Raw genomic sequence first — 288,358 nt, 5'->3', positions numbered from 1 at the left:
CCTACCCTACCCCTACCCTACTCCTACCTACCCCTACCCTACTTTTCTGGTTGATTTTTTACACCTTGTATCCGAAAAACCCAAATATCTTACGGAACCCTATTTTTTTCAAAATAAAATGTAGCCTATGTTACTTGTGGATAATGTAGCTTTCGAATGGTGAAAGAATTTTTAAAATCGGTCCAGTAGTTTTTGAGCCTATTCATTACAATCAAACAAACAAACAAACAAACATACAAACAAAGTTTTCCTCTTTATAATTTTAGTATAGACTAATAGTATAACTGGACCGAGAGCGTGCGTAGCTAGACATGCCACAAGTCGGAAAGTATGTCAGCCTATGCTTCTACCAGTAAGTAGTATTTTTTTTTCTATTGTAAAGTACCAATGGCACTTCATAAGATTACGATCTAGCCTACAAATGTGACTAATTAGTAATTTGACTATATCCTAAACTAAACTTACAATATATTATTATTATTACATTAACATAACATCCGATAACGTAATCTTAGTCTTTCACCAACTGTAACTGTAAATCACTTTGTTTACATGAGATTCGTATTCACTATGAAGTAACTCAATTCAATTCAATTTATTTATTTGCAAATTGTATTGTTACATTAGCTGGTAGTGATATGGACTCAAATGGTTTGTGGTCCGTTTAAGTCTTCTCCCTGTGTTCGTTACATCGAGTAGTTGAAAACTAACTTAGCGAAAATCGTCGATAGCTTTTATCTTGTACCATACAAATAAATCCTTCAAATTACTAGGGCTATAAGTAGCGAGAATTTGAGAACTCTCGGCCCCCTTTGCTTACAACACCACTCTCTGATTGTGTGTTACCCACACAATTCGTATTTGTGTGGGTATATCCAAAATTATAAAAATACCTTTGATATAATGTAGCTTGTACATAATATGTTCGACATCATCACGTTTAACAGGTTACCAAAGTTAGTACTGACTAAAGTGTTTTTCAGATAGCATGGGTACGGTGACAGTCGCCTGTATGACGTTCATAGTACGTACTATTATTGTGAATCGCGGGAAACTTTCAAGAGTGAACGAGCTGTCACCCGCACCATCCTACATGAAACGAACTGTAGCTAAGTATGCTAACGACATATTTTGTAATAGACTCGGATTTAAATGCGACCGCAACAGAGCTTTTGCTGCTTCTTTCTGGGATTTCGAAAAAATTCGCAAGCGTCATTAACGTTTCGTAAAACAACTTTAGCTTATAAAAATCTATACTAATATTATAAAGCTGAAGAGTTTGTTTGTTTGTTTGCTTGAACACGGTAATCTCAGGAACTACTGGTCCGATAAGAAAATTCTTTCAGTGTTAGATAGCCCATTTATTGAAAAAGGCTATAGGCTATATATTATCTCCGTATCCCTACGGAAACGGGAATTAAGCGTGAAAACGCGCGGCGTCAGCTGGTGTTTGATATTTTCTTACCCCTGATTCTTTGTAAGACCATACCGATAAAATTATAAAAAATAAATTTCTTACCCCTGACACATGTGAACTCAAGTCCATAAAATGGAATATGAGATTTTTTATACAAGTTATAGACTCGCGATATGATTGATTCAGATATTTTACCGTGAACTCATTTTAAACATTCGTAGAAACTTAATAAATAACAACTGCTTACTTGAGTTTCAAAAAATGTTTGTCAACCCTGATTCTTGTAGGTCCATGACACGGACACGGTCACGGACTAATAACTGATTTTAGAATAAAGGTTCAGGCATCGTCAACCTTAAATAAAAACTGCAGCTTTACAAAAACTCTGATTCCTGATTACTGTTAAGTCCACACCGTCAAAATGATATCACTCGAAAAAATTTCCCAGTTTATGAGGCAGAAGTTTTTTAATTAAAACAAGACCAAGTTACTGATGGCGGGGCGACTTATTACACATTTTTAGGTTCTTTTTAGTATTCGAATGAGACCAGCAACAGAATTAATTAAAAGTGACAAGGAACGAGACGTTGCGTATAATTAAAGATCATCTTTAGCATAATTAATGTCACATTTCTTAGCTTAGGTTTCTAAACAGAATTAGAGAGGGACTTGGTAGTTTATACGCGCATTACTTGATATTCTACAACCTCTCTTACGCTAATCACATTGCCAATTATTACTATCGACAACGTGAGGTAAATGGAAATTACAAATCTTAACTTTGTGACGAAGCAGTCTATTCAATTTCTAATTCAAATTCAAAATTTCTTTATTTGTAAATATTATAGATCTTGATATAAATGTTGAAGCATAAAATCTTATAACTACATTACATTGTTTATTAAATAAAATTATCAAAATACTTACTTCGTCGTTATCAACCCATATGCGGCTCACTGCTGAGCTCGAGTCTCCTCTCAGAATGAGAGGGGTTAGGCCAATAGTCCACCACGCTGGCCCAATGCGGATTGGCAGACTTCACACACGCAGATAAATAAGAAATTCTCTCCTGTGCAGGTTTCCTCACGACGTTTTCCTTCACCGGTTCGAGACACGTTATATTTAATTTCTTAAAATGCACACAACTGAAAAGAAACATAATTTGTAGTACTCTTTTGAAGTACAAAAGTACACTTCATTATTGTAAAATAACATAATTATTATTATTTAATGCATAAAACCATGTTTCTGTGCCATAAACCTAAATTGATATTCAATAGCCCCGTCCCTTAATTATGGGTAAAACAATTACCAGCCGACGTAGCATGGATAGAGGATAGAAAGCGGAAATTATTAACTAACCAATATTAATATGGTGCAATTAGTATGGATAATTGGTTAGGTATAGCCTATTCTGTGAAATGAAAATTGGTTGCTGGAATTATGGAACAATCAACTATTTTAGTTAAGGAAATCCTTCTCTCGCCATAGAAAAGCGAACATATACAATCTTACTTATTAAAACCGCATGATTTTTTTACCCGACTGCAAGAAGGGTTATGTTTTTCGCGCGTATCTTGCATGTATGTATGTAATATTCTTTATTCCCTCATATCTTCCATAACACTGAACGGATTTACGTAATTAGGATATTGTTAGATTTGTCTCAATATCCCAAGTGTTCTTAGACCTTAGATATTGGATAGAATGATTTTCTTCTACATTATTTAATAGGTCCCGACTGTTTTCTAATTGCTTTCTACACTTCTGGACTGAGCTTGTTTTTTTCTTTTTAGTTTTTTTATACTTTATGCAGTCGGGTTTTTTTATATGCGCGGTGGATTCCCATTCCAGCATGTTGCGACCCTAATGTCTATCAGCTTTTAGAACTACAAGCCCGCCTATTGCCACCGAACATAATCATCAGCCCTTGACGGCCTCCGTGGCGCAGTGGTAAGCGTGGTGGATTTACAAGACGGAGGTCCTGGGTTCGATCCCCGGCTGGGCTGAGGTTTTCTTAATTAGTCCAGGTCTGGCTGGTGGGAGGCTTCAGCCGTATCTAGTTACCACCCTAACGACAAAGACGTCCGCCAAGCGATTTAACCGGTACGATGTCGTGTAGAAACTGAAAGGGGTATGGATTTTCATCCTCCTCTTAACAAGTTAGCCCGCTTCCAACTTAGATTGCATCGTCACTTACCATCAGTTGAGATTATAGTCACGGACTAACTTGTAGAAAAAAAAAGCATACATAGCTCAACGAGTTGCGAAGCTGAAGTAGCAATGGGCGGGGCACATAGTTAGAAGAGCCGATGGACGCTGGGGTCCCAAAGTGCTGGAATGCCGACCCCGCACTATTAAGCGCAGTGTTAGCCGACCCCCCACCAGATGAACTGACGGCATCAAGCGTGTCGCAGAGATTCGCTGGATGCAGGTGGCTCAGTATCGTGATGTTTGGAAGTCCCTTCAAAAGGCCTATGTCCTGCAGTGGCCTATGTCCGTCGCCTGATATGATGATGATGATGATGATGATGATTGTTACCAAATTTGAGAATATGAGTATGCTATAAAATTGATTGACGAGATCTACAAAACTAGCGTCGGCTTCGCCCGCATTGTATGTTTATATAAAACCATATATTATTTGCTTTGAGTTTTGCCTGTGCCGCTATTCCATATCAAACTTCAGTACATAGAGCTTTAATTAGAGGAGGTCGTTATTTTCGTCGAAACTTTTTAACTATTCGTCCAAATTAGTGCTCATTACAGTAAAAGACAAAGTTTATCTACATTCAACGGCAAAAGCAATAAGGGCATCATATCATAAAATAAATTAATCATCATTATCAGCATATTAACGGCCCACTAAAGCCTCTTTTCTTATAGGAGAGGGGATAAATGGAGCGTAGACCCACCATGCTAAGCGGTTCGGTGGTGTGTAAAATAAATGAATCTGTTGTGAAAATAATCCAATTTAAAAGTATATATTTCTAATATTTCGGTTATAATTGCTTTCGGATTAAGCTCGGACCAATAAATATTGTATGTAGAATTTATTTAACAACAATACAGTATAAAAAATAACAAGAAATAACAAAATGATTATAAGAAACTTTCACAGAAACACAAGAAAAATTGCACATCTTACCGTTTGTAGCGCTATACAAGAACAGTCTACGATTCGTAGAAGTCTACAAATGTACCCATCAGCAATAACACATCAGTGGCGTGCACGAGCCTTTGGCCTAGGGTATGCATTTTGGAATACAAAATGGGTACCACAAACGCATTGACACATCTGTAACAATTCAGTCATCAACAATAACACATCTGGGTTGTGATTCCGCTATTTTATATTCTTTGATGTATAATGCCTATAATGAATTTTACTAAATTTTGAACTTTATTTTTATGGGATGCAAAAAATAAAAGGTCATTACAACGAATTTTCCATGGAAATGAAAGTCACATCGCTGTAACTATTACAGAATGTAGGGGCTATTAATGGACGTCCACTTCAGGTGGTTAACCTTTTGTAGGGTGGGGTCTTCTAAATACTACAACCTTGAGAGTCATGCATCGACACCATTCGAACACTGTGAAACCTCCAACGTCCAACGTCCAACGGTAAAGGGGCCATCGTCCAATCTACGAATCGTAGTAGTCTTCCAATTCACCCGCATCTAAGTCATCAACAAATACACATCTGGGATGTGATTCTTCTATTTTATACTCGTCGAAGCTTTAAACAAGTTTTATTAGAACTTGAACTTCATTTGTATGGGATGTCAAAAATAAAATGTCACTATCAACGGAATTGTCATAGAAGTGGGCGATGACACATCGCTGTAACTCTACCGAATGTAGGGGCTGTTAATGGATGGTTACTTCAGGTCATTGGTGGGACAGAAGAGAGACAGAATATGAAACATTGATATAAGGAAAAGGACCAGAGTTACCGACATTTTAATCAGGATGGACCAGCTTAAGTGGAGATGGACAGGTCATATGTTTCGGGATCCTCAAGAAAAGTGGAGTACCCTTGTCACATAATGGTGCCCTCGCAATGGGAGACGGAAAAAGGGACGGCAGCATAGACGGTGGGAAGACGAGCTGAAGCTTACAGCTGGCCCATTCTAGAGAAGAGTAGCTCTGGACAGCACTGGCGGGAGCTGGAGGAGGCCTTTGCCATGAGGAACAATGAGTTTAGGGACATAATTTAAATGTACAAAATCTTCATTAATAAAGGCTATTTTATTTTTTTATTTATTTTACTTGAGGTCATTAACCTTTGGTGGTGTCTTCCAAATACCATGGGCTTGCGATCGACACCATTCCAACAGTTCAGACAGACCTTAACGTGGAGCAGTAAAATAATTAATTTTGTATTGTACATATAGTGCATACCCTTTTTAAAAACCTTGTGCATGCCACTGCCCGATGGTATTAGAGGAGGTTATTGAGCGATTCTGAAAAAAACCTTTTTTGTGTAAAATAGAATTTTACGCGTACGAAGTCGCGGGTATGCGCTAGTAAGTTATTGTAATATTCCTCTTTATCAATATATTATTATTTATTACTAGCGGACGCCCGCGACTTCGTCTGCGTGAGACCCTACTACTACGCCTACCCCTACCCTACCCCTAACCTACCTTACCTTACCCCTACCCTACCCCTATCCTACTGCCCCTATGGTAGGGACCATGCGACAGCGACGGAAGCTTAAAAAATTGAGTAACTTCTTCCGTTTTCCCAACATTTGCCTTCACTGCTCTGCTCCTATTGATCGTAGCGTAATGAAAAGTATACTATAACCTGTCCAGAAGTATGAAGAATAATTGTACCAAGTTTCGTTAAAATCCGTCGAGTAGTTTTTGTTTCTATAAAGAACATACAGACAGACAGACAGACATACAGACAGACAAAAATTTTACTGATTGCATTTTTGGCATCAGTATCGACCACTAATCACCCCCTGATAGTTATTTTGGAAATATATTTCATGTACAAAAATGACCTCTCTACAGATTTATAATAAGTATAGATAACTATTTTACTACACACTATAATTGAAATTCGAACAATAACACTACTAGAACACAATAACAGCTATTACACTTTCGGGAATGGGAGAATTGTGTTAATGCGATTGTTCTATTTGCATGGATAAGGGTTACGTGAGAGGGGGGGGGGGGGCAGTTGTGGAGGGGTTATCGGCTTTCCTGTCAATTTTAAAGTTTATTTATTAATAAACTTTAAAATTGACAGGAATTTTCTCATATTTGAGAATTACGGAATTTGCAGTGTTTTTTCATAGAGTTTTGAAATAGTAGTTTTTTTTTAATTTTGACTGGAGGCTTCGGCCGTGGCTAGTTACCACTACACAGCAAAGGCGTTCCACCAAGTGATTTAGCGTTCCGGTACGATGTCGTGTAGAAAACGAAAGGGGTGTGTATCATCCACCTTCTAACAAGTTAGCCTGCTTCTAAAAATTGGGGTTATGCTTTCAAAATTGCACTCGTAAATAGCTCAATCATTTATTTCATCATCATCATCATCATATCAGCCGATGGACGTCCACTGCAGGATATAGGCCTTTTGTAGGGACTTCCGAACATCATGATACTGAGCCATCTGCATCCAGCGAATCCCTGCGACTCGCTTGATGTCGTCAGTCCACCTGGTGGGGGTTCAACCAACACTGCGCTTGCTAGTGCGGGGTCGCCAATTTAGAACATTGGGCCCCAACGTCCATCGGCTCTTTGAACTATGTGCCCCGCTTATTGCCACTTCAGTTTCGCGACTCGCTGAGCTATGCCAGTGACTTTGGTTCGTCTGCGGACCTCCTCATCTCTGATTTGATCACGCAGAGATACTCCGAGCAGCTCGTTCCATCGCCCCCTTTTTATGAGGCCCATAGAAAATTACTTAGAAAAAGGAAAATCTCAATATTTCATAAGAGCCGTGATATACCCATAATCTCTATTTGTCCCTTTACCATAACGGCTTAATTATTTAATAAACCAAATTTTATTTCTTAGCAAACAATTCACTTAATTGAAAGTCATCGATTCAAAACAACTTAATGCTCGTAACAATTTTTTAAATGAACGTTGTTTTAACAGGAACAATTGGCGTTCTATTTTAAATTAAAGGTTGTTTTTATCAGAAAATAGATATCGGACCCGGAATGGGAGCCCGTTTAAACCCGCTCTACGTATCGCGCATTCCAAATGGAATAATCGAATTAACACAATTCCCTCGTTTACCCGACTTGCAAAATGCCTAATAGTTTCGTATATTTGTATTGACTTCGTATCGTTTCGATGGAACTGGATTTTAATTAAAATGAAATGTTATTTTTTATCCTTGTTGGTCAATTTTTTGGACGCACATTTGTTATCGACGACGAGAGACGTGATAGCCGTGTGGATATGACCTCTGCCTTCGGAGGGTGTAGGTTCGAATCCGGTCATGGCATATCTTCTTCTTAGGCTCCCTCTCAGACTAGCGAAGGTTGGCAGTCAGTTTCTTGAACTCGTCTCTATCCTTCGCGAGGCGAAATAATTGTGCGGGGCTCGTGATCCCGGTCCACTCTCTGATGTTTCTCAGCCAACACTTCTTCCTGCGACCAACGCCTCTTCTACCAGCAACCTTTCCCATCAAGATGAGCTGTAGAAGCTCGTATCTCTCATACCTGAAAAGTTAGGGGCATATACCTCTAAATTTTCAGGTATGTGCATTATAAGAAATTAAATATCACGAGTCTCAAACGGTGAAGGAAAAACATTGTGAGGAAACCTGCATACCAGAGAAATTTCTTAATTAATTGCGTGTGTGAAGTCTGCCAATCCGCATTGGACCAGCGTGGCGGTTTATTGGCCTAACCCCTCTCATTCAGAGAGGAGACTCGAGCTCAGGAGTAAGCCGAATATAGGTTAATGATGATGATAATGATATTTGTTATCGAGTATCAAGTCTAGAAGGTGGCGAAAGAACACCACTATAGCTACCACTGCAATAATATTCGTCGGATTGTTGTATGTGCTTGGAAAGTATGTAAAAACTATGGTTGAATCATTGTTATTTTTTTGCTATTATTCTTTACAAGTTATCCCTTGACTACAATCTCACCTGATGGTAAGTGATGAAGATGGAAGCTAACTTGTTTGGAGTAGGATGAAATCCACACCCCTTTCGTTTTCTACACGACAACGCACCGGGACGCTGAATCGCTTGGCGGTACGTTTGCCGGTAGGGTGATAACTAGCCACGAAAGAAACCTCTCATCAGCCAGACCTGGGCCAATTAAGAAAACTTCAATTGACCCAGCCGGAGAACGAACGCAGGACCTCCTTCTTGTAAATCCACCGCAAATACCGCTGCGCCACGGAGGCCGTCAAACTCTGGGTTGTGTACTTATTATTACACTAGTAAGTAGTAAGTACTAGTAGTTTCACCCGCGTGGTTCCCGTTCCCGTAAGAATACTGGAATAAAATATTTATAGCCTTCTTCGATAAATGCGCTATCTAACATTGAAAGAATTTTTCAAATCGGACCAGTAGTTCCTGAGATCAGCGCGTTCAATCAAACAAACAAACAAACTCTTCAGCTTTATAATATTAGTATAGATTATATATGAGTAGGCTGAACGATCGTGTACTAATATATACCTGCGTCGCATCGCTGCGCAGCTTACGATTGCTTACTCGAAATTTGCAAATCCCACAATTCCAATCGAGAACATGGTTTTAGTAGTCCAAGAGCTAGATCCAGGCCTGCCATTAATCAAATCAAATCAAAATGCATTTATTTCAAATAGGCTTTCAAAATGTCAGGTTTAAATTTTAATAATATTAAACTTAAGAAAATGGTGATAATAATTATTCGAAACTTAAAATTAAAGTTACGAGGGTTCCAAACGCGCCTTGGTCCATAAGTACATAAAGTAGCCTGTCATGTAATACATTTCATTTCCAATCAGTATTTCAAAGCATAGCATATATTGATATTTCTTTAATATACAAAAATCGTATGGAGATATTTTACAACTCCAAGCCTCTTTAGTTAAATGTTAAGGGGATGATCTAAGATGGAAGCGGGCTAACTTGTTATGAGTAGGATGGAAATCTACACCCGTTCGGTTTCTACACGACATCTTACCGGAACGCTAAATCGCTTGACGGTCGGGCGACGGACCTCTTTGCCGGTGGGGTGCTAATTAGCCACGGCCGAAGCCTCCCTCAGCCAGATCTAGCCCAATTAAGAAAACTTCAATCGGTCCAGCCGGGGACCAAACTCAGGACCTCCGTCTTATAAATACAACGCGCACACCTCTACGCTACGAAGTCAAATACCCGTGTAATAAAGCATTCGTTGTTCATTCACAGTTCATATATTACCTAACATTTCGAAAGTGCATATACAGGATGTCCCGTAATTGATAGATAAAACGCAAATGGTAGATACACAACCTAATTATCTAAAAGTAATTTGTATAGTTTTCCAAAAATCCCTAGGGTGACCAAGTTATTAGTAATAGAAAGAATATTTGCATTGAAAAAACTGATTCAAGATAGAAAAATTTAACTTGGTCACCCTAGGGATTTTTGGAAAAATATTCAAAGTAGCCTTAGATAATTAAGTGGTGTATCTACCGTTAGCATTTTATCCATTGATTACGGGACACCCTGTATAAGTGTAATTGAAATAAATGAACTTTGACATGATTGCAGTGAAATTACAGGCGTATGAACTTAACACCTTCTGAATTGACGTGTTACATTCATGCCTTGCGAAGTGTTGCTATTACATGCAATGGTTCTCTAAAGACGGGCTTCAGCCTGCTTGGTCAATCACTACAATAACAAATGTCACCGGCTCCCAGCCTATAGATCCTACTGCAATGCAAGCATTTCTAGTTTGTCTTCCACTAGAAATCGCTCAAATTGGATTCTATTTCGATCGTGATTAAATGATTTGTAATCTGTTCGGTCTGAATACGCACGTTCTGTTTACTGTATGTCTGTATGTTTGTATGTTTAGCTATCACCTAGGTTTAAGCGTTAGATGGAATGGGGAAAATAACTAAGTTTGAATATATTGATTTTTATGAGACATTCGGGTAAGTAAGGTCAATATAAGCTAATAATAAAATACGTAAAAAACAAAGATTACCTGTATGTTTGCAAAATAAATAAGATTTTAAAAATTTTAAAATCTATTAAAAACCTTTTATTGTACGTAGACAGGTTGTTAGATGAAAATTCATAATTTTTATAGTTCCCTTATATTAAACGTGACATTTTTCAATACTTGAATTATACGCACAAAAATAACAGAGTCATTTGTAATTTTGTTCGAACGCCCATAAAAATCTAACGATCATTATGTTCAGTGACGTCATTAATTCGTGCCATTTTGTATGGTGCGTTTTTCAGGGATCCGTGGCAGTGCCGCAAATTCTTTAAATCTTTGTAGCTCCGAAAGTAATGATCGCAGGTATCCTGTTACTTTTGCAAAATTGCTTTAACATTGGCATACTATACCTATACTTAGTACGTACTACTATATTTAGTACGTACGTTGAGTACTAGTTTCATTAGAACTAAGAGCGTGTGCAAAATTCCATCCTAATCGAAGACCGGGAAGTTGGTCAAATTAAGATTCCAAGATTTTCTTACATACATAGTTACAAGTAGAGATAATATAAGCGTGTTAAAAAGCTAAGCGGCCTTCTTATCGTGCTGCGAATATACCATCTCACCAGCTAAAAAGGTAAGTCACACCGAAAAGGGCTAATTCGGGAAACAGAGCCAATTTCCCCGCTGTCGGGGCCGACTTCATTACTTGAATAATTTATCGTAAAAAGGTATCGCTTTGCTAATGGTGGTCCCGATGTAATTTCTTTATGTTTTATTTCATTCCCGTTCATTCTTTTCCAGGCTTTGTGGATGACATCTTATGCTAGTTACTTTCTGACGTCCTTATTTATAAACATGGATTAGGATTTAAGCCTCGAACTTCTTCAAAGTAAAGTGAGCTTTGTATGCTGTATACGGCACAGAAAAGTACAGTTACCTCAATTTTGTTCAAAGAAATCATTCATCATCATCATCATCATCATCATCATCATCATCATCATCATCATCTTTATTAGCATGTAATATTCTGCTCACTGTAATGCGCGAGTCTCCTCTCAGAATGAGAGGGATTAGGTCAATAATCCACCACGCTGGCCTAATGCAGATTGGGAGACTTCACACACGTAGAGAAATAAGAAAATTCTCAGTTATGCAGGTTTCTTCATAATGTTTTACCTTCACCGTTAGAGACGCGAGATATTTAATTTCTTAAAATGCATATAACTGAAAAGTTGGAGGTGCATGCCCCGGACCGGATTCGAAACTACGCCCGCCAAATTGAAGGCAGAGGTTATATCCACTGGGCTATTACGGCTCTCCATAATATATTGCCAATATATGTATGTATCAATTTGTAATGAATATAAAACGTAATTTATTGATGATATCTACAATCGCTAGACCCTTTCGTTTCGTGGCTACCATTCGCTAGAGAATTAGAGACCCTTAAAATACGCTCGAGTCGAGGCGGTTCTAATTCAAAAAGCTATCAACTTTACCAAAGATAAAGTCAAACATGTACGTGCGCAAAACCCTCATGAAAAGTAACAAACATTTTAATAAATAAATACAAAATTTGTTCTCCATTGTAGTCGATGTTATACAGGATGGATACAGCTTTTTTATGTTTTTTTTTCATGCAATATTTTTGCTAGTTTATCCGAAGACCATTTTACTGAGAGCGGCGTAAAGGAGCGTGCGCTACAAAGGCTTACTGCAGCGGACACCCTGTGTATACTGCATGAGCGGTAGGGCTGTCACCACAGTAGAAATATAGGTGTTAAATTTTATTAGTCAACTAACGGACTGAGACTTCGTCTGCGTGAAAACCCTTCTATAATATTATTATGCATTTTTTTATTATTTACAAATTAGCCGTTGATTACAATCTCACCTGATGTAAGTGATGATGCAATATAGCATGGAAGCGGGCTAACCTGCTATAAGTAGGATGAAAATCCACAATCCCCTTTCGGCTTCTACACGACATCGTACCGGAATGCTAAATCGCTGTACATCTTTGTTGGTAGGGTGGTAACTAGCCACGGCCAAAGCCTCCTAACAGCCAGACCTGGACCAATTAAGTAAACCTCAATCCACTGCGTATACCACTATGCCAAGGAGGTCGCCAAAGAGAGTATTTTTTTTCTTACAAAAAATCTTAGAAGTTGCTTTAAGTGGGTAAGAAAATGGTTAGAGCATGTCAATATATACCATGAAATGAATCTAAATCACACTACCAGTAGGCGATAACTATGTTAAATTTTGTATTTAACCCAAATACATTTTGTTTCAATTGACAACCCTATTAAAAAGCGCCTTACTTGAATAATAATTTCATATTACGCTAGCGGGGTAGCTATAAAAATGAATATAATAATGTTTATAGTATTTCAAAATGTTACTTTAATATCATTAGTTAAGACTTCCGAGTTTTCTCCAAAGAGGAGCTTAATTAATTGTTCATTTCCAGTTGTAATAATAAACGTGTCTCGAAGTAATACGTTCTTGATTCTACTTTCATACTATATTTTTAATTTATTTAAGTGTTTCATTCTCTACTTTGAAACCTCCTTTTTACAGATCAAATAAAATACTTTCCACGCTCTTATAATGGTCTAAGATCCGGCATCAGAAATATATACCCTCATCTGTTATTTATTAGTGATGAGAAGTAAATGATAGATAATTAACCGACTTCCAAAAAGGAGGAGGTTCTACGTTCGGCTGTATGTATGTTTTTTTTTTTTTTTTTTTTTTTTTTTTTTTTTTTTTTTTTTTTTTTTTTATGTATGTCCAGCGATAATTCCGTCATTTGTGGGCCGATTTTGAAAATTCTTTTTTTGTTTTGAAGGGTTTGATTCCAGGGTGGTCCCATTTTTTTCATGTCAGGATCTGATGATGGCATCCTGGAGAAATCGAGGGGAACTTTCGAAAATCGTATAGACGGCTAGTGCGTTTGTTAGTGTTTCCATAAGGTAATTTAAACCACTACAATTTTATGAAGGTTCGGAGTTGGTCTGATGATGGAGCCGATACACAGACGATGGAACTCGTTAACGATTTACAGCAGGTACCTTTTGTTTGGGCTTGATTTATTTGTATTGATGAGAACTTTCCACCTAGATGGGTTGTGACTGTATTAAGGGTCTGATGATGAAGACGAAGGAGAGTTAAGAGAACTACTCAACGGTTCACAGTAGCTACCTTGTGTTTGGACTTGATAAATTTGTATTGATGAGAACTTTCCACCTAGATGGGTTGTGACTGTATTAGGGGTCTGGTTATGGAGATGAAGGAGAGTTAAGGGAACTCCTCGACGGTTCACAGTAGCTACCTTGTGTTTTGACTTGATAATTTTGTATTGATGAGAACTTTCCACCTGGATAGATTGTGACTGTATTGGGGGTCTGGTGACGGAGATGAAGGAGAGTTAAGGGAACTCCTCGACGGTTCACAGTAGCTACCTTGTGTTTGAACTTGATAAATTTTATATTGATGAGAACTTTCCACCCATATGGATTGTGACTGCACAGGGGGTCTAGTGATGAAGACGGAGGACAGTCACCTTTCACGTTTTTCTGAATATTCATATTACGTGAAGGGGGAGTGAAATTTTGTATATGAGTTAAGGTAGTATTTTTAAATTGGAATTGTAGGACTTAGATACTTATCATAAGAAAATAACGTTTCAACTAATTACTCATTAATTTTTGTTCACACTCAGTAGGTGTGCTAACACTAAAAATTAAAAAATAAAAATTTTAATAAAAAAAATTCAACCGACTTCCAACTAAAAAGCAAAAAATAACATCTTACCTACGTGCTACCTTCTGATCAGTTTGAAGGCGGTGCCAATCCAGTGACATGTTTTAATTAAAGCCGTTTCTGAAAGAACCACAGAAATTGTGTAATTTATACGATTGAATTAAAACATCACTGGCTTGGCACCGCCTTCAAACTGATCAGAAGGTAGCACGTAGGTAAGATGTTATTTTTTGCTTTTTAGTTGGAAGTCGGTTGAATTTTTTTTATTAAAATTTTTATATTTACACAATTACAATACTGGCCTAACACCTCTTATTCTGAGAGGCTGCTCGAGCTCAGCAGTGAGCCGAAAATTGGTTAATAATGTTGGTGGTGAATATTCACACTGACACATTGCAAATTGGTTGCCTAAATGCTTAGCTTAGTACCGCCTTTATACTGATCAGCAGGTAGAACATATTATGATGTTATTTTTCGCTTTTTAGTTTAGTGGGTACGTTTTTAGGTTTTGAAGTCGGTTGTATTTTTTTTATTAAAATTTTTCCTACAAAATATAGTAATCCTACTAACTAACTAGACTAAACTAGATCAAAGGCAATTCGATACAGGTAAATTTAGCACAAAATAAGCTTGTATTTGACATATTAGACTAATAACTGAAGATTTATGTAACATCAATTAACTGTTTATATTTGGCAACCCCACAGTTGCAGTGTAAAAGCATGCAACCTTCAAATTTTTAAATTATGTTGGGTACGAGTATATTACTTAACTTTTTTAATAAAGCAAAGAAGGAGACTATGTAGATTAAATAAATTTGATTAAAATAAATTATCATTTAATACTCACCGGGCGCAATTTATCTATTTGCAATGTATCAATGGATATATTGTATTCCTTATGCTGGATCTTGTACTATAAAACGAAGCTCTACAACTGTTGCGTAGGCGATATTCCACTGATAGGTCGAAAATTGCAATAACTGAGTAGGTAGTAACTACATCGTTGGTCCAATGGTTAGCCTATGAGGCTTTGGAACACGATGAGGCCTGGATTCTAGTTTTGGGTCGGGCTGTGAAATACTGCGCTTTTCTTTGTTCTATGAAAGAAGAATGCCTATAGAACGTCGGCCCAGGGAACCCAGGTATACCCCCGTATAAAAGTATATGGAGATAATAATATGATATTTATATAAGGATCTGGTTGTCTTAAATAAAAGTATGTTTCTTGAAGAAAAATATATTTTTTTATCACTCTTCTAGGGCAAAATGTCCGCCGGTTTACCAAAGCGTCGAAGTAACATTTGAAGCTGTATTATTGTTTTCTGTTAGGTAAACAAGAAAATGAACGAACAAATCAATCATAATCAATAAGTATCTTAAAACTCAGGCTGTATGGTCAACAATCTTAGCTTGTCCCCGTTGGGGACAAATTAAAGCTGAATAAAAAATGTCGTAAAACGTTGTAGAAAACTTTTTTTGATAGAATAAAGGGGAATTATCAATATTTATAGTTGCTTTAGTATTGGGTTAAAGGTATTACTGAGCAAAGGCGTGTATCTAAATATATAAGAGTAAAACACTCATCACGAGATATCGTAATTGACTTATAAATATAAAATTTGGCAGGGAGGTAGCTTTAGTTAGTAGACGTCTGTTAAGAACGAGTTTTGCGACAAGGCTGTATTAAGGTGATCTGAGGGTGGACGAAGTCGCGATCATCCGCTAGTAAATTATATTGCTTACTTCCTTCTGTGGTTAGATCAAAAATTGAATTGGCTTTAAGACGGCAAGGTAAAGGCGCAATATCAAAATTGGAAATTGTTCACATTCTTCAAACGCCGACAAAAACAAAGTACGTCATTTCCACGCCGGTCGCCGCGTCGCGACTGCTTCCCGCTGCCATTTCCTGCACTTTTCCGAGTTTCCTTCGGAGGGATGTTACTGTAGAGGCTTTTCATATTTTTTGTTTATTACCCGGTTGTGGGAGGGTTATAAGGTTTGTATTTGTTGTACCTTGAGAATAAGGGTAGATACTAACAACTTCGATGGTGGTATAGTTAGCTAGTTACAGGCGAAAGTCTTATTTCAGTATCGAATCTGCTAAATTATAATTGTAGTAAAACAGATAGTGTTCAAACAGTCATTGACGGTTCTCTCTTTAAGTTTTTGACGGCCTCCGTGGCGCAGTGGTATGCGCGGTTTATTCACAAAATGTGGTCCTGGGTTCGATCCCCGGCTGGGCAGATTGAGATTTTCTTAATTGGTCCAGGTCTGGCTGGTGGGAGGCTTCGACCGTGGCCGTACCGCCAAGCGATTTAGCGTTCCGGTACGATGCCGTGTAGAAAGGGGTGTAGATTTTCATCCTCCTCCTAACAAATTAGCCCGCTTCCATCTTAGACTGCATCATCACTTACCATCAGGTTAGATTGTAGTCAAGGGCTAACTTGTAAAGAATAAAAAATGTCGACATCCAGCTGGCCTATTCACTGTTTTGGTCTTTATTCTCAGCCAATTAAAATAAACAGCAAATCAATTGACAGGTTATCATCTACGAGTACATATTGTATGATATCCACTAGTAAGCACCGGATGATATTTTTACATAGAATCTCTTTTTCGTGTATATCGACTGGCATACGTCAAAGATAGTGTTTATAAACCGTTTACATTAAAATGTTGCAGCAAAGCAGAAAGGTGTTTATCTGTCTGTCACTCTGAAAAAAATATAATTATACGAGTAATATCGCGTTCTATAAATAAAAACAACCATAATCAACTGATAAAACATGAAACCAAAAATATATATATATACGGTCGAATTGAGAAACCTCCTCCTTTTTTTTGAAGTCGGTTAAAAATACCATAACAGAGTTGAGTTGAAGAGAGCTTCTTCTTCTTCAAAACTATTCCGAATCTCAACAATAATTCCTACGAAATCCATTTTTGGCACAACCTATACCTTCAAACAGTGTTCTCGAAAAGTAACCACTAACCACCAGGCCATTTATGTCCCCTCTTAATTTGTAACACAATTAACGTTTTATACATACGTAATCTAATCTAGATTTTGTATTGAAATTTAGTTGGCAATCGCAGTGTATTTTAGAATTCAATGATAGCTAATTGAACTGTTTTCCATTTGTGGTTGTTTTGTGTTGAATTGTATGCATCGCTTATTTGCGTGTGCTCGTATTATTCGAGGCTATTTTGAGATGTTGCTATTATGGTGCACAGGTATTTTGGTATACAGGCATTTTAGTCCGTCCGTGGTCTATTGGGTTTCGTAATTAAGTAATTAGGAAAATTAATTAAATTTCCATCTGAATAACTATTTAGTAGGTAATACTAATACATGCAAATAGTGCAACATGAAAATGTAATTGAATATACAATTTCGATAAGGGCACAAGTGTGAAAATTCAAAATGCCTAGAAATTAAAAAAAACTAATTATTTTTCAAACCAATGTATAATTTCTAAAAGTAACTATTGTGCTACATTTTGTGTTAATTAGCCTTCGAAAATTACTAAAATTATTTATTTTAACATTAATCTAAATATGTTATTTGTGAGATGTATGTACAGATATCCCTTTTTCAAATTGCATATTCAATTAAAAACATTGCTTTAACATTTTAGTTCAGAAAAACCAATATCAGTAAAATCAAAAAACATTCTATCACACGACCAACGAAATATCTCGAGAAGAGAAATAGACAAAATGTCAATCAATAGCTGCATAATAGTCCCAGTCCTATAACTCTTTCGCCCCAATAAAGTTAATATTAAAAAAAATATGATTGAAACAAAATACAATAAGAAACTTAAGTTTTATTCTAATATTATATGTGGCTAGTTACCGGCAAAGACTTAACTACCATCAAGCGATTTATAGTTCCGGTACGATGTGTAGAAACCAAAAATGGTGCGCATTTTCATCCTACTCCTAACAAGTTAGCCTGCTTCTATTGTAGATAGCATCATCACTTATCATCAGGTGAGATTGTTGTCAAGGGCTAACTTGTAAAGAATAAAAAAATGTATAAATAATGGATGTGGAATGGTGACACGAATTCTAGCTACAATTCCTCGTTGGACAGCCAAGCTGATCCTTTGACGGTTTTATGTGTGAAGTTTTCGAACTGGTCTTGTTGCCAGGGATAACACTTCCGAAAGTTAGTCGCTAGGTATAGACTAACCATTAAAGGCTTAGAGTCACTCAGCGGGCGATGGAGCGACCTATCGGAGTATCTCTCTGTGATCAAATTGGAAATGAAAAGATCCGCAGAAGAACCAAAGTTTCCCACTTAGCAATGCACAATATATAGCACAATGAGCTGCAAAGCTTAAGTGTCAATGGACGTTGGGGTTGCAAGGTGCTGGATTGACGTCACGGTTACAAGATAGTGGAATGATGATGGTGTTTCAAGGTGCGAGAAAGACGTTTGTGTTAAAAGTTGCATAATCTATCTTTACTTCAGATTTCAGGTGGTGAAAGAGTCACAAACATTCATACCATCAAAATCATCAGGTTTTTACAAATCTCGGGAATCTATGGTTTTTTCGGAATAAAAATTAACCTATGTGTTAATCCAGAGTAAAATCTATTTCCATTCAAAATTTCAGCCTGATCGGTGCAGTAGTTGCGGCGTTAAAGAGTAACAAACATCCATACAAACTTTCCGGTTTATAATAATAATAGGAAGAATGGATAGGACAAGAAAAAAAAAAGATCTTGACTTATAACCACGAATATCTCTGATATTCTGACTGTCTTCAACCATTGAACTATAGAGGTTTATGTAACCGATAAACACTTTTCATCTCAAGACTTTTACATAGCTACCCTCAAAAAGTTATAAGAAAAGCGGGGAAAGGTTAGGAAGCCCACGACACTTCATAACCTTTGTGAGACGTGTATTGTTCTGAACACTGTAATGTTTTTGAACAAAGCCCATATAGAATTCGTGTAGTACCTATTCGTAAAAGCGGTTGCCCTTTCAGTGAAAGCGAAGTTTTTTGGTACTCGAGTTTCTTTTTTGTTTGACATTCGCTTTGGTGACATACATTTTGGTGCTTGCAATTTAAAGAAAAAAAGATTTTTGGACATTATTTAGCGAAAGTTCAGTGGTTCAAGCTCAGTGGAGTAGCCAAATTCGGCTCACTTTTGGCGTTTTGTTAGCACGTAGCATGTCTATAGCAATGATAAATTTATATTAAAGATCGGTTACGTCCCTACAAAATCACCGCAAAAACTGATCCGAATAATAGGCTACAACATACACACATGCACAATTTTGTCTTTAATCTATACTAATATTATAAATTTATTTATTTATTCGGAAGCCAACGTTGTATACAAAAAAAAAACTTATGACTAATTAAACATAACATGCATTAAAATGTAATATGCTACATTGTACACCCCACTTATAGGCTAACTCAACATGCGTTTATTTTAATACAATTCTTAATTTACCATTAAAAACAAAGAAACAAAAACTAAATCTACCTACCACTAAAAATAAAAAAAAAAAAAAAGAAACTAAATGAAAGAAAGAAAAAAAAAATGTAATTACAACAATAATAATGAGAATTAACAATATGTAATTACATTTAAAACAAAAACAGAATGCATTTAAAGTACATTATTCTTCAAAATATGTTTTTTAACTTTACTTTTAAAAGAATTAGAACCGCTATTGAAAATATCCAGATTTGCCATTTTAAAAATATTATTATACGATCTCACTATTCTTTCAATAGGAGCATTTCTCCCCAGATTAGTTTTTGTGATTCTTGGCCTAAAAGTTAGTTTATTTTTAATGTGAGATCTAGCATTTTTATTCGGCACAGCAAGTTTTACCCTATTCAGCAACTCCGAGTTATCTATTTTAAAATTAACAATTTTGTGCAAAAAACAAAGGTCTATCAAATCTCTACGGTTAGATAGTGAAGCCGTTTTATAAAATTTTAAGAGATCATCATACTTGGTTCTTTCCTTCAATATTTTATCTTTAAATGCTAAATGTCGTAAAAACTTTTTTTGTACTCTTTCAATTCTATCCTTATGTACTTGATAATACGGATTCCATGCTACTGAACAGTATTCAAGTCTACTTCTGATCATTGTATTAAATAAGGCTAATTTTGTTGATGAATTTTTAAATTCTTTTGTATTTCTAATAATAAAACCTAATAACTTGAGAGATTTCCCTACCAAACTATCTATGTGTGGTATGAAGCTCAATTTATTATCTAATGTAATCCCAAGATCTTTTATAATTTTAACATCTTCCAATATATTTCCATTTATACTGTAATTGAACTTGAAATTCTTAACCTTACGACTGAAAGTAATACTGAAACATTTTAAATGATTTAATTTTATATTATTATTATAACACCAATTAGAAAGTCTATCTAAATCTTTTTGCATGTTTTTAGAATCATTCATGTCTTTTATTTTCGTATAAATTTTGAGGTCATCAGCGTACAGCTGAAATTGGCAATATTGAAAACAAGTTATAATATCATTGATAAATATTCCAAATAATGTAGGCCCAAGGTTGGAACCCTGTGGCACTCCAGAAGTAGCAATAAATGTTTTTGATTGATAGCCTCCAATAACAACATTCATTTCACGATTCATTAGATATGATTCCATCCAATTGATAACATTTCCACAAACACCATAACCGATGAGCTTCTTTATCAATATACAGTGATCAACAACGTCAAACGCTTTAGAAAAATCTGTATAAACACAATCAAGTTGATCAGTATTATCTAGTGCTTCAGTAATGTCATCTATAAATAATGTTAAATTTGATATAGTTGATCTTTTTTTTATGAAGCCATGTTGATTATCTATTAACAGTGATTTAAAATGCCAACTTAGTCTCTCACAGATTATTGATTCAAATATTTTTGAAAATACCGATAATATACATATTGGTCTGTATTTTGTTATATCCTTCCGATCTCCACATTTAAAAACAGGCACTACTCTAGCCATTTTCCATATACTTGGAAAAATACCATCACATAAAGATTTATTATAAATAAGAAATAATGGTTTCGATAAACTTAATGCACAGCTATAAACAAAATGTGGTGGTATATTATCGGGGCCAGAACCTTTGTTTATATCTAAACATTTTAATTTCTGTAAAACTTCTTTCTCCTTTATACTTATGTTATTTAATTGTGAGCTATAACTAGAATTTATAGTACTAACAAATTGTGTTAATTGACTCTTAGACGATACAAAAATATTTGAGAAGTGGATTGCAAACTGATTACAAATATCTGACCCATTGGAAAATGAACAATTATTATTTGTCATTATCGCAGGATAATCACATTTATTATTACGCAAGTTTTTTACATACGAATGAAAAAATTTTGGATTCACCTTTATACTATACTCTACGTTTTCTAAATAGTTTTTATATTCCATATTTATAATAACTTCACACCTATCACGTAATAATTTAAACTCAATTTCGTCTAACGGATTGTGGTATTTCTTATATCTGATTCTATATTTGTTCTTCTCCTTCAATCTTTTAATTAGGTTTTTCGAATACCAAACCGGATATCGCGAGTTATTCTTAACTTTTTTCTTTGGAACATATTTTTCAATTATTTTACGTAGCTCAGCATAAAAAATATCTGTCATTACACTAACGTTATCACAATCCTTAAACAATGTCTCCCAATTAATGTTTGTAAGATATTCATTTATTTGCTCATAGTCTGCTTTCCCAAAGTTGTATCTTGTAATCGAATTTGGAGTTAATAAGGTATCTTTAAAATCAAATTCCAAATCAATGTCTAATGGCGGATGATATTTATCAATTGAGCATGCAGAAAAATCACTTTCATCTATTTTCACACAGCCAAAAGTACTGAATACAAGATCTAGAATCTTGCCAAATGCATTCTTTATGTTATTATACTGACCTAAATTTGTTAAAGCCGTAAAATTATTTATTAGAGTAATAGCTGGACCAGTGTTAGTCGGAACCATTTTTTTTAAATCATTAATGTCACTATCCCATTTTATAGAGGGTACATTAAAATCCCCAATTATAATTGTTGGCAGCTGTTCGTTAATTATTATACGTTCAACATTTTGCGTAAATACTTCAAGTGTGTCATATCGCAGTGGTGAAGGAATATACACCGCACATATTGATATGGTTTTTGATCCAAATACCAAATTAACCCAAAGATCTTCATAATTTGTCTCCCAAGAATTAACTCTGTAACATCTAAACCTTTTTGATACCGCAATCAAAACTCCTCCACCATCTAACTTATTAGTAACACTAGACTCACGATCTCTACGAAAAACACTGTATCTGCTGTCAATAAATTCATTACTTGATACTCCACTGTTAAGCCAAGTTTCAGTCAACACTAAAATATCAAAATCTGTATTAAGGATAGCTAAATATATATCATTTGTCTTTGTTTGTATAAAGCTGAAGAGTTAATTGTTTGTTTGTTTGATTGAACGCGCTAATCTCAGGAACTACTAGTCCGATTTGAAAAATTCTTACAGTTTTAGATAGCTCATTTATCGAGGAAGGCTATAGGCTACATAGTATCCCCATATTTCTACAGGAACGGGAACCACGCGGGTGAAACCGTGCGGCGTCAACTAGTTCCATTACATATTTATGAATATATAGTTTTTACACTTCCTGAACGCACAACTCGACATTGTAGACGATATTTTGGTATTATTTGTTTAAATAACGTTCGTTGTTGACCACAACTAATATTAAGTTGTGTATAAATTTCCTCTTTTGAGCGCCGCATTTTTCACGCGCTAGTAACACATCTAACAGTATTTAATATCATTAGTCTATAGTATAAAATGTCGTTGATGCCTCTATCAAGTTATTTTACTGACCAACATAGGAGATACCATAAGGTGCTTTGACCCACCAGGCTGTTTTAAAGCGAGTTGGCGGCTTAAGGATGTTTTGATCAATTTATATTAATATCAATGACCGGGACCGGTGGCTTACCGTGCTCTTCGAGGCATAGAATTGTAACACCACTCCAGTTTCGAGATAAGAATTTTCATTGAAAAATTCTAGAAAGAAAGAAAATCTCCGATTTTTATAACCTCCCAGGACTTGAACCCATGACCTCGTGATCCGAACTAACCACCTACGCACTGGGCCAGCAGGTGGTTCTATCAATCAGTTACATTGTAGGTAAGTAAGTTAAATTACTGTAACTTACTAAGTGGAACGCGATAGCCCAGTGCATATGACCTCTGCCTTCGATTCGGAGGGCGTAGGTTTGAATCCCGTCCAGGACATGCTCCTCCAACTTTTCAATTATGTGCATTTTAAGAAAAACATTGTGAGTAAACCTGCATACCAGAGAATTTTCTTAATTCTCTACGTGTGTGAAGTCCGCAATCCGCATTTGGCCCGCGTGGTAGATAAAGGGACTAACCACTCTCATTATGAGAGGAGACTCGTGTTCAACAGTGAGCCGAATATGGGTTGTTAATGATGATAAAGATAAGGTAAGATGAGGTTTTCCTAAATATTCAGATGAAAATGTTAATAACTTACTTAAATTGAATGCAGCATTGTGTGAACGAAAAACCCAGAAAGCAATTTTCAAATTGCCCCGGTATGTGAAGTCGCCATTTTCCATACAAAAGGGATGGGACAGGCATTGTTGTTCGCACAATTGCGGAGTTGCATATAAGTCATAATACGTCAGCCTTCATAATTCATACAACTTCCCACTATTAAAAACCCTGGACGGTTTTCGTTAGAAAATTTTTTGATGTTAAAATAACTTTCTAGACTTCGTTTTGATGTAGTTACTAGTGTTTTATAACTATTTTATGTAAATACAAAGACGTTTTAACGACATTTTAAGTAAACACAAACTAACTCAACCTAAGTTTGCTTTTACAATTATTTACATTAACACAAATAATATACAATAAAATTTAAATTACTAGTAAGTTACCTAACCTAAACTTAATATAAAACTTAATAGTAAATAAGCCGACGCCCCGCGGTTTCACCTACGTAGTTCCCGTTCCCGTGAGAATATGGGAATAAAATATAGCCTATAATACTCACAAATAACCTGGCTTTCTAGTGAGAATAGAATTTTCAAAATCGATTCAGTAGATCCAGAGATTACTCACTACAACACTACAAACTTTATCTCTTTCTGGTACGTAATAGATTGATTTACTTCTTTTTAAAATTGGTGTAACTAGATGTAGCGCAATGGCGTGCACTTCATAGATGCTAAAATTCACTGCCTACTTGGCGGTATGACTTTGCCGGTAGGGTGGTAACTAACCACGGCCGAAGCCTCCACAGCAAGGCCCGGACCAATTAAGAAAACTTCAATCGGCCCAGCTGGGAATCGAACCCAGGACCTTCGTCTTGTAAATTAACACGGTTCATCAGATGTTCCGGTGACAGACGTACATATGGACCTTCTTACTAATAGGGTCTCGTTGTACCGGGTCGGTACTGAACCTTAGAAACAGTGTACTTCAACTAGAGTGTCGGCTTCCGTTGCGCAGTGGTATGCGCGGTGGATTTACAAAACGAAGGTCTTGGGTTCGATCCCCGGCTGGGCCGATTGTGATTTTCTTAATTGGTCCAGGTCTGGTCGGCGGGAGGCTTCAGCCGTGGCTAGTTACTACCCTACCGGCAAAGACGTACCAAGCGATTTAGCGTTCCGGTACGATGCCGTGTAGAAACCTAAAGGGGTGTGGATTTTCATCCTCCTCCTAACAAGTTAGCCCGCTTCCATCTTAGATTGCATCGTCACTTACCATCAGGGAATATTGTAGTCAAGGTCTAACTTGTAAACAATAAAAAAAAAGCTGGGAATCGAACCCAGAACCTTCGTTTTTTAAATTAACTCATGGTTCATGAGATGTTCCGGTGACAGACGGACATATGGTCTTAGTAAGAGGGTTCCGTTATACCCTCTGGTTAGGTACTGAACCCTAGAAAACGTCCGCCAAGTTACATATACTCGTAAAAGAAATTAAAGCCAGTATTTCATTACTTGTTTCTTGTACAGCTACCGTAAGCAAACAATTTGCTTTATCTAGAAATGTGCTAGAGTTCTGACTAGAAACGGAAAGCTTTCTTTTATAACAGAGCGGCTCATAAAACACTGCGAAGTTCTGTTCACGTGAAATTGGCGATAAATTTTTAATGTTCTTAGCGCAATTGTAGACATACACGTAGGTATATTGTATGAAATCGAATGGACTTATAAAATGAGCTTTGTAACTTCGTCCGCGTAGAATTTAGTTTTTCACAAATCCCTCGGGAACCATGGATTTTTTGGGGATAAAAATTAGCCTATGTGTTAATCCTGACTATAATCTACCTCTACTTCAAATTTCGGATGATTCGGTTCAGTAGCCGAGGCGTGAAAGAGTAACAAACATTCACACCATCAAAATCACCAGGTTTTCGCTAATCGCAGGTATCCATGGATATTTTTGGGACTAAAGTAGCATATGTGTTAATCCAGAGTAAAATCTATTTCCATTCCAAATTTGGGCCAAAATCAGTAGCCGCAACATAAAAGAGGAACAAACATACAAACACACACTTACACATAAACTTTAGCTTTTTTAATATTAGTGTGATACCCGTGCAAAGTCGGAGCGGGCCACTATGTTATATATACAACGTTCACAGTTTTGCTGTAGTGTATTTAGTATCAGCATTGTACCCGTGCGAAGCCGGGGTGGGTCGCTAGTTATACTTATAAACCTTCCTCTTCAATCATTCTATCTATTAAAAAAAATCGCATCAAAATCCGATGCGTAGTTTTAAAGATTTAAGCATAGGGATACAAAAGCGACTTTGTATTATACTATGTAGTGAAATACATATTCAAAGACAATGTCAACATTCATTTATTTCAAGGCTTAGTTTACAAGCACTTTCGAAACGTCAGGCAATAAAATAATATTATAAGATATTGGTAATCATAATTAGTCGGGTTAGTTGTTTCAGTTAATGAACCTAGTGAAAAGCTTCGACCAACATCTTAAGAAACTTTCACTTAACTGTTGGATCAAGAGTCGGATACAGAAGGCAGTGATGCTTAAGACGGCGCGTATTGTGAGGAGGTTCCTCACTCTGGAGCCCTGACCACCGGTTGCTTGGGCACTCAAATGTCCCGCACCGGGAGGGTTTATTTTTCATATATTATTTATTTCAAAAGTGCTTGTAAACTAACTAAGCCTTATTGAATTAATGAATTTAATTTTTTTGAATTTTATCAATTTTTATAGTGTTTTGTATTATATTTTTATATTAACGTTGTTAAAAATTAAAAAAAAGATAAATAAATAAATGAGAAATAAATTAGTCGAAAACTTAAAATTAAAGTTACGAGGGTTCCAAACGCACCTTCATCCGAGATGAGCTCAAAACAAACACAGGTTTATTATTTTTGTTTTTTGTAGGTATTTACTTAGGTATAAAGTACCTAGCAATGCTCTGAGAAAATACTATTAAGTTTATTCTGCACCTAAATATTATTTCACCATTAACCCTTTAATGGGATACTACAATATTACAACAACCATTATAACTGAAGCGAAAACAACCATTGTTGTTGCAAGGTAGGCAAGTAATCTCCGACGTAAGTACGCACGTGAGATACGTATAAATAATAAACAAAAGCTCAAATTTAATACGGAATAAACGAAATTATTTCAGCATAATACAGAAATAATTAAGCTTTAAACATAAAAGCCTTCCTCGTGAATATTGCTTTATAATTTATACAGTTCATTTTCTCGTAATATCGAATTATTCGTAGCTGCCTTGTATATTTTTAATTTCCATTGACGTTCATGTAACCGTGCTGTGATATTTTAACGTGAAAATATTATCTTTTTTATTAATAAGTACGGAATCCGAATTTAAATCTGGACGTTTGCAGTTTACAAATTTATTACGGTACCGAATGCGCATAATATAAAATATAAAGGTCGGTTTCCATTTAACGGGTAAGTCTATTAGTGGATATGACATGCCACTGGAACAGCGTCGTATACACTGACCCTAAAGTCACTTTTTCATGTCATTGCAGTTAAGCGTAGATATCTCAGGATCGGATAATTCTTACCGTAGGTAAGCACCCTTATAAGAAACTAGTGGACGCCCGTAACTTCATCCGCCCTTTGCCCTCCTTAATCCAGTCTTATCGCAAAACCCGTTCTTAGCGGACACCAATCATAAGCTACCACCCTGCCAAATTTCATCTTTGTACGTCAAACGGCTTTTGAGATTTCGTGATGAATGATATATTATGACATACAACATTTTCCCTCGTTGAAAAATATGCTAGATTAACAGAACAAGCTAATTCCAAGTTACAACAGCACTCGTGAGCGACACAAATTATTTGAACGAACGAGCCGCGTTTCGTTTGTTAAATTCTGACAGAATTACAGCGGCGGTCATTCTGTAATCTTCTGCCCTTTTAGATGAAATGAAATCATTCACGCTCGATACATTTCTTGGCTCTTTTTTGAAAGTGCCGGCCAACAAAAAAAAATGGCACGACTCGTTAGAACTAGCCATTTGGAGCAATAGCTAATATGGCATAAAAGTTGTAGGAGGGCTCGGAACCAAGTTATATAGGTTCGACGATTCGTTATTTACATACATTTTGTTGATTTTTAAAAGTGCCCGGCAAGAAAAAAAACTGATACGTATCGTTAGAACTGTCCATTTGGAGCAATAATTAGTATGGCACAAAGATTGTATTTGTAGTTTTTTTTTTCTTAGCGGGCACTTTTAAAAGTTGACAAGATATATGGAAATAACGAATCATCGAACCTGTAAAATTTGGTTCAGAGCTACCTGACAACTTTAATGTCATATTAGCTATTACTTCAAATGATTAGTTCTAACGATTCTTGCCATTTTTTTTGTTGGCTGGCACTTTCAAAAAAGGCCCAAAATGAATGATCTCCTTTGCCAGTCTGGTAGCTTATAATTACAATTACACCTACTAAATAAATCTCATCTTTGTACGTCAAACGGTTTTCAAGATTTCGTGATGAATGATATATTAAGATACACAACTTTAACCGTCGGCCGTTGAAAATGCCAGAATAACAGAACGAGCTAATTCCAAGTTACAACAGCACTTGTGAGCGACACAAATTATTTGAATTTCGAACGAGTCGCGTTTCGTTTGTTAAATTCTGACAGAATTACAGCGGCGGTCATTCTGTAATTGCGACGGAGTCACCGACGGACGCGATAAAGGGTTAATTTAACGGTCGCTTCACACAGAACGCTTATGTAAGGCTTTCAAGTAATTCCGACGGAGTTTCGCCCCCGGGTGGTGTGTGCTAGTGGGCTTTTAGATTTAATGGCTTTCGTTTTAAAAATCACAATTTAAATTTAGGAAATTGTTGTCTGGAGGGTACTAAAAGAAATAAAAACGAGTTATTTGTTATGACGTCATTGTACAACAGTTACTTTTTCTGTTTCAGCGGATTGCACAGTGACTTCAGTCTGTAATGAGAGGTATTGAGAGGTTTGTATTTTTTTACATCAATGGTTTTTTTTTTGACTTCTTTATGATCTGTTCTGTCGCTCATACTTATTTTAATTTATAAAATCTATAGGCCTTATAAAAAGGCTCAAAATCACTCAGCGGGCGATGAAGCGAGTTATGTTTGAAGTTTATCTGCGTCATCGAGTCAGTCATAAGGAGATCGGCAGAAAAAATGAAATTACTGATTTAGCTCAGCGAGTAGCGAAGCTGAAGTAACAATGGGCAGGCCACATAGTTCCATAGAGCCGATTGATGTTAGGGTTCCAAGGTGCTTCCAAGGGCACCGGAAAGCGCAGCTTTGTGGTGTTGTAGGGGATAATCTCTCGAGCTACTGGACTGATTTTGAAAATGCTTTTACCACTAATTATTTGTGAGTATCATAGTTTTTATTTTATCCCCGTATTCCCACGGCAATGATCGCATGGCATTGGCTAGCATTAACACAAATTATCATCATCATCATCATATCAGCCGATGAACGTTCACTGCAGGACATAGGCTTTTGTAGGGACTTCCAAACTTCACGATACTGAGCCGCCTGCATCCAGCGAATCCCTGCGACTCACTTGATGTCGTCAGAACTAGCGTCCTGGTGGGGGGTCGACCAACACTGCGCTTACTAGTATGGGGTCGCCATTCCATCACTTTGGGACCCCAACGTCCATCGGCTCTTTGAACTATGTGCCCCGCCCATTGCCACTTCAGCTTCGCAACTCCTTGAGCTATGTCGGTGACTTTGGCTCTTCTGCGGATCTCCTCATTTCTAATTCGATCACGCAGAGATATTCCTAACATAGCACGTTCCATCGAGCTTCTTATGAGACTCATAGTTAACGAACAAGTCTCGGAACCATAGTTCATCACTCACACAAATTATATATACAAAGCAAAAAAAATAGTACTTAATACTTAATAAAATATAATTTAATACGTATACCAGTCTGCCATCCTTTGTGATTGACTAACACTTAATGCTATATCCTTATTTTAGTTCAGAAGCTACAAATTGCATCACAATGCTTTTAAGCCGTCACGCCGTAACAGATTTCGGGTTAGAGTCGCGACGTGTAGACAATTAACTACATAATATGCAAATGAATGCGACACTGTGTGGCGGGATTTGTGAATGCTAATGCATCTAGAGCACACGCTGAAATTGCCTTAGGGTTTTCAATGCGGCTAATTTTGCGGATAAATTGCTTAGAATGGGACTTTTCTCGCATAAAATCAATGGCAAGTGGTTTTAACGTCCCGTTAAATTACAGATCACAGAATGATCACTATTATTTCCGACAAAAATTACAGCTGAAGTCATTGTGTAGTTTTGTTGTAATTCATCGGTCCATTTTACATACATACAGTTTAATTTTGCATTAAAATTGCATCACTCTTTCCTGTATTTAAATAAATACCTTCTAAAGTTTTCAATGCGGCTAATTTTGCGGATAAATTGCTTAGAATGGGACTTTTCTCGTATAAAATCAATGGCAAGTGGTTTTAACGTCCCGTTAAATTACAGACTACAGAATAATCACTATTATTTCCGACAAAAATTACAGCTGAAGTCATTGTGTAGTTTTGTTGTAATTCACATGTCCATTTTATACACTTACAGTTTAATTTTGCATTAAAATTGCATCACTCTTTCCTGTATTTAAATAAATACCTACTAAAGTTTTCAATGCGGCTAATTTTGCGGATAATTTGCTTAGAATGGGACTTTTCTCGCAAAAAATCAACGGCAAATGGTTTTAACGTCCCGTTAAATTACAGGTCACAGAATGATCACTATTATTTCCGACAAAAATTACAGCTGAAGTCATTGTGTAGTGTTGTTGTAATTCACATGTCCATTTTACATACATACAGTTTAATTTTGCATTACAATTGCATTACTCTTACCTATATTTAAATAAATACCTATTAAAGTTTTCAATGCGGCTAATTTTACGGATAAATTGCTAAGAATGGGACTTTTCTGGCATAAAATCAAAGGCTGGCTTAAAGAGTGGTTTTAAAGTCCCGTTAAATTACAGGTGATTTATTTAATTATGATTTATTTAATTATGATCACTATTATTTCCGACAAAAATTACAGCTGAGGTCATTGTATAGTTTTATTTTATTAACGAGTTAATATACATCCAGTTTTTTACTTTTATAGTTAAATAAATACATTTATATTTTTCAGTTAAATAAATACAGTAAGTTAAAGTTTAATTAGGTAATGATCGAAAGTAATCACTACTGTTTATTTGTTTGATGTAACAACAAAGACAGTCCAATAGTTCCAGGACAGTTCAGGTGGTCCAGTGGACCTTTGTTTAGATATTGAGGTCCTGGGTTCGAAACCTGGACCGGTCTATAAAATTCAGAGCTTTTTCTTCTTCTAAGAAAGTTAAAATTCTCAGAACGCAGTTGAGAAGTTGGTGGTATTACATCCCCGTACCTAGGAGAGCAAGTTGAGCCGTCGGTTTCGGGCACTTTCATTAACATCTGAAAGTGGACGTTTAGACAAAATTATAGTTAGTGGCGTGCATAAGGTAGTCAGTCAGGGTATGCACTATGTATGTAATATGTATGTAAGAAAAATTAACGCATACTGTAAAACTTTGTATTTTATAAGCAATAAGAAAATCATTTCATAGGGAATGCAGTACTTTAATGCATGTATGAAGTCCACGCCACTGCCCTTAGCTTGCCAATTCGTATTGGAGCAGTATGGTGCTCCATATTACCTCTTGTATGAGGAGGGAAGCCTGACCCTGGTGGGCCGTTGAAATAAGCTGAACTACTCGTATGTCAGTGACTTTGGTTCCTCTGCGGATCTCCTCATTTCTGATTCGATCACGCAGAGAAACTCCGAGCATAGCTTGCTCACTGAGTGAGGCCTGACCTTGGTGGGCCTTTGAAATAAGCTAATAACGATGTTGATAATAGTGTCAATCATTACTGTGTCTTTTCACCATAGCTGATAGTGTAAAAGAGCAGTTAGATATCATTCGAGCACTAACTGTCATGATCGATTTGATCGATTCAAAAATTCTCGCTACACGTTTGAAAAGATCAAAATTGGTGACCAATTAGATCGAGTCTTCGATTCTTCGTCATAGATAGATTGCCATTGTAGTGAGCTGGGAGTGTGTATAAAAGTCACTTCCAAAATTTCGAAGGGTAAGGGTGCTCATCCACCAGAGATGTGAAAGAAAGAAAGAAAGAAAAATTCGCTTATTTCGAAATTATGCCACACATCTCTAGTACATCAGGTCAGCTAGGACAAGCATGCCAAACAGCCCTGCGATGTGTGGCATAACCCAGAAAATGGCCCCAGTTCAGCGTAATGTTACGCGACCATTGGAATTAGGATTCGTAGCGTTGATTTTCAGCTGGAACCATAGGATAACCATAATAACTCTACGAATACAGCCAACACAACCTACACAAAACATTAAACTGAAAAATAAACTTAATAATAAATAACAAAAAAGGAACTAAAATGAGTGAAATTATAGTATATTATAAAATATTATTTCAATATATAATTACATATATATTTATTATATTAAATACATATGTACATACATTTTCAATGTGCTACGCTACGTTGCTATGGATGCATTTGATATCCACCAATCATATTTTTTAATCATTAATTAGTGCATACTTAGATCTGGTGGAAACAGATTCAACTGAGATATGTTTATATGGAAGGATGCGTGCTATGGATACCTGCTATGGGTCGTCGCGAGTGGGTAGCTAAGTGTGCAGAGTAGAGTACCTACCTTATCTTTTCGCATCTTCCTCGCACAGCTACATAGCTCAGTATTGGTGGAAACGGTCACATATCTTAGCGTAGATCTCACATCGTCGCAGCGTAGCGTAGCACATCTCTGATGGAAAAGCACCCTAATTAAAGGGGTTTCACACGACAGAACTCGGACTAGTGTTAAATTATAAGTTATATGAATGCAGCCAAGGAGTCTAACAGCGATTTAATTATAAATCGCACGTGTGACCCATTTAAGTAACAATTTTGGCGCGGCATTAAAAATTTACCGTCAATTTCACCTGGACGAAAGTCCGCAGCGTTTTTATTACCCCAGCGTCCCCGGGTATGGGGCCATAATAAAATTTTAAGCTTTTATATCTTAGCCAGAACATTTAGAACGTAAACGCAGAAAATTTGGCAATAAATTGATAATAAAAGTTTTAGCATCCCTTTTCTTGATACTTTATTATCTACAGATAATAAAATTGACGCTACACTGTGACGTGCTATTTCTTGGACGATAGATGATGGTAGTAAAGATAAATAATAAAAATTTTAATAAAAAAATACAACCGACTTCAAAACCTAAAAACGTACCCACTAAACTAAAAAGCGAAAAATAACATCATAATATGTTCTACCTGCTGATCAGTATGTAGGCGGTGCTAAGCCGGTGATGTATTAATTTAAGCCATGTGAGCATATCTTATAGATTTAGATTTTGCAGACAGTGTTGTTTCATGTGGTCCTGTCAGAAATGGCTTAAATTAAGACAACACCGGCTAAGCACCGACTTCATACTGATCAGCAGGTAGAACATATTATGATGTTATTTTTCGCTTTTTAGTTTAGTGGGTACGTTTTTAGGTTTTGAAGTCGGTTGTATTTTTTTATTAAAATTTTTATTATTTTTCAATTTTTAGTGTAAATTTTCATATCAAACGAATAGATCGGACCCCTAATGACAGTCACAACCCATCTTGGTACAAAATTCTCAGCAATACAAATTAATCAAGCCCAAGCACAAGGTAGCTACCGTAAACCGTCAAGGGGTTCCCTTCATTGACCTTGGTCTTCATCATCAGACCCCTAGTAACAGACACAACTCATCTAGGTAGAAAGTTCTCAGCAATACGATTTAATCAAGGCCAAATACAAGGTAGTTACTGTAAACTGTTAAGGAGTTCCCTCAATTGTACTTGGTCTTCATCACCAAACCCCTAAATGATAATCAGAACCTATCTATGTGGAAAGTTCTCATTAATACCAATTAATCAAGCCCAAACACAAGGTAACTGCTGTAAATCGCCAAGGAGTTCCCTCGTCTGTTTTATGACTCCATCATCAGATCGATTTTAAACCTTCATAATTTTGTATTTCTTAAAGGTACTAAATGGAAAAGTTTACGAACACACTAGACACCCATATAATTTTCGAAAGTTCCCCTCAATTTCTCCAGGATTCCATCATCAGATCTTGTCATGATGGCAATGGGACCAAATGGGGACTATACAGTTTCAAACAAAAAAAGATTTTTTGAAATCGGTCCAGGCGTCTTTGAGTAATCGGTGTACATACATAAAAAAAAAAAAAAAAAAAATACCGACCGAATTGAGAACCTCCTCCTTTTTGAAGTCGGTTAAAGAAAAGCAACTAAGTTTTTACAGAGTCCTGGGCTCGATTCCTAACAGTGGTCACTTTGGAATCTGGTTTAGTAGTAGGCATCGGCTAGTTACCACCCCAATCGAAAGGGGTGTGGTTTTTCAACCTCCTCCTAACAAGTTAGTCCGCTTCCATCTTACATTGCATCATCACTTATCATCAGTTGAGATTGTAAAGAATTACCAATCAATACCTTATCAGCCGATGGACGTCCATTGATGGACATAGGAACTATGCGGCCTGCCCATTGCCACTTCAACTTCGCGACTCGCTGAGCTATGTCAGTGACTTTGATTCGTCTGCAGATCTCCTCATTTCTGATTCAATTACGCAGAGAAACTCCAACCATATCTCGTCGCCCACTGAGTGAGTTTGGGCCTTCTAAGGTCCATAGTTAGGGACCCGTATGTCATCACTAGCAACACGCACGGTTCGAAAACTTGGGGTGTAAGGGGGAGGCTAGTCCAGTCATCCTCCCTAACTGCCAATCTCACCTGCTCGTGGTGTACCCTGTAGATTGACCGACGGGGCTCTGGCGATCGACTAATGGCGGAGTAACCATGAGAATGGTTACTCCGCCATTAGTCGATTGCCGATGTCGGGCAGCAGCGACACCGGTGCGGAAAAATCCAACCCTGCGAATGACCAACCCTCATGCCCAGCGTGGTCATTCTTTGGGCATTAACCTTTTATGGATAAAGCTAAAAAAATACATCAATACATATAAATAACATTAATATATGTCTGTCTGTAATTAAAAAAAAAACCTGTGTTTTTTCAAGTGCTTATTACTTTTATTAAGCTATGTACACTTAAATCATAATCAACCTTTTTTAAAAATATTTATCTGTCTTTCTGTTTCTCCGGGATAATCTCTCAACGGCTTATCCAATTTTAATGCGACTTTCACTTTTATATAGAGTAGCTTTTCGAGCAACTCTTAAAGACTACTTTTATCCCGAATACATAAATGGTTTCAGTGGGGTTTGTCTAAAACAGAATTTCACGCGTACAAAGTCGCGGGCGTCCGCTAATTTTTAAATATAAGAAGACAATTTCAGTAATTATAATTGTTGTTTTCAATTATTTTAAGCATTTATTAAATTGTTAATTAATTAATAATTTTTGAAGGAAAATAATTAAATAACTTATTAAAAACACGGACGCAACGAAAACTTCGCGCGATCGCAATTTAATTTTATCATCACAATGGACTGACAGCCTGTGATGGTCACATCTGCCACATTTTATTTATTTAAGCTTGGTCTGCTCCTACCATATGTAATAATAATCCTATTTTAGTTTAGATCGTGCTGCGTCGCAAGAACCAGGCCATGACTAAGGGCTCCGTATAGGTTCACAACTAGTCGGACACACTTCGACGTTGTATCATGTGAGTTTTAGCCGCGTTTCATAATAAATTTATATGAATAGCACACACGATAGTTTAAATTCTAAAATACGGTATGCTTCATAATGATACGATTTGTCATGATACCTATGTTGTTTGGACCGTGGTAGCTTTGGAAGTTAGCAAATTAAAATCCAGACCATCAAATTTTTTGGTAAAAACTAAAATCGTACTATTTTTATATATTTTGTACAGGATATCACGAGACATCATATACCCAGACACGCGACACATAATTTCACGAGTACCCTTAAATATACGAGTAAGTCCTTAAAATTTTATATTTATTAATGCTAATTAAAATAAGTTTGGGTTCATCGTCGAAACCAAGCTATGATTTGGGTACGATTTGTCATGATACCTAAATGCAATAAGAAACTTAAGCAAACTTATCATATTAACTAAACGATTCATGCCCACGTTGAATGGTGACAAGAATACGAGCTGCATTTCCGCGATAGATACGAACAGCCAGACTGATTATTTGCGCAAAAATGAGCCAGCCCTTCTGTTACCAGGCGACTAACCGTGGTGAAATATTTCGAATAAATTTTTTGGCACTTTGACTCCATGGCCCAAGGGTCTTCACGGCAAAAGGTACAAATATGAAACTCTCAGTCAGATTTGCACACTTTTTCAGGTTTCAGCTTTCTCTGCTACTCCTGGTTGATTCTTGATTCTGTCTCAGTGATATATGAGACCGTGTGCTAATGTATCAATGCATATAAGATATCTTGAAAAGATATTAAAAGAAATACGTTTTATACCTATTGTAACCTTGGACAAATTGATAGGTAACCCTTTAAGCCTGGTTACCTTTCAAAGCTACCACGGTCCAAACCATATAGATTTAGTACGTATTGAAGAAGCATTACTGACAAATTTTGAGCTTTTTTTATAACGAGGCAAGTCTGGCTATGACAACTTTTTCACAATGCGAGTGTGACCCATTTAAGTTGCAATTTTGTCGTGTCATTAAAAATTTACCGCTAATTTCACGTGAACAAAACTCCGCAGTGTTTTTTATTATTCTCGGCGAGGGTTTATATTAAAATTTTAAGCTTTTGTGCCTTAGTCAGGACAGTTGCGGCGGTAAAGCGGACAATTTGGTATGACATTATATAATTTTACTAGCAACCCGAATCGGCTTCGAATAAGTATAATTTTTTAGGGTTCTGAACGTACGTATGTTTTTTTTAATATTGAATGACAAACTAGCCCTTGACTCACATGATCTTAAGTGACGATGCAATTAAATTGTTTATGGTATAAGTAAGTTTGCGTTGACTATAGTCGACGAGGCTATTTTGATCCAGTAGTTAGACTATACAGCTTTGGATCACCAGGTCCTGAGTTTTGCCCGGGTCTGCGTGTGTGAAGTCTGCTGATCCGCATTGGGCCAGCGTGGCGGACTAATGGCGTAACAGCTCTCATTCTGAGAGGAGACTCGAGCTCAGCAGTGAGCCGAATATGGGTTGATAATGATGAATGATGATAAATCATGACATAACTTGCTCGACATTTCAAAAGTGCTTGTAAACTAAGCTTGATTGAAATAAATTAAAAATGAATTTGATGTACCTGATAGTGGCCGTTACAGAATCAAACATCATAGCCTAAATTCGCCAACTTGCGTGGGCAACATGACAAATCTAAGCTTCATAATTATATCATCTACTCTACTATACGGGCCTTGTTAAAATAGACCAATCATAATGACACTTGTGTTTGAATACAATCAAGACAGAAAGCAATGTTAAGGTCCAAGTTGCAGCCTCTGACCGACATGCCTTAGTTCATTTCCCAATGCCAAATCAACCACATATTCTGATGCCGCATAACCTAACCAATTGACCAATGAGACAGTTAAAGCTATTTAAGTAATTACAACATTTTTTGATTAAAAAAAAGCATTTTTCCACTCCGACCGTGGAGTCGCAATACCAAATAACAGCTGTATAGGTAAAGCAACCGTAAAATTAAACCTTTATCACCCCCGTCAGTGTGACCCGACGCAATTACAGAGTGACCCATTATAATTAATTGCGGAGTAACACACGTAACGTTTCATTTGCAAATTGGCGCGATGCTACGTTAATTGCTTGGCGAATTTTGGTATTATGAATCTTGTTTTTTTTACTCAGAGTAAATATCTGTTACACGTCATGATATAGCTCTCTCCTTCGCCCATCATAACGAAATGAACCATTATTAACATCCAACGTCCTTTTGCATGGACTTCGACATCCAGTGGCGCGGTTCATCAACATCGTCGACTACCCTTAGGCCGAAAGGTCTCAGCCCCGAAAGGGGCTGGAAGAACATGACCGGGGGAACAAGATCACCCGCGCCTTACCCGGGCAAGGAGGCATAGCCTCGAGGCCCGTACCCCCACCTAGATTTTTATCCGGGAGGAGATGACCTGCCTGCAAATACACGTTTACGTCAACGCAATTAGTAATAGTATGAAAATATTGAAAACTCCCACTAGGCACACAGACATCTTCCATAAGTCGCGTAACATACATGAAACTTTCTTTTAGTTATCTTTCTCACCTGACACTTGACCAGGTGTCTCAGAACAAGTATTCACAAACAAGCAGGTGTTCAAATTTTTGCATGGACTTCAACATTCAGTGGCTCCTTACAATGCGCTTGATGTCTTCGGTAGAACTACTGGGGGGTCAACCAATACTGCGCTTTCCGGTGCAGGGTCGCAATTCCAGTACCTTGGAACGCCAACGTCCATCAGCTCTTTGAACTATGTGGCCTGAAAATTGTCACCTCATAGCTTCGAGACTAGCTGAGCTATGTCAGTGAGTCTTCGAGACTAGCTGAGCTTTGTTCTTCTGCAGATCTCCTCATTCCTGATTTCTGAAACTCTAAGTATAACTCGCTCCTGCCGAGTGACTATGAGCTTTCTAATGAGGCCCATAGCTAGCGACCAAGTCTCGTATCCGTAGGTCATCACTTCCAACACGCACTGTTCAAAAACTTTCGCCTTCAGGCACTGAGGAATTTTGGAGGTAAAGTGTCGTGGAATCTCCCCAATGCTGCCCAGCCGAGCTGGATTCGACGGTTCTCCTCTTTCTCTTTTTTTTATTTGTAATGAGCGGTGAACCGAATATGGGTTGATGACGAACGAACAAAGAATAAAAATATAATAATGTCAAAGTAATGCAAGATTGAACCTTCTTGTTAATATACATGCCCAATATATTCAACAACGAAATACCTACCAATTTGTACAAGGTAAAATGATCGCATGATCCCATAAAATAGACTCATTAAAGATAACACCGAGACTTGAAAATAATAAGTCGTTAGAACTGCTTCTCAATTGCCTGACAGATTCATTTAGCAATACATTTTGAACTCAACGCGATTGGTGTTAAAGTTGTTATTCGATCGCTGCGATTTGATCTTGGAAATCAATGCTACTGAATCTGGCATTTCAGCTGAGGGGGCGATTTAAATTTCAAATGCGCTGCTACCAGATCGGGGTTAGCAATGAATGGAACCGCATTAAGACTTCCCTTAACTCTGTATAGACGAGATTTATAAGTTAAGGAGCATTAGTTAATATCTTAAGCGACAATCGCTTGGCTCTAAGATCCAATATCAATTTGGGACTTAATATCAATACATAACAATGTTATTTTACAATAAAATTACAAAATTTGTAACTAGATCAAATTCTGGAATGTCAATAAAAATATACCTTATCAAACAAAAAAAAATATATCCAAATCAGTCCTAGATATAATTAACGTAAACGCGAATTTTAAGTGATTTAAACAGCGCCATCTAGTGTATACTCGGCGTTTTCCAAAATTTTAAATTTTTTGAGAGAATGCAATAAAGGCGTCTTTTATTCTTTCTATCTACGATAACGTTTTCTTTAAAATAATATTTTAAGAAGAGGTTCTTGTCGATGGTGTCATATAGTTAGCTTAAAGAGCATCTGGGACAATATTAACACCGGGACAGGTATCCCATATTTGAATTCCAAATGTTATAGCTAGGTATTCTACTTAAATGATAAAACCGATAGAAAGGAAATCCTTTTATTGGAATTATCCGAGGAAATCCTACAGGCGATAAAAACAAACGATCTTACTAGCCATTTTCAGTTATAACAAGTTCGCAAGTACCCCCATTTTGTACCATTGTACCTTGTAGTGCAAGAGCTGGTGGATTTAAATAATTGAATGTAAAATTCGTTAGAAATTAACATAACTGCTTTTATATGGTTACGAGCGCATCGAAAATATCGCTTTCTTTTTCGTCCTTACGCAACGAACGAGAGATCAATATTTTCAAATACGCCGCTATTAGTTAGACAATTTTTTTTTTCTTTAAGAGATTTCAATCCCAAACCAAACACATAATTTTAAACTTATTTCGTGGTTTGTTCATTATGAATATTATTTAAACCGGTACATACCACGATAAAACGACGAGATTTTTAATGTCGTTATTTCGACCCAGTTGCATGAATCGTGGTCACGTCCGTTAGTTCCGTCGTGACCACGATTCATGCAACTGGGTCGAAATAAATATAAAAAGAATTTTATATTTTTATCTATATTTAGTCTGATCGTACTTACTTGGTACTTGGTAGAATTTAGATGTTTTGACAAATGAAGTTTTGTCAATAACTTTTTTTATTAGTGTAACAATAGAACCACAGAGGTGGTTCAAGTAACTCATGGTCTATATTTGAACCGGTTGGATGCGGTGTGAACTGCTCACATCAGATGTCGCGCAATAGCAATGCGGTATCAGTTTTATGAGTTGCAACAATAATGTACAATAGTGGTATTTTTTTTAAAAAGCTAAATTGTGTTAAAATATTATTGTGTGTACATATATTATAACAATGCCACAGAAATGTCAACGTAGCGACTACATAATATGAACCGGTTTGAACCACCGTTAACTGCTTACACAAGATGTAGTGCGGTTTTGGCCGGTGAAAGGCTTCGGCTGTGGCTAGTTACCCTACCGACAAAGGCGTACCGCCAAGCAATTTAGCGTTCCGGTACGATGTCGTGTAGAAACCGAAAGAAGTGTGGATTTTCATTCTCCTCCTAATAAGTTAGCCCGTTTCCATCATAGATTGCATCATCACTTACCATCAGGTGAGATTGTAGTCAAGGGCTAACTTGTAAAGAATAAAAAAAGGTATATATGTCGCAGCCATAGTGTTGAATTGGCCTACTAATAGGGCACCTAAGCCATTCACTAAACCCCGGCATTAATTGAAATTAATAAAAAATCAACTTACCAGGACATTAATCGCTACTTATAACAAGATTGCTATGCTATGCTATGTCGCTAGCAGTTATTTTTATTGATTAAAATTTATGAGTGGTCATTGATGAATTTTGACGTTAGCTCTTGGTCTACATATGAACCGGTTTGAACCGGTGTGAACTGCTCACACCAGATGTCGCGTAACAAATAGCGATGCGGTCTCGAGATGATTTCAGGGATTCGCATAAATCTTCGCACGCCGGGAAGTTCACGCTAGATGGGGCGGAATTTTCGGGTTAACGTGAACTGGAAAATTTGTTACAATGTACGTTCGCTATGATGGCCTCTATGACCTGTAATACGTCCTATGAGTGCTGATTAGGTACCCCATTTAAACCCCTATATAGTGTACGAATATACTACATATAAGTAGTGAGAAAGTAGGAGTATTTAGTAGTTAATTCTGTTTGATAGATAAAGCTACTATTTTTTCGTCTGCCAATTGTTCTAAATATATGTATTTAAATAACAAAACCATCATCAATATCGGATTAGAAGTTAAAAATAAACAGTCTTACAAACATAAATATATACAATACATAGGTCAAATACAGATATTATTTTTTTAAGACCAAAATAAAGGGTTATTATAATAATAGTATCACAAATTGATTAACAAATTCAAAAGAACATCGCAAAGGGTACAATACTGTTGTGTTTTTAACAAAGATAATAAAAAATTCATAGAGCGGACATATTTAATTAAAAAATGCAACAACCAAAACACAACAATATTCTAAAGATCGCTTTTGCCGGATAAGTGACTCTGAAGACTCCTTATTAGGGCTATAGTTAGTGACCATAGTTCTGAAATATCAAACAGTTACATATTTTAATTTAAAACAACTTCATGACTACTTTGTGACACCTGGACCAATGCTATAAATACAGAAGGCACACAGGAAATCTTAAAGGAGCAATAATAAGAGCAAAAAACATAAAAAAAAATCCAAATTGTGGACTTTTTATCACATCGACCTTTATAGGGTGTTGAACAATTCACACGTATCTAATGACACACACACTTTAAATTGAAAATTAACGTTGATTACTTATTATGGATTCACTAACATTTTAACATGTTCATCACACATGTAAATATTTTAGACATCACTAACACTTTTAACTGACTTCAAAAAAAAGGAGGTTTTCAATTCAACGCATATGTTTTTTTTATTATATCAATTTAAATATACTTGTTCTTCACCTTAAACCTATGTCTAATTGTTCTATCTACCACATCTTATAATTATTGAGTATCTGTGAATGTTTACCCGTTGTCGCATTCAGAATTAGCACCTTAGAAATTGAATATGAAACCCATTTGCTTCCCTGCCGCGGGCTGCGCGGAATTAATGTTCGAGGAAGCCATTTTAAAACGCTTTGAGGTAAGAAACTCTGTGTAATTCCTGTCTCCTCCTTTTAGCGAATCTCTTTGTTTTATAATTGAGTCTAATATACAATGTATAATAAATGTAAAGCTGGAAAGTTTTATGATTTCAACTTCTTTGTTCTAATTTGATTATAATTGACAATTCAAACAATTGTTATGTAACCGAGTATTTTAGTCATATCCTCAGTTCATAAAACTAAAAAAAACATATTACATACTATACTTCATATAAAATATAAAATATTACATATACTTCATATTACATGTACGAGTACTTCCTTCCCTTATCACAGCGTGTGACAAAAACCCCAAACCAAGAACAAACTCCCTGAAGACATTTTTCCAACATCTCGAGTTACTCACGAGTGGAGGGTTCTTGCCAGCACTTCATAACCTTTGTCCGCGCCGTGTATTGTTCTGGACGTAGGTAAGGTTTTTTTTTTAACAAAGGCTTACATTTTTCTTATAACACCTTCTTGGTAAAAGCCTTTTTAAGTAAACTGGTTGGTACATTGATCGGAAAATAGAACACCTCCAACTTTTCAGATGTGTGCATATTAAGAATTTAAATATCACATGTCTCAAACGGTGAAGGAAAAACATCGTGAGGAAAACTGCATACCTGAGAATTTTCTTAATTATCTACGTGTCTGAAGTCTGCCAATCCGCATTGACCCAGCGTGTTGTCTAAGGCTTAACCCCTCTCCTTCTCAGAGGAGACTAGTGCTCAATAGTGAACCGAATATGGGTTGCCAATGATGAAGTTGATGATTTAGTCCAGTGGTTTCTAAACGAATAGTTTTACAACTTCTATAAATGAAGAAAACGTGGGTTGATACTATAAAAACAAATTTATGTTCCAGTATATCCTAAATGACACCATAAAATGCCTCCATTTTGTATTTGAACATTGTCCTACGTGATGTGATGACATACGTGCCTGACATACACGGTGGTTTATAACCATTCACCGTCACTTTCAAAATGTTGCCTTTACTAGTTAACAGAATAAGTAGCTGCATCTGATCTGTATGCCTAGTGGGAGTTTTCAATATTTTCATACTGTTACTATCTCGTTGACGTAAACGCGAATTTATATGGAATTGAAACAGTTGTGCAGTAGTGCCACTAGATGGCGTTGTTTCAATTCCTTAGAAATTCGCGTTTACGTTAACATGATAGTAACAGTATCAAACTGCCACTAGGCCATCTGTAGTGAAGTTTTCAATTTAAGTTTTAAGTAAAAGACATAGCTAAGATTACTTTCGTCCATTTGTTTACTTGATGAAAAGTTTTTAAATCAAATAATAAATATACCAATAATTAGATTGGGTTGACCAATGGGTGGCCTAAAAATTTCAGTCCAGAATTTGATTAAAATATTTATCAACTTTTCAGTGGTTTGATTAATAGACAAATTCCATAACAATCAAGGGAGCGAAAGTAACAAAAAAATAGTCAACCTAACGGCTGAAGCCTATAGGCTGAAGCATAAAGAATATGCAAACGTTAGGTTGAATATTGTTTCCGATTCCGGACATCATCATAATCATATCCTGGACTGAATTTTTTAGGCAAATGTAGGCAATATAGCCCTGGGCTATGTTCCACAGATCCTGATCTGTGGAATATTTTAACAATTACTGTCAAGTTAATTTTCCGTGAGTAGCTTCATCTTGATGAGAAGCTCAACTTTTATATTTACGAAAATTCTCGATTCTGGTAGCTAACTGGGTTACCAGGCAATAAAACTGAGCGTCGGAACGAGATAATATCACGCAATTTGCAGGACATTGTGGCTGTTAAGTTGTTTATCTATTAAATAAGCAACAGTAACTAGTATATACTCACCGTGGCGAGGTATCCCGTATCCATGAGGATATCCCCAAGCAAAAAGTACATAGTGAAGTTGCAACCGTCTCCCAATGAAAACTGCTCAAAATTGCTTAAAGCGAGCTGCTCAAATATTCCTCTTGTATATTTGCTCGGTTTTAAGGATACGGTAATTTTCCTGGGGCACACATTACTTTGATATTCTGTTTCTAAATTATGTTTTCTCTAATTTAGGAATTTATGGTTTTTACAATAATTAAGAAATGAGTTATTAAACTAAGAAATGTGTGTTTGTGTATCATTTAGTAAAAGTTTAGTAAATACCGTAAGCTTATTTAAAATGAGCCGTGATAGCCCAGTGGACCTCTGCCTCCGATTCCGAAGGGTGTGGGTTCGAATCCAGTCCGGGGCATGCACCTCCAACTTTTCAGTTGTGTGCATTTTTAGAAATTAAATATCACGTGTCTCAAACCGTGAAGGAAAACATCGTGAGAAAACCTGCATACCAGAAAAATTTCTTAATTCTCAGCGTGTATGAAGTCTCCTATTTCGAATTGGGTCAGCGTGGTGAAGTATTGGCCTAACCCCTTTTATTCTGATAGGAGACTCAAGCTCAGCAGTGATCAGTATGGGTTGATAACGAAGCTTATCTAAAATACTAAACTTCATAACAGATTTACTTGATTATGTTGACATCCGTGTTGAAAATAAATTCACACAAAAATGGCAGTATATACAAAATCATACGATAAAATGCTGCTCAATTTGTATTTTGAGGAACGCGCCACGTGACACAGCGAATGATGTGATCCGGTACGTGTCCGAAATACGCGGTACGATTGCGAAACTACTAACTTTTGATGGCACCTGTCGAATGGTAATGTACCGAGCGTCGCGAATATCCTAAAACTGCTCAAATATTATCTGTGCTAGGGCCGGTGCATATCTGACTTTATCTTTTTTAAGACGTATAATTTGGCTTTTCAGAAATTTTGAACGTTTAATGAAATTTAATGAAACATGATAACTATCTCTAACGTCGTTGTTGTTTAATGACTAATGTGTGATCCGGTACGTGTCCAAAATACGCGGTTCGATTACAAAGCTACTAACTTTTGATAGCAAAAACTGCTCAAATATTATCTGTGCTAGGGCCGATGCATATCTGGCCTTTTAGAAAATTTTAACGTTTAATGAAATTTAATGAAACCTGATAACTATCTCTAACGTCGTTGCTATTATTTTCTAAGTGCATTACAAACTCGGAATGCTAACTAATCATCATCATCATCATCATCATCATCATCATTATCATCATCATCATCAATAACCAATTTTAATGACCTACTTCACGTTCAATGTGTGATCCGGTATCCGAAATACGCGGTACGTTTGCGATGCTACTAACTTTGGCACTTGTCGAATGGTAATGTACCGAGCGTCGCGACGAATATCATAAAACTGCTCAAATATTATCTGTGCTAGGGCCGGTGCATATTTGGCTTTTTTTTACGACCGTCGTATATTTGGTTTTCAGAAAATTTTGAACGTTTAATGAAATTTAATGAATCCTGATAACTAACTCTAATGTTTTTGCTATCACTTTCTGAATGGATTATCAACTCCGCACTCTTAATCATCTATAGGACTTACTATAGGGCCAATTGGTTAAATTCGAATGGTAATGTACCGAGCGTCGGTGAAGTACCTTAAGACTGCTCAAGTATTATAAATTGGGCCGCAGGTACGTCATACTCTGGCATTTTAGGGCTGGCTATTCATAAATTTTCAACTTTTTTAATTTACTGAAATCTCGGGATTGTTCCCTATCTCATAAACATATTTATCTAACTTTTAATGCGCACACAATGACATCAAGCTAGTTGCAGGGAGTCGCTGGATGCAGGTGGCTCAGGATCGTGGTGTTTGGAAGTCCTTACACTGAAAGTCCTGCAGTGGACGTCCATCGGATGATGATGAACATTTAATAGAAAAAAATCTGAGAATAAGCGAAGAAAAATCATGATATAGAAAATCGTTTCAAAATGTATCACAGACGTTTCAGAAAATTGTTCTAAAACTTAATTTGCATAGAGAAAATTATAAGTTTGCGGAAATCGATCCGCAAATTGCTCGGATAAAACGTCGGGCACCTTGCCTACTTATAATTAAATTGATGTCAAAACAGTCTGAAGTTGAAACTGTTGGCGGATAAGACAAGCCGGTTAATTGTTTCCGAGCAGAAACTGAGAATAACTATTTAATTAGATGTACAATTAAGATCAGAACTATGCTAAGCTTACGGATTATCAGTTTATTTTAACGGTTACTGATCCAGTCCAGCCCCTGTAGCCAAGTAGCACGTCGATTCTCTTTCTACTATCGCTAACGCTTCGAAAACAAGAAAAATGTATGGGAATGACAGATGAAATTAAATGAAATTGAAATGAAATAAAATGAAATTTATTGTTAAAATAAGTCCTTTTACAATGGTGCTGAGGACCCTGATTTAAGTTTTTTTTATTTATTTTTTTATTCTTTACAAGTTAGCCCTTGACTACAATCTCACCTGACGGTAAGTGATGATGCAGTCTAAGATGGAAGTGGGTTAACTGGTTAGGAGGAGGATGAAAATCCACACCCCTTTCGGTTTCTACACGGCATCGTACCGGAACTCTAAATCGCTTGACGGTACGTCTTTGCCGGTAGAAGAAGAAGAAGAAGAAATATACTTTATTGTACATTAAAAACAAAAAATAAACAATAACTTATAATAACACTTAGAAACTAATGTACAAATGGCGGTCTTATCGCTAAAGAGCGATCTCTTCCAGACAACCACTGTGGAAGAGAAAAAAAAACGTAAGCACCGATTCGGGTATACGCACACAAAAAATAAGAAAGTTAAGTAATTTAAATACATAAATATTAAGCAATAATACATAATAATAATACATAGACTATACTTAACAACTTCATACATATATACAAAGAAATACATATATACATACATACATACATACATACATACACACATACATACATACATGAAAACCTGCAAAACATAAAAACAAGACGGCATCTAAGGGAGGACACAAAAGAAAAATAAATAAACAAAATAATTCAAAAATAATTAATAAATAAAACATACACATACAAGCGTAATTTGGATTAATAAGTTATATTAAAAGATCAGGGAGGAAAAAAGTGCATGTTTACCAGCCGTTTGAAAGAGGTTAGAGATTGGGCACGCCGAGTGTCTAAGGGCAATGAATTCCAGAGCCGAGCAGCTTTAACAGAAAAGGATTTAGAATAGAAGGAAGTATTATGGGAAGGAATTTTTAAGATTAGGTTGTCTTCGGAGCGAAGGGAGCGACAGTGAGTATCACTTAGAAAGCTAAAACGCTCTTTTAAATAAATCGGAGTCGTAGGATTATGCCGGTAGGGTGGTAACTAGCCACGGCCGAAGCGTCCCACCAGCCAGACCTGGACAAATTAAGAAAATCTCAATCTGCCCAGTCGGGGATCGAACCCAGGACCTCCGTTTTGTAAATACACCGCGCATACCACTGCGCCACGAAGGCCGTCAAAGGAGGCTTGATAAACCTGTATCTCAGGATCCTCGCTTATCCTATAAGCACTTCCTGCTTATAATAAAAATAAGTTTTAACAATCATGAAGGATCTGGATTAATAGAAATTAAAACTAACATGCTAAATAATTGCGTGTGTGTATGTGTGCGTGTGTCTGTGTTTTGTGTGAGTATCTGTGTTTTGTGTTTGTGGGTGTGTGTGTTTTAGTGTGATTCTAATTAGCTTTGTACCAGATACAGTACAGATCTTAATCACGTGACCCGGCGATGGCAAATGTTATTCCCATACATTTTTCTAGTTTTCGAAGCGTTAGCGATCGTAGAAAGAGAATCGACGTTCCACTTGGCTACATGGGTAGACCTCCTTCCGTATAGAAGTGGGGATGTCAGCGGTTGTCAACCTTAGACTCATCACGCTGCTTCAATAAGATTTGGCGAATTTAGGGTGATAATATTTGATTCTTAAACGATTATCAGATGTTAACGAATCTAATGATGATGCAATCTAAGCTAGAAGCGGGTTAACTTGTTAGTTGTATGAGGATAAAAAAGACACCCCTTTCGGTTTCTACATGTCATCGTACCGGAACGCTTAAACGCTAGAATCTTTACAAATAGTCAACTGACGTATCAAAAGTGCTTCTTGTTTACTGAGCCTACTTGAAATAAATGAATTTTTGATTTTGATTAGTCTTTGCGTGGTAAGTACCCACGGCCGAAGCCTGTCAGACCTGGACCAATTAAGAAAACCCAATAGAAATCGAACCCAGGACCTCCGTCTTGTAAATCCACCGCGTATACGACTGCGCCACGGAGGCCCTCAAAGTTATATTATTTGTTGTAATTAATCAGAGGCAGAAGGTTTTTTATTCTTACGATACCGATATCCGTCCCAGGTACTAATTATTAAGATACATGCGGTATAACAAGTTTAAGGTAATGTTACACATGCTCTAGAATAGCATGTTAAAAACGTGCTATTAAGTATGCTCCATACGAGAATGCTTATCATCAGTTTACATTTGCTAGCAATAAGCATGCTATTTTTAAGTATGCTTCTGAATAAGCATGCTCAAAGCAATTAAGCATGTTCCAATTACACATGCTATTTTGTATCTATCGCTCTCTGTCTATAGCATCGTGTTAGACAGGGAGAGGTGAAGGTGAAGAGAATACAGAATAGCAATGCTGATACTGCTGCATACTCAGTAAGCAAACCTGTAAAATGTAAAATGCAAACCTGTAAATAGGAGCATGCTTTCGTGCTTGAAATAAGCATGAGCAACAGTAGCATTAGCTTTTGAGTTGTCACAGCTTAAGTTCTACAGATTAGAAATCATGAAAGTAATTGTCATCGGACATTCTACTAGACTTTATTAATTGGAGTACTTTTAACAGCAGAAATCTTAGCCATCGATCTCACTCCAAACAAAACGATCGTAATCCATATCAATTAGTTAAGGAGATAAAGCCGTGGACGGAGCCATAAAAATACCACACTAATGGTGACAACAGGAAATATTATCAGGAAGAATGGGGCGACTTTTAAAAATATAACAGTTCTGTTTACATTACACCTTTTCTAGAGCAACTTTACATTGTTGGCGAAAGATTTAAGGCGATGGATATAAAACTGAGAGTGAAACTAAAATATCTCCAAGAAATGCTAATTTCGTTGTAGCAAAAATGTGGGGTAGTCACGCAAGCTTGTTCGACCACTTGACAAGCGAATTTGAACGTTTGTAACATTGTTATAGAGTTGTAAATTGGGTGGGCGGTTTCTCCGCTTGGAGCTATTATAAATCGCGGCCTATCTACGTAGCGACATCTAGTTGTTATAATGACAAATGACTGCACGGCTGTAGGGACGCGAGAAATCAGTGATTTCAGGCGGGAATACGGAGGTATCTTTACTTTTTATCGCTCCTTCAGTATTGAACAATGATTTGTGGGTTTTTTAGTTTGGGGAAAGGGAGAGTTAGAAGTGGTTATAAAATATAATAAATAATTTAGACATCGCCATCCAGCCTTAAAATAACGCCGACGGCATCATCATTCATAGGAAATATGCCTTTTGTAGGGACTTTACGATTCTGAGTCGCCTGCATCCAGCGAATCCCTGCGGCTCTCTTGATGTCGTCAGTTCGTCTGGTGAGGGGTCGCCATTCCAGCACCTTTGGACCTCAACGTCCATCGGCTCCTCGACCTATATGCCCCCCCTTTTGCCACTTCTGCTTTGCTACTCATTGAGCTATGTCGGTGATTTTAGTTCTTCTGCGGATCTCCTTATTTTTGATCCGATCACGCGGAGACACGCCAAGCAAAGCTTGCTCCATCGTCCGCTTTGTGTCTCTGAGCCTTCTTATGAGGCCTATAGTTTAGGACTTATATTTTCTAACTTAGCTCAAGTCTGACTCAAGATATCAGACTTGAGCTAAGTTAGAAAATAAGAAAATAAGAAGCTGGTAGGCACCAGCCGTAGCTAATTATTATCACCCTACCGCTAAGTGATTTAGCGTTCTAGTACGATAGGTACTGCGTAGAAACCGTTAGAGGTACGCCTCAATATAAAGGCTATTCCATCAGATTAGTAAACGTAGAGCTTTTTTTATTATTCTTTACAAGTTAGCCGTTGACTACAATCTAACGTGATGGTAAGTGATGATGCAATCTAAGATGGAATCGGGCTAACTTGTTGAATGAAATTCACACCCCTTTCGGTTTCTACACGACGTCGTACCGGAATGCTAAATCGCTTGATTGTCTTTGTCGATAGGGTGGTAACTAGCCACTGCCAAAGCCTCCAGCCAGACCTGGACCAATTAAACCTCAATCGGTCCAGCCGGGGATCGAACCCAGGAGCTCTTGTAAGTCCACTGCGCATACCAATGCGCCACAGAGGCCGTCAAAAACGTTACTTACCAATATTCTATAGTGAAGATAGAGCCTTAACGTAACTTAGTTAATTACGTTACTCATTATTTCACTCTAAAGAAAAAAAAAGTGTGGTTCGAAGTGCATCATCACTTACCATCAGGTGAGATTGTAGTCAAGGGCTAACTTGTAAAGAATAAAAAAAAAAAGAACAAGCTGTTCTCTAAGCCAAAAACATCTGTTCCAAGGATGTTTTTGGCTTAACGCTGAAAACATTAAAAGGAAAAAGGAAACTATACAAAGGCTGTATTGTTGAAAATTGAAATTCAAAGTGTGCTAGACCGACGCGGAGTTAGCAAGGAAATGGGGTGTTTCAGATTATGAACTTATCTGGTTGAGCACGGTTAGGTTAATGTGGGTAGTACGAAAATTTGGTTTATTCCTTTTAGAGAACTTAAAAAAATTACTTACTTTTTAAAAATAATGGATCTCGCAGACCCTCCGCTGTAAAGAACAATGTTTGCCATCTAAGTACGTATCGAAAATACTGCTTAAATATGCTGGACTGGTATCGAACCCAGCCCTTAGCCAAGTGGCACGTCGATTCTCTTTCTACGATCGCAAACGCTTCGAAAACTGGAAAAATGTATGGGAATGACAGATCTTGATATTTAAAAGATATGGATGGATATTTCAATTATTCTTGAAAAAAAAAAGGAAAAAAAAATCAAATCTATAAAAGCTTTTTAACAAAATAATTAAACCGACTACAAAATCACAAAAATAAAGTAAAAAGTGAAAAATACATCGTATGTTCCACCTACCGATCACTTTGAAGGCGGTGCCAAACCAGTGGCGTATTAATTAAAGCCGTTTCTGAAAGAACTTTTTAAACTATGATTTAAAAAGCTTACGTTTAGTTTTCACTTTTTAGTTTATTTTTGTAATTTTCATTTTAACACAAAAATACTGAACTGATTTTTATGAAATAAAAATGGGACCAATCTGAAAGTACATTCTTTCAAACAAAAATAATTTTCAAAATTGGTTAAGAAATTACGAAGTTATGAGTTAACAAACAAAAAAAACATACGCGTCGTATTGAGAAACTTCTCCATTTTTGAAGTCGGTTAAAATAGTTTTAAATGCTTGTTACCGTAATAGAAAGGAAAGGAAAATCATTGTCTCTAAACATATTATGAAAGATGGCACTCTAGACATCTGTCGAGCGTGTCATCGTCCTGGGGAGTCCCTAAGCCAATTGTGTCCGGGTGTTCTCATCTTGCTAACGGTGAATACTTGCACTGACATAATCAAGTAGCCAAGATAATCCACCAACAGCTTGCTCTTCAGTATGGCCTTATCGATTCTGAGATGCCTTACTATAGGTACGACTCGGCGTCAGTTCTTGAAAATAGCAGTCCATTGCTCTACTGGGACCGAACGATTATCACTGACAGGTATATTGTTGCCAATAGACCTATTAAAGTACTAGTTGATCGGTCGGTGCGCCGTGCAGTAATTGTTAATATCACTGTTCCACATGACGAAAATCTGGTTAAAGCTGAAAAAGAAAAAGTATCAAAATACTTAGACCTTTCTCACGAGATTACCTCCATGTGGAATGTTGAGTCAACTATCATTGTTCCGATAGTTGTTTCAGTCAATGGTCTTATAGCGAAAAGCTTCGACCAACATCTTAAGAAGCTTTCGCTTAACTGTTGGATCAAGAGTCGGATACAGAAGGCAGTGATTCTTGAGACATCACGTATTGCGCGGAGGTTCCTCACTCTGGAGCCCTGCCCACCGGTTGCTTGGGCACTCAAATGTCCCGCAGCGGGAGGGTTAAATTTTTTTTATAAGTTTTTAAAAGTGTTTTGTATATTTTGTATGTGTAACATTGTTAAAAATTTAAAAAAAAGGAGAAATATATAATACCATAATAGAAAAGAATCATTATTATTAGAAATAGTATTTCGTAGAGAAAGAAACGCTAATCAGTTAGTAGAACATAAAATAAAGTCAGAGCAGCTGAAAATTGAAATTCGAACGCTGAAAAGTACGACCGACATGAAGTTAACAAGAAAATGGGGTGTTGCAGGATTATAAACTTGTCCAACTAGACCGTTAGGCTATCGAGGTTCGTAAGCAACATCCCGTAAGTAGTATTAAAAAGTTTCCAAAGAATCCCCTGAAATTTTTATGCTGGGGAGTTATATAAATTGATAATCCGGGGCGGGTGGTAAAAATTTTAGCACCGCTTCTTAAGGCTTGTGTATCTTTTTTTTTTCGTTTTACGAGTACGTCTCATGGTCTGGTGCCATATTCTTTTTTATATTGGCAATAATATTTTTAATACCGACTTCAAATAAAGAGGTTATTTTTTATCCTGAATGTATTCATTTGTAATATTTACGTATATAAATTTCTGCGTGTGTGAAGTCTGCCAATTATTGGGCCAGCGTGGAGGACTATTGGTCTAACCCCTCTGATTCTGAGAGGAGACTCGATCTCAGCAGTGAGCTGAATATGGGTTGATAATGATGTACATGTTTGTTATTTCTTCTTAAGAACTAATGATTCCCCCGCAGTTACACCATCGTAGTTCCCATTCTAGTGGAAATGCAGGGATAAAATAGAACATGTTACTCGCTGCTAATGTAGCTTACCATTGATGGAAGACTTATTTTAATCGGTCCAATTTTGCAGCGTATTCGTAACAAATAAACAAACAAACAAACGAGAATCTAATGTTAACTCCTTATAACATTTGTTCAGATGGTATATTTATACAATATAGCGTTCCGTTATTTAGGAATTTTACATCTTCTTATTAACCAACGAACTTTGTATCTACAGAAAGCATTGGCTTTAAAATTTAACATCCATATAGAATACCTCGCTGCTTTTTGTTTCATTTCATTCATTCATCATTTTTCAAAGCTTTAGTAGTAATAGGTTTAGGTCTGAAAACTCAATTTAACTTTTATCCCAAGTGAAAATAAAATATCTTAATAAAATGTCTGCACAAAGATGTTCAAGATAAAATAGAAAAGTATTTTCATAAAATAATTACATTAATCCACGCAAACACATCTCACTTAGTGTTGTCTTTCTTACCTTTTTAATATGCTAATGGTGACTCTTTGAATCTCCAGACATGGTCACACATGTCGTATGCATCTTATTACGGGGGCATAGGGGCTAAAATACAACCAAAATTTATATTCAGATGAACACCGCGTGGCGGGCGTATGGTACTGTACGCAAAAAAAGTATAACTTTTTTTATTATTTTCAAGGACAATGAAAATATATCTTGTTATTGACGACTTAACTAGTAAGTCGTCAATAACAAGATATATGTACTCGCATACATGAGTATTTGTTATTAAATAGGTTATTGGGATTTTTCTTGCAAGGAAAATCTTAATAGCAGCCTGGAGTTGGGAAGTTGGCGGTGTTAGTACACCGCCGTGCCTCGGAGAGCACGTAAAGCCGTCGGCCCTGCGCCTGATCTCTCACCGGTCGTGTCGGTCTGCCGTCCCATCGGATTTCGGGAGTTTTGAAAATTCTTGTTTTGTTTAAAAGATTATACTTCCAGATTGGTGCCATTCAATTTTCATGAAAATTGGCTAAGGAATTTTGTGTTACAATCAAATTGAGTGAAATACGTGTTTGAAGTCGGTTTTTTCATGTTAAAAAGATATTATTTATTCATAAGTAAAAATAAAGTAAAAAAAAAAATCATAACGATCTAAAGTTGTACACAAGAAATAATTTTCGCTTCATAACATAACTAATATTTCTTTATTATTTCAAATTTCATCGGAACACTAGTATGCGAGTCCAACTCAAACATAGCTGGTTTTTGTATGTTTTAGTGTTATTATTATTTTGCTATCCGTACCTCTACGTGAGCTAATTTAGCTGAGAGCAAAATTTATAGGGTAGCTGTTATCACTACGCTTTCATGTTATTTGTAGGAAAGAAACGGCTGTGCGGTATCTGTCCCGATGCTGCATTGTGGCTCAAATTTGCTTTTTATGACGTCATGGGGTGCCTTCTCGAAATGGGGTGGGTTTTTGGAGTTTCAGATATATCAGTACCTTCATAACCGTAATTGGGTATTTCACAATTTTTTAAGTTGTTATATTAAAAATATAATGTTAATTGTCTCTGACCAATTACAAATGGACTTGTATTGTACCCAAGTACACCAATAAATTATATATCATTTTTTGAGGGGGACGAGGTAAACATATCGAAAACATTTAACATTAATAAATATATTGTGTCGTTACACTACGCACGGCTATATTTTATTTTTTTGATTATTTATTATTTATTTGATTAGCAATACACACACTTTTAATTTTTACACAGTATTAACCAACACATCGCTTACTCGTTACATAGAATATTCGATTACTTGATCGATGATCAAATCATTAAATAGAGATCTTAGACTTAGACTTAGTTCATATTTTCCTTTATTAAGAACTTAATTTTCTGAAAGTCTCATAAAAATCAAAAGTACTTAGTTGTAAAGCTTAGGTTAGGGCTAGATTATAAATATGGATAAATAGCTATGAATAGAATAGATCATAGAGCTTAGTCTGATAATAATCTATTGTAATATTAAAATATTAAAAAGTAAAGTATGTGAGTTTTTAAAGTATAAACATTGGATCTACTGGACCGATTTTGAGCTACGTTATTGTTTGTGAGTGCTACGTGAATAGATTATAACACATATATAGTGTGTAGTCGTAGGATTCGTAATTATTTTTATGTGCCCCGAAATTAGAGCCCTTGACGCATCGCTAAGCTATGTTAAGTACGCTTATGTGCGTGTCAGCAAACTGTAATTAGCTTAGCTCTTACTCTCACATAGTCACAACTCACAGACGTGGCTTACGATTGGAGTCAAAAATTGTTAGAGGCTTTAGGTCTTTAAGGTTATTAGTCTAAGGCAACGCCAGTGAATCCGCGGGATGTTTTCTAGTATTAGATAATCAAGTCGTAGGTATACTAAAAGTCATCTTTTGAAGTCGGTTAAAGATACCACATTCCACGTGAATTCGCAGTCTGTTGCTAGTAATATATATGAGTACCTAAAGTGTAAAATTCCAATTTCTGCGCGACTCTGCAAAATCGACACCGGATATTGCATACTGTCGCGGCACTGAATAGAATAGAATTTCAATAAACAAAATATGAAATTGTCGAAATGCGGTGTAAAATCGAAAACCTTTTGGTTCTGTTGTTTGTCTGTGCTACTGTGAATATTGAAGTCTTCACTAATAAACAAATTTAAAATGAGGGTATTAAGCACTACTCATTTCGCACCTAATAAAAATAAAAAATAATTTGTTCTTAAATTAATGAATATAAATTTGATTAATAAGCTTAGAATAAGTTATGAAATGACATGCGTTTTCTACCTCCATTTCTAATTTCTTTGTTAGTAAACAGTATTCATCAAGAAAGGTATTCATCAGGAAAAATCTTTACAAGTTAATTTGACCTTGAAGTGGAAGCGGGCTAACTTGTTGGTTTCTACACGATATCGTACCGTACGGTCAAGCGCTATTTTCTATTGTGGAAAAGTGCTTTAAAAATTAAGGCTTCTACTCAAAATTCGAAAATCATTTATTTAGCAGTTTTGAATCGTCTAGTTTGACTATTTGTAAGGATTCTATCACCGGTTCGGAAGGCAGGCTCTGCTGAGAAGATCTGGCAAGAAATTCAACAGTTACTCTTTAAAAAAAACAATAATTAATAATTTATAATACAAAGCTAAATTATAACAAATTTCCTTTATTTTTATGGTATATCTATAGTTTACCTGTCTAAATTTTCAATCATAAAGTTTAGATTTCGAGTTGTCGAATTTTGCACAAATATTAGGGTTACAAGAATACAAGAATCTACGATATTGGTTTTCCTGTATAACTATAAATCACAAAATCTTGGTTTGGAGTGGTCGAATTATTGGGATTTTCCTACTTCCAAAAATGTCTTAGTCGTTTGAATGAATTAAGAAATTGATAGAGATTTTATTTTTTTTAGTTTGTGTATTTTTTAATATTTTTTGTACAACAGTAGCGTCACAGAAGGTTTGGGTGGCTAGAAGTTAGGACAGAAGTTCTGCTAAATTGAAATTCGAGGGTTAGATAAAGAACAACGAAGGTAGGTGTTACTACTCTAAGCTAGGGTTTGGGACTGTAGCCATGTGGCACGTCGATTTTCTTTCTACCGACGCTAACGCTTTGAAAACTATAAAAATGTATGGGAATGATAGCTCCAATCGATGACTCTTGTTCAAGTGACCTACAGCTGACCTATTTCCTTTTTTGGTTTTTATTATCAACCCATCAAAATAAAAAACAAATCAATTGACAAAATGTCATCCACATAATATGATACAAATCACAAATGTTATCCGGTACTTACGGTGTATATCATATAGTATGTAGATGACACTTTGGTGTCCGGCAAAGACGTACCGCCAAGCGATTTAGCGTTCCGTTACGATGCCGTGTAGAAACCAAAAGGGGTGTGGATTATCATCCTCCTCCTAACAAGTTAGCCCGCTTCCATCTTAGACTGCATCATCACTTACCATCAGGTGAGATTGTAGTCAAGGGCTAACTTGTAAAGAATAAAAAAAAAAATAGTGAATTAGGCCACAGGTAACAAACGCCATTTCCATGCATTTTTTTTATTTTCGAAGCGTTAGCGATTGTAGAAAGAGAATCGTTGTGTAACATTGCTACAGGCTTAGGGCAGCGTAACGATTACATCAGGTAATCCAGTATACCCAGTATTAAAGTGATAAGAAGTTATAACGTGAGTCCCGTTTAAAGTAACGTCTGTTATTAAATAAGTCGAAGATTGTTATCTTCCTTTTTAAAATACGTTTAAAACCCGCATTTAAAATACGTGGCGGGTATTTGCTTTATATCTATACTAATACTATAAAGCTGAAGAGTTTGTTTAGTTGAACGCGCTAATCTCAGGAACTACTGGTCCGATTTGAAAAATTATTTCAGTGTTAGATAGCCCATTTATCAAAGAAGGCATATACATTTTTCCCGTATTCCTACAGGAACGGGAACGCGGGTAAAACCGCGCAGCCTCAGCTAGTACTTCTATAAAGAAAGAAGACTGACCCTACAGTGGGCATTAAAATAGGCTGATGATAACAATACAGGCAGTGGAAATAGCACCCAAGTTATGTCAGAATTTATTCCGTCTTCAAAAGTTTCTGATGTTTACGAATATGCACGAAACTCTTGTAATTTATTCCCCTTGGGCTTTGTGTTTTCTTTGAGAATGTTCTGCTCCTCTAATTTTGCTTTGTAAAGGTAAAACAGGCCTCTAGAAGCACACAAAGAGTGTACAGACTTAAGTAGACGGAAACTTTGTTTCAAGGCTCGTTACAAAGTGTGCTCGGGAAATACTTTGTCTATGCTTATTTCTGCTGCATATGTTTTGACTTGAAGAGAAGTTCTTGGTATCATATTTTACACGTAAGGCGTATATCTTCTTATATATAAGCGGGTAAAAACTCTGTTTGTCTTCGATAGCTTTCTTGTGATTGGTTGCTTAAGTAACTGTCACGGCGAAGTTTGACTGGGTCTATGTGGATAAATGCGTTTATTAAGTGTTTTGCTTAGAAGGGTGTGGTTGACGGTAAAAAATCAGAGGATTGTGAAAAAATACGCTATATACAGAGCTACTTTGGTATTTTTAATATAAGTAAGTATTTAGTAAAACTTGCAAAAGTAAAACTAACTATAGTTACTGTAACTACTTTGTTTTTAAAATTAGTGTCTGTAAAATTATTTCATTTACTATGAAATAAAATAAAACGTTCCGCTGTTTCACTCTCGTTGTTCCGTTCCCGTGAGAATACGGGGAGCCTATGATACTCACAAATAACGTAACTTTCCTATGGTAAAATAATTTTCCAAATCATTTCAAATCCAGAGACAAACAACTACAACACCACAAACTTTATCTTTTTTAATGATTAGTAGGCCTATATATAGTATAGATTATTTTCAACAATAAATAAATAAAAAAAATGTCCATGCTAACAAAAAAATTACGTAAAATTACTGGTTATTTGTTATACAACCTTAAAATACCCCGAGAACAATGGCAGTTATAAAAACCGAAACAAAGCCTTAAAACGCATTTAAATTATTCAATAAGTCATATTAGGAAAGACGCTGCGCAAGACTTGGCGCCATGGATTACACACTCATTCTACAACTATGGCATAACATGGATAAGACCCATAATAGATTGTTTATACAAAACAAACAGACGCACACAACTTCGTCCAAAAATCTTTTTCTCTCAAATTATAAATAACAGACTTATAAAACAGAATTATAAGGATTCCCTACAGTAAGAACTAAAATCTGATGATAATAATGCAGGCAAGTTATGTCGTTTTATTCCGTCTTCAAAAGTTTTTCATGTTAACGAATATGCACGAAACTCTTTTAATTTATTCCCCTTGTGTGTGTGTCTGTGTGTGTGTTTTCCCTCAGAGGTTTCAAAAATGCTTTTTTACGTATTCCCAGGGCTTGATACTCAGCCCCGATACGATTAAGTCGGACTCGGGCTACCACTACCGACTAAAAAACCTCATCCTCTGGTCTTCAACCTCTGTGTCCCCCGCGGCTCGCCGTTAGGTATCACTTCGCGATTAATTAACTTCTTCTTCAATTTTCTGTGTGTGTATGCAGGTGTGTGTGTTTGTGTGTGTTTGTATAAAAAAAGACAATCCCATGATACTCTACTATAATTTATTTATTTATTTACGTACACTTACAATATACATATAGAGACATACACAAATAATATATAACTAGCTCACATTGACTTATACGTACATCTATGACAAGTGCACACAACATTCACTAAAAACTAAAAAACATGTAAACAGTCAAATACCACACAAGGAACAAAATAACAGATATAACTTAACTTAATTATTATGGGGAAGAACTCACCTAATACGAGTATCTTTCGCGTACATGGAATAAGATTAGCCGCTGTGTTCGAAAAAAAAAAACGTTATTATAGTTAAGGCCCACTACCACCACAATCTCATCTGCACTTAAAACCGAGATGTCATAGTTTTAATCAACGCCCTCTGGATTTTTGTGCCAAGTCAGTTTTTCGAGTAACTAAATGAAAAAATAGGGAAAATATTCTTATAGAAAAATATTTGATGAATATTTTTGAGGAATGTCCATGCTAAAAGTACCTTAACATAAACATTACCTGCAAACCTTGTAGAATCTGCGTAGGTGGCGAGATTCAGGTCAACTAGAGACTGATATGCGGCTTGCGTAACCGTGTCTTCTACTGATTTCTAGCACGTTACATGACTTTGAATATTTAGAACAAGTAATTAAATATTTAAAAAATAAACGGCTCCAAAATCGTTAACTTAAAATTTCATGATTTTTTTTTCAAAGGGGAATGCCCATCCCCGGATTACCCTAACCACCCGGCAATTTACTTATATCTAAAAAAAATCTTGATAATTCTACTTTAATAATTAAAAAAAAAGTTTGCTACAACGTTTTACGACATTTTAAATGCAATTAATTTGTCTTTATCGGGGACAAGCTAATATTGTAGACTATACAGCTTGAGTACCTTATTTTTTGAAGACCTGGAAGAATATTGGTTTGTTTTTTTTTCGTTTTCTTGTTTTTTAAGCTTGTTGGTAACAGAACAAAAATAATACAGCTTCATATGTTACTTCGCCGCTTTAATACACTGGCGAACATTTTTTTTCTTCAAGAGACATACTTTTATTAAGCCAGTTAATTTATTAACTAGATCCTTATTTATACATCATAATATTACCATGTCCATATACTTTTATACCTGGTTTCCCTGGGCCGACATTAAAGGGGCAGGTGGGCATTCCCCTTTCAATAAAAACCACGGCTAGTTGACTTGAGTGGTGGTTGACTTCTGTCAACCACCACTGCTGTCTGGCTCAGTTTTTGCATAAAAGATCAGCCTGGCTGTCCAGCGCGAAAATGCACCCAGTATTCCAGTATTGCATGCCACCCTTGCACCCCACGTACTGTACCATCGCATTGTAAGTAAATAGGGAGTTTGGTGAGCACTTAGTCCATATGTATACTGGTCAAAAATGTAATTGATTTAGCTGGCATGCTCCGCAATCCTACCGTACATTTACAAAACTTTCGGGTTGGGGAAGGTATTTCATCATTTAACCTTTTTGGAATGGAACAAAAACTTTTAAGACAACTTTCCTTATCGATTCACGTCACAGAACGTTTTACATGGATATAAAGTAGGTAACGTTGACAAGAAGGATAATTGATCACACGATCACACTAATATATAAAAGGTAACAGTTAGTGTGTGTATATTTTTTACTCTTTCATGTGGCAAATACTAAACCGATTTGTAAGTCTCAGACTGACTTGGAAGAGAAAGAAGTGTAAGATAGTGAAAATATATCAGTCGGTTTATAAGCGATATTAACCGCTGCGAATTACAAATAAAAATCTGTCATTCTTTCTTTTCGAGCTAAATCACTTCGCTGTGGTATGCGCGATCCCCGGCTGGGCAGATAGAGATTTTCTTAATATGTCCAGGTCTGGCTGGTGGGAGGCTTCGGCCGTGGCTAGTTACCACCCTACTGGCAAAGACGTACCGCCAAGCGATTTAGCGTTCCGGTACGGTAGCGTTTCGTAGAAACCGAAAGGGGTGTGGATTTTCATCCTCCTCCTAACAAGTTAGCCCGCTTCCATCTTAGACTGCATCATCACTTACCATTAGGTGAGATAGTAGTAAAGGGCTAACTTGTAAAGAATAAAAAAAAAAATTTAAAAAAGGCAAAAGTTAGTGTGTGTATACCTATTTGTTATTCTTTCACGTGGCATCTACTAAACCGATTTGTAAGTCTCAGACTGACTTGGAAGAGAGAAAAGTGTAAGATTAACCGCTGCGAATTATAATAATTGCTGCCATTTAAAATGTTATTCTATAGAATTTATACAATAACATTTTAAATGGCTCCAACATGGAAATTGAACCCCTTGTCTCAAACGGTGAAGGAAAAACATCATGAGTAAATCAGCATACCTGAGAATTTTCTTAATTCTCTAAGTGGGTGAAGTCTGGCAATCCGCATTTGGCCTAAACCCTCATAATCTGAGAGGAAACTCGTGCTTAGCAGTGAGCCAAATATGTGTTGATAATGATGATGATTATGATGATGATGTATTACTGACTGTCTCATAGAGGATTTTATATTCGCTCTTCCAGTACAGTAGGTACACCTAAACTGACATCTTCGTCACCGAATTTCTCCACAGCAAACTGGGAACTTTTACACTGAACTCCAATTAATTATATCGTGTAATGAGTCGTTTCTGTACCCCTTACCTTACCTTACCTGAGGCCATGGATTTAGCGGTTTTACAAGCATAGCGGGGCACAGTGAACGTACAATAAAGCTCGTTCATTGTTTAATTATTATGAAAAAGTAAGAAAAATAAGTGTCTATTGAGGGGATACTAAACTAAGGCAATTAATTAAAATGTTTAAACTCAATTCTCAGTTTGATTTCAATCAACGAAATATTTATCATTTTTCAAAGCAATGATAGAAAGACTTTATACCTCAACACATTCATGTATTGTTTTTGAATTGTATATTTATTATTATATATTTATATTATTGTATATTTATTATTGTATATATAATTCATGTATTTTTTTCTTAGCAAGACGTCATTTCTAGTTATTTTCAGTAGAAATGGCATCAATTCTTGAGTTTCTTCAACACAAGAGTGCACAATAATTTACAAACTGTTATAAATATCGTTCTCAAGTATTTAATATAGTTCTACAATTTAGAAAAAAATGTTAAAACGTTCCATATATTCTTGAGTATCTTTCTATATTGCAAATATTTTTGAATTTTAATTTTAATTTAATTATGTATGACTTTAGGTTTTAGTTTTTTTGATTCCATGGCCCAACCGTTACACGTTATTAAGTACTGTTTTCTCTGTAAGAACAAACGTTATTAGCTCTAGATTTGACAAATTACGTCGAGAAGGGATTTATTACATTTATTTTCATTGGGACTTCTTTGTTACCACTTTATAAAGTTACGATGAAGTTAATTGACTTTTTTTAATACATGATTTTTATCGTAAGATGCCCATCTAGTTTTGAACCTATCATGCAACACGGCATATAACATCTGTGTGTAGCGAAACGTGTATCTTAATGGAGAACACAGGGAAAAGTGATTATTTCACTTTATCTATAATATAAAAATGAATCGCAAAATGCGTTGGTAAGCGCATAACTCAACAACGCCTGGACCAATTTGGCCAAATCTTTTTTTAAAATGTTCGTTGAAGTTCAAGGATGGTTTTTACGGCGAGAAAAATTAGAATTATTGCTGGAAAAACCCTAAAAATAGCCCTTTTCTTTTTCCCATACAAATGATTTGTAACTAAAACGTAGTCAATTTGAGCTTTATTGTTATTGTATAAAGTTCATATTAATAATAATTAGAAAACGGGGTAGGGGTAGGGTAGTGGTAGGGTAGGGGTAGGGTAGGGGTAGTACATAATATTATTAGTACATAATATAACTCCAAATAAATTATGTATCCAAATTATCAATTTAATATTACACATAGGTACCAATTACAGGTAGGTACTTAATAGAATTACAAATGTTTAGATAGATACCTATATACTTTCAGGCCAATATTTTAAGACAAGCTTAATAATTAAACTAATATCTATTAGAAGAGATTAGGTCAGACGATTAGTGTTTGTTTTTTACTAATTCTATTTTATATTCTATTGGACCAATCTTGAAAATTCTTAGAATTATGGAAAGCTACATTATACACTACTAACACAGCGTATATTTTATTTATGTTCTAGCAGACGCTTGCGATGTTGTACGCGTGGAAATCAATGTAAACTTTCAACCCCTATTTCACCACTTTGTTGGTTGAATTTTTAAAATTCTCGAATTAAATTATATTCCGTACTTTTTCATGATTTATAAACAAATTTTTAAAACTGTAGCTCTATAAATAAAGGACTTTCCATACAAACATTTAAACCCCCGTCACAACTCCTTCTATTTTAATTTTAGGGTCAATAAGTACCCTATGTTTTACTCCAAGGTCCCATTCACCATTATTCCAAAATTCATCTTGATCGGTTCATTAGTCAAATTCCCACGAGAGACTGAGAACTACGCGAGTGAAACCGTATGAGTCTTTTAGTGCATACTAAAATTATTATTAGTAGCTAAAAGCAGATTTTTTTCTGCGAATGTGATGGAAACGATCCCAGCCTGTTTACGATGTCTCAGGTTCAAATAAGGTAAGCACTGCTCGGAACGATTCAAGGCCAAACAATAATATAACTGCATTATGGAATCCAGAACACCATTGTTTCACGCTTTGGGTGCAAAGGTAGGAAAATAATGGAGGCGGTAACTTTAATTTTAATAATAATTATTAATTATTTGAGTATAGTTTGTTTTACTTTTTCTTTGTGTATACAAATCTATAAAGTAACGTCCCTAATAAATATGTGTAATTTATTTGAAAATCTCAGGTTTTTCCGGTTTTGGAGTGAAACGTAGGTATGTACTTTATTCCATGCTGTGTTTATTTGTTAATAATCACTACATACTTGTATTGATTTTTAATTTAATTACATTTTTTGTCTGGTCTGGATGACGGTGTCACTTGTATTCGTTAGAAAATAACAAAATATACAAACTATTCACTGTTAATCATTTAAATATTATTTACTTATTTTATTTATTTATATTATTTTACTAATTTATTTTTATGTCGGGAAATTTAACTTAGATGTTACTTCCAGAAATTAGATAATTTGAACTCCAGATTTTAAAATCTGTCGAACAGTTAACTTTGCACGGTTTATAAATCAACTGGACGTAATATGTCAACAAGTACAAATACACATATAATTTTGTATGTACACATAAATAAATACATGTAAACAGAATAATTATGTGTTAGTGAAGAATTTTCAACACAGTACCTATGTATAGTAAAAGTAAAATAGTTATCAACCCATATTCGGCTCACTGCTGAGCCTCCTCTCAGAATGAGAGGGGTTAGGCCAATATTTCCCCACGCTTGTCCAATGCGGATTGGCAGACTTCACACATGTAGAGAATTAAAAAAGTTCTCTGGTATACAGGTTTCCGACGTATATTAGAATCAAATCTACCATATCCAATATTTATGATGCAATGTTTCTCAGATTGCAATAAAAATAGAATGAACTTCGTGCTCCAGTTACCAGCGTGGGAGAATCGAAACACGTGTACCTTCAATAACATACCGCTAACATTGCAGATTGCAGTTAAGCAGCTGTCATAAGTGCATAACTGCATTCCATGCCGTGGATGACGAGCTATGTAGCTATGGAACGCCTTAGTTATACCAATAGCGCTTTATTAATTCAACTAGCGAGCGAACTTAGTCAAGCTTCGCTTTGACTTATGTCCTACCCCTAGCCAAACCTACCTCTACCTCTACTCAACTCTACCTCTACCTCTACCCAACCCTACCCCTACCTTACCTCTTCGCCCACTTAGTTCATCTATGAAGTAAATTTTCAGAGGGTGCCGTGGAGTCTCTTCCGTGAAACCGTCGGCAGAGATGAAAAAAAGGGTAGATGCATTTCCCAGTGAGAAAAAACAATAGTTTACCACGCTGGCCCAATGCGCATTCGCAGATTTCACACACGTATCTACGTGTGTACTTACTTGCTTGAGAATTTTCTAAATTATCTAATTTAGAAAATTTTCAAGCAAGTAAGAGTCTTTACGATGTTTTTCCTTAACCGTTTGAGACACGTGATGTTTAATTTCTTAAAATGCACACAACTGAAAAGTTGGAGGTAAATGCTCCAGACTAGATTCGAACACAAGTCCTCCGAATCAGGCAGAGGTCATAACGACTGGGCTATCACGGCTCTAGACCGAGGTATGCAGTTTTAAGATGTGTTGTGTGTTACAATTTTAAAATTGTGCCGCACATATCACAACATTTTTTTTCTTTTTTCTTCGTCTTTTTATTTTTCTTAGACATAAAAACATGACAAGTTTTTTGGGACATTTTTTTCTTGCTCTACTGTGTAATGTTCCACAGATTATGTACAGTTATAGTCTGAGAATCGCGTGCAGTGGCAGCGATAGCTCGCATCGCTGTAATTGAGGGCAACACTACTGTGATGAATACGTTCGAACGGTTATAATTGCGTGTGTGGGTTTAATTACTGTGATTTTTGACCATGTTGGGACAAAATTGAAACGGTTACAAGCCTTTAGCGGTGGTAACGAGTTTGTTACAAAGAGAACTTACAAAATTTCTTTTGGTTTTTTTGGTTTGTGGACTGACCAATGATCATTTTATATACTATAGAAATGTTACGTGCCTACAAAATTGCTGCAAAAAGTGATCCGAATAATAGGCTACAAAACTGACTGCACACATGCACAATTTTATCTTTAATTCCATTATTTATTTATAGTTATTATTTATTTATAGTTTTAGTTATTTATTTATATTTAGTTATTTAGTTATATTTATTTATAGTTTTAGTTATTTATTTATATTTATTTATAGTTGTTGCCCTTCCTGAACACACAACTCGACATTGTAGACGATATTTAGGTATTATTTGCTCAAATAGCATTCTTTGTTGACAACAACTAACATTGAGATGTGGAAATTTCCTCTTATAAGCGCCTCATTTTTTTCATGACCTAGTAAAACATCTAAAAGTTCTTAACATCATTGTACCTAGGTATCAAACCTTCCGACTCGCAATCGAATATTTTTTTTTTCTTGAATTTCAATATAATCCCAAGCTGGTAATAGATCAAAGGCTACACAACACAGACCGCTATGTTATAAATCCCTAAGGAGAATCCCTCATACAATCTTATCTCAATAACTTATAGCATACTTATTTATAAAAAAATAAGAAATACGAAATATTTATCGAGAATAAATCAATTTATTTTACTAAAGTAATATTTTTTCTGATCAATGTAAGCGTAATCACTGCTAAATGAAACGTTGTGATGGCCATACATTTGCCATTTTGGTACTTCATCATCACTAACAACCCATATTCGGCTCACTGTTGATCACGAGTCTCCACGCAGAGTGAGAGGGGATCAGTGGCGTGCACTCTATATATGCAAAAATGCACTGCCTACCCTAAGGGCTCAATACAAACCTATGTTGGGCCACAGAATATATAGTTGGACAACGAATTTTCTAATTTTTACTTATAGTGCATACCCTAGTTAAAAATCTTATGCACGCCACTGGAGGGGATATAGACTAATAGTTCATCATAATGGCCAATGGGGATTGGTAAACTTCACACACGTAGAGAATTAAGAAAATTCGCATGTGCAGGTTTCTTCACGTTGTTTTTCCTTCACCGTCTGCAACACGTGATATTTAATTACTTATCTTCTATAGTATAAATAGTACTTTCTTTATCGGAATAATACAGCAAATCATGTCATCCGTCGTCTACTCAGACATAATATACCTACATACACATACACATACACACATGTATAACAGTAGATTAGACGCCTTCGCTTCATCAAATCAAAAGAACATAACAACATAACTACGGAATTATTAAAACACCGGTTAAAGTAAAGGAATAGCAATTATTCCGTTACACTTCAATAGAACAAACATGGCTGTCACGGTATACGCAATTATTCAATCTTCGAAATTGTTCTAAAAAACAAGCTAAAGATTTCACTCCAGTATCAAAAGTGAGCTATGTTTATATACCTAAGATATGCAATGCCATGTGTGATCTATGCACCTTCTGGCCTATTTCCTATTTCGGTATTTATTATCTAGCTACTCGTATTAAAATAAACAACAAATTAATTGACAATATGTCATCTACATACCATGTTACAAAATACAATAAATGTTATCCGATGCTTACTGGTTGATATCATATAGTAGGTATGTAGATGATATTTTGTCAATTGATTTTTTGTTTATTTTAATAGGTTGATAATAAAGACTAAAATAGTGAATAGGCCAGGACATGTGTGAATGTTTTAGACAAGTTAGCTGAAATCTAAAGCTCATATAGCTTTCCTTCAAGCATTGTACCAAAAACGCTTATTTTGGGGCTAGAAGTTATTATTGACCGTAATATTCTTTTTCTACAAGCGTTTTTTTACAAGCGGCTTTGAAAAATCTTGTCTTTTTTCGTAAAACTCGCGGAGGTTTCCTTGGATCTTGCCTTACATAATACTACAAGATCCGATACTTATCGTGATGCAATACGTGTCACACATAATGAAGTTTCTTACAATAATACAGTATGATTTAAGATTTTTTTATTATAACATAACATTTAAAACTTAGATTGACGGGATCAGATTCTTTGTGACTTATAGGATACACACACGCCAAATCATGACCATAATGCCACGCAATAGTACAGTAGTGTATAGTATTCGTATATTATAGCATGTTTTGTGTAGTAAAAGCTTTATGCTAACTGCCCGGGGCAAGACACGTGGATACTTTTACTAACGTATCAGACGTAAACCTTGTTCGGGGAAATTGTTATAATATGGATGTTTTATACTTTCTGTATAATATTATGATAGAGATGAAAGAAAAGGAATTTTTGTTTTACTTTAATTAGACTAGCCGCACCGCGGTTTCACTCGCGTAATTCGCGTCCCGTGAGAATATGGGGGTAAAACATAGCCTATGACACTCATAAATAACGTGACTTTCAATTGATCCAGAAATTACCCCCAATACCTTTTTATATAATATTAGTATACATTGTACCTAATGTGCAGTATACAATTATCATCTTTAGTAGAATATCTTTGTAATGCTGTGGTTTCCAACACAGAGGTCCTGGATTCGATTCCCAGCTCGTGTAAATTCGGGATAATATATTTTCTAATTTGACTCAGGTCTGGTCCGGTATTAGGCATCGGCTAGTTGCCGATCTACGATAGCCAAGCGATATATTACCGCAATATCCCGGTATAATCGTCGTAATCGTCATCAACCCATATTCGGCTCACTGCTGAGCTCGAGTCTCCTCTCAGAATGAGAGGGGTTAGGCCAATAGTCCACCACGCTGGCCCAATGCGGATTGGCAGACTTCACACACGCAGAGAATTCAGATAATTCTCTGGTATGCAGGTTTCCTCACGATGTTTTCCTTCACCGATTGAGACACGTGATATTTAATTTCTTAAACTGCACACACCTGAAAAGTTGGAGGTGCATGCCCCGGACCGGATTCGAACCCACACCCTCCGGAATCAGAGGCAGAGGTCATATCCACTGGGCTATCAAGGCTCTTACTTATACTTACTTACTGTCCCGGTATAATATCAAGTAGAAACCATAAAAGGTGTGTACTTCTTCAACATAAGCCAAAACAACATCAGATGAGATCACAGTCCAAGCCTAAGTTGTCATCGAATGATGATGACTTTAGTCTACGATATAAAGACATTAATTAGCCACATCTGGTCAAGCAAAACTGAAAACCACATAAAAACAAACAGTTAAACGTTCTATTTCAGAAATGAAACGGGTCGAAATGAAGATATTAAGTTTACTGCGTTATAAACCTGCCTGTTTGAAGCAATAAAAAAGCTAGTTAATTTAGTAGGAGCAGTAAAACTAAGATGGCCGTAAAGGGAGAATTACATGATCACCGGCAAATAACTAACTCAAAATAGGCTTCGTTTTTTAGGTTTTTGGGTTATTTCATCTACCTTTTTGTAATGGTTACTAAAGAAGGCAACGCCTTGTGTCCTGTGGAAGACTGATTTTGTGTTTCTTTTAAAGTAACAACTTCAGTTAAAGGAACGACCCTTAGACCAGTGTGTACTACCGCGTTGACGTAAACGCGAATTTATATGGAATTGAAACAGTTGTGCAGTAGTGCCACTAGATGGCGCTGTTTCAATAGCTTAGAAATTCTTGTTTACGTTAACGCGGTAGTAACAGTATCAAACTGCCACGTTACGTTACGGACGTTAGTTTTCTGTCGAACTATATCATCAATGATCGCGATTATAAAAACTGTTTCTATAGTATCGATCGATAAATCTAAACTCGTTTTCCTCAGAAAATTACAGACGATTTTGTTCGTGAATTTGGGTGCGATACTGGCCCTTCTATAATTGGTCTGAGTGACCGACCGTCAGGGTAGTTCACTATCTTCGACGTATGCTATAGTCTGGCAAATTCGTTGATGACACTCCCATGATATGCGGGCGACGGGGGGAAAGACTGCGCGAGTGTAAAATCGTGCGTGCGGGGAAGTGAGGTGCATCAGTCGTCGGTTTTTCATTCATCGCTAGACGCTCCCCGGCCCACGTGGATCATCGGGAGTGTTACGAACGAAGTTGCCAAGCTATTAGTAAAAAAACTCTAATCTAATATGTATGTATGTCTAAGCTAGGACTCGTACATGTTCGGGATCTCATTACGTTAATTAATTTTCGACTTTATTTCAAAGGGAGTAAAATCAATAATAGTTTGACAGTGACAATCGCAGGTGTGTGTCAGTCCTATGACGTCAGAAGCTCCGCCTCGCTGACAGAATAATGACACAATTCCACTTAGCGGTAGGACACAATGGTAGCATTGACATTATTAAAAACTAGGGCATGGACTCACGGCGGGACAAAACGCTGCGGGCGATACTCCATTTTTATTAATGCAATATGCATCTAACGTTTGTTCATGTATTTTTATTTGAAATAAGAAAATGTTATCTATCTCTGAAAAATTTGTTCCATTGGAATCAAATCGTTCAGATATTAAAAAGCTAAGGGTATTAACAGGGGACTGTTGTTTTACTTTTAATTAAACAATACTTAATTTATTATAAAGAAATTCTGCAATTTTAAAACAGTACATTTTTATAGGATATTTATGTCTAATGTTAACAACCTGCTTGCTAATTCACTATATTTGACGTATTAACATAGACGAAATTGTGATTCTATTTAAAAATATCCGGTGTCAAACAGAAGGAAAATAACATTTTGTTAATTGATTTGATATTTATTTTAACAGGTTGATAAAAAAGAGCATAATAGTGAATAAACCAGCTGGTCATTAACTAACTCAAATATACAATAAATGTATTTATTTTAATTTATTGTAAACTTTTAAGTCTGTTTACCATGAGGCAAATGTCACTCATGTCACGTTAATTTCATTCCGCCTTTTCTGTTTAATTTATATTTACTATTCATAAATGTCCCCAAATGTCCCCCATTATCCGCATAGTTCCCGTTCTCGTGAGAAAACATGGATAAAATATATACTATGACACTCACAAACAACTTTTGGCTTTCTATTGGTACAAGAATTTTTAATATCAGTTCTGTAGATCCATCAATTTACCCTATATAACCTCAAAAACACACAAACTACCTATTTATAATAAAAGCATTGAAATAACCGGATAATGAGCACTCAGCTTTACTAAACCGTATAATGAATAGTAAGTTCATCGCAATCGATGGGCAGATTATGTCAATAGTATTTTATTGGCTGCGTCTCAAAGCTGGGTAGCAATTGATGGAGAAATCGTGACTATGCGATATGGATCATTCCAAACGGTTTTAAAGTAGCCTATTTTTCAACAGTGTGTTATGTTCTTTATGTTATAGAGTAATTAATGAATACGGCTAGATTTAATTTTATTAGTATTCATTTCCGCCCTCCAACTCGCTTTGAAGCAACGTGGTGGGTCTAAGTCCCATATACCCTCTCCTTTAAGAGGGGAGGCCTGGCCCTGGGATTGTATCCTAACTCAGGTCAATTTTGGATTAGGTAAACTTTTATCTCTTTCAGCCTCAGCAAATTGTGTGGATCTCATGATTGGTAGCTAAATAGTGAATACCATACCACTATTACCATGGGACCAACATGGCAGTTTATAAAATAACTAGCGGACGATCGCGACTTAGTCTGCGTAATAATCGATGTATACTTTCAAGGTCTTACACAAAAATGATGTAGGTACTAAACTTGCGAGAGCCTTTAGACCTCCTTAATCCGGCCCTGCCGCAAAATTGGTTTTTAATGGATATCTACGAGTGCCAACTATAAACATAAACCAACTCTGCCAAATTTCAAGTTTGTTGTTTTAAAAATGAAGGACTTTTATACAAATTTGCGAGAGCCTTTAGACCTCTTTAATCCGGCCCTATCGCTAAATCACTTCTTAGCGTATATTTACTAACTATAGACTATCTTTCTGCCAAATTTCAACTTTGTACGTCAATCGGTTTTCGAGATTTCGTGATAAATGACCTTGCGCATTTATACATTAAGAGTATGGTAAAGAAGTAATATGACTTATGAACTGAAATAGGCGAAATTATTTCGGATTTTGTCATTTTACTACCCATACGGACTCGCCATTTCTCGTTGCAGTGTTCAAAGCGCTACAATACAAAGCTGCTTCTATCTACAAATTGTTCAAACGTTGTCTGTAATAGGTCAGACAAACACACGACAGGGGACCGTTTGTACAATGCTCTTTGGTCTTATACCACAACGATAAAAAAATTCCAAAATGTTGCCTTTTTGCTGACTTCTGCTTTTTGACTTTGCACACGTTTTAGAAAGTATTAGTTCCTGTTTATTGAATTCGCTATCTTCAATCTACTATCCTTACTTCATCATTATTATATCAGCTGATGGACTTCCACTGCAGCTGCAGGCCTTTTGTAGAGACTTCCAAACGTCACGATTTAACGTCAGGGAATTTACTGGATGCTTGCACCTATTGAATTCCCTGGATTCCTGCAGTGAAGCAGCGACTCCAGCGTGAAAACCTACCTGCATGCCCAGCGTGGTCAGTACTGGGCAAAACTTTGTTACAAAGTACAAATTTGTTCCTGGCAGCCCCGCTATTCCTGGCTCTGGCAGCTGTTAAGGTAACAGCGGAGCAAGGTTGTTGTTAAATATCTTAGTCGATCCCCCACCAGGCGGACTGACGACATATCCTTGCTTATTCTAAGCTAAATTAAGTGACTGGGGCCATTATTTCTCTTATGTCGAGATAATCGTGCTTTAAATTAAGGCTGTTGACGGACCCTTTGAAACCTGCTACCTACCAAAGCCATCAAGGTCCAAACTCCATACTTGCCGTATCTACATAATTATACTACAAGTATTCTTAATTATATATTTTTTTTTATTTTTGCCGTAGAGCCGTGATAGCCTATTGGATATGACCTCTGCCTCCAATTTCGGAGGGTGTGGTTCCGGGGCATGCACCTCCAACTTTTCAGTTATGTGCATTTTAAGAAAAAACGTCCATACTTATAGGTTAACAGCACAATTAGTAAATAGCCAACTTTGAGTATAAAACTGTACAACACTTTGTAGGATATGCCAGGAGCACGTGCAATGTGCAATTGCAGTCAGGTGTTAAGCCTCATTTGCCTGTGATTGCGTCGGCAATAATACCTTTTACATTAGAAGACAGTCAGAAAGTATACTCTGATGCTTGGCGGCAGAAATACTTTCCATCCATATTTTAAACTATGCAATGGATTTCAATGTGAACTTCTACAATACTTCTTATTAAATCAATTAATAAGAAGGTTTATACGTGTAGTAGGTATCATCATTATTAACCCATATTCGGCTCACTGCTGAGCTCGAGTCTCCTAACAGAATGAGAGGGGTTATGGAGTTGTTTAATGCTTCTCTGTCTTTTTAACTTGTGTCATATTGACATTTGACAATATTATATGACATTGACAGCTTACACCGGGTATAACTTCAATTCCAGGTGTTTTATTGGCGGGTTCTAAAAATTCTGAAAATTATTTTCTCAACAGTAATTTATATCTTCTATCCGTAAAAAATACTATCGACCTGCTTATAAATTATTATATAATAAAGGCCCATTTTGGGACATGTCCTTCACAACCGTCTACTTAAAGTAAAGTTCCTAAATGTCTTTATCGTCGGGTTAACTGACCAAGTTATAAGTGTCGATAATAGCCCAAACTAGAATCACAAGTTGACAGAGCGCCGCCGAGCCGCACTGACCGCGGGAATCTTTGTAAAGGAAAAAAAAAAGTAATTTGTCAAACTCCGCGCCTCGCCTGTCTGTCCCCCATTTCGGTCACGGAGTACGAAGAAAATAGTGAACCCAATTTAGCCCTTGTTAATGAAACTCAGTTGTTGGAATCTTTTATAACTGGAGTGGATTTAAAAAAAACAAAGTTATATAAATTAGCTTTAAGTTAATTTTTTATGTTTTGTTTATTTAAAAATTATTTTTTTAATTAAACACTGTTGCAAAAGTTAGGCAACTCTAAATTTAACACGAATAACGCTCACGATAGTTTAAATTTTAAATAAACCATTAATTATGTAAATAAAATAAGTTAGTATAAAAAAAATTGTTATTACTCATTTTTCATTTTAAACTTTAGGTTTTTTTTTTTAACTTAAATTTTTGAATGAATTAAAAAAACCAAACAATAATAAATTGTACCTTTTATAAAATACGGTTGGACTGAGTAGTACAGTATGTGAAAAATATTATGAGTATATAGTTCATTTTCCCAAGTAATATCTTCTTTTTTTATTTTTATTCTGTATAATGGTAGGCGGTTTATACTACAACATTTATATTCAGTATTTATCGTTACTTTTCTTTTTTAATTATCCTTTCGTTTTTTTTACTTTTATTAATAGTAGTCAATCGTAAGTTACTTAGTTTTACTTGTTAATAAACCAATATAAAACACATTTTTGAAAACACTCTACAATGTTCGGATATTATATCTATAGATTGATAAAAACCTGAACAAAGAACCTCCTTTTTTGGAGTCAGTCAAAAAACAAATGAAAAAATTTACCGCATCCGTTTCGTATGTGTCAATGTTGCGATGGTATCGCTTCATAGTTCGTTAACGCGTATTACCCTTGCCTGATCGATATACTGTGTTGGCCTAACAGGTTCTACTTGAGGTTCTTTAAACAAATTAACTGTATTCATTTACTACACTTTAAGCAATGCAGGTTTTATATTTCCATAAGTGTTTCAAATCTATTTTAGGAATGAAGTTTGAAATTACACACACGTAATTATTAGTCCATATTTTTAAATATGGACTAATAATTACGTGTGTGTCCATAATTATTAGTCCATATTTTTTAATATGGACTAATAATTACGTGCGTAATTCAAATCAAAGTAAATGTTTTTTGACACATTGCTTAAAGCTATACATTGGCAGGTCCATCACAGTCTTGAGGATCTTGTTATAGAAGAGTACACCCAAACCTACAAATTTTTTTTTACTCGTTGGATAAAGATATTCCAAGCTGTAAGGCGCAATTTGGTGTTTATTTCAATAAGATCTGACTGTAACCTGAATTCGCAATAAATAAATTTTGATGTGATGTGAAGTGATGATATGCAGAAATAACTAACTTATGCCCATGTCTATTATGCAATGAAGGTCGACCCTCCACTAAGTGAACCGACGACGTAAAGTGGTTTGCAAGGAGCCGATTCACACTTGTGGCTCAATACTTCAGTGTATCAAGTACCAAAGACCTATCCGACACTTATCAGAAAGTGACACAGGCCATGCCCACCCTAGAAAGGACCTGTCCTAGGATATAGAATTCTATTATGATACTAATAATAGACTTGATGTCGGGGGGATCTATACTTATAATAAAACTGGTCGAATTCTATACATTTATTCGCAATTTGAGATTTTACTTATACCATTTGTAACACCAAACGTTACCGTGGCATATTACTACTATTATACTACTAGCGCCATCTAGAATCTATACTTATACTACGAATTCTGTACATTGAAGATATTTTGAAAAATTTGGTGGGGGGCATTTTAATATACTAATACTTACTAGCTACTAGATACTGAAGCTAAAACTATTTTTTTTTTTTATTTTTTGTCTGTCTGTCTGTCTCTCCGTGATTTTTTTGTTATTCGGGCATCACGTTGAAACTACTGAATGAATTCAAATGGAACTTAGCACGGTTTAAGATTATAATATGTAGAATAGTAATAAGATACTTTTTATTGCGAAAATAAAATAAGAAAGGGGTGAAATAGGGGTTCAAAGTTTGTATGGAAAGTTCTTCATTTTTATAAATATGTTCATAAATCATAACAAAAATACGAAATATAATGGAATTCTAAAATTTTTTTAATTCATACTCTGAAATTAGGCTTGAAAGTTTACATTGATTTCCACGCGGACGAAGTCGCGGGCGTCCGCTAGTCCTAAATACGCCAATGCGCAGGCCCAAAGTCCAACATAATAAAACTGAACCTATCAAACTACGTTCTGACGTCAGATCACGTAGATAATGCTCTGAGCTCACTCCATCGCCCGTTGAGTGATTCTTAATTTCATACAGCAACGCTTAAAAGGAATGTTAATTAATTGAGATTAAAATAGATACTACATACTAACATAGTTTTTGTTGTAATGTTAGTTACAACTTGTGCTACGGCATTTTTTGTTACAGAAATGTAACAAAAAATGCCGTAGCACAAGTTGTAACTATTTGTAAAGATAAGACTTTATGGAGTCCACAAACATATCTTTTTTTCTTGATTAAAAAAAAGATTAGAGCTGATTTTACTTAATAATTTGTAGCGTTTTGTTTATATGAAGTATATAGATTGTACAGTATGTAAATCAACTTCCAAATTAGTAAAGAACGAAGGCGCAAATCTATTTTGTATATAAAATAATTAGTAATTATTCTTTTATGCAAAGTCGTTTACAGAACGTAATGCGCGCGATAGCACATTTTCACAAATCCCGCGGGAACCATGTATTTTTCCGAGACAAAAAGTAGTCTATATGTTGCTTAATAACCTACTCTTTCTTCTAGTGAAAGTCTCATTAAAATCGGGTCTGCCTTTCCAATGACTATCGCGGACAAACAGACAAAAATTTAAAAAAAGTTTTTTTGAGTTCTAGTGCCGAGAAAACACAATTATTTTGAAATCAAAGACAGACACAATTGATACGATACAGTTGATATAGATGATGTATTGATGTAGATGATGAGTATACTCGTATAGTTGTTCTGCCATTTACGAGCATATATAAACGTGGATTATGATTTAAACCTCAATTCTTCAAAATAACCTACTCAAAATAGACCTAATCACTACTACTTAAAGTTCACTCTATTTTGAAGAAAATTTAACTTTAAATCTTTATTCATATTTATAAATATGGCCGATAAAGTTCAGGTAGGTATATAGCAAAACAGGTTATGCTAGTTTTATATAAACGCAATCAAAGCACATACATGCAACATATCACGTTCAATATCCGGTGAGAGATGCATGCATTATTCCTGTACATACGATGTAGCTGCTATTTGACTGCATAAGTGCATACGCTGTGCAAATGTATGGCTCGTGAAAGTGCAGTGAGTATCGTGTTATTGGTATACAACAACCTCGTAATAAATCTATACTTACCCAACTCAAACCAAGACTCTCTACTATCGCCTTTTTACCATCGCACCGCAAGACATCGGGTGGGTTTTCATCCCTATGTTGTAGATGTCCCTAGGACCCGTACAAAACGCTTTGCGTCTTCTTTTCTTATACGCACGGCTAAGGTTTGGAATACCCTTCCCAAGTCTGTGTTTCCTGAATATTATAACTTGGGTATCTTCAAAACAAGAGTGATTAGGCACCTTCTAGGCAAGCGTGTCCCATCTTAGTCTGTATCTACACTTACCATCAGGTTAGATCATGGTCAAACGCGAGCCTATTTGCATTAAAAAAAAAAAAAAAAACTGCCTAACCAAGCCGCCGAAACCTTGAGTACTTCGGTCACATTGCCAGGAAAGACGGAGATAATCTCGAGAAACTAATAGTCTCTAGCAAAGTGGATGGAAAGAGGCTGCGAGGCTGCAGCCCGATGCGTTGATCTGATCAGATCCGCACCACACTCGAGTCTACAGTCTACAATGCTCTCCGGGTGGCCGAAGAGAGAACGCAATGGCGTAATACAATGAGAATAAAAATCATGGGTGGAGTTGGTCAAGACCCTCATTTAAGAGGAACACGACCGAAGGAGGACGTAATAAATAGAAATAGGTGTTGAACCCGACAAGTAAGTTAAACCAAAATGGCGGTCATCTGCGCAGGTACAATTATTAATAACCAAAGTGTTAGACGCGGAGCTTTATTAGAAGGTCAGTCGTTTAATAGGTGATGGAGCGAGTTATGCTTGAAGTTTCGCTGCGTGATCGAATCAGAAATGAGGAGATGAACAATAGTCACTGACATAGCTCAGCGAGTCACGAAGCTAAAGTGGCAATTGGCAGACCACATAGTTCGAAGAGTGAATGTAGGTACGTTGGGGTCCCAAAGTGCTGGAATAACAACCCAACATCAGAAAAAGTGCGTTGTTGGTCGACCGCTAGGTGAACCGATGACATCAAGTAGGTTGCAGAGAGCCGCTGGATGATGGCAGTTCATCGTAGTCATCATCAAATCAGTCGATGGACGTCCACTGCAGGACATGAAAGGACCAATCATCACGATCCTGAGCCGCCTGCATCCAGCGAATCTCTGAGACTCACTTAATGTCGTCAGTCTACCTGGTGAGGGGTCGATCAACACATGCGCTTTCTAGTTCGCCAATCCAGCACTTTGGGACCCCAACATCCATCGGCCATTCAAACTATGAGTCCTGCCCATTGCCACTTCAGCTTGGCGACTCATTGAGCTATGTCGGTGACATGGTTCTTCTGCGGATCTCCTCATTTCTGATTGGATCCCGGTCCCGCAGAAATACTATTGTGATCATGATGATGATGATGATGATGATGATGATGATGATAAACTTATACCTATAGTACTCAATACTCAATAGAGCCTTATATAACCTCTTCGATTCGGAGGGCATTGGTACAAATCCGGTCCGGGGCATGCACCTCCAACTTTTCAGTTATGTGTATTATAAGAAATATAATAATTAATATCACATCTCTCAAACGGCGAAGGAAAAGAAAACATCGTGAGAAAACAATAACACTTGATGCTTGTTATTTGAGAGTGTAAACTTTGTGTTGGGTTCATGGCTTGGTCAAATATCACTATTAACATACAAGTAAGTGTAACACTTACATACAATTGCAATGATTTGATTATCACAATTGTATGTAAAACAGCGCTGCATTTTAAAACCATTGTGAAAAAACGTTTGACATTTTAACTTTGCAAGCAGTTGAGTGGGCTTTTGTTTAGTTGCTTATTTTTCCATTTTGTTAACCGACTTCAAAAAAAGAAGTAGGTTCTCAAAGTAATTTTGTATTAAAATCAAAATAACTGAAATACGGTTTTGAAGTCGGTTCCATTTTTATGGTAAAAAGATTATAATCAATTTTTATTTCGAGTAAGTTATATTTTTTGAAAATACTTAATATTTTTTGAAAATTCAAGCCATTCAGTCTTACATACACTACGATTGAAGATTTTTTTTAAAAGTATCAGCAAGGAACTCGGTTTTAACGCTATACGCCTGCCACCAGCCAGACCTGGACCAATTAAGAAAACCTCAATTTTCCCAGCGGGGGATCAGATTCAGAACCACCGTCTGCGTCTTGTAAGTCCATCGCGCATACCACTGCGCCACCGAGTCCGTCTGGGTCCACATTTAGATCAAAAAGCGTGTGTAAAAATATAATATACTAATGAACACGTTGCTTAATATATTTCTACAGCGCGCAATTAAACATACAAGATAGGAACATATACCAAACGATGTATTTATTACTCTACGCACAGTAATTAATGCTGACTTTTTGAGTAGCCCGCGGCTGTGCTGTTCATAATGGCTCCACGTTTGTATTGTTTTTGTCAGGCGCTTATATTTTAATAACATGCCATGCGCGTGTTGTAACACAGGCTTGTAGGGTTCCGTATGAAGTTGGGGTAAATTAAAAACATGCTTCAATGCATGTAAAAGGGCAAAGATTAAAACACGGGACAATTCTTTGTAGCTGAATTGGTACAACTGTTTGTATGTTTTATGGACTAAAGATTATACTTAGTATAGTTATGATTGTTTTACAATACTGATACTATTTGACACAAACAGATGGCCTACTTGATGGTAAGTAAGTGTAAAACTATTGCCAATTAACAGAGTAACAACACGTAAGACACAGAAGTCCTACGTCGAGCGGCCTCCGTTACGAAGTGGTTTAGGCCTGGCGCAATCCAAGGTTTTAAATTGCGAAATTTTGTAGATTTTTTAATTACCTTAGTGTTAACGTTAATAGTATTAATGGTGTAGTTATATATATTGGATATAAACAGGCGTTACTTTGCGGAAGTTCATCATGAATGCGACATGCGACAACGTCACTTAGGTCCGATAAAAATACTCTAAAAATGCAATTGCAAAGTTACTTTGTAGAGTCAACATCTCCTGAGGATGCTCCGGTTTCGTGGTTAAACGTACGTTCGTCGTCATTTCGCGGATGATAGCAAAATAAATAAATTATTATTTATGTAGTTATGTATATTTATAATCAGTGGCGTGAACAAGGCTTTCAACTAGGGTAGGCGCAATACGTACAAAACGGAAAAATTCTTTCTCCTATAAAGGTTCGTTGTGAGTTTTCAGAGTAAGCATTAGGCAGTGCATTTTTGCTTTAATGAAGTGTACGACACTGTTTATTATTTACTAGCGGACGCCCGCGACTTCGTCTGCGTGGAATTCAGTTTTTCACAAATCCCGTGTGAACATTGGATATTTCCGGGATGAAAAGTAGACTATATGTTAATCCAGGCTATAATATATCTCAATACCAGGTTCAGTAGTCGAGGCGTGAAAGAGTAACAAACATTCATATCATCAAAATTATCAGTTTTCACAAATCTCGAGAAACCATGGATATTTCCGGGATGAAAAGTAGCCTATGTGTTAATCCAGAGTAAAATCTATTTCCATTCCAAATTTAAACGCTTCATTAGCCGCAGCGTAAAGTAGGAACAAACATAGACACACACACAACTTTAGCCTTTATATTATTAGTGTGATCTATTTGTGACTCTATCACTTTTCATTACATTTATTAACTTTCCTCTTCGTATTACAACTAGCGGACACGGCAACTTTCCCCCTAAACCGTATATTAAAATCCAATACAGTCACACTAGCGGTCGTAAATCAGAAAGTTTGTAATTAAGCTAGTTTAAACTCCATTCCCCGCTCATTGTTTCATATTTTCCGCGTACCTACTGAACTGTTAATTGCACTTCAATATTTATTGTAATTACCCTCGCTGTGTTTTTAACTTTAGCTTCGTTGAAAGCATCCATTGAATATGGAATGCTTTATGATAGTTTACTGGTTAGCGGGTTACTTTGTTTATATGTTGACGTGGTTTTCGATATTCGTTTCTAATAATGTTGTTGTTAACCTAATTTTTTTTTTTTTTTTTTTTTTCTTCTTTACAAGTTAGACGTGGTTTTCGATATTCGTTTCTAATAATGTTGTTGTTAACCTAATTTTTTTTTTTTTTATTATTTTGTTTCTCTTTTACAAGTTAGACGTGGTTTTCGATATTCGTTTCTAATAATGTTGTTGTTAACCTAATGTTTTTCTTTTTTCTTTTTTTTTCTTCTTTACAAGTTAGCCCTTGACTAAAATCTCACCTGATGGTAAGTGATAATGCAGTCTAAGATGAAAGCGGAAACTTGTTAGGAGGAGGATAAAAATCCACACCCCTTTCGGTTTCTACACGGCATTGTACCGGAACACTAAATCGCTTGGCGGTACGTCTTTGTCGGTAGGGTGGTAACTAGCCACGGCCGAAGCCTTCCACCAGCCAAAAGTCATCATGATCAACCCATATTCGGCTCACTGCTCGAGTCTCCTCTCAGTATGAGAGGGGTTAGGCCAATAGTCCACCCCGCTGGCTCAATGCGGATTGGCAGACTTCACACACGCAGAGAATTGAGAAAATTCTCTGGCATGCAGGTTTCCTCACGATGTTTTTCCTTCACCGTTTGAGACACGTGATATTTAATTTCTTAGCCAAGGATAATAAGCGGGTTTCAGAGAACAGCTGGATGCTGGCGGGTCGAGACCGTTGTGCTTGGAGGTCCATGCATGCCTATGTCCAACAGTGGACGAACTAACGCTATCTTGTTCCAAAACAAACAACAAACTCATGACTAAGGGCCCCGTATGGGTTTCAAAACTAGTCGGGCATACTGCGACTTTTATCACGTGAGTTTTAGCCGTGTTTCATAATCAATTAATATGATTAACACTCACGATAGTTTAAATTCTAAAATGTTATGAAACGTAACTAAAAATCGTACAATAGTTTGAATTTTACAATACTGCACTGTGTCTAAACCCTTCTGTGGGCAATAAAGCTGAAAACTAACGAGGAGATATTTCAGCAGACTCCCTGCGGCCATCTAAACTACATAACAAGGGTGAGACAGGACGCTTTGTTACCGTCTATCGATTCTCTTACCAAATTAAAAATCTGAGGAAGAAATGGAAAAATATATCTACATTTTTCTCTACTCTTACTCGAAATAATCGTCAGCATAACAACGTGGAGTAGGTGTCTCAAACGGTGAAGGAAAAACATCGTGAGGAAACCTGCATACCAGAGAATTTTCTTAATTCTCTGCGTGTGTGAAGTCTGCCAATCTGCATTGGGCCAGCGTAGTGGACCATTGGTCTATACCCTCTCATTCTGAGAGGAGACTCGAGTGTAGCAATGAGCCGAATTGATCTTGATAACAGCAAATTAGGTCTTCATCATTACCTATTCTAACGACCCACAACACGTAGATATGACACGTCGATTCAAATTCTACAAACGAAAACGCATCGAAACCCCCTTGCTTTTTTTATTCTTTACATGTTATCCTTTGACTAGAATCTCACCTGATGGTAAGTGATGATGAAATTTTATATGGAAGCGGGCTAACTTGTTATTAGTAGGATGAAAATCCACACCCCTTTTGGTTTCTACACGACATGGTACCGTAACACTTACTCGCTGGTGATACGTCTTTGCCGGTAGAGTCGAACCTAGCCACGGCCAAAGCCTCCCACCAGCCAGACCTGGACCAATTAAGAAAATCTCACGCCGGGGATCGAACCCAAGACCTCCATTTTATAAATCCACCGCGCATACCACTGCGCCAAGGAGGCCGTCAATAACACTGGACAATGTGGTAAACAAGCAATATAAATTAAATAAAGATAAATAAAAATTTCATATCATTCATGTCACCCAACAGCAGGTTTGGGAAGGTTAACTAAGATTAAGAACATGACTAATGTTCAAAAAATACAGCTAATGTTTTTTCTTAAAAATGTATACTTATTTAATATTCCATCACGCCTATCACATTTCATTTGGGCCCGTGATTTATTGAGAGAAAAAGCGAACGATTATAGAAGCGGAAAGAATTAGGTAATGATAAATACAGTTCACACACGGGCGGCAAATCTAATCAAATTAAGGTTGAGACTAAGTTATATGAAAGTTAGAGTGTTGTGAGCCGAACTTTTTAGCAAAAGTTGGCTGAAATTCATACAGTTGCAATTTGTTTTTTCCGTTATAGTGTTCTTAATATTCAAGCAATCAAAACTAATTCATAATATAATTAAATATTTGCTCTTATAGCGTGCAGATTTGCATAATAATAAGAAGCTGTTCTCAATATAATGTAATAATAGCCTCAATAGCTAGTAAGGACTCACGACCAGAAGTCTTGGGTTTGATTACAGGCCGCTAGATTATTATTGTCGTACCCACTCCTAACAAAACAGTCTCTTCAGGCTATTTGGAGGAAAATAGAGATATTGGTCACATTTAAAAAGATATTGCAAATATTCTAAAAATAAATCTTAGTAACTTTTTTGAGAGATATAGAAATAACATAAATTTATTTAGTTGCGTCAATCAGTGTTACAACTTGATCGTCCGTGCGAAGATGAGGGTTATTTTTTTTTAGTCGTGTTATATAAAGCTAGTCTTTATAGACTAGATCTATGGTAGCTTATTATTATTTAAGTTTATTCTACTTTCGTATACTTTAGATATACTTTCGTATACCTAATGTATACGACAGTAGAATAATAATATATTCCCGTACGAAACGGGCACATAAATTTAATACTACTTAAAATACACTTACATCATATTCCCGCTATCGCTTATGCACAAAGCGCACCCGAAACGCTCGTACACTAGCTCAAAGCATATTAACGTACTAATGTGTAACACTTAACGAGGCCAGATCTTCCCTTAATTATCCATCAGATAGATGGCCAGTTTTATTTGTTAGCGTAATACATCGTGTGATTCGCTTCTCACGGATGTTATTACGTACTAGTACATCGCCCGCGAGTTCGTTCGCGGATAATGTTTATCTCTAATGTGTTGTTGCCCATTCGAAGGGCTTGGTCGCTATGACAACCAGGGTGCGATGGAGCGAAGGATATATTCTTTGTGGTGCTGCAGCCGGGGACAAATACTTTCTTACGGATAAAATGAATTAAAGAATGAATGAATTAAAGAATTAAATACCAATGTTTGTCACCACATGCGACAACATAAAGAATTTAGTCAGAACTTTATACAGATATTGTGATACCTACTTGTTTTTCTCTTTTCAGTTCATTAAGCAGTCGGGTTTTTTGTTTTTATAATAATATATTTTTCAAATACGTAGATGGAATTGTGGAAGATGTCGATATCCGGTATAGTTTTAGAATTTCATGTTATTTTACTGAGAATCTATTCGAAGAAGGAAATCATCGCCTGGCCAAGGAATCGAATTCAGGACCTCGTGATTTGAAGTCACAGCGGCCATTCACTGGATCTACAAGAAAAACCCTAAGAATATTTTTGTAGCAACGGAACGGAGTAACGGAAGTGAAAATATATCTAATAAATAAACGCTGAATATACAAATCAAGTAACGCCAGCGAATACCGAGCACTCTATTATTATTCAAATAACATATCGTGTATCAAAAATCACTCAAACTCGACAAACTAACAGACGCCATGTGATTTCGTCCGGATAATTCCCGTTCCCATAGAAATACGGGGCAAAAATACCCTATGCCGATCATAAATAACGTGGTTTTGTATATATAAAAGACTTCAATCAGTCAATCAAAAAAAAAATCAGTTCAATTTCTACGATCGCAAACGCTTCTAAGACTAGAATAATGTATGGGAATGACAGATCTTGATCACGTGACCTGGCGATAGCAAATGTCATTCCCATACGTTTTTCTAGTTTTCGAAGCATTTGCGATTGTAGAAAGAGAATCGACGTACCACTTGGCTACAGGGGCTGTAGATTCAGAGATTGCCCCTACAACCTCACAAGTTCACAAGTTTCTCTTTGTATATCTCTTTATTTGAGTACGGAATCCAATTATACTCATCAGCGAATGAATATTCGGATCAACGTGGTGTGTCTATTTTTTTTATTCTCTACAAGTTAGCCCTTGACTACAATCTCACCTGATAGTAAGTAATGATGCAATCTAAGATGAAAGCGGGTTAACTTCCATGGGTTAGAAGGAGGATGAAAATCCACACCACTTTCGGTTTCTACACGGCATCGTACCGGAACGCTAAATCGCTTGGCGGTACATCTTTGTCGGTAGGGTGGCAAGGCTGACGCCTGCCACCAGGTAGACCTGGACCAATTAAGAAAACCTCAATCGGCTCTACCGGGAATCGAACCCAGGACCTCCGTATATAAATCCACCGCGCACACCACTGCGCCACGGAGGTAATCCCATCCATCTCCATATCCTCTCTTCAAAAAGTAGGGAGGTCTGGCCTTTATTGGGCCTTAGAAATATAACTAAAAACAAATAACTAAGTAATATTAATTATTTTTAAATATTTTTATACTGAGTTCCTCAGATTTCTCAGAATGTAGGTACACTTAATTTATTACCAAGCACAGGTATTCTAAAAATATAAGAGACACTCAGAACAAAGTAAATTAAATAAGTTGAGATTTTTTCTTCCTAGAAATAACAGTTACTTAGGTACAAAGGGGATGCTTTGCGTAAGACTCTATTACGTAAAGTGATTTCATTGATAGTGATTGTCATTGAAATTATTATCAATTAGTTGCGGACGTCTGTAACTCTCGAAGACTTCTTTCTTGGATCCAGAAAAATAATAATTTTTGAATGAAAAACGTATTAACGACAATATTCAAAACTCCGTCCAAACCAAAGTAGCAAACAACGCGGTCTCCCAAATATGAAAACACCAGTACACGCCGCGCGTGTACTGGTGTTTTCACCCACGTGGTTCACCCAAAGACGTTTCACCCACGTGGTTCCCGTTCCCGTAGGAATACGGGAATAAAAAATAGCCTATAATCTTCATCGATAAATTGGCTATCTAACACTGAAATAATTTTTCAAATCGGACCAGTAGTTCCTGAGATAACCGCATTCAAACAAACAAACCAACTCTTCAGCTTTATAACATTAAGTATAGAATAACTAATTCATACTTAATATAATGAATTATTTATTCTATACTTACTATTGAGGCAGTTAGCCTCAATAGCTCAACGGTAAGAGCGGTCGGAATCATCACCGAGGGGTGGTGGTTCGATCCCCGCTCCGTTGGTCTACTGTCGTATCCACTCCTACTACAGTCTTTCCCGAATAGTTGAAGGGGAATGGGAATATTGCGCATATATAAAAAAGATATAACAAATATTTAAAAAAAAAATTTACTCCGTCAAAGGCAAATTATTATCAAACTAATATTTTAGAGGCGAAAGTTTGTGTGTGTGTGTGTATGTGTATAAGTGTGTAAGTGTGTAAGTTAGTTCCTCCTTTGTGCTGCGGCTACAGAAGCGATTTGGCTAAAATTTGGAAAGGAAATAGATTTTACTCTGGATTAACACATAGGCTACTTTTCATCCCGGAAAAATCGTGGTTCCCGCAGGATTTGTAAAGAAATGAAATCCACAAGGACGAAGTCACGGACGTCTGCTAGTTATTTATAAAACTATTCTATATTTAAATGCAATCTTAATACAACCATAACACACATTGAAATTGTTAAATTTCGTTTATCAGCGTACAAAAATAATGGTTTATAGTACATATTTGTACATAATCACTATGTATAGATAGAAAGCCCCGAACACACAATTGTTTCCACATAATAACAATATACAATGCGTGTAACCATAACAGTCTTGTGGGTGACACGTAATAAGGCCTACGTCGTTGGAACTAATGCCTGGGACCTGTTGAACGTTCCAGACGGGCTTCTCATATTTCTGCCAATAATAAAACAGTCTTTGATTGGAGGCCATTGATGCGTTCGAGATTGCATTTCACGTATTTTTTTTTCGTGTAATGTGAAGATTTTGAAAATTTCATTTTGATGTAAAGGCCCTGTAGTGAAGAATTATTTTTGTGTGTAATTATTATTGGTAATTTGTTTTCTCTGTGTATTTTTTGTACTATCCCGCATATTTATACACAAGCGGACGCCCGCGACTTCGTCCGCCCTTTGACCTCCTTAATCCGGCCATATCGCAAAATCTGTTCTTAACGCATATTTACAAACTACAGACTATCTCCCTGTTTAATTTCATCTTTGTACGTTAAGCAGTTTTAGAGATTTCGTTATAAACCTTTCGCATTTATTTAATATGATCCTTTATTTTCCTTTCCTTTATCCAAAAGTTGTCTGTCAGATATCGCTATAAGCAATAAGACCGCCTTTGCAAATTCTTCTTAATTATATGTTGTTTATTATGTCCTAATCTCTTGTTGTGTAATTCTTTATGGGTTACTATATAATAGGCGGGGAGAGTGACTTGAGTGGAAAAGGGGAGTGTTTGTTAAGTCAAAGGCGCCTTTAACCCTACACACAACGTTCACAAGTGCGTAACTTCACTCAAGGTCAGTCTCTGCCATTCTAGGGTCTTATTTTGGTTACAGTTTGATTTGTTAATTAAGTTGTCCTGACAAATGTTGTGAATCATAACCTTAGTTCGACATTAGTTTTTTTTTATTTTTGTAATCACTTTTGAGTCTGCTAAAAACTCTTTATTATTGTTTTTTCTTTTATGCAATACGGTAAATAAAAATAAACAGGTGACTGATAAGTGATAAATATAGTTTTTCATTCAGAAAATGTAACTAATCTTTGTACTTTCATTTTTATGATACAGAAAACCATAATAATAAACCCTACGCATCCAAAGCATGTATTGGCCGCCATACCCACAGCATTCTCATGTCTGTTAAACAGACATACAGTCATAAAATAAGCATACAGATGTCATACAAGAGCGCGAGTATACGCACCTTTAAAGTCATCTTATTTATGAGTTTTTTTTTTATTCTTTACAAGTTAGCCCTTGACTACAATCTCATCAAGTAAGTGATGATGCAGTCTAAGGTGGAAGCGGGCTAACTTGTTAGAAGGAGGATGAAAATCCACACCCCTTTGGGTTGGTTGGTTGGTTAACCATGGTTACTCGTCGCTCTTTCGCAAACTACCATTGCGATTTAGCGTTTCGGTACGATGCCACCTAGTAGTTAATGAAATAAACTGTAGGTACTACGAGCAGGTACTTACTTATATCCTTCCAAGTTAGCATGCTATCTTTGACTTCATTGTCACCTAACATCATCATTCATCAAGGAAGGAGTAGTTAGGAGTAGGAGACCGCAGTATACGGCGTACTGGAACGTTAAATCACATGGGTGGTAGCTGGTTAGCTTGTAACTAACAAACCAACAGGTACAAAATAAAAAAAAACCAGACTGAAACAAATTTAGTGAACATGAACATAAAATACCAAATTTATTCCAGCTGGGAATTGAACCCAGGTTCTATTGAACCAATTCCTTACCAACTCCGCTAGAGAGGCTGTCAAAATCATTGTTATTACAACGGTCCAAACTTAACCCACACATTACTGGTACGTACCAAAACTGCATACAAAATTGGAACGCCATTAAAGTACTCCCGTATTAAAAACATATTCCGCCGCGGACGGACCGGGGAGGCCTTTCATTTCGTGCCGCTAGTTATTTTTTTACAGATACCCGCTCTCCGTGAGTTATGCTCGCTATAGTATGGAGATGGATTCTGAATATTTAAGATGAAATTCACTAATAACCTAATCCTACCTGATATTGTAATTGCAAATGTGAGTTTGTTACGCTTTCACCTCTAAACCACAAAATATATTGAAATAAATCTTTTACCAATGGAAAGCTACATTATCGTGTAAAGCTATATTTCAAGTATAGTGATTGTATTTTGTTCCCATGGGATCTAAAACTACGCGGGTGTAACCGAAAGTAAAAATAATTATCAAAAAATTACAAATTAAAAAATAAACTTTAATACAGTAAAAATACTTGCAAAAATTTTATGTTCGCAATCTAGAAAAGTTTATAATAATTTATATTAATTTTATAATAATATTTTGTTAATATTGATAATTCTAAAACTACTGTTCGGGTTTCAGATTCAGTTAAAGGAAAAACATAATCGTTACCATAATAAGTTTGTCTCTTTGGCTCATTGTGGATGTGTGACTTCAATGTTCTGGGAAAAAAATCCTAGGTTGAACTATCAAATGTTATAATTTCTTCAGAATATTGGCTATTATTTCACTGAGTAACCCTAAGACTTCATCTTACACCGTAATATGATGGATGGCCTAAGCTCTTAATGTCAATGTAAAAACAGGTAGTTAATAATGCATATAAAAGCTATCTCCATAGTTAACGAACTGGCAATGGAACGGAAGCCCTGATTTCGGTGTGTATAACCCATAATCAAGCACACACACAAACACATCGCTTGACCTCGGCCAATCAGATTTATCTTGTAAATAAATAAATATATAATACGCACCATTACAGATAATGTGGCTCTAGAAAGGTGTTCATTTCCTTGTTCGGTAAATAATGTTAAAGTTAATTAAAACATTTATTGTACCATACCAAATATGGTAGTTTAAATATGATGCAAGAGGGTTTTTATGTAAAGTTAATGTAAGTATTACCTTATTGAACATTTTTATAGCATCATAACTATCACTAGGCATTATTTTGACTGTGACATACTTAATAGATGATTTTTGGAGTTTATTGGAGTTTACTCCGTAAGAATGTATTTTTTATATATATGCCCCCGGTATGAAAAAAATATGGGCAATAAATTTTGATGAACGAATGACAGCGTTACGTTTTTTGTGCGCAACCTATTCTGCGCACCTTTCAAATAGGTTATGCTGCGCGGCAACATACACCTATTTAGACAGTCGACCTGAAAGAGTAAACTCCATTCGTGCGTCGGACCTGACACACACTTTTTTTGTTAGCCCTTGACTACAATCTCACCTGATAGTAAGTGATAATGCAATCTAAAATAGAAGCGTGCTAACTTGTTAGGAGTAGGATGAAAATCCACACCCCTTTCGACTTTTACACGACATTGTACCGGAACGCTAAATCGCTTGGCGGTACTTGTTTGCTGGTAGGGTGGTAACTAACCACAGCCGAAGCCTCCCACTAGTTATTATAGGGGAAACATAATGTTAGTGAGATATCATGAGACAAAAATATATCAGGATTTACAACTGTGACGAAAGTTGGTGTTTTCCGTGCTTTGAAGAACATTGTAAACCTCCGCCGTATTTAATTATTTAGTCGATAAAGCAAAAGAATAAAATTTTACCACCCATATCCCGCTAACCCTCATTGAAGCAGCGTGATGGATCTGAGCTCTATATCCTTCTACTGTAGAGCGAAAGAGCTATACAGAAAGAGCGAGAGCTATATAGAGAAATTTCTGAGTAATATAGTGACTATATTACTCAGAAATTTCATCTAAATGAGTTCAAATGTTTTGAAATCCGTACATTCATCCACACTAACTTTTGTGTCTAAAATATATAGGTACATAGTAGGATTTAATCCCGTCTAATGAACGTAAATGAATATTACAACCATTTCCATAATGAAGCCTGTGTTTTGACACACAACCAGTTTTAATCAACACGCGTGAACAATATCGATCCGGTAGCGTGATAGATGGAACACTTTTTTTTATTTCACAACATATCAGAATAGATTAAAGTTTCACCGTTACAGGTCCAGCAAAATTCAACCTTATTGCATTGTAATAGGCGATGTGTAATGCAACGGATGTACGGCAATATTGGTATATTTTATATATTGTTTTCTTGAAAGGCCTTTTAATGAGGCGGCGTAGAGATAAGACAATGCAATATGTATTTTTCTGAATTTTTATCTTGAAATAGTTTTTTTTATTCAAGTATAAAATGAATTATTATAATCTAATAATAATCTAATAATACAAATCTAATATATTGGCTGGTGGGAGGTTTCGGCCGTGGCTAGTTACCACCCTACCAACAAAGACGTACCGCCAAGCGATTTAGCGTTCCGGTACGATGTCGTGTAGAAACCGAAAGAGGTGTAGATTTTCATCCTCCTCCTAACAAGTTAGCCCGGTTCCATCCATCAGGTGAGATTGTAGTAAGGGCTCACTTGTAAAGAATAAAAAAAAAATCTTTTATTTAACTTCTTTGCCTTTGCAATCGCCCTAGTGTTTAATTGTACTCAAAGGTATATTTAAATACTTGCGTATCTTCCGGCACCTTTGGATTATATCAACAAGTTTCATGACATAACATGAAACTTGTTACATGATATAATCCAAAAGTGCTTCAATGTGGGTTTGGTCTTGTCAAAAACCCTGTTATTTGTAGAACACTTCGTGTAACACTGTTTTTTGTGTACTTTTGTACGTTATTAAAACGTATCTAATAATTAAAATTGCCTTAATAGTACACATTATTGCTGGACATACATAAAAAAAACATACATACAGCCGAACGAAGAACCTCCTCCTTTTTGTAAGTCGGTAACTTTATTTAATATTTTTACAAATGTATACATTTTAATGACACAGCGCATCAACAAATGTCTTGTCTGAAGTCTGCGCTACCCAATAAGTCTACTATTTTTTGTAACACCCGATCCACTTATTAATGATTAGATTAATGATATTAACTATTAAATAAGATCGTTGCTTTGAAGTTTCCACTGGGCCGTAATGTGATCGGTTACGGAACGGTTAATGACCGTTTATTGTTTCGGTGGCATACGAACGTTCTATAATATGGATGGAAAGGTTTCATTACGTATTGAAATTTAATTTACTAGTATATTACATAGTAATAAATTTAATTTAGTAGTCAATTAGTCGTAGAAAAAAGGGTCAGAAATGCAAAAGTATTGAGTCAAAGTTTTCGTATAAAACTGAATACAACCATTTTTTCAAGATAGCAGAAAATGCACTTAGAAAATCTTGGTCGAGAATTTGAAGTTAAGCTTGTAGGCTACCATAAGCCTCCGCAAGCTTTCTCGGTTCATTTACATTTCCATATGTACAACTGAAATTGTAGTAAAACTCTTAACATTGTCCTTAAAGGTATAAAATTTGAAATTTTTAAAAATATGTTATGTTAGGAATACGATTATCTCGCATTAACAGTTTTTATAGTCTGAACTTTTTACTCTCACAGTAAAAAAAATACATAAAATTAATAATTTATCGTAATAATTTAAATCTATAGTAATGCACTATAGGATGGTGGTGATGGTGATGAAGGCAGTTCGTTTCTCTCTTGAAGGTTTATCCCGAGTCATGATAAATAGTACGTATTATGAATGTCATAAGGCAATTGTCACCTGCACTTCATTCTTGAAATTTTGTCGCGATCCACGATAATAGTAGGTACCTATTATGAACGTCATAAGGCAACTGTCACCTTGCTACAACGCACAAGGTATAGTTTGGTTATTGTACGCGATTTTCACCAGATCGAGTAAAATTGAGCTTGTTGTCCTTTAAAACTAAGACAAAATAATATCTTGACTTTACTTTATATTTTGACATTTTCATGCATTCTTCATGTTATGTAATATAAGGTAAACATAGAGAGCAGGAAGAAAGCCCGTAAAAGTGTGGGGACCATAAAAACACGCCGTATGTGGAGCTGAAATATTGGCACAGACGTCACACGTCCAGGGCGCGCAGTTACAACGTACTGGCTCACATTTCCTCTTATTAAATTTGGTCCAAGTGTTTAGGGTGCGGATTCTGTAGACAATGTGAGTAACATAGAACTATCCGGACTAACTAAAGCCGGATTTATATTTGTCTGACGTGTCTAACCAACTAGTGGTTGAGGCCTGCAACTATACGCCCAACCTTTACGCTAACTTCAGGCAGAGGCGTCCCAAAAACGTCCTTTACAATCCAGATGATGACATGACGACCGACAATGCTTCCCGGGCAACACAATCACAAGCAACACAGCGTCTTCGCCGGCGAAGACGAGGTCCCCGATATCTGACGTCACCCGGACGTCATCTCGGTGGCGTCCGGACTGATTCACTCAGATCACGGTTACACCCTCCCTTAGACGCCCTTAGAGAGTCGTTCCGTCCTCTATCTTTATTTCAGCCTTCGGGTCTCATCAGGCGATGCTGCGCTCGCCCAAACCCCCCGGTGTCGCCGTAGTGGTCCCACATGGAGCCATCGGCACTTACTCAACACGAAAAAAAATCTGACGTGTCGTGTCGTTACTCTTTAACTCCGCTACTTCTAATGCTCTGGATTAACTTACTTTTCATCTCGGAAAAAATTATGGCTTTGTGAGAAACTGAATTCAACGCGGGTAAAGTCGCAGGCGTCCGCCATTACTTATTAAATAAAAAGTAAAAAAAAAAAGACAAATAATAACCTGAAAAAGCTATGAATTTTAATTATTTGTTCTGTTTGTTTTCCGCGAAGCGTAAGAGCTATCGAACCACTCGATGCCAATTTTTTCGATTCCATAAAACGATGGCACTGCAAAACTAGACTCGAAAACTGGGTCGATGTATGAAAAACAAAACCCACACCCGAACGCTCGACATGAATATAAACTAGGTGTACTAACCAAAAATTATTGGCTTTACGACATAGGTTTCCCTTTTTAACCTCCGTCTCAAAAATAAAATTTCAAAATCAAATACAAATTACAAACACTTAAGAGCAGTGATAGCCCAGTGGATATGACCACTGCCTCCGATTCCGGAGGGTGTGGGTTCGAATCCGAAATCGAATGGGTGGGTGAAGGAAAACATCGTGAGAAAACCTGCATACCTGAGAATTATCTTCATTCTCTGCATGTGTGAAGTCTGCCAATCCGCATTGGGCCAGCGTGGTGGACTATTGGCCTAACCCCTCTCATTCTGAGAGGAGACTCGAACTCAGCAGTGAGCCGAATATGGGTTGATGACGATTTGAAAAAACTCAGTACACAAATTGCAATGACGTCCTGATCCTTAAACTAGGTAAGCCCGTGTCTTAAGGGTCAGTGACTTCCCTTCCAGCTTACGTTTTCCCTACCATCTACAATATGGTTATCTTCAAAAGTAAAACATTCTTTCTAGGCAAGCGCGTTCCACCATAGGTTATACCATCGCTTACCATCAGGCATGTTTGAATATACAATTTTAGCAGACTCAGAAGTAGAATACAAAAAGTAAGAAAACCAATGCCGAATAAAGGTTATGATTCACAACATTTGCCAGGACAATTTAAATCACAAATCAAACTGTAATCATAATAAGACCCTAGAATGGAAGAGAATGACCTTAAGTGGAGTCACGCACTTGTGAACGTTGTGTGTAGGGTTAAAGGCGCCTTTAACATTTAAGCCTGAAGCCTATCGTACGACGAGCGTCATATATCGCAAGTCGTTCCTGCCAACCGATCGCAACACCTCGCCAACTCTCTATACTCCCATGACGCTGCTTTAATAATAGTCAAGTTCTAGTGGGCTATTCTATAACGTTGTTTTTGTAACTCGACAGTGTGAGTCTCGAATTCATCTCTATCTCTCTCTGTCTGAGACGATACTATAGAAAGAGAAAGATAGAGGTGAATTCGAAACTTGCACTTGCGAGTTATACAAATTGTGACAGCATTGTGACAAACATTGTGACAGAATAGCCCTTCAGTTATTGTTTGACTTATATACGTGAAATAACTGAAGTACCTATATCATCATCATCATTATCAACCCATATTCGGCTCACTGCTGAGCTCGAGTCTCCTCAGAATGAAAGGGGTTAGGCCAATAGTCTACCACGCTGGCCCAATGCAGATTGGTAGACTTAACACACGCAGAGAATTAAGAAAATTCTCAGATATGCAGGTTTCCTTACGATGTTTTTCCTTCACCGTTTGAGACACGTGATATTTACTTTCTTAAAATGCACATATCTGAAAAATATAAAATAGTAAAGGTACCTATATCAGTAGGTAATTCATTTAAGGTTTTACTGATTATGTACACCCGTAGTTTTAGTCTTTAGAGCATTCTACAAATAAACTAGCCCCTATTTTTGGATATCGATTGCATAAGGATTTATATTTAGAACTAGTACAGCCTGTGCCCATTAAAAAGTCTCATATTTTTGCAGTCATCGATACTTTAAAGCACTTTATCGATCAGGCAATACATCCCAATCGGAAATAGATACAATCCAACAATAATAGCAGAGATACACTTCTGAAAACTTATCGCATCACCAAATTGGCAACGATTCACCAGATTGTAGGTTTTAATTGATTGAAATAGGGATTATTTCTGTTTGTGCGTGTTTCTCATTGTAATTGATGTGTTTGATCAAACCGTATGTCTAATAGAATGTCCGTATACAGATTCAGTAGGCGGATATTCGTCAAATGCAATTTCCCATGCTGACTGAACTCGCTAAGAGTTGGTTGGTTTTTTTTAAGTTACTGGAAAAATAATTTTGGTAGGGGGAAAATAAATGTCTAAATTTTCAGAAACTTTCTACTCATATCAAGCTATCACACTTTACACTAATATTATAAAGGCGAAAGTTTGTGTGTAAATGTGTAAGTATGTTTGTTCCTCTTTTACGCTGCGGCTACTGGAGATATTTGGCTGAAATTTGGAATGGAAATAGATTTTACTCTGGATTAACACATAGGCTACTTTTAATTCCGGAAAAATCCACGGTTCCCGCGGGGTTTGTAAAAAACTGAATTCTACGCGGACGTGTATATCATATAATATATATTATCCCGTGTACATGGTTAATTTCATGAAGAGATTAACCATGTACACGGGAGATATAGTGTACAAGTGTGTGCGCAAGCACAGGTAAACTCTCTTTTCCCACACTTTCATACTCCGATGGGACGGCAGACCGACACGACCGGTGAAAGATCAGACGCAGGACCAACGCCTTTATGTGCTTTTGGCCAACACCGTCAATTTCCCAACTCCATTCTATGATTTGAACCCTGGATCTCATTATCCGTAGTTAATCCAGCAAATCACGGGACCAATGAGGGATTAAATAGTATTATGTACCTAGTCGTATATTAGTGAGGCTTGCCACCGCACCCAAATGACGACCACGACTATTCTGTCAAGAGTGTAACGACAAAGAAGAAGTCGAATATTGTTCGTCGTCGTCATTGTTATCAACCCATATTCGGCTCACTGCTGAGCACAAGTCTCCTCTCAGAACACAAGGGGTTAGGCCTTAAACCACCACGCTGGCTCAATGCGGATTGGCAGACTTCACACTCGTAGGGAATTAAAAAAATTCTCAGGTATGCAGGTTTCCTCACGATGTTTGTCCTTCACCGTTTGAGACACGTGATATTTAGTTTCTAAAGTTGTAAGTGCGGATTCGAACCTACGCCCTCCGAATCGGCAGTGGAGGCAGAGCTATGTCAGCCATGTATATGTATAAATACATAATAATATTATATCTGCATATGTAACGCAATCATTTCATCATACGTCTTTGAAGTGTCCAATAAAGGCGCGGATGCATTGTCCGCCATATTGATGCGTTCAGTAATTGGAACGTATCGGTTCACTCGCACTGGCCAACGGCCATTAATAGTGAAGACAATATGTCGATGAAATATGACAACGTGTCGATGAAATACGATTTAATAATATGATTTGTGACCGGCCTGTGATTTAGACGCTCTTTTGTTTGGCGCACACATTGTATTGAAGGAATTAATTTTCAATTATATTTTAATAGATTGTTTGAATACTTAGTCATGATCATCATTATAGGCAATATATATCCACTGCCATACTGATAGATTTTTGTAGGTGTAGTGTTTGTGTATATATACACACCACACCGGTAGTGGGAGAAAGCGGGCAGTCTGTCTCTGGCATCGAGAGAAGGCGGACGTATGCTGCTGGCCATTATAGTGTATATTAGTGTAGTGGTAAGACGGTGACTTACTGCTATTACAGTAAGGACAAGGGACCTTACAGTAGGGATTTCAAAATACAATAGCTCTGCTTTGTCCACGGACTGGTGTCAGTCAGTAGCGATACCGATGTGAAGCGTTTGGCTCTGAAATCTGGCTCTGCTCTGCCCAGCGCGGTCTTCTGCCTGCTACACGTTCGACTTGTGGCATGAGAAGTAGCAAGAAAAGGAGGCAGAGATATAGTGTGACCATGTTACTCGTCATGCCATGCTCCTCAGCCTGCCTACTGCTGCCTATTGTGTCGTTCATTGAGCGCGAGTCAAAGGATAAGTGCAGAGTGGTTTGTATCAAAATACATAAGGTATTTTGATACAAACCACTCTGCACTTATCTAGCTCAGAATACCTTATGATCAGTAATAACTGCACTTATCTAGCTCAGAATACCTTATGATCTGAATAAAACAATAAAATATAACAAATCAACGGTTGTTAAGTGTGTCACAGATTGAACGTATTATTATCACTACATAGTGCTTTATAAGCATTTTAGTGCTAAAATCGTTTAATCGTTTAGTGTCTATTATTAAGGTACTTATCTATACTTTTTTTTTAAAATAACAAAAATTATGAGTGTGTTTATCCCGATTATATAAATGTAAATCTTTGCATCGTTGTATTTCTATCTTCTAATAAATAAATAAAGACAATCGTTACACGGGCCTCACAAGAAGACTCAGAGTCACTCTGCGGGCGATGGAACGAGCTATGTTAGGAGTATCGTGATCGAATCAGAATTGAGAAGATCCGCAGAAGAAACAAAGTCACCAACGTAGCTCAACAAGTTGCGAAGCTGAAGTGGCAATGAGCGGGGCACATAGTTCGAAGAGCGTTGGACGTTGGGGTCCCAAAGTGCTGGAATGGCGACCCCACATTAGTAAGCGCAGTGTAGGTCGACCCCTCACCAGGTGAACTGACGACATCAAGCGAGTCGCAGGGATTCGCTGGATGTAGGTGGCTCAGTGATGTTTGGAAGCCCATGTCCTGCAGTGGACGTCCAACGGCTGATATGATGATGATGATGATGATGATAGTTATATCGATAAACAGACAATAAAAACGTAACTATTTAAACCAACTTACAACCTAATCGCGATTGCATCTGTAACATCGATAGTCACACATCACTAAAGAGACCGCAAGTGTGGCGCTTGCGTTACATTACGATAAAATGGAATGTCGATACTCTTTCCGATTCAATACATATCGACTCGTTACAACAATATCGCGTTACACGTATCGTAACACCGAAATGCCTGTGGTTGTAATAAATGTAATTATTTAGAGACGGCGGTCAACGCTGTTACAGTTAAACTGTGGGCGGTTGATATCTACTGGATGAACTTCGAAATTCAACTGTAATTCATTTGGTAACTATGAATTACATAGGCCTCTGGCATGGTCTTCCTTTAAAACGATCTCGAGCCGCCAGCATCCAACGGCTCCCTGGAACCTAATGTCTACACCAGGCTTCTGCGCTCGGCAATATCCCTGGTTACGGCGCTAAGCTCCCATTTTTTTTTTTTTATTCTTTACAAGTTAGCCCTTGACTACAATCTCACCTGATGGTAAGTGATGATGCAGTCTAAGGTGGAAGCGGACTAACTTGTTAGGAGGAGGATGAAAATCCACACCCACGGTTTCTACACGGCATCGTACCGGAACGCTAAATCACTTGGCGGTACGTCTTTGCCAGTAGGGTGGTAACTAGCCACGGCCGAAGAATCCCACCAGCCAGACCTGGACAAATTAAGAAAATCTCAATCTTCCCAGCCGGGGGTCGAACCTAGGACCTCCGTTTTGTAAATCCACTGCGCATACCACTGCGCCACGGAGGTCGTGAAAATTAAAGAGCATAAGGTAATCACTCAATCAGAAAAAAAAACGCAGGTACCTCTTAACTTTACTTGTATCTCACGATCCTGTTTGAAGTAACAAGTTCTCGTTATTAAACATGATCTGTTATTACGTTTAATTTGTACATTTACGCATTCACGTAATACTTGGAATTAAAGGGAAAATACGAAACCTTCGTTGATTAGCTAAGATTCTTAGGAAAGGAGAACAAACGCCGGTTTCTGAAGTAATAATCAGTGATTTAATTAAGTAATCAACTGATCAACTCCCTTTTTTTCAAGTAGTGGATAATGGAACTTGAATTAGTGATATATTAGTTAACTATATGAGTATCTCACGCCAAAATTATAATATAAATCGTTAAAACGTCAGAACTTTAAACAAAATAATTGTGGATATGTTAGTCAATACGAGTAATATTCCTCTTTTTGATATCAATAAACTTCTTTAAAACCATTTTTTTATAAGTTGGTTCTACAAAATTACAATTGATGTAGTTTGAACTTAAATATTATTATTTAGGTTTTGTTTCCAATCTTAACCTACATAAGTAGCTACCCTGATCCTGTGTAATAATGAATATTTATAAATCTAGGAACAGCAAGTCTTATATATTGAATTTGATTTAAGTTAAAGACATATCTACTTATGCTCATAACTTAACTATTTGTTTTTTATTGAATAAAACTATTTAAAGTATAGAATTCTAACCAGTAGTAACGGTAAGTTGATCAGCCTTTCAGAAACTGGGTATTAATACCAAAGCTTGCAGAAACCAACTTCTCTTATTTCACATGATGAGGTCATTTTATCCGGTAAATTCACGTAACAATAATGCTGAATAGAATTACTTAGTAAGAATAGGTGATAATTGTATAGTTTCCAACCTCAACAGACCACCAACTCGCTTCAAAGCAGCGTGGTGGGTCTTTTAAGACAATTATGATGACCAAAATAAGTTAACACATAATGTATTGTAGTCTCAGAGTACAAAAAATACCAGAAGGAGAGATCGCGCAAAGGAGTAAAGCCATTAAAACTACACTTTTTATGAATAACTACACTACAAGCGATTAGTCACTCTGTGTATGCGGTCTCAGAATACTAAAAAACACTTTGTAGTATTGTACTTAACACGTGTAGCATCTTCGTTAAATCTTAGCTTATATTTTTCCCAGACTCAGTATTGCTGCAAAATATCAATAAATTACGGATCGTACATATTTTGATGCCTTTTTTTCCCCCGGTGGTTTCACATTCGATTTGTATGAAATACGATTCAAAATGCAGTATCCGTCTACAGTATTATAATTTCAACTGTAAATCTCGTTCAATCGATGTCGTAGATATACAAAATACAAGATATGCTTTCGATATGCGTGAGATCAGACGATCAAAATATAACAAAATACCAATATTTTGTAATACTAGTGTAATTTATATAATACTAGTGTATGCCCCATCTAGTTCCCGTTTCCGTGAGAATATGGAGGAAATATAGTATATGTTATTCGTTTTTTATGCAGCTTTCATTGGTGATGGAAATTTACATACAAGCAAACTCACAATCACATCTAAAACATTAGTTGGGATTGTAATCCTATAAAAATAATTATTGCGAACAAAATGCAAAATGGTTTAAAGCTATTTTCAAGCTTTATTTAGTTACTACGAGTAACTATCATTCTTCTATGAAGGTTCAGAGTCACTCAGCGGGCGAAGGACGTAGCCAGCTATGCTCGGAATATCTCTGCGTGATCTAATCAGAAATGAGGAGTCCCGCAGAAGAAGTTCTTACTGACATAGTTCACCGAGGCGCAAAGCTGAAACCTTATGAGCTTAGACTAATAACCTATAGACCCGCAATACCTAACATTTTATCACTCCAAACGTAAGCCACTTCTGTGACTATGTGTGCGTAAGAGCTAAGCCAATTACACTCGCCTACACGCACTCATCGTAGAGAGCATTGCATCAAGGGCTCCCATTTCGGGGTACATAAAACGGCTTACGAATCCTGCGGCTACACACTATCTATATGTTATAAGTCTATGCACATATAACATATAGATAAGTTATTTAAATATTACGATGGAAAGAGATACCTATTGAAGAAAGTTAAATTAATCCTGTTATCCAGGAGAGATTGTCTTTATTCCTTATATCAGTGAGTGGAAGCAATTATTTTTAATAACACTTATCTCAAACCCATAAGTGCTTCTATATATTTATGATTTCCGCTGTACGCTACGAAATGAGTCGTTACATTTCTGTTTGTAATATTTTTACTTTTTAATTTTACTACCGGTGGTTGGTAAAGAAAGTTTTGCGATAATATTTAGGCATAAGTTTTGTATTCACTTACTTCGTATGAATTGCTTCAGGAATAAGGTTTGGCTTTGGTTACAATTAAAGTTAAATTTATTAAATAAAAACCACAGACCAATGAAAACGCAAAAGCTAACGCTTTATAGCTTTTGCGTTTTCATTGGTCTGTGGTTTTTATATAATAAATTTAACTTTACCTTTTAAACCAAAGGTCTGTTGTTTTATTACTAAGGTGTCAGCACAAGCACATTTATGTGTGTGTGTATAAGAACGTTAGCACTGCAGAAACCATTTTTTCTGAACATCTGGGGTATGGCACCTCCAACTGTAATTGGGAGATGCATCCCCCGGACCGGATTCGAACCTGCCCTCCAGAATCGGAGGTAGAGGTCATATCTACTGGGCTATCACGGCCACATCTACACTTTTATTATAAACAGGAAATATTTGTCTTTTGTACATATCGAACAAACTCAAAAACACCAGAACCGATATGAAAATAAAAAAATTAAAAAAATGTAAAAACGAGAAAGTAGATGTGCTCCGCACAATCCATTGTTAAGTATGTCGGTAGTTTATTTATTAATATAATTTCTACTTACCAAGTTACCAACATTTAAATGGGACGAATGACTTCCCATATTGTCATATAATCTATACTAATATTATAAATATGAAAGATTTGATTGTTAGTTTGTTTGTTCAATAGGCTTTGAAACTACTGAACCGATTTTAAAAATTCTTCCACTTTTGGAAAGCTACACTATCCCCGCATTCCTACGGGAACGGTAACTACGGGTGAAACCGCGTGGCGTCTGCTACTTATATAGAAGTAAAGTTTGTTACTTTGCTAGGTTAAAAAAAAAATCAAAAATCAAAAATCATTTATTTCAAGTAGGCTCAGTTTACAAGCACTTTTGACACGTCAGTTGACTATTTGTAAAGATTCTACCACCGGTTCGGAAGGCAGGTTCTGCTGAGAAGATACCGGCAAGAAACTCAACAGTTGCTCTTTTGAAAAAGTCATACAGTATTATAATTTACAATTGATAACAATTACAATTTCTTATAGTTTTATTTCCTGTGTGAAGGTGGAAGCTGATCCAATGGCCTCCAAGCGCTTTTAGAGGAATCGCTAGATATACTATTAAACCGATATTGAAGATTCTTTTACAAAATCAAGAAGTCGTGGGCTATAAGCTGGCAAGTTCGCAACTACACGGGTGTGAAATCGTGCGTGCAGGGAAGTGACGTGCATCAATCGTGGGTTTTTCATTCATCGCTGCACGCCCCCCGGCCCGCGCGTATCATCGGGAGTGTTACGAACGAAGTTGCCTAGCTATAGTAATATAATTTTTGCAGTCCTATTATACTCGTATTCATTCATTCATCATATCAGCCGATGGACGTCCACTGCAGGACATAGGCCTTTTGTAGGGACTTCACAACATCACGATACTGAACCACCTGCATCCAGCGAATCCCTGCGACTCGCTTGATGTCGTCAGTCCACCTGGTGGGGGGTCGGCCAACACTGCGCTTACTAATGCGGGGTCACCATTGCAGCACTTTGGGACCCCAACGTCCATCGGCTCTTCGAACTATGTGCCCCGCCCATTGCCACTTCAGCTTCGCAACTCGTTGAGCTATGTCGGTGACTTTCGTTCTTCTGCAGATCTCCTCATTTCTGATTCGATCACGCAGAGATACTCCTAACATAGCTCGTGCCATCGCCCGCTGTGTGACTCTGAGCCTTCTTATGAGGCCCATAGTTAGTGACCAAGTCTCGGAACCATAGGTCATCACTAGCAACACGCACTGTTTGTAAAGTAAGTACTTCAAAGTCAAAGAATACTTAGAATAACAGTATTATTTAATAAAACAAAATGCTTTTATCAACGCAAAAGTCTTTTATTGCAAAAAGAACAATCCCTGGGGTACATTGGTGTATAAGTTAAATTGTTTTTTTTATATCAAGCTTTTAGGGAAAGTTAGCTTTATATTAAAATAATGGAACCACAAGATCTTTGCTGAAGTATTATTTTTTATTATTTGAGCATAATTTAGCATTTCATTGCTATGTACGATTAAATGATATTTTAGACTATATATACCATCTCGGTATATATAAATACACTCGAGATGGAAAAAGGAAGAAAGGACGACAAAATATTTTGACATCGTTTTTTTATTATTATTTTATTTTGACATTTTTATTTTGTATTTTATTTCGTCATAATCATAGCTATTTTGAATTACATTAATGAAAATATATTTTGAATGACATAATCTCTCTCTCGATTAAACATGGGTTATCTTGATGTAAAGGACTACAACTTTAATGATCCTACTACAAGGCGTCTACAAAATGTTAAATGTGTTAATTATTGTAATATTATGATGATATAGTTTCTCTGTAATACAGATAAGTAATATTCTGTAAAATTGATTTAGATAATAATTAAATAAAATAATATTAAAAACATTAAAAGCACATGAAATAAGTTTGAATTACATTATAGGTTTTACATTTCTACTTATATTATAAGTACTAGCGGACGCCCGCGACTTCGTCCGCGTGAAAGTCGTTGTAAACTTTTATCTACCCTACCCTACCCCTGCCCTACCCCTACCCTACCCCTACCCTACCCTACCCCTACCCTACCCTACCCCTACCCTACCCCTACCCCTACCCCTACCCTACCCTACCCCTACCCCTACCCTACCCGCCCCCTACCCTACTCATTAAGGCTGCACTTCTTTATTTATTCCCCCCCCCCGCGAGTCGCGTCGAGCGCGGCAACCGTTACACAAAAATAATCCATATAGCATGAATTACTATGCACGCGCGATGGCTTAGCGTATTTCTTGTATAACTTTGGTGTATCTTTACCGATTTTTATGATTCTTTTTTTATTGAATAGGTAATAATGTAAACTTTTTTAGTTAGGGATGAGTGATGAGTGTTATAAACATAAGAGTAGACAAATTTAATTAGAAAGCTCCGAACTGCTAAGCTATCGGGAGTTACACGTGCTATTGTGAGTCAACCATAAAAGATAGACATATATATGCTGTTGTGTTTTTATAGATAATTTTAAGGAGAACATTTCTGTGATACATGATTTCTATGTTGCTTTAACCATTAAGGCTGTACACGCGACGGAAACTTAAAAAATTGAGTAACTTCTCCCGTTTTCTCAATATTTCTCTTCACTGCTCTGCTCCTATTGATCGTAGCGTAATGAAAAGTGTACTATAACCTGCCCAGGAGTATGTAGAATAATTGTACCAAGTTTCGTTAAAATCCGTCCAGTAGTTTTTGTTTCTATAAAGAACATACAGACAGACAGACAGACAGACAGACAGACAGACAGACAGACAGACAGACAGACAGACAAAAATTTTACTGATTGCATTTTTGGCATCAGTATCGATCACTAATCACCCCCTGATAGTTATTTTGGAAATATATTTCATGTACAGAATTGACCTCTCTACAGATTTATTATAAGTATAGATAATGAAATAGCTGAATGTAAAATAATAGTTAATAATTATGAAATGTATCTTATTATCAGTAATAAAGGCTATTTGTATTTGTATAAATACCATATTAGTTCTTTCACTGTTTGGAAGCTACACTATCCCCGATTGCTTGCATAAAAATGGCGGTGCTATGCCAAATAGGCTCTTTTTTGGGTTTTTCAATTTTCAAAAAGGAAAACTTTTTTTAAACAAGAAAATAATTTTCAAAACTTCTTAAAAAATGACGAAGTTCTGAGGAAACGAGTATGAAAAAAAACAGACGCTTCGAATTTAGAACCTTGTTTTTTTTTAATCGGTTAAAAGATTTTAGATACGTAGATTCTAAGGGCAAGTAAAATTAATAAGGTAGTTCTAGGAACAACAATAAATGTCAAAGTACAATCATTGCCGCTAAAATACAACCGGCTAATACTTTCCCCTAGATACGTGTTCAGAAGGAGTAATTAGGGGTATATTCGGTAACGCTCTTTTAGGGACCTCGCACACTAAACAGATATGACTATGATTAGTCGTTGACCGTGGTCGCGAAAGCTGCGGTTTGACTACGCCCAGATTTGCAGCCACGATCATGACCGCTCATAAAGCGGCCAATATGTTAGTTAAATTATATCAAATTTAATATAAACAATATTATCATCACATAGTACATGGAATATGTGTTCGAAATATAACGATATTAATTAATAAAAGTTAAGTATTTATTAACTTTTATAAAACATATTTAAAAACTAAAACTTTTATGTAACGTCTCTAACTATTTAAGATTTGTCAACTAGCCTATTGTCAAGCCGGCCGGAAAGCATTTGCCGTCACAGTACTAGTGAGATAACGCTCATAGCAAACAGTATAATATTTACATACATAAAAATATAATTGAAGTGTCTGTCTGTAATTTCTAAGTGTTTATAGTTATTTACACGACACCAAAACACAAACAAGCTTTATTTTTGTCTATGTGTCTTTCTGTTTGTCTGCGCTGATCTTAGGAACTGCTGAACGGATTTTAATGGGGCCGTGGCTAGTTACCACCCTACCGTTGAAGACGTACGATGTCGTGTAGAAACCGACAGAGGTGTGGATTTTCATGCTACTCCTAACAAGTTAGCCCGCTTCCATCTAATACTGCATCATCACTTAACATCAGAATAGATTGTAATAAAGGGCTAACTTGTAAAGAATTAAAAAAATACAGGAGCATTATTATTGAGCAACGTAAATAGGCTACTGTTTAAGCCGGAAAAATCCGTGGTTCCCGTGAAATTTGTGAAAAACTAAGGATGATGACGTCTGAGGATCAGGGCGTCTGCTAGTAGGTATCTAATATAGCTTATATAAGTGCCGACTGGGTTTGCAATGGGGCAGTGCATGTTCATTTGGTTTCTTCATTAAACATGGTCGTTGTGGTCAATGACCGTGGTCGTGGTCGCTTAGTGCGCTACATGCCTAAACTGTAACGCTATTTTTTCCGTACATAAATACAGATTTAGCGCGCCCACCCCGCTGTTGTGGTTGAATTTATAGTGTTTGCAGGGCGAACGTTTTTACTGCTAATTTATTTTTTTCGATTTTTTTTGTAGTAGGTACGCTAACTAAACGCATTAGGAGTAGAGCGTTTTAGGGGTCCATAGTCAACAAGGAACCCTTATAATTTTGGTATGTCCGTCTGTCCGTCCGCGGCTTAGCTCATAGGGCATATAGCTCACTTGATTGAAATTATTAAGCACACCTTTAGGGGAGCTTTCGCAGATGAACTTCGCTAGGGGCCATAGTTAGGCATTATAAAATATGGTGCCTAATGGTGACCCTAATGTGTACCTATTGGTAATTTTATTTTATATAATAACTTAACATAATAGTGAAACTCCCATCCTCACAAAAACGTCAAGTTAATGAGGATGGCTATTTATGTACTTAATTATATAACACTTTTTGTTTTTTGTACAATAAAATAAATTAAGAAAACCCGTTGTCTGTACTCTGTAAAGTCGGCTTACTGACGATAGTTGAACGTGACAACGTCATAAGAAGTAAATATATAAAATACTGTTCGTTTTTCTAAAATACTGTTTAATAATCTTCACCACCAGAATATACTTTATTTCTTGTAAAAAAAGTTGGCAACCCTAGAACGAGGGAACGACGCATGACGTCATATTTTTAGAGTTTGCAGCCGGCTTCATTGAATCACAAGACGTTGTCACGTCAAATAAATCATCAGAACACCACTATGTCATATTTGGCACATCCTTGAAAAAGGATTGCTCAACATTGTGCTACATGAACTAAGGAAATAAAGACTTAATTATTGTCTGACCCAGAACTCAATCCCTGAACCTCGTTCTTTTTCGTGACCTATGAATTCACTAGGCATACTAGAGTTAAATAAAATCGCAAATCGGTTTGCGTAATCTTATTCTTTTTACGCGTTAATTAAGCTATCTTCAGGAATAAGATCGGAATACACTGCAAGCTTGCCAACACTTGGTAAATAGCTGAACTAATTTAATTGAGACTTGAGACAATGTTTGGACGTCATTATGCAACAAACCATCTTTGTTTCTTTTAATTTACTTTTACTTTTAATTTACTTTTGACTTTTAATTTACTTTTAACTTTTAATTTACTTTTGATTTATTTATACAGCTCCAAACCGTAGAATGTAGTTTTAACTGACTTTAAAAGACCGGTTTTTTTTACTTTACAGTTAGCCCTTGACTACATTCTCACCTGATGGTAAGTGATGATGCAATCTAAGATGTACGTTATTGTATACATCCAACCGAGGTTAAGTAAATATTCAAAAAAATCTACGGAACCCTCCGATTTTTATAATTAATATATTTAATTTAGTCTATTTTAGGTGTTTTATAACTTCACTTCATAAACCTCGCACCTTATAGTCATCCGCCTCGCGTATTTTGTATAGACAATTAATAAATAACGTTTTTCTAATTGTAGTTTTTTTTTAACATGGCCAAATAAAAACTAAAAGTCAAAACGTTAAAAAATAGCCAGATACAATATTTTTACCGATACATATGAACACATTTTATTTTATTTTATTCGTGTTTGCATAAAGCTCTCCCATCTTCATTTGCATCGGGACAATGTATCGCCGAAGTTGAAATCCCTTCTAAGTGAAGGGTAAATTCTTAAAGGCCGCGCCTGTACGCTCCTTTTATACAGATTTGAACATTCTGTATGGACTGTTAGGCTTGCCTCTACACTGCAGTGCAAAAATGGTCTTTATTGAAGTTGATAAAAAAACTAATTTAAAGCGACAATATCTGATTAGCGAAGATCTGTTATCGCCCAGTTGATATAACCTCTGCCTACGATTCAGAGGACGTAGGTTCAAATCCGATCCGGGGCATGCATCTCCAACTTTTCAGTTGAGCGCATTTTAAGAATTTAAATATCACGTGAGTGGGTGAAGGAAAAACGTCGTGAGGAAACCTGCATACTTGAGAATTTTCTTAATTCTCTGCGTGCGTGAAGTCTGCTTATTGGGTAAGACATTGGACCTGCATGACCATTGGCCTAATTGATGATGGCGACAGCCTCTTTAATAAAGTTGATAAAAAAACCCAGAGCTTAAGCACAATAAAACCTTAACTTTTTAGTTTAAATAAAAAATGATTGTAAATACAAGAACTAAAATGTACCACCACAACATTCTAAACTTTCTACTTCATTGATTACTTTAAAAAAAAAGCTGCAAAAAATTTATTTCTACTTAAGTACTCCAATAAATATATATTATATAATCGTAGCGTTTATTTTAAAAACAAACTACCCTGACATTAGCTACTACAAATGATAATAATCGATTTTAGATACAGTGTTTTCCATTAAATTTGCATCGCGATATTAGATCGCCTAAGTTGCAGTCCCTTCTAAGTGAAGGGTAAATTCTTAAAGACCGCGCCTCTGCGCTCCTTTTATACAGGCTTAAACTTTCTGTTTATACTGGTAGGCTTGCCGCTACACTCACATGCAGAAAAATCGTAAATTACTTAAATATAACAAAAATATACATAGCAGTAATATTTTTATTTTACAGATATTTAATCTATACATAGCAATATTATATTTACTTGATTCCTTATTATTTAGTTATAAAAAAGCTTTTAAATCATCACCTTACGGAACACAAAAGTAACTTGCGGAGTATCTAGCAGCCATCCTCTGGCTGTTCAAAAGTAATAAATTATTCCAAACACATTCCAGGTAATTCAAAATAAACCAATGCATGGTGTAAGTTTGCTACACATTCGTATATGATAATAATAATTTTACTTTTCAGTTGAGTACATTTTAAGAAATTAAATATCACGTGTCTCAAACGGTGAAGGAAAAACATCGTGAGGAAACCTGCATACCAGAGAATTTTCTTAATTCTCTGCGTGTGTGAAGTCTGCCAATCCGCATTGGGCCAGCGTGGTGGACTATGGGCCTAATCCCTCATTATGAGAGGAGACTCGAGCTCAGCAGTGAGCCGAATATGGGTTGATAATGAATAATAATTTGGAGGTAACCAGAACGTTGACGCCATTTGTAGGTCACTACTTTGCTTGTGGCGTCACGGCTCGTGGTCATGTCTGTAGGGATACTCTTTGCATAAGCAGCGACTAAGGGTTGGACTCAAAAGGGCTAGAACACAGAGCCGTAAAGCTTCTTTAAAAAAAATAACTAGTTGTCCTTCTGTAATAAAAACACTTTTTTTAAAATAAAATTAAACAATAAAAACGAAGTACAGAAAAGGTATAGATGAAATGAACCACTTTCACTAATGAGGTATATTGGAAAATGTCACAAACTGATTTTCTATTATCTAAAAATCTCAAAGTATTAAGGCTTTACATTTATACGAGGTCATTAAATATTGGTATTTTCATCCGCGACCACCATAAAATATATTAATTTCAAGATAGAAAAGATCAACCGTAATTATCAGTTAAACAAAGCTTTTTGTGATTGATGTAAGAATGAAGTAAGAAAGAATTATTGCCCTATTAGATTAAAAATACAGATCGTTTACCAAAGATAGCCTATAACTTCGCCATTATAAAACCTAAGTTTTGCGAGTAGTTGAATTTTTATTATAGCTATCTTATGTGTCCGTCTGCTTAATCAATGGCTTTAATGGTACATTTTTTTGCCCCACAGTGTACTAGCGAGATATTATCGGTGACCGGGATATTCAAAGAGATTTCACATCGAGATTGTAGCTACGTGACATACTTACTATTTACATTTGGTTAGGTTTGCCCAAGGACTGTTTATTCTAAGCTAGATACATCTGCCTCGTCGATCCAGTAGTTAAGTTGATCATAAAGTCATGGGTTCTGTCCGAAAGTATAAGCTTTTTATATATTATAAGTAGGTAAGTATGTTTTTTTAATTCTCTATATTATTTTTTGACGACCTCCGTGGCGCAGTGGTGTGCGCGGTCGATTTACAAGACGGAGGTCCTGGGTTCGATCCCCGTCTAGGCCGATGAGGTTTTCTGAATTGGTCCAGGTCTGGCTGGTGGGAGACTTCGGCCGTGGCTAGTTACCACCCTACCGGCAAAGACGTGCCGCCAAGCGATTTAGCGTTCCGGTACGATGTCGTGTAGAAACCGAAAGGGGTGTGGATTTTCATCCTCCTCCTAACAAGTTATCCCGCTTCTATCTTAAATTGCATCATCACTTACTATTAGGTGAGATTGTAGTCAAGGGCTAACTTGTAAAGAATAAAAAAAAAACAAATGTGTAATGATACTCGAAGTCCATTTGCGCCTGAGTTTAATTACTACAACAATTTAGACTATTAGTAAATTTAGTAATTTCAGAAAAATAAAATCACATTTAAAGTTCACTTTATACTCAAGTGATATTAGAAAACTTGTTAAGGAATAAAAATATATCACAAATGTGTGCAAAGGCAGCCTTAAATTTGATTTCAATCTTAAATTATGTTTCGCGACAGCTAAGCGCTCGATTGTTACGCATCTCAATAAAAAGCTTATCTAAAGTATACCTTATTTTATTGAACTCGACAACCTGCTTGAAATCAGGTTTTGATGGAGGCTGGTAAGCGTGGTGAACGACAGAGACGTAAATATAGCTAAACCACAAACAGGAACGGGATAGAAGATGTCGCGTGGCTATAAAAAGTGTAATGAAGATTCTTCAGGATAGTGTAGACACTGCAATTTGTAGCGACGAGTTTCTTGCTTTACGATGGAACGAGAGGCGAATATAGCAAATCGCTGAATATAAAAGAGATAGAAGATGTCGCGTGGCTATAAAAAAGGGTAATGTACATCGATCTTCTATTAAAAAGTAGATGCACAATCAGCGACCAAAAAACGTCCTCACTCAATGAGTGCCAAACACAACTTCTTGGCACTCAATTCAAGTAGTCGCATTGGCAAATTCAACCTTAAACACAATCTTTAAGGTTAAATTTGCTCTGAATTAGGGATTTTATTGAATATTGGACTATATTCAAAGGTCTTTAGGTATAATTTTCTTTACCAATAATTCTAAAACTGTCAAAGCAAAATTGGCCACTTTTTAAGTAAAGTTTTCTACATGATTGTGCGTCCGTTTATTATAAGAGGTCAATGTTAATGAAGCATCTTAAGAGCAATTTACACTATGCAATTTATAGCTAAACTAGTTGTATGTTAATGCACATTCCTTTAAAAATGCGGGCAGAATGTTTGTTAATTAGATTAATTAAGTCAATCAGATGTTGTATATATTAAAATAATAGAAGCAATTTACATTTTAGTTAGCCCTTGACTACAATCTCACCTGATGGTAAGTGATGATGCAATCTAAGATGGAAGGGGGTAACTTGTTGGGAGTAGGATGAAAATCCCCTTTCCGGACCGTCATCGTACCGGGACGCTAAAACGCTTGGCGGTACGTCTACGAAGCCAATTAAGAAAACTTCGACCCAGGATTTCTGTCTTGTAAATCCACCACGCACACTACAGCACCATGGAGGCCGTCAAACAGTATGTTTGTAACATAAAAAAGCAAATTAATATTTACAAAGAAACGCTTAGTTAATTTAGTTACACTTTCATTATATTTTATATTCATAACATTGAAGTTATAATATCATAAACATGGAAACCGCTTCTGAAAAATAATTAACGCGGGCCCTAAAAATTTTCTGTTTATTATTTATTTTAAGGTTATGGCCGTCTGAATCGACCACCTGCCTCGTTTACGCTTGTAAGTGCTTCAGTTAACTGTGTTTTTGCACCTAACTTAGTTAAACTGAAGTTAGATGGGTAACTTAGTTAATAATATTTGAAGAAGAAGAAGAAGAAGAAATACTTTATTGCATACAGAAATACAATTATAAATTGAAACATTAAAAACATAAATTAAACTTAGCATGCAAAGGCGGCCTTATTACTATAAGTAATCTCTTCCAGGCAACCCCTGACGAGAGAACTTGCGAAGAAAGAGCGGGAAGGTGCAATACATTATATGTAATTATATATATAAATAATTAAATAAATATATAAATATAATATATACGTAAATATAATAATAAAATCGAAACCTAAAAATGGCAAGTGAATTACTGGCACGGACAAAAGACGGCAAATTATTTCACATAGTTAGTTAATAATCTTTAGTTAAGTATTGGATAGAAGCAGGCGTTACTTTGCGGAAGTTCATCATCATCTGCGGATCTCCTCATTTCTGATTCGATCACGCAGAGAAACCCAAAACATTGCTCGCTCCACCGCTGAGTGACTTTGAGCCTTCTAATAAGGCCCATAGTCAGCGACCAAGTCTCGCATCCGTAGGTCATCTGGCAACACGCACTGATCGAAGATATTCGTCCTTAACTAAAGAATATATAATAATTTATTTATTTTGCTATTATCCGCGAAAAGCCGACGATCCCATGCGACTACGTCACCCAGGTCCGACGAAATACTTGGGGTATCTCTGCGTGATCGAATCAGAAATGAGGAGATCCGCAGACGAACCAAAGTCACTGATATAGCTCAACGAGTCGCCAAGCTGAAGTGGCAATGGGCAGGCCACATAGTTCAAAGAGCCGATGGACTATAGTTTGTACCAGGACTCAAACCCAGGACTTCATGATCCAAAGCCACATAGTAACCACTGGACCAACAAATATTTCGTGTCATCATCATTAACAATCAATATCCGGCTCACTGTTGAGCACGAGTCTCCTTTCATAAAAGTAAGGCTAATTGTCCACCACGCTGGCCCAATACGAATTCGCAGAGAAATGAGAAAATCACTCACAATGTTTGAGACATTCGTCATAAAATGCACATAACTGAAAAGTTTGAGGTGCTTGCCCCGAACCGGATTCGAACCTACGCTCTGCGAATCCACAGTGCATATACACCGGCTATCATTGCTATATATTTATTTAGATAAATATTTTATCAAACATCATACACAATAATTTCAATTTCCAGTGACAGTTAGGTATTCTTGGAAAATGATTTTACTGAAAACTTTATATTACACATACATGCTACATATGTAATAAATATTGCTATATGTAGCGTTGTTTTATTATAATCTTAAAAAAGAATTTCAGCGGAATGTCCAATAAAAAAATTGCCGCGTGCATTCCGTTTATTCGACGCGGAAAATTCGCTTCAAAAATATGCGTAAAAACATTGTGACACATACAAGAAAAATTCAATATGAAACAAAATGGAAAATGCCAGTGTACTAATAAGCTAACGAAATATATCTGCTATACTGTGGCTAATATAAGGGAAAAATTTCTAATACACACTCGCATTGATAGTACGGGCGCCTCTACCTTGTTTTCGAAGCTCTGCAGTGGAGTGCGAGCGGGATGGATGTAGACAGCTTTCACACGTTAGACAGGGAAGAATACATTATTGCACCGGTGGTAAGGAGTGAAAGAGATCAATAATGAGAGGCCCGAGGAGTTGAAAAGGGATTTCAGATTAAGGTCGTTGTCGAGTCAAAGATTAAAAATTTTGTAAACGAAAGATGGTGAAAATATATTACTTAATTACACTAATTGGTGAATTATAGCTGAATACTGCAGAACTTTTGTAAAATAAAGTAAAGGTACGTTTTTTATTTAATTTTAAAATACATAGATATGGTTTTGGTTGTTTTATTTGCATTTAAACAATAAAACAAATGACTAGGACAACATAAAAATCCTTAATGCTGCGGCATCTTTAAATGGTTTATTAAATTAGATTATAAATTAATGCTTTTATCATAGATAATTTTTTTTAAACAAAATAATGAAGAAATATTTTTTGATGTTTTATTCTTTTATAACTGAATTTAATAAGTATGTACCTGTATCATTTTAAGGCATATTTTTTTTAAATCAAAATTATACAGTATTTTATTACGTCAATTTGATACTTCCAATATTATCAAAATTACCATAAAACTTACAAAAGCATATTATCCTCCTAAGTTAATTAGCTACAAATATCAATAATGATATCAGTATTATACTTGTAAAACTAACTTGTAAAACTTTAACGAATATGAATATATTCTGCTATAAGAACGCTAGGTATATATTATCGATACTACGACCTCTCTGCGTTCACTTAATCTATGTTTTTCCAGCCTGGCCGGGGCAAGCGGAGCCTACTCTACACCCTCAGTTACCGGCCAGACGCCATCGTGATGGTATGTTAATGTGCGTTTTAGTACGCCACTCTGTCGGCAACACGCGGTGTCAATACGCAAATACGTCAATTTACGCTAGCACAAGTTTCTGTGTGAATAAATACTCTTTGGTGACTTGCGATTTTAAAAAATAATTAAAAGTGACATTGGAATTATTTTGAATTTGGAACATTTTCCAAGTGTTTGTGTGTGTGAAAACTTTATGGATTTTTTATATTAATCTGTGGACGGTGAGCTTATTGTATTTTTAATGAGGTATTTTCATTTTCTTTCATTTGACCTATGTTAATTGTTTAGCATTTTTTTATTATTGTTCATTGTTATCTATTTTTATGTATGCTGTTTTAAAAATATCTGTGGGTTGCGGAAAACTCGCTCTTTTTGATATGAAGGTAGATTTTTTTTTTTGTTTATTGGTGGCGTGTTGACTGCCTTTATATGAACAGGAAAACAAAAGCAAAGCTGTGATTAAAAAAAAATATTTATACGTACATAAAACTGTTGGAGAATGGATGGAATCTATAACTCTTGAATTCCTAAATCTGGATGGATTATTTAATTTCCAATGGAGAATCAATATCCTTATTATTTAATATCTCTCTATATCTCAAAGTAAAGTTTATAGGCACTATAAACTTTACTTTGAGATTATTATTTATTGTTTTATAATTTAAATTCATAATCAATTAGTATTTATTGTTAAAAAACATTTTTTATATTTAAAAAGTGGCCTATTTACATCTTATTTTATAACACAACTGAATATAAAACTCATTAGCAGTTTCGGAGATTAAGATGATCCGACAAACAGAGAAAATTTTAAAAAAATGGTGATTTTTCTATCATTATCACCAGCATCATTTAAAAAATCCACAACATAACACATGGTTGCTCTCTCGAAAGTTAAAAAGGTTTTGAAGTTTATCTGTTCTTGGATTGGGATGAAGAATATCTAATGGGTTTTTCTTTCTCCATATACTATATAAATAATAAATGAGTTGGGAAGTCAGAGGCATAACCTGCGGTCCAAATTTTCCTGGGTTGGGATAAAAATATTTCCTGGGCTTTTCTTTCTTCCAATGCTTACTGAATAATATAAAATGAGGAAATCAGTGGCGTAGCCTGCGGTCCAGAGTTAGGAAATCGGAGTAACATTCCTTACTATGGAGAGCACGTTAAGCCTTTCTTGGTTATTATTTAACATCTGATAACGGTCGTTGTAGAGTCAAGAACATTATTAATAATATCATTGCTAACAATCCATATTCGGCTCACTGTCGAGCCCGAGTCTCCTCTCAGAATGAGAGGGGTCAGGCTAATAGTCTACTAGGCTCGCCCAATGCGGGTTAAGAGAATTAACACACGTAGAGAATTAAGAAGACTCTCAGGTATGCAGTTTTCCTCACGATGTTTTTTACTTCAGCATTTGAGACACGTAATATTTCATTTCTTAATATGCACTTAACTGAAAAGTTGCATGCTCGGACCGGATTCGAACCTATGCCCTCCGTGTCATATCCACTGGGCTATCATGTTTAAAAATATATTACGGATATTAAGAATTTATTTAATGTTGTTTGGAGACAATCTGAACCAGTTGTATTAACGGTAACACTTTGAATTAAAACTTGTTTATTACAAGGACATTATTAATAATTCATTACAAGGGGCAAGCAATAAATGTGGTGTAGATACATTAATTATGGAATTTTAATTGATTTTGAATAAATTAGTAAGATCTACCGAATCTATTTCCGTTACGGCCAATCTCATCATGAGATTAGACAAGCAGGAGAGAGAGTGATTTGCAAATAGATTCCTACTTGAGTATTAAGTATTTGTCTTCTAGCTTCAGTGGTATCATATTGTGACCCAAAAGCACATAGGCTATACCTATGTGGTTTTGGATCACAAGTCCTCGGTTCGAGTCCTTGGTTCAGCTGTGAATGATTAAACTTTTCCAATTTCTAATTCTCTGTGAAGTGTCTTAGCGGAGTTGGGTTTTTTGAGTTGGGAATTTTGTGTGTTAGGAATTTTGTGAGTTGAGAATTTTGTGGTACGACCACTGAGTAACCAGAGTGAGTCTTTACAAGTAACGTGTGAAGCCGGTGCAACCCATAAAAAAACAAACGTCACGCGTCTCCTTGACAACCGCATATATACAAACTTTTTTCATAATTTGTATTTCAAAATTTAACACTAACAACAATTACATAAATTATTATAATAATCAATAATTACCAATAGAAAATTACTCCATCTTGTTTCTTTAGTTTTTGTAAACAGTTTTTTAAATGTTTAAAAAATAAGACGCCATTTTTCTTGACTATTATTGAAAATTACTGATGAACGCTTCGTGTCTTACTGACTCGAGGATGTATTCGTTTTTGAATTTCGTATTTGTGACGGGTACGACATCGTCGTGTTCCGTAAGCTCCATCTGTATATTATTGATTAATCTGTGGGTACGACTATTATACCCCGTGTCTGGGAGAACACGGTAGCTATCAGTCCCGATCATTAACAATAAAATCTTATACAGAGTAGTTCAGATTCAAATATAATCACACTAAGCCTGACAACTTCGATATTTATAGAACTTAAACCCACCAACGTAGTGAAAGCTTTATAATACCCCCTTGTCTATAGCGAGAAAATTATGACTCTGTATTGGGCCTTTAGTATGCCAGGATAGTGCACAATTATTGTGTGCGTAAACACAGGTGCACATGACCAGAAAAGGATCAAGCATGTGATGTAAGATCTTACATCCCTCAGAGGAACGGGGATGTAATTTATATATTATCCCTGTATTCCTACGGGAACGGGAACCACGCGGGTAAAACCTCTCAAGGTCTGCACTAAATGTTCGCGCATAAACTTGTACCTACACTAAATAGAAAAACAAAGCTACTTGATAAATATTACGATTATATGTAGGTAGGTAGGTAAAAAAATATTTTTTATAAACAAGTCTCAGACCAATTATGGAAGGACCTGTATCGCACTCATAGTCACAAACAAAAGTGTCTGTCATTTTCTAAAGAAAACGAGCTTAGATTTAGTATATATCTTATACTAAACTAGAAGTTTTTGCCCGTTTTTTACACAATTCAATTACACAAAAAGGTATTTTTACGGAGCTCTTTAACCAACGAACACGATTACAACTATTTAACATCGATACTATTGAGACAGTTTCTATAATCACATTAGATCGTTGATCATATACTTTGACAGAAAAGTAACGTCTAGCGAGGCAGGTCCTATACAATATAATTGGTCTGAGTAAATAAGTAAATATTACGCCATATTCGTGTCGTTAATAAAGCCTTATTAGTGATAACACCGATAAAGCAAGCTCAAGTAATTACTATGTTAAAAGTTAACGCTGCAGTATAAACGATAATAAACACAATAATAAATTCAATGCTATACTTAATTTACCTTACCTGGGACTTATTTGTGTCGGTGTTTGTCCGACTAGTTTTAATCTGACATGCATGACCTGCATGGTAGTGCAAATTATAGAGCCTGGATAGACACGTATTTTATATTTATCGGACAAACACCGACAAACGTACATTATATGAGTATCGGTACTGATATGCCCATGTGGTCCAGTGGTTAGCGTGGCTTTAGATTATGAGGTCCTGCGTTCGAGTTCTGAGTCGGGATATGCAATATTGAGCCTTTCTTTCTACGAAGAGTTTCTCAGCCCGGAGTTAGAAAGTTGTAGGTTGTATCACCTCAATGTCTTAGAGAGCACTAAATCGACATTCCCAGTCAAGTATCATGTAGTCTAGCAATGGTAGTGTTCAACTAGTTTGCAATCAATCCGTGCTCCTGCAAGATCCTGCAAATAATATGGACACTGGATTACTTTCTTGTCGGACAAACGCCGACAACCCTATATCTTACGTCATTTTTAACTGTCTACAACAGGGCTACTACCTTTTCATAGGAGAGCGGATATGGAGCTTAGAACCATCACGCTGCACCAATATGGGTTAGTGTTAAATTAATTACAACACTGTATTAATGATAATATCCGGGACATTATTATAAGGCAACTGGACCGACGAGGACGTTTTTTTTTATATTATAAAATACTGAAAAGTAAGTTCAGTCACCTAGATATGGTTTCTAGAAAACAACATCTATGAATAAAACTGGGTCAAAAAAATATTGGTAAATATTTTTTCCAACAACAGAATCCCTCGGGGCAACCGATATCAATAATCGATATTTATTTTTAATAGTTATTTCATTTCATTAAGTGGTGTAATTAATTAAGATGTAACGTATATTTGTTTACTTTATGTACACTGATGTTTATATTTTGTTACCTATTGTATATTGTACTCGATGGAATAAACTAAACAGTTGTTATGTAATTGAATTCATATTGGAAATTATTAAAGGACTCAAAAGTGATTACAAATATAAGAAATCTAATGTCGAACAAAGGTTATGATTCACAACACTTGTCAGGACAACTTAATTAACAAATCAAACTGTAACCAAACCAAGACCCTAGAATGGCAGAGAATGACCTTGTGTGGAGTCACGCACTTGTGAACGATGTGTGTAGGGTTAAAGGATCCTTTGACTGATATCAACACTCCCCTTTTCCACTCAAGTCACTCTCCCCGCCTATCCCAAGTAACCCATAAAGAATTACACAACAAGAGATGTGGATGTAACATCTATGATGCCGTCCGTACCGCAAGTCGTTGCAACGCGGCGATAATAAAATGAGTTGTATTACGGTTTTCTTTGCTGACGAAATATTGGGCCTGAAGGTCAAAATAACTTGTATAGAAGGCATTTTAATTTTTTTTCAATGTTAAGTTAGTTGACTTCGATCTCACTTGATGGTCAGTGACGTTGCAATCGAAGATGGTAATGGGTTTATTTGGTAGGTTTATAATTTTCTCCTACCCATACCAATGATGGTTTCTTTATACCGGAACGATACAAATATATCTTGTAAAGGTTTATTTCCGGGAATCATCCGGGGACCAATGATGATTTTATACTATAGATAGGTTACATCCTACAAAATCACAGCAAAAAGTAATCCGAATAATAGGCTACAGCACTGAGCACAATTTTGTCTTTAATTCCATTATATATTTATGTTTATATAGTTTTTACACTTCCTGAATACACAACTCGACATAGTAGGCGATATTTAGGTATTACTTGTTTAAATAACGTTCGTTGTTGACCACAACTAACATTGAGTTTTGTATAAATTTCCTCTTTTGAGTGCCTCATTTGCTAGTAACACATCTAACAGTATTGAATATCATTGCCACTTACTTTTTATATAAATACTAAGTTGTAATATACTATTTGAAAAGGATCTACAACTATGTTACACAAATCGTGTTTTTTCCTACACACACAATAAAACAATAGGGTCAGAGTAATGGTGGCACGTATGTAAAGCCTACCGAATACATATCGTGAAACAGATTTTCTCTGAATAAGAGAACACGGTGATAAAATATAACCAGTATTAATAGCTGGTAATATAGCTTTCCATTGGTGAAAGATAATTTGTAAAATCGGTGTAGTGGCTTAACGAAATAAGCAAACAAACATTCGCATTTATAATATTAGTAAGGATTAGGTATTGAAGAAGGATTATTGGAACGAGCTGTGATCGGAGTCTAAATGATCGAATCAAAAATGAGGAGAACCAAAGTCACCGACATAGCTCAGCGAGTCGCGAAGCTGAAGTGGCAATGGGCGGGGCACATAGTTCGAAAACTCGATGGACGTTGGTGTTCCAAGGTGCTGGAATGGCGACTCCGCATTAAAAAACGCAGTATTGGTCAACCCCTCACCAGGTGGACTAGACAACATCAAGCGAGTCGCAGAGATTGGCTGGATGGAAGTCCCTACAAAAGATCTATGTCTTGCAGTGGACATCCATCGGTTGATATGATAATGATGATGATGATTGAGGCAGGATAAGTTAACATTTTAATTATAAATTTTCAAAAAGAAAGAGGTTCGCAATATATTTTTAGTGGTACTATTACCTCGGAGAGCATGGTAAACTGCCAGTCATTTTCATTAACATAATTGTTATAATAGCGATCCTTATAGAGTTAAATAAACGTCACCATCCTCAATTCGGCATACAGCATTATGATTGTGTAGCTCTAAATTCAGCTTTTCTATAAAGTGGAAGGCGGTTAACTGAAGAGGTCAATAAAATAGCTTGATTATGATGATCAGTGTCTCTGTACCACGAGAATCGCCAGTGGATTAGCAGGGTTATTATGTATCTCGGTTTACCATTCAAATAATGGGTTACTACATTGATTATCATCGTATATTTTTTTTCGTGTGTGTGTGTGTTTTCGTTTCGAGGTTTGTCGTGTGTTAGTGATTTTTTGCTTATACGATCATCTAATTATAGTGATTATTTCAATGAAATTGTGTAGGTATTTCATTCAAAAAATTTCGTTAAATTAATGAACTTTCTTAAATGGTGGTAGATTATTAACTGAAGAAGCCATTAATAGACTGCAAATCTGCATTGGGCCAGCATGGTGGACTATTGGCCTAACCCCTCTCATTCTGAGAGGAAACTCGAGCTCAGCAGTGAGTCGAATATGGGTTGATAATGATTATTATTAATATTGTTGTAGCATGAAAATCCCCAGTGTGTCCATTGATTAGTTTTACAATAATACTAGAGACACGTCCGCTCTTATCGGCGTCTGATATACGACTGTCTAACTAACCCGGTTTGTCGCTAATGACTTAATGTCAAACTACCTTCAGTTTGACATACTCTACAATGATGATACACTTACCTTACCTTATCAGCCGATAGACGTCCACAGCTGGACATAGGCCTCTTGCATGGACCTCCAAGCACAACGGTCTCGAGCCACCAGCATCCAGCGGCTTCCTGCAACCTGCTTAATGTCCTTGGTTCACCTAATGGGGGTCGACCAACACTGCGATGATACACTACTTATATTTATTTAATCGAAGCTTGATAAGAAAAGAAATAGAATAGCTATTGAAAAAATCGTATTCTCCATGGTTTTGTAATTCATACACCATAATATCGAGGAGTTGTTAGCTATACAGCGTGAACAAGCAGTTTCCGTCGTAAAAACCGAACTTAGCGGAAAGTCATGGCTCTGGGGGCCCAGGTTTTATGCTTAGCGTGTTTCCGTGACCGATGCCGCCATAACACCCACGTAAATACGACGCTGGACGTAAAAATAAACATAATTCGGCCGAATACGGAGGGTAATATTTTATTTAGGTGTTTCTTCCGCATTTTTTTAAAAGCTCGCTGCCTATTATTGTAATTGCAAAAACAGAAAGTGAATAAAGTTTAGCTTCGGATGATGACAGACCAGCTGGCCTGCTTACTATTTTGGTCTTGATTAACAACCTATTAAAATAGACATCAAATCAACTGAGAAATGTCATCTATCTACTGTATGATATCCACAAAGGGTTGTCAGTAGGCACCGGATGACATTTGTTACATAGAATCTCAATTTCGTATACGTTAAAGTTTGTGAATTACTTTACACACACACAATCACAAAACTTTTAACTTCTAAACCAGCGTTTCCCAACCTTTCTCAACCACGGACCCCTAGGAAATCAAGCACAGTTTTCACTAATAAAATAAACATTAAAAACAATTTAATTAGGTATTTATTTTAATTATTACAGATACAAAATAGTGTACTTTATCTGTTTACGATGAAAAATATGAAAAAAGTTTAAGTTGAAGGTTGGTGTTGCTTTTTTGCAACTAAATCAGTGATATTCGGGTTGACGTTGCTTCTAAGTTATAATCTCAAATCAGATTCTACTTGTAAACTGTTTCTGTATTTGTTTTTTGTATATACAAGAGTAGAGAATACTTTTCACATAGATATGTGGTTGAAAGAAGCAGTAAATGTTTCAGTGCTTCTACTTATAATCTGTCTTTATATTCACCCAGAAACTTGATAATGAAGATTCTTTGAAATTGCATTTCAATGCTTACTATTCCCGATAGAAAAAGATAAAAAAAAAAACATAAAAACTCAGGTTTCGTATCATACCATACGTAATAGTTTACAATACGTATTGGATAATATAGATTGAAAGCAAAGCAAGAAAATTGTTTTGGTAACATTAATTTGCAGTAATCAAATCAATTTTATGACAGATTTTAACTAGCTTATAATCGTAAAAGTTCTGTTACCGTTCTACTGGGTAGTTGACAACAGTTTCTGAAACGTCGATCAATGTTCTAATCATTAATTATCTAATTGGCCTGTTTATTATCATTAATCTGTTAATCATATTGTATGAGGAGTAATTTTACAATTTTAGATATTGTTACTATTTATTATTAGTGAAGTTAACTCAGTCATTAATATTTTTTACTATTGATAAGAAGATTATATTTAAATGACTGATATTAATCTAAGTAATCGGCTCCACTTTTATTTGCATAATATAGAAAACATAAAAAATGGTAAATTGAAAATGGTGAATATTTTTTGGAAAAGAAAACAGAATCTTTGCCGTCATATGGTAGTTACTAATAACTTAGAGAATTATTTGAAAAGCATTTTTAAGACTAAGACTAAAAAATTATGTATTATTTATTTTGAACTAAATACGAGTAAAAAGTAAGTAGAGAGTAGATCGATAGATAAAAGGATTAAGTAATAAAATTATGATCAAGATCCTAGGCAACATAATCGTAGTTTTAATGGTCCCATGTTAACTTTAACAGCTACACTGTACAAATGAGTTTAATGTACATAAATAAACTGTAATCAGGCTCACAGGAACTGGGTGTAAATCGGTTATACACATTTACTATCAGGAAATGATACTAAATGTATAATAAGGAAATATAAATCAATAACTGTTAACATTTTGTTACTATTGTTTTCAGTGGTGCATAATCCCTTTGTACGTTTAATCGCTAGTTTATATTGCGGTTATCTAGACTAAAAGCTGTGGCGCTATTCTGAAACTGTGTACCTATTTATAACCTTGTATATTTTTCTCTTATACTAAGTGCTTGGATAGTCCAGTGGGCATGACTGCTGCCTTCAATTCGGTGGGCGTAAGTTCGAATCCAGCCCGGAATATGCATCTCCAAATTTCAGTTATTTGCATTTTAAGAAATTAAATATCACACGTCTCAAACAGTGAAGGAAAAACATCGTGAGGAAACCAGTATACTGAGAATTTTCCTAATTCTCTAACAGCCGGTTTCAATAACTTATCTATCCGCCATTTCGCTTACTAAAATCTATCGATGTGTTTAGCATTCGAATTCGCATTGTGTAGCGTAGTAATTTTGAGAGGAGACTCGTGCTCAACAGTGAGTCGAATATGGGTTGTTAATAATGATGATGATATTATTCTCTGTACTTACTGCCACCAAGCAGTATTGCTTACATGATTTAAGAATCTATACTAATATTATAAAGCTGAAGAGTTTGTTTGTTTGTTTGATTGAACGCGCTAATCTCTGGAACTACTGGTCCGATTTGAAAAATTCTTTCAGTGTTAGATAGCCCATTTATCGAGGAAGGCTATAGGCTACATTTTATTCCCATATCCCTACGGAAACGGGAACCACGCGGTGTAAACCGCGCGGCGTCTACTAGTATTTTATATTTTTCTAAAAACTAGTGAATGAAATAAGTAACTAATTAATGAAACGAGCAAGTAATTAGTGGGTTAAGCCACATGCGCTTTTAATAGCATCCGAAACCTTTGAATCTGACTTTAATTTAATACTGTTTGGTATGTACCAAACAAAATATTGCCCAAAAGGTTAAACAAAATCTATACTAATATTATAAAGCTGAAGAGTTTGTTTATTTGTTTGTTTGATTGAACGCGCTAATCTCTGGAACTACTGGTCCGATTTGAAAAATTCTTTCAGTGTTAGATAACCCATTTATTGAGGAAGGCTACATTTTATCCCCGTATCCCTACGGGAACGGGAACCACGCGGTGTAAACCGCGCGATGTCTATTATTTTACTAGTATTTTATATTTTCCTAAAAACTTGTGAATAACTAAGTAATTAATGAAACGAGCAAGTAATTAGTGGGTTAAGCCACATGCGCTTTTAATAGCACCCGAAACCTTTGAATCTGGCTTTAAATTCTGTAATTCTGTTTGGTATGTACCAAACAAAATATTGCCCAAAAGGTTAAACAAAAACTAATGAATAAAGCTCGTATCTCAAAGCTCACGAGTTGTTAAACCTCATTCCAAAAATCGTGAAACCGATAATGGAATACAAGTTCAATGAATGTGAAATTTCTGTTCCACTTTATTCATCAAATGAATACGACGAACCTCAGTATAGGCATTGTCAACAATATCCTTTGGCCCAATAATTTTGTGTCACGTATTTAGTTCGTGGCTCTCACACTATTAAAAGATTTCTTTTACTAAGATTTTTTGTCAGCTAACTTTTTTATAACTAAGTGACTAAGTGACTAAGTGACTCGTAATCACGAAAACGTCTGTGTAGATAGGTGCAGCTGGCCTATTCACCAATTTGGTCTTTATTAATAACCTACTAGCGAACGTCCGCAAATTCGTCCGCGTGGAATTTAGTTTTTCACAAATCCCTCGGGGACTATGGATTTTTCCGGGATAAAAAGTAGCCTATATGTTAATACAGACTGTAATATATCTTGATACCAAATTTCAGCTTATTCGATTCAGTAGTCGAGGCGTGAAAGAGTAACAAACGTTCATGTCATCAAAATTATCAGTTTTCGCAAATCTCGGGGAACCATGGACTTTTCGGGATAAAAAGTAGCCTATGTGTTAAAAGAGCCAGAGTAAACTCTATCTCCATTCTAAATTTCACCCAAATTGCTTCAGTAGTAGCGGCGTTAAAGAGTAACAAACATCCAAACATCCATACAAACTTTCGCGTTTATAATATTAGTAGGGTTATTTACTCGTTAGTCACTCATTGCTGTTAGTCTAAATTTTTATACTTACTATAATGAAATTGTGCATGTATGCGCTGTGTAGCTAAATTCAGATCACCTTCTGTGGTGATTTTGAAGGGACTTCCAAAAAATACGATCCTGAGCAGCCTACATCTAGCGAATACCTGCCAGTCGCTTGATGTCGTCAGTTCACCTGGTGGGGGGTCGACCAACACTGCGCTTACTGGTGCGGGGCCGCCATTCCAGCACCTTGGGACCCCAGAGGTCATCGGATCTTCGTAGCTTCACGACACGTTGAGCTATGTCGGTGACTAATCATTCTGCGGATCTCTTCATTTCTGATTCGATCACGCAGAGATACTCCTAGCATAGCTCGTTCCATCGCCCGCTTTGTGACTCTTTACATACGTAACATATCTATATAGTATAAAATATCGTTGCCCACCAGCATATGATATTATGAAGGATTATACTGCACTGAACTGTTATATCATCACGCCACTCGACGCCCTGTGAATGACGGCTGAGGGCACGATTGTAACTTGAGAACTTTTTATACAATAAAAATAACGAGCCTCGATCTCGACGCAACAAAAACGTTGCCTTTGATGTCGACTACCAAGGGTTCTCGAACGTTGTCGCCAATTTGTTATTTTCTGTCGAGTTATGTTTGATTGGCGATCACTTTTTTTTTAATGATGTTCTAGGCCAGGGATTTATTAAAAAATAAGAATATATATAATATTTAGATTTTTATACAATATGCATAGGTAGGTGTCGTTTTCAACATATGTTTTATGTCATTTAGGACGGTATTAGATTGGCTGCTGGCTACGCGACCTTAAGAAATTTCCCACTAACTTATGGTTAGCTCTGCATAACTCTCTCAGCATTGTTACTTGATATGTTACCTACATTGTGTTACAATTTCAAACTATTTCATCCATATCCGCCTTGTGTTGTGTTCCAAGTCTTCCTAAGTCTAGAACCAAATATCAAAAAACGCTTTTTCAATATTAGCCTAAATAGTTTTTCCGTTTTAGATAGATCCGATTGAATATTCAGCACTCTTTCAACCAACTAGTGATACTATCAGGATCACTTTAGTAACCCAAGATGTGCACCAAGGTTAGCTCTATATATTTTAGAGTGTTTATTTTGACTACATGATGCTCTCTACCCGACTGCAAGAAGGGTTATGTTTTTCACGCGTATCTTGTATGTATGTATGTAATATTCTATATTACCTCATATCTTCTAACCGCTAAATTGATTACGTAATTAAGATATTGTTAGAATTGTCCTAATAACTCAAGTGTCAAAAAATAGCTCAACGACTGTGAGACGCTATAGACACGAGGTGAAAAAAAAATATTTTTTTCGAATATTACATTATGGGTTGATACCCATAAGTCAAGGGCTAATCAAGAGGATTTCAAAATAGAATATCATAGCCATATAAAAAAAAATCTAGAGTTAGAAAAACGTTACTTATTATTCGCTATACAAAATACGTAAATAAATAAATAAATCCTCCCATGCCTGACCTATGGATGTCAAACCTGGCCTGCTACGTACAAAAATAACCAAAAGCTCCTTGTCTGCCAACGCAGTATGGAAAGAAGCATGTTGAATATAAAACTACGGGACCGTTGGACAGCTTCAAAAATAAGGAAAAGAACAAAAGTGAGCGATGTACTACAGAAAATAAGAAAACTGAAATGGAATTGGGCAGGTCATATAATAAGGACAGATAAAGGAAAATGGACAAAGGATGTAATGGAGTGGTATCCTCGAAACGGAAAAAGACGTCAAGGACGTCAAATCAAAAGATGGGAGGATGATTTACCAAAAGGGTGGAGGAGGTTAGCTCGAGACAGAGATGAGTGGAAAAAAGCGGGGGAGGCCTATGTCGCAGGACAACCTGACCTACAAAGTGGTTGCTAAAATTATATTTTATTTTATTTTTAGTTGAATTTAAAAAATTGTATTAATTATAAGTCAAAATGTAAAAGGTCAGCGAATAAAGGCTTTTATTATTATTATTATTATTATACAAAATACGCGAGGTGGATGACTAGGTACGAGCAGGTTAGGCAACCTGCTCGTAGACATCGTACTAGGTTTTTTTGTTTTTTTAATTATTTTGACTTGTTGTCTCATCGCAAGGTATAGATAGAGCATAAATATTGCTCTGTTTTTCTTTGCGATGAATAGAGAGACAAAAATATCTCCTATCATCGCATTTCAGACGTACAGGAGCTGTAATACTTATTGTCGGCGAAACAAACATCCTATCTGATTTAAACATCGTAAGTGTAGTACTTTACTAGTAGCAATACAAAATACAGCAAATATATTTTTCGATATAAGTATAGCGTTTAACCAAGTAAGGGACTCGGTTAAGCACAACACAATACAAAGGGTGTTCAATAATAATAACTATAATTGATATCTTTCAGGACACCTTGTTTAGTTTTAAAAGGAAATTGACATCATTTCTGTAAATATTATTATTATTGTTATTTTTATTAATTAATTGTATTATTGTTTATTTTTATATATTAATTTATGATTTTAGCTTATGTATTAATTAATGACATCCCTTTCTTAAACTCAATTATTTGATTTTGACATTTTAATTAATATTGTAAACCTTCTTGATTTTGACATTTTAATTAACATTGTAAACCTTCTTGATTTTGACATTTTAATTATTTTTTTTTATTGTAAATTTTTGGTAAATTATTTTAGATTGTAAGTTAATCTTTTACTTTAAGTTTTTAACCGGACTCTGCAGTGTTGTGAATGCCTGTAAAAGATGGCTGCAGTAGTTCAAGAATTTTGTAACTCACTTATATATAATGTTTTCTGCTGTCATTGTTGGCGTTACAAATAAATAAATAAATAAATAAATAAATAAATAAAAAAAAAAAGAAAAAAAAAAAATTGCATATTTTAACCAGAACTCGTAGTAACGCTACTGAGATATTAAAAAGTTAAAACGAGTTAAGGGATCCCTGAGTCGGGATAATTGACCAACAGGTGCGGGGCTACCGTTGTTTATTTTGTGCGCCCAAGGGCATGGGATCGAGTTGCAGGTACTACAGTTCGATAAGGCTGCCTACTCGCGAACGACAATCTTGTTATTATATATTTAATTTAATCTTAATATTATAAGACGTGAAGTTTGTGATGAGGAGATAATCTCTGGATATACCAATAATCTATACTTAATATTATAAGACGTGAAGTTGGTGGTGTTATAGAAGATAATCTCTGGATGTAGGTACCGAACCGATTTCGAAAATTCTTTTATTAGATTCTTGTATCTAGCCAAGCCAAGACAATGTATGCCAAGTCATTTGAGAGTGTCAAAGGCTATATTTTATCCCCGTATTCCCACAGGAACGTTAACTACGCGGGTAAAATAGCCAAAATAGCCGGATGTCTGCCAGTATTTTTCAAAGAATATTTAGCTAAATCTTGAAAACATGACTGACATTCCCATTGCCCTCCAATTAGTCGTGAATCTGTGTTTGTATCGTGTGAGTGCGAGAATAGTCGATGTATAACGATGATGTTAATTCCGGCTCCTTAACGTGAAGCTGTCAATTATAAAGATTTGTAACATAAATACAGACATAAAATATATAAATCGCTACTTAGCGATAAGGCCGCCTTTTGTATGCTGATCTCTTCTTAATATGTTTTTATTTCACTTGTATTTGTCTTTGTGGTGTGCAAATAAAGTATATCTATCTATCCACAGATAAACATAAAATTCCTTTATTTGTGTTGGTTACAAAGTATGCATTTTATAAGCCTTCCTTAATTACGAGGAGATATTTTGGTTTCTTGGTTGCACTGTACTAAGTTTAATTTTATTGAAAGATTAGCATTACATTAGAATTACGTTATAACGAAGTTTTAATATTTTTAAAGTAATACAATATTTACAAATATATATATTATATACAGTCTTATAGTACAATCAACTTTTGGCGTAAGATAAAAATAACTTAACTTTTCAAAAATATTAAATCTACAGATAATAATTAACGTTTGACGGTTTATTGATGGTGTCACCTCCTTTTGATAAGTGTCGTATAGACAAAACTAAGTTACGTCAAAATGAGAAAGACCCAATTCGTGAATAAGCTATTCGACATTCATCAGAACGTGGTAAAACCGGCCATAAACGTGCACTCCGTTTTTAAAATGTTCAAACTTTTTTTTGTACTTACTTACTTCCTTCAGCACTACAACCCTTTGGGTGGGTCTTGGCCTCCTCTACCACTTTTCTTCATTCATTTCTATTCCTTGCATTTTTTTCTCACGCAGATACAGATTTTTCTATATTTTGCAGGTCCTAACTAGCCATCTTTTTTTAGGTCTTCCTTTTAATCTTTTTAACTTTTTTTTGTACGTACTTGTATTTCTTTTGTGGCTGCCCTTATTATCTCATAATGGCCAACCAATAATATTAGTGGGTTCCTCACAAAAATTAAATGCCCCTACATTATTGAACACCGAAAATATTCGATCTAGATTATTACACGTACTTTAATGAGATATTTAAATAACACGTTACGTGTATGAGTTATTAAGTGAAGTGCTTTCCAAAGTGTGGCCCAAATTATACCTTTTATGGTACATCATTGCTTTTATGTGATTAAAGTTTGGAAGCACTTGATGTGGGATATTATATCGGTATTGAATACCGTTATTTATGTAATGTGACACAAGTGTGTATTAACTGTGTCGTAAAGTAATACATTTCGATTGGATAATTATTCAAAATATTTTGTTATGATAATATTTAACGTACTTTATTATATGTTATTTTTTTATATACGGGATAAAACGTAACTGGGGAATTTATCGTCCGAAATTCTTCAGTGCTTGAAGACGAAAGTCGAAACCAGTGCGTGTTGCCAGTGATGACCTACGGATCCGAGACTTGGTCGCTGACTATGGGCCTTATTAGAAGACTCAAAGTCACTCAGCGGACGATGGAGCGAGCTTTGCTTAGTGTTTTTGAGATCTGCAGACGAACCAAAGTCACTGACATAGCTCAGCGAGTAGCGAAGCTGAAGTGACTATGGGCAGGCCACATAGTTCGCAGAGCCGATGGACGTTGGGTCCCAAGGTGCTGGAATGGCGATCACGCACCGGAAAGCGCAGTGTCGGTCATCCCACTAGATGGACCGAAGATATTAAGCGGGTTGCAGGAAGCCGCTGGATGCTGGCGGCTCGAGACTGTTGTGCTTGGAGGTCCATGTAAGAGGCCTATGTCCAGCAGTGGACGGCTATCGGCTGATAAGGTTAGGTAAGGTAAGGGGGAATTTATAGTTATATTATTATAAAAAAGCCTCAATAGCTTTCTCTGGTATGCAGGTTTCCTCACGATGTTTTCCTTCGCCGTTTGAGACACGTGATATTTAATTTCTTAAAATGCACACAACTGGAGGTGCATCCCCCTGACCGGATTCGAACCCACACCCTCCGAAATCGGAGACAGAGGTCATATCCACTGGGCTGTCACGGCTCATCCGGCCGTCTATCCGTATCAGTAGCGTGCACTTCCTAGATGCATAAACGCAGTGAATATTACGAACCTTTACTGGAGAAGGAATTTTCCATTTTGTACGTACAACGTACGTATGGTATCTACCCTAGTTAAGAACCTTGTGCACACCACTGGTAGTTATAGTACCTAATTCGAGTTAATCACCCCTACCATCTAACAACTCGATTGTAACATTAAACACACTTGGCACGTGGGAATTAACCTTTTTCATGCTTTCACTAACCATTGTTACTTTCGCCTTATTGTCGGCTCATATACGAAAATTACTATTTCACGTTGGATACAATTAAGTGCTTATTTAGGTTTCAACCGCGAAATGTTACTTTCGATTTGGTCTTTTTGTACAGTTATTGTATTCTCTAAACGCGCAGCGGTGCTTTCAACGCTGATTCAGCGATGAAACGTGCTGTGGCGCTATTCTGTGACTATGTTTTATAACTCAACAGTGGAAGATTCAAATTTATCTCTGTCACTTTCTTTCTATAGTATTGTTTTAAAAACTTCGTCCGCGTGGAATTCTATGCGAAGGAACCCATGGATTTTCCGGAGATAAAAAGTAGCCTATGTAATAATCCAGACTGTAATCTATCTCTGCTTCAAATTTTAGGTGATTCGGTTCAGTAGCCGAGGCGTGAAAGAGTAACAATCGTTCATACCATAATAATCATCAAGTTTTCGCAAATCTCGGGAATCCGTGGATTTTTTCGGGATAAAAAGTAGCTTATGTGTTAATCCAGAGTAAAATCTATTTCCATTCCAAATTTCAACTAAATCTGTTCAGTAGTTGCGGCGTTAAAGAGTAAAAAACATCCAAACATTCATACAAACTTTCGCGTTTATATCATTAGTAGGATAAAGGCGATTTTTAAAATTGAGTAGTAAAGACATAGTTACAAAAAAGCAATCCCGTTTTTGTTGCTATCTATTTATAGGTTGCATGAAATAACATATTGCTATCTATATATATGTTGCATTTAATAACATAATATTTCCATTAATTTATAGAAGAAAATAATTAAAAAAATATATTTTTTGCTAAATTGCTTTTGCAATCCGTATAATATTAAGTCTTATCTTATTTTTACAAGTATTTCCATTTAATAGCCACAATTATATTGATTTTACAGGTTTCATTAAAATCGGAATACGGAAAAGTTCAATAAAAACTGAACTAATATATTTGTCTTATATTTTGTACGTTAGCCTGCTTCAAGCTTTATGTGACAAAAATATAACAAGTAAGTAAAACAAATTGCCGCTAGCGTTATAAAGTAAAAATAAACCTAAAAGTAGTAAAAGTTGGTCACAAAACAAGCGGCGACTAGCGGCGCTAAACCGCTCCGAGAAACACATTATTTTCGCTGTTCACTATATTTAGGACTTAGATAAGGTCTAATGTAGAAGGGCGACATATTATCGCCCCGACTATTTATGTTCCCATTAAATTTTTGTTATACAGTATATATTCTTATACCCTCTTGTAAAGTAAACAATTTATGAGCTGTTATGTAATCTACTAGCTGACGCCGCGCGATTTCCGTTCCCGCAGGAATACGGGGATAATAAACCTTTCACCTTTAACTTTCCTCGATTTTAAGCAAGATTTAGGTACCATATAGATATTTTGTATCATTGAAATCGAACAGGAAAAGAAATAAATTAAGTCAAATCGAGTTAAAATATATTTTCACTACTCTTGCTCACAAACACTGTCATATTACCACTCTACAGCGAGGCTAAACAAGCATTTCAGCCTCTAGGGGCTAAAGTAATTTTGTTGTTTTTTTAATTCTTGACTGTTACAAGTACTAGCCAAGTAGCCTACTATGAAACGGACGAGGTTTTATTCGAAAATAGAATCATTATAGGTAAGGCCCTGATTGTTTTGAAAAATAAATAAAAAACTTTGAATTGGAATGAAATGTAGCGTTCTTGTCTGTGGAATGCGTTCATTTTTTTATTTAATTTTTAGTGAGTTGCGAATAGAGCGAGTTTTGAAGAATGTACGGTATATACTGCGAATTCAGGGTGCAATCAGATTTTTTTGAAATAAACACTAAATTCCGCCTTCGAGCTTGCAATATCTTAATCAACTACATGAAAAAAAATAACTATTAAGTAATAAACCCAAAAATTAAAAAAACAAAATTCCGTACGACGTGTTAGAGTAAATGTTTGTAATAAAAATTCCCAGCCGACAAAGTTATAGTTTGACATGAACTGAAGTGCGACTAAAATCGTACGTCAGTTTCGGACCTTAAGTAGATTCGTCGGCAATGGTTTGTATGGCAAAACTCGGTCATACGGTTTCATATAGTTTCTAGTCCACCCACACTGAATGCTTTTGAATCGCTGCTATGTAGGCGTGCCCATTTTGTTGTAGCCCTTTCGTTCACTTTAAAAGCTCTATATTTCTTCTATGTGTGAGTGTATGTACGGGTTAATGTGATTCTTGTGTATTACCTGTGGTCTTGAATAGATTAAAGAGCTAAGCATTCATATGAAAGGGTTTTGCGAAAATGTTTTCTTTTTTTTTTTGTATTTTTTTGATGGATTGATATTGGATTTGTATGGAGACCTCAATCAATAAATGTAAAAATAGTCCTTTTTTAGTTGGAAACATTTATTAAAATATGTAATGTAATATAGTAACTAAATTGCCGCTTAGGCTGTTATATAAAAATTGCTACCAACACTACTTTATAATTGATTGCCCCGCGATTTCAACCGTGTAGTTCCCGTTCCCGTGAGAATAAAATAATAAAATATATAGCTTATGACACTCACAAATAACGTAGCTTTCCAATAATATAAGAATTTTCAAATTAGATTTAGTAGATCCAGAGATTATTACCTACAACACCACAATTTTTTCCTAATATAATATTAGTATAAGTTACATATTACAAACTTGACTTACCTTACTATTACAATTGAATATGATTATAAAACTGTATCATTTTTGAATTTTACGATTCCATATAAAAAAAAAACTAAGTCAATAATAAATTTATATTACTATTCTGCTCGTTTACAGAAAAGTCTTTGTGTATCAAATTGATTTATTATTCGAAACAGCCATTAGTATAGATAACCCGTCAGTAATTTGTGGTACTTATGACCCACACGATTTTGTATAGTGGGCTAAATGTTATACGACACACGACTTCTGCAGACTTATTCACTATCTTTGAATGATGCTAGTTGACATATACGAAATTAAGATTACATGTACGAAGTTAAGATTATAATTATGTGAAAATGTCATCCGGTGCTTACTGGTGGATATCACACAGTATGTTAATAACATTTTGTATTATATTGTATGTCAATTGAATTGATGTTAATTTTAAAATGTTGATAATAAAGACCAAGATAGTGAATAGACCAGCGGGGCTTTTGAGGCATTTGATTCAATATGTCGCGCCATCTGTGTGTTTTGTTTTACAGTAGCGCCATTTGTCTATATCTCTCTTTATCTATAGTATCGAGTTAGACAGAGAGAGGACTCTTATTGTAGAGTTGCAAAACCATCGTTAAAGAATAGCTCTACAGAGCACTTTGTACTTTAGGGTTCTTATTTATAAACATGGATTACGATTTAATTTTCAATTTTCTAGTTAAATGAACTTTAACTAGTGGTGATTAGAGTTCAAAATTAATTAATCAATTATTAATGCATGCTTATGAATATTAGGGGGTAGTGTACTCGTAGTGAAAAGGCATTAAGCTTGTTGATATCAACATGTAAGTACTATGTTGTTTAAAGAAACGTGGTACTTATGACCCGCGTAGTTTCGTAAAGTTAGGTAAATAAATGTTATAACTATGGAGTGTTAGACTATGTTGGTTTTTGTAGGTAGCAGGTTTCAAGATCCAGACAATCAACCATCCAAGTGTAAAGCGTTTATTTTTAATTTAACCCTTCGAAAAACACTAAATGATATTATATAATAATTTATTTATTTACCCATGCGACAACGTTACCCAGGTCCGACAAAACACTCTCTACGTACGTTTCACCCCGAAATCGGAGCATCCTCAGGAGATGTTGACTCTACAACGTGTAATTGCAATCATTATAATTATAATGATGAACTTTCGCAAAGTAACGCCTGCTTCTATCCACTAAATGATATAAAACTTTTAGGTTATCTAGCGTTGTCAAGAACTTTAGTATCTGGCAAGGTCTGAAATCTTCCAGATATTATAAAACGAGGAAGCTCTGGTTATACAAGCTCTCGTTCTATTAAAATGACACTCATAATTTCTCTTTTATTGACATTTGTATAAAAACCCACTTAAAACACGTGACATTATTTTCTTATCGGCTTTCAAAAGTTTACGCACGTAGGTACATTTGGAATATCTCAGTTTTTGTGATGAAGGTGTGTTGACAATTTCTAACAAAGCATTCTATCTATTTAAACGGAAATCTATTAACTTTTTTCTGGGTGCGATGAAAGGTGACAAACGAAGAACTTGAATGTAACTATGTAGATCATTTGAATGGTACATAACATTGGTTTTATAGTGCTTTGCTTTAGAGCTATCCAATCGGATACTTTTGTTGTAAAACTTTAACAATTCTGCTATTTTAATTTTACGCTTATTTTGATTTGTTGTCAACATCAGATGATTCTGTATTGGAGTAGAAATACCAAAGAAATACCTGCAAAAGACGGTATTGCAAAGATTATTGTTATTGTTGTTTTAGAAGTTTTTCACTTGTTACTTAATTTTTGTTTTTGATGTGAAACATCTGTAGCTGCAAGCCGATTTCTGGCGTGGCGACGCATGCCGTAGCGACGCGACTTTTTTTTAGTGGAAAAGGAGAATGTTGGTTAACTATCGAAGCCGTCTTTAACCCTACCCACAACGTTCACAAGTGCGTGACTCCATTCAAGCTCATTTTTTGCCATTCTAGGGTCTTATTTTGATTACAGTTTCATTTGTTAATTAAGTCCTGATAAATGTTGTGAATCATAACCTATGTTCGACATTGGTTTTGTTATTTTTGTAAACCACTTTTGAGTCTGCTTAAAATACAGAAATAAATAGGCAATAATATAATATTGACTCTTAATCACAATATAACAATATTCTACTACTTAGTAAGTTCAAATATAACTTTGATAATATAGTTTACAAGTATATGTATCACTTATTCCACAGAACTGAAACCGACATTTTCAATTACTTTAATTACAAATTAAATACCTTCCGCTTAAATAATTACAAGCAATTTACTCGGAACTTGACCTTCACGAACATATTTCTCGGTAATATTTACTTATAATTACCCCTAATAGATTAACAGGATTTCTGTTTTAAAGCTTCAACTGAAATTTATTTTAAGCAACAAATGCTTCGTGCACGCTCATTTAAGGAGGTTTTAAGAATTTACTATCCCATAACTCTGTCATTTATTAAACAACCCATAGAATTAAAAAAAACGGAAATATAGTTCAATTTTTAACCGACTTCCAAAAAGGAGGAGGTTCTACGTTCGGCTGTATGTATGTTTTTTTTTTTTTTTTTTTTTTTATGTATGTCCAGCGATAATTCCGTCATTTGTGGACCGATTTTGAAAATTCTTTTTTTGTTTTGAAGGGTTTCATTCCAGGGTGGTCCCATTTTTTTCATGTCAGGATCTGATGATGGTATCCTGGAGAAATCGAGGGGAACTTTCGAAAATTGTAGGGACGGCTAGTGCGTTTGTTAGTGTTTCCATAAGGTATTTTAAACCACTACACTTTTATGAAGGTCTGGAGTTGGTCTGATGATGGAGCCGAAAAACAGACGATGGAACTCGTCAACGATTTACAGTAGGTACCTTTTGTTTGGGCTTGATTTATTTGTATTGATGAGAACTTTCCACCTAGATGGGTTGTGACTGTATTAAGGGTCTGATGATGAAGACGAATGACAGTTAAGAGAACTCCTCAACGGTTCACAGTAGCTACCTTGTGTTTGGACTTGATCATTTTGTATTGATGAGAACTTTCCACCTAGATGGGTTGTGACTGTATTAGAGGTCTGGTGACGAAGATGAAGGAGAGTTAAGGGAACTCCTCGACGGTTCACAGTAGCTACCTTGTGTTTGGACTTGATAAATTTTATATTGATGAGAATGTGACTGCATAGGGGGTCTGGTGATGAAGACGGAGGACAGTCACCTTTCACGATTTTATGAATATTCATATTACGTGTGGATAAAGGGGGAGTGAAATTTTGTATATGAGTTAAGGTAGTATTTTTAAAATTGGGATTGTAGGACTTAGATACTTATCATAAGAAAATAACGTTTCAACTAATTGCTTATTAATTTTTGTTCACACTCAGTGGGTGTGCTAACACTAAAAATTAAAAAATAAAAATTTTAATAAAAAAAATTCAACCGACTTCCAACAAAAAAATTAACCTAAACTAAAAAGCAAAAAATAACATCTTACTTATGTGCTACCTTCTGATCAGTTTGAAGGCGGTGCCAATCCAGTGTCATGTTTTAATTAAAGCCGTTTCTGAAAGAACCACAGAAATTTTGTAATTTAAACGGCTTAAATTAAAACATCACTGGCTTGGCACCGCCTTCAAACTGATCAGAAGGTAGCACATAAGTAAGATGTTATTTTTTGCTTTTTAGTTTAGGTTAATTTTTTTGTTGGAAGTCGGTTGAATTTTTTTTATTAAAATTTTTTAACTTAACATAATTGAATAAATGTATTTCATCCAAGTAAACGAATATAGGAATATATAAAATATTATAGGCATCAGTAGGCCTAGAATGTTAGAATGCTACTAGATAAATCTCGTGACGAAAGATAGCATATAGTCGACAAATAGCAACAAAATCATCTATGTCATTCTATTCCTTTTATCCCATTATGAAGTTTTGCCTTTTGTCTTTATCCTAAGCCAAAGATGATGATCTTCTACAAATTGTTGATTTATATCACACTAATATTAGGCGAAAGTTTCTGTGTGTGTGTGTGTGTGTGTGTGTGTGTGTGTGTGTGTGTGTAAGTGTGTAATTTGTTCCTCCTTTGCGCTGCAGCTACTGAAGCGATTTTGGTGAAATTTGCAATGGAAAAATATTCATCCCGATTTGTGAAAAACTGAATTGCACGCAGACGAAGTTGCGGGCGTCAGCCAGTCATTTATAATTCAATCAATAAGCTAGCAGCAGCTAGCTCTATAATCTCTTATTAGCTCATAAAGGAAGCTGCCATATGAGGGATATGGTTAACACATTCATCTTAGATCGTTGCATTCAACGTAATTTATATCTTACCCGATACAGCAAACCCTCCATTTTTTTAATATAAATTATTTATCGCAACAGATAGTTACTAAGGAGAAAATCGACGTTTATGGCCAGTATAAAAGATATATGACCCCACCCATCCCGGTAAAAAACGGGTTCGGATATAAATATATAATAAAACATATAATTTATTATCGACACCGTTTTTGCGGTGCGGGGGAAATCAATTTTATCGTTTGTACCGTAACAGAGTCTGCAATGGCTACACCTACCCCATTTAATGAACGCTGTAAGTTCGTCAACAATTGTGTCAATACATATTTTTGCGTGACTTTAATCGATTACCCAGCACACGTTTGCGCTGACGGCCTCCGTAGTGCAGTGGTATGCGCAGTGGATTTACAAGATGAAGGTCCTGGGTTCGATACCCGAATGGGCCAATTGAGATTTTCTTAATTGTCTAGTTTTCACCCTACCGGTAAACGTATCGCCATCCGATTTAGCGTTGTGGTACGATGTCGTGTAGAAACTGAAAGGGATGTAATTTTTCATCTTCTTTCTAACAAGTTAGACCGCTTCCATCTTAGATTGCATCTTTACTTACCATCAGGTGAGATTGTAGTCAAGAGCTAACATGTAAAGAATAAAAACAAACCTTTATTTTGTTCTCAAATTGATTTTCCCGTTTTTGTCACAATTTTCTTGGTAGGTCTCTCTCTCCAGTCGGTCCCTCATGACTGAGGATCGTGACCACCATTATTTTTATAATTATTCTTGGTAGGTAGTAGCGCGATTTTAACCTGCCATAGTCAAAAATGACGTGGCTTTCTAACTTTTTTTAATCGGTTCAGTAGTTCCAAATCGGCTTAGTAAGTATCTCACAAATACAAACCTAAGTATAGATTAGGTATCGTACCTACTTGTACATATAGTAGGAGCTTAGACATCTTTAAGGCAAGCGCGCTCCATCTTAGACCTCATCATTGCTTTTCATCAGGCTTGATTGTAGTCAAGCGTAAGTCTACATTAAAAAAAATAGGCTGACAAACATTTTGCTAGCTGTTCGTGCAGCGCAAACGGAAGTAAATCCGATAAAACTATTCGTGTCTTGGTCGCGATCGCGATCATCCTGCCGTTAGCGCTGCAGGCATGTGAACTTATTGGATGGTGAGTGGCCATAAAATGTGGTATGTCTGGCTAACGCAGGCTCTCAATCGATGGCGATAAAGGTGGAATGACGTTTCGTAATCGATTTATTGGGGCACTTACTCTCATTTGTGTATTAGACGTATTGCGTGGATGTATAAAAGCTTTATTGCATACGACTACGTAAAAAATTTGATGACAATAATTGTACTTAGACATAGGCGGATGCAAACTTTATGACGTTTTGGAAATAAACTGCGGATATCGCTATACGTAGGTCGTACATAAAATATACAACACCACGACACTATACGTACGTACCACAGTAGGTGAGAGACGCGGGTGGGATGCCTCTACGTTACCGCTGATACCTAAAATCTTGTATTGCGCAGCTTGACACACGATGACCCTAAACTTCGTAAATTCTGCATCACTTTGTAGGTACCTACTTATTTGTCTGCCACCAAAAAGTTTCGATGTGTATCTAGTGATAAAGTATTGTTGGTGGATAAAAATCTTCATCATTATGATTACTGCCAGTTTATATTGTAGAATGGAATGGATAAAGGCCTATTGCACTGCTTCAATGCGGGTTGGCAAGCTTTTAGCCCTTGATTACAATCTCACCTGATGGTAAGTGATGATGCAATATACGATGGAAGCGGGCTAACTTGTTAGGAGGAGGATGAAAATCCACACCCCTATCGGTTTCTACACGACATCGTACCGGAACGCTAAATCGCTTGGCGGTACGTCTTTGTCGGTAGGGTGGTAACTAGCCACGGCCAAAGCCTCCCACCAGCCAGACCTGGACTAATTAAGAAAACCTCAATCGGCCCAGCCGGAGATCGAACCCAGGACCTCCGTCTTGTAAATCCACCGCGCATACCACTGCGCCACGGAGGCTTATGGTAGACGTCCACTGATCAGCATCGTACGTATCGGACGCATCGCATTGAACGGATTGGACGCACTTGTATAACTTTCAAAGACTTTACAAGGAATACTACAATCCGGATAGGATCTGTGGACGCCTGCCTTTAGAGTGATAATGTTCGATTTTGTAACGATTACCTACTATCAGATGGTCAGATGGGTGTAGCACCACCAAGTCCCTGATTGCGAATATTTTGTGAGAATTTTCTAAAAAGAAAAAAAAGCTCAATATATATTTTGTTTCACAGCTCGACCCCGGATTCGAACCTTTAACCGCACGACCAGTTAGATAACAAGTTATTTAACCATAGAATCATAGACGCAGTATTAAAAAGTAACTGCTAATTAACGTAGTTAAATGGTTATTAAGCTTGAAGATCATAAAAAACGAATCGTTTCAAAAAGCTTAGGAAAACGGCAAACAGAAATAAACAGCGCGTGTCTATTATGAAAGAAAAGGCGTTTACAATATAAATAGTTGAAGCGCAAAAAGTTTTCAAGCTTTTGTTACAACCAATAGTCTAAGAGCCAGCCACATATTATTACGTTCCAATAAAAATTGATTTACTAGAAAAAAGTGTAAATTGGACACGAATGTTATGTAATAAAATGTAAGATATCATTGTATCTGCCAAGTCACTAATACAAGTACAAGTAATTTGCAGAATATTTACACTTTGGCGCCCAAAAAGTGGATATTAAACCCTTGAATAATCATTATTCTAAGTTGTTAAGTTTTCCTAAACCGAAGGTTGCCTGGAAGAAATCGCTACTTAGAGATAAGGCCGCCTTTTGTATGCGAATATGCGAATAAAGTATATAATAATAATAATTATATTTTAAAAATGGGACTTATAAGGATATGTTTGTCGAAAATGTCTTCGATATTTAGAAAAACATACTCGCACTATTTTCTAAGTTAGAATAACATTTTTAAAACAAATCAGAGCTGCATATAATGCTATAAATCCTTCAACTTTCCTTCTTCAAAAATCCTTCAAACGATTTATTGTTGGTGTGGGTCGGTAAAACTATATTCTTACAAGATTTACGCTAATTTTCCGTGTTGGGTTTGAAGAAGGAAATTTATTATTTCATTTTTGCTGTATTTTATGCAATATAACTATGCAAAAACGTATATTTTATATTCCTAAAGACATTTTGTAACTAGGTAGGTATAGGTTACGAACTTTGAAAGCGCCTGAACTAACTGTTCATGGCTCTTAGACTATCAATAACTGTTGGTCGGCCAGACCCGATATTTGTACGTGACTCTAGCTAACTAAATTGTCCGTCGGTTTTTGGTACATTTGTTGTGTAACAGTTATTTCGTAGCTTGTACTTTTAACCCAACTTTCCAAAAAGCGAAGTTTTTTCTAACAGTTCGCGTCCTTGGATGTTTACTATCGTGTTTATTTCTGCTGCCAAAGCATTGCTGAGTTCCAAAGTATTAGTCAAAGTCATTTCAATTAGGCTTAGTTGTCAAGCACTTTTGAATCCTCAGGTAGTGTTATTAATCAGAAACGTCAGACAATGTTATTAATCAGAAGCGTCAGGTAATGTTATTGATCAGAAACGTCAAGTAATGTTACTTATTAATCAGAAACATCAGATATTCTTCCGATTTCAAAGGCATCAGGCAAGGCAAATAAAATGCAGGCAGAAGAGATTTAACATCCAAGCCAATAGTGCACCACGCTGGCCCAATGCGGATTGGCAGACTTCACACACGCAGAAAATTAATAAAATTCTCTGGTATGCAGGTTTTCTTACGATGTTTTTCGTTCACCATTTGAGACAAGTGATATTTAATTTCTTAAATTATTCATTAGTGATATAAATAAAACAAGTTATTCCTTAGTGATATGAAATAAAAGATAGAAGATATTCATAGTGACACATTGCAAATCGTTTGCCTGAGATTACCCCTTACAACATTACAAACTTTACATCTTCATAATATTAGTACTTATAGATTTCAAAAAAGAACTGTCAAAAACTTACAAAGTCTCTAAAAGCTATATTATAAAGTGTCAAATCTAATAGCAAATCCACTACTCATGATAGATTCCGTTAGAATCAATTGCCACCAAAGAGGGCAGTAAAAAACTCCACTACGTGTATTAAAAATGGTTATTGATATAGCAAAAAAATGTCAAAAAAATACTTCAAAAAAACTTTGCGACCGCCTGTCAACGTGTCGAACTTTCGACAAATTAACTTTAACAACTTCTTTAATGTGATTTCTTTGACCAAAATAAGTGTTTGTCACGCAAGGTTGACAAAACAACTTATAACAGTGACAACGTCAATTTAAAACGTTTTTTTTAAATCCACATTCTTTGTTCAGCGCGCATGTAATTGCCTCTATGGTCTAAGCGTAGGTAAGCGTATATGGCATCAAATCATGAAGTAAAAAAATATTCAGTTTTTCACACAGAGTCGTAAAGTCGGTTGTGGTACATCCCTGCACCGCTTAGCATGTTTAGCAATCTTAAATTTGATAGTGCTCGTTACAGGATCAAACATTATTAGCCAAATTACACTAATCTGCGGGCTAATTCACTATCTTTTTTTTTATTCTTTACAAGTTAGCCCTTGATTACAATCTCACCTGAAGGTAAGTGATGATGCAATCTAAGATGGAAGCGGGCTAACTTGTTAGGAGGAGGATGGATACACAGGAAAATAATAAAAAATTTCTTTCTAACAGATACTTGTTTATTTAGAATATTAGAAATCCTTTTCCCAGTAATTAGTTGCAGAGTAAAAGGATTTTCTATTCAAGAAAAATTACCTGAACTTTTTCTATGAATAGGTATAGAAATAAGGATAGAAATAATAGAGAAAAGGGAAAAAGAATAGGTATTATAACTTATTGCGAAAGGCATTTTCGGTCTTCGAGCTTTGTAAGCTATTGTATCGTAAATGCTTGTTTGCCTTTGCAAGCATAATAAATACGTCGTATCATTTGATATTCTAATTATTAATAAACATTTCTATGAAGTCATACGGTCATCTAAGATGGAAGAGGACGATGAAAATTCACACCCCTTTTTGGTTTCTACACGACATCGTACCGGAACAATAAATCGCTTGGCGGTACGTCTTTGTCGGTAGGTTGCCAGTACCAGCCAGACCCAGGGGCAGTTAGGAAAAACCTCAACCGACCCAGCTGGGGTCAAACTCAGGATCTTCGTCAGATGATAATTTGGCTTTAAAGTGAAACAAATAACTTTGACGTATGTTATATTTACTAAGTATAATTAACATCAAGTATTTCGTAAGGCATTGTTAACAAAAATGCATCTTTAAATTAATAACCAGTGGCTCTAACATGCTACCAAGGGAAGAGAAATAGTCCAAATATTGTACAGTAGAAGTGGACTTGTCCCGTCTATTTCGTCCTAACGCAATAAGAGGTAGCGGTATTTCCGGCTTAGTCTCAAAAAAATAAACAAAAGATATTTCGATTTTTCTCTATTTTCTTATTCACACCGCGTTCTTTAGAATGGATATAAATTTTCAAATGGAACTATACTTGTTTTTTCATTCACACAAAGTTTAACGCACCCTAAGCAAAACTGGTAACAAGTGATGGGTTAAAACGTCGCAAAACAGTACATAATTTACAATAAGAAAACACGAAGCATTCGAAACTAAACTCTATCCCATTATTATAAGATTTAATTTTCAAGTTCGCCCTACCGTTTTACGACTTTATTCTCCCATGCTGAATTGTAGACAGCCACGCGAGCTTACATTGTTCGTTGAGAATTCAACTTTATGTTTATCCGTTTAACGTGCAAATTTGCTCGAGAGCTCTCAGTTTATGTCTGCTTTGTAAAATGTATGCAGTACTGCGTACTTACTTGGCTATAACAGGTTTGCAGCGTCTACCTTTTCCCAGATGTTTTGACTTTTTGCCGATGTGACTTGCGAGCAAATAAGAAAAGTTTTTTTTTATTTTCCATGAATGAGTCAGAGCTACTTGAAATTGCTAAGTACAAGACGCTCCCTGCAATTTTATTCTTTGACATACCTACTCGTACTTCTGGGCTAGTGTCGCACATTCGACATTTTCACGCAATGTCCTGTTTTTTTTTTTTTTTTTTCAGGAAATGTGACTATACAACTGTGTTGAAGGAAAATGCTTCGATTGCCATGGACTGCATTTCCGACTAACGCATCTAGAATACTTTAGACATATTGCCAGGTAAAACGATGTTGGAAAAATTGTTGTTACTGGAAGTAAAAAAGCAGTACGATGCGTTGGTCTGACCAGATCCGCAACACACTCAAGTCCACCATCTACGATGCTCTTCAAATAGCCGGAGAGTATAATATGGCATAACATCATATGGACGATGTTATGCCATCTAGTTCTCTTCGGCTTTCTCCGGCATCTCTGATCTTTGTCCTTACAAAGTTCAGAGGTAGTCACGACCCTCACACTTGAGGACGACTCGCAGAGGGAGGACTTAACAACACTGGTTGATTCGGACTCACTCGTTAGAATTGTGTTTAACAAATCGCCGGGTATGAGATACCCGACCTCACTCACAACGGGTTAATTATGTGAATGTGCATATTGTGTATCCAAGTCTGGATGTTACATTTTGTGTCGTGTGTATTAAAATGTAACAAATAGCGCCTGACAACATTAAGAGACGGGTTCACATAAAGGATGAAGTTAGAGTAACTTTTAACACGAATTCTTTCTTGTTGGCTAACAATAACGTTTGTTACAAGTTAACAATTTTCTCCCTTTGAATTGTAAATGTATTGCGAAAGTTTTACTGTAATGTATTTTTTAGATGCCGTGTTTTTACTTTATTGTGGTCTAATTTTACTACGTGAACTACATGAACCTTAAATTGAATGGGATAAGGATGAGTTTATTTTTTCAAATAGATCAAGATTAAATTGGCCGGACTCATGACAGAGGTCATGGGTTTGAACACCGCCCGCTCGATTATTGTCGTACTCACTCTTAACACAGTACTAGAGAAAGACAGGACAGATAGAGGACCGGGAATATTAACCGTAAGCACTAGCATGTGACTCTTGTCCGCTATTAGACCTTTTTATTCCGGCCGTCCTTATTCCTGATAGCCCAGTGGATATGACCTCTGTCTCTGATTCCGGAGGGTGTGGGTTAGAATCCGGTCCGGGGCATGCAGCTCCAACTTTTCAGTTGTGTGCATTTTAAGAAATTAAATATCACATGTCTCAATCGGTGAAGGAAAACATCGTGAGGAAACCTGCATACCAGAGAATTATCTTAATTCTCTGCGTGTGTGAAGTCTGCCAATCCGCAATGGGCCAGCGTGGTGGACTATTGACCTAACCCCTCTCCTTTGAGAGGAGACTTGAGCTCAGCAGTGAGCCGAGTATAGGTTGATAACGAATTCCGGCCCTGTCGCAAAATACAATTTTAGCGGATGTCTATTAACTATAAACCTTACTTTAAACGGTTAGGAGATTCAGTGATGTGCTATCTTTCGCCTTTTTAATATAGTAGCCGACGCTTCATGGTTTCACCCGTGTAGTTCCCTTTCCCGTGAGTATACAGGGATAAAATATAGACTCGATACTCGCAAATACTCGCAAATGGCTCTTCGTGATCGAATCAGAAATGAAGAGATCCGCAGAATAACCAAAGTCACCGACATAGCTCAACGAGTTGCGACGCTGAAGTGGCAATGGGCGGGGCACATAGTTCGAAGAGCCGATGGACGTTGGGGTCCCAAAGTGCTGGATTAGCGACCCCGCACTAGTAAGTGCAGTGTTGGCCGACCCCCCACCAGGTGGACTGACGATATCAAGCGAGTCGCAGGGATTCGCTGGATGTAGATGGCTCAGTATGGTGATGTTTGGAAGTCCCTACAAAAGTCCTAAGTTCTGTAGTGGACGTTCATCGTCTGTTATGATGATGATGATGAACGTAGCTCTCTAGTGATAAAAGAATTCTCAAAATCTGTTCAGAAGATCCAGAAATTAACCATTACGACACCACAAACTTTGACTCATTATAATATTATAGGTATTGAAAATATATAAATAAATATTCTTTAAAAAGTCCTTTAGTCATATTTTTTTTTAAGAAAACAACAAACTTAGCAAGCAAAAGTTAACCACGAATTGTTTTATGTACAATTTTAGTGCAATTAACTCCGTGACACGGAACGAATTACTAGACAAACGCAGACAAAACTTCATTTTAGTTTTAAGCGTGCAAAACGAAACTAATTTCTAATTTGCACGAAGTGCACAGCCATGCTGTCATTTTCCAGATATTTAACCAGAGTCTATATAGTACTTTGAAAAAAAATTATGAGTATAATAGGGATGATGACAGTTTTTTAAATTGTATATAAATTAAGAGCATACTAATAGTAAAGCAATTTTGTAAAAGAAACAGGGTATCTGCGATCATTACTTTCGGAGCTACAGGGATTTAAAGAGTCAGATTTGCGGCGCTGCCAAACTGGCACGAACCAATGACGTCGTAGGCAATGTAATGATCGTTAGATTTGTATATGCGTTCAAACAAAATTACTAATATCTTTGTTATTTGTGCATTTATGTTTATAGTTTATGTATTAAAAAATGTCACATTTAATGTAAGGAAGCTAAAACTGTATGAATTTTCATCTAATTACGATAAAATATTTTTAATACATTTTGAAAAACATTCGCTTTTTTAAACAAACAAATATTTTGTCAAGTAATAAAAGTTAAATTAACATTAAGCTTATAAAGTTTAATTACTTTAATTAGTTACAGAAACTGGGTGTAATGTGGTTGATTAAATATAACTGGGTAAATAAAATAGCATGTTATGAAACAGTAAAAGCAAAAAATAATTGCACCCTTTTTTTTTTTTTTTTTATTCTCTACAAGTTAGCCCTTGACTACAATCTCACCTGATGGTAAGTGATGATGCAGTCTAAGATGGAAGCGGGCTAACTTGTTAGGAGGAGGATGAAAATCCACACCCCTTTCGGTTTCTACACGACATCGTACCGGAACGCTAAATCGCTTGGCGGTACGTCTTTGGCGGTAGGGTGGTAACTAGCCACGGCCGAAGCCTCCCACCAGCCAGACCTGGGCCAACTAAGAAAATCTCAATCGGCCCAGCCGGGGATCGAACCCAGGACCTCCGTTTTGTAAATCCACCGCGCATACCACTGCGCCACGGAGGCCGTCAAAACAAATGTAAAACAGTTGTAACATTTCAACAGTATTTTTTCGCAATATATTATCCCTAACTTTATTTGTTTAGTACAATTATGTAGTAAAACGCAGGCCTGCGATCGCCAGACATACTTTACATTTATGTATGTTGTAAAGGCTTTATCAGAGCCTCAATAGCTCAAGGTAGTGGTTTGATGTCCGCCTCGTTGGTTTATTGTCGTGGATAGTGTGTATTAGGAGTGGGTACTCCTAATACAGGCTTTTCCAAATAGTTGGAGGGGAATAGGAATATTGGTCATCATCACTATCAGCTGATGGACGTCCAATGCTGGACATAGACCTCTTGCATGCACAACGGTCTCGAGCATCATCCAGCATCCAGCGGCTGCCTTCAAACCGCTTGATGTCTACGATCCGCCTAGTGGGGGGTCCACTTTCCGGTGCGGGGTCGCCATTCCAGCACCTTAGGATCCCAACGTACATCGGCTCTTCGAACTATGTGGCCTGTCCATTGCCACTTCAGCTTCGTGACTGGTTCAGCTATGTCAGTGACTTTGGTTCGTCTGAGGACCTCATCATTGTAATATTGGTTATATTTAAAAGAACTTTTATCTATGTCAGCAATATACTTCGTTACGAGCGAGCTATTAGCACAGAATTGAGTACTAAACTACTCCCAGGAAACTTCTTGTGTTATGCCTAACGGCTTTGTTGCTAGTTGGGAATACTTTAGTACCGTTTTGATACTTAAAACTTAATATAAAGTAAGCACTGGCGGTTTTTATAAGTTTTTGTTTTACTATAGTTAACACATATCAACTGAGGCTAGGGGCAATAAATGGCAATAGATAAGACACGGAAATCATATCATTGATGACCCAACGACTCAGTAGATAAGGCGTCCAATGTAATAAATGTAAATCTATACTAATATTATAAAGCTGAAGAGTTTGTTTGATTGAACGCGCTAATCTCAGAAACTAGTGATCCGATTTGAAAAATTCTTTCAGTGTTAGATAACCCATTTATCGAGGAAGGCTATAGGATATATATTATCCTCGTATTCTTACGGGAACGGAAACCACGCGGGTTAAACCGCGCGGCGTCAGCCAGTAAAATATATAAGACTTGTGTCATAGACTACAAAAATATGGTACAACTTCTACGCTTCGCTACGACGCTACGAATTATCGTATACCTAAATACGAGTAATGATTGTTTTAAGACCCTTTGATTGTTTGAGATCCTCGTAGCTTGTTGATCATTGAATGCTGAAAGTAATTGTGTGAAAGAAGTTTATTTCATTTCGTTACATAACTAATTATACAAAGTATTTCAACCGACTTCAAAAAAGGTGGAGGTTATCAATTCGATACGTATGTTAGCCTCGTCATTTATTATCCAATTTTAAAAAAATCTTCTTTTGTTTGAAAGAGTATACTCCCAGATTAGTCCCATTTCATTTTCATGAAAATCGGTTTAGTTTTATAATCAAAATAGCAGAAATTTTGGCTGGTGGCTGGGTGGCTTCGGCCGTGGCTAGTTACCACCCTACCGGCAAAGACGTACCGCCAAGCGATTTAGCGTTCCGGTACGATGCCGTGTAGAAACCGAAAGGGGTGTGGATTTTCATCCTCCTCCTAACAAGTTAGCCCGCTTCCATCTTAGACTACATCATCACTTACAGAAGAGGCTAACTTGTGTGCAAGATTTTTTTTTTATTATTTACAATAATAAAAAAAAAAACTTGCACATGCATGAAGCAGGCGGCCGGTTATAAAATCACTAGCTAAAACAATTAAAAAAATATAATATGTCAGAGGTGGTGCTTACCATTGAGCTATTATGGCTACCCATAGGTATACTTCGTTAATCATAATTATGATATAACATTACAGTACATAATCTTGAATTATTGATTTGATTGTCAATTTCATTACCTATATTGCTTCATTGAATATGCAGATCACAGAAACTAATTTACTTGATGCCTAATTTACCTGTCACATCAATTTAAGACACTACTAGTTGGATTTCAACCGTATCTGAATATCCGCGGTATTGGCAAACATAACTCTATACTTTCTATTTACTTATATCAAGACACGCGGCAGCGTATCAGTCCAATTTGAGCGAAAGCCAGTCAGTATTTACACTAGACATTTAGAGTCTCTTCTGATTTCTTTCAATTCAAATACTTAACAAATATACAATGCACAAAAATTAAGGGAGCAGAAAAAAAATCCAAATTTTTGGGGGATTTTCAACAGGCTGTAACTTACACAAAAATGGTCGTACAGCAAAAAAATAAAAAGCAAATTGTAGCTCTAAGTGTTTAGTTTTTGGATCTGAGTTTGAAAATTTTTTTTTGAAAATATTTTTCGAGTAATCATAAGAAAACCACCAAAAAAAAAATTTTCGAAATTTTTTTGGGTTTTTTTTTTAATTTACGGACGTGGAAAAAATTTTTTCGACTCAACTTCCATATGGACCGGATAGCTTGTTTATTCAGATTTAATTTCGTTTTTTTTAAATCTCGATACGAGCATTTCTCGCTGAGATATCGATGTTTGAATGGAAAAAGATCATTTTGTCTTTGATTGTCCCCCAAAAATTTGGATTTTTTTTCTGCTCCCTTAATTTTTGTGCATAGTATATATATATGTAGGCACCTATAATTCCTATATCTATATTTATAATAACTGTAACAGGTCAAGGTCACATTGAAGATATTTTAAAAAAACTTATTGGAAGCCATTTGTATAATCGATACTGAAGCCAAACTCAAAGAAGTCTGTCTGTCCGTGTTTTTTGTTGATCACACACACTGCATCACACTGAAACCACTGAATGCAAATGAAACTGCTAAGTTTCATTTGCAATTGATTAGAGATCATAATACGAAGAAGGTTCTATGATACTTTTTGTCGCGAAAATAAAATCAGAAGGTAGTAAAAGAGACCTTGAAAGTTTGTATGGAAAGTCCTTAATTTTTTATGTTGCATTTGTAAAAAAAAATACTAAAAATAAAATCTTGTTCATTAAGGTTTTCATCAAAATTAAAAGTGTAGTAACCTCGATTTAATAAATGTTTTAACATATTGCTTACCTTACCTTATCAGCCGATAGACGTCCACTGTTGGACGCCTCTTGCATGGACCTCCAAGCACAACGATCTCGAGCCGCCAGCATCCAGCGGCTCCGAAAATATTGCTTAAACTTATTCATTGATAGGTCCATAACTTACTTCGATTTCGACTGTACACGAACCTAGAACTAAAGTCTAACAAGGCAAGGCCATCAAGGCTTTTTACTAACCGGTGTTAAAACGGCAAAGGAGGAACTTCCCAGAATATCTCCCGAGAACACTCTCCAAAATATACGTATGTTGACAAGTTAGTTCAATCTAGTTCTTAGTCAGCTTACAGTCACATTAAATTAAAGTATTAAAACAGCTTTAAAATTTAGCAACAAACTCATTTGGGTACATTACATAAAGTTTGCCAGAGAATAGTTAAATTTACTGCAGTTAAGTTCATGACTCGGAACGAATTATAAGCTAAACGTAGACAAAACTCCATTTACTTAATCCCTTAAATGTTAAATTTTGGTTCAAAGTTTAACTGAACGTTGCGCACCGGCTATATTACTTTAGTGTCGAATATAAAGTTAAATTAACTATAACAACTTATCCACTTTATTGAATTTTCTTATTTTTTGCGAAAATAGAGTTGGTACCTTTTTATTTGAGACTATTTGTATTTATGTCTTTAAATTTAAGATTGCGTTCTTTGAATATTGAATTATTGAAATTAAGAGAAAATAATAATAATTACCAAAACTTTTATGAAATTAAATATCACGTCTCTCAAACTAAACAATGAAAACAAAAACATCGTGAGGAAACCTTATACCTTACAATTTTCTAATTCTCTACGTGTTTGAAGTTTGTCAATTCGCGATTGGGTCAGCGTGGTGGTAGGCCTTAGACCCGAGAGGAGACTCGTGTTCATTAGAGAGCCGAGTATGGGTTTTTAATGATTAATGATGATATAGACTTTAACTATATTTGTATTTATTAATGAAGATAATACTTAAATTGGCTAAACTTATTATAAAAATAAAATATAAGGAAATATAACTACAACTACAAAATTAAAATTAATTAAAATTAAAACTAATACCTAGAAATATTTTTAAAAATTTTCCGCCCTTGGTAGGGTGGGTGCCCATCACGCAGGCAGCATTCCCGCGCTGAATTGCGATTGAAATTCTTTGCGCGAGAAAGCTGCCCGCCCGAGGGTCGCCTGTTGCCTCTCTGAGGCGTTTGCTGATCTCCTTGTGGAGAGTCTGAGCGCTCCTGCCCCACGGGCCTAGTGTCTCGACGCCAAACGGGACGAATTCATATTGGGCGCCGAGACAACTGTATTTTAAAAACTTTTGACGCTCCCGCATAACAATTTTTTAAAATCTGCAGGCCAAATCACTAGCTTTAACGTATGTAAGTGGACATTTTACACAAAATTTACCAAGTAATTGTTAGTATCTAACTCACAAATCACGTAATTTCGTATTTACTATAATATCAGTTAACATTAAATATAATGCTAGCTGATCAAAGTTGAGATTATAAGTAAAAAATATCATCCGTACCTTCTGAAAACCCTCCGTGGATATCATAAATAGGTGACATTCAGGGCCGGACCGTCCATACGGCGAACGGAGCGGTCGCTCCAGGCGCCAAATCCTAGGGGGCGCCGAAATGGTAAAGACAAGATCGAAAAGAAATTTATGTGATGAATTTACGTGCGCAAAAGGCGCCATAATTGGATCTCGCTCCATTCTAAAATTTACCTCGGTCCGGCGCTGGTGACATTACCTAGTTGACATTATGACTTTTGTTAACTATGAGCTTTAGGGAATACGAAAAATGCTGTTGTTATTGATTTCCTGTTAATTTTTTAGGTGCCTAAAATAATATGTCCTCCATTCAACAAATAGATTCATAGTAAAGGGTCCAGACTCAACGAGCGATCGTAGGTCCGATTCCCGCCCGCTGAACTATGGTCGTTCATACTCCTAATACAGTATTTCCAGTGAGTTGACTGGCTTAACTAACATGAACGTTTGAACTTTCGCAAATTTGTTGAAAAAACACCACGCAAACGTTTTAAAACCGTCCAAGGTTCTGAATCATGTGCTTTTTCATGTGACGTGAATCTCGGATAACTTTGATATATTCCAACAAGTTGTCAATGCTGGGAAGTCATGGATAGCTTATTTCTCTGCGGATAGCTATCAGGTCTCATACAGTATCTATGAGGCAATTAAGTGGCATCTTTCCCATGCGACGATATAACGGAAGAAGCTAGGAACATTGCTACATAAAATGACTATTAAATACGTGTTTTCTTCGCATTTTCTCCCTTAAAACTATTTTTTAATTGATCGTTCAAGTATCTATTAAATGTTTTTTCTTGATGATCTTATCTAATAACACCTTGTTACTACGCCAGACTACCCGCATTGGAGTGGACGTGTGGTGGGTTTAAAATCCATATTCCCTGTCGTAAGAGAAGGGGGGCCTTTCTTTAAGTTCTTTAACGAACAGTCGTCGTCATTGTTATCAATCCATATTCGGCTCACTGCTTAGCTTGAGTCTCTCAGAATGAGAGGGGTTAGGCCAATAGTCCACCACGCTGGCCCAATGCGGATTGACAGACTTCACACACGCAGAGAATTAAGATAATTCTCTGGTATGCAGGTTTCCTCACGATGTTTTCCTTCACCGATTGAGACACGTGATATTTAATTTCTTAAAATGCACACAACTGAAAAGTTGGAGGTGCATGACGTCAATCGTTACACAGTTGCCTTATGACGTTCATAATCGTGAATCGCCGCAAACTTTCAAGAGTGAAACGAACTATCTAGTAAACTATATAGTAGGCCTTTATTCTACTTTCCTTGTTTTCTATTACTGAGTGAATAAATAGAGTGCCAAATAAATAAACAATCGATGTCTTTTAATAAGTACAGTAGTGGTACTTTCTCGAGTGAGCTCTATCGCAAAAAGCCCTACTACTGGACACAAGCAGAAGTCACAGACAAAAGCGCTAATACCTATGATTGTAAATAAAACATCTATAATAATAAAAATAAAAAGTCGTTATAAGCCACACCGATAATAATAAGGCATGGCTAACATAAAGATTCAATACTCTTGAGATTCTGTAAGGCAGTAGAGTCAGCAAAAAAATACATCTAAATAAAACTTGATTTTTTTATAATTTTCGCTGATCCATTTTACTCGTTAATGCATTAATTTAAAGGTTTTGAGTAATTTGTCTCGTTAGTGCAATGGATAGCATTTGCGACTTCGAATTATGACGTCGTGGGTTCGAGTCCTAGGCCCAGCTATGAAATACCAATTGGATTTTTCCCTTTTCCAAGATATTTTTAGCGTTAGTCAAAATTAATTAAGTATATTATTTTGTATAATTATGTGAGCCAAGTAAAAAACAGTTTAAAATCCAGGATATAACACTTCCTATGAACTAAGACGAATCTAATGCTATCATTTTTAATTCGCTATTTAGTTCTAAAGAGAAACGGTAGGCTGTCATAGTGTGCTACTAAAATAATTATACAATTACATACAGACGAACACTTGAAAAACGATATCCTTTTGTATATATCTAAACTAATATTATAAAGCTGAAGAGTTTGTTTGTTTGCTTAAACTCGCTAATCCCAAGAACTACTGGTCCGATTTAAAAAAAATTTTCAGTGTTAGATAGCCCATTTATCGAGGAAGGCTATAGGCTATATATTATCCCCGATTTTTTACGGGAATGGGAACCATGCTGGCGAAACCGCGCGGCGTCAGCTAGTATATTCATATAAATGTAAACATATCGTCGGTCTAGATGTGATTGTTCGTGCTAACTGACGAACTTTACAGGAGAGACAAGAAGCATCTTTTGGGTATCACTAAAAGTCATTTTATGCGACAAGATATTTACGGGCTACCACCGAAAAAGCTGTTTGAAGCTTTCTGCATCAAAATCAATTTTTACCAAAAATTGTTAGCTACGAGGTATCACATTTAGACCGACGTTATGTAAAAACAAGTTAAAATCTTTAAATTTTATCTGCTGACGGTACCGTTGGGAACAAAAATAGCGGAACGACAGGTGCAACGGACATATAACCGGCTTTGACTTGTCGGGAAGTTAAGAGACTGGTCTCTAGATTGTGTACCAATAAATCTACACATACTACACATAGCGGATACGGGCTACTTAACTTACTTAATAAATAAAAACGAAGTGTCTGTCTGTGATATCAAAATAACTATGTTTTCACAAATGATTATAGCAAAAAATATTAAACCACATCATAATAAACTATTTAAAAAATTTTGTTTGTTAACCAATGTTCATGGGACTTTCACTGGAAGATAGTGGGGGTTATTGAGTAATAATTTTTAATGTACTACTTAGTAACTGTAATACTTATTAAAGGAATTCAATGCAGACGGTGGCCGCTAGTTTTATATAGGTACTAGCGGACCCGGTCAAGCTTCGTTTTGACTTTTGTGCAATTCATCCCTACTCTACCCCCTACCCCTACCTTACCCCCTACCCCTACCTTACCCCTACCCTACCCCTACACTACCCCTACCTTATGCAGTTTAGCAGCAAAATATTATGAAAACTTAATTAATAAGCTTACAGATTTACTTTCGCGTTTATTAACAATCTAACAGACGCCACGCGGTTTCACTCGCTTATTTTCCGTTCCCTTGAGAAAACGGGGATAAAATATAGCTTATGACACTCACAAATAACGTGGTTTTGTATTGGTAAAAGAATTTTCAAAATTGGTTCAGTAAGTTCAGAGATTACCCCATACAACACCACAAACATTACCTCTATAATAAAAGCATAGAAAAGGGATGTACAGACATACTTCTTTATTATAGCGTAGATAGGTATACTTATATATATGCTATGTATAATGTAGCTAGCTTTAGATAAGCCTATTTATATTCCACGCAAGGCAGGACATCCTCTTTGCTTTCTAGTGGAAAATTTATGTTGACAGTTTTGTTACTAAAACGTTAACTGTAAACGTTCAATGGTTAACCTGTTTATTTAGTGATCATAAAGTCCCAGGTTCAATCTTTTCGCTATAGTTTTAAGATTTTGTTAATTAATTGATTTAATTACATCATCATTATCGGCCTATTTTTAAGACACGCAGGGTCAGGTCTTCTTTTTAATAGGGGAGGGGATATGCAGCTATTACCCTTAACGCCGCGCTCAAATAAGTATTGGCGTGCTTAGGGTCATAATTTTTAATTCATTAACAACCATTATTTATTAACGATTAAGACCGGGACCGACCTCTTAAAAAGAGAATTAAATAAAATCTCAGTTATGCAGGTTTTCTCACGATATTTTTCCTTTGCCACTTGAGATACATCTACGTGATATTTAATTTTTAAAAATGCACATAACTGAAAAGTTGGAGTTGCATGCCCCGGACCGGATACAAACCAATGCCCTCTGCATGGAAAGCAGAAGTTATAAGCATTGGGCTAACTCGGCTCTCTTTTATCAATGTATAAAATATATAAATTAAGTATATCCATCTCGCTCGCACTTCCAATTTAATATACCCGGTTGCCCCCAAGAGGCTTGTGTCTTGATGGAAAACCTGCGGAACGCCCACGTTTAGAATTCCGCAGCGGAATGTATAAACCTCCACCAGAGGTCATTATGTCTGCAGATTATTATACGAATTGATTTTTTTACGATTACGACTCGAAAGACGATTTCGCTAAAGAGAAATTGTGATGACTTCATTTTGTATTGCGATGGAAGGTACGAGTGTTTCTGTAATTTCCTGTTTTTGTGTTGTGTTTCTCGTCTGTGTTTATTGTGATGTGATTCTGTTGTCATTAAGTCGAGGTGGTGGGTATTTTACACCCCTTTTTATGGCATTATTATTTTTATTGATTATTATCTTATATTTATCTAGATTATTTTTATCTGGAACAATCAAAACAACGAACAGTATATTTTTCTTTTTTTTGACGGCCTCCGTGGCGCAGTGGTATGCGCGGTGGATTTACAATACGGAGGTCCTGGGTTCGATCCCCGGCTGGGCAGATTGAGATTTGCTTAATTTGTCCAGGTCTGGCTGGTGGGAGGCTTCGGCCGTGGCTAGTTACCACCCTACCGGTAAAGACGTACCGCCAAGCGATTTAGCGTTCCGGTAAGATGCCGTGTAGAAACCGAAAGGGGTGTGGATTTTCATCCTCCTCCTAACAAGTTAGCCCGCTTCCATCTTAGACTGCATCATCACTTACCATCAGGTGAGATTGTAGTCAAGGGCTAACTTGTGAAGAATAAAAATAAAAAAAAATTAAAATTATTATTCCCTACACAGATTTGTTACGGCACAAAATGCGACCGTCAATCGATATTGGAATTTTTATTAATATATTAATTTTATAAGATTACTATGGACCTTATTAGAAGACTCAAAGTCACTCAGCGGGCGATGAAGCGAGCTATGCTTGGGGTTTCTCTGCGTGATCGAATCAGATATGAGGAGATCCGCAGACGAACCAAAGACCGACATAGCTTAGCGAGTCGCGAAGCTGAAGTGGCAATGGGCAGGCCACATAGTTCGAAGAGCCGATGGACGTTGGAGTTCCTAGTTACTGGAAAGGTGACCCCGCACCGGAAAGCGATGTGTTGGTCAACCCCCCACTAGGTGGACCGAGTATATCAAGCGGGTTGCAGGGAACCGCTGGATGCTGGCGGCTTGAGACCATTGTGCTTGGAGGTCCATGCAAGAGGGCTATGTCCAGCAGTGGACGTCTATCGGCTGATAATGATGATGATGATGATTCTGTCTGTGAATGGTTGCTAGGCTACGGCTTTTTGATAAAATGGCTTATTATTGTTATTAAATTTATAATTTTTTTGCAGACTTGGGTAATATTTTCCGCTTTGTATAGGTATGTAAGGACCATCATGAAAAGATAAGTAGGTATACCTACACATATATTTATTTTTAAAAGGACTCAAATAAATCAGTGATTCAAACATAAGACGTCACAGTCCACCCTTTTCATACCCAGCCAAGAAAACAATTCAATCCCTATTGTTTTTAATACCTCTATTATGCAGGGACCCTCTAAACAGGGCGGAGGATTACGCTTGACCGCTTTTCCTCCTCAGAGGGATTTCCCAGATTGGAATGCAAATAAAAACTTATAACAAAACACTCCAGCCTTTGTGGGTAGAGCAATAGAAACAGATATTTTATTATTCTTTGTAATCGCAAGTCCTAGAATAACTTTAATTAATTCTCTTGTATTTCGTTGAAAAAGGTTGGGCTTACAGAGTTATTTTTGTGTTACAGCAATAAAAAATCGTTGTTAAAATTTGTATCATGTTTCATGATTATTTAATTTTATGAAATATTTAGTTAAATATATTGAAAACTCTTCATAGTTAATAATTTAGGTATGAATATTTTTGTGTTAGACATTCTTCGTCGAATTTTGAATTGTTAATGTTGAATGTTTTGTCACAATAGCTCCATACTTGCCTACCATACAAGTATAAATTGATAAAGGAGATGGTCCAAAATTGTACCAAAAGGATCAGTCATTGTACCCTGGCGGAAATAAAAGAAAATATTTTTTTAACTATTTTTGATTATACAAATCTACGAATTTACTTTAATTCTTTCGAAATAATATTCATTCACTCCCAAGAAATGCCACACTAATATGGGTAATAATGGCGGATTGATGACGTTTTCAATGCAGTAGTCGATTTGACGTTTGCTGTCAATTGTCATGTCATAGTTGCTCTATGGGCGCCATCTTGATATAACTCAAAAACTTGGGTTTAAATTTTATTTATTTCTTTTTTTTAGTTAGATTTATTCACTTATTTAGATTTTAATAAAATCCTTGTATTTTTTAAATTTTAATGATACAGGGTACAAGAGTCGACCTGAGATGGACCATCTCATTTTCAACTTTATAAATTCACGAAAGTTCACAGCCAATCTACAAGATTGTCTCAATAGATAGACTGCCATTAAGATAAGATTAGATTACTTTGTTACATTATTTATTTACGACCAAAAATACTTATAAAATATTGATCACTGGAATATTTAAATATTTGTGAATATTATTCCAAGCATTAATCTTTTGAATATTTATAGGCGATTTAAATTTTACAAATCAACAGTATTATGTTAATGTATTAACACACTAATATTTGTTTGATTCATCTGGCTATATTATGAGTTAAATTTAAATTCACATTTAAAAATATATTAAGCGTACATGTGTATTAAGCGTACATGGGTGAGCTGTGATAGCCCAGTGGATATGACCTCTGCCTCCGATTCCGGAGGGTGTGGGTTCGAATCCGATCCGGGGCATGCACCTCCAACTTTTCAGTTGTGTGCATTTTAAGAAATTAAATATCACGTGTCTCAATCGGTGAAGGAAAACATCGTGAGGAAACCTGCATACCAGAGAATTATCTTAATTTTCTGCGTGTGTGAAGTCTGCCAATCCGCATTGGGCCAGCGTGGTGGACTATTGGCCTAACCCCTCTCATTCTGAGAGGAGACTCGAGCTCAGCAGTGAGCCGAATATGGGTTGATGACATGACGTACATGTGGACGCGAATGACTTCGATCACATGAAATTAAGTTTTTCAATAATCCCGAGGGAACTATGGATTTGGTTAAGTAGCCATTACGCTGTTTAGTAACCGTCCCTATCTAAAAGTGCTTAAGGCAAAAATTATAAGTAAAAAAAAAATATGCGCGTATCAGCCTTTACGCTACCTAATTACCGTCTCTAAAGCCAATAATTATTAAAAAAAAACACCATTTTTATGTGCGTATCACGTCAGAAGTAAAGTAATAATACTTACAACATTGACCTCTTATAATAAAAGACGCACAATTATGTAGAAAATGTTACTTAAAAACTGGCCAATTTTTGCATTATTCGTAAAGAAAGTTATACCTAAATGCCTTTAAATTTGGACTTTATTTAATAAAATCCCAAATTTAGAGCAAACTCAACCTTAAGGATTGAGTTTAAGGTTAAATTTTCAAATGCGACTACTTAAATTGAGTGCTTTGCGACTACTTAAGTTGTTTTTGGCACTCATTGAGAGGGGGAGGTTTTTGGTCGCTGATTATACATCCACTTTTTAATAGGAAATCGATGCCATACAAGAATATATTTTTTTTCCAAAACTAAAGAGTCCAGTTATTTAAAAAATCCTAAATTCATGAGCACATTGGTTGAATAATATATTTATATATTTTTGTAAAACACGAGCTACTCTTAGAAACTTTGGTGCTATTGTCTTTGATGTGTGGGATATACAAACACAACAACTTCAATAATAAAAGCTTATAAAAACGTCGCTAGTGTGAAATACCTTAATATTTATAAGATTTAAAATTTAAATTTTCGCCGTTTCAATAATAAACATGTTCACAGAAAAAAAACTTTCTCACAGAAAGTAGAGGAAATGATTTAAGCCGTCTGCAGAGTGGCGCCTTGCGAGTATCCAAACTTGTTCCCAATAAAACCAGTTGATACTGTGGTTTGGTACATTGGTGACACGGTTTAGCAAGCATACAGTAGGGCAATAAACCGTACAATTTTTTTTTTTATTTATTGGTCCACTAGTGACTGTTACAGTGTTTACATAATTACAATCTAAAAAATACAAACACAAAGCTCCCTACAATTTTATTAAAGTAAACACTGCATGCTTATTTCCGTACTACTAGAGTTAAAAACAAAAAAAAAACATTTTATAGTTAATACATACAAAAAAACTAGTATGCAATTACTATTTGAGTGTTATGTAATATAAAAAATAAAATGAAATGGGTATAATAAAATTACATTATAAAACAAAAATTAGTTTAGAAAATATAAAACTTACTTGCTATATGTCCTTAGTGAGTCAGTTCAAGAGGTCGGACAAAGTGCGCAGGTTTCAATAAATTAAAATTGATGATTGATATAAAAATTATGATTATTTTTTAAGGAACCGTCTCTTGTCTCTGGCCGACACGTTTTAGAGATCTTGTGAATCGGTAGTAGAGATTCAAAAGCAAACTTAATGTTTCAAGGGTGTTTATAAACCCACATCACACTTACAATTAACATACTTTAGTTTATATTATAGTTTTATTCATAGAACTAAGAATTCATAGAAAAGAGAATAATTTGAAACATCAGACCATCACCGACTAGAGCTGAAAAGAGATTTATTAATGGCTATCAGCATATGCGTGATCTCACGCTATTAACCAAATTGAAACTACCACTAAGTCTAAGTCACGTACAATGAAGCTGTGCTTACCATATTTCATATTTCAAGCACACTTAGCAATACTGCTTATTGCTAAGTGGTTGCCAGTGAAATACAAGCACAGGATACTTACATACCTGCGCCTCAAGTTGACGGGTGCAGATCAGAAAATTTTAAGACTCATTAATCGTATGGCTGCTTATTATCAGGATTTTCCACTTAACATCGTGTTGACCATCTGTTTCCGTGCCATTGATACGAGTATTTATGAAAACGAAGAAGTCGACGTTCTACTGTATGATAAGCAAACTGTGTAACGCATGTTTAATCGGACGCTTCTAGGAAGTCGGGCGTTATTATTGAGATCCAAATTAATAATTAGTTCACCGATACATATCGTAAAAATATAATGTTTGCTCCGACGGTTACAGCGGACAGGCTTTAAAGTGACCCGTCATGCTGTCGGTACTTACGCCTTTTATTTATATTGAACAAGTACACTGATAAGAACTCATTTATATAATTTATATTAATATTATAAAAAAAGTTAAGTTTGTGGTGTTGTACGGCGTCTGAATCTACTGAACCAATTTTGAAAATTCTTATACAACTAAAAACCACGAAATGTGTGATTATCATCCTACTAAACGCGAAAGTTTGTATGGATATTTGGATGTTTGTTACTCTTTAACGCCGCTACTACTGAAGCGATTTGGCTGAAACTTGGAATGGAAATAGATTTTACTCTGGATTAACACATAGGATACTTTTTATCCTGAAAAATCCATGGTTTCCCGAGATTTGCGAAAACTGATAATTTTGATGATCATCAATTTTCACAAAATTTTATAAATAGGTAAAATATACATGATAGCACTTCCACGAACGAAATACAAAGAGCCTTACTAATGAACCTATTTACTACTTGCCTAAAATATCACAGCTGATAACAGATAGAGTGATAATTGGCTAGTATAATATACCTACTTTGACACTCCGCCATAAACGCAGGCGTGTCTTTTACAAGGGCAAATTGATATCATTTGAATATGAAGCTCTGGAGGTATGTTTTTTCCAATAGGATTAGTTTTCGACGCTTCTAGATTTACGTTTAGTGATTACTTAAAGTCACATAAAGTCCTTCTAAACTCTTGTAAAGGGTAATTAAAAATGCTGCTTCGCGGTAGATGAAAATGTGATGATATTACATCTCTGAACGACAACAAAGTCCTACTAATAAACTTGTTTACTACTAGCCTAATAATATGACAGCCGATATGAGATAGAGTGATAAATGAAAAGTAATATATTATTGACACTCCGCCGTACAGTCGACACGCAGGTGTCTCTATAAGAACAGATTGATTTGTTTTGATACAGCCTTCGGAACCGTTACTATTAAAATTCTAATGCGATCTTTTTGACGATCTATCTGGCACACTTTATAATCTATGCGTTGTATTAATCTATAGTAATATTATTAAAAGGTAATGGATCTACTAAACCGATTTTAAAAATTCTTTAACCACTAAAAAGCCCCGTCATTTGTGACTGTCACAGGTTATATTTTATCCCCGAATTCTCACGAGATCAGGAATTACGTAAGTAAAACCGCGGGGCTTAGGCTAGTAATTAGTATTTCAGTCAATGGCTTTAGAGCGAAAAGTTTGGACCAACACCTTTAAACCTGTGTAATATCAAATCCTTTTAAGATGTCTTTTAAGCATGGAATTACGGTTAGGTTCTCCGAACGTAAGCCAAATAACTTCCTTTTTTATTGAAAAAACTTAACAATTTATATTTATTTTTTATAAATAAAAATATTGTTTAGCAATTTACTGGAAGATTAATAAACACTAATAGCACATATTAAATTATTGTAAACGACTTCTAATTGAAGCGTGATTTAAGATTGACATGAAATCCGTACGTTATGGCTCATTTACGACGAAATTATACACATTAGTTTAATATTGACTGACATATTCCATAAAATGATTAATCTTGAGGATGGTTAATTACATTTAAACATTTAAAGTTTAAAAATTAAGAATACCATATTCAAAAATCTCTATTTACCAATTAGTTTACCGCCAAGCGATTTAGCGTCCCGTTACTATGTCGTGTAGAAACCGAAAGGGGTGTTGGATTTTCATTCTATTCCTAATAAGTTAGCCCGCTTTCATCTAAGATTGCTTCACTTACCATCAGGTGAAATTGTAGTCAAGGGCTACCTTGTATAGAATAAAAAAAGATGTGTTATTGGACTCATGTATACCTACAGGTAGCCACTCTTCGTTGGAGATCCATAAAATATGATTTTTAGCGTTGTTCTTGGGAAAATTGATGTGAAGACTTGTACATGTGTTTTCTGTGGTGAAGCTAAGGGACAGGGTTAACTTGTAAATATTTAAAAAAACCTTCTTTTAATGTAAATCTGGCTAACACGGACCAGTCCACTAAAGAAATTCTTACCTATTGTCATCAATTTACACAGTAACTCTTAACTTTAGTTCTTTAAGCGGCTTCCTTTATTCAATGATGCATGAAAGGGCGCGGTATGCAGTGTATCATTGTTTAGTTTTTAGACAGTGACGAGTGATCAAAATAGCTCACTTTTTGTCTCTCCGTTTTATATCATGCATATAAAACGGAGAGACAAAAAGTGAGCTATTTAATTTATAAGCTTTCATTCTTCCCTATTTAATGGTTGTTAAAACGATTACATAATAGGGGTTATTAAAACTCTGATGTTTTGTCTCATATTTATTCATCCTTTTTTCTTAATTATTAAAAATGTTAATAATTGGAAATATCTTTATTTACAATATATAATATTTTATTTTTATTATGTAAGTTTTATTTTAAAATATACCTATACCAGCTACCCCGCAGTTTAACCCGCGTAGTTCTCATACCTGGCTTTGTGGCTTTCTATTGGTCAAAAGAATGTTCGAAATTGGTTCAAAAAATCCAGAGATTCCCCTTACAAACACACAAATTCACATTACCTCTATAAATAATCTTTTATTTGTAGAAGTATATATTATAAAAAGGTGCACGATGTAATGCCACGCAATTCCGTGTTAATTCTAAAGCTAAAAAAAAATTGTAGAGGTAAATATTTATAGATAGGGTGTATACAAGCAGATACTTAAACTAATCTCATACAGCATAAAACGTTTGAACAAAATGAAACAATCACTAATTACATAAATAACTACAACTCTTTGCCTTAAATTTCTAAAATAGAAAAAAATCTTTTACTACACCCCCCGTCTGGGTTCGAAACTAGTCGGGCATACTCCGACTTATATCACGTGAGTTTTAGCCGTGTTTCATAATCAATTAATATGAATAACACTCACAATAGTTTAAATTCTAAAATGGCTCTAGCGCATCAAAATTGAGGTGGATAAAATAATGTATAATAATTATTGTCTTAAATTCATTTAGTCGCTTATTAAACAACCAACGTTATTTAAACAAATAATACCTAACCAATAATACATATACAATTGTACATTAGTTTTTAAGTTAATTTCTTGCCTGTTATTATTATTTTTGGTGTACAATAAAGTATATTTCATTCATTCATTCATTCATTCATTCATTCATTCATTCATTCATATACAAATAATATCTAATCTCAGAAAAACCGTGACCAACGCGGACAAAATCGCTGGCGTCCACTAGTAGTATTAACAAGTTCGTTGTCTTATTGACTCAGTCACTTTGATTGTAGTTACAGTGACTCAGTTTCGGTGTCCGTTGGTTGTTTTATTTGAAGGTTTTTATTATACTTTAGAAAAAGTACCTACTATTAGCTGTTTTTAAGCTATTTTGTTCCACTTTCTCCTTATAAATTCCTACTAAACTAAAAGTCATATGCTATTAAAAATAACTACAATATTGTCTTTATTTCTAACCACATTTAAACAATGATATTTTATACTATAGATGTGTTACGAGCATATAAAATCACCGCAAAAAGTGATCCGAACTTAGCAACTACACCGAGTGTATACACATATCTAATAGTATAAAACCTTTGCATTTACAGATGTTATCTTTTTCTATGGTTAAGTAATGTAAAAATGTTAAAAGTCTTGAACTACACACGGTGTTGTAACGCCATAATTATTTAGAATACATAAATAATACAGAATTTATTCGAGTGCTTGTTTTTAAAAGCTTTTAATATTAATTAAGTAACCTTTTATTAATTATTTTTAACTATGTGGTTTCGGATCACCAGGTTTTGGGTTCGAGTCCTGGGTAAGGTATGACATACTGAGCTTTTCTTTCTTCCAAGAAATTTTTAATACAAATTCTCAGCCCGAAAGTTAGAAACTCTGAAAGCACGTTCAGCCGTTAGTCTTGGTTATTATCACAATCTTCTGATAGTTTATCGCTACGAAGTCATACACTGTCACCGTAAGCCTACCAAACCGCATTGAAGCAGCATGGTGTGGTGGGTTTAAGTTCCATGTCGCCTTTTCTATAAAAAGGGAAGCCTGGCCTTGTTGAGCCGTTATAATAGGCTGATTATGATGAAATAGCCTAACCACTGTGGTAGTGAGGCAGAACAAAATCATAATTTTCAAAAATTTTAATAAATCAAAAAAAGGCTCGTAGGTAATTGAACCTACTACCTCTGGGGTTTCTGTCCACGCTCTGAAGTATTGAACTTATTATGAGGTTAATATTTCATTCAATAACTTTCCTTACAATATAGCAACAAGGAACAATAAATCTCTACACTGTAACTAGTATTTCCATAATATATTACAACTTGCCCCTAACAATATGATAAACGAGCAATATTTGTTTACCAATATTGGCAACTTTATGCAACATAAATTATATTATTTTTATACTACGATTTAACCTTATTTTTACGGTCACAAACAAGATCCAAATGTACAAATTAAACTAAAAAAAACTGAAATTGCAATTATTATAATACTTCACGATTGTCATAGGTATACCTATATACTTAATAAACGTATACTTTCAAAAATACATTTAAAATAGTGAACTGTTTCAAAAGGAAGGCGTTTCAAAAAAAGAAGTGTAGAAAATACTACTTTTATAATACTAAGTACTGATATTGATATATTGATCTAACTGGTATACTTATTTAGATAAGTGGATGATATTTGTATACAGATAATGTATTACATTATCAAACAGCAGACATACTGGGGTCGCGTCACAATCGATTGATATGTTTTGATACCGCTGGGGGCGAGCAGTTTCAATCAATATGCTAATGTAGCGTCTGTATGGACATCGGACGGGATATATTTGTCGAAGAAACAGTACGCACTGTGCAAACATCGGTTGAGTCAACACTTTGATGATCAACTGCGTTTTATTGCATTGCAAATATCTTTTATTCAACGACAAATTAATTTACCTTGGTGGTCTAGTGGATTGCATGTGGCTCGGGATCTTACTGGTCTCTCCTGTGTACGAAGGAAGGCCTGATTCTGTAGAAGGCTGATAACGATGATCATCTGTATGGACATTGGACGGGATATATTTGTCGAAGAAACAGTACGCACTGTGCAAACATCGGTTGAGTCAACACTTTGATGATCAACTGCGTTTTATTGCATTGCAAATATCTTTTATTCAACGACAAATTAATTTACCTCGCTGGTCTAGTGGATTGCATGTGGCTCGGGATCTTACTGGTCTCTCCTGTGTACGAAGGAAGGTCTGATTCTGTAGTAGGCTGATAATGATGATCATCTGTATGCACATTGGACGGGATGTATTTGTCGAAGAAACAGTACGCACTGTGCAAACATCGGTTGAGTCAACACTTTGATGATCAACTGCGTTTTATTGCATTGCAAATATCTTTTATTCAACGACAAATTAATTTACCTCGCTGGTCTAGTGGATTGCATGTGGCTCGGGATCTTACTGGTCTCTCCTGTGTACGAAGGAAGGCCTGATTCTGTAGAAGGCTGATAACGATGATCATCTGTATGGACATTGGACGGGATATATTTGTCGAAGAAACAGTACGCACTGTGCAAACATCGGTTGAGTCAACACTTTGATGATCAACTGCGTTTTATTGCATTGCAAATATCTTTTATTCAACGACAAATTAATTTACCTCGCTGGTCTAGTGGATTGCATGTGGCTCGGGATCTTACTGGTCTCTCCTGTGTACGAAGGAAGGTCTGATTCTGTAGTAGGCTGATAATGATGATCATCTGTATGCACATTGGACGGGATGTATTTGTCGAAGAAACAGTACGCACTGTGCAAACATCGGTTGAGTCAACACTTTGATGATCAACTGCGTTTTATTGCATTGCAAATATCTTTTATTCAACGACAAATTAATTTACCTCGCTGGTCTTGTGGTTTGCATGTGGCTAAAGATTTAACTTTCCTCTCCTGTTTATAGGAATGCCTGGCCCTGTAGAGTATCATTAAATATGATGATAAATTGAAAATGCGTCTGTATGGAGATCGGACGGGTTATATATATCTCCAAAAAAAAAGTTTTTATTAAACGCAAGCTTTTAGGAAAGTCTTATTATAGTGTTAATGATTATATAATTGATAAAAAAGCTTGGTGTTAAACTGGTGTTAAATCTATTATAGATAGATAGATATATATATATATATATATATAGATTATAGATATATGAATTTAAAGACAGTAGTAACTAACTGCTACGGAAGTATCTAACCAAACAAAAACTTTACCTACCTGTTATGCATTTGCGCTTACTGTAACAAAACAATTTTTCAGCTTACTGCATGGAACACTCATTGTCTTAGCAAAAACACAATTTACTCCGTAAGCTTTGCACAGATTTTTCTGTGACAAGTTCTGTGCTGCTTTTTATTCGTACTTTGTTCTTGTTAAGTTTGCCTGCTCGTTTTACTTTCGAAATAGAAATTCGAACGTTCGTTGTTGGGATTCAATTTGAAAATTTTTATTCAATTACGTTATTCGTGTATCTAGGGCAAAATAGGATTGATTTTTTGCCGTGCTTTTGATGCGCTCGTCTTAAAAAAATGTTAAATGATTTTATATCACGGGTAAGGATTCAATTGGAATAGCTTCAAATTAAAAACTGATAATTTATATTACTTTTAGATACAGTTCAGTTCCGTTTTTTATTTTTCTACCTATTGATTATTTTGTTATCTATGTTTCTCTTAATATCTACAATGTCTGCCTGTTTTTTTTACTACCGCGTTCGTACTAAGTTCGGTATACTTAATTATTTAATTACAAAGAAGAATGAGAATTTGAAAATAATACTAAAGCAATACCGTCACGTTTTATTAACAGATACTTATAACATTAACCAGGACCACTTGATTAATATATATATTTTTTATATTGGCTTTCGTTTTTTTTCTGATTGTGTAAAGTACCGTAGGCTCCTTATGGGACCTCAGCGGTATCACCAGGGGGTTTGGGCGAGCGCAGAAGCATCGCCTGATGGGGCCCGAAGGCAGAAGCAGAGTAGATGGGCGGAACCACTCTCTGAGGGCGTCTCCTCTGAGACCGGGACCTCGGCTTAGAGGGCCGTTCAGGAAGGGTGTTTTGGCCTGAATGTACCAGTCCGGACGCCCCCGAGATCATGAGTTAAAAAGCCCACGTTTTGGTGACGTCAGATATCGGGGACCTCGTCTTCGCCGGCGAAGACGCTGTAGCTCGTGTTTGTGTTGCCTGGGAATTTGGCATACGTTTGATGTCTGAAGGAAAGCAATCACCCATGTCTTGAGGGTGTTTAGATTAAAGGTGGCTTAATTCAACTTGCTCTACGAGGCACGGAGGTTACAACGGACTACCCAAATCCGGTTGACCTCGTTTAATAGCGAATGACACAAACAAATTGAATAGTTAGAGCAGGTCTGTCTACAATTCAGGTTTCTACGATTTCTCATAAAAAACGGTAGGAAAAAAACCCGGCGGGCAAATCAACAGGTTGTCGGTGCGGTGGTCAGAATGTTTTTTTTTTCTTTTCATCCCACAGCCGCTCTGGGAACGGATGTTGGTGGACGTTCGTGACGTAACCGCTTCGACGACTCACCTAGCGCACATTTGTAGAGCAATTTACTAACTTTGGAAAAGAAGGAAATAGGATTTGAATCCTACTAATATTATAAACGTGAAAGTTTGTATGGATTTTTGGATTTTTGGAACTACTGAAGTGATTTAGATGAAATTTGGAATGGAAATAGATTTTACTCTGGATTAACGCATAGGCTACTTTTTATCCCGAAAAAATCAATGGTTTCCGAGGGATTTGTGAAAAACTAAATTCCACGCGGACGAAGTCGCGGGCGTTCGCTTGTATAAAATAAAATCTTTTTAACAAAATAATTAAAAACCTGACTGCCTAACCTACTCGCACAGTCATCCGCCTCGCGTATTTTGTACTTAAAGCGATTGACAAATAAAAGTTTTTCTAATTGTACGTTTTTTTTAATATGGCCATGATAAATATACCATTTTTAAATCCTCCTGATGAGCCCTTAAATTTGATACCCATATCGCAATATTCGAAAAAAAAAAACTTTACCTCGAGTCTATAGCGTCTCACAGTCGTCGCGTTTTTTCTTTATTTTGCCTATCTAAAAACACTTGGCTTATTAAGACAAATCTAACGTTATCTTAATTACGTAAATGCGTTCAGCGGTTTGGAAGTTATGAGGTAATAAAGAATATTACATACATACACACAGACATACAAGATACGCGCGAAAAACATAACCCTTCTTGCAGTTGAGTAAAAAGACATGAAAATATACTAATAAACGTACAAAATCATAGATACTGCGGGAACATCAATGTCGTAGTAAGATAATTTAAATTTATACGTTACTATCTTTCTAAGGGTCTTCTTATAATACAAGCGGCTAAAGTTTAAGTTTGTCGTACTCATATGCACGAGCGTTTTTTAACGACCGTTAAAAATAGCGTTCAAATATAGTATGAAGTTAAATGAAGGTCACGCCCAAAATTTAAAATGCAACACAGCTCGAGAAAATGCGTCGCGTTTTTAAAACGTTTGTCCATTTGTTGTACTTGAACGCTTTTTAACGTCTGTTAAAAAAGCACTCGTGCGAATGGGGGCTAACTGCACGAGCCAAGTTGTCAAGTTGAACAAGTCAAAACGAAGCTTGACTAGTTCGTATAATTTATAATATGGCCTAAGTATATAGTGATAATATGTTTATCTTACTAATCTTATCTGGTTAAATAGTTATAATTTTACCATTGGATGTCAACTATTAGACCTTCGATATGCTATATAGGGCTCGCTTCCCTCGCAAGCACCCCTTTGCTTCAATTGGTCTCGTAGAATTCTTCATTAAGGCTTTCTTTGGGATCTCCTGGCATTTAAAAAAAAACACTTTACTTGTAGACAAGACTGTGTGGAGTCAGAATGCCCAGATTTTATATAAAACTCTTATCAAAAACAAAAACAAAATTTTACAAGTTCTTCTGCATTACCAGTAACAAACCACACTCACCGTTTATCAGGTACGCGCCACCACAAAAAGTATAACAAATCATACATCAAAATATTGGCTTAGTACAAATCCAATACAACCACAGACGAAACCCTCTGTAAGTATCCTCAGTTTCCCGCCATTCTCTCAGATATCCCGATTGTCTTTACAACGCCGTTTCATGTATCTCAAAGGTCATAAACTCTAGTTACTATTCAAATAAAGATTTACATTTCAGATACGGTTTACGAGAATGATAAAGAATTCTGAATAGCGACTGTTTTGGGGATAAGCTTCGAGTTTGGACTCATATTTTCTCGTGATATATTTATAACTAGCTGACGCCGCGCGGTTTTACCCGCGTAGTTCCCGTTCCCGTAAGAGTACAGGGATAATGTATAGCCTATAGCCTTTCTCGATAAATGGGCTACCTAACACAGAAATAATTTTTCAGATCGGACCAGTAGTTCCTGAGATTAGCGCGTTCAATCAAACAAACAAACTCTTCAGCTTTATAATATTAGTATAGATAATAAATGTAACTGAAGTGTTTTTTGTAATGGAAAAATAACAGCGTTTTGCTATATTCAAGTTATCATCATCACAATCATTCCATACTCAACTCACTGTTGAGTACAAGTCTCCTAAATGAGAGGGGTTAGACTAACAGTCCACCACACTGGCCCAATGCGGATTGACATACTTCGTTTAAGTAGAGAATTAAGAAAATTCTCAGGTATATTGTTTTCCTCACGATATTTTTCCTTTACTATTTGAGACATATTTAATTTCTTTAAATGCATATATCTAACTGTAAAGTTGGAGGTGCATGCTTCAGACCGGATTTAAACCGAACTCCGAATCGAAGGCAGAGGTTGTATCCACTGAGTTATCGCGGCCCTTAAATTTAATAAATTGTTTAAAAACAGATTATTATCGGCACTTAGGACGTAAATTTATTATTTAAAAAAAAATTACAACCTGAAAGCTTGCATTGTATCACACTAATATTATTAAGTCGAATGTTTCTGTGTGTGTGTGTGTGTAAGTATGTTTGTTCCTCCTTTACGCTGCGGCTACTGAAGCAATTTGGCTGTTTGCTATGAAAATAGTTTTACACAGGATTAACCCTTTTCATCTCGCAAAAATCCTTGGTTCCCGCGGGATTTGTGAAAACCTGAATTACACGCGGACGAAGTGGCAGGCATCCGCTAATCTATACTAATAAATAAAGCTGAAGAGTTTTTTTTGTTTTTTTGATTAAACGCGCTAATCTCAGGAATTACTGGTCCGATTTGAAAAATTCGTTCAGTGTTAGATAGCCCATGTATCAAGGAAGGCTATAGGCTATGTATTATCTCCGTTCCTACGAGAACGGGAACCACGCGAGTAATATCGCGTGGCGTCAGCTAGTATTAAATAAAATATAACAAAGTAATATTTTAGGCTATCCCAAAATATAAAGCAATTTAGCAAACATGTTACAAATCAGTAAAGGTCACATCAAATATCTTTTTCTTATTACTTAATATGTTTTAATAAAAATATTTCATAGAAATACCAAAGTAAGGTCCAGCCTGTAGATTTATTAAATCTTTATCAAAGAATAACAGATACTTACAAGGAATTTATTTGATCAATTATTTTCCTATCATTAGATTTCAATAACGCTCTTTGTCTATGCGTGATATTGCCTTGCTTATTATTTTTGTTGCCAAGTATTAACTTTTTACTCTCAGAAGACTTAGCTTTGGTGTTTCAAACTTAAGGAGTGTCATCACTATCAGCCTTTTATCTACCTCATAATATGATGAGGGTATATGGGTCTTCGACCCACCACGGTTATCCAATGCAAGTTGGCGGGATTTAGGTGTTTTTTAGATACGGTACGGTGACAGTTGCCTTATGACGTCCATAAAACGTACACTAATCGCGAAACGCGGCCAATTTTCAAGAGAGAAACGACTGTCACTCGCACCATGCTATCTGAAAAACACTTTAGGGTGATGTTCAATTAACGGCCACTCAAATGTTAATAATAATCACATGTTAATGACGGCTCGTAATTTTTTTTTTTATTCTTTTACAAGTTAGCCATTGACTACAATCTTACCTGATAGTAAGTGATGATGCAATTTAAGATGGAAGCGGGCTAACTTGTTAGGAGTAGGATGAAATCCATACTCCTTTTCGGTTTCTTATGACACCGTACCGGAACTAAATCGCTTGGCGGTACGTCTTTGTCGGTAGGGTGGTAACTAGCCACGGCCGAAGTCTTCCAGACCTGGAACCCAGGACCTCCGTCTTGTAAATACACCGGGCATGGCACTGCGCCACGGAGGCCGTCAAAAAGTGTGATGGGCTTAGCACCATATTCTATCTCCTCAAAAGAGGGAGTGGAGTTAAAATTAGCTGATAATGATGTAGACGTGTCCTATTACACGCCACAACGAGTACATAATAATATGCAAATATAAACAATCCTCTGCTCACACCGCATTATATGCTCACCAAGAGCTTAGAACACTTGTGTGAGCACATTTATCAAGTTAAAATCACTATTATAGGCAGCTTTTGAGTAGGGCCCCCATGAATATGTAATATCTGGGACACGTATGTTAATGGTTATTGATAAATCTGTTGCATAATATTTTTATTGTAGAGTCTGTGTAAATGTTATCTGTAGTTTTATTTGTATATAACAAACAATGACAATGATTAAAAATGAGCATAAGTTTCATTTGAATAAAGAAATTTTGACAATGAAAATATAAGTTCATGTTGGATTCTTTTTAGCGTAATGAGGTGCTGCTAAGAGTCTAGCTTTAGTTTATCATGACCATTATTCTTATAGTAGGCGGACGCCCGAGACTTCATCCGCCTTTCATCATTATCAACCCATATTCGGTTCACTGCTGAGCTCGAGTCTCCTCTCATAACGAGAGGGATGAGGCCAATAGTCCACCACGCTGGCCCAATGTGGATTGGCAGATTCGAAACACGCCGAGAATTAAGAAAATTCTCTGGTATGCAGGTTTCCTCACGATGTTTTCCTTCACCGTTTGAGACACGTGATATTTAATTTCTTAAAATGCACTCAACTGAAAAGTTGGAGGTGCATGCCCCGGACTGGATTCGAACCCACACCCTCCGGAATCGAAGGCAGAGGTCATATCCACTGGGCTATCACGCCTCTTACTGGTTTACTAATTATAAACTACCTTCCTGCCAAATTTCATCTTTGTACGTCAAGCGATTTCATTATTTCATTATGAATGAATGACCTTTCACATTTATATATTTAGATAGCTTATTATTTTCTTAGGGGGTGTATTGTTGTTTGCAATAAGACATTACAAAAATGAATACGTCTTATTAAACTTTAACCTACTTTGTATGTAATATATTGAAAATATTATTAATTATACATGATTGTGTGACTTTCCTAACGCCAATTACCCTTGTAACATAATAACAAGATGGTCACCCTAACCCTAGATCAGTCTCCCAAGCACATAATCGCTTGCCGACTAATTAATTGGATGCTGGTTAATTATAATTAACAAGATTTGATGACAAGCTGATTTCTAACCAATGTTGTTGCACCGGGTAATTAGTGGCACCATTATATGTATGTTTGTATTTTGATAACGAATCAAAACAAATAATTATAACTACTAACATTTATATATTTTTTTTTTTTTTTTTTTTTTTTCATTTATTTAGGAAACAAACAGCATTAACATAAAAACAATAATTTACACATTTTAGAAACACTTAAGCCAATTAAGTTTCCATGGAAAGATCGTACATACACAATTAGGGAGTTGGCAACAAGACGTATTAATAGTAAAGAAGAGTAGAAAACAAATAACATAATAGAACAAAAAATAAAGTAAAACGGTGGCAATTTATAGATAGAAGCCAAAATAGTAGTTCTATACCGGCCACCATCCACAAAGTACCACTGTACAAAAATTTAAATAATACCTACGTACATTTTCTTAGTGCAGACGCAAAATTATCACACTTGAGAAATAAATGGTCAATTGAATCATATTTTAAATTATAATTTTCACAAGCCCTATATAAAAATCGGTTTTTACCGTAATTGGTTCTAGAAGAAGGCAGACGGAATACTTTAAATTTACGGCTTTTCCGCCTGTCAAGTTTAGGAACACACCATTGAATGTTACAAGTAAGGTATGGAGAATCAGTTATGCCATTTATCAATTTGTATAAGAAGATTTGATCTTTGTGTTCTCTCCTGTCTTTTAAAGAACTTACTTTATGTATATTTAGATAAGTTTGAAATCTTCTGTTTAAACATTTTAAAAATTTACGTTGAATGCTTTCTAATATATCAATGTGAGCGGCATATATAGGCAATATATAGCAAGTTAGTAATACTATAAGCCGAGAGCTGCTGGTCTATTCACTATATTTGTCTTTATTATCAACCAAATAAAGTAAATGTCAACTCAATTGAGCAATGTGATCTATCTACTGAATGATATACGGTAAGGACCGGATCACATTTGTTTCACGGAATCTCAATTTCGTTTATGTTAAATACGTCAAAAATAGTGAATTAGCCTGCTGGTTGTGTAGCTGGCCGTAAAAATAAAATTAGGGCTATGTGAACTTATAAATAAACTACAATAAATATAGTTTGTGGTTAGTAAAATTCGACTTAACAGTACCTAGCTTTTCGGATATTCCTTTTCGAGTCATTCTCCTAAAACCTGCCATTTAAGTCAAATGACAGAGATAGAATCACAACAAACTAATATTGACGCCTCCAATAATTAAGAGTATCATGACCAATTTCCGGTCTATTATCCATTTCCTCAATAAGTCAGAGTGACAATGCCTTATGGCATCTCAACAAAGTAATTAGGTTGGTGATAACTTGATAACGAAGTCAATAACTACCGAGACTGGCACAAACACGCAACACTCGCCTTCGAGTATAATCTAAATTTCTAAGCTAATATTAGAAAGACAAAATTTGATTTTTTCGTTTATTTGTTACGAAAATACTCCTAAATTATTGGACCGATTTTAAAAGTTTTTCCACTTATGGAAAGTTACACTATCAACTAGTAACAGAAACTACATTTTATACCCTTGTTACCTACCACGTGTTATGTTATGTTGGCTATGGAAGAGTCTTCTGTCACAGGCACCTTCATGCCCAAAAGAAGGTCTCAACGCTTTTTAGAAAAACTTGTATGTTTACACAATAAAGATTTGTATTTGTGTTTATCAGTTTGCTAAAGAAATAAAAAATCAATCTTCCACAAAATCCATAAATATTATGCAGTATTTTATCAGCACAAGTTTTCGTCCATTTCCAAAGACCGCAAGCGTCCCAATTAATACGTCACCGCTATTTTACCCGATTCCGAAATCGGCAACATTCTCACAAAAACGAAAACCATTATTCCAATTTGCAGGCATTGATTCAATTTGAAACCCTATATCGCTTTATAATAAATGTCATGAGCACGGACGTTAAACGGCTCGCCGCATTCAAAATGGCCGCATCCTTCTATATTTAAATACCGACATCCCATTCGACGCCCGGAAGCAGTGTGCATTCTACATGTTTTATTGACGCTAATGTCTTCAACCGATAGCCAGGATCAAGTTTTAAAGCCTTTTATGTTAGGAATGTAGTATTAGATCAAAAACTAGTTGTAAAACCGGCGGATATCCAATAAAAGATTTCTATAGAATATAAATAAATTTACTTAGACTACACACAGACAGACATTATAAATGTGTAGCTTAATAAATGGAGGTTGAAACATAAAAGTTATTTGTTTATCAAGAGTCCTTTATTAGTTATTTTATACATTACTTGAAACCCGCGGTTTTACTTGCATGTATATCGCGTAAATAGCCTTCTTCACTATAGCCTCCTTAAAGTTATCAAACATTATTCAAGTAGGTAGTTTCTGAGATTGGAGCATATAACCGAATCATAATTATAGATTAAACCAAAGCGATATGCATGACGCATAATATTAATATTTGTTACGAGGATGTGATAATTAAGGTTTTATTGGTTCTTAGAAAAACAATCAACTTGGTTTTTTTGCCCACTAATCATTTAATCACTTATAGTTAATACTTGATGGAGTAATCAGATGGCTCACCTGATGGTAAATGGAAAATCATCGACTATAAACAGAGCAACCCTTCAAAGGGCAGGTTCTACAAAGTGCTGGTTACAACCTAAATCTCATGTTTAATGCTACTTGACAGCAGAAGTAATCACAGCGGTAGTACATCCCTAGACGAGTTCAGCCACAAAAGGCTCTGCTGCTTTTTGATCACTTGACTTGATGAACCGTATCTTACTATAAAAAGCCAAGCCGTGATAGCCCAGTGCATATGACCTCTGCCTTCGATTCCGGAGGGTGTCAGTTCGAATCCGGTACGGGCATGTACCTCCAACTTTTCAATTGTGTGCATTTTAAGAAATTAAATATCACGTGTCTCAAACGGTGAAGGAAAACATTGTGAGGAAACCTGCATACCAGAGAATTTTCTCAATTCTCTGCGTGTGTCAAGTCCGAAATTTCTTCCGCCCTTAGACCTCTTTAAACCAGCCCTTTCATAGTAGTAAGGCTGTAAAAATGGAGTAACTTCTTCCGTTTTCCCAACATTTCCCTTCACTGCTCTGCTCCTATTGGTCGTAGCGTGATGGAAAGTATACTACAACCTGCCCAGGAGTATGAAGAATAAGTGTACTAAGATTCGTTAAAATCCGTCGAGTAGTCTTTGTTTCTATAACGAACATACAGACAGACAAAAAATTTACTGATTGCATGTTTGGCATCAGTATCGATCACTTATCACCCCCTAATAGTTATTTTGGAAATATATTTCATGTACAGAATTATTTTCTCTACAGATTTATTATAAGTATAGATTAGATGTACATAAGAAAAGAGTGCTAAACTAAATAGTCTTATTTACCTACTTATATAAAAAAAAATCTCGCATGTTCAACCAGACATATAAGGGCAGTACAGTAAAAATAGCCAGCCATTAAGCATCGGATGTAGATGACTCAGACAGCGCGCAAGGGGTGAGTTAAAAATACCCACAATAGTCTGAAAATGCAGTTTAACTCAGTAACGCTCGGGGGGTCGAATAGACCGCGCCGTGGTGTAGTCTGCGCGCGGCAACACGTGCCTGTTTGCAGGGTTGGATCCTTTTTTGTGTGAAACGAAAAACGTAATATTGATAAATGATTGTGATTCTTGTTGATTTATTCATAACGCCTTTTATGGTGAGTTGTTTTTTGTTCCTATTTATTGCGCGTGGTTTTATTGCAATTTTACATACGTGTAGTCTTATAATGAGCTTTATAATGGACTAAAAGCTTATGATAGCCAGACTAATTACGTTTTATACTTAAACGATTAAGGTTCTAGACCAGCGGTTCTCGAAACTTTTTTGGTGACGGAACCCTTTGGAAGATGAAATACTTGACGGAACCCTACAATAAAACAATTGTTTTTATAAATGTATTTTTTATTAATTAATACTATAGGTACAATGTAACAGTTAGGTACTACTTATTACATACTTAGTAAGTTACTAAATTTCGACGCGTAAAAACGTTCGACCTGAGAGACGTGTTTTGATAATTTTTTTTTCTAAACTCTCGCGGAACCCCTAAAGGGGCTTCACGGAACACTCTTTGAGTATGGCTGTAATCTAGCCTATTGAAACCAATATAAATGAATATTGGTTTCAATAGCATAAGACCAACTGTATATCTCGTGATAAGAAATAGACAAAATATCAACCAATGGCGGCGGAGTAGTTCCAGTTTTCTTTCGTCCCAACGCAACGAATGAGATATAATATTTCCGGTTCCGCGACTAGTGGTTGACATTTGTCTATTTCTTTTCACGAGATAAGTTGTTTAGTCAAATATTAGGCCTATAGTATGTAAATTATGTAAAGATACAGCGCTGGGAAGAAACTTGGATGCTAAAAAGTGCATTTTTATTTTAATATCCTATAAACATAAAGTTTAATTTCGAACATAACGTGTTAAAGGCGAAACGTTCGTCGATGAGTTTAAAATAGCGGAATCGCGCCTCTGATAATATTCACGTTCCCTCCAATTAGTCAGAAATACAGTGTTAGGAGAGACGAGTACCTATAGTCTGACAAGTCTGTTGGTAACACTTCCATGATATGCGGGCGACAGGCATCAGTCGTGGGTTTTTCATTCATCGCAACATGCCCCCTCCTCGCTCAGAACATCTGGAGTGTTACGAACGAAGTTGCCAAGCTATACTTTAACGTGTGCTGATCGAACCTATAAATGCTATTTGAAGCTATTGATGCATACATGATTGAATGAAAGATTGAATGTTTATTTGCCTACATACAATTAAAAAAAAATAAAATAGTTCTCGTCTTTTGACAGTTTTAAAACCACTTTTCAGATGAGAAGGTTTCATACACAAAACTCTATCCATTTAAATAACATTAATTCAAATTCTTATTCAAAATAATAATTAGTCGTAAAAGTCTTTATCCAGTTTAATTGGATTAAAAAATAATTAACGACCTAATGTGGAGCATTGATTAATTGATTAACCGGTTTTGATTGTAAACGTGTTTTAAACATCATGTTTATGTGTTCCATTTGGATTTTATAATGAACCTACATATAAATACAAGGTAATAATACATTTGGGTTGATCTTTTGAAGAAATTTTGGATTTTTGTCCTGCCTCACTTTTTAAGTATGCTGTTTGATACACACTTTTTACACGTAAACAATGTTTAAAATCATCTTAAACTAACTAACTATAGTAACTGGCCCATTACAAGGCTAGGTCTCGCTTATTATGGGAACGGGGATACGAAGCTTAGAACCATGACGATGCTCCAATGGGGGTTGGCGGGGTTACGATGATACCTAATTTTAAAATCTTTTAAGATGACTATCAAAATATGTTAATACTAGCTGACGCCGCGCGGTTATACCTGCGTGGTTCCCGTTCCCGTAGGATTACAGGGATAATATATAGCCTATAGCCTTCCTCGGTAAATGGGCTATCTAACACTGAAAGAATTTTTCAAATCGGACCAGTAGTTCCTGAGATTAGCGCGTTCAATCAAACAAACAAACAAACAAACCCTTCAGCTTTATAATATTAGTATAGATATAGATTAATGACCGGGATCGACTACAAAATGCGCTCTCCAAGGCATGGGGTTGTAACACTACCAACATCTTCTAGGCTGAGAATTTTTACTGATCATTTTTCAGAAGAAAGAAAAACAAAAATTGCATAAACCGATCCAAAACTCGAACTTAGTGTACCTCGCGATCCCAAGTACATACCTACCATTAGTCCAACGAATTAGTTATATCAGGTTTTTAAAATATGCATTTTTTATAAAATCAGTTCAGCCATGCCTTTTAATTGTAAGTAATATATTTTGATTAATGGATACAGGGCGGCACTTTGTTAAATAACAGATATCCTTCACCAGAGTTATTGCTCTAAACGCTTTCAAGCCATCTGAAGCTACACAAACAGCCCTTTAAACCAGTTGAGCAGGAATCTTATGTAAGCCATAATTTATCTGTGAGCTAATCAAGCCGGCGTTACCATAATGAGACGCCATAAATACGGTAATACTCCTATATAACTATGGGATTCTTACTACCGCTCGCATCCGGATATAGGGTTGGCAGATTGGGAAAATCTATTACATATAAAAGTCACAAAATAAAAAATGATACAGAATGAGTCTATACAAGCAGTGCGGTGAGGCCGGTGAAACCCATAAAACACAAACGTCATTCGTCTTCTTAACATCCGCATATACAATGTTTTTCAAGATTTAACATTAACAACAAATTACGTAAATTGATATAACAATAGACTAATACTTAATCAATAATAAAAAAATACTACATCTTATTTTTTAGTTTTTGTGAACAGTTTTTAAAATATTCAAAAACATTTGACGCCATTTTTCTTATATAATACTGAAAATTACTGATGCGATGCTTCGTGTCGTATTGACTCGAGAATGTATTCGTTTATGAATTTGTATTTGGAATGGCTGCATCACTGCTGGGTTCCGTACGCTCTATCTGCCTATTATTCTTTAATTTTTTTCATCATGAAATATCTAAAACCATCTGACGGACACAGATAAAATTTGGCAGGTTTATTGTTAATAGACGTTGGCTATGAAAGAATTTTGCGAGAGGGCCGGATTAAAGAGGTCTAAGGGTGGATGAAGTCGCGGGCGTCCGCTATTCCTTTCATAAAATGTCTCATCAGCCGTTCGACTTGAATTTAGTGGACAAACAAATTAAAATAACAAATACAACCAACGTACTGTTGACATCCCTGCCATGGTTCGCACCGACAACGACAAAACGTATCAGATATTTATCTTTATAATTAAATGTATTAAAGTTAAAGATTCCCGGTTTCAGATAATTTAGCTTTAATTGAGTGCCAATGTACCACTCTATGTGAAGGTTTTAATTGATAATTGATAATGGCCCGCTACTTCTCTTTAGATGTTCTCTTTTATCTCTATTTTATCTGTGGTTTCGTAAAATATCGTCTCATTCAAGATACCTACATCTTGAATAATTATTATTCAAAATATATTTGATTTGAACACGAATTTAAAAGGTTTCGTAAATTACTTTTGATCTTTTCAAGAAATACTGCTACGTTTTCACTTTATTGAAATTGAAATCATTTTTATATTTTAATAAACATAATGTAATGATCCTGTCAAAGCGAAACTATTATTTACCGATTTCAAACAACAAATTTCGACAATAACTGATCAAAAGTTACCGTAAAAGATATACTTTAAAGAGTTGTCACTTGTCATGAAGTTAAAAGGTGTGACCCTTTTATTTCTTAAACTAACCTGAAAATCTATGTTTCCTTATTGGATGACTGAGGGTCCGACCTATTAGTATTCTCGAAAACTTGGAAACTCTATGGTATATTAATTTAATTACAAACTTTATTTGTACACCATAAAACAATAAAATAAACAATTATTTAACAAACAAAAAAATTTGAGAATTGTCATGGGACACCTGGATGGAACGAAGTTCGCTATCGCAATCGCTATCGCTATTGCTATAGCTCTATCATCAATACCCTGGAGCTCACCAGCTGTCTTCAACATATAACTATAGCAAAAACATTACCCTCCTTCTTGCGCTGTCGGGTAAAAAGTATCGGTTCAACTTTTGGTCTTGATTTTTTCGTCTAGCCCCCTTTTGCAATGCGCGATAAGGAACTTCGTTCCACTTAGAGAGAAAAAAAAAGTAGTTTACAAAATGGCGGCCCTATCTTGCCTGTGGTACGAGCACGGATTGACAAGCTTTTATATTTATAAAATCACGAAAGTCGGATTAACAGACTAGATGAAAAAAATATTTTTTTAAAAAAAAGGAGATTTAGTATCAGATATTTTAATTTAAAAACTCTTTGTTAATATTCAAGCCATATTCCTTTTTAGTAACAGGAAGTCCGGATTTGAAGAGTGAACCGAACTACAAGAATAAACTTTATTAGCCTTTACAAAATTCATTTGCAAGCTCTAAATCTAGAATTCCACGGATAGTTCTAAACTTATTCGCGCAAGAAATGTAAAGAGAATAATGTAACGAAATACGTGCTTTCATTCCACTGGTGCTGCGTTGCTATAACTATAAATTGCTTATTTTATGTTAGACTGAAAAGTTGTTACGTGATTTTCTTTTTGCAATGAAAACCTTTACTGTATAAATTCAGTGGGAATGTAATTTTTACTTAGCATGTGTATATTTTACATACAGAGAGAGTTAAAAATTTTCATTACGAATTTCTCTGAGATTCTCATTAGGTACCTATTTTATTAGGAAGTCGAGAATTATTTTCTATCTTAAATCGACCTCGTCTTGTGTAAAATATTACATTTGGTTTATATTTTAAATATTTGATTTCCCCTTATCTAAAATATTTTTAGTTTTTCTAAGAATAATGTCGAAATGTAAGTTCCTGTTTTTTATTTTATTACTATGACTCATGCTGTCGACTACTGTATTATATATCTACTATCTATATTAATTTATCATACTGAAATGGAAAAAACAGCTAAATTCACATATTTATTTAGTATGTATAAATATTAAATGTAATGATAAATTGAACGAGGTATATTTTCCCCTTGTTTAGTGTTGTTGTATTTTTCGGCTAATTGAAAGTTTACTTTACTTCATCATCATCATCATCATATCAGCCGATGGACGTCCACAGCAGGACATAGGCCTTTTGTAAGGACTTCCAAACATCACGATACTGAGCCACCTGCATCCAGCGAATCCCTGCGACTCGCTTGATGTCGTCAGTCCACCTGGTTGGGGGTCGGCCAACACTGCGCTTACTAGTGCGGGGTCGCCATTCCAGCACTTTGGGACCCCAACGTCCATCGGCTCTTCGAACTATGTGCCCCGCCCATTGCCACTTCAGCTTCGCAACTCGTTGAGCTATGTCGGTGACTTTGGTTCTTCTGCGGATCTCCTCATTTCTGATTCGATCACGCAGAGATACTCCTAACATTGCTCGTTCCATCGCTCGCTGTGGGACTCTGAGCCTTCTTATGAGGCACATAGTTAGCGACCAAGTCTCGGAACCATAGGTCATCACTGGCAACACGCACTGTTCGAAGACTTTTGTCTTCAGGCACTGAGGAATTTCGGATGAAAAGATGTCGCGATGTTTCCCGAATGCAGCCCAGCCCAGTTGAATTCGACGGTTCACCTCTTTCTCGAAATTGGACCTACCTAACTGGATCATATGTCCTAGGTATACGTATTCGTCTACAATTTCGAGTGCAGCGTTCTCAACTATAACTGGGTGGAGCGATACATGAGCATTACACATTATTTTTGTTTTAGCCATGTTAATTTTTAGGGCCACCTGTTGAGAAACGCTGCTGAGGTCATTGAGCATGGTACTAAGGTCATCCAGAGTCTGTGCCATGATGACTACATCATCCGCGAACCGCTTACATACTTACCGAACTTTACTTACATACGAGTAATTAATACTTACATTACAACATACTTCCCAAGCCACGATTTTGTTTTATGATACCAACTGTCTTTATACTGAAATTATATTTATTTACATTTAACTTTATACGTAATATATATCTGTTATCTCACTATTGTCTATTTTCCACTGTAATTGTTAAGTAAGTACCATGGTTCCGGTATTATTCTAGTTTAGTAACACCACTTTTGTCTCATAAAACTGAGTGAAAGCCCCTTGGGTTAATCAAATAAATAAGTTGGGGGGTGCAAACTTTGTCGGGGCAAGGAATAATTTCCCCAAGTTCCCTGTATAGCTGTCTTTTCAAGTTTTCCCAGCGATTGTTTGCGGAGACGCCACCCAAGTTGGAATATCTAGGAATGCTACGCTATTCCGTGGAGAAAATTACTCATTTGAATATTGAGATGAAACTATTAGGTTTTAATTTTCAGCACTTACAAATTAACTAGCTTGGTTTAGCTAGTGTATATTTAAATTTACCTTTTTAAAAAAATATATTTATATACTATAGCAATACATAAATAAGCATTCCTCTTGGTCATGTACAAAGAATAGTGGAAAAGGTTTATATCAAAGATTTTTTTTTATGAATTTTAACTGAAACGTGTCTATATAGCATGCCATAATTTTTAACTTAGCGGCTTATTAGGTGTTTATCTACAACATTTGTTTAACCCATACCTATTCGCAGTAAATAATTGAAATTCGATTCTGATGACCAATATTTCCATCGGGAGTCGGGTATCGAATCCATGATCTATCAAAATGAAACATGAAATCGTATTCATTGAGATATTGAGGATAAAAAATGTATAATTTAATATACCTACTCCAGCGGGTACGTGAAATACGTGTAGTAATTATTGAACTTTATACCTTCCCCTTTCAATCCGTTCCAATAACCGTGGTGCAATAGTCGTCATCAACCCATATTCGGCTCACTGCTGAACTCGAGTCTCCTCTCAGAATGAGAGGGATTAGGCCAATAGTCCACCATGCTGGCCCAATGCGGATTGGCAGACTTTACACACGCAGAGAATTAAGAAAAATCTCTGGTATGCAGGTTTCCTCACGATGTTTTCCTTCACCGATTGAGACACGTGATATATAATTTCTTAAAATGCACACAACTGAAAAGTTGGAGGTGCATGCCCCGGACCGGATTCGAACCCACACCATCTGGAATCGGAGGCAGAGGTCATATCCACTGGGCTATCACGGCACGGTGCAATAGTAGCTTCTATAAATTCATCATTCCCCAATCCCAATCATTCATCAACACTCGCCAACACACCAAGAACATTAACATGCGTTCTATATTTAAAACCGTTTTTCATTTGTTTCAGATCACAGCCGGAGCGTAAATCAAAAACCAATACATCAAACTAAGAACACCCCAAAAATAAACATGGCGTCCAATACGAGCGGATCCAAAAATAAAACCAAACTCAACACATAGGGGAAGTTCAGTGTACATTTCAAAATGTAAAAATAAAAATAAACTAACAGGATATCCGTATGAATGTACCGCCAAAGTGATAATTATGTTGAACTAATTTTACATAAAATAACATGAGATTGTATGCAAAGTGATAAACATATACATGTGAATGTATTCAAGTGACTTTAATAATGTCGAACTGTTATAGGATGAGATTGACGAGTCGTTGTGTTACACCTCTGTTTTTGCTGTTGCGGACTCGGCTAGTGTGTGTTTTTGTGTTGTGTTGTGTTAATGTGTGCGGTGGTTACGTGGAGCAGAAATTCGCCATGGAACCACAAGATCAGGTTAGTACAAATCTATACTAATAAATATAGCTGAAGAGTTTGTTTGTTCGAACGCGCTAATCTTAGGAACTACTGATCCGATTTGAAAAATTCTTTCAATGATAGATAGCCTATTTATCGAGGAAGGCTATAGGTTATATATTATCCCCGTATTCATACGGGAACGGGAACCACGCGGGTGAAACTGCGCGTCGTGAGCTAGTAGCTTAATAATTAGGAAACGGGTTAATTATTGCAAAATATATTTAAATTGTTTTTTGAATCAATGAATAAATTAATGAAATATATACTTTATTGTATACCAAGAATAAAATAATAATAAACATAAAATTAACTTAAGAACTTATGTACAATTGCCCGCCATATCGCTAATGAACGATCTCCTCTAGACAACCTAACATTAATTTAGCTCGTTTCTTAGATACAAGAAAACAATTAATAGCCCGGTCAAAATATATATTTGTACATAAAGACATATATGTTAATAGAATTAAGTTAATTATTATATAGTGCTAAACTATTAAATTAGGATTTCCTGTAAAGCTAGTTTAAGGTAAGAAATAAATAGATAAAAATTTAAATGTACGTTAGTGACATCACCAGAAAGTTTTTGGGTCCCTTTTTTACCCGACTACGGCGAAGCCAAAAGGTAGGGTAATGATTTTGGCAAACTATCTATGTATGTATGTTCCACAGTAGCGTCTAAGCTACTGAACCGATTTTAATAGGTGCGACCACGGCTCTACCTTTGCCATTTTTGTACTTATACATTTCTCGACTTCTAACTGAAATATTTTCTTGTTTCGTCCCTTTTAGACACGTGATATTTAATTTCTTAAAATGCACACAACTGAAAAGTTAGAGGTGCATGCCCCTGACCGTTATATCCTCTGGACTATCACGGCTCAAATCATCATTATCAATCCGTACTCGGCTCACTGCTGAGCTCGAGGCTCCTCTCAGAATGAGAGGGATTAGGCCAATAGTCAACCACGCTGACCCAATGCAGATTGGCAGACTTCACACACGCAGAGAATTAAGAATATTCTCTGGTGTGCAGGTTTCCTCACGATTTTTTCATTCACCGTTTGAGACATGTGATATTTAATTTCTTACCCACACTCTCCGGAATCAGAGGTAGAGGTCATATCCACTGGGCTATCACGGCTCGGCAAGGCGACCCATACACCATGCCAATATAATTGAGCAATATAAATGAATGCACAAAACAATAGGATATCTAGTCTAGGGGTAGTATTGAGATACAATTTTATTTTTTTAATTATTTATTTTGGTTATTCTATTGTCCCTTCGGGTCACACGGTCCTAAAAGGCCCTAGGTTTAAGTCCTGAGCCGGGTTATAAGTGTATTTTAAATTTTCTCAGCCCTAAGTTGGGTAGTTGGTGATGTTCAGTGGCGCGCACTTCATGGATGCAAAAATGCTCTGCTCATTTTGCTCATGGCTCAACTAGTAGTAGGTAGACATATCTTTTCCGCAAGCAGCTCAAACGTCAAGCTTATTCTGTCACCCGGTACTCTCAGAGAAATTGTGCGGAGTAAATATTTTCGCCGATACGGTGTTCGCAGCAGCTGCGAACTTTCCCATTGGTTTCTTGCGAACGGGAAATGGACAGAACGTTATTTATGTTTGCGATACACACCGCGGGCCTGTGCTACCTGTTTCATGTTTATATTGCGCTGTAAGGTCTTTTTAAACGACTTTGTGAAAGGCGGTCCTTTGGTTTGACGTCTCTTTTTGCGTGTTACTGCAGAACTCGACTTCACGCCACGAAACAAGTCCCGTAGACGCGGTGCTGATAAGAAGGTGCTGAAGAGACGTGATAGCCCTGTGGATATGACCTCTGTCTCCGATTCCGGAGGGTGTCCGGTCGGGGCATGCACCTCCAACTTTTCAGTTGTGTGCATTTTAAGAAATTAAATATCATGTGTCTCAAACAGTGAAGGAAAAAATCGTGAGGAAACCTGCATACCAGAGAATTTTCTTAATTCTCCGCGTGTGTGAAGTCTGCCGATCCGTATTGGGCCAGCGTGGTGGACTGTTGGCCTAACCTCTCTCATTCTGAGAGGGGACTCGAGCCCAGCAGTGAGCCGAATATGGGTTGATGATGATGATGATGAAAATAAACATTAAATCAACAGAGAAATGTCATCTTCCTATTGTATGATATCTACAAAGGGTTGTCAGTAGGCGCATTGAATCTCAATTTCATATATGTCAACTAACATTACGTCAAAGTTAGTGAAAAGCCTGCTGCTTTCAGAAATAAATAGATGTGTTAATAACTGTAAACGGAAGCAATGAAGCTATTTTCACAGTTGATAAGAAAGGAAACCAAAAGTGCGCATTGCGTCACAGAACTTCTCAGAACGTTAAAGCAAATTTTTATAATTCATTGTTCCCACATCGTGTACTTTCGGAAAATAACTCTTTTAATAGTCAAAAGTTGAGTTACGTAAATCTAAAATGGGAGCTCCAACACAATTGCTACAACTTTATTGACAAAGTAACTGATGTGAACACAATTTTCTATAGCTGGAAAGTTCAAACTTAATTCCACACTCGCTTTGCTTGGAACTTATTTCATAGTTAGCAACTGTGTTCGCAGAAGTGATGAATACATGGAGTTGATATGACTTATACTATCCACGTGTGACGTTTCCAGTGAATTACAAATTGCTTGGATAGTAACTAGGTCAGGTTTTCATTCCTTTATCGATATCTGTTGGAATCGTTCAATAAGATAATATTGAAATGAAATGAAATGATAATACTATTAGACACCTTATTTATTAAGTAAAGAATACAATAATAATAAATGAAACAGGTACAATAGGTGGACATATCGCTAAGAGGCTATCTCTCCCAGACAACCTAATTTATTTATTAGGTTGTCTGGGAGATATAGACTCTTTATAGGGAAATTGCCAGATTATTGGGAAAGGAGTACAAACAAAAAGAGTATAAGGAATGTAATGTGCATAAATAACTATTAAAATTAATAAATACAAGAATACACCAACATTATATACACCTACATATAAATATACTCATATACAATATGCATATTATATAATAAACATATTATGTATAAATTATGTCACATACAAGTAATTACATAAAGCCAACGTAAGTTAAAGTAGTAGAAATAACTAAAATTAATTATTTAGGAAGGAAAATAATGTTTATGAACAAGTTATGAAGATCGGTAGTGATTGAGCACGCTTAATATATAGAGGAAGATAATTCCAAAGCTGGACAGTTTGCAAAATGAAGGACGAGGAAAAGAAAAAGAATACTATGGAAAGGAATTTCAAGAGTTATCATTAGAACGGAAAGTTATAATGAGAACAATTGAGATACTAAAACCCTTCTTTTAGATATAGAGTATGGAATAGAGCATAGTATAATAGGGATAGACTATGAGTATTCCTGCGAAGACGAATTGAGAGCGACTTGAGTTAATGCGAAATCCAGAGATGTGGTCTTATTTGCGAAGACCAAACATGAACCTAATACAACGATTTTAAATGCGCTCATGTTCGCCATAGTCAAATCTAAATAGCGTCAGCATAATCAAGAACTAGTAAGAGGAGCGATTGTTCTCTTCTCTCCCCTCCTAAGCAAGCTAAAAAGGCTGTGCTAGATGTGGGGACAATGTCTCCTTGTGGAGAAAGTTCATGCCATAGATACAGGGAATCTGACATCCCTCAGAGACAAGTCCTCGAGTTGGTGGTTGGGGAGAGATTTCCTTTTCGCGTGCCACTGGTTGGGTTACGGTGGATTTTAAAGACGTTCTTGTGGCTTTGTGACCAGGCAATAAGTTGAAACACTGCGAGATCTTAGTCGGTAGGAATCCAATGTCAATCTACCTGCGATTTCTCCATGGCAAATCTTGTGAGTACAATAGTTCAGTATGTGGGGGGTCGAACTTCTCTTGTCTCTTGAGTCTTGTTAGACATTGGGCTATTAAATCTACAGCATCATGAATTTACCGTGTTAGTATAAACTTATAATGTATCTGTCTTAAGCATCTTATAGTGTTTTTCGGATAGCATGGGTACGGTGACAGTTGCCTTATGTCGTTCATAACACGGACTATTACGCCACACCGTACACACTACTTCATATACACTATATATATATATATATATACCATAGCGTGGCGATGCGTTGCCACGGCATGCGTCACCACGCCAGAAATCGGTTTTACGTGCGGCTATAGATGTTTCACATCGAAACTTTGAACTTATTGAGAGACAAGCCCGTGGTTTCATGAGGCAGTTTATTATAAAAACGAATGCAACTACGAGTACGTACGTAAAACGTATGTTACTGTGTATCAGATTCTCTTTTGAAATTTGTAACTCAACTGGTCTGTACAGCGCCTGGTCTACATGGAACTATCCCAAGCATGTTATTAATGTCTCAGTAAAAAGGTACTACTCTATTTGATAAATGTACTCGTTCGATAGCGTTCAGATTAAAAGGTGGCCGGATGCTAACGAAGGCGCCGTTACTCACGCGTCGAGATAAAGCCCGAGATAATTGAATAAAAAAAATAATTTCCTGTCATGTGTGACCGTATCTGCATACAGGCGTTGTGTGGGAGGCCTCACCTGTAAAAACAAACATTAAGTTGACAAATAACTGTAGGATTTATTAAGTGCCTTTTGCCTTTCGAATTATTGCTACGAAGTGACTAACTAGTACCTATTATCTAATTGTTAAGTCAATAATTAAAAAAATTAAAAAGCCTTAACCTGTTTTCACCTAGTCATCCGCCTAAATAATATTTTTGTAAATGTAGGTTCTTTTTAACATAGGCATGACAGACTATTTTAAAATACCCTTCATGAGCCCTTGAATTTGATACCCATATTGAAATATTCGTAAAAAAAAATTTTTCACCAAAAACAATTTTTTTTCGAGTCTATTGCGTCTCACATTCGTCATTTTAGTTTTTTTTTTTACTTCACCTATCTATAAACACTTGAGTTAATAAAACAAATCTAAAGATACCTTAATTACGTAAATATGTTTAAGCGGTTTGGAAGATAAAAGGTAATAAAGAATATTACTTACATACATACATACAAGATACGCGCAAAAACACTACCTTAGTAAATAGACAACTGTGCACAATATTTTACAAGATAGGTACTTAATAGATTGTTTTTTTTATTTTCAGACTGCCGTAGTAGGGTCAAGGGTAACGTTGCCTTGCCGCGTGGAGAACAAGGCGGGTCAACTTCAGTGGACGAAGGACGACTTCGGCCTTGGACTTCACAGGGAGCTTAGCGGTTACGACCGGTATAAGATGATCGGGAGTGATGAAGAGGGTAAGCTCTAAAATTGTTTATTTTTTAATTTTAGTTCTTTGATTTGTGAGGCTTTAAGGTCTTCGGATTTGGGATCAGCAGGGTAATTATGTATTCAAAACAGTTCATGTTATGAATTAAGTGCAATGAATACTGCATTTAGTGACAGTGATTTTTGTTTCTACGATCATTCCAATCTTGTTGTTGCAATAAAATGACATTAAAATTGCGAGCTTACCATAAGCTCTTAAATCCGTAGCGATTCCATAATGTTTCGACATTTTGTACCTGGGATTCTGGACGTCATCGACCATTTCATTCAAATTCGTAGCACTTAATGAGGTAACATTAGTTACGCCCTTAAATTAGAAACAGAAATCATGGTTTACATAACGGATGTCCTGGGTTCGATCCCCGGCTGGGCCGATTAAGGTTTTCTTAATTGGTCTGGCGATTTATGTTATGTAGAAACCAAAGGAAGTGTGGATTTTCATCCTCCTCCTAACAAGTTAACCCGCTTCCATCTTAAATTGCATCGTCACCTACCATCGGGTGAGATTGTAGTCAAAGGTAATTTGTAAATAATAAAAAAAAAATGGTTGTCAGAATGTACTCGTGTGCCTCAAAGAGCATGTTAAACTGTAACTTCATGTTCTCTATAATTGTATACTAATATTATAAAGAGGAAAGATTTGATTGTGTGTTTCTATGTTTAGAATAAACTCTGGAACTACTGAACCGAATTGAAAAATTCTTTCACTGTTGGGAAGCTACACTATCCCCGAGTGCAATATTTTATCCCTGTATTCCTACAGGAACTAAAAAACACGCGAGTGGAACCACGCGGCGTCTGCTAGTTATAAATGATATCAGACTTGGTAACTCGCATTGGAGCATAAGCAACTAACCTCTAAATCCCTTCTCCCTTTATGAGAGAGGCCTCAGCCCTGTAGGGCAGCCATTTAAACAGGTCGATAATGCTAGCCACAAACGGTCATTTATTCTCACGTTTCTATAGCACCCACGACTATAATAGATCGTGTGTTGGTCACTTCGTACATGACTTGTATAGTATGCCGCGTGGGTACTGCCGTTTGCTTTTCAGAAATGTGAGAATAATTGACCGTCAATGTAAGTACTATTATAAGACTCAAAAGGTGATTACAAATATAAGAAAACTAATGTCGAACAAAGGTTATGATTCACAACAGTTGTCAGGACAACTTAATTAACAAATCAAACTGTAACCAAAATAAGACCCTAGAATGGCAGAGAATGACCTTGAGTGGAGTCACGTACTTGTGAACGATGTGTGTAGGGTTCAAGGATCCTTTGACAGTCGACTAACACTCCCCTTTTCCACTCAAATCACTCTCTCCACCTATCCCAAGTAACCCATAAAGAATTACACAACAAGAGATGTGGACGCCTCGAACGCCACGAGCACACTGAAGCCAACACGAGATCGAGCGGCGTCATATCCGTCACAGACTACTATTTCAACACTAAACGGCGATAACATTCGGCCATCCTGGTGGCGCATCCGTCCCTGGATCGCGTTCGTGTCTGGTGCAGTCGCGTTTACACTGACAACTTGAACGTGTACAAACCACTATTGAAGGTCGTGTATGACTCATTTTTAATCGAATGAGTGTGTATGGACCCCGTGTATCTAGGGTTATGTACCTATAGTTCAAGTCACCATTGTATGTAACGTCGTATATGACTCATATTTATCGAAAAATGGCAAGGGTTACTTATACTTAATCCGGTAACCAAAATTCACAAATTTCAAACAGTTATAAGTTGAATTATTAACACAAAATCTATACGGCAACATTTCGCGTCTTGTCATAATATTAAAACGCGAAATTCTATCGAGAACACCGTGAAACATAATTTCTAAATAATTTATGTCTATACCGTCAATACTAAATTTATACCGTCAATACTTTAAACTTGAAATCACGATTCACACAATATTAACTTTCAAATTTAACAATACCGTAATGTAAAACTCATCGGTGCACTAAACTCACTTAATTTGTTACCCTCTTTTTATAAAAAATGCTTTCATACCATATTAACAAAGAAATGAAAAACGATTGGCCTGATTTTGGGTAGTTTTAAATTACGTCGTTATCTTTATTTATTATGTGGGCACAAGTTCTTTATCCCACTTCTGATATTATAAGACTCAAAAGGTGATTACAAATATAAGAAAACTAATGTCGAACAAAGGTTATGATTCACAACAGTTGTCAGGACAACTTAATTAACAAATCAAACTGTAACCAAAATAAGACCCTAGAATGGCAGAGAATGACCTTGAGTGGAGTCACGTACTTGTGAACGATGTGTGTAGGGTTCAAGGATCCTTTGACAGTCGACTAACACTCCCCTTTTCCACTCAAATCACTCTCTCCACCTATCCCAAGTAACCCATAAAGAATTACACAACAAGAGATGTGGACGCCTCGAACGCCACGAGCACACTGAAGCCAACACGAGATCGAGCGGCGTCATATCCGTCACAGACTACTATTTCAACACTAAACGGCGATAACAGTACTGTATCATCACTGTACATGGAAAAAATAGGACGAGGACATAATAAGTACAAAGTTAAGTGATCTAGTTAACCAACAAAAACAAAGTAAATTTAACTCCACTTGAATTTGAGATAAACAGGGTCTCATCGACCAAACTTTTGAGTGACACACTAAACCGGTTTACATAAGATTTAACTTAAACGGAATTACAAACGATTGTTTGTCAAAGGCGTGTCACAACTTCCTGACGTAATATCGTGAACGTACTTAAGTTTACGTTAATAGTAAAACTTTCAACTTTGAAGATGTTAGAGTGATGGGTACATGTCAAGTTCTGGAATGTACTGTGCTTTGTGAGTTAGTCATAGTTGCTTAACAGTCGTTTTAAGTGGCATAGTATTATGGTGTTAGGGAGGTTGACGTTATAAGGCTGAAGAGTTTGTTTGATTGAACTCGCTAATCTCAGGAACTACTAGTCCGATTTGAAAAACCTTTCAGTGTTAGATAGCCCATTTATCGAGGAAGGCTATAGGCTATATATTATCCCCGTATTCCTACGGGAACAGGAACCACGTGGGTGAAACCGCGCAGCGTCTGCTAGTTATCTTATGATGCGTGGCCCGTGTGAACGGGGCGGGGGTACGGTACTCGAGGCAATGCCTCCTTACCCGGGCGTGTCGCGGGGGACCATGCTACCCCGGTGTTTTCTTCCAACCCCTCCCAGGGTTAAGGCTTTTCAGTCTAGGTGTTTGTTTTTGGTTCAAATCCGATGGCCCCGCGCGGACTGCGTTTTCTCGCTATCCTGTCGGGGGTCGTCGGGGCAGCATCGGGTTCAGTTACAGACGTGCTGAAGTAGGGTCGGGGGTCGTCGGGGCAGCATCGGGTTCAGTTACAGACGTGCTGAAGTAGGGTCGGGGGTCGTCGGGGCAGCATCGGGTTCAGTTACAGACGTGCTGAAGTAGGGTCGGGGGTCGTCGGGGCAGCATCGGGTTCAGTTAGAGACGAGCTGAAATAGGGCAGTCATCCCTGCTTGGATGGCCGCCATATCATCATAAGCTATTGGACCCCGCTAGTTCGCGCAAAAATCCGTGTTAATTTTAATTACTTTTAACCCCATTATACTTAAGTAGTAGAGCTTTTTGTGGAAAACTATTGTCTGATATTGAATTGATAGTATGCAATGAAACTTGTTCCGTACAAAATGAATGACAAAATATATTCATTAAATCAAACTGCATAATATTTAGCAAGTACGACAAAAAAAATTAGTAACCTCTTCCTTTTTTAAATCGGTTGAAAACACATACAACTGATAAGTAAGAGTTTTGTACAAAACATAAAAGAAAACAGAATATGTGGAATCTCGGAAAAATCTGATAGAAAAATAATTCAAGTAAAAAAACAATGTAGAAAGTTTTAATCACACAGATAAGATTAAAACAGAAAAAAAATATATATAAAACAGAGAAAAAATCTTATTAAAAGTGATCTTCCTTATCAATCCGTAGTAAAAAATATATCTACAATAAGAATAGCTTTCCTTAATATTACTACTAGTTTTCATTAACAGAGGGCCTAGTGGCAATTTGATATTGTTACTATCGAATTTCTAAGGGACTGAAACAGCGCCATCTAGTGGCACTACTGCACAACTGTTTCAATCTATACTAATGTTTGATTGATTGAACGCGCTAATCTCAGGAACTACTGGTCCGATTAGAAAAATTCTTTCAGTGTTAGATAGCCCATTTATTGAGGAAGGCTATAGGCTAGGATATTTTATCTCCGTATTCCGACGGGAACGGGAACCACGCGGGTGAAACCGCACGGCGTCAGCTAGTTCCATATAAATTCGCGTTTCTCTCTGAAGGCGTAGGCACTGGAGGTAGCGGAGTCGACGATATCAATGACGCAAGCACCAGACAAGACATCGCCGCGCTGATAGACAATAATAAATAAGAAAAGACAAAATTCAACTCATAGGCCAAGGTGCCTCAGCCCCGAAAGGGGCTGGAAGAAATCACCGGGGAAGCAAGTTCCCCTGTCTTGGCCTGAGGCAAAGCCTTGAGGCCCGTACCCCCTCACCCAACACTCTCGGGAGGAGATGACCCCACTGACTGAAATTCGCGTTTACGTTAACGCGATAGTAACAGCATGAAAATATTGAAAACTCCCTCTAGGAAAACTGAACTGCTTGAGTTATTAGAGTTCTGTTTAAAATATTTTTTTCTTTTGCAGGTGATTACTCGTTGGACATACGAGAGGTGACGTTAGACGACGATGCGAAATATCAGTGCCAAGTCAGTTCCGGTGTAAGAGGTGAGAACAATATGTTATGTAATGACTATGCTAAGACTCGTATATTCATTGATGTAGGGTGTCGAGCGCTGAACAGTAGAAAGTGCGAAAAACAACTCTATAATAATAGTTCACTGAGTTCATTTTACTTTGACGATACTTATGCAATTGCAGCATTGCATTGAGTATTGTCAGCAGTACAACCTTAGAGTATGATTTATTCTAAAAAGTACAAAAAATAAATCAATCTTATTTTACTACCGCGGTTCAAATATCAAATGCTTTATTTGCTGATACAGTTTACAAGGTTTTAACAAATAAATATAATCTGTTCTGTTTCACGCCCGATCGGTATGCAAAATGTTTTATTACCTACATTTAAATCATTCCAGAAATTCTTTGTATCACAATATTAGAGAAGGCAGACCACCACCAGATGTTTGACTATTATACTATCAGATAGTACGGGTTTTAAGTTTTTTATTTAAGATAAGGGTATTCATGATATTTTCAACTATTCTACGTAGAATAATACAAAATTTTTGAAAAATAAAAATCCAATTTTTTTATACTCCAAACTGCAAGTCAAACCTAGGAGTACATAATACCCAGCTAAACAAGTCAACCAATGGACAACGAGGCAGATTAATGTTCCAAAATAACTACTGAGAACACTTAAACAATACCAAAGTGTTATTATAAAAGTAAACTGAACCCAATTGTGGTTCTGTACCGATACTCAAACCCCATAAACCCATGACCTTATTCCACGTAATTCAAAGATCAAAATTACAAAATGGCCATTTCTCATAACTCGGCCGATCTCACGATGTAATTTGAGATGTAAGCTGTAACACAATAATTATGTGAGTCGTTTTTTTCTTTCTTTATTTTAGGGTTCCATCTCAGAGTTACTAAGCCTCAGTTTTCCTGAGTACATCCTGAAGAATAATAAATAGTCAGTTAAAATTTCCATAGTTATGATGAGTATAATTACGTTAATATTAAAATTGATGTTGATGTTGAGTTATTAAAGTTGATGAATATGAAACCCTTTAACTGTTAAAGTTAGTTAACAGTTAAAGGGTTTCACATTCATCAACTTTTAATTGAAAGTCAATTTCTCAAAAGCTCTCGTCGAGTCGGATCATCATATTTTAGAAAACTGTTTCATTTTCTAAAGTAGTCTCAATTTACAAGCACAAAAAAAAAAGAAGTTAAAATAACGACTTTCAAAATTCAAAGTCTAATTTGCCCGTTTTTATACGATCGTACGGAACCCTTCATATATTACAAGCTCTACTCGCATTGAGCCGTTTTTTTAGTTTGTTCAAACAGTCCCTTGTTAACTCTATTGGTAGCTGCTTGGAAAAAAATAACTAGCAATTTTCGTCTCAAGTTATGAACTCTTCGTGGTATACAAAATACGTTCATCGGAATTGTTATTTCCGATGGTATATCATTACATTTGTTTAGAGAGGAACTATGAGATTACCAACATCATTGATATCAATGGAACACTTCACTTCTTGTATACGTACTATTAATTTAAAAAGGAAGGCTTAACTAGTATTTGATAATATAGAATTTTTCGACAGTATAACAATTTGTTTCTAATCAATGTAGTAAGCAGATTTGAAGTGCTATCATAAAATATAAATTATGTAATTTTATGTAACACTAGCCGACGCCCGCGACTTTGTCCGCGTGAAACTCGATGTTAACTTTCAACTGTCCCTATCCTACCCCTACCCTACCCCTAACCTACCCCTACCCCTACCCTACTCCTACCTACCCCTACCATACTTTTCTGGTTGATTTTTTACACCTTGTGTCCGAAAAACCCAAATATCTTACGGAACCCTATTTATTTTCAAAATAAAATTTAGCCTTTGTTACTTGTGGATAATGTAGCTTTCGAATGGTGAAAGAATTTTTAAAATCGGTCCAGTAGTTTTTGAGCCTATTCATTACAATTAAACAAACAAACATACAAACAAAGTTTTCCTCTTTATAATATTAGTATAGAAAATATTTTTTGTTTGTGGTGAATTAAAAATTGTTGGCGCACGCTGTTGGTGGCAGCGCACGGTGAAAGGTGCGCAAAATAGGTTGCGCACAAAAAAGTAACGCTGTCATTCGTTCATCGAATTTTACTGTCCTTATTTTTTTCATACCGGGGGCTATATGTTATGAAAAATCGTTTCTCAAGGAGTAAACTCCAAAATAATTTACAGAATAATTAGGTAATTTCACAATTGATTGACGGCATTTTTTTTGTTTTTTTTTGGTTGTCGACAAAGCGACAACCAAAAAAAAACAAAAAAAGCACGAGTTTTCTCTCAGAATGAGAGGGGTTAGGCTGATAGTCTACCACGCTGGCCTAATGCGGATTGCCAGACTTCACACATGTAGAGAAAAATTAAGAAAATTCTCAGATATACAGGTTTCCTCACGAAATTTTTCCTTAATCGTTTCAGACATGTAATATTTAATTTCTTAAAATGCACACAACTGAAAAGTTAGAGGTGCATGCCTAGTACCGGATTCGAACCTATGCCCTCCGGAACCGGAGGCAGAGGTCAACTGTTCTGGGCTATCACGACTCTCAATCGAAGCCTTATTGCTATGGAAGCTTTTGACTAAAAGCGAATTCGTGCCATTTTTTTCACTGACCGGCACTTTTTAAAAAAGGGTGAAAAATGAATGATCTCCTTTGACAGAAATGCATATAATAGAGACTCAATGATTGCATTGAGTCTCTATTTTTTCAGGGAACTATTGAATTATTATTATAGGACTCAAAAGTGATTAGAAATATAAGAAAACTAATGTCGAACAAAGGTTATGCATTCACATGCATGCATGTATAATATTCACAACACTTGTCAGGACAACTTAATTAACAAATCAAACTGTAACCAAAATAAGACCCTAGAATGGAAGAAAATGACCTTGAGTGGAGTCACGCACTTGTGAACGTTGTGTGTAGGGTACAAGGCGCCTTTGACAGTTAACAAACACTCCCTTTTTCACTAACGACACTCTCCCCGCCTATCCCAAGTAATCCATAAAGAATTACTATACAAGAGATGTGGACGGCTCGAACGCCACGAGCACACTGAAGCCGTCCGTACCGCAAGTCGTTGCAACGCGGCGACAATATTATGAATACTTACTAGTTTTTCTAAATTATTTTCGATAGTATCAGCTACTCGCTGTAAGCTTACGCATTGCGCCATACACAATTGCTTCTTTACACAAGTAACTATTATTTTCCTTTTTGGCCCAGTATTGCGAAATTGTGTTTGCTTTTAATAAATTGAAAATCTCGCCTCCTTCCTTCGTCTCCGAGTAGAAACATATTATTAACGCTCCACTTGGCAATGGCCGCCATATTTCATTGTTTTCAACTTTTGACAGGAAAATAACGTTGAACAATTCCAAGCAAAGAACGTGGAAAATACCTATTTTTAAACTTTCTTTCTACGATGTAATGAATCATCGTTTGCTTTTTTTTCTTAACTGCCAGAAAATCAACCGGTGTATAAATTTTCATTATGTTCCATATCAATCATAAACCTATATTCGGCTCACTGCTGAGCTCGAGTCTCCTCTCAGAATGAGAGGGGCAAGGCCAATTAGTCCACCACGCTGGCCCAATTGGCAGACTTCACACACGCAGAGAATTAAGATAATTCTCTGGTATGCAGGTTTCCTCACGATGTTTTCCTTTACCATTTGAGACACATGAACGTGAAGAGCCGTGATAGCCCAGTGGATATGACCTCTGCCTCCGATTCCGGAGGATGTGGGTTCGAATCCGGTCTGGGGCATGCAGCGTACAGAAGGAAAAAACATACACACATACAATATTAGTGTGATGGGATATAGAACATGATATTTAATTTCTTAAAATGCACACAACTGAAAAGTTGGAGGTGCATGCCCCGGACCGGATTCGAACCCACACCCTTCGAAATCGGAGGCAGAGGTTATATCCACTGGGCTATCACGGCTAACATCACAATACTTAATACAAATAAAAAATTAACTGAATAAAAAAACTCCATTTGTATTTATTTGGCAGTTGTAATTTCTATTTGATAACCATTAAATTTACAGACCATTTATTGAATAATTCTATCAATATTTGTATTAGTTAATGGTTTTGTTTGTTTACTTTTTTATGAGTAACTCAGTTCGTTCCTTATTTGTGGGCACTTTATGAATATTTATATGAATTTATGTTTGTTACCTCATAACTCCGCCATTTATAAACTAATTTTGAAAAATATTTTATTGGTTGAAGGAGTGTACCTTCGGATTGGTCCCATTTAATTTTCATGAAAATTGGTTAATTTTTAAAATTTTCATTTTATGATAAAATCAAAATAATTATATTGCATCTTTAAAACCGATTCAATTTTTATTTTAATAAAGATATTGTATTTTTCTTTCTGAGGCATGGAAATATAAGTTTCCAACTTCGAACTGAGCATTTTTATTGAGATTTTTTTGGAAGAAATGAAAACTAAGTATAAAATAATATTTATAATATAATATTTCACAGCCTTTTTTATTTATTTTTTATTCTGTACAGGTTAGCCCTTGACTATAATCTCACTTGATTGTAAGTAATGCATGGATGCAATCTAAAATAGAAACGAGCTAATTTGTTAGGAGGAGGATGAAAATCCATACCCCATTTGGTTTCTACACGACATCGCACCGGAACGTTTTTTTTTTTTTTTAACGTTAAATCACTATTGCCGGTAGGGTGATAACTAGCCAAGACCGAAGCCTCCCACCAGCCAGACCTGCACCAATTAAGAACACCTCAATCGGCCCAGCAGGGGATCAAACCCAGAACCTCCGTCTTGTAAATCCACCGCGCATACCACTGCGCCACGGAGTACTTTTCCAGGATTCGAACCTAGAATCTTTTGATCCAAAGATATATAGGATCACCGTTGGATCAAAGGCAGTTGGATATTACGTTAAGGAGTAGGGGTTGTGGGTTCGAATCCGGTCCGGGCGTGCACCTCCACCTTTTCAGTTGTGTGCATTTTAAGAAATTAAATATCACGTGTCTCTAACGGTGAAGGAATCCATCGTGAGGATACCAGAGAATTTTCTTAATTCTCTGCATGTGTGCAGTCTGCCAATCCGCATTAGGCCAGCGTGGTGGACTATTGGCCTAACCCCTTCCATTCTTTATAGCATAGAATTATCATTGACTATTGCTATTAGACGTTGAGAAGAAAAGTACATCTATACTGCAGCCTGTCTTGATGAAGACTGTTTACCAACAAACAACTTAAAAATGAGGGTATATATAGCTAGCCATTTCACACCTAATAAATCAACCGTATATAAAATAAATAAGTTATGAAATGACATGCATTTTCCACCTTCATTTTTAATTTCTTTGTTGGTAAACAGTACTCATCCAGACATGCTTTTTCTTTTCTACCTTCATTTCTAATTTCTGTGTTGGTAAACATTACACTCGTCAAGAAAGGCTGTAGTACAGATGTAGGTATTTTCGTTCTGTAACCGCATGTTAATACGGTATGATAATATTCATATGTCTGTATCCATACCCAGATCTGAAATATTACCATATTCATAACATTCCTGATTTCAATACCAGACAATTATGTAAGCTAATACATTAGATAACTGTCGTACAAATAAAGGTCATAGTTAAGGTCGTTGTTTGTCCCAGGATTCATACTTTCGTACTCACTTTACTTTCGTGACCTGAAACCACGTAAGCTAACCTTCTTTTTTTGTATAAATTTTTTTTTGAACAGTTTTTTTTTATTTATTTTTTAATATGACTATTTTTTTTCGTTTTATTTGGTCTACCAATACAAATATTACAATCTTCATTTATAAATGCGAATAGGCATTCATCACGAAATCTCAAAAACCGTTTGAAGTACAAAGAGGAAATTTGGCAGTGAGGTAATTTATTGATAGAAGAGGTGCGCGGTAAGCGGATTTTGCGAGATGGCCGGATTAAGGAGATACAAGGGCGAACGAAGCTGCGGGCGTTCGCTGGTTAAATCTAAATGCAAGGAGCACAACCATAAAATGCAAATATATTTATAGGAAACACACCACATGCAACTGTCTAAATCTAAAGTTTAAAATGTATTATGTTTGGTGAGGAAATCTACAATTAAGTTTATTTACCATATGCAATCAAAAAGCAAAGAAAAACAACTAAATAAAGTAAAAATAAATATTAAAAATACATATGAAGCGAGTAAATCTAAATATATTATAAAAATGAATTGCTGTTCGTTAGTCTCGCTAAAACTCGAGAACAGCTTAACGGATTTATCTTATCTTGGTCTTAAAATGTTCGTGGAGGTATAGGGAAGGTTTAAAAGCTGAGAAAAAATCAAATAATTTCCGGGAAAACCCTAAAAACTGCCCTTTTCTATTTCCCATACAAACGTTTAAGAGTCAAGCGGTAGGGGTAGGGTAGGGGTAGGGATAGGGGTGGGGTAGGGTAGGGGTAGGGTAGGGGTAGAGGTATAGAAGGGTAGAGTAGGGATAGAGAATAAGTGCACTTATGTCAAAACGAAGCTTGACCGGGTCCGCTAGTCTTAAATAATTAAAGGGGAAATAGAACTATTACCTATAACACTTTATTTCTAATGCGGAACAGTTAAGAAAAAAAAAATTATAACAGAAATCAGATTACTCACTACTTATTTCTAAATTTCTAAACTTAATTCTTAATATTTAAAAAGAAAAACATGGAATAGCCCAGCGGGCGGAGATTGAACCACCACCTCTCGGGGGTGGCCCGGCCCCTGAGTTATGAGGGCTTCTTTGTTCAGTACATCTAAAATAATATTAATTTATCAATATCTTCACAGACAAACAAAGCCTTTGTCTCCGAGTTTCGTATCATAAATACCACGTGGCGTATTGTATCTCGGATTACTATGATGACAATTATGTGAATTTATAATAAGCCGTCTTAGAAATTGTCGGTCGCTCGATCCATTTAGCATCAAGTCGCTCTATTCAGAATGGAAAAGGTTCAGAAATTAATTTACATAAGCTTTTGTGCGTCTTTTGATAAATTCGCGTTTCTAAAGTCTGGTGGAATATTCTTATCACCGAGTGCCTCTCATGGGTCCCTCGCTTTTGTTTGAAGATTTAAGTTAAACTCTGTATTTAAGTAATCGTTGCTCTTATTCCCTTTGAAGCATTAATTAAATTTGATCCCAATTGAGGAAATGGAGCTCGTTTTTTCAACGAACGCCTCATTTCACTTTTCGTGTTTTTTATTAGTTTCTTTGTCATGACTTTGTCTGGTTTCTTATTCTTTGTTTAGTTAATTGCGTATTCTTCAGTGTTGCCAAGGCATATTTTTTGCCATTAGGTAATTATATGTATAAATTTTACAGCCTTAAACTTCCCTGTTTGACTACAAACATGTATATGTAGTTTAGTAAGTATTAGGAGTAGAATTTTTGTATTCTTAGTGAAGTTAAAAGTTTTATTATAAAAAACACTTTTCTTCCATTTGTTTACTCTCTCTATTTTTATGCATGTTTTTAATTTCGTTCATCATTATTATTTTATTAATATTAGCTTGTTATAATATAGCTGCATTAAATAGTTAATGATCTTAATATATATTTACAATCATCTATTCAATTATATTATTACATATTTAATTTCATTTCATATTTCCAAAATGTTAAGTGACGCAGATTTCATCATCAGCATCATCATTTACAATTTATATTGGATACACTGTTGAGCACGAGTCTCCTCTCAGAATTAGAGGGGTTAGGCTTACAGACCACCATGCTAGGCTAATGCGGATTTGCAGGCTTCACATATGTAGGAAAATTCTCGGGTATGCAAGTTTCCTTATAATGTTTTTCCTTCACCGTTTGAGACACGTAATATTTAATATCTTAAAATGCACATAAATGAAATGTTGGAGGTGCAAGCCCTGGACGCAGGTTTAAATACACAAAATTATGTATTAGATATAACTGTTTTTTTTTCTAGAAAGAAAATGCTTGATTGAAAGTATTAAAAGTTTCTACGACTTATGAAGTTTTAATAAGAAATCAGGTCTTATATCGAAGTTAATTCTTGTGTTACGTAATCCAGAAAATTCAACTAGTATTAAAACTCAATCAGAACTCAATGACAGGACTCAGCTTAACCAACTTAGAGTTAATTGGAAACTTCCTTGACGTTATACTTCACGAGTTTCTGAACTTCGACTTTGAGATTCCGATTGGAAATAGATTATATTTTTTACATTGAAATTAATATTTTTTTCTTATAGTACAATATCATGTAATTCCCTAGGGTAAAATATTAGTTAATTCTAATATTTTATTGTATACGTTATTGTATACGTGACTTTGATTATAAGTGTTAGTTGGTGTTTATGATTGTTCTTTAAATTTAATATTTTTTGCTCCTATTAATTTATATAAATAAATAAAAAAAAATCATATTTCTTACATCAAACTATGACCAAATTGAAACTAAAGAAGAAGACTCAGAACTATACAACCCGGAAATCAATACCCTTAGTAAAGCAAAGTAAATTAAAATTACATGAAGTGCCTCAAGCACAGGAACTTATCAAAGGAACAGTCAACAAAGAAACCAGAATAGAAAATGTTATTCTTAATTAAGTACAAGTTAGTAATCAGCACAAATTAAGAGAATTCCTCCACAAAGGTAGCTGAAAATGAGTGCTCGAGGATCTTCAAGTTTCTGAAGAGCGAACTTTGAAGCAAATAGAAGTAGGTACTCGGAACCTTTATAAAGATTTACATAAAAGTAATGGGACGAGACCAATGTTTTTTTATATAAAGGAAAGCACAATAGACATCTAGCTTGCGGCTAAATTGTACAACTTTTCACTATTTAACTTGGTAACTTAGTTGGAAGCGGAAAGTTTTCTTTACAGAAAACTACGAACTTCCAAAGGCATCTCTGGGTTTAATTGTCTTACACCACCTGCACATTACCTCTGAGGAATTTTAGATTAGCTACATTACTGACTAATTCTTTATCTGCAATTTATCCTTATTAAATGTTTGCGTTAATAATAATTGTCATTAATTTTAAAGGTAATTTTTCTATCTTTTGGAACAAGTACTTTTATATAAATAATTAATAGATGTTTATTTTCTCATTTTTTGTATTCTTTTATTCGTGAATCAGCTAAAAAGATAAATGTTAACAAACAAGAAAATTTACTTAGGATTCCGTTGCAAAACTTTTATTCTAATTATAAAATTTAAACGTTTAGTATTCAATCACTTAATTATGTGATCTTGTTTATAACTCAAATAATATTACGTGCAATATATTGCTTGTTCTTACTTAATACTTTCCATTAGTATCTGTATCTGGTATGAATTTGTCTTTCCTTCTCGTCTTATCAAAATATTAACACGTCGGTTTCCACTGTTATTCCTCCCTTTTGATGGTAATAATGATTGACCCTAAGTGAAAATGACTCCATTACTAACATTGGCTCTGGATATTATCATAACATCAAGTAATAACAATTTATGTAGATGGAACAATGTTTTTCGGTACAATGCCTTGCGGGAAACAATTTGGGGCTACAGGTTGGTATTTCGTACAGTACATTCTGATTAATTTATTATACAAGTCTAACTTACTCGAAAGATTTTAAGTTACTCATATCGATTTATAAAATAAACTCGTAGATTAAAAAAGACTATTTTTACAACTGGTTGATAAACAACTAGTTAATTAGTTAAATTATGATTTAATGTGGTTATTTATTGTGGTCATCATGTTACTTAACAACATACCTGGTAAAATCTGAAAAAGACATTAAACAAAAGATTGAATTAAAACAAATCAAGCATATATAGGCAGGTAAATATTATGTTAATATTTTAAGTACTCAGTAGGAATTGAAAATTGCAAGTGTACACAAAATAATTACTTAAGTTTTATAAAATTAATTGCTTATATACTTTAGGAACGCACAGAATACAGTCATACAATCATTTATTTAAGATAAATGAAGAAGGTATTCCTTTTAACCAAGAACTACTTCACAATCAAAATTTCTGTAAGAAGCGCTAAACTTATATATCGGCCGGTTATCTTTGTCAAACCGCCAATGCTCGAACTTTGTTATCTCACGAGCGGTTCTTGTTTTAGAAAAGTTTACGGGCACTGATTACCTACGCTCGGTTACACATTTCTGACGTGGAAACTTTCGCGAGAGACGCCAAAGTTTTGTCTATAGTAATTGTATTGTGGGAGCGATGAACTTTTGTTAAGGATTAGCGTGCGAAACACTCCTTAGCGTTGAAATTTTCAAAAGTTAGCAACTTCGCGACCGAGAAACCGTAGCTCGTTATAAATTTGAGGGTACCGTAATATTTTTAGCATGTGTCAAAGCAAGTGCGGTGTCGGCGGTTGAAAAACAGCTTTAATGTGTTAAGTTTATGTCAACAGTTTTATTAGCTTGGTGTTTTTCTGTTAAAAAAAGAATTGTGCTTATTTGACATCAATGTTTTCTGTGACTTGAGCTTGAACTTGAGCATCTTCAAAGAAAACTGTATCGGTTTCAAATAAAGAAGCGGGCACTGACTAAATTAGGTAAATCATTGTATTCCGTGTTTAATTTTTATCATTTCAAAAAATGATTTTTCGGAAGTTGACTCTTTTCTTGACGTAACTAGTACAAAGCCCTTTAAGTGGAAACTACTGCTATCTGCTTGTTTCTGCCACAAATAAGCATTAATATGCTATTCATATAGTTTGTATTATAAAAAAATACTAGCCAAGTCCTTTAAAGTTAAATTTAGGGTTTTTTTTGTTTTTAATAGTGGTAGGTACGATAATAGTCCAAGAGGTAGGTATTGAACCTAGATCTAACTTTGATGCAGGCTTTTTAAACTTGGAGCTAATAAAACTCAAATTGATAAGCGTAAGGCATTGAAAAAGGGATGGGACGTGTTTCTAGCATCTATGCGATTTCTACGAAATGTTCTGCTCTGTTGACGGTTTTTTTCTTAAAATCAAATCAAATGGGCCATAGATTTTCTTTTCAAGTGTAAAAGTACTTATTAAGAATGATAAAGATTTACGAATGAAGAATCGAATTCAACTGATCAATGGTGAAACCTATTAGGTACAGTCGCTATCAATAGTCTAACTTGTCGTTTAAAAGTGCTTGGTAGCTAAGACTACTAAAAGTAAAAGAATTTGAATTTGTAATGCAAGTAATAGACAAAATTTAGTATACCTAAGTTGTATTATCACGTAATGTGACTGCAGATATTCTTTACCATTCCCTTTTTGTCGTACATTCGTTACAAAATTGCATGTTTGGCATCCGCTAAACGAGTCAAATGGATTTAGAAAAATAAAATGTTTTATAAAACTATTTCCACGAGAGAAAAGTGCTAAAAACAACACGTTGAAAAACTAGTGCTGGCGCTAAAAAGTATCAATTCTCAACAACTATATGCCATGTATACACCGCTGAAATAAATTAAAACTCTTTGTACAGGTGAACCTGCAATTAGGTCACGCTACGCCCGCCTAACAGTTCTAGTACCGCCTGAACCGCCAAAAATACTGCAAGGGAATTTCTACTCTACGACAGAAGACAGAATAATCAAATTGGAGTGCGTGTCCGTTGGAGGCAAACCACCAGCTGAAGTGAGTAATGATTTTAATGCTAAAAATGTTACGGTGGATAGTGATCTTTATTGCAATTAAGCTAAGTTAAAAAAGACTATTTTTAATTGAGATAAAGTATCTGAAAATTACGTAGTAGGTCTGAAAAATGTTCTGGATAGGTTGGTAAATTACGGCCAAAACGGTATGGAAGTATAAAATGTTTTTAACGAATGCAAATTATTGTGTTATTAATAAAGAAATTAATCAATGGAAAACATTCGCGGTTTACCATCAAATTTAATTAACCGACTTCTGAATATTGAAATTATGTTGTTCAAATAATGATCCTCTAGTTAATTGAGTTTCATATTAACAGATTCAAACTTTTTTTTTATTAAGCATGATGTTCTGAACAGTCTATTCTGCAATAGTTCTATCTTTTTAGAGCATCTTTATTTCAAAGTGTGTTTACAAGTAATTAATGTCTGAATTTTAGGAGCGCCGAGTAAATGACTTGCAAACATTTTTGTTGCTTAAATTAGCGAGACTTTAAATACAAATGGCCAAACTTCTACCCTTTCCGTAACTGTGCCCTTGCAAGATTTATTAATTGTTTTACTTTTTGTTTTCTCGCTATTAAAACCTTATTTCGCCTTTTTACTTTAAGTATCACTCAAATCCTCTTTTAAATTACTTCTTAAGTACAGTTAATCCGGCGTTAATATTTCGACTGTGCTGTTATCCGTTTTTTAAAGACTGTTTTGTTTATGTTATTATGTTTCGTATAAATAATGAAAAAAATCCTTTGTTACATTAAGCATTTTGATTTGAATCGTTCCTTTGTAGCCTTTTTATGTTCACAATTTATATAATTTGATAAAATGCCCAAGTTATTTGCACAAAATAAATCCCAACGTTTCATTTAATATATTCAAATTGAGTGAATAGGTATGTCACTCGCGGGCGAGACACAATTAGGAGTAAAATTGAATATGATGTCGCGACGAAGCGGGTGCGGCTCAGGAGAGAATACAGCTTTTAGCTTGAAATATTTACAGTTAACAAACGGTCCAGCGGTGAATGCGGTTTTCTTTATTTTATCCACTTGTTTAATACTAGCCTTGTACCGCGCGAGTGCTGAATTATAAGTATGAACACCAATTACGTTATTTGTTTCTGTTTGCCAAACAATTTAGATTAACAAATCTGTTTTTACCCGATTGCAGGAAGGGTTATTTTTTTAATATTTGTCTATTAACTCTATCCTAACTTTATTATTTTGAGAACTTGTTGTAGTTAAATAAAAAATGGTTAAATCATTGATTTTATTTCAGTTCCTGTTATTCTAATTTTATTATACTGATATTTCATAGTTGCAAACTTGTTATGTATACGGTTAAATACTTGATTTTATATAAACCTCTCAATTCTAACTTTATTAAGTATACTGTTAGTTTGCAGTTGGAAACTTGATATCTGTTAAATACTTAATTTTATTTAGATTTCTGATATTTTAACTGTATTGTCTGATATTTCGCAGTTCATAACTTGTATCTATGATTAAATACTTCGTTTAATTTCAATTTCCTTGCTGTTTCTGAAGTATGATAGACAGGTTGTTTATAAATTTCACTGAATCGTTCTGAAATCCAACAAGCTTACAACCACGCGACGTTGTCGGTTGACAAGTTGAATGTACCACAATTTGTAACTAAAAGTGCATATTTGCTTTACAAAATTGATACAAATATACAAGATATAGTTAATTGGAATACCTACGTTAAAATAGTTATCTTTTGTCAACAATATTTTATTATGATCTACAATAGTTTTAAATACTTGAAGCGCAAACTTTGGGACCTTTGATAAGAAAATTAAATCTGTGCGATAGGAGAAAAGTAAATCTGTAAAATTTGGCAAAATTAACGTTTATAATTATTTTGAAGAAGTATTGCAAATATTCATATTTTGACTTTTATCTCTTTATTTAAATGTTATATTATTCGTTCAAAGAACACTTGCAAAATAATATTCTAATGCAGCATTACTAATTGGAATAATATTATATAATAAATATGACCAATATTATTTTTTTCCCTTCAACTACTCAGAATAGATTATGTTAGAAGTGGGTGGTTGTGTGGGATCGAATCACCACCCCTCGGCGCTGAGTCCGACCCATTTTCCGTTAAGCTATTGAGGCTTTACAATGTTATTATTGTAACTTATTTGCTTTTATTTGTATAAAGTTTAATGGAAGCAGGCGTCAATTTGCGGAACTCCATGACATTAATTGAATAACATACTTAATTTGCTATTCTCCACAAAACCGTATCTAACGTAAATAAATTTCGTCATTCGAATTTGTTTGGTTTCGCAAAAAATAGCTTTAAATAAACATAATCGATGATATTGCACTGTTGTTGTTTTGTAAGCAGCTCCTGGGATCGATTCCCTCGTCGGTGTCTTTTAAAAAAATTGCCATATTTTTGAGTCCGATCGGTTCACCTGAGCTGAGCTATTGAGGCTATTGAGGCTATTGAACTATTAAATAATTTGTTATTTTTGCCGTGGAGACCGTTAGGCTATGGAGCCGCAGTGTCAAATAATTTCTTCACCACGGCTTGTTGCGTCGATTGGTGACAGAAGAACTGGCTCATTTTTTGCGCAAGAGATCAGCCTGGATGTCCAACGCAGTAATGCCAGTATTCTTGCCACAATTCTACGTGCATCGATCGTAGATCGTTAGATGGGCCTCAAAACGTCGCAGAATTGACATTGATTTAGCACATTGAGTACGTCATCATACGTGGCTTGTGTTTTTACACTTCCAAAATAAACACGAAGGTATAATTAAATGATTAAAATGAGAAAATAACAGTAAATATTTTTTTAAGTCCACGTCCATTCACAGCATGCGCTCGTTACGTACTAAGATAAGATGTGCGTGCACGTCTTCGGGTAATGACATAAAATTGTGCGTTCTTTAATAATATTTAGCCCATCTAACGATTTATATCGATGTCCACGTGGGCATAATATAGTTATTAGATAAGTTAGCATAAGTAACCATTGTATTTTATTTCAATAATAAAAAGCCAAATCTGAAGATAAGATTAAACGATTTGCCCGAAATACGATCGGGGAGATAGCAAAATTGTTATAATCTTCTAAAAAACTCGAGTATTTTCGTCTACATCATTAATTTCGTCTAATTTTAGATTACGTGGGTGGACAGCAATGCCGGGGTACTGACGCAGGGCGTTACCAACACGGTCGAACCTTTGTCAGATGGACAGAGATTTACTGCAAGGTGAGTAATTTGCCTGTCAACTAGTTCTACCGTTGGTTGTTGATCTGCATTGATAGGTGACTATTAGCTCTCGGAGATTAGGCATGTAAGTTAATTTCTGTTGTTTGGTTTACGTGTTTGTTTTATTATATTTTTCGTTTTGATTCATGTGCCGATATTAATAAATATACTGAAACAATACCCAAAGTAAGCGTATAGCCTGAAATAAAATCAGCTATCTTAGTACCTTAGTATATCACTAAGGTACTAAGATAGCTGAGTATAACTTTCTTTACCAATAATACTAAAACTGCCAAAGCAAAATTAGTCAGTTTTAAAGCGAAATTTTCTACATAATTGTGCGTCTTTTTGTTATAGGAGGTCAATGTATGGTATAATGTTTTGAGGTATTTTTATTCTAGATATAATCCTGAATAGATGCATTTAATTCGCTTTATTTCTGGCCTAAGAATCAGACAAGCTATTTTTTTTAATAATTGATTTGTCTACAGATCCATCATCAGGATGTCTCCGAAGCAAGAACACAACAACCAAACATTCACGTGTCAAGCTCAGAACACTGCTGACCGGGCGTACCGAGCAGCTAGTATACAAATAGAGGTAAGTCCTTAAAAGTACGCAACTTCATACGTATAAAATTCTGTATTTCACAAATCCCGCGGGAATCATGATTTTTTTCAGGATCAAAAGTAAGCAATATGTAGCTCCATAACCTCTTCTATGTTCTAATGAAAGTCCTTTTAAAATTGATCCAGCCGTTCCACAAATTAACCCGGACAAACAGAAAGACAGACAGACAGACAAAAAATTTAAAAAGCTTGATTATGATAGTATCTTGTGAAAACAAAGTTATTTTAATTTGTTACCCATACCCTATGTTGTAATTAATAAGGCAAAAGAACTCATGTCCACCTTAAAACGAAAAAAGATTGGCTTCTTCGGGGGCATGCAGAAAGAAGCCCAGTTTTCATGACAAAAACTAATAATAGAAGGGAAACTATTTTACAACCAAGTAAGATAAGTACCCACTTGTTATATAGTTCTACACCAGTTCTACACACAGTTGATTACACCTGTATTAGAAGTGGGTAATTTAGGTATCTATCATATAGTACCCACTTCTAATACAGGTATATCAAGTGGGTACTTGTCTAATACTTTCCCTTTTATTATTAATCTTGGTCATGAGAACTGGGCTTCTCTCTGCATTTTTAGATATTTCTTAAAGTGGGTACTTTAAGAAATATCTAAGATCCATATAGTTTCCCTTCCAATCATCACCAATAACATTATACTGATTTTAGCAACTTGAATATTGAACACAGTATTCCGAAAACATTGATGGAGATCTCATATTGAACCACTCGCGCAAATTTTTCAGCTAAAATAATTTTCTTATTCCCTCTCCATATTTGCCGTGACTTACATCAATCCAGTATTTATTTATACTAGCGGACGCCCGCGATTTCGCCCGCCCTTAGACCTCTTTAATCCGAAGCTATCGCAAAATCTGTTCATAGGGGATACCTACTAACTATAAACTACCTCCCTGCCAAATTTCAGCTCTGTACAACAAGCGGTCTTTGAGACCTTTCGCATTTATATATTAAAAATCCAATAATTTACAACCTAACCTAGGGTTCAAACTCAAACTCTTAAACAGTTAAAACCCAAGACATAAAGATACTCGTACAAGAAGAGAATCTAAATCCATTAATTATAGTCATACAAAAGTTGTCAACCGTGATCGACACCTAAATCAAAACTTATAATTGGATTGAGATTATAAACGAGGAAAATATAAACGATTTAATTAATTTGTGGAAACTTTAGAATGGCTTTACTTTAAAGGTATATTAGTTTGTATTTCCATTCTGTTCTTGCTTTATTCCGGTATTTCTAAAAATAAAACTTGATGGAGGTGAAATAGAGAATGTAGGATTGTAGGGAGAATAAATTATTGCTAAACTTTGATATAAGTTTGCTTCTTATATTTATTTAAAATTAGCGGACTAAGTCGCGAGCGACTTAGTCCGCGTGAAATTCAGTTTTTCACAAATCCCGCTGGAACCATGGATTTTCCGGGATGAAAAGTAGCCTATGTGTTAATCCAGAGTAAAATCTATTTCCATTCCAAATTTCAGTCAAATAGCTTCAGTAGCCGCAGCGTAAAAGAGGAACAAACATACAAACTTTCACACTAACACACAAACTTTCGCCATTATAATATTAGTGTGATAGTGTGATGTGATCTATACTAATATAATAAAACCGAAGAGTTTGTTTGTTTGATTGAACGCGCTAATCTCTGGAACTACTGGTCCGATTTGAAAAATTCTTTCAGTGTTAGATAGCCCATTTATCGAGGAAGGCTATAGGCTATATATTATCCCTGTATTCCTACGGGAACGGGAACCATGCGGGTAAAACCGCGCGGCGTCAGCTAGTTTACTAATAAAATAATGGATTTTCACAAAGTTTTGCTTGCATGAGTAGATTTACTTAAGCGTTTTCTGTTCTGTATTATTACGCATTATGCAAGTTTTCTTTATTTTGAAAGCTATCTTATGAATCCGAGCTTTTGAATTTACACTTAGACTGACATCTTACTTACTAGCCTTCTGTGCCTACTCATTTTCATTGTTATCAGTGGATGAATGCTGGCGACTAGTATCTGAAGACTGTGCTGTTTGGAAGTTCATGTCTAGTCCATGGAGGCCTATGTCCAGCAGTGGACGTCCATCAGCTGTTGATGATGATGATGATGAACGCTCACTTATCATAAGTCTCTTGTGAAGACTATAGACACAGTTTTGAGCCACCTATGTTGAGCGGCTCCCTTGGTGTTGAGGGTCCACCATCATGAAGTCCTAACGGCCATCGGCTTTTAAAATATGTGTCTACTGAATTGTCAGGGGCAGCAAATTAACATCCTAACTTACGTCGAAGTCTGCGTCTTGAAGTCGATCGTAGACAGAGAAGTAAATAGACCAATGGAAAACATTTATAGCATTCACTCAAAAAAGAGAACAACTTTTGTATGCAAAAAAAAACTATTCCGTATTTGATGTCAGCATAACGATAGTTGAAATTGTAAGCACGAAGTTACAGTCTTAACTTGCAAATTATAAGGCAACTAGTTAGATAAAATACATTTGTAAGAAATTGATTTAGTGTAGTGTTTAGGCGTGCCAAAATCGTGTATCTTTTGGCTTAAGCTACTGTTACTCAATGCTCATTTCAAGCATGAGAGTATGCTACTATTGAGCAGTTGCTACTTATTAGCATGTGTCGCAACATTGCTAATAATGAGCATGTTTATTTCGAGCTTGCTTAAGAATCAACAGTCGTGTGATTTATGAGTTTCCCTGTCTAACACTATACTATAGACAGAGCGAAAGATACAAATTAGCATGTGTTATTGGAATGTTTGCTTTGAGCATGCTTATTCAAGAGCATACTTAAAAATAGCATGCTTATTGTTAGCAAATGTAAATTGATGATAAGCAGGCTCGTATGGAGCATACTTATTAGCACGTTTTAACAGTACCTTTACGACACGCAACTAAGTCGTCTATTTCCAACTCTGTCTACGAAGTCGATACTGAGAATACATGAAAAAAAAAACAAAAAGAGACTTACGTATAAGGTTACTGTTTACGAAAACATAATATATATAAAGTATTCGTCTAATTGGCGTAACGGGCACCCACGTACAAGCGGCATAATGTATTGTTCTACGCCTCTTTATTTATTCCACGTCCGTATTTTCCCTGCCGGGGCCTTTTTCGAAGGTGTAGGGGAGTTAAGAAATTCTGTGTGTAACGTACCTAAAAAAAATTAACGGCTAAGTGCGTAGAATAGAACAGGGTTCCGTAGAATTATTACTGTCGTAATAAAATGACAAAGTTTAATTGAATGTTTCGTTTTTGTTTTTACGTATTCCCTACTCATCTTTTACTAAATTTCGTAGTAGGTAAATAATATTAATACTTATTAAATTTCGTTTTTATAAGTATTGCAATTTATCCAAATAAAAATTACTAGTTGCAAGAGACAGAAGTAACTTTTTCACACGACATTTCTAAAAACAATTTTGACAAAATCTACAGGAATCCTGTAGATTTGAATAATAAAATAACAAAATATAATTTACGAATTCTCTTAGTTATAAAAAACCTTCATACGCACAGAACCTCCTACTTTTTATAAGTCGGTTAAAAAAATGGTAACTCGGTTGACTATGCATGTAATTCTTAAAATTTCCAAACCATTTGAAATGTTTAATGTTTCAAACTATTTTCGAGATTAATTTATAATTAATAATTGATTATTTTTATATTTTGACTAGTTGTTTGTAATTAAATAAATTTAATTGCTGTAATTTAACACAGTATGCCCTTAAATATAACATTTTTGATGGATTTGAAACTGTACATAATCTAACATACTTACTAGTAGTATTTATTATTCGGTTACGGAACTCTAAAAAAGGGTGTGAGTAGGGGAATGCTTTTACATTATTTATGTAGTATTAAAGCATCGGGAAGCTGAACTCTGACGGGTCGATAATACTGGAGAATTCTCTTTGATGTTTGACCTTCTTAAGTGCCTTTTCTTAGATGAAATGTGACAAACGAGACCCAACATACTGCTCTAGTGTGAATTGGCGAGATTATAATATCATCATCATCCACCATCATCACCGTCTTTGATTTTTTTTTAATATGATAAATATTCCCAATGCCCTCCAACTAGTCGGGAAAGACTGTATTAGGAGTGAGTACGACAATAGACCAACGAGGCGGGGATCGAACCACCATCCCTCGGTGATGAGTTCGACCGCTCTTATCGTTCAGCTATTGAGGCTCTAATGATTGATTGCTATAATAATTAGGCAATTAGGCAAGGTTAGGCAACGTTAGGCCTATCTCCATATGGATATAGTGACGGTGACATTTAGTTAAGTAAGACCTTACATGCTGCTCCAATATGGGTTACTAGCAATGATATTAAATACTTTTAGATGTGTTACTGGCGCATGAAAAATTTATAGTCAACTTAATGTTAGGTGTGGTCACATAATACCTAAATATCGTCTACAATGTCGAGTTGTGTGTTCACTGTTCAGGAAGTGTAAAATACTATATATTCAATTCATAAATATATAATAGAATTAAAGACAAAATTGCGAATGTATGCGCTCAGTGTTGTAACTTATTATTCGCATCAATTTTTGCGGTGATTTTGTAGGGATGTAACCGATCTATAGTATAAAATTATCATTGGTTACTTAGCCGTAAGACAAGTTTTTGATTTATATGTATTCGTAGATTTATAGCATCGTGTACTGTACAGTTCTATAAATATATTAGTCACAATTAAAAATCATGACTGTGTTCTATGAAAAAAGTAATATCAAATAAGCCGCCACATGCAAAGTGATTCAAACGGGTGTCTAAATTACACCTCTAATGTACAAAAACTGTGTTGCTCTGCTTAGTGTCGTGTACTTATGTAGCGGGTTCTGTAGACTAGGCCTAGTCGATATTTTAAGTAACGTGTTAATTCTTGATACTGCGAATCAAAATTACGATTGCTCGTTGGATTGGTTATGTCGTCTATAAAAATGTGCAAAAATTTCAAACTTTGTACATCAGTAATCAGCATATTTTTACAAGAAAATCAGCATATTTTTTTTTTTATTTATACAAGAAAAAAAATAACTTAATTTTTATTTTTTTACGTTAAAAATTAATAACTCACGAAATTTGGCTGGAGCAAAGGATCAGTCTGACTGTCCAACGAAATGCAGCCAGTATTCTTGCCACCATTCCACGTGGGCATGATTTCCATAGTTATCATCATCATCTCCTTACCCTTATCCCACTTAAGTGGGGTCGGAAAAATATGTCAATCTTATCCATTCGTTTCTATTACTCGTCAACTCATCATCCACTCCTTTTACACACATGTCCTCTTTCACACAATCCAACCATCTCTTCTTTGGCCTTCCTCTCCTCTTATGACCTTCCACTTGCACATTCAACATTTTTCTAGTAATATGACTTTCCTCTCTACGCATTACATGTCCATACCAAGCTAACCTTCTACTCCTCAATTTTTCTGTCACTGGCGCCACCTTCAGACTTCCTCTTATATACTCATTCCTTATTTTATCTATTCTTGTCACACCACACATCACAAAGCATACATACATACGAATGGCAAAACCCATCACAATATCCGAACGATATCACCGGTCCATCTGATCATAAAAAGTAATTGGGTACCCCATAAAAAGGGTTCTTATTTTACGGCCCACGAAAATACATGATAAACAAACCGCCTTTTTTCGCCATAACAAAACATGGATGGACAGTACTATACACTGGATGTGCAAAATGTGGAATGTACCAAATTAGACGGTTCTAATAACAACCCTTTGCAGATCAACCGTTATAGGAGTTTTTACTTGTGTGTTTTTATCATAAACTAGCGGACGCCCGCGACTTCGTCCGCGTGGAAATCAATGTTAACTTTCAAGCTCTATTTCACCACTTTAAGGGTTGAATTTTAAAATTTTTTGAATCACATTATATTCCGTATTTTTTTATGATTTATGAACAAACTTTTAAAACTGTAACTCTAAAAATGAAGGACTTTCCATACAAACTTTCAACCTCTATTTCACCCCCTTCTTATTTAATTTTTGCAATAAAAAGTATCCTGTAACCTTCTCCATATTATGGTCTCAAACCGAGCAAAAGTTTTATTTGAATTCATTCAGTAGATTCAACGTGATGCCCGAATAACAAAAAAACACGGACAGACACACAGAAACACGGAGAAAAAATTAAAAAAAATATTTTTAGCTTCAGTATCGATTATAAAATCCCCCGACAAAAAAGTTAAAAAATCTTCAATATACAGAAGGTACAAAATGTACCTGTTACTGTTTTATTATAAGTTCTAGATGGCGCTAGTAGTACCTTATGCCATGGTAACGTTTGGTGTTACAAATAGTATAAGAAAAATCTCAAACTGTAAATTAATGTATAGAATTTGATCAGTTTTATTAAAATTATATCATTATATCATATATCATAAATCATAAATATCATTGTCAGACGGTGGATGTACACTGCTAAACATAGGCCTCATAATATAACATAAAATTGGAAATTTTGAAAAACCTCCGAAGGTCATGTAATTAATAATTACAGTGCGCCACTCAAGCGTATTCGGTTATTCTTCCACACTTTCACCCCCCCAGAACTTATAAACGTCTCAACCGATTTTCATCAAACATATTGTCTAAGAACACTCGCATCTTTCATAGAAAACAAACTAAATTGAAAACAAAAAAATATGTTATTTGAAATTATAACACTAGCTTTAACCCCGTTTGGGGTATTTATTCATGATTTTGTTCTCGCAAACTGACTCAGCCACATCCAGTAAAACGAAACTCTTCTGCCAGTACAATAATATCCTTTAAACGAGTTTGGAAGACAATAACTTTTATAACGCTACGTGGCATCCATTGATAGTATCGTATTTTACTTTTATGAAGTCCGCACATTTGGAAACGTTCTCTGACATTCCAATTCCGACTTTACAGACATACGGCAGAGAGGAGAAATATAAATAACTAGATATTTTTCTTTAAAATTTAAATATCACGTGTCTCAATAAACGGTAAAGAAAAACATCGTGAGGAAACCTGCATACCAGAGAATTTTCTTAATTCTCTGTGTGTGTGAAGTCTGCCAATCCGCATTGGGCCAACGTGGTGGCTTAACCCCTATGATTCTGAGAGGAGACTCGAGCTCAACAGTGATCCGAATGTGGGTTGATAATGATGATGTTGATGATGAACATTTCCTACGGCTTTTTGGGTTCTGATGCCAGGTATTGGTGGTCTAAGCCATATTCTCCTTTTGACTTTCAAGTTATCACGGAATCTCATTGCATTTCATTTTGCAAACCCTCTAGATATTCATCATTATTCTTCTTTTTCTATTTTCATTTTATACGTAGCCAGCTTACGCCCGCGACTTCGTCCACCCTTAGACTTCCCTAATCCAGTCCTCTTGCAAAATCGTTTTTTAGTGAATGTCTACTAACTGTAAACTACTTCCCTGCCAAATTTCATCTTTGTATGCCCAGTAGTTTTCGGGATTAATTCTTGATGAGTGATTAGGTCCACTAAGCAGCTAGTAAAATTGCCCCTCTCAAAATGCTACTGAGAGTGTCTTCTAAGATAGAAAACCAGAACATTTTATAAACCAACGAATGTATAAAATCTACCCACAGAGACAAACCACAGAACTAAAGGCACATAACCGCCGAACTATTTCGTATAAAGATTTATTACTCATCATTGACTACCCATATTCGGCTCTCTGTTAATCTCGAGTCTCCGCTTAGAATGAAAGGGATTAGGCTAATAATCCACCAATGCGGATTGGCAGATTTCAAACAAGAGAAAATAACAACAATTCTCAGGTACCTATGCAGGTTTCCTCACAGGTTTGTGTTATTTCTCTAATATTTATATGGATGGAAATGAAACACTGTATACGTGATTAGTCTATAATCCGGACTGCCACATGACGGCGCGGGCGCAGCCGCGTCAAGCCGATTAAAATACTACCCACATAATAACATCCCTCCACCAATAGTTTACAATTATCAGAAATATTTTCTGTAGTCTAAATGTATAGGCTTGCGAGCCCGCTTGGATCTGGGGGTTCTAGCATCCGGTGAATGGACGGCTGTATGAGTCGGAGACGTCGAAGTGCTTGGGTCTGGGTTTGTTTCTTGATTTGGTCTCATATGCGGTATCTCTGGACTCTGGTTAGTAATCTCACTACCACAGGTTGCCGGTTCTACTACTGCCGTCCGAGTCTGAGAACCTGTTGGTTGCGACTTCAATATCACCGGAGGTAATATGGCATTTGGACCTGACTCGTTCTCGTTACTCGCAATGATCTCTTCATCAACCGTGACCTCTCTTTCCCCCTTCAATTTACAAATTTGACTCTTATGTCTTTTAAATTCCACATTACTATCTGTAAGTCTCACTACGTACACGGACCGGCCTAGTTTTCTCAATATAATGCCTTTAGCCCAGACACTGACTGGTTTATTATAAGTTTTTATTAACACAACTTCACCAATTATAAAATCTATTTTTCTTTTCCCATCATAGTGCCTAATCTGCGAACACTGATTTTTCCCTACATTATTTGACATCGCTCGGTCGAGTGGCGATAATTGCTGCGCCGGTTTTAATAAATCTAACCTACATCGTAAGTTCTTACCGAACAATATCTCAGCTGGAGACCGATTTGTGGTGGAGTGCGTAGAATTGCGATAATGAAATAGAAATTCGTTTAACTTAATGTTTATATCTTTTTTTGATGTTCCAGATAACAAAATGCCCTTTAATGCATTTTTTATTATTTTCACGAAACTTTCTGCCTGGCCGTTACTTTCCGGATGGTACGTAGGTGAAGTTAAATGATTTATTCCATTGTACTTGCAGAAATTTTTAAACTCTGATGATGTAAAAGACGTACCATTATCGCTACATATAGTATTAAAAAGACCAAATTTCGACATTATTTCACTTAACTTTTCAATCACTACTCTAGAACTATAACCATTGCTCACGTCATAGACTTCCACCCATTTAGAATAAGCATCAACTACTATTAAGTATACTTTATTATTAAACGGCCCTAAAAAGTCTACATGGACTCTGTACCAGGGTTCGGCAGGAAAAGGCCACGGCGTGAGCGGCGCGCGGCGGGGCGCGGGGCGCAGCTGCATACACACGTCGCAGTTACCTACCACTGCTTCTATACTCGCGGACATATTTGGCCACCAAAACCGCTCTCGTGCAGTAGCTTTCATTTTAGCTACCCCCAAGTGACCTGTATGAAGTTCCTTAATGACTGTTTGTTGGATAGCCTTGGGAATAACTAATTTAGCCCCCCTCATAACGCAACCCTTCTCAATCGATAGCTCGTTCCGACAACTAAAATAAGGCTTTATATCCCTATCGTGCACTTTTTTCGGCCAACCGTTTAAAATATAATCGCTAACCTTTGACAAATTTTTATCAGATTTGGTACACCGCAACACATCCTGGAAAACTGCGGGCATCGAATTAGCGTCCCACACGAAATTCATATAACAACTATTATCATTTGCGCTATAACCTACTACACGCTTATAATCATTCTTACTCGTAGTATTGTTACACGTCGGCGTTTCTACGGCGCGACTTAAGTAGTCGGCAGAGTTATTTGCACTACTAACGTATTCTATGCTGTAGTTATATGCCGACAAAAACAACGCATACCTTTGCAAGCGGTTGGCCGTAATTTCGGGTATACCCCGACCAGGTTGAAAAATAGACAACAACGGCTTGTGATCAGTCCTCAAAATAAATGGATCTGCTCTGCCATATAAATATTGATGGAACCGACGGACACCAAAGATAATCGCCGTAGCTTCCTTTTGAATTTGACTGTACTGTTTCTCCGCTGAATTCAATGACCTAGACACATAAGAAACAGGTCGTTCGCACCCGTCGGTCCCTATTTGGGATAAAATTGCTCCAAGACCGAAGGGTGACGCGTCCACAGTGAGAACTATTTTTGCGTCCGGATCATAATGTGCTAAGGTATTTTCCGAAGCTAAATGCTTTTTTATTAATTCAAAAGCCTGTAAATGTGCTTCCTCCCAGTTCCAAAAAACATTTTTCTTCAAAAGCAAATGTAAAGGACTTAAAATACTTGAAGCATTTTTAATAAACCCCCTGTAATAGTTTACTAATCCCAAGAACGATTTTAATTCGCTAACATTCGTAGGGACTTTCGCGTTAAGAATAGCCTTGACCTTATCTGGTGACTTGTGTAATCCATTTTTATCAATAATGTAACCCAGATACGATACAGAGTCCTGAAAAAAAATACATTTATCTTTTTGTAATACCAACCCCGCGTCCTCTAATCTCTTAAAAACTTTATTTAACCGATTTACATGTTCCTGTTCCGTTTTTCCTGTAATTAAAATATCGTCAAGGAACTGAAGTACTCCATCTATGCCTGATAGAATTATTTCTAAGGTTCGTTGAAATATAGCCGGTGCACTTGATAATCCAAACACAAGGCGTGTGTACTTAAAAAGACCTTTGTGAGAATTTATGACCGTTAATAATTGCGATTCCTCTTTTAATTTCAGCTGGTTGTACGCATTAGACAAATCTAATTTGGAAAATTTTACTCCGCCATGCAATTTAGAAAATAATTCCTCAATTCGTGGAAGCGGATATTTTTCAACTAAAAGTTGTTTGTTTAACGTAGCTGAATAATCTGCACACACCCTTATGTCACCATTATTTTTCAAAACGGGCACTATAGGACTCGCGTATTCAGAAAATTGCACCGGTTCAATGACCCCTAATGACGTTAACCTCTCTAATTCCTTTTCTAACTTTTTCCGGAGGGCAAAGGGCACCGTACGCGCTTTAAAAAAAATCGGTTTTGAATCAGGCTTCAAATTCAAAGATACTTCAATATTTTTACAACATCCTAATGAATCGGAAAACAATTTAGGGTATTCGCTTACTAGCTTCTCAACGCAATCTAATTTCGGCATGCAAGCATTTACAGAGCATATTTCTAAGTTAAATTTAAATATAAAATCACGACCGAGTAAGGGTGGGCCACCACCTTTTACCACATATACGTCGATGATTTCCGTTTTGCCCCGGTATGTAAATTGCAAAGGTAACACTCCTATTGTATCGATAGTGCTGCCATTGTAACTTTGTAAAAATTTGGTATTGGTTTTTAACTTATGTTTAGCGAAATATTTATAATACGTCGAATCTGCTATCGCCGTAACGGCCGAGCCGGTGTCTACTTCAAAGCACAGAGATACGCTATCCACCACTATGGTCTCCCGCATCGGTTCGCCGCGATAGCTGCGAAGATTAAAAATAAGACGCTTACCATCATCGCCATCCGCCCGAGATTCCGTACAATATTGTAAGAAATGTTGTTGGTCGCGCCCTCTGTCTGCTACACAGACGCGCGCCAAATGACCTTTGACCCTGCACCGCCTACAGGTGTAAAACCTGTATCTACACACTTGATTCCCGTGGTTTACGGATCCGCACACTTCACACTTCCTATTATTTTTAATTACCGACTCGGAATTAACGACACTTCCTTTATTAGCACTTGTCACTTTTCTACCTTGAGAGCCGGCCGGTTGGGCCGACACTTTGTGCACCTCGACGACTGGCGAGAAGGTAAAATCCTGCACCTGTGACTGTGGGACCGCTTGCCGCGCACCTTCTACGGCACAATGCACACTTTCAGCCACTTGTACCGCCCTTTCCATTGTGAGCCCTTCTAAAGACTTTTCGAACAATCGCTCCCGAACCTTGCCGTGAACCATCCCAAGGACGAACCGGTCGCGCAGCATTTCATTTAAAACACTTGTGGGGAACTTGCAATCCATTGCTAAACCACGTACACGGGCAGCCCACTCGCTAATGGACTCACTGTGTTCTTGCCGGGCACCATGAAACTTGAACCGTTCCGAGAACCCACATTTTTTTGATTTTAAATGGCCATCAAGTAACGATACCGCTTGCTGGTATGAAAGAGATCCAACCTCATTAGGTAGTGCTAAATCCCTTATGAGTTTAAACGTCGTTTCCGCTAAGCTGCTTAGTAAGATCGCCCGGCGCTTCACACCCGACTTGTCGTCGGTATCGTTTATTTCGTTCGCTAGGAACCATTGTTCTAACCGTCCTTTATACAAGTCCCAGTCTTGCTGTTCGTGGTTAAACACTGTTATCAATCCAACTGATACTTTTTCCATGTTTACACGCGTAATAATTCGTAATAACTCGTCGCCACTGTTATTTCTCTAATATTTATATGGATGGAAATGAAACACTGTATACGTGATTAGTCTATAATCCGGACTGCCACATGACGGCGCGGGCGCAGCCGCGTCAAGCCGATTAAAATACTACCCACATAATAACAGTTTGAAATACGTGATATTTAATTTCCTAAAATACTGGACCGGATTCGAACTTATGCCCTCCGAATCGAAGGCAGCAGTCACATCCATTTTACTGTTACGGCTGTATTACTACTTTAACTTAATCTATAATGAACACCCCCACAAAGTATAGTCTAAGGTACTTATTAAGGCAAGGGGTCAAACCACCCCTTTCTGTCGGCTGACCTTTCAAGCTAATTAGCCGGTTTAGTTGCGCGAAGAGACCAGTTTTGTCGGAACTATCGAAGTTTTGTGTTACCAGGAAAGTAACAGAGTATACACGAGTACAGAATCATGAAGCTAAGTTTAAAGTATGATTAATTAACTTTTGAACATTCGTGTTTTGTTAATATACTTAGTCATGACTTATATTTCAAGCGCTATTGCTTGAAACATTGGTAATAATGTTTTAGTGTAATCAAAATCTGTAAAAATATAAATCTATCCATTTTGAAAAGAGACACGTAATAGCCGAGTGGGTATGACCTCTGCCTTTGATTCAGAGGGCACAGGTTCGAATTCGGTTCGGGGCAACTTTTCAGTTGTGTGCATTTTAAGAAATTAAATATCACGTGTCTCAAACGGTGAAGGAAAAACTCGTAAGGAAAGTTGCACACCTACTTAAGAATTTTCTTAATTTTTTACGTCTGTGAAGTCTGCTAATACGCATTTGACCAGCGAGGTGGACTATGGCCTAACCCCTTTCATTCACCCCCCGGACAGAATTTGAACCCACGCCCACCGAATGGTAGGCAGAGCTCATATCCACTGGGCTATCACGTCTCGATTTCTTGTCTTGCATTATGTCATTTAATAAAAAAATGTAGTTAAAGTTATCGATAGTAACACCAAGAAATCCCTCCAAAAATTCGAAATTAATAATGTCTATGGGAATCGTCACTTTGGTAGTTTTAGGCGGTACAAATTCCTATTACCTAGTAAGGTAAATAATAACAATTTATATAATGATTTATTTATTTTGCTATCATCCGCGAAAATTCGGCGAACCCATGCGACAACGTCACCCAGGTCCGACAAAATACTCTCTACGTACGTTTTACCCCGAAACTGGAGCATCCTCAGGAGATGTTGACTCTACAACGTGCAACGTAGAGAGTATTTTGTCGGACCTGGGTGACGTTGTCGCATGGGTTCGCCGAATTTTCGCGGATGATAGCAAAATAAATAAATCATTATATAATCATGATGAACTTCCGCAAAGTAACGCCTGCTTCTATCCAATATTTAATAACAATTTTACGTCAGGACACTCACTATACTATACTATACTATAATAGTATAGATGTTGTGAGGTTATTTGCGAGGCGAGTGAAACATTGCTAGTTTGAAAACGATTAATTGCTATTGAACCTACCATTAGCTTAACCAAAAGCAATAAATCTTAAATGGGCAACCCTATTTCAAGTGTAACGGTGTTATGCCTACGCCCTTTAGAATTATAAGGGTAATATTTTCAACTGGCCTTCAGTTGGATGGGGTTATTCCACACTGTTTGTTTTAACCTAATTTTGAAATGTGGATAAATTTCCGGATTTCCAATCATTTTTTATTCAACGGAGTAATTTATCATCATCATCAACATGTCAGCCGATGGACGTCCGCTGCAGGATATATACCTTTTGTAGGGACTTCCAAATATCATGATACTGAGCCACCTGCATACAGCGAATCCCTGCAACTCGCTTATGACGTCAGTCCACCTGGTGGGGGGTCGTCCAACATTGCGCTTACTAGCGCGGGGTCGCCATTCCAGCACTTTGGGACCTCAACGTCCATCAGCATCGCCCGCTGTATGACTCTGAGCCTTCTTATGAGGCCCATAGTTAGCGACCAAGTCTCGGAGTAATTTACATTTTTAAATAATTTAATTTGTGATAGCCCAGTGGATATGACCTCTGCCTCCGATTCCGGATGGTGTGGGTTCTAATCCGGTCCGAGGCATGCACCTCCAACTTTTCAACGTGAGGAAACCTGCATACCAGAGAATTTTCACAATTGTCTGCGTGTGTGAAGTCTGCCAATCGGCATTGGGCCAGCGTGGTGGACTATTGGCCTAACCCCTTTCATTCTGAGAGGAGACTCGAGCTTAGCAGTGAGCTGTGGGTTGATAACAATGATTGTGAATTTGGAAGAGTTTATTTATCCTAATACCCAGACTGATCTATATGAGGCCTTCATGTGGGATTAATAATAAGTATAATTAATGGCTTGGCCAATAAGACTATATCTGAGCTGAATAAAAATAATATGAAGTCGTAAATTGAGTTGGGAATCCAACTCAGGACATCGCAGTTATAAGAGAAAACATTTTCATTTGTACCAAATACGCCGAAGTTACTTGGTTAGGTATGTATAATTAATGGCTTGGCCAATAAGATTATATTTGAGCTGAATTAAAATATTATGAAGTCGTAAATTGACCTAAGCTGGGAATCAAACTCAGGACCTTTCAGTTAAAAGGAAAAACATTTTTATTTGCACCAAATGTGCCGAAGTTACTTGGTTAGGTAGGTACCTACTTGTACTTAATATTTTGTATTTCGTGGTTAAACTAGATTGTCGATAAAAAATATATATAAACACATGACCCTTTTGATGGCAGACGAGAGTGATTTCATTACAGAAAACCCGTTAAACGGTTAGTTTGTTCTATAACTCGATTAAAATAACGTTTTTCGAAAAAAAATCCCGCACAAATTGCACGAAATCCATTTTCACGGAACGCCGCACAACTTTAATTTTTTTTGACATAAAAAACAGGAAAACGCTAAAAAGTCAATCAATTTATTTATCGTTATTAAACAACGTGTCAAACGCTTACCAAAGGATCCGTAGATAGCAAAGTAAATAGACACTGATAGCTTCTGTGGCATTCCCTGAAAAAGAATATAGGTAGTACTTATGTTATGGATGGACGCGTACGAAGCGTTTCAGTTCTTCGTTCCTAATCTGCACTGAGAAGTTATGGAATGTCCTTCCAGCTTCAGTTTTTCCTACCATTTACAATGTGGGTTTAATCAAGTCCAGAGTGAATAGGCATCTTCTAGGCAAGCGCGTCTCGCTGCGGCTATAGGCTGCGCATAGGCTGCGTCATCGCTTACTGTCAAGCATGATTGCTGCCAAGCGCTCGCCTATATAATGTAAAAAAATAGACAGAGCAATTCGATAGTAGTTGTTATGAAGTGTTTATTCAGGCACAAACGACAGGGCAATAAATTTAACTATTATTGACAATGAGTTTTATTACTATATGAGTAATTGTTGAATATTGTTATGAATTATTTGTTGCGAATTATAAGCTATCAGTTAAATTATGTCTATATCTATACTAATATTATAAAGAGTTAACTCTACTGAACAGATTTGGAAAATTCTTTTACCACTAGAAAACCACGTTATTTGTGATTGTCAGTCATAGGATATATTTTATACCCGTATTCTCACGGGAACGGGAACTACGCGAGTGAAACCATGTGCGTCGGCTAGTATAGTATGGTATAGAGAGGTGTGTTGTGACAATGTGATGTTAAAAATCACGTCAAAATCGAATATACTTAATTTGACGTATACAACCGCTTGCCAATCAGTTGTCTATTTCTTTCTTTGTCTACAGGATCCTGTTTGTGCGACGAATGAAATGACTGACAATATTTGTTTGGTTTTCCCTCTTTACTTTACTCCCAGTTTTTGGTCCAAAAATGTTATTAAAATCTCTTTTATTATTCGAAAAATTCATTTCCACCCTGTCACACGACACCGGTTATTTTAAATGGTGTCATAGCTCGAGTTAAAGGTACCAAAGTATACATTTAGTGGGTAATATATACTAATATTTTATACATGAAAAAATTGAAAGATTTTGAAAATTTCTTTTCCCATTAGAATACTATCATCATAGCAACACCATACGATTCTGCGGATTCATCACCTCCCGAATAGTACATTCTCTTATCGCCATTTATAACGTGTTTTCCATATGACTTTACTTAAATACAAAATTGATAATAAGAAGATAGAATGCTATTATTATCCCTGATGAAGAAAGACTATATTTAATTCCCGTGTTCTCACGGAAACGAAAACTATATGGGTAAAGCCATGGAGCGTCGGCTAGTCAAACTAATATTATAAAGGTAAAAGTTTGTAAGTGTGTATGTTTGTTCCTCCTTTACGCTGCGCCTATGAAAGCGATTTGGTTGAAATTTTAAATGGAAATAGATTTTACTTTGTATTAACAATTTTCATCCCGGAAAAATCCATGGTTCCCGCGGGATTTGTGAAAACCTGAATCACACGCGGACGTAGTCGCTAGCGTCCCGTAGTAGTAAATATTTATTGAGGCTACCTTTATCCTGAAAATTCTATGGTATTTGCGAAATTTGCGAAATAATGATGGTTATTACGAAAAATTACTATTAGCCTAACCCCTCTCATTCTGAGAGGAGATTCGATCTCAGCAGTGAGCCGAATAGGGTTGATAATGATGATGATTTTAGTCTTATCCCGGAAAAATACGTATTTTTTTTTCGCGGGTAAGACCGCAGAGCGCAGCTTGTTGGTATTAAACAAATAAAGAGTCGGTACAAGCAACAAATCAATATACATTTTTACCTATTTCAAGTTACTCTACCACATATTAAACTGTATCGCCACTAACCAAGAACCTATATTCGCTAACTCAGCTTCGCTAATTAAGAAGATAAAAGCCGCCGAACACGTTAGCATTTTATGGCTTTCCATACAAGATTTATGCTGCGAAATATTTTTTGTTATTACTCAATGAAGGTGCAATGTAAAATGTATTGATGTCAAATACATTAAGGTGACTTAATAAGACACCGATGACCTTATGATATCATTTAAGTAATGGTGTTAAAACACAATTATTACATCAAGCTAATTTATTATAATTATAGTGATAGCCCAGTGGATATGACCTTTGCCTCCGATTACGGAGGGTGTGGATTCGAATCCAGTCCAGGGCATGCACCTCCCACTTTTCAGTTGTGTGCATTTTAAGAAATTAAATATACGGTAAAGGAAAACATCGTGAGGAAACCTGCATACCAGAGAATTTCTTAATTCTCCGCGTGTGTGAAGTCTGCCAATCCACATAGGGCCAGCGTGGTTGACTATTAGCCTAACCCCTCTCATTTTGAGAGGAGACTCGAGCTCAGCAGTGAGCCGAATATGGGTTGATGACGATTTTATTACAGCCGATGATTTTTTTTATGACAAAGATGCTTGGAGGCAATATGAATTAAATGTCATCAGAATAAGTATTATCTTTATGGTATAAAATAAATATTGTAAGGAATTTTTAAAGAACATTTGCTCATTTTTTGCCGACTCTTCTCAGCAGAATCGGCCTTCAGAACGTAAATAAAGCCTAATTAAAATAGAAGAATTATGAATGTTTTAAAGTTTTCCATTTGAAGCCACAAAACCCACCTATGCGGCAATTATATATGTATACTACGCCCTAATATGGGATAATATATAACATAAGACACTCTCAAACAACATAGGTTCCTTGTGGTAAAATAATTTTTAAAAATCAGTGTTGTAGATTTATAATATTAGTATAGATGAATTGCGTGAACAGAAAAAGTGTACACAACAAATATCCTTGTTTCACTGCGGAATCCTAAAACAAAACCAGACGAACAATAAACAAAATTCATTACGCTATGAGGGTAGAAATAAAAAAAAATACGCCATAAATAAACCGGGGACCAGAGAACGGGCTATAAACTGGACGGAAATATATTTTGGACTGCATTTTTAATAGCTCACATTGCAGACTAATCTATTGGAGTTTGGACTACGTTATTCAGTTTAAACCGGCGATAAATATACGAAAAGTAATTTAAACTGAGAGATTTTAAAAGATAGAGCCATCTATATTTCAAAGCTTACAGCAAAATATTTTGTCTAAATAGACCTTAAATGGTGCACGTACTTTTAAAAAACTATATAGGTAAATAAACATAAATAGTAAATACACACATCAGTATTTAGTGTTTTTCAGATAGCGTGGGTACGGTGACAGTACGTTATGTCGCTAACTTTATTTTTTTAATAATACACACTTATTTTAACCCCAAAGTAAATCAAAAACTAATCGACCGAATTAAAAAAAAATCATCATTAGAAAGCTGCATTTTCGCCGAGTAACATGGGAGTAATACCCTCATATTTTTACGGGCCGTGATAGCCCAGTGACCTCTGCTTCCGATTCCAGAGGGTGTGGGTTCGTATCCGGTCCGAGGCATGCACCTCCAACTTTTCAGTTGTGTGCATTTTAAGAAATTAAATATCACCTGTCTCAAACGGTGAAAGAAAACATCGTGAGAAAACCTGCATACTTGAGAATTTTCTTAAATCTCTGCGTGTGCGAAGTCTGCCAATCCGCATTGGGCCAGCGTGGTGGACAATTGGCCTAACCCCTCTCATTCTAAAATTAGCTCGAGCTTAGCAGTGAGCTGTATATGCGTTGATAATGATGATGATGATTTTCACGGGAACGGGAACAACGCGGGTGAAACCGCGGTGCGTCTGCTACTATCAGTACAACCGAAGGTTATGTAGAGGGTATGACCTATAAAAACTAGGCCAGACGGCCACCGTTACTAATTTCACTATTTTAAAGCACCAATTAAATTGTCTGTAACTTGATTGTTAGCAACGTGAACTGTAAACATATTATTGTCTAATTACCTAAGCCCTGTTTATACGGATTGGGGCATGTTGATATAACCTAACCTAGATTTCGGTATAGACAAAGAGTCAGTGAACGAATTTTGGCAAACATTTTAAATTACATATTTAATTATATACGAAAGTCTACGTTTTAGATCGTTTGTTTGTATGTGTTACTGGCTTAATCGCTTAACCTATATTGATGAAATTTAACTTGGAAACAAATTGCTTCCTGCGTAGGTACATAATACATACAGCAGACTTTTTAGTTAGAGTTTTATGGGAAAATATTTTTTTGCCTATCGTTCCCGTATGATTTTATGGGGTTTGTTTTCATTACTATTAGCCCTATTAATTCGAGTAGGTAACTATAGGTTAAATGTCAATTTCACTTCAAAATTGCAGGAAGTTTTCTAAAGTACCTACTCGTAGTAGTGGTATGTTAACTTCAAAAATATTCAAAGACTGTTTTCTCTTACAGTTTTGACCATTATTTTATACTTACTTATTAAAAAATGTAATCAGGCTTTTTAGTATATTATAAAAAATATATAATTTTCTTTAACCAAACTGTTCACTTGCTCTTTTATCGAAAAGGTTAATTGACAATCAATCCTTTGTTTCAATTAGGGTTTTCAGTTACCCTTCCCTTTGGAAACACGATGCATTCACTTTGTGTTCTAAAACGCAGCACGCTTGAACTAAGTTTAGCAATTATTATCAAATGCTTAAATAAATCGTTAAATGTTAACGATTTTAATATTAGTATAATATTATATTATAGAGATGTAAAGAATGTAGTTATAGTAGGGGTCAATATAGAGGGGGTTCTTTTACCACTAGAAAGACACGTTATTAGTGAGTGGCCTAGGCTATATCTTAACCTCGTATTCTCACGAGAACGGGAACTACGCGGGTGGAACCGCGAGGCATTGACTAGTCTCACTGTCATAACTGTCTTGTTTTTAATTTTTTTTACCAGATATTTTTCCATTGGGTCCGGTATTTTTATGTGCGAATAGTTATAACTTAACTTCAAGAATAGTTGTGCTATATCATATAAGATCGCCGGGCTAAAAGTGTCGTTGGTAAAATGAAATTCATATCCCATTTAACTGAAGATACTTCTAGCTATATGATTTTTGTCGTCATGAACACCTAGTTTTATAAAGTATAACGTCTTTCTGACTTTTGCAATACGTCTAACCTATATGTGACTTAAATCACCAACCTTCTTACCACGTATTACCTAAAGGAATAGGTCCGAAGCAAGCGCGCCCTTAGTCCTCGTCCACATCTAAAAAGCCAGACCTTTTTAAAAGTCCTTATATATACTCATAATAAAACTGTAGCAGATCCAATTCTGTACATTGAAGATATTTTGAAAATGTTTTTTTGGGGGGTATTTATTATATAATCGATACTGAAGCTAAAAATATTTTTTTTATTTTTGTCTGTCTGTCCGTGTTTTTTTGTTATTCGGGCATCACGCTGAAACTAATGAATGAATTCAAATGAAACTTGGCATGGTTTAAGACCATAATGCGGTGAAGGTTATAGGATACTTTTTATTGTGAAAATAAAATAAAAAGGGGTTGAAAGTTTGTATGGAACGTCCTTCATTTTTAGAGTTGCAGTTATAAAAATTTGTTTATAAATCATAAAAAAATACAAAATATAATGTGATACAAATTTTTTTAATATTTAATCCCTAAAAAGATGAAATGGGGCTTGAAAGTTTACATTGATTTCCACGCGGACGAAGTCTATAAAATATATTTTTGTTTGTATTCGAAAACTTCAATTTAACTTCTAAATTGATTTTGTTTGCTCGCAGGTAAAATACGCTCCGAAAGTGAAGATCCGGATTAAATCAGGCAGAAGGATACCCGAAGGTCAAGACGTTGTTATAAGTGAGTTTTATGTTTTATTTCATTTCCTATTATACTGCGTTGTTGATCCAATCGTTAGCTTATGTGGATTATCATGAAGTCCCGGGTTTAAGTTTCAAACCTCAATAGCTCAATGGTAAGAGCGGTCGGACTCATCATCGAGGGTTGGTGGTTCAATCACCGCCCCGTTGGTCTATTGTCGTACCCATGAGTCCCCAGGTAGCCAGTCACTTAGCTTAGTGGCAACTAGTTATAAATTGAAGGAGGTCTGGTTATCTCACATTTTTGTCCATTCTAGTCCTGATTCTCGTCAACCCGTCAACATAATGATCTCGAGAAGACAATAAAAACGTCGACCAATAGCAGCGAAATCGACAATATTGCTTTTTCTTTAGTTACGTATTGGAGCGAAAGAGAGAACGATATTTCTACTCCATCGGTATTGGGGGACGATAATTACATGTTTTTTTTTCTTTACGACATATTATGTCGTTGATTCATAGTTCTACAGAGATCGTAAAACCTCTTGTTGACTTCATAGAAAATTATTTTAATATCAATTGTTTCACTATTTGACCTCATTCGCACGAAAGTTAAAAAAGCGTTACGTCAAAAACCCAGCATTGGCGCTTTTTAAACATTTTTAATTTAATTCATGGTCTATTTTACGCCGAAAATTGATTAAAAAGCGTTGTGCTTTAAAACGCTGTCATGTAAACATATACTTGGAAATGCATATTTAAACGTTTTTTTAACGTCCGTTAAAAAAACTCTCGTGCGAATGGGGCCTTAGTTTAAGTACTAACGGTGATTTTTTCCGCGCAGGCTGCACGGCGGATGCAAATCCAAGCAATCTGACTTTCCGATGGGTTATGAACGAGTCAATTATTGGAAATAGTTCGGAGCTGGTAAGTGCTTGGCGTATTTTATAGTTTTTATCCGACTTTAAAAAAGGAGGTTCAAAATTCGAAGCATTTCATGGATTCATCATGCAGGTGCCGGCTCCATCGCGTGGTAGAGAGAAAACCTCCGAGCAGACTCCTGAACTTGTGACTACAGGATGTAGGGTTAAGGAATTCCTTGACGATCGATCAACACTCCCCGTTCTCTGCTCGTGTTGTTCTCCCTGCCTAGCCAAATTTGGTAAGATCCTATTAGAGCAAATTTGACTAGGCAGGGCGTATACTTTTTTAATGTCTGTTACCTCATTACTTCGTCATTTATTAGATTACATCGTCACTTAACATTAAGTGAGGTTGCAGTCAAGAGCTAACGTGTTTATAAATGAAAAAAGTAAAACATTCTGAAGAATTAAGCACCTCCTTTTTCTTTGAAGTCGGTTAAAAACTTTATCATTAAAATGATAATATCGCTTAGCAAAGAATGCGTCGGTTAAGACGTTTTGGGAATGCAAATCTGCGAATAAATCCAGTTATAAAATGGAAGGTACTTCAATAAGAAATTCCTGTGGAACTTGTCAAGATGCTGTTAAGAGATTTTTAACTCGAAAAATTTTCCCCGAGAATTCCATTAAGCTATTATACTTTTAATACCAATGGCTTTGCGTCTTTAGTTTTTAACGAAATGAGGTAACGAATTAAACGATTTTTTGTCGTTATTTTTATTATTACACCGATTTTAATTATTTCTTCTTTTTGTGTGGATACATTATTTTTCCTATCGCTTTAAGGATATAAAATGACTAGCTGACGTCGCGCGGTTTCACTCGCGTGGTTCACGTTCCCATAGGAAAATGGGGATAATATATAGCCTAAAGCCTTCCTCGATAAATGGGCTATCTAACACTGCAAGAATTTTCCAAATCGGACCAGTAGTTCCTGAGATTAGCGCGTTCAATCAAACAAACAAACAAACAAACTCTTCAGCTTTATAATATTAGTATAGATGACGATGGTTTCAAATATTTTTTTTTATCAGAATAAAATAAAACAACACTATACAGCAGTCTTTATCTGTTACTAGCGAACCCGGTCAAGCTTTGCTTTGACTCATTCCCTACCCCTATCCTATACTACTCTAACCCTTCACCTACCCTACTCTACCCATGCCCAAGCTACCCCTACCCAACCCTACTCCTACCTTACCGCTACCCTAGCCCTATACTACCGCTACCCTACCGCTACCCTGCCCTACCCGTTTATTTTAGATATTTTTTTACACTTTGGGAGTTTTAGGACGGTTCCCTATTTTTTTTTTGAAATATAGTATATCCTATAGGGATATCCACTTAGGGATAGTGTAGCTTCCCAACAGTGAATTTTTTTTTTTAAATCGGTTATGTAGTTTCGAAGCGTATTCAATACATACAAACAAACAATCAAATCTTCCCTCTTTATAATATTAGTATCTGACTAGCAGGCGCATAGAAGCTATTTCTTTTCACTTTTAGATACAAATAAAAGACAATCTGTATCACTATCTTTGTTAAAATAGTGTAGCCTATGTATATAAGGACGCCTTTGTGCATTACATATTTTTGTGTTTTTTGCTTTGCACCTTTCTTTCTTTTATGCTTTTTTAATGCTATATACTATCGTGATTTATTCTCAGAGAAAGTCAAATAGGTGACTAAAAATTGTATTAATGTTTCTAGTCATACCTATTCAAGAAAATTATTTAAAATTAAACGAAAGAATCAAAAGTATAATTGCAAAATTAAATTCTCGCAGTGAATTTTTCCAGTTTAAACCTCCTAATAGCGCCGAGTTGACAAGTTCTTAACTAGGCGCTTAGTGCAGGGAAATACGTTTTCAAATTGTTTTATTTCGCTCAATTAAAAGTAATCTTTTCATTCATAACTTGGACGAGTATAGAATGATGAATTTACACATACATAGATACGTTTTTTTTTTTATTCTTTACAAGTTAGCCCTTGACTACAATCTCACCTGATGGTAAGTGATGATGCAGTCTAAGATGGAAGCGGGCTAACTTGTTAGGAGGAGGATGAAAATCCACAATCCTTTCGGTTTCTACACGGCATCGTACCGGAACGCTAAATCCCTACCCCTATCCTATACTACTCTAACCCTTCAGGTGAAGGGTTAGAGTAGTATAGGATAGGGGTAGGGAATGAGTAGGGTAGGTACCCTACTCTACCCATGCCCAAGCTACCCCTACCCAACCCTACTCCTACCCTACCGCTACCCTAGCCCTATACTACCGCTACCCTACCGTTACCCTACCACTACCTTACCCCTACACCTACCGTTACCCTGCCCTACCCGTTTATTTTAGATATTTTTTTACACTTTGGGAGTTTTAGGACGGTTCCCTATTTTTTTTTGAAATATAGTATATCCTATAGGGATATCCACTTAGGGATAGTGTAGCTTCCCAACAGTGAAATTTTGTTTTTTTCAAATCGGTTATGTAGTTTCGAAGCGTATACAATACATACAAACAAACAATCAAATCTTCTCTCTTTATAATATTAGTATCTGACTAGCAGGCGCATAGAAGTTATTTCTTTTCACTTTTAGATACAAATAAAAGACAATCTGTATCACTATCTTTGTTAAAATAGTGTAGCCTATATATATAAGGACGCCTTTGTGCATTACATATTTTTGTGTTTTTTGCTTTGCATCTTCTTTTTTCTGCTTTTTTAACCGACTTCAAAAAAAGGAAGAAGTTTCTCAATTCAACCGTTTATATTTTTTTAATGCTATAATTATATTATCGTGATTTATTCTCGGAGAAAGTCAAGTAAGTGACTAAAAATTGTATTAATGTTTCTAGTCATACCTATTCAAGAAAATTATTTAAAGTTAAACGGAAGAATCAAAAGTATAATTGCAAAATTAAATTCTCGCAGTGAATTTTTCCAGTTTAAACCTCCCAATAGCGCCGAGTTGACAAGTTCTTAACTAGGCGCTTAGTGCAGGAAAATACGTTTTCAAAATGTTTTATTTCACTCAATTAAAAGTAATCTTTTCATTCATAACTTGGACGAGTATGGAATGATGAATTTACACATACATACGTCTATTATTACATCGTGAATTTATCTTAATTATTAGGATTTTTTTTCTTTTTTTTTATTCTTTACAACTTAGCCCTTGACCACAATTTCACCTGATGGTAAGTGATGATGCAGTCTAAGATGGAAGCGGGCTAACTTGTTAGGAGGAGGATGAAAATCCACAATCCTTTCGGTTTCTACACGACATCGTACCGGAACGCTAAATCGCTTGGCGGTACGTCTTTGTCGGTAGGGTGGTAACTAGCCACGGCTGAAGCCTCCCACCAGACCTGGACAAATTAAGAAAATCTTAATCTGCCCAGCCGGGGATCGAACCCAGCACCTCCGTCTTGTAAATCCACCGCGCATACCACTGCACCACGGAGGCCGTCACAAACGTCGACGTCACGTCTATTATTACATCGTGAAATTGTCTTAATTATTAGGAATTTTATTTTTAAACTCTACGTCGCGTGGTTTTATGCGCATAATTCGCGTTCCCGTGAGAATATGGAGATAAAATATAGCCTATGACAGATAGTGTGGCTTTCTAGTGGTAAAAGAATTTTCAAAATTGGTTCAGAAGATCTAGAGTTATCCCTCTACAATCTCACAATATTGACCTTTTTATAATGTCCTATAGATTAAAGGTATATACACAAATAATACCGATATCAAAGCAAATGTTTTTTAAATGATTTTTCGTGTTTTACTTGTAAGTGTTTGTTTATTGTCAAGCATCATCTTGATAATATTTTATGTCTAACGCAGTTTTCGCGGGTAGATTAAACTAAACTTGTAGCAGGCATCTTTTTGTTGTTGAAACTTTTTTTAATCGGCCACTAGGCTTAGTACGTTAAACAAACAATTTCAATTTCGCAATTATTATATGTATTTAGAAATTAGATTGTCTTTTTATTAGTTATACATATTTAGTCCACAAATAAAATTAAGATTGTGAAACTAGTACCAGTATTTAAATATTAATAGTAAAGATAAGAATAAAGAAGTATAGTTATAACTCACACTCATACGCACGACACACAGTCACAAACACACGCGCGCGCACACACACACTCTCACGCATCCACACAGCCAAACTCGCACTTACACGCACGCATGTAGGTACACACACACTCACGCATATACTAACTAAACAGCTAATCAAAAAAAAACTTTTTATTAAGTATTGTATTTTTAAGATGATTTAAAAAATTCTAACCATTTGGATATTTTATGTTAATTACATCATTTATGTCATTGTACCTAGGGATATCACTGACCCTTAAGACACGGGCTTACCTATACTATAGCCATACTCAAGAAGTTCTGTTTACCAACAAACAAATTAAAAATGGGGGTATAAATTGCTATTCATTTCACACCTAATAATAATTATAATTAAGATGTGCTTACATTAATGAAAATATATTTTATTAACAGACCTAAAACAATTAAATATATTTTAATTTATTATGAATAACATTTTACGAAAAACAATATATAATTTAAAATAAAAAAGTTTTGAAATGACATGCATTTTCTACCCTCATTTCTAATTTGTTTGTTAGTAAACAGTACTCCTCGTACTTTAGTAAGGGTCAGGACGTTATTGTAATTTGTATACTGAGTTTTTTCAAATAAACAATTATTATAGTCTTAAAGGTGATTACAAATATAAGAAACCTAATGTCGAACAAAGGTTATGATTCACAACACTTGTCGGGACAACTTAATTAACAAATCAAACTGTAACCAAAATAAGACCCTAGAATGGCAGAGAATGACCTTGAGTGAAGTCACGTACTTGTGAACGATGTGTGTAGGGTTAAAGGCGCCTTTTACTGATATCAAATACTCCCCTTTTCCATTCAAGTCACTCTCCCTGCCTATCCCAAGTAACCCATAAAGAATTACACAACAAGAGATGTGGACGGCTCGAACGCCACGAGCACACTGAAGCCGACACTAGATCGAGCACGTCATATCTGTCACAGACTACTATTTCCTACACTATTTATTAACAACATGTAAACTTAAAAGCGGCAAACGCGGCGATAACACAATTCTTATTCTTATTTTTATATTTTCTTATTCTTATTTATTAAATACAGAATTTCTTCCTTTTTAGTCGGTCAAAATGTAACTTCATAATAACGCATCTAATTTTGTTCCAGAAAATAGCGAACATTTCGAGGGCTTACAACGGGGCGGTTCTGAAGTGCATGGTCTTCAACGACGTCGGGAAAAGCGAGGAGACGGAGGCCCTCGAGATTACTTGTGAGTTTCCCTTACATTTCCCTTATATATTTCCCGGGAATATCATATTAAATAAGAAAAACGTGGTTAAGAGTGATTTTTTAAACATAATATAGAATGGGGGTAATTTAGTTGCGCTAGTATTCTCCCTTTTCTTAAGAGCTCTTTAAGAGTTACGTTCAAAACAAAATACCACCAATTCTAGCCTGCTATTGAGAATTTCTGGAGATATATAAAGAGAAAAACTCTATACTTTCAAAGGCAGGATACTATCGAGAATTTCTTGAGGGAGAGAAAATGAGAAAACCTATATATTTTTAAAGGCAAAGACACGAACCCAGTACTACTGGGTATACTACGAGTATAACCTTATACTACTGGGTATTTTTTTTTTATTCTTTACAAGTTAGCTCTTGACTACAATCTCACCTGATGGTAAGTGATGATGCAGTCTAAGCGGATATGGAAGCGGGCTAACTTGTTAGGAGGAGGATGAAAATCCACACCCCTTTCGGTTTCTACACGGCATCCTACCGGAACGCTAAATCGCTTGGCGGTACGTCTTTGCCGGTAGGGTGGTAACTAGCCACGACCGAAGCCTCCCACCAGCCAAATACTGGGTATACTTTATACTGTAACTCCGAGCAAGGGTATATTTATACCCTTACCCAGGTATATTAAGGTCATTAGTTAACGGCTACTGTAGCTGCACAGACCAATGATTGACCCAAAAAGATAGTCACAAAAATAGAGCATAAAGTGTTTTCAAAATAACAGACCAGACCAGTAGAGGATGCCAAGACCCTAAGCCGTCGGTTTTTTAGCAGCATTTGAGCAGCGTGCTGGCTGCCCTCTCCTATTAGAATGCAGGCCCTAGTCATATATATCAATAGGCTGATAAATAATTAAAACTGTATGTAACATTTTCCCTATAGATCCGCCATCGTTACGCACTCTCCCCAAAGACGTGGAAGCAGAAGTGGGCAAGCAGGTAACACTGACTTGTGATGTCGACGGGTTTCCTGCGCCGGAGATACGATGGCTGCATTACGAAGAGGATACCAATATTGTGAGTAAACAACGAAAAGTTCGTATTACCAGTCTCATATACAATTAGTACTGACATAGCTCAACGTAACATGTCGCGAAGTTGAAGTGGCAAAAAGCGGAGCACATAGTTCGAAGAGCCGATGGCCGTTGGGGTCCTAAGGTGCTGGAATGGCGACCCCGTACTAGAAAGCGCAGTGTTAGTCGACCAGGTGAACTGACGACATCAAGCGAGTCGCAGGTATTCGCTGGATGCAGATGGCTCTGTATCTGGCTATAACAATACAGTACAGCAGTTTTGCCAGGGAATCAATAAATCAGTTAGTCAATGAATTCCAATTAGTAATACTAGTTTTTACTAAATATTATTAGGGAATATTTTAATATTTGACGGCCACCGTGGCGCAGTGATATGCGTGGTGAATTTACAAAACGGAGGTCCCGGGTTCGACCCCCGGCGGGGTAGATTGAGATTTTTTTAATTGGTCCAGGTCTGGCTAGTTACCACCCTACCGGCAAAGACGTACCGCCAAGCGATTTAGTGTTCTGGTACGATGCCGTGTAGAAACCGAAAGGGGTGTGAATTTTTATCCTCCTCCTAACAAGTTAGCCCACTTCCATCTAAGACTACATCATCACTTACCATCAGATGAGATTGTAGTCAAGGGCTAACTTGTAAAGAATAAAAAAACCCAATTGACTACACTATGCCGTGATAGTCCAGTGGATATAACCTCTGTCTCCGATTTTCGGAGGTGGGTTTGAATCCGGTCCGGAGCATGTACCTCCAAATTTTCAGTTTAAGAAATCAAATATCACGTGTCTCAAACGGTGTTTTAATTCTCTGCGTGTGTAAATACTGTCAATCTTTATTAGGCCAGCATGGTGGACTATTGGCCTAACCCCTCATTCTGAGAAACTCGAGCTCAGCAGTAAGCCGAATATGGGTTGATAATGATAATGATGCTATCTATGTACCTCACATTATTTACTAATTAGGACTACCATTTAAAAACGCTGATCTAAAAAACAAAGTATACTAAATAATAGGCTGTCTAAACCAAAACATGACTTGCTAACTTTATACGATCACTAACATTCACTTGGAAAATTGTTATCAAGATTTTCCCGGACACGCCACCGTCATTTTTTTCCACTTATGAGCTACAGTGGATTAGACTTGTTCAGTAATTATGATTAACAAACTTTAATGTTTACTTCAATTATAGCCTCTTTAAAAGGCAAGTAGGTAGAGTAAAAATGGTTATGAAGTAGTTATTAATTGGTCTTCTTTTTGGGTTATTAATATTTTTAGCGATTAGATAGTAAATAAAATAAATGAATATTAAGGTATGCATGAAATGGATAAATGTTAAGGTCGGTAAAATGTATTACAAAATATTTTGTTATTTTGAAATAGTTTCATGTCATTGTCTACAAAAATTCAGGCTTCCTTCTAAGAGACAAATCTCTTAAATTTGTCTCTTATAAGGAAATCTGAATTTTTGTAGACAATGAAATGACATGAAACTATTTCAAGATAACAAAATATTTTGTAATACATTAAATGTAGTAGGCCATGTCGATACAAAAATCGAGGAGGGCATGCCCAACGTCAATTTTATATTATTCACCAAGTTTTGTAAATTATTTTACTTATTTTATCATGATTGTCGAAAAATTATTATAAGCCACTGTACGTAATTTGCGATTGTAGCACTCGCACTATCCAATGTTGCCATGCCATGCAAGCCATTTGGCTAACTTACCAGAAACCCGAATGCAAATTACTTAAAACCTCGGGGCTTAAGACTTGAAGTCTTATAACACAGATTAATCAATAATAGGCAGATAGAGAGTACGGGACACGACGGTGTCGTAGCCGCTCCAAATACAAAATTAAAAAACGAATACATTCTCGAGTCAGTACGACACGAAGCGTCGCATCAGTATCAATATTATTCAAAAAAAATTACTTCTTATGTTTTAAAATATTTTAAAACTGTACACAAAAACTAAAGAAATAAGATGTAGTATTTTTATTGGTAATTATGGATTTTATATGAATTTACGTAATTGTTGTGTTACATTTTGGAATTATGAAAAAAGTTTGTATATTTTAGAATTTAAACTATCGTGAGTATTATTCATATTAATTGATAATTAGTTTGGATCGTGCCGCATTGCAAGAACCAGTTCATGACTAAGGCCCCCGTATGGATTTGAAACTAGTCGGGCATACTCCGACCTAATATCACGTGAGTTTTAGCCGTGTGTCATAATCAATTAAAAGTTTGTATAGGTATGCGGATGTCAAGGAGACGCGTGACGTTTGATTTTTATGAGTTTTACCACGCTGTTTGTAAAGACTCATTCTGTATGATCTTTATTCTGTGTCTTATAACGCATGCAAGGTTCGCAATACCGTACCAAAGGCTGCTTGTATATCGGAAACATGTCAGAACGAACTGGAGACTAATAAACCGCTCGTTGCAGAGAGTGGGCCGCACTGCAAACCTGACGCTCACCGTCGACACACACACTTCTGGACGATACCTTTGTAAGGCCAGCGTCGAGGGCTACCCTGAAATTGAGGCCGAGGCATCTATATTCATCAAAGGTACGTAATACGTATGAAGGTGGTATTGTACAAAAATGTTTACAACGACAATTTCGACACCTGCAAACATAGATGTTAGCGGCTTACATAATATACCCTGTAAAAAAAGTAATTATAAATAAAGATAAAAAAGAGTCCTGCAATTAATAACATTGTAACTCAGTTTTATTAATTAAAATTGAAGTTGTTGTCTTAATCCTTAGTTGACACGAAAACTAAGATATGCTTAGATTCTACTTCTTCTTCTTCACAACACACCACTGGCTTGGCAGCACCTTCAAATTGATCAGTAGATAGAACTTACGGTGTTATTTTTCACTTTCTGGTTTATTGGCAACATTTTTGTGCACCTGAAGTAGGTTAATATATTTTATGTAATTATAACGTATTGAAACTACGTAGGGCATTTTAAATCCTTACCATCAGTTCGACTTCACTGTATTGTACTTGCCGTAAGCAAATGCGTGAATTAAATAACACCCAAATTAATTGAGCTGTTCTTATAAAATTTGAAGTGTTCCCTCAATTTCTACGAGAACCTATTATAAAATCCTGACATCGTGACAGTCCTTTAAAACAAAAAAGTATTGTCTGAATCGGTCTACGGGAGTATACCTACATGAAAAATTAAATAAATCAAATTTTTCACATTTTTTCTGAAATTAGTTGAAATCAAAACACTTAACTCAAATTCAACAAACTCACTAAACTCTGTACCTACTCAACATATAGATGTACCTACTCGTATCAAGAAATAGAACGGATAAAATTACTCGGATCGATGTAAAACTTGCTGATCGTACAATAATAATAGACGGTGAAACTTGGCTCAAGTTTCGACGAATCAATACGCAATACTCAATACATATAAATAAAATTAAACTGTCCGTATGTGATTTATTAAAAGAACCATGTTTTCTCTTGGTTTTCTCAATTGCTTTTAGTTTTATCTATTTATCCGGGCTAATCTCTGAAACGGCTGAACCTATTTAAATGGCACTTTTTGTTAACTTAATCTTACTTTTTATCTAGAAACATCCATGGTTCCCGCTAGATTACTCAAAATTTAGCCCTCATTCACACGAGAGCTTTTTTTAATCGACTATAAAAAAAAACGTTAACAACAAATGCATTTCCAAGTATAATGTTCACACAGTAGCGTTTTTAAAACACGACGTTTTTTTTCCAGCAGTGTTGCATTTTCAATTTCGGGCGTTGGAAATAGACCTTCATTTAACTTCATACTATATTTGCTTTTTTAACGTCCGTTAAAAAACTCTCGTGCGAATGCACTTATTTAATACACAGTATCATCAACAAATAAGGAATTGGAATCTAGGACGAATTTTAAATACATTTCTTTTCCACATTCGTGAAAACGCTTTTATTCAGAAATGCTAAGGAGTTAATAATTACAAACATTTCTTTCTTTAAAAAGAATAAATCGGATACCGTCCTTGACATATTTCCTTTTATCGTGCGTTGTAGGTTTTGAAAGTAATAAATCGATCTGTAATACTTACTTTTACTCATAAAAGTAACGTGTTTTGTATTTTATATTGTGTGTCAGTTCTATTATAGATTTTTTAAAGTGTTTTTAGACGTCTTCATTTTGAATATTTCTCATTACTCTACTTACTCGTACTTATAAAAGCATCGTGTTTTTATATTATGTTGTGTATCGTAAATATAATTCTATTATAGACTTTATTAAGTGTTTTAGACGTCTTAATTTTGAATGTTTCTTATCAAAGTCATCATCATCATCATCATTATCAATCACTCCTGAAGATCACCACAGCCGCGTGTAAAATAAAATAGTAATATTTTACCAATACCAATCTGAATTGGGTCAGCGTGGTGGACTATTAGCGTAATTCCTCTCATTCTGAGAAGAGACTAGTGTTCAACAGTGAGCCGAACATGGTTGTTGATGATGATGATTTACTTTTTATTTTTGCTTTTAAATTTTTTATCGCTCATAAAATCATCAAAAGAACATGTCATAGTATAATTAAAAAAAATAGAAAAATGTTATTTATAAATAAAAATTTTAATCAAATACGATAATTCCTCGGTTTAATATATTAACGATAACGAAGCGCTAAAGATTAATATCGACGTCCCCATTTCCCGTCCAGGGTGGGAAAGTAAAGTAATAGGCCATTATCATGTAAATTATTTCAATCTGAACAAATTAAAACGATTGAAAATTTGTAAACACGAGACCTCTCAAAATTCAAAACAGTCTTAATAGATAGTAGAATTCCATCAACTCAACACAAAAGGTTAAATCGATTACTCAATAAAGTTGATGTTAATACTGATTTATTAGTTACATAAGTTAGAAGTATTGTTGATTATTTAATAATATAATTGATTAGAAATGAAGAAGATTATTTTGAACGGCTATTTAAAGGGTTAAGTCGAATCATTTTGTAATTAATTAATACCTAATAATTGTTATGAAAACTTTAATTTAATTTCCGTCAAGTTTAACTCTCTCATTTAGGTAGAAGAAACAGCGGATGTTAATAATTTAGTTCACATAACATAAAGTTTCATTTGTATAACATACTTTAAATGTGTGCTTTCAAACGGAAAGTTGTGTCTGATTTATACATATATTTAGAACTCTGTTCAAGAAGGTTTACATTATAGACAGAGAACCGGAGACAGCCGTTCTAGCTGTCTCCGGTTTAAAGGTAACTACAGTATGTAACTATTGAAGAGTCATTTAGACTAGTGGTGCACAACCTAGGAACGACATTAATAATCCTGAGTTCAATCCCGGGTTATAGAAAAACTTTTAAGGTCAGCGCGAAATGCCAAGCGGTTTAACGCTGACCACAGCACATGGGAGGTAATTTTTAGTCAGTGCAAGTCAGACATGCTCTGCCAGTAGAAATCTGGAGGGATTGTTTCTTCTACGACAACAAAAGAACTTATGATTAAACTATTGAGTATAGTCTCTCAAACTTCCTAGTATAAAGTAGTTTATTTTTATATTTTCCCCAAAATCATAGAAGAATTCAGTTCAGAAATCGAGGTCTGGATGCTGTCCAAACTCTATATCATTTGTGTTTACCCATGGTAGGAGCATAAATAGGCTAACAAGCTTTCAGCTTTTATAAAATTTCAAATGTCTGGCACATTCACAGTAGCTAGAAGAACTCTAGTATCTAAAATATGTATATTGTTTTAGGTCCACCGAAAATCATCTCCAACCATACACAATTCGGTTCACAAGGCGATACCGTGAACATAGAGTGCGCTGCTTTCTCCGTACCTCGAATCGACACCATTGTGTGGACATACGAAGACAAGGAAATCGATACTGTGCATGATCACGTAAGTTAAAATCTAAAGGCTGAGCAAACTTGACACTTGATGTTAAGTGATCATCTGCAATACCAATAGCCACAGCCGTCTTGACAATTGTTTTTTTTTTCAGATATTTTTTTTATCCGCTTTTTCTATGTCTTATCTTACTCTGTCTGTCATTTTATTTTTTGTGTATTGTAAAATTTTTATAATAACTCCTGTTATAGGAGAATGTAGGGCAGGTCATTTACAACCTGTGATCTTGTAACCTTTGCTAATACTACATCTGGTTTAAGATCCTTATTTTACTCAAAAGAATTACATTAACCACTTGACTCCTAAATGGACGACCGGTCGCCCATCGTATCTGTCGGCTTCTTCAACACAGACGGGCTTTTTGATAAAATATTCGCGGGCAGCGAATGGTTAAATTCGCTTATATGAGAAATAAAGTTAACTCATTAAGGTAAATTCACGTGTTTACAGACTAATTAGACTTAAATTTTACATAGTTTAAAAATTACACGTTTGTTACGTAGAATACTCGACTAATTTTAATAAAACAAAGATTAGAGCTTATTGGATGCGACATGTGTTACAATGACATGTTATTCAATAAATAAAATTTTAATTTATTTTTGTAAATAAATATAGATTTAGCTTCTTTCATATCAGATAGTAATTTATTGTAGATCTGTACATTTTGTAGTTATTAGTCATTTTTTTATTTTATTGAGAAAGAAGGAACTTAAGCTAATTATCTTAATAACTATACAAATCATGTCCACGTGGAATTGTGGCAAGAATACTGGTTGTATTTCCGCGCTGGACAGCCAGGCTGATTCTTTGCGTAAAAAATGAGCCAGCCCTTCTGTCACCAGTCGAGGCAACTAACCGTGGTGTAATGATTTGGTAAATTTTTCTGGCACTGCGACTCCATGGCCCAAGCCACGGCAAAAGGTACAAATTTGTAACTCTCAGTCAGAGAGGCATTCTTGTACCACTTAGTCATTTAACAATTGATTGTCGGAAAAAATATTCATTAAATATTTTGACTGTTAGTATCCGCTTGTTTGAACACACTCAAATGCTGTATAACTAGCAATGATAATAAAAAAATTATTTCATTTATTTATAATAACTTTATTGCACAAAAAAGAAAAGAACACATCAATTTTATAGGCAATAGGCGACCTTATCACTAATAGTGATCTCTTCCAGGCAACCTAAACATAAATAATTATATATCCTATGAGACCGGATATTGCAATATACATAACAATAAACATAAACATTTTGTAAAAATTACAAGCTATAGAAATTGATATTGCATTGTCATTAACTTGTCGGTCGGTCTAATAAAGTTATTAGATGATTAGACAAGGGTAATTTGTAACAATAGTAATCAATATTGTAAGGGATGATTAATATTATAGGGGTTTAATCGTGACCCAATTTCGTGCTTGTAATATATTTATCAAGGGAAATTAATTTTCGAACAGCTGGAAGCTAGAACCTATCGATATTGGAACGTAACACACAACCACGAATTAGCGGGGAGCTAGTACGGTAAAAGGTTTTATAGAAGCTGTATATTGGGTTGTAGTGCTTATTATTAGTTATATAATAGGTTTTTGGCTTTAGGCCACCTAGTTTATACATTTTATTAACGTTTTATACATTTAAGACAATGTTATTTACTTTGACATATTTTGTTTTCTTTAGTAGTTTCATATGTTATTTAACGTTAAAACTTATCGAGATTTTAACTATTATCCTTGTCGAATCAACGAGTTTTAGTTTTTGTACGATGCAAAGTACTTATCTTTAAAATATTTTGGTGTATTTGTTCTTCTAAATATTTTTTGTTTTTTTTTTTTTTATAGAATATTTGCCATATATTTTTTTATAGTATGACCAATATTACTATTCCACTCAAACTAGTCGGGAAAGACTGTGCTAGGAGTGGGTACAACAATAGACCAACGGGGCGGGGAACGAACCACCACCCTTTGCTGATGAGTCCAACCGCTCTTTTCGTTGAGCTATTGAGGCAAATTAGATGTTCCTAACAATGTTTACTCTATCATGTAAAACTACACAAAGAGTTGCTTATAAGTTTAATAATCCTTATAAAAATTCTCAATTTGTCCAATTTCTTTTTTTTTTAAATATAACTTTGTCCATTGTTCTTATTAAACTGGCTTAAGGTCTCTAAGTTCTAGCTTTTGAGCCTAAAGTCATTTGCCCAGTGATATAGTATAATGTTCCATAGTAAGTATAACAAATTGGAACTACGCGTTTGTTTAAATATGTTTATTCGTTAGCAATATCTCCGGCACTGTTATTTGTTTGTAATATCTTATTTATTTACAGGATTACCTGTTTCGTGAAGACATACAACCGGGTGGCGTTGTCAACTCAACTCTGACCATTCGGGAGAGTCAGTCGAAGCACTTTGGAACTTACAAATGCAACGTTTCAAATGACTATGGAAGCGATACTTTGGAAATCACCCTGAGGCCCACCAGTGAGTATGGAGATCGCTTATGGTTATAATTTGATGTCTATGTGAACATTATGATTTAAATAGTGAGCGCCACTAACTTTTCCATGTGAAATTCTGTTATCTACAAATCTCGTAAGAACGTTTTCTCGAATATCCGGGATAAAACGTACCCCATATGTTAAACCATGGTACTCTATTTGTTATCTCGAAACTTAATGACAGACAATTAGTTTAGTACTTGTGAAAAAGTACTACAGGCCCAAACACACTCACAAATTTTCACCTTTATTATACAAATGTGATGTTTACACACTGGATTTGTCGAATGCTATTACTATTAATGTAACAGTTCAGAATGAGTATACAAGAGCAAGTGACAGAAAAATTGAGGAGTAGAAGGTTAGCTTGGTATGGCCATGTAATGCGTAGGGAGGAAAGTCATATTACTAGAAAAATGTTGAATGTGCCAGTGGAAGGACATAAGAGGAGAGGAAGGCCAAAGAAGAGATGGTTGGATGATGTGAAAGAGGACATGTGTAAAAGGAGTGGATGATGAGTTGACGAGTAATATAGATGAATGGAAAAGATTGACATATTTTTCCGACCCCACTTAAGTGGGATAAGGGTAAGGAGATGAGGATGATGATGATGTAACAGTTCAGAATGAAATAATTTGAACAAAATAGATCTAATTAAAAATACTCATGATAAACGTTTCACACTGATATTAGAAGACCATAAATGATTTGGAGATAACTAGGTAATTAAATTGAAAATCCACATAACACATTTCACTCTACTATCTTTGCAATTGCTAAATCAGGATTATCCGTATAATATCAAGTAAGTTTGTCTTTACATTCTGTCAGTCTGATATTGATATGTCCGATGTTTTATTATTTTCCCTGTTCAAAAATACATTATGCATCAATATTTTTGTGAATGAATTCAACGCCTGAATATATCAACATTAATCAAATCATAACATTACTCGTCGATAAACTGTAGCCAGCAAGACGTCAGGTCTACAGGTAGGGGATATGTATGCGAATAAATTATAATATTGATGTAGCAATCGCCTATTGAGATGGGGGTACTGATTCACGGTGACTTGATATGGAGATCTGGGGGGTAATTGTGGTAATACGTGTTGATGCTTCTTGTATAATAAATGTAATTTTCCACGTACGCCTAATATGTTCACAAAAATGGCAACTTTCACCTGTAGTGCCAATAGACTACAAGCTCTTGAAAAATTGAACCGACGAGAATAATACTTAGAAGGCTGTTACTACCTTTGTACCTGAGAAATTCCATTTATTCGCGTACTCACCTGTACCGCTCAGAAATGACGGCATAGTGCTCAGAGTTATTTTCTGATATAGTAACAGCCTTCTAAGCGATAATGATTGAATGCAATAACGCATTTTGTAAGGCGAAGGCAGAGAGAGAATACTTTCACAGTACCTGAAACACACAGCCCATGTTCACAACATAAACCTGTTTTTTTTAATACAATTCGTTTTCCTATTTGAAAAGTCACAAAGACGCTTCCAGGAAATATTTATAAATATATCAAGGCGGGAACTTTTTCAATTCGGCCGCAGATTCAAGTTGAACGTTCGAAATCAGAACGTATTTTTAGTTTTAAAAATCTAAAACTTTATTCCGCGATTGTGTATTACCCAGGGGAAGGCGCCTCCCCATTCTACCATTGTACAAGTTTTATTGCAGCGAGACATAAATCTTTCGTTTCTTGACTTTTAAGAACTTTTATACCACACGTTATTATTTTTGTATTTTAGTTTCTTCGAAACACTTTATGATTCACGTAAGTTAATTTGTTTTTCACTTCACTTTCATATTAAGGTTTTGAAGAAGTTTTTTATTTATATTTTTGTGGATAAATTGATGGATTTCAATTTTTATTTACTTATTTTTAGAATCTCTTTATTTTCCTTCTTCCAGTTCTTCGGTTTTTATAATATTTACAATATTTTATAATTTCAATATTCAGTTCTTCACAAAATTATATTCTACAAAATTTACTCGCCGAAACTCCGTGGTTCCCACATAGTTCCCTTAGGAATAGGGGGTAAAATGCAGCCAACAACACTTGTAAATAACATGGCCTTTTATTAGTAGGTAAAGGAGTTTTCAAAATGGGTATTTTAGATCCAAAGATTACCTACCCCCTACAACCTAAGAAGATTACAAACTTTACCTATTTATAATATTAGAGATGAATATCTTAGTATTCCATGAATTAACCGTGCAGGTGCCGGGTTCATCGCGTGGTAGAGAGAAAAACTCCGAATAGAGTCCTAGACTTGTGACTACAGGATGTAGGGTTAAGGAATTCCTTAATATAGATATATATTAGTATACATTATACTTTATTACAGTACAATGCTGATAAAATATACATTATCTATATCTAATACCAGTGAAACTTTCACCATGTCACCAATATCTCAATCAGGGTTTCCGTTTGGGCGGTCGTAAAAACCGAATACATCTTTGGGACTAGTTTGCGAACATCAAGGGACATCAATATTACCCCCTAGACATTGACGGCGACCCATTATGGGCCCAACGACCACACATTATCGTAAATGTATTGTCGTTTTAACTTTACGCCCGGCGCATAAAAGAAGGCATCTGTCACTATGTGCCTTGAAAATATTTGTGTATTTTTGGACCGACACATTTTTTTAGTTGATAACTTCCCATGATTGTCCCTTTTACTTGAAAATTTACGATATTTTCTTCATATTTTTGAAACGAAGTTTCTTTACGTTGTTAATACAGCGATGTGACAAATCGTCACGTAAGGAAAAAGCGTTACATCGTGCGTTACAGACCTTTCTTTTCTCTTTCTCCTCTGCATCTATTTATTTTTGTTATGTATAATGTACGTAAATGATTGAATGTGTTTGTGTGTGAGTTAGTGCGTTCGGTCAGTATCTTGAAAATGTTTGTGTATTTTTTCACATGTTTGTGTTTTGATACCTTCCTATATTTGTCCCGTTTTCTTGAAAATACTAACTTGGCTGACACTGAAGCGATTTGCCAGAAATGTTCACATAAAAGCGATACATCACACGTTACATACGACTTTTCCTTTTGTTTCTCTCTGTCTCTTTAAATTTTTGTTTAAGGTTGTGTATGTATGTGTGCTCGTGCGAGTATAGACATTCGTTTATTTGATTTAAATATTTAATTGATTATTTTTCGTAAAATTTTAATTTTATAAATTAAATTAAAACATGTTTATAAAAAGGCAAAGTGGGCTGCTCATTTTTAATTTTAAATTTTTTTTATAGATTTTGTTTAGTAGGTATAGTAAGTAATTTGTATTCTTGTTATTGTATCATGATATATCGGGTGAAGGTTACGTGGGTACTTAAGTGAAATATAATCCCGGGTTTATTTTACCGAAATAGACAAAACCAATTGATAAGGGTCTTACGGAAATTTGAAGGCTCTTTTGTCTCTTTGTTTACATTGGCTTAATTAATTTGTTACGTAATATAAATAATTAATAATGAACTATATTTTTTTAAAGACTTAAACAAACATTCTCAAACAGAATTGTCATACAGAATTATTTTGACGGCCTCCGTGGTGCAATGGTGTGGGCGGTAGATTTACAAGACGGAGATCCTGGGTTCGATCCCCAGCTGGGCCGATTGAGGTTTTCTTAATTGGTCCAGGTCTGGCTGGTGGGAGGCTTCAGCCTTGGCTAGTTACCACCCTACTGACAAAGACGTACCGCCAAGCGATTTAGCGTTCCGGTACGATGTCGTGTAGAAACCGAAAGGAGTGTGGATTTCATCCTACTCCTAACAAGTTAGCCCAGTTCCATCTTAGATTGCATCATCACTTACCATCAGTTGAGATTGTAGTCAAGGGCTAACTTGTAGAGAATAAAAAAAATATATCAACACCGATTGTTTTGATTTTTGTCTGTTCTTTGCACACATCCCTGTGTTAGATTAAGTGTTAGAGCAAAGAAACATAAACTATTAAAATCGGTTTTTATGAAATTTATGGCTGTTATGAAAAAATTGCTGTTATGAAATTTTGGCGACCTAAGCGAAGAAGAAAATATTATGAAATGATCTAACTTTTTTTGAAGTATTTAAAACTAAGGCGACATTAAAATGTGTGTTACAACATAATTATGTAACAATATTCCTTGCGTAATTATGTAACATAAAAAATTATTCATTATTAAATGTATAATTTTAGAAGTAATTAACCTTTGGTAGATATACTTAAGGGATTAAATATCTTACCACCTTCTCTGCCTCTGAAGAATAAACAATTATTATTTTATACGTCATAAATATTAATGATCAAGCCTACACAATCTCTAAACATTTTAGAGTACGAGTAATTAGAGCTATAAATAATTATTAATTTAATATTAATTTAACTATTAATTTCACAGTTGGCTTAGAGTAGAGCTTTGTTCCTTGGAGAGTGTTTATACAAGAATAGGTTTATGTAATTTATATGTAAATATTATCTAATATATAAAATTCTCGTGTCGCGGTGTTCGAACTTGAACTCCTCCGAAACGGCTCGACCGATTTTGATGAAATTTTTTGTGCATATTCAGTAGGTCTGAGAATCGGCCAACATCTATTTTTCAAACCCCTAAATCCTAGGATAGGGTAGTGGTAGGGTAGGGGTATGGTATAGGGATACCATAGGGGTAGGGGTAGGGTAGCGGTAGGGTAGGGGTAGGGTAGGGGTAGGGTAGGGGTAGGGTAGGGGTAGGGTAGTGGTAGGGTAGGGGTAGGGTAGGGGTAGGGTAGGGGTAGGGTAGGGGTAGGGTAGGGTAGTGGTAGGGTAGGTTTATGGTATAGGGATAGGGTAGGGGTAGGGTAGTGGTAGGGTAGTTGTAGGGTAGGGTAGGGTAGGGGTAGAGTAGAGGTAGGGTAGGGGTAGGGTAGGGGTAGGGATAGGAGTATGGTAGTGTAAGGTAAGGATAGGGAAGAAGTGCAAATAAATAAATTAATAAGTCAAAGCGAAGCTTGAGCGAGTCCGCTAGTATTATGTGTAAAATTATATTTATCTAAGACTAGCGGACGCTCGCGACTTCGTCCGCGTAGAATTTAGGTTCTAAGCTCCTATTAGTCTTAGCGTAATAATATGTAGCCTTTCTCGATAAATAGGCTATCTAACACTGAAAGAACTTTTCAAATCCGACTAGTAGTTCTGATGCGCTGGACTGACCAAGTAAAAACCGCTCTCCATGGATCGCTCCACGAATGTTCTAGGAGAGCCACTCTACGGGACGAATGGCGACGGATAGTGAGGCTTGCCACCACACCCAAATGACGACCACGACCACTCTGTCAAGAGTGTAACGACGTAGAAGAAGAAGTAGTTCTGAGATTTGCGCGTTCAAACAAACAAACAAACGAACAAATTCTTCAGGTTTATAATATTAGTATAGATAATGATTTTCTTTTTAGAATCATTTCCTCTACTGCTGATTCTGTTCGGAGTGACTTCTGGTACCATTATGGTGGCTGCAGTGATAATGCTAGTGATACTCTGTCAGCGGAAGCAAAGGAAGAACAAGCAAGCGCAGGTCACAGAGAAACCGGATGTAACTGTTACAGCAGAGGAGCTTTTCAAAGAGAACGACAGAAATTCTAACATAAGCGACCTGAAACTGGAACTTCGGCAAGCTAATGGCAGCTGTGAAATCGTAAGCACTGTTTTCATTTTAACTTATACTAAATCCAAAGTCGATGTACAATGTTTATCAACAAATATATTAAAAATGAGGGTAGAAATCCAAATTCATTTTACACTTATTTTAATTAACTTGAATGAAATAATTTGATAAGTAAGCTTATAATAATCAGATGTAGCTAATATCTATGTAATGAATATACTATTATTAATTAAAATAAATCAGATATGAAATAGCATTTTTTACTTTAATTTCTAATTTGTTTGGTAATAAACCATTGCACATTAGGTTTTCCTTTACTATAGATGATTGTATTCGTAGATATATGTATTTACGTTTTATTTAAGTTGCAAGATGGCAAATTTAGTATCTTTGAAGTTGTACTATAAGAAAAAAGGCTGTTTTGCATACTAATTCTGAGTTTAAACTAGTAATTTTTAATGTTTTTTGTATTTTCGAGTATTTTTTCTTATTATTCTTGTACAATAGTGAAAATAAAAAGTTCAAATGCTTATTAAAATCACAAATACCGATTATCAAAGTAATAAAAGTCTTAAATTTGTATTTTTACTCAACCTCGATGGGTCTGTTTTCTCTTACTCACTTTTGACAGTCTCAATTTATACTTTGCGATTGCCATCTGACATCTGTAACCGGAAAAGCCCCTAGGGAACAAAGTATGCGAGGTACTTGTATGAAAATTTACGTTTAAGACGATTTTCTGTATAATGTTGTTTTGTAATAGGTCTAAATTGTGTACAACTTGGATTCGTTTAGAATAGGTATTGCGTTTAAATATTTTTTTGTTCGTTCATTCGTTCAAAATGATGATTAATGGAATTGAATTTGATTACAAACTTTGATTTTGACCTTCTAATTTAATTTGGATGTTCCACGTTTGTCATGAGTTTTTCTTTTTCCATTACCTGCTTGTACGTCTCTTGAGTTGATGGGCCTAGGAGATGCTTATTATTTAAGAGATGTTTGAGTGACGTTGTAGTGACCATTTATTTTAGTTCCGAACATCGTATCGCTACGTCTCGTTTCTTTACAGAGTGCAAGCCTTTGTTGTATTACTTTTTGAGATAATGTAACGGAATGCATCTATTTTCTTCTCTGTCTACGATGCATACGAAACGTTAGCAATCAATGCGTGGCATAAACCCTATGCGACTGAGCGGGTGCCGATAATCTACTGGATCTGTCCATCCTCACATACGGTCTGAACCAATGTTTTATAATTGTCAGACAGACGTCAAGGTCTGTAAGAACGCCCTTGTGTCATGACATCGAACCTCGAATCGCTGTCTCGTTTATTTACAGACTGAAAGCATAAGTTGTTCTATTTTTTGGAATAATGCAATGGATGCTATCAATGCGTCTATTTACTCCTCTGTCTACGATGCATACGAAACGTTAGCAATCAATGCGTGGCATAAACCCTACGCGATTGAGCGGGTGCCGATAATCTACTGGATCTGTCCATCCTCACATACCGTTTGAACCAGTGTCCTATTGCGTCAGTTAATCAGATTTTGACGAAACGTGTTACACTTTGCATATTGCAGCGCTTTGATTTGTAGTGCTAACACAAACTCGCCGAGTTCATAGATGGAGCATTTCATTTTATTACTGAACTTGTCTTTGTTTCAAAATTTGATGCGCTACAATCAATAATTTCATTTTATGATTTAACTGTTTTGTTACAAATAGTGATGTTCTTTTTCAAGATATGCTCACATCAGCCGATGTATATCTGACACCGTTAAATTGTAAAACACGTTAATTTATAATCTTACTCGTGATATTGTAATCTGTTGATATATTGTGACCTGAACATATTGATTACAATTTAACTAACGTATTTTACAATTTAACGGTAACTTATCCATATTCCATTACATTTTGTTACTGAACTGTGTCTTTGTTACACAATCTGATGCCCAACAATGAACCATATTTTCATTTATTACTGAACTGTTTTATTAAAAATTGTGATGCTTTTAAATCAAGTATTTCATAATGTTATAACTGAATTGTGACTTTGTTTAAAAATGTGATGCTCTGCAATGATGTTTTTCATTTAATTAATGTGTTTTTGTTTAAATGTGATGCCCATTGTTTGAATTTCGATTTTCATTAATGAATCATTTTATTTATTACTAAACTATGTATCTGTTACAAAATAAAACTGTAGATTTTGTAGATCTAACATTGGAATGTGGATCGTTCACCCGCTGTGTGTCAAATTTAAACTATATGTGTTTAAGAATTCGACAGTCAGCGGATAAATGGTCCCCTGGGGGTGCCCCTGCAACGTCTATGAATTCCACTGTAAGTCTGCTAAAAAGTATCGCCACTAATGGTTTAACATTTGCAGGATTATTCAAACACTGGATCGGATAGTACATTATGTTCCAACGCCAAATTAGGGAGCGGCATACCTCTCGCCGGGTCGGTGCCGCTGTCCGCAATAAATCAGACCAGCACATACCAGCCGTATAGATACAGCAATGACTACACGGACCCCGCTTACGTGGATTGTTATAAGGTGAGTGGTTTTAAAAGCGGTTACCATGCATAGCGTATTAAAGGTTTTGTCTTAGTTTGCTTCCAACTTCACTGCTCATCTGTGAGCCATCCATCATGTTATGAGGTAAGCGACATATTGACATGTTTATACTAATCGTTCCAAATAAAGAAATAGACGAGCCCAGCTATATTACCTCTATAGATATAGCAAGCTTACGAGTACGTAGATTCTTATAAGTTGTGTGGACTTTGTAAAATATTGTTGAATTTGTAAATATTGTTGATTTTGTAAAAACCTTGAACATAATCTTTTCCTTTACTTGGAGTATAATATTCGTTTCACACTAAGAATAATGAATGTGAACGAAATACGTATGTTGAGATGGATGTATGATGTGGTTAGGATGTATAAAATAAGACCTGAATGTACCTATATTTCAACGTGAAGTGACGGAAAAGTTGGGGAGTAAAAGGTTACCTTGGTGCAGACATTAGATGTGGAAGGAAGAAAGTCCTATTATCAGTAGAAGGTTGAAATAGAAATACACAAGAGGAAAGAAAAGCCAAAGAAATGAGATGAGCCTGTTTGAGAGTGTGAAAGAGGAATAAAAGAAATATATGATAAGTTGTCGATTATAGAAGAGTATAGAAGAAATTGATACATTTTGCTGACCTCACTTATGTAGGATAATGAAAAACAGATGATGATGATGATGAAACTTTAATAAAATCTCGTACAAAACCACCCGTCTAAAGTAATAAAACGTTCAATACAATATCAAATTGTGATGTTGTATTTACCGCACTTAACGAACTAGTGTCAGTAGACGTAATTTTTGCTGTTTTTAAATATTTTTATTTTTATTTTAGGTAAACGGTTTTGGTAACGGTTACCAAACCTACGTACACTATGGCCACGACTACACGCCCGGTTCCTTGAGAGTGCAGTCTCCAACGCTGGGCAGTGAGAAACTTACACCAAATAGGTATTTATTCCACAAAGTAAATAGTAATTGTTTTCTTGCCTTCTATTTTTGCTGTTTTCTATGAGCAAAAGTAAACAGAAAGTTTTGCTAGAGCAAATCCAATACCAAACAAAATACATTAAAAAAGCTACAAAAATATTTGTAGTTTTTTTTATTTATTTTATTGAAATATAATATTTACAAAACTACAACAACTGCCTTGTGTGCCGTGTGGGTTTTTCGTTATTTTTCGAAATTAATCAAAGTTCTTACTTCATTAACAAATTTTGTCAAAAATAAGTTAGTGTCTTTTAATATTCAAAGTCAAAGTTTGAATACTAGAGAGTGCACCCTGCTAAAGGCAATTAAACTTTCACTTAAATTAAAAGCTATTTTTCTTGTGTCATTATCTAGAAATTATTCAAAAAATGTAACATAGTTAACAAAAGCGTACCCATTGTGTGCGTTGATGTGTACACATAACCTTATTTAGGAACTTTCTAGAAAGAGGTAATCAGTGTACCGCAGGCCTCCGATTATAACTTTCCGCTTGTTATTTTAACATTAGCAGAGTTAACATTCATTACTCCCATTAAATTCATTAAGTGCAACAATTAAGGCATAATTTTTTGGTGTATTTGTATAGTTTAGCTTTCGTTGTGGTCTGTTAAATCTTTATCCGATAAACATATATATTTGTCGCATCACATACTTTTATGGTTTTCACGCAAATTAATATAATAACAGTAACAACTGTTGTTTGTTAAATTAAGTGCCATTGGTTTAAATACATCGGGCTATGTGATATCGACATCTGATAGTGTTCCTTAAAACAGTGTCACCCTAAATTCGCCAAGCCACATTGAAGAAGCGTTGTGGGTCTAAAAGTCTCCTGTAAGGAAGAAGATCTGGCTCTGTAATGGGCTGATAAAAATGATGATTTTTTTTATTCTTTACAAGTTAACTCTTGACTACAGTCTCATCTGATGGTAGTAAGTGATGATGCAGTCTAAGATGGAAACGGGTTAACTTGTTAGGAGGAGGATGAAAATCCACACCCCTTTCGGTTTCTACACAGCATTTTACCGGAACCCTAAATAGCTTGGCGGTACGTCTTTGCCGATAAGATGGTAACTAGCCACGGCTGAAGCCTCCCACCAGCCAGACCTGGACTTATTAAGAAAGTCTCAATCTGCCCAGCCGGGGATTGAACCCAGGACCTCCGTTTTGTAAATCCACCGCGCATACCACTGCGCCACGGAGGCCGTCAAAATGATGTATTATTACGAAATAATAGCTTCCAATTTACTTAAAAATTTATTTGTGTTTTATTCGAAGGTCTATAAACGGCAGTCTACCCAGAAGCGTGGATACACCGTCATCCGTTCAATACAACGCCAGCAATGGGTCGCAGAGCAACTCTTTGCAGCGGTCCACCAAGAGACAAGACAGTAGCACCGCTTTGAACACATTGTCAAATGAAGGTTAGATTTAAACACTGTAACAGTGGAATTCATAGACCTTGTAGGGGTTAATTCAGCCGCTGAGTGTCAAATTTGACCTCTATTTGTTTGAGAATTTGACATTCAGCGGGTGAATGATTCCCTGGAGGTGCCCCTGCAACGTCTATGAATACCACTGTAAGATAAGTAACCAGCCATTAACCAGTAGCCTGTTTTCCCCACATGCCTTAACATGTAATTGTGAAGATTAGGGCAGATTTTATCACTTTATGCTTATGATCTGCTTTACTCCACATTCCTCATGAAAAATGTGCCCATATTCTCCTGCGTCATTGTGTGAGACCACAGATTTTATCATAACCACACTAAGTTACCCAAAGATATGATTTCCCCATGTTCCCCTAAGATCAATGTGCCTTTATTTTCGTAATACATGACCTTGTTTTATTGTAACATTTCCAGCAGCTGGTATCTTTTAAACCCACCTTCAGTGTTGTCCCGTAACACCAATGTCCTCTTTCAACTATAAGAGTGTTAACTAGATGATGATGGCCCGAGTCTCGGAGGAGACGCCCTTAGAGAATCCTTCCGCCCATCCACTCTGCTTCTGCCTTCTGGCCCCATCAGGCGATGCTTCTGCGCTCGCTCAAACCCACCTGGTGACGCTGCTGAGGTCCCATTAAGGAACCTACGGCGCTTACACAATCAGAAGAAAAAGTACCTAATTGTTGATGAATAAATAACCTCTTACTATGAATGAAGGTCCGAGTCTCAGAGGAGACGCCCTTAGAGAGTCGTTCCGCCCATCCACTCTGCTTCTGCCTTTGGGCCCCATCAGGCGATGCTTCTGCGCTCGTCCAAACCCCATTAGTGATGCTGCTGAGGTCCCATTAAGGAGCCTACGGCACTTACACAACCAGAAGAAGTACCTTATTGAGGAATGATGAATAAATAACCTCTTACCCCTAGGTGCGAGAGTGCCAAACGGCGGTATAATCCAAGGTGTGGACGTGCGCTATGCAGCCACGTATGGCAACCCTCACCTGAGGACTGGTCTCAGTACGGTGCACACAGCGAAGCCTGCATCGACGCCTGCGCCGCCGCCTTACTCCTCGGTCAGGAACTCGGTTATACTGCCATCAGGTAATGTATTTGTGTTATCTAAAAAATTAAACATATTATTTAATGAATTGATTTTCTTAATTACTACATCGCAGCTTAAATGCTTTATGTTCTGTGTTTAAACCTGCCTTCCAAGCTTGTGATAGTCTCTGCAAATGTGGGTTATATTAAAAGTCAAACTTTTTCAAAAGGCTATTTAAAAGCGTTCGTTAACCAAACCTATTTGAAATTTGAACATATTACCTTAGTTTTTGTACTACTTGTTAATAAGTTGTAATTCCAGTTTAAATACGATAGACGAATTTCCGCTCCGCCACCAAACACCAGAAAATTAAAAATTTGGGAATTCTGATTTCGGCCGTCCGAAAACCCTTTGAATTCTGATTTCTTACTGTCGATCAGCTAAAATTATGCAATAGTTATTTTAGGTTTTTTTAGTCTTAATGCCTCAATCGCTATGACAGTTTCGATAAATTTTAGTACAAAAAGAGTCTTTTTTAAACACCAGACCATTTTCGCAAAAAAAAAGAAGGAATAGCAAAGACATACAGAATCAATAATTCATTTTATTTCATTTATCTCTACATTTATGTGCTTTAGACGCATTTTTTTTTATTTACTAATCCGCTTTAGACGCGAAACTCTGATGTGGGTTGTTTTAATATAGATCTCTTCCAGGTACATCGTCCCACTCCATAACTTCGCCCACCAGCCTCGCGTCGCCGCAGTGTGCCACTAGTCCTATTACTAATTCCACCATGTCGACTGACAGCGCACAGCCCAATGTAAGTTATTACAATTACAGTTAGTGCGCTGTAGCATGGTGCGGGTGACAGTTGCCTTTATGATGTTCATAATATGTATTATTATTGTGAACCGCGACAAACTTGCAAGAGTGAAATAAACTGTCACCAGCACTATGCTACAGCGCACAAACCGTAGCTGTTTTTGAAAAGTATTTTTACAAGTGCTGTTTGGTTTATGTTAAATGTTGTATATCTAAATTAAAATCCTTTATTGTTAAAGGCTGTATGTGTGTGTTTAAAAACTTTTATTGTAAAACATACGCGACGAATTGAAAACCTCCTTTTATTTGAAGTCGATTAAAAACTAGTTGATTTCCCTATTATTTTTACTTGCCTTGCAATTATTAGTCTGGAAGTTTAATTAACTACGTGTACCTAAAACCAGCTCTTGATATATTATAACTGTCCTGATCGAATTTTGTGTTGGGTAAAGATTCAGATATCATAGAACATATTCAATAAATTAGTTAAAATATAAAAAAACAATCATTATTTTTAATTATTAAAAAGCAAATACTAGTTTAAATTTTTTAGCAAAAAAAAAACTATTACTACTGCATCAATTGAGTTAAAAAAAAACATACACTCGAATTAAGAGTCTCCTCCTTTTTTTTAAATCGGTTAAAATACTCGATTCTAAGAGTTTAAAAATGAGAATCACACCAAAAAATATTTTTGTTAGACTATGTACATTCTATAAATATATTCCCAACTATAACGAATTTAATAAAACCAAAAGTACTAACTACTAAATAATAATCATCTACTTTTTGATACTAACAAAACTAAACTAAACTTATCAAACATTGTAAAATAGTACTTCTGTAAGAAATAAATGGCATTTTTATTTTATTTTATTTTATTTATGTACATTCTCCAATTTTAGTCATTGCATCTGAGATAGATTACACTGAGATTAGGGCATGTATTCTATGACGTCATCGGCCTGACTGATTACTTGGGAAGCCTGACGTAATCCCTTAAGCATCCAATCTCCATGTAGTTTGGAATTTGGACGGCACTGCGATTTGGTCCGTCTAACATGAATTGGGTAGATTTTCTGAACAACTGTAGTTAATAGTTTTACCATTTGAACTGTCGTATGGTCAACGAGTTTTAAACTCATTCTGGGTCATTCACGAAATGTCCTAATGATATTATGGCTCTAAATTACTACTTTTCTAAAAAAATATTTTATTTTACACAACTTCTATGCTTGTTTTATACGGTAACTAGCAGAACCCCGTGACCTCGTCCATCACAAATTCAGTTGTTCAAAAATTTCGCGAGAACCATTGATTTTTCCAGAACGTAGTAATCTGTATGACGGGCAGATACGGAAAGACAAACAGACAGAAGGTCGCAGACTTTAAAATAGCTTGATTGTTTTTTAGTATCGTGTAATTAACTCTGGTGAGAAAACATAGTTATTCTGACATTACAGACAGACATTTTAATAAACATGTCAGTAGAAATAAACATGGCAGTAGAAATAAATATAGGATTAAAACTAAACATGGCAGTAGATATAAACATATCAGTAGGAATAAACATGCCAGTAGAACTAAACGTGACAGTAGAAATAAACATGGCAGTAGAACTAAACTTGGCAGTAGAAATAAACATAACAGTATAAATAAATATGGAAGAAGAACTAAACATGGCAGTAAAAATAAAGATGGCAGTAGAAATAAACATGATAGTAGAAATAAATATGGTAGTAAAACTAAATACGGCAGTAAAAATAAACATGGCAAAATTGCTTCCTAGGGCAATCTGTCACAAAGATATCTTTGTTCAACTACTACTACAACTTTCAGAATACTCAGATTGAGGGAGCAAGATAATTTTGTTAAAAAAATATTTTTTGCCGACTTAAATTTTTTGGTTTGCACTTTTCTATAATTTAGCATTCCCGTATCAGACAACCGTATTCTACTACAACTTTCAGAATACTCAAACCGAGGGAGCAAGATAATTTTGTTAAAAAAATACTTTTTACCGACTTGAATTTTTTGGTTTGCACTTTTCTATAATTTAGCATTCCCGTATCAGACAACCTTATTTTATGCTACGAGTAGGTATAGTTACTAACACATTACAAAGAAAAAAAATCAGCACTTTCAATAAATCCCCCTTTCGCTGCGCAATCAGTCATACCTACGTAGTGGAGCGCTGAGGTTGGCAACTTTAGATAATCCCGACCAAACGGAAATTGTGAAAAGTTCAAACGATCTTTCAGAGAACGCCGCCATTTTTATTTCCAGCTTGTCACTGCGAACTTAAAGTGAAACCATCAGTTGGGATTATTTAAGTGTAGCTACACAGCTATATTTGTTTAGTTCATGTACCAATTCCTATGTATCTATACTAATATTATAAAGCTGAAGAGTTTGTTTGGTTGAACGCGCTAATCTCAGGAACTAATAGTCCGATTTGAAAAATTCTTTTAGTGATAGATAGCATTTATCGAGAAAGGCTAAAGGCTATACGAGTATAAATTATCCCTGTATTCCTACGGAAACGGGAACCATGCGGGTGAAACCGCGTGCAGTCAGCTAGTTTGTAATAAGATTTACCTACTAAGTTTCAAATGGTGTTACATATGTAAATACTATGTAACATACATTTATTGCATGTAAATCCGTAGCGTAAACAAATGTTTAGCTAACTAGCCGATACCCAGCGGTTTCATCTGCGCAGTTCCTGTGAGAATACGGGAATAAAACATGACACTCACAATAATAACTTGGCTAGCTAGTGCTAGTAAATTTTCTTTACCTCTGCATTTTATTTAGTGTTTTAGTACAGTAAACACGAAAACTGTCTATAAAGCAATTCTGTGTAGCAGGTGGTGACGTCATCCGGCACTCCTCAGTCGCCGAGCGCGCACTACATACTCGCGCCGTCGAATCGATCCCTCACCACCGCCACTGTTACTAAGAAGGGTGAGTTTACTTACTTTTTTATGTCATTATTACTACTGTACTAGCATGTACTGTAGCATACTAGCACTGTACTGTTCTAGCATAGAACTGCTCCGTTGGTCCACTGGTTTGTTCATGTGGTTTTAAATCACGAGGTCCTGGGTTCAAACCCTGGGTCAGGCTATGAAATATTGAGTCTTTTTTTCATTTGAAAAATATTAATTATTAGCCCGGAGTTGGGAAGCTCGTTAAGCCGTCGCTTTCGGACGTTATCATTAACATCCGAATCCCGCCAACCCATATTGTAGCAGTGCGGTGGGTCTAAAATCCATGAGTCAAGCAGATGAGCCACCTGATAGTAAGTGGAAAACCGTTACCTAAAAACACTCGACTGTAAGCACTTGATAAACACTGCGAGGAAGATGTCTTACGAAGTGCCGTCTTCTGTCCTTCAACTTGAGGCGTTGATGTTAACCTATACATACTTACACCAGAAAATACGCCCGAAACATAGCATGATGGTAGAACTTCCCATGAGAAACTCTGTCATACAAGGCTCTTCTACTAATAAAATTAAAATTAAGGTACTGTTACACATGCTTTAAAATAGCACGCTCCATACGAGCATGCTTATTATCAGTTTACATTTGCTAGCAATAGGCCTGTTATTTTTAAGTACACTCTTGAATAAGCGTGCTCAAAGCAAACATTCCAATTACACATGCTAATTTGTATTTATAACTCTCTGTCTATAGTATCGTGTTAGACAGATAGAGATGAAGGTGAAGAGAATACAGAATAGCAACGCTGATCGACTAGCATACTCAATAAGCAAACCTGTTCAGACGCGCATCCACCCGCGCAGCAAGTAGCATGCTCATAAATCGCACGACTGTTGATTCTTGAGTAAGCCCAAAATTAGCATGCTCATTATTAGCAATGTTGCGATACACATGCTAATAAGTAGCATTTGCTCAATAGTAGCATGCTTTCGTGCTTGAAATGAGCATGTGTAACAGTAGCTTTGAATTATTCCGCAATACCGATATAATAGTATTTTTTTTTTCAGGTAACAGTTTGCAACAACCGCTAGCAACACACGTGTAAGCGTTCCTAAAAAAAAAGTTTGTGTAGTGTCAAAAAGTTTATCAAAAACTATAAACTAAGTGTTATGAATTTAGTGAAAGTTAATGATTTTTCAAAAATAGACTAAAAAATGTTATTTGTGGTGTGAAACACTTTTGTATGTGATTGTGTGGATTTTTATTATGCGGTCAGCAAAAAAAAAAACTTTTAAATGGAATTAGTTAATTCGAATTAAATGTATAAATAATATTACCTTTATAAAGTGAATGTTTTATTCTATGGATTTTAATTGTTTTAACTTGGAAAAATGTATATTATTTTTATCTTTTTCTATTCTCGCAAAGTTTAACAGTAGGCCTAAATTTATGCAATTGTCAATTATTTTAATGAAATTTTATTTTAAATATACTTAAATGGTATATCAACAAACACAAATAATATTATAAAAATGTTAATTTATAGGCAACCGTATTCTCAGATTTTTTTATTTTATTATATTTAGTAAATAATTTCAGATTATACAATGATTTTAAAGTAATAATCATGTCTTTATTATATAGTTATGAAATATCGTCAATTTCAAATCGCCTTTCAAATTTTTTGTAAAACTATAATATTTTTTTTTACTTCAGGTGGCAAGTTATTAAAAAAAATAAGCAAATATACCTCATAATGACCTACTTAATTAATTACTGAGGCACCTTAACGTAAAACGCAACGCGTTTGTTTGTCTAAACTAAAAGAGCGTCTTCACAATAGAAACAGATTTTAATATTATTTGAGGGTTGAGCATGTAACATCGATACCCGTTTACCCGAAGCAACGTTGCAACAATAATAATCATTTGTATTAATATATAAATGAAATTTTTATTCTTAAATTTTTATTATTCATAGATTCGCCTGCTTTGTTAAAGATCCTTTTTCACACACAAACTCACGGATAACACGATACTAAATGACTTATATAATGTTCATTTTTATTTTATCGAATAAATTAATATAAAAAGTTAATTGCATTACTATTATACATAATAATTCATGATTTAAACAAAAAAATGTATATATCGTTATATTTTAATAATTTTAATTAATACGTTTTTGAATACATATTTAATATCAGAAATGCTGGACACAATATTAGCGATTATTTCATTTTTTTTTTTCATTTTTTGTTAATATAAGAGACAAATTAATAATTAAATTAAGATAAAGCTTTAATTCCTATTGAAAACGTGCCATGATCTTACATATCAAGTCGATGTTACAATATACGGCCATTATTCAATTCAAATAAAAAAAAATACATTGATTATATTTTCAGTTTTTTTTAATACATTGTTTGCCAGGGCGTTGTTACATTGAATAACTTTGGCATATTATTTTTATTAACTTTTTGATTATTATTAAGTACTTTTCTATAGTATTCTTTGATGCCGCATTTATGTTTTAAGTTTTGATACTTATAGGTTGAAAAAAATTTAAGCAAGTTACTTTATTTTTGTTATGACATTTTTTTCAGTATTTTATTATTTTCGTTAGATTAAATTAAAAACATAAATTAAATATCTTTGTCTTGTTCAGCTGTAGTTAAAAATGATTCTAAATAATTTCTATTTTGTATTTCAGTTCTATAATATAATTATATAATATTAATTTCTATAAAATATACAAATTATAATAATTTCTATTTTGTATTTAATTATAATTAAATCGTTATGTAAATATTGTGCAGGTAAACTTTCTAACTAGGTCTAAAATCACTTCAAAATCTTTAAGAATTTTAGTGTCAATTATTCTCAATACATTCAATTATTTTTATTATTATATCTTAAACAAAACTATGTTCCACTATTGTATTGTAATGGAATTATATTTCATCTGTATAGTATATTTCGGGAAGTTTGTAAATATAATAGTAAGCTGACAGACACGCAACGCACTTGGTTTCAGTATTAACTGAAGGTTCGGTTCGTGCGAGATACAGACCTTCAATTTTAACTATACAGTCAAACTGTTCAGTTAAATCGTCCGTTACAGCACAGTTAAACTGGCCATCGAATATCGAAATATCATTAAATACAACTATACAGTTTAAATTGAAGGTGTGTACCAAAAAAACTGCGTAGGTTTTTTGGTATTAAAGGTACTTCACTTGGGCACTTTGGCTACGGCTAGGCGACGCTGCGCTTACGGCTCGCCGTCTGCGAACTTATGAAGTTTCATTCATAGAATATTTGGCGAACTCGAGTTGATACGGTGCCGTTCCGTTTCTGAGCTATACGTGTGACCAGTGGCGTGCATAAGGTTGTCGATCAGGGTATGCACTAGTAAGAAAAATTAAACAAACTGGGAAAATCTGCATTTAATAAGTATCTAGAAAAATCTCTTAGGATATGCAGAACTTCAATGCATGTATGAAGTGCACGCCACTGATTGTGACATGACCTTTGATGTCAATCATGATACTACAAGCGGAAAGATATAACAACTGAAAATATCACCGTGTGTGTGTATGTTCGTATACCCAAAACCCAAATCTAAACACACTTCCCAAAGTAGACTAACCATAACATTTTCATATTATTAATTAAAAAAAATTATACATTGTAGCTTTCACTAATGCTCAAATTACTCTATAGATATTTCTGTTCTTTAATATTTCGATCTAAGACTGATTAGATTAACAATCTTTATAAACATGTCACACAAAAAAATCATGTTATTTCAATACATATCTCGATACGTAATATTAGTTTTTCTAGTTCACAAAAAATCGAGTCATGAAAAGAGTCAAAATCCGTTTAAAAATTTAAAAAAAAGAAAAAAAAACAACTAATTACTGTTATATTTCATAATATAATTTTAATTGCTTTATCATTTTTACTTGTCTATTAGGTGAAAATATATTTAATTAAACTCGCTATTTATGGTAGCCGAAAAATTGTTTGCATTTTCACAAATAACTATTTTTTTTGCTGGTGGGATGCTTCGGCCGTGGCTAGTTACCACCCTACCGACAAAGACGTACCAAAAGGGGTGAGGATTTTATCCTCCTCCTAACAAGTTGCCCGCTTCTATCTTAGATTGCATCATCACTTACCATCAGGTGAGATTGTAGTCAAGGACTAACTTGTAAAGAATAAAAAAAAAACAACAAATTGTAGCTGTCTATATATAGCAAGTATTATTGCTACATAACACGAATTTATTTTCACCTTATAGACAAGTACTCGACCTTACACTGATTGGAGATATTCCGGGAACTTCGTTTCGATGTTCAGAATTAATTTCATTAGTCCACTCGAACTGGCTCGTAAGGGGATATTTTTGGAAATAAACGACGTTAATCAGAAGCCAAATAAATTACATTACTTGTTATTTGATATTGATTCAGAAAGTTTTTGTGATAAAATTAAAAACTATACAACAACACAGTAGGTATCTTTTTTGCCGAAGGTATAATGTATAAAATAGTATAAAATCTAAGACATAATCTTAAATAATTTAAAAAAATGTGACAAACAAGATAAAGGTCGAATAAACAAGTACAAACCTGTAAACATTTTTGAAATCCCCTGAAGACGCTATGGTTGAATTCGTTCATTTTTAAATCATATGTCTGCTCTAGGGCAGAAATATGAGTTTTTCTACCCGATTTATTGATTGTAAATTAAAAGTAAAACGACTGTTTGAAAATACAAAAACTTCAATCATTAACAAAAATCATAATCACATCCTACTTTGGAAAGAAGGGGTTTATATTATTGATACGTATGTAATTATGGTGTTGCCATTAAAGTTTGATAGGTCGTCTAATTGTTCTAAGCCCAATTTAATGGAAACTACAGTATCAATTTTAATGACGTGGCCGGGCGACAGTTAATCGATATTTTCGAGGTTAATCTCTGAAAACGGCTAATGAATTTTGTATTTTTACTTTCTATATAATATATGAAATCTTTTGTTTAAATAGTGATCAATTATTTATATATATACCATTATTATTATTATAGATAATTAGATATATACCATTGTAGCAATATGCCGAAGCTATTTAACAATCCAAGATAACATTACCAACATATTGGCAACTAAATCAGTTGGTGATACCGTCACATATTTTTTCCAAAAATTACACCCAAACTTAATGAATATTGAAAGAATTAACATCAATTTTCAATTATCCGGAAATAATTATTCACTAATAATATTTTACAAATTAATACTTTTTTACAAATTTCTCCATTTGTAACCAAATATATTGAGTGATGCGAATCTTTTGATATCTTATTAACCTACACTACAGATGATATTCTGCAGAAAAGCTGCGTGTTTGCTAAATTAGTGTACATTTATTCAATACTTAATTCTAATAACGGTTGTTGACTCTTTCTCGACTATTAGCGCACAAGAATATATAATTTTGATTTCTAGGTACTTACATAATTTTTGTTGCTTGTACTCGTATAATATAAATGCTAAAAGTGACAGTTTTAAACTTAAGACGTTGACTATTTTTAACTAATTCTTGAGATTAGCCTAAAGAAAAGTTTATTATACAGAAATAGGTTTTGTCCGTTTTAATCGTAGATATTTTAATTTATAAATCGAAAATAATTCCAAAATAAACCAAATTGAAGGTCACATAAATAAAATATAACTTTATATTGTAAATTATTAAGTATCTAATTGCTTAGAATCATGTCATCCGTCTTTATCAATTATTATTATTAGAGAAAAAATATATTAACTTTGTGATTTCTCATATTAATATTTGTAATATTAATAATAAAATAATAAAATCTTTACGTACATTTTATTAAATAACAAAGTAGACTTAACGTTTTAAATTGTCACTCAAAATTATTTTGGTTTATTTATAAAATATTATTGGATTTAGCAAAAATATATTATTTTATTCAAATATTATAGACTGTCAATTACCCAGAATTGAGAAATCACTGAGTTACGAGTATGTCGTGTTTCTTGATAATAAAACTGTAAATAGATAAAAATTGCTTATACACTTGCTATAAACTTTATTAAAAAAATGTTTAACTGTTTGTGAATAGAAAATTATTCAAACATTTTTAAGAATCTACTGTAATTTTGTATATTGTAATAATTATGTAAAGTACACCTACTTACAAGGACTATTGTATCATGACATCCAATAATAATAATCATGACAAATATTTCCAAATTTCTTTTTCTTTTAAAAATCGTTAAAAGAAAAAAAAATAAACGGTCGAATTGAGAAACCTCCTTTTTTAAGTTAAAAAATTAAAGAAATATTTGTCAGAATTTAAATCTGAAGATGGTGTACCTACTATTAACTAATCTTAAAACTATACTCCGCGCCACGATACAAGTCCCGTAGACTCGGCTCTAATGTCTTAATAGCGCTGATTGTCGTTTGGTAATAGCGGTATTATTGTCATTTGTGTAAGATGCTGTCAATTTTAGTTCAGGTTTTACTCGCTGGACTTCTTTCGTGGCGTGGAGTCTATTGTGTCTTAAGATTACCATTGACAGCTGTTTACAATGATTTACAACTGTTAGTTAACAAAAAAACAGTAAAATTATTAATATTATGCAATAATTAACATTATGCAATTCACGAGTAACAATAATTATTTTTATTATTCAATTAATTATAATTTAATAATTGCAAATTATATGTGAATAATTGTGACATGGCTGTTAATGATATTTTAATACGCTGTATAATTATTTTTCTGTGATACATAGATTAATGTGCGTGTATTTTGTTTTTGTAAATATAAACACTGAACTATTAACGATTAATGTAGTTCAATTAATGAACCTGTAAATAGGTAATTTAAAAGCTTTGAATCTGAGAAACTAATTTAGTGTATAGAGGGTAAATGGTTTTCGTGGAGTGAGATTATCCTAGATAGCGGTGCGACGAGTGTTATAAATTTGCAAAAAAAGAAACATGTAAGTTAGTGAAATTGTACAAAATACTTTTCTAAATAAAACGAAACTTTGGCCTATGTACTTTCGTGTTTTAATTTCCCTTTTAATTTCCCAAAAAGGATTTTTTTTTTGTAAGCCATAAAGTCGGTATGGTTGTTCTTGAAAAATTATGTAGGTATTCTATCGAAACTAGACTCGCAAACGACTAGCAATAAAACCTTCTTTTTAACTGTACGAATACGTTAGCTAAACTCATTCCTGGTGGTAAGTATGCCTACTCGTATCTTTAAACAAGCTTGTCTAGATAAAGAAGTCCCTTTGAATATGAATACGTTTACGTAGAAGATGATGCAGGAAAACGTAACGAAGGACATTGTTGTATGTAACAGAACGAGTAACCAAAAATCATTTATTTTATAATGGTTATTTTATAAAAGTTTATAGTCATTAATTATTTAATAGTTACTATAAGGGTAGATTAGGGGGTATGGTAGCGAAGAAGTGCACACAAACCAAAGCCAAGCTTCACTGGATTTAAATTCATGCAATTAAATCTCATATCGCCATAACTCTAATGGAAGGTATAAAATCATAAATTCCTTTGAGTTATGGCGATATGAGTACGAGAATGTAATGTTGAGAATTATTTTAACGTGCGCTACAAGAATGTTAACAGGCTGCAAAGTGGCTACGAGATTATAGCGAGTGCTACGAAAGCGATACTGCTGTTAATGCAGCTACGGGTTACGCGATTATAGTACGAGTATAGGCAAAGATCCCAAAGTGATCTGATACAGCTGATTTTCACAAAGATGAAACCTTAGTGTCTGATAGGTCTGAAGAAAAGTCTGACACTTTTAATACTGCTTCAGAATAATATTCGAAATTTGGAATCGCAGTGCTAAAATTTTTACCGAATCATTTCAGCCTCGACTGGTGACAGAAGGGCTGGCTCATTTTTTGCGCAAAAGATCAGCCTGGCTGTCCAGCGCGGAAATGCAGCCAGTATGTTGCCTTCATCCAGCCTCCAGTAACCAAAATAAGACCCTAGAATGGCAGAGTCAAGTCTTGACTTGGCTTGAGTGAATTCACGCACTTGTGAACGTTGTGTGTAGGGTTAAAGGATCCTTTGACTGTTAACAAACACTGCCCTTTTCCACTCATTTCACTCTCCCCGCCTATCCCAAGTAACCCATAAAGAATTACACAACAAGAAATGTGGACGGCTCGAACGCCACGAGCACACTGAAGCCGTCCGTACCGCAAGTTGTTGCAAGTAGATACTACTTTTATAGGTACTCACCTACTAGACGCCCATATATGATGAAACTGAACTGGAGTCTTCCAGGTAAGTACTATGCCGCACGACTTCCGGCCAGTAATTTAATATTATCAATGTTTAATTTTAATTCGACAGTCACAATCGCTATTTTAGTGGCTCAAAAAATTATATCAGAACGTATGGCTCGAATAAAAATACGCTACGCTTCGGTTATTGGTTATTTCAGCTTTATTTTAGCGTTTTGTTCGAGCGAACCTAGTTCCAAACTTTTATTGGAATTTATAACTGGGCGAATAGCACAAACTTCTGTTCGGTTATCGTTTTCTGATACTGTGTATTGAAATTGTTACACTAATTAGAGAGGAACTATTTACCGATACACTTTATAATGGGTCGAGAACAGTTGTGGTGGAAAATGAGTAATGAAACTTTGTGAATGAGACCTATATTTTTAAATAATAAGTAAATAGCAGAAGATGAGTGTTGTTAGAATGTAGGTATTTATTTAAAAATCCTAATGCACACAATGTAGTATAAATCAAAATAACTCGAAAAAAAAACAAACTTAAAATTACGAATAGCATACAAAGGCGGCTTTATCGTTAAAGCGATCTATATCTACCCAGACAACTTTTGGTGAGAGAACATGCTAAGTAAATAACTTTATTTTTATTCTTTACAAGTTATCTCATGTAAAGAATAAAAAAACCTACCTAAACAGGTAACAGTAACATTATAAGTACTACATGGTATGTGGATAAATCCTTATAATTATATTTATACCTATAGTAATTAAATAATACATTTGATATGAAAATATATTATAAAACTCATATTTAAATTACAGAGGTATCAAAACTTACTTACATAAATAGTATGCTTTCAAACGAGCTTTGAAAATATATAGGCTTATATTGTCGTATGTCAGCAGGAAGGGGGATCCAGGATACTCCTCACAGGGAAATAGCCCCATATAATGTAGTTACTAAAATTAAAAGCCTTCCATTAATTATATGAAGTATTCAGTATTACATAGCCGACCAAAAGTGGCCCCACTGGAAATATCGAACGATATTTCCACGTTATTGGTCGACAATATGTCATTTCGTCTTCACGAGATTATCGTGCCATGTATCTTAGGCCTAATGAATTTTATTAAATCTCACGCAGGAGAAGAGGAGCGAGGCGTCCTCAACCGAGCTATGACAAACTGAGTTTTTCTTTCTATTCAAGAATTTTTAGTAGCACCACAGAATTAAGAAATTGGCAGTGTTTTACTCACGTGCCTCGGAGATCATTTTAACCATATATTATTTTTACCGTAAAGACAATGATTTTATTATAAATATATATAATGTAGGTGTAGGTACCTAAACACAAATTTGTACATATTTGCACTCATTGGAGTACTTTCTGTGTTTGGGACACTTTTTGCAGTGGTTTTGTAGGCACGTAACAAATCTAATGGTATAAAATGATTGCGTTAAAAGTTTCAACGATCGCATTTTTACATGAAAACTGTCATAATATTATCATGCCGAACATAATATTTTATTTTTTAACGTCCAAGGTAAGCATTTCAACGACAGATCGTTGATCATCGTCAAATAAGGAAAAACAAAATTCCACCGCGCAATATTTGCAAAGGGTTTTCTCGCAATAAGGATACCTTAGCATAAGCAAACACAACAGAACCCCCAAGATATTAAATCATATCAAAACACGGGCGAGCAAACATGCCTAAGACAACTTTGGACTGGCCCTTTCGTTACGTTCCATTACTTCGTGTATCAACACGTATGAGTGTTGAAATGCTTGGAAAGTTTAAAAAAAAACTTCTTCTTTTTGACTACTTCTCCAACTACTGGCTGGCAGTCAACACGTAAATATGTTGAAGTAAGGTATCAGTTATAATAAAACTTATTTTTCTTTGATTGCCTCTTCAGCTTGCGAAGATTGGGCAGTCAGCTTCGTAAACTCTCCTTTCTTGATCGCGAGTCAAATTAACTTTGCATTGTGTCATGAAGTGACTTAAATCGTACACCAATATACTTAGGTACGTAATTAGGTATATTATAATTATTCTGTCGATAACCGATCACCGATAGTGTAGTGTAGGAAGTAGTAGTCTGAGACAGATATGACGTCGCTCGATCTTGTGTTGGCACGATTTGTTTCCTTCATCATCATCATTATCAGCCGATGGACGTCCACAGCTGGACATAGGCCTCTTGCATGGACTTTCAAACAAAACGGTCTCGGGCCGCCAGCATCCAGCAGCTCCCTGCAACCCGCTTGATGTCTTCGGTCCACCTAGTGGGGGTTCGACCAACACTGCGCTTTCCGGTGCGGGGTCGCCATTCCAGCACTTTGGTACCCCAACGTCCATCGGCTCTTCGAACTATGTGGCCTGTCCATTGCCACTTCAGCTTCGCGACTCGCTGAGCTATATCAGTGACTTCAGTTCGTCTAGGAATAGGAATAGGAATTATTAAGTGGGGGCCGTCCGGCGGGAGCGGCTTGTGATACAAGGCGCTCGCCGTATGGTCGTCTTCAGTGGTCTCATGGCGTTCGCAACTTTTGTTGTGTAATCCTTCATGGGTTGTTGGGATAGGCAAGGAGTATAACTTGAGCGTTGGGTTGGCGATCGTTGAGTGTTGGCTAATCGGAAGGGGTCCCTTAAAACTGCATCCGGAGTCACAAGCCTCAGGGATTGCTCAATGTATTCTCTGCCATTCTAGGGTCTATTTTGGTAACAGTTTGATTTGTTAATTAACTTGTCCTGACAAATATGTGAATCATAACTTTTGTTCGACATTGGTTTTATTATTTTTGTAATCCACTTCTAAGTCTGCACTGCTGAGCTCGAGTCTCCTCTCAGAATGAGAAGGGTTAGGCCAATAGTCCACCACGCTGGCGCAATGCGGACTGACAGACTTCACACACGCAAAGAATTAAGAAAATACTCTGGTATGCAGGTTTCCTTACGATGATTTCCTTCACCGTTTGAGACACGTGATATTTAATTTCTTAAAAAGCACACAACTGAAAAGTTGGAGGTGCATGCCCCGGACCGGATTCGAACCCATACCCTCTGGAATCGAAGGCAGAGGTCATATCCACTGGGCACAATAATAATAAGATAACTTCTTGTAATGTTAGATTGTAGCTAAACTAAACAAATTGCCGAAACTGCCCATAGGAGTAGACGTACTTCAAAGTGCCCAAAAACCTGCAGCATATATAAATTCAGGTCGTAAGTGGGTAATCCACATGCTCACAAAGCTTCCCGGACCCAACATTATGCAAAACACCGGGACGCCTTATAGATGGAACTATCAAAGGCTTTCACGGAACAATAGAGACCGGAAAATTCAGATGTGGATAGACGGAAAAAGTGTTTCGTAATGTTTTGTTAATTTGGGGGAATTCGGGAAATTTTCATTCTGAAACTCATGGTTTATGCTTGATTATGAGGAATCACATCGATATTATAGTGGATGAGTGTATTTTTATTAATCATGTTACTACTGGACTGACTTGGCTAGAATTGGAGATACAGTATACCTTGGATTTTTGGACCTTGGAACATAGGCATATTTTTATATTATGCGATTTAGCGTTCCGGTACGATGTCGCGCAGAAACCGAAAAGGGTGTGGATTTTCATAGTATTAGTTATTTTAGACTGCTTCATCACTTACCATCAGGTGAAATCGTAGTCAAGGGCTAACTTGTAAAGAATAAAAAAAAATTGATGAACGCAGGGTCCACAAATTATAAAACCTTTATTAGATCTTCAAAAAATCCAACACAAGAAAAAATATATAAAAAAATTAACAAATGTCCCCAAGGTTACGTCGTAAATCATACATAATGAACTAGAATTTTCCCGGACATTCGACGTGTTAAAATTCGACAATCACACGTTTTTTAACGATTTCACTGTCGTTAAAATTACTGATATTATTTCTTTGAACGTCAATCCATAACAAGAATATACAATAATAAGTAAAATGTTGTTTATTTCCCGACACTCATGAATTTAGCTAGAATAACGCCTTTAGAGAGCCGTAATAGCCCAGTGGATATGATATCTGCCTTCGATTCGGAGGGCGTAGGTTCGAATCCTCTTCGGGGCATGCAATTAAATCACGCGTCACAAACGCTGAAAAAAAATCGTGAGGAAACCTGCATACCTAAGAATTTCCTAACACCCTATGCGTGTGAAGTCTGCCAAGCCGCATTGGGCCAGCGTGGCAAACTATTAGCCTAACTCTCATTCCAAGAGGAGACTCGTGATCAACAGTGATCCGAATATGGGTTGGTATGGTTAATGATGAACTTTAGTGTCAGAAATTGTTTTCAACTTGATCGAAAAACGTCGATATTTTTGGTTTAGCTTATCGTATATTTACCGTATAAATAGCTTAGGATTATCTCGATCCATTTCTTTAAGGAAGAAGCTAGTCGTACGTAAATCGTACGAATTATATATATTCTTATGGATATAATATTTGATTGGTTATATCCGTATGAATAATAATAATAATCACTGATTTGAATATATTTTTTTATTTTTTAATATAAACTTATACGTACGATTTCCGTGTAAATAATTACTTCTGTCATTTAGAAGCAATTATGCCACAGACAGACAATCAACTATCAAACGAAATCGCATAATAATGGGACCATTTGTTTTAAAGCTCCGATACCATACATACAATCAAACTTGTTATAGTAAAACCCTTTTTTCGTCCAAGGTTGAATATCACGAAAATTAGCATTTTTTTTTATTTCAAAGTAACACTAAAGTAAAAAGAAGTTGAATCGACGCCAAAAGCGTGTGTTAGATTAACTGATGTTAAAGTTGGCGACACCTGGCTTTGAGCCAGTCGGTTCAGAGCGCCTGATTTATAAACCCTGAGTATGTGCGACTTAGCTTACGATCATATGAAATTCATCGTCATTGTCATTTTAATTATTATCTCTAATTGCATTTTTTTTGAGAAATAATACAATATGGAAATTAAGCTAACTTATCCTAATAACTATACAAGTCATGCCCACGTGGAATGGTGGCAAGAATACTGGCTGCATTTCCGCAAATGACCAGGCTGATCCTCTATGTAAAAATGAGTCAGCTTCATGCTTCTGTCACCAGCCAAGGCATATAGCCGCGGTGAAATGATTCGGTGATTTTTTTTGCCAAAAATTTTGTTCTTTGCATATGTACTTAAACGAGTACATAATATGCAAATGTAATGAACTGCCTCGATAGCCTGAGTGGTTTCTGATAGCCTGTTTTCAAATACTGGATCGGGATTGGTTTTGGAATAAGTTAAATAATTAAGAAGATATTAAAGAAAAACCTCAAAAATAGAGAAACTAAAGTAATTAACAAACTAAAAACAAATTCACTATAATCTGGCAAATTTGTTGTAATGCGGGCGACGGGGGGAATAACTACGCGGGTGTGAAATCGTGCGTGCGGGGAGTGAGTGCATGAGTCGTTGGTTTTTCATTCATCGCTACGCCTTCCGGCCCGTGCGGACCATCGGGAGTGTTATCAACGAAGCTGTCAAGCTATATACACAATAGAGCGATAAAAATCGAGTTAAAGAACTCTTTTATTAAGCAATTGAACTAAAAACATAACCATTACATTCACAGAGCAACAATATAATCTTAGTAAGAGTTTTGCTAACACTATCGTAGAAATCGAGTAACGATTGTAGTAAAAGTAAAAATATCGTATAGCTAAATAGCTTCGCTCTATTAGAATCCAGTCATTGAAGCGTTACTCGAACGAAATAAACTTAAATCTAATATAATATAAATAACTTCGCTATTTTATAAAAGATCTCCAATAGATTTTACGGAATTAGGCACAGAATTATTGGCTTGGGTAGATAAGTATAGTAGTAACCAAAGCTGATAATTTTACGCCTAATTCAGTAATACGTATACACGTAAAATATAGTTAATAAGCAAATAGGTTATAGATTAAAGATTTGCAGACAATTACACAGGACTTAATATTTAAAACTTGTATAAAAAGTCTTATAATGCATAATATATAGGTTTATTAAAAACATGTTTATGTGATGTTGTAAGCATTTATTTTAACGTATATACAAAGATTTAATGATGTCAATGAATGAAATGCAATATGTATTTAGTCTTTGGTAAAACTAAGAGCTTATAAACGATTACGAGCTATTGAAACTCGTACTAAGGGTGCAGTTAAAACATTATTACGAAGAGAAGGAATGTAATAATTTCTATAAAAACACAACAGTAAAAATATTGCTGCACTTGCTACCGTAATAATTATTATATTTGATATTACACATTCGATGCGGTAGGTGTGACGTGGTTTGTAAATACGGTGGGGTAACAGGAAAGTTTTGGAGCTCAGTTTTGTTTACCTTGCAGTCAGTAAATAGACAGCTTTGAAATGGTAAATGATATATAAAACGAAATTCGTTTGTAACATTCTTCTATAAAATTGTTTTAAATTATCTATCTTGTTCTAGGTATAGTAACTCTTTAAATTGTATTTTACAGTTTAATCATTATTGATCGATTCATCAACAACTCATCAGACAAAACAAAACAAAGCAGAAATCATTTATAGCCTAGTGCTTCACTGATTGCAGATGAGCAGTGGACATTAGATATGGTACGTTTTTTTTCTTTTTAACTTGTCAAAAAGTAACCCCTTGACTGTGATCACACCTGATGTTAAGTGATGATATAGTCTAAGATGGAAGCCGGCTTACTTGGAAGAGGCGGAAGTTTATTCTACCCGCACCTTCGACTGTTTCTACGTACCAAAACGCTAGCTCGCTTGCAGGTATATCTTAGTCGGTAGGATGGTAACTAGCCATGGCCTAATGCTTACCACAAGACCAGACCTGAGCCAATTTAAAGATTATAAAATCCAAAACTTTTCCGAAACTGAAAGTTAAACTGAAAAAGATGTGCTTTATGTTTGTTATAGTTTTACACTTCATCAATATCATCTTGAAATTCAAGCCGTTGTCAGAATGCATTAAATATTACTTACTATTTCGTGGTTCCCGTTCCCGTATGAATACGGGATATAATATATAGCTTATAGCCTTCCTCGATGAATAGGCTATTTAACACAGAAAGAATTTTTCAAATCGGACCAGTAGTTCCTGAGATTAGCGCGTTCAATCAAACAAACAAACACACTCTTCAGCTTTATAATATTAGTAGGTATATATAATGTAATGTAAATAACAGTTATGAGAACTTTTAGAAAGTTGTCCAAAAATAAAAAAAACAAAAACATTTAGGTAATTTTGTTTTGCGCCAAAACTTTCCAGTATCCCACACAACACAAAGTACAGACAGACCACAACAAAGTTGTCCGATCAAACGTGGAGTACAATTGAATTAAGATAGTGTCATTAGAACCGACCGGACAACAAATGGATACATCAGTCGTGGCAGATACTAATGCCCTTCCAACAACATACTTTCTATTGATTTATTCACTAAAGTAGAGTTCAGAGAAATTATTACATGCGTGAATAGGTTCCACCTACTTGTGGAATATATCGTTTTGTGATGACAAGACTTTTACGATTGTCTAGCCACTAGGGATATTATTTTACATAATACAATCCTGGAAAAAATATAAAAACATGTTATACTTGGGACTACATTGGAAATTGCCGTGTATTTTTTTCTCTAGCGCAGTACATAATATACCGATAGATTGTCGAAGATGTTTATTTACAAAAATAATATTTTTTTTTTTATTTATTGATTAACATGTCATTGTAACACATGCCGCATCCAGTAAGCTATAATCTTTGTTTTATTTAAACTAGTCAAGTTACTACGTAAGAAGCCGGTTACAAACATGTAATTTAAAATCTACTTGCGATTTTTTAGCAATTATTTATTTTGATTTTTTGTATGTAGGATTTAAGTCTAATTAGCATGTACACACGTGAATTAATTGTATTTCTCATATAAGCGAATTTAATGTAATTCTTTTGAGAAAATAAAGATCTTAAACCAGAAGATTTTTAGATATTTCCTCGTCCCCATATAGTAGATTCTGTCCAAAGTCCTACTTAAAATTGGCCCCTAATGAGTTATTTTAATAAATTTGTTTACCTACTTTACGTCAGCGAAAAATTGTTCACTAGTGCAGTATATTATATCGATAGATCGTCTATAATTGTTAAGATATTTCCCCGTCCCAAAGCCCTACTGACTTAAATGCTCGTAGCTACTCCTTTTAACAAATTCATTTACCCCTTTTTAAATAGCTGTATATTTTTCACTGGTGCAGTACATATACCGATAGATCGTCGAAGATTGCTAAGATATTTCCCCGTCCCCATATAATTGATTCTGTCCAAAGCCCTATCGCTCCGGGATAACACTCCATTTTCCGCTTGCCTCGGCCCGCTTTATTATTTTCCTTTTACGCCAAACACTGAAGATGTTTACGTAAAATAAAACGCAAAAACTACTCACAGGATAAGCAGATTATCATATTTACCTACCTTTTTCCCTTATCGTATATTTGATTATGATCATAATAATATATTTTATTTGGTTATTCCTTTGATTATTGTGCTGTGAACTGTGGAATGGATATGGAAAAGATGTAACAATTTATCCTGATATACCATCATTATCTTTACTAATATTATAAAGAGAAAAGATTTGATTGTTTGTTTGCATTGATTGATTGAAATAGGCTCTGTGACTACTGAACCGATTCGAAAAATTCTTACACTGTTGGGAAGCTACACTATCTTACAATTTGTCCCAATCGATGTTCATTGGTAAAGTGCCCAGATGTCTTATAATACTTATATTAGACTAGCTGACGCCGCGCGGTTTTACCCGCGTGGTTCCCATTCCTGTAGGAATACGGGGATAATTAATAGCCTATAATAGCCTTTCTCGATAAATGAGCTATCTAACACTGCAAGAATTTTTGAAATCGGACCAGTATTACCTGAGATTAGCGCATTCAAACAAATAAACAAACTCTTCAGCTTTATAATATTAGGATAGATAGTATAGATTTGATTGAAAGAAAAATATTGTGATGAGAGGTGAAAAGATAGTGAAATAAAAAATATGTTCTTCACACACTTTTTATCTCACTCTTTTGCCCTCATTTGTCCTTTCGAAACTTCGAACTTTATTCAGATTCGAAAACATTTCAGACAGAATGTATCGATTAAAAACTTTGTTTGTGGTTGTTCTGTACTGCTACTTACTGTTAATTAGACCTATAGGCACAGAATACGTAATATATCTAGGTTAGTTGATCTTTCTAATGCTATTTCTTTATAATCTCATAAGCCTCTGGGACTGTCCAAGGTATTCTCTTCCATTCTAGGGTTTGTTTTCGTTACAGTTTGATTTGTTATTTAAGTTGTTACAAATATTGTGAATCATAACCCTTGTTCGACAATGGTTTTCTTATTTTTTAAATCTACTTTTGAAGTTTCTGCTAAAACTATATTAGTTTTTACACTTCCTAAGACAAGTCGACAATATTTAGGTATTATGTGTTTAAATAACTTTCGTTGTTTAATAAGCCATATCATATAGATGAAATTAAGACAATTATGCACATTTATCCGCCTCAGTTTTGATGCGCAAGTGCCCTATCTCTAGTATAAAATATCGTTGATACTACGTGTAAAATGTGTCAGATTAAACTAAGTCGAAGTTCAATAAATACGACAAATAACAGAAACCACGAAGAAACACTTCAATCCACGTACACCCGTAAAAACCTCACGAATGAGCGTTCATTTTTAGTATTTTACGTAAAATATTTGGTTCTCATATTGCCAAAGGCATCGCGTGATAACCTTTGATGTGTTAATGCAGAGGCTCGCTTTACGAAACAATAACAGGAAGAATTTTCACTCCCTTTCCACAACTGTTTATTTGTTTTCTATCTATGTGTTGTTGTGTTCTGTTGTATTTTTCATTGTGTAAAGCAAAGAACGGAATCTATTGTGAATTACGTCTTTCAAAATAGATTCCGTGATTTGCTTTGCAATATTATTATAATACTAGCGACGCCGTGATAGCCCAGTGGATATGACCTCTGCCTGCGATTCCGGAGGGTGTGGGTTCTAATCCGGTCCGGCCACCTCCAACATTTCAGTTGTGTGCATTTTAAGAAATTAAATACCACGTGTCTCAATCGGTGAAGGAAAACATCGCGAGGAAACCTGCATACCAGATAATTATCTTAATTCTCTCTCTGCTTGATAATATTATATGGTTTAAAACCCAAATATTTTTTTTGCGAACCTGGGATTAGAACCCATAAACTTCAAACCCCTTCATAGACAAACCACGGAACAATAATTTATTCAAACCTTGCAATAAAGTTGCTTATTCTCCCCTAGTACAAAGGACTTCATTACCGGCTACCAATGCCTTAATAACTCGTCAGCTGTCTCTACCTAACACCGTTTATTAGAGCGAGACCGCTGCTAGAGTTTCATTAAAGAAAATGTCCGTTCTGAATGATTCGGACAAGAGCTTTTAATTAACAGTTTGACGGTACACCAATAAAGTAAAGGAGAAGTGAAAGGATATAACAGGAAGACTTAATCTGCAGAATGATTCAATAGGAGGGAGTAAAAGGCAGTTTTTCTCCCGCTTGCTTGGAAATTTGTTCATTATTAGCTTGAAAATTATAAAACGGCCATAGGTAAGGCATTTTTACTGGATCTATTAGTCGTATGTAATATTACGCATTTGATACATACGATATAATATTATAAATATTGTAGAAAATATTGATTTTTAAAGAGCAACCGTTTAGTTTAATATCGGCTTTTCTCAGCGGAACCTTACGAACCGTAGAGTAGTCAAAATAGTTTTAGTCGGTTTTCGAGTTTCTTTTTTAATAATATACCTTACTACCACCCACTTTTAATACAGTCTACCCTCCAACTAGTCGGGAAAGACTGTATTAAAAATGGGGGGGGGGCATAGAGCCAACACCCCTCGGTGATGACTTTAAGGTGATAATGTTTCTCCAACGATCACTATGAGATGTTAATGAAAACAACCATATAGCTGAGTCATGAATAAATATTTTTACGGCATTATTACGGCAGGGAGATAAAAGTAATTATGATCTTATGCTAAATAATTGAGATTCGCAAAATTTCCGTGCCGTCTGTGAATGCACTTCATTAAAACGTGCCAACGGTGGCACAGCTCACTGACGACTGAATTTAAAAATGTAAATGCGGCGTTCCTTTTTTCAAATTTAGAACACGTCAGTGCAGGAACCGTGTTTTCTTTTTTTTTACGTTCATAAATTATTAAGATTGTGTTCTTGATTTCCCAACTTTGCAAATATTTTAATTTGAAATGGAGGATGGATGAGCATGAAAAACGATCAAGTGATGAGGGGTGAACAAGGTGAAGAAATGTTGGACGGAATGAAAGGTGAAATGTCTTTTCATTCAATTTCTTGTAAATATTTTCCTGGGGTTAATAATAATAATTAGCTTATTTTAATTACAAGATTCAGAGGGTACCTACTTCATTTATTTGAAAAATGGTATAGAGAGTGGATTGATAGAACGAAGACTTGCTAGTTGTCTGTGTGTGTGTGTGTGTTAGATTATTAGGAAAATTGTGACAATTGTGTGTGATTGTGATATCCCACTAATATTATAAACGCGAAAGTTTTTATGGATGTTTGGATGTTTGTTACTCTATAACGCCGCTACTACTGAAGTGATTTAGCTGAAATTTGGAACGGAAATAGATTTTACTCTGGATTAACACATAGGCTACTTTTTATCCCGATAAAATCCATGGTTTCCCGAGATTTGCAAAAACTGATGATTTTGATGATATGAATGTTTGTTACTCTTTCACGCCTCAACTATTGAACCGAATTAGCTAAAATTTGGTATTAAAATATATTATAGCCTGGATTAACACATAGACATACTTTTTATCCCGGTAGAATTCATAGTTTCCGAGGGATTTGTGAAAAACTAAATTCCACGAGGACGAAGTCGCGGGCGTCCGCTAGTAGTCATATATTTTTGTGATAGAGCTCGGGGAAGTACTATCGCCTATGTTTTCCACTTACGATCATCGCCATTCATCGTAAACTGCAGTACCATCTGCTTGTATCTGTTAAGTTATTACCTACCATAAAGAAATGACAAAGTTTTTACTATGTTACCTAAATCTCAAAATAGGTATGCATAAAATATCCTTACACAAAAGGTTTATATGTAAGTCCCGCACGTATATAAAATTCACGTTAAAATAGTAAAACAACATGAGAACATTAAACACAAAAGTCGAAGCCGTGTAACAAAACTCAACAAGTTCACGATATTTTGATTTCGTAAAGCAAAACTGCGAACTGACTTTGAAATCTTGTATTTCTTTGCGAAAACTCTCTTTGTAACTTCCCGTTTGTCTTTTGAAAGAAAAACATTTGATTCCTCCGCGCTTTATGTTAATACTTTGTGTGTTCCTCTGTCACGCTTTGATACTGGCAATCAATATTAAACTTTGTAATTCGAAATGACTTCAACTTGGCTACTTGATTGAACTGCCGCCGTAATAGCCGTGTAAGCCGTGATAGCCCAGTGGATATGACCTCTACCTCCGATTCCGGAGGGTGTGGGTTCGAATCCGGTCCGGGGCATGCACCTCCAACTTTTCAGTTGTGTGCATTTTAAGAAATTATATATCACGTGTCTCAATCGGTGAAGGAAAACATCGTGAGGAAACCTGCATACCAGAGAATTATCTTAATTCTCTGCGTGTGTGAAGTCTGCCAATCCGCATTGGGCCAGCGTGGTGGACTATTGGCCTAACCCCTCTTATTCTGAGAGGAGACTCGAGCTCAGCAGTGAGCCGAATATGGGTTGATGAACTGCCGCTCTATATTGTCGTATATCGATTTATTATTTATTCATTGCGGCAGTAAGAATTTATAATAAGTTACCAAAAGAAATTAGGAAAGAAAAGAATATAAATTGCTTTAAAAATAATTTATATAAATACCTAACTCAACAGGCATTCTACAGTGTAAATGAGTATTTAAGTTGATATTATTGTTATTTTCATACATATTTTAATTTTTTTTTTATAACTTTTTATAATTTAATTATAAAATGTTTACTTATAACATTATTGTAAAGATGTAAATTTTAAATGGTGAGATTGACATTTGAATCATTAAATACTTAATATAGTAGATTGTTATACAAGGGGCTAAAAAGACCCATTATATACGAGGTATTTTTAGAGCCCGAGACGAAGGCGAGGGCCGCCTAAATAGAAACCGAGTATATAATGGGTTTAGCCCCACGTGTTACACTCTGCTTTTCACTACGATTGCGAGAAAATAACAATTATTGTTGAAAAATATGTAAGTTACGGTTAAAAAAATCAAGTGTGTATTATTCACGCCAATTGTTTTTTAAATTCTCGTTTTTTAATTTTATTTTTTTTACATGAGAAAGAGGCAAAGGTATTACACCGTAAAGGATGTCCCATGTCTTCAAATCTCGCTCTACTCGCAACTCAATAAAAATTTAATAAAAAAATAAACGCATTCCACAGACAAGAACGCTGCATTTCATTCCAATTTAAAGTTTTTTATTTATTTTTCAAAACAATCAGTGCCTTACCTATAAATATAATGATTCTATTTTCGAATAAAACCTCCTTCGTTTTATAGTAGGCTAGTACTTGGCTAGTACTCGTAACAGACAAGAATTAAAAAAACAAATTTACTTTAGCCCCTAGAGGCTAATATGCTTGTTATAAAATAATTTGCATGCCAATTGGCAAGATACATTTACCATCTACATCTACCGACCACCTGTATATATAATGCATGTATCTGCAAATAAATAAATTGATTGATTGATTGATTTTCTTTCTACAACGTTTACTTTTCGATAACTATAAATTGCAAGCACCAGATACATGACTAGGTACGTAGTAGGTAATATTGTAAAATGGTGAAAAGCAAAATTTTTGTAGGCTTTTCTCTTACCAAGACGCGAATTCGGTCAAGGGCATACCTCCATCTTTTTACTTGTGTACACTTTATGAAATTAAATATCACGTGTCTAAAAACGGTGAAGGAAAAACGTCGTGAAGAAACCTGCATACCAGAGAATTTTCTTAATTCTCTGCTCTCAGGTTGGCAGACTTCACACACGCAGAGAATTAAGAAAATTATCTGGTATGCAGTTTCCTCTCTATGGTTTTCCTTCACCGCTTGAGGCACGTGATATTTAATTTCTGAAAATGCATACAAAAATGTTTTATTAGAATTTGAACTCTATTTCTATAGGATGTCAAAAATAAAATGTCACTAACAACGAAGTTGCCATGGAAATGAACGATGTCACATATAGAATGCAGGGTCTGGACTCAAACCTAGAACCGCTAAATCACATAGGCTAACCACTGCATTATCAAGGCAGTTATAATAATATATAGTAGGTAAATCTCTTAATTACCGACCTCCAAAACAATGTATCTACTATTAATAACAATATCCCATTTTCAATAAAGCAAAAATAAATTGCACAATTATACAAATATTGCTTACAAAATTAATGTCAATCCGTGAGCAAATTAGTTTCATATTAAATTGTTTAATATTTTGTTTGTTTGATGATTTAATTGAAAACAACTTTTAGTATTCATAGCAAAAATTGTATATTATTTGTCAATTGGTAATAGTAAACTTTGTATATTTAAATTGATATATTTTTTGTAATTGCGGAAGTGCTTAAATGGACTTAAGCGTCGGCACCATGAGATCAAGTGATATATCCTCGTAACTTTAATTTAAAGTATTCGATTTTAATTATCACCAATACTTGACATAACTTGACGTTTCAAACGTGCTTGTAAACTAAGCCTAATTGAACTAAATGATTTTTATTTGATATTGTACTTTAGCAGAAGACTTCTGTGTACTGAAAATTATTATTATTAGATTTTTTTTTATGTGATGTTAAGTGGAAACCGTGTCATAATTAATATTATAGCTTCTTAGGGAACATGTGTTAAAAGAGAAAATATAATAAACATTACAGGGTAAACCTAATGTGTCTATATAATATATGTATATCTATAAGTCCCGCATTACTTCGATGTATCTGCTAAAAGTTCTGTGAAATTCAGCAGGTGAGAAGAAAAACATACCTAAACCCGGATCCCACTCCAATACCACACTTAGGAATGCCAACGCACGAACAAGAGGTGACTCGCGGGTCTGCTCCAACCTACATGCTGGAATAGCAAACTGCTTAATTTTACGTGCCCTTTTTTGTACATTTGGTATATGGAACGAAACTAACTCTAGCAATGAAGGGTTAGACAATTCCCCTCTAATCAGGCGGAAGAAGTAATCTGCTAAAGCAACTCTACGTCAATATTGAATGAATGAATGAATGAAATATACTTTATTGTACACCAAAAATAATAATAACAGACAAGAAATTAACTTAAAAACTAATGTACAATTGGCGGCCTTATCGCTAATGAGCGATCTCTTCCAGACAACCAATCGAAAAAAGAGAAAATAAATACAAGGAATAATGCATAAAGACGGGTGTACACATAAAAAGAGAAGTAGAAGATATATTACACTTAGATAATAATATATTAAATCAAAATCAATATATTTATATATATATATATATGAACACATACGAATATACATACATACCTATCAACAATTACATATATTCCTACATAAATAAGGATACATACAAATAAATATATATATAACATAAGCATACATACGAAAATTTTACTTAAATAATTTAGATGTAAAAAGTAAGAAACAAGACAACATCAACAATTTTTTAAAACATGAACAAATAAATAAAATCATTTAAACGAAAATAAATACGGAATGATAAAAAGGTCAAGGAGGAAAGAAGTGCATATTTACCAGTTGTTTGAAAGAAGCTAGAGATTGCGCACGCCGAG

At 35.7% G+C, this 288,358-nt stretch overlaps 2 protein-coding genes across 8 annotated transcripts; one reads left to right on the top strand and one right to left on the bottom strand.

Moving 5' to 3' along the window:
* Nucleotides 1–114,857: 114,857 nt before the first annotated feature.
* On the top strand, nt 114,858–271,114 carry LOC112050676 (irregular chiasm C-roughest protein). 6 transcript variants are annotated; one of them, XM_052887155.1, is made up of 22 exons: nt 114,858–115,103; nt 185,384–185,825; nt 191,037–191,187; nt 195,957–196,037; nt 207,589–207,740; nt 210,923–211,014; nt 211,506–211,614; nt 232,676–232,751; nt 233,556–233,638; nt 238,893–238,995; nt 239,910–240,043; nt 242,518–242,641; nt 245,847–245,992; nt 248,342–248,495; nt 253,964–254,202; nt 256,571–256,741; nt 257,593–257,708; nt 259,026–259,171; nt 260,120–260,293; nt 260,951–261,057; nt 263,927–264,026; nt 265,075–271,114. In XM_052887155.1, exons 2-22 carry the CDS (start codon nt 185,670–185,672, stop codon nt 265,110–265,112), a joined length of 2,652 nt encoding a protein of 883 aa, XP_052743115.1. In that variant the 5' UTR covers nt 114,858–115,103; nt 185,384–185,669; the 3' UTR covers nt 265,113–271,114. The 6 variants fall into 6 exon arrangements, 4 of the variants coding, with proteins under 4 accessions (XP_052743115.1, XP_052743117.1, XP_052743114.1 ...); XM_052887157.1 differs by having other exon boundaries at nt 114,858–115,128; nt 263,930–264,026; XM_052887154.1 differs by having other exon boundaries at nt 114,858–115,128.
* Nucleotides 219,599–224,130, bottom strand: LOC128198987 (uncharacterized). Of its 2 annotated transcripts, none has more exons than XR_008251688.1 (2): nt 223,047–223,286; nt 219,599–220,248 (listed from the first exon to the last, which is right to left on the bottom strand). XR_008251688.1 is itself a non-coding variant. In XM_052887162.1 (2 exons), exons 1-2 carry the CDS (start codon nt 223,924–223,926, stop codon nt 220,235–220,237), a joined length of 648 nt encoding a protein of 215 aa, XP_052743122.1. In that variant the 5' UTR covers nt 223,927–224,130; the 3' UTR covers nt 219,599–220,234. The 2 variants fall into 2 exon arrangements, 1 of the variants encoding a protein (XP_052743122.1); XM_052887162.1 differs by lacking the exon at nt 223,047–223,286 and adding an exon at nt 223,293–224,130.
* Nucleotides 271,115–288,358: the final 17,244 nt, after the last annotated feature.

Source organism: Bicyclus anynana, chromosome 18 (genome assembly GCF_947172395.1).
Source record: "Bicyclus anynana chromosome 18, ilBicAnyn1.1, whole genome shotgun sequence".
Classification (NCBI taxonomy): domain Eukaryota; kingdom Metazoa; phylum Arthropoda; class Insecta; order Lepidoptera; family Nymphalidae; genus Bicyclus; species Bicyclus anynana.
This window is presented reverse-complemented; position numbering and strand designations above follow the sequence as displayed.

What these genes read in the sequence shown, in the direction of transcription:
- LOC112050676 (XM_052887155.1), top strand. Translation starts at nt 185,670, where the DNA reads ATGTCGAACTGTTATAGGATGAGATTGACGAGTCGTTGTGTTACACCT. An exon ending in CAGCTAGTATACAAATAGAG is followed by an intron (nt 211,615 to 232,675) that starts GTAAGTCCTTAA and finishes GTTTGCTCGCAG; the next exon opens with GTAAAATACGCTCCGAAAGT. An exon ending in AGGTCAAGACGTTGTTATAA is followed by an intron (nt 232,752 to 233,555) that starts GTGAGTTTTATG and finishes TTTTCCGCGCAG; the next exon opens with GCTGCACGGCGGATGCAAAT.
- LOC128198987 (XM_052887162.1), bottom strand. Translation starts at nt 223,926, where the DNA reads ATGGAAAAAGTATCAGTTGGATTGATAACAGTGTTTAACCACGAACAG.